Source organism: Oncorhynchus keta, unplaced genomic scaffold, assembly GCF_023373465.1.
Source record: "Oncorhynchus keta strain PuntledgeMale-10-30-2019 unplaced genomic scaffold, Oket_V2 Un_contig_3981_pilon_pilon, whole genome shotgun sequence".
Classification (NCBI taxonomy): Eukaryota; Metazoa; Chordata; class Actinopteri; order Salmoniformes; family Salmonidae; genus Oncorhynchus; species Oncorhynchus keta.
In genome coordinates, this window is record NW_026287538.1 from 222949 (window position 1) to 507791 (window position 284843).

Below are 284843 nucleotides of genomic sequence, written 5' to 3' on the forward strand. Positions count from 1 at the left end.
GTTCTGTTAGTTGGTCCTGTGTTCTTATAGTTCTCTGTTAGTTGGTCCTGTGTTCTTATAGTTCTGTTAGTTGATCCTGTGTTCTTATAGTTCTGTTAGTTGGTCCTGTGTTCTTATAGTTCTGTTAGTTGGTCCTGTGTTCTTATAGTTCTGTTAGTTGGTCCTGTGTTCTTATAGTTCTGTTAGTTGGTCCTGTGTTCTTATAGTTCTGTTAGTTGGTCCTGTGTTCTTATAGTTCTGTTAGTTGGTCCTGTGTTCTTATAGTTCTGTTAGTTGGTCCTGTGTTCTTATAGTTCTGTTAGTTGGTCCTGTGTTCTTATAGTTCTGTTAGTTGATTCCTGTGTTCTTATAGTTCTGTTAGTTGGTCCTGTGTTCTTATAGTTCTGTTAGTTGATCCTGTGTTCTTTAGTTCTGTTAGTTCTGTTAGTTTGATTCCTGTGTTCTTATAGTTCTGTTAGTTGTCCTGTGTTCTTATAGTTCTCTGTTAGTTGGTCCTGTGTTCTTATAGTTCTGTTAGTTGGTCCTGTGTTCTTATAGTTCTCTGTTAGTTGGTCCTGTGTTCTTATAGTTCTGTTAGTTGGTCCTGTGTTCTTATAGTTCTCTGTTAGTTGGTCCTGTGTTCTTATAGTTCTGTTAGTTGGTCCTGTGTTCTTATAGTTCTGTTAGTTGGTCCTGTGTTCTTATAGTTCTGTTAGTTGGTCCTGTGTTCTTATAGTTCTGTTAGTTGGTCCTGTGTTCTTATAGTTCTGTTGTTAGTTCTTTGGTCCTGGTCCTGTGTTCTTATAGTTCTGTTAGTTGGTCCTGTGTTCTTATAGTTCTGTTAGTTGATCCTGTGTTCTTATAGTTCTCTGTTAGTTGGTCCTGTGTTATTATAGTTCTGTTAGTTGGTCCTGTGTTCTTATAGTTCTGTTAGTTGGTCCTGTGTTCTTATAGTTCTGTTAGTTGATCCTGTGTTCTTATAGTTGGTCCTGTGTTTCTGTTAGTTGGTCCTGTGTTCTTATAGTTCTGTTAGTTGGTCCTGTGTTCTTATAGTTCTGTTAGTTGGTCCTGTGTTCTGTTAGTTGGTCCTGTGTTCTTATAGTTCTGTTAGTTGGTCCTGTGTTCTTATAGTTCTGTTAGTTGGTCCTGTGTTCTTATAGTTCTGTTAGTTGGTCCTGTGTTCTTATAGTTCTGTTAGTTGGTCCTGTGTTCTTATAGTTCTGTTAGTTGATCCTGTGTTCTTATAGTTCTGTTAGTTGGTCCTGTGTTCTTATAGTTCTGTTAGTTGGTCCTGTGTTCTTATAGTTCTGTTAGTTGATCCTGTGTTCTTATAGTTCTGTTAGTTGGTCCTGTGTTCTTATAGTTCTGTTAGTTGATCCTGTGTTCTTATAGTTCTGTTAGTTGATCCTGTGTTCTTATAGTTCTGTTAGTTGATCCTGTGTTCTTATAGTTCTGTTAGTTGGTCCTGTGTTCTTATAGTTCTGTTAGTTGGTCCTGTGTTCTTATAGTTCTGTTAGTTGATCCTGTGTTCTTATAGTTCTGTTAGTTGATCCTGTGTTCTTATAGTTCTGTTAGTTGATCCTGTGTTCTTATAGTTCTGTTAGTTGGTCCTGTGTTCTTATAGTTCTGTTAGTTGATCCTGTGTTCTTATAGTTCTGTTAGTTGATCCTGTGTTCTTATAGTTCTGTTAGTTGGTCCTGTGTTCTTATAGTTCTGTTAGTTGATCCTGTGTTCTTATAGTTTCTGTTCTTTAGTTGATCCTGTGTTCTTATAGTTCTGTTAGTTGGTCCTGTGTTCTTATAGTTCTGTTAGTTGATTCTGTGTTCTTATAGTTCTGTTAGTTGGTCCTGTGTTCTTATAGTTCTGTTAGTTGGTCCTGTGTTCTTATAGTTCTGTTAGTTGGTCCTGTGTTCTTATAGTTCTGTTAGTTGGTCCTGTGTTCTTATAGTTCTGTTAGTTGGTCCTGTGTTCTTATAGTTCTCTGTTAGTTGGTCCTGTGTTCTTATAGTTTTCAGTTTGTTGATCCTGTGTTCTTATAGTTCTGTTAGTTGATCCTGTGTTCTTATAGTTCTGTTAGTTGGTCCTGTGTTCTTATAGTTCTGTTAGTTGGTCCTGTGTTCTTATAGTTCTGTTAGTTGGTCCTGTGTTCTTATAGTTCTGTTAGTTGGTCCTGTGTTCTTATAGTTCTGTTAGTTGGTCCTGTGTTCTTATAGTTCTGTTAGTTGGTCCTGTGTTCTTATAGTTCTGTTAGTTGGTCCTGTGTTCTTATAGTTCTGTTAGTTGGTCCTGTGTTCTTATAGTTCTGTTAGTTGATTCTGTGTTCTTATAGTTCTGTTAGTTGGTCCTGTGTTCTTATAGTTCTGTTAGTTGATCCTGTGTTCTTATAGTTCTGTTAGTTGATTCTGTGTTCTTATAGTTCTGTTAGTTGATCCTGTGTTCTTATAGTTCTGTTAGTTGGTCCTGTGTTCTTATAGTTCTGTTAGTTGGTCCTGTGTTCTTATAGTTCTCTGTTAGTTGGTCCTGTGTTCTTATAGTTCTCTGTTAGTTGATCCTGTGTTCTTATAGTTCTCTGTTAGTTGGTCCTGTGTTCTTATAGTTCTGTTAGTTGGTCCTGTGTTCTTATAGTTCTGTTAGTTGGTCCTGTGTTCTTATAGTTCTGTTAGTTGGTCCTGTGTTCTTATAGTTCTGTTAGTTGGTCCTGTGTTCTGTTAGTTGGTCCTGTGTTCTTATAGTTCTCTGTTAGTTGGTCCTGTGTTCTTATAGTTCTCTGTTAGTTGGTCCTGTGTTCTTATAGTTCTGTTAGTTGGTCCTGTGTTCTTATAGTTCTTATAGTTCTGTTAGTTGGTCCTGTGTTCTTATAGTTCTGTTAGTTGGTCCTGTGTTCTTATAGTTCTGTTAGTTGGTCCTGTGTTCTTATAGTTCTGTTAGTTGATCCTGTGTTCTTATAGTTCTGTTAGTTGGTCCTGTGTTCTTATAGTTCTGTTAGTTGATCCTGTGTTCTTATAGTTCTGTTAGTTGGTCCTGTGTTCTTATAGTTCTGTTAGTTGGTCCTGTGTTCTTATAGTTCTCTGTTAGTTGGTCCTGTGTTCTTATAGTTCTGTTAGTTGGTCCTGTGTTCTTATAGTTCTGTTAGTTGGTCCTGTGTTCTTATAGTTCTGTTAGTTGGTCCTGTGTTCTTATAGTTCTCTGTTAGTTGGTCCTGTGTTCTTATAGTTCTGTTAGTTGGTCCTGTGTTCTTATAGTTCTGTTAGTTGGTCCTGTGTTCTTATAGTTCTGTTGTGTTTGGTCCTGTGTTCTTATAGTTCTGTTAGTTGGTCCTGTGTTCTTATAGTTCTGTTAGTTGATCCTGTGTTCTTATAGTTTCTGTTAGTTGGTCCTGTGTTCTTATAGTTCTGTTAGTTGGTCCTGTGTTCTTATAGTTCTGTTAGTTGGTCCTGTGTTCTTATAGTTCTGTTAGTTGATCCTGTGTTCTTATAGTTCTGTTAGTTGATCCTGTGTTCTTATAGTTCTGTTAGTTGGTCCTGTGTTCTTATAGTTCTGTTAGTTGATCCTGTGTTCTTATAGTTCTGTTAGTTGATCCTGTGTTCTTATAGTTCTGTTAGTTGGTCCTGTGTTCTTATAGTTCTGTTAGTTGATCCTGTGTTCTTATAGTTCTGTTAGTTGGTCCTGTGTTCTTATAGTTCTGTTAGTTGATCCTGTGTTCTTATAGTTCTGTTAGTTGGTCCTGTGTTCTTATAGTTCTGTTAGTTGGTCCTGTGTTCTTATAGTTCTGTTAGTTGGTCCTGTGTTCTTATAGTTCTGTTAGTTGATCCTGTGTTCTTATAGTTCTCTGTTAGTTGGTCCTGTGTTCTTATAGTTCTGTTAGTTGATCCTGTGTTCTTATAGTTCTGTTAGTTGATCCTGTGTTCTTATAGTTCTCTGTTAGTTGGTCCTGTGTTCTTATAGTTCTGTTAGTTGGTCCTGTGTTCTTATAGTTCTGTTAGTTGGTCCTGTGTTCTTATAGTTCTGTTAGTTGGTCCTGTGTTCTTATAGTTCTGTTAGTTGGTCCTGTGTTCTTATAGTTCAGTTAGTTGATCCTGTGTTCTTATAGTTCTCTGTTAGTTGGTCCTGTGTTCTTATAGTTCTGTTAGTTGATCCTGTGTTCTTATAGTTCTGTTAGTTGATCCTGTGTTCTTATAGTTCTCTGTTAGTTGGTCCTGTGTTCTTATAGTTCTCTGTTAGTTGATCCTGTGTTCTTATAGTTCTGTTAGTTGGTCCTGTGTTCTTATGGTTCTTTGTTGGCGGACTCACTAAACACAAAGTTGGTCCTGTGTTCAATACATTTTATAGTTCTTTTTGTTAGTTGGTCCTGTGTTCTTATATCTTTACTTTTCTCAAGTATGACAATTAGTTGGTCCTGTGTTCTTATAGCTCTCTGTTAATTGGTCGTGGGATCCCACTGTATATAATATGATGCGAGGGTGATTTTCATACTCTGATTCATACAAGACATTAGAGATGTTCTCATTATGTTCGCTCCCAATCAACAGCACAGAATGCCATAGTTAAGTCACTACTGGCCCAGAATATCCTATTGTTATTCTGTGTGTGCGTCACCCACGTGCTAAAGCCACAGCGTTTTTTTGACCCACGTCCCCTTCGGATTGTTCCAAATCCCTGGGACCTGATCCCCCCGCCTCGGAGCATACCACGAGGCCAGCGACCTGTGAAATCCCAAATCCAGTGTATAGCTATGACCGCGAGACACTGAGGAGACAGGACAGTGTGTGTGTGTTTGTGGAGTGTGTAGTGTGTGTGTGCTAAACACATGACCCCGTCCTGCCAGGCCGCCACCCATCTGTTCTCTTCTGATGAGATCTGTATCCTATGAACTTTAAAGCTACAGCAGCTGGGTAGTGTCTGTCACAGTGCAGTGGAGGGAAAGCTACTCTCACTCACTCACTCACTCACTCACTCACTCACTCACTCACTCACTCACTCACTCACTCACTCACTCACTCACTCACTCACTCACTCACTCACTCACTCACTCACTCACTCACTCACTCACTCACTCAACACACTCACACACTCACTCACTGGTCACTGGGGTCATATATGTGTATGTTATGGGCTGTCATTGAGCTGTTTAGTAGAAACGTCCAGAGGCTGTGATAATGTTGGATTTTGTAATAATTATGATCATTTTAATAATTGCTGCTGCATTACTTGAACTATAGATACATAGATTAGTGTCTGGGACACAATCATCGTCTGTTCAAAGCTATTGCTTATCAGCTAAAGAAATACCAAACTTGAAGTAGAAAATTTAAATTGAAGGCCGGTATGTTTTTGCGAGCTTCTAGATGCAAAGCTTTGGAGAGGTCTTAGAAAGATATCTTTACCTTGCTATTCTTGTTGTAGTAGGTCATCAGAAAGATGGAGCAGAACTCAGCACCTCAACTCAACAAAGTTTTGGTGAAAAGTTGAAGAGCTACACAGTGCTTCCACTTCTGCCCAGCGGGTGTATTTGACTCACACAGCTCCTCAGCAGAGTTTATTTATAGAAGGTCTCAGTGGCTGGGTACCATCTCTGTCTGGAGAGGATGAGGTAAGTGCTCTACTCTTCCCTGATATCCAGCTTGACCTGTGGGGGTGTGTGGCAGTACACTGAATGCTTCAGCATGTGTTTGGTGCTCCTCATATTCTGTGGGATGGATGAGTAGTCTGTTTGTTTAAGAGCTGTTAACTTTTTATGGTCTCTCTGCTCTGCTGCCACTAGGATTCATCAGGCCACTAGATCTACAGAGTTCTCTTGACGTGCCTACACACACACAACAGTACTTTAGTATTTTTTTGACTCCAACTAAGTCATATTTCGGAATACATTACCCAGCGAGCACATAACGTTCTGAGAACCATATGTTTCTTAGAGGTTGGTGAGAGAGGTTGTGCTCTGATTATTTTGTAAACAACCTAACACCTTTCTGGGAATGTTGGAGGTCAGTTGCTTGGTTCTGCAACATTGTCAGCACATTTAAGGGATTTTACAAAAAAACAACTATTTTCTTGGTATTTCATTCCTTTAACAGAACGTTTACTAAAAGTTCAAACATGGTTACATTTAATTGAACGTTTTATATTATTTTGATTACCTCCCATTAAATTCAATTTCACTTCTACTTTTTAAAGTTATTTTCATTTGGAAATTACATTAAGTACTGAGCTTGAACAGACAGTTTCATGTCCCACGTCGCTGCCCAGAGTCCCACTGCACTGTCCAGAGTCCCACGTCGCTGCCCAGAGTCCCACGTCGCTGCCCAGAGTCCCACTGCGCTGTCCAGGTCCCACGTCGCTGCCCAGAGTCCCACGTCGCTGCCAGAGTCCCACGTCGTTGCCTAGAGTCCCACGTCGCTGCCCAGAGTCCCACTGCACTGCCCAGAGTCCCACGTCTTTGCCCAGAGTCCCACTGCACTGCCCAGAGTCCCACGCTGCCCAGAGCTGCCCAGAGTCCCACGTCGCTGCCCAGAGTCCCACGTCGCTGCCCAGAGTCCCACGTCCTGCCCAGAGTCCCACGTCGCTGCCCAGAGTCCCACTGCACTGCCCAGAGTCCCACGTCGCTGCCCAGAGTCCCACGTCGCTGCCCAGAGTCCCCGTCGTCCCACGTCGCTGCCCAGAGTCCCACTGTGCCCAGAGTCCCACTGCCCAGAGTGCCCAGAGTCCCACCCCACGTCGCTGCCCAGAGTCCCACGTCGCTGCCCAGAGTCCCACGTCGCTGCCCAGAGTCCCACTGCACTGTCCAGAGTCCGTCGCACTGCCCAGAGTCCCACGTCGCTGTCCAGAGTCCCACGTCGCTGCCCAGAGTCCCACGTCGCTGCCCAGAGTCCCACGTCGCTGTCCAGAGTCCCACGTCGCTGTCCAGAGTCCCACGTCGCTGCCCAGAGTCCCACGTCGCTGCCCAGAGTCCCACGTCGCTGCCCAGAGTCCCACGTCGCTGCCCAGAGTCCCACTGCACTGTCCAGAGTCCCACGTCGCTGCCCAGAGTCCCACTTTGCCCAGAGTCCCACGTCGTTGCCCAGAGTCCCACGTCTTTGCCCAGAGTCCCACGTCGCTGCCCAGAGTCCCACGTCGCTGCCCAGAGTCCCACTGCACTGTCCAGAGTCCCACGTCGCTGCCCAGAGTCCCACGTCGCTGCCCAGAGTCCCACGTCGCTGCCCAGAGTCCCACTGCACTGTCCAGAGTCCCACGTCGCTGCCCAGAGTCCCACTGCACTGTCCACGTCGCTGCCCAGAGTCCCAGTCCCACGTCGCTGCCCAGAGTCCCACTGTGCCCAGAGTCCCACTGCACTGTCCAGGGTCCCACGTCGCTGCCCAGAGTCCCACGTCGCTGCCCAGAGTCCCACTGCACTGTCCAGAGTCCCACGTCGCTGCCCAGAGTCCCACGTCGCTGCCCAGAGTCCCACTGCCCAGAGTCCCACTGCCCAGAGTCCCACGTCGCTGCCCAGAGTCCCACGTCGCTGCCCAGAGTCCCACGTCGCTGCCCAGAGTCCCACGTCGCTGCCCAGAGTCCCACGCCCGCTGCCCAGAGTCCCACCACGTCGCTGCCCAGAGTCCCACGTCGCTGCCCAGAGTCCCACGTCGCTGTCCAGAGTCCCACGTCGCACTGTCCAGAGTCCCACACGCTGCCCAGAGTCCCACGTCGCTGCCCAGAGTCCCACGTCGCTGCCCAGAGTCCCACGTCGCTGCCCAGAGTCCCACGTCGCTGCCCAGAGTCCCACGTCGCTGCCCAGAGTCCCACGTCGCTGCCCAGAGTCCCACGTCGCTGCCCAGAGTCCCACGTCGCTGCCCAGAGTCCCACGTCGCTGCCCAGAGTCCCACGTCGCTGCCCAGAGTCCCACGTCGCTGCCCAGAGCGTGCCCAGAGTCCCACTGCCCAGAGTCCCACTGCACTGTCCAGAGTCCCACGTCGCTGCCCAGAGTCCCACGTCGCTGCCCAGAGTCCCACTGCACTGTCCAGAGTCCCACGTCGCTGCCCAGAGTCCCACGTCGCTGCCCAGAGTCCCACTGCACTGTCCAGAGTCCCACTGCACTGTCCAGAGTCCCACTGTCCAGAGTCCCACGTCGCTGTCCAGAGTCCCACGTCGCTGCCCAGAGTCCCACGTCGCTGCCCAGAGTCCCACGTCGCTGCCCAGAGTCCCACGTCGCTGCCCAGAGTCCCACTGCACTGTCCAGAGTCCCACGTCGCTGCCCAGAGTCCCACGTCGCTGCCCAGAGTCCCACTGCACTGTCCAGAGTCCCACGTCGCTGCCCAGAGTCCCACTGCACTGTCCAGGGTCCCACGTCGCTGCCCAGAGTCCCACGTCGCTGCCCAGAGTCCCACTGCAGTCCAGGGTCCCACGTCGCTGCCCAAAGTCCCACTGCACTGTCCAGGAGTCCCACGTGCCCAGAGTCCTGCTGTCCAGACTGCACTGTCCAGAGTCCCACGTCGCTGCCCAGAGTCCCACTGCACTGTCCAGAGTCCCACTGCACTGCCCAGAGTCCCACGTCGCTGCCCAGAGTCCCACGTCGCTGCCCAGAGTCCCACTGCACTGCCCAGAGTCCCACTGCACTGCCCAGAGTCCCACGTCGCTGCCCAGAGTCCCACGTCCAGAGTCCCACTGCCCAGAGTCCCACGTCGCTGCCCAGAGTCCCACTGCACTGTCCAGAGTCCCACTGCACTGTCCAGAGTCCCACGTCGCTGCCCAGAGTCCCACGTCGCTGCCCAGAGTCCCACGTCGCTGCCCAGAGTCCCACTGCACTGTCCAGAGTCCCACGTCGCTGCCCAGAGTCCCACGTCGCTGCCCAGAGTCCCACGTCGCTGCCCAGAGTCCCACGTCGCTGCCCAGAGTCCCACGTCGCTGCCCAGAGTCCCACGTCGCTGCCCAGAGTCCCACTGCGCTGCCCAGAGTCCCACGTCGCTGCCCAGAGTCCCACGTCGCTGCCCAGAGTCCCACGTCGCTGCCCAGAGTCCCACGCGCTGCCCAGAGTCCCACGTCGCTGCCCAGAGTCCCACTGCACTGTCCAGAGTCCCACGTCGTTGCCCAGAGTCCCACTGCACTGTCCAGGGTCCCACGTCGCTGCCCAGAGTCCCACTGCACTGTCCAGAGGGTGGGTGAGCAGCCAAAGTCAAGGTGTTAAAGCAGTCCTGCCTCATCCATCAGAGGAAGAAACACAACGTTTATCTGTTGCTAGGCAGCCAGGGAAAGTGTCTCCTAGCAACCTGAGCTACCTGCAGCAGGGGGGGGGGGGTGAGTGATGCAGTGGTGAGGCCCATGTGATGGCTGCTGCAGCTCTTGGTGAGCTCAGGACAAAATCTCTGGCTCGGCTGGAGCAGGGAATGATGACATCACCGCAGCAACGCTGAATGAGATGGGAGGAGGAAGAAGCAGAGGAGAGGAAGGACACATGAAGGTGGACTAGGGATGCTGGTGGTAGGGAGGGATGCTGGCAGTGGCAGGGAGACATATCTTTGTTGATTCAGTACTGTAAAGCTTAGCAGCAGCTGGGATGCCAGGGAATCATTTCTTACAAAAATAGTTTTGGTGCTCCTGTCCTCATGCTGAGCATATTTAGATCATTGGATGTGCATTGGACACTGTATCCTGTGTTTGATTAAAGGGATATGATGCCATATGAGTGGGGATGCAGAGAGAGGCTAAGGCCTACTTCCTCTGTCAATTTACTATCTGTTCGAATAGGTTACTATTACTAAACTAGAGCAGGGGTTCCTAAACTTTTTAAACTTCGTGACCCAAAATGAACTTCCCCCTGTGAACCTAATCGTTCTTCAATGACCTAAATGAAGAAGAGATATACAAATAGTGTGTGATTATAGACTATTCCTGTAACTCGCGACACACCTCAGATGCCCAGGGTCCACTCATGGTTTAAGAAACCATCCTCAAGAGGATGGGCACGATTCCTTTATCTCACTTGTACTTTCCTCTGTGTGAATTGAGGACAATGCAGCAACTCTAAGAATAGCAAAGTGAAATCAGTGGAGGTCAGCTTTAGCTCAGCGCATTAGAGGAGCCACAGTGTCAATAGTGCTGACCTCTCTGCTCCGTTGGGATCTTGGATGAGTCAGTGTCAATAGTGCTGACCTCTCTGCTCTGTTGGAATCTTGGATGAGTCAGTGTCAATAGTGCTGACCTCTCTGCTCCGTTGGGATCTTGGATGAGTCAGTGTCAATAGTGCTGACCTCTCTGCTCCGTTGGGATCTTGGATGAGTCAGTGTCAATAGAGCTGACCGCTCTGCTCCGTTGGGATCTTGGATGAGTCAGTGTCAATAGAGCTGACCTCTCTGCTCCGTTGGGATCTTGGATGAGTCAGTGTCAATAGAGCTGACCGCTCTGCTCCGTTGGGATGTTGGATGAGTCAGTGTCAATAGAGCTGATCTCTGCTCCGTTGGGATCTTGGATGAGTCAGTGTCAATAGAGCTGACCTCTCTGCTCCGTTGGGATCTTGGATGAGTCAGTGTCAATAGAGCTGACCTCTCTGCTCCGTTGGGATCTTGGATGAGTCAGTGTCAATAGAGCTGATCTCTGCTCCGTTGGGATCTTGGATGAGTCAGTGTCAATAGTGCTGACCTCTCTGCTCCGTTGGGATCTTGGATGAGTCAGTGTCAATAGAGCTGATCTCTGCTCCGTTGGGATCTTGGATGAGTCAGTGTCAATAGTGCTGACCTCTCTGCTCCGTTGGGATCTTGGATGAGTCAGTGTCAATAGAGCTGACCTCTCTGCTCCGTTGGGATCTTGGATGAGTCAGTGTCAATAGAGCTGACCGCTCTGCTCCGTTGGAATGTTGGATGAGTCAGTGTCAATAGAGCTGATCTCTCTGCTCCGTTGGGATCTTGGATGAGTCAGTGTCAATAGAGCTGATCTCTGCTCCGTTGGAATCTTGTATGAGTCAGTGTCAATAGTGCTGACCTCTGCTCCGTTGGGATCTTGGATGAGTCAGTGTCAATAGAGCTGACCTCTCTGCTCCGTTGGGATCTTGGATGAGTCAGTGTCAATAGAGCTGACCTCTCTGCTCCGTTGGGATTTTGGATGAGTCAGTGTCAATAGAGCTGACCTCTCTGCTCCGTTGGGATCTTGGATGAGTCAGTGTCAATAGAGCTGATCTCTGCTCCGTTGGGATCTTGGATGAGTCAGTGTCAATAGAGCTGATCTCTGCTCTGTTGGAATCTTGGATGAGTCAGTGTCAATAGTGCTGAACTCTCTGCTCCGTTGGGATCTTGGATGAGTCAGTGTCAATAGAGCTGACCTCTCTGCTCCGTTGGGATCTTGGATGAGTCAGTGTCAATAGAGCTGACCGCTCTGCTCCATTGGGATGTTGGATGAGTCAGTGTCAATAGTGCTGACCTCTCTGCTCCGTTGGGATCTTGGATGAGTCAGTGTCAATAGTGCTGACCTCTCTGCTCCGTTGGGATCTTGGGTGAGTCTGTGTGATGTCTCCTTCCCCTCAGTCTTTTGTTCCACTTGCTGCAGAGAAAAGAAGAGAACCAGCTCATGGATTTGAATATCCACTGTTGAAATGGGAAACCAAATCTGGTGATATGACACCACTTTTAAATCCCAATGACACCCTCTTCCCTACTGTTTGGTGTACTGCTTTTGACCAGAGCCCTACCTGGTCCTATATGGGCTATGTGTACCATAGGGGGAGCCCATCTTGTTGGGTTCAAGAGTTGTACGGTGTATATTACCTCCCTTCAAGTAGTCTCTTTTGAAATAAATTGAGTAGCTAGCTAGCATGGACGCAAAATGTAGTTCTGGGTGAAGAGATTACCCTTCAAGTTCCCAAATCTCTTTCTAACACATCTGAAACCTCTCACTTTCTCCATGCCTGTTGCTTAAGTCCTTTTCTAGACTAATCCACAACTAGAGTCTAATGTCATGTATCTGCCCTTCCCTGTTGTGCTGCAAGTGGATTTATGAGAGCTGGATTTGTAGCAGCCATGTCTAGCTACATACGTTTCCATTATTCTTTTGTTGTCATACAGTGATTATCTCCACACAGGATTTACCCACTTATGGTTGCCATCTACGATGCTTTGCTCTGAGCCAAGGTGCTTCAAGTCAATGTGGGCTTGAAGCTGGAGCCCACATCACAAGGTCTGACACATCCTATAAGGAATCTAAATGACCATTAACATGACCTGTGGGAGATGTTGAACTTAATCAGATACCTCATGACATCATCAGATCAGCCCATCCCAGTAGAGACTAGATTATGTTTCAGGAGGTGCTGCATTACAGCCGCCTGCTTCAATCGGTATGTGCCCAATGTGTGAATTGGGAAAGGGGGATACCTAGTCAGTTGTACAACTGAATGCATTCAACTGAAATGTCTTCCGCATTTAACCCAACCCCTCTGAATCAGAGAGGTGCGGGGGACTGCCATAATTGACATCCACGTCTTCGGCACCTGGGGAACAGTGAACAGGGCACAGGTTATAACTGGCTTGCTCAGGGGCAGAACGACAACCTTTTGGTTACTGGCACAATTGGTAAAGCTATCCAGCAGATTGTCAGATGTTCCTTCAGAGAAACATTTGTTTGCCTTTATATTGTCTAACGATTATATCTGTGACATTTCCTGGGATATGACATTTCCTGATCATTATGTGAGATGTCCAGCAGCAGGGAGACAGACAAGCAGGATGTATTTTCCCCTCTAATATCTCTGAGAAGACGAGTCTGTCCAGGACAAGTTGTCAAACTCACTGAGCTGTGTCATAGAATATTACTAGCGCAAATTGCCAATATGCTGGACTGTGGAGAGAGCATGATGAGAACTCTGCTGCAGCAATCTTGATTCCCTGTCTTGTCTATCCACCAAACCTAGTCTCTGTCCACCAAACCTAGTCTCTGTCCACCAAACCTAGTCTCTGTCCACCAAACCTAGTCTCTGTCCACCAAACCTAGTCTCTGTCCACCAAACCTAGTCTCTGTCCACCAAACCTAGTCTCTGTCCACCAAACCTAGTCTCTGTCCACCAAACCTAGTCTCTGTCCACCAAACCTAGTCTCTGTCCACCAAACCTAGTCTCTGTCCACCAAACCTAGTCTCTGTCCACCAAACCTAGTCCTGTCCACCAAACCTAGTCTCTGTCCACCAAACCTAGTCTCTGTCCACCAAACCTAGTCTCTGTCCACCAAACCTAGTCTCTGTCCACCAAACCTAGTCTCTGTCCACCAAACCTAGTCTCTGTCCACCAAACCTAGTCTCTGTCCACCAAACCTAATTTCAGCATTACCGCATAAATGGAAGATGTAAGTGGAAGGGGGAGAGAGTAAGGAACTTGTCTTTCAGCTCTGCGTTAAAAAACTAAATTGGTTAAAGAAAATTGTGACAAATAAAAAAGTATACCAGTTTCATTTAAGGATCCCAAAAATAACAACTGTGTCATATAGATTGCAAAAGAAATTTTCTATGTACCGATTCCAGCAGATTCTGCTGCGAGGAAGCAGAGTCATTAGATCATTTATTTTGGTACTGTCCATACATAGCTTGTTTTTGGTCACAGATCCAGGAATGGCTAAATAATTGCAACATTTACCTGGTGCTAACTCTGCAGATAACACTACTGGGTGATTTGAAGTCATAGTGTAATGTCTGCATCCAACTCACACTCTCAAACACATAGATCCCCTGAACACAGCTCACTTTCCAGCCCACTTTCCAGCTCACACTCTCAAACACGTAGATCCCCTGAACACAGCTCACTTTCCAGCCCACTTTCCAGCTCACACTCTCAAACACGTAGATCCCCTGAATGCCACTCACCCTCCAGATCCCAATCACCTGAATTCTGATCACCTGTTCACACACCTGTATGTCATTATCACACTTATTTAGTTCAGTTCTTTGCACCCCATCTTTGTCAAGTATTGTTTGTTTTGTGACACACGGCGGTTTGAAGCTCTGGGTTTCCAGTAATTTACTCCTCCTGTGTATGATAGTTTTTGCCTGCCTCACTAATGACTCCTTTTGTATATTCCCTGCCTGTACTTTAGCCTCGGATTTCCTGTTACCTACCTATTGCCTGATCTCCCGGACTACGTTACTAGCCTTTTCCCTGCCTGTACTCTTGCCTTTATGGACCCCAGCTCTCTGCCTCCCTTCGTGTTCATTACACATAGTCAACTGATCAATAATATAATAATACTTTCAGCAGAAAATGCTATCTCTAATTTACAATCTGAAATTATGAGAATGTGAAACATCACAGCACAATTGAAACATATATGGCAAATAGATATCAAATATGGATGGTGTTAAGAGATAGATGGGAGGGGTTGAATGGAGCTGGAGGCTGGGACTAATAACAAGATAACATGTCAAATATACTGTGTCTGTAAAATGTATATCGATTCAGAACTTTTAAATATTACAGTAAAAAATGTATGGCAAATATAAATCAAACTGGATGGACATCAGACATAGATGAGTTTGGGGGGAGAACTAAGAACAAAATATAACTATTGTAAAATAGATTGTCTGTAAAATGTATATAGTATGTATAAACTGGAAGTAGAAGCCCAAGTGTTGTTATTCATTAGTTTACTCAGATTAGGAGAGGGAGGGGTGGTAGGGTAAGTGGAAAATAATAAAGTAAAATATATGTATATAAACTCTGCAAAAAAAGAAACGTCCTCACACTGTCAACTGCATTTATTTTCAGCAAACGTAACGTGTAAATATTTGTATGAACATAACAAGATTCAACAACTGAGACATAAACTGAACAAGTTCCACAGACATGTGACTAACAGAAATTGAATAATGTGTCCCTGAACAAAGGGGGGATCAAAATCAAAAGTAACAGTCAGTATCTGGTGTGGCCACCAGCTGCATTAAGTACTGCAGTGCATCTCCTCCCCATGGACTGCACCAGATTTGCCAGTTCTTGCTGTGAGATGTTACCCCACTCTTCCACCAAGGCACCTGCAAGATCCCGGACATTTCTGGGGGGAATGGCCCTAGCCCTCACCCTCCGATCCAACAGGTCCCAGACGTGCTCAATGGGATAGAGATCCGGGCTCTTCGCTGGCCATGGCAGAACACTGACATTCCTGTCTTGTCTGGTCCAGTGATGGTGGGTTTGTGCCCATAGGCGACGTTGTTGCTGGTGATGTCTGGTGAGGACCTGCCTTACAACAGGCCTACAAGCCCTCAGTCCAGCCTCTGAACTGAGCACTGATGGAGGGATTAAGGCACGTTCACACAGATGAGCATGGACCCTGGGCATCTTTCTTTTGGTGTTTTCAGAGTCAGTAGAAAGGCCTCTTTACTGTCCTACAGTGGAAGTCAGAAGTTTACATACACCTTAGCCAAATACATTTAAACTAATTGTTTCACAATTCCTGACATTCAATCCATAATAAAAATTCCCTGTTTTAGGTCAGTTAGGATCACCACATTATTTTAAGAATGTGAAATGTCAGAATAATACATTTAACATTTACATTTAAGTCATTTAGCAGATGCTATTATCCAGAGCGACTTACAAATTGGTGCATACACCATAGCAGAGAGAATTATTTATTTCAGCTTTTATTTCTTTCATCCCCTCATCTGCACAAACTGTACATAGACCTTATCTATTGTATTATTGACTGCATGTTTGTTTATTCCATGTGTAACTCTGTGTTGTTGTTTGTGTCACACTGCTTTGCTTTATCTTGGCCAGGTCACAGTTATAAGTGACAACTTGTTCTCAACTAGCCTACCTGCTTAAAAATAAAGGTGAAAAAAACAGTAATTCCCAGTGGGTCAGAAGTTCACATACACTGAATTAGTATTTGGTGGCATTGTTTGTTTAACTTGGGTCAAGCGTTTCAGGTAGCCTTCCACAAGCTTCCCACAATAAGTTGGGTTAATGTTGGTCCATTCCTCCTGACAGAGCTGGTGTAACGGAGTCAGTTCTGCCCACACCTTTTCTATAGGATTGAGGTCAGGGCTTTGTGATGGCCACTCCAATACCTTGACTTTGTTGTCCTTAAGCCATTTTGCCACAACTTTGGAAGTATCCTTGGGGTCAGTGTCCATTTAGAAGACCAAGCTTTAACTTCCTGGCTAATGTCTTGAGATGTTGCTTCAATATATCCACATAATTTTCCTCCCCCGTGATGCCATCTATTGTGAAGTGCACAAAATAGATGGCATCACAAAGTAACCCCACAACATGATGCTGCCACCCCTCCAAACATAACGATGGACATTATGGCCAAACAGTTCTATTTTTGTTTCATCAGACCAGAGGACATTTCTCCAAAAGGTATGATATTGTCCCCATGTGCAGTTGCAAACTGTTGTCTGGCTTTTTTATGACGGTTTTGAAGCAGTGGCTTCTTCTTTGCTGACCGGCCTTTCAGGTTATGTCAATATAGGACTCGTTTTACTGTGGATATAGATACTTTTGTACCTGTTTCCTCCACATCTTCACTAGGTCCTTTGCTGTTGTTCTGGGATTGATTTGCACTTTTTGCACCAAAGTGCATTCATCTCTAGGAGACAGAACGCGTCTCCTTCCTGAGCGGTATGACGGCTGCGTGGTCCCATGGTGTTTATACTTGCATATTATTGTTTGTACAGATGAATGTTGTACCTTCAGGCGTTTGGAAATTGCTCCCAAGGATGAACCAGACTTGTGGAGGTCTACATTTTTTCTGAGGTCTTGTCTGATTTCATTTGATTTTCCCATGATGTCAAGCAAAGAGGCATTGCGTATGAAGGTAGGCCTTGAAATACATCCACAGGTACACCTCCAATTGACTCAAATGATGTCAATTAACCTATCAGAAGCTTCTGTAGCCTTGACATCATTTTCTGGAATTTTCCAAGCTGTTTAAAGGCACAGTCAACTTAGTGTATGTAAACTTCTGACCCACTGGAATTGTGATACAGTGAATTATAAGTGAAATAATCTGTCTGTAAACAATTGTTGGAAAAATTACTTGTGTCATGCACAAAGTAGATGTCCTAACCGACTTGACAAAACTTTAGTTTGTTAATGACTCCAACCTAAGTGTATGTAAACTTCTGACTTCAACTATAAGTTTTCATGACTGTGACCTTAATTGCCTACCGTCTGTAAGATGTTAGTGTCTTAACGACCGTTCCACAGGTGCATGTTCATTAATTGTTTATGGTTCATTGAACAGTGAAATGCTGAATACAACAGGTGTAGATCTTACAGTGAAATGCATATTTACATGCCCTAAACCAACAATGCAGTTTTAAGAAAATGCCAATAAAAAAAGTAAGAGATAAAAATAACAGCAGTAAATAACAATAGCGGGGCTTTATATACAGGGGTTACTGGTGTCGAGGTAATTGAGGTAATATGTACATGTTGGTAGAGTTATCAAAGTGACTATGCATAGACAAAAGAGTAGCAGCAGCATTCTAGAGGGGGTGGGTGGGTTGGTCTGATTGGTCAAACTACGAATTAGTGACCAAAGATCAGAATTGGGCTGCCTGTGGAAACACAGCTTTCAGTGACCACTGTGGGTATCAAACCCACAACAACAGTAATGTTACAAACACCAATGACTGAAGCTTCATGGGCCAGTTGCTTATTTTTTTAAACTATTTTACCTGGCAACAAAGCAGGTCAAATTCATATGGTGGTTTTAGTATGACAAACAACTCTGACTTTCTCTGCCGACTCAAATGTTTAGTTGCAGACCTGGGTGTGTGTGTCCTATTTTTCCCTCTCCCCTCTGATAATATCTTCTCATATATATAAAAAACGAACTGTCCAGTCAAAAACAAAAGACACTTATGACCTGTCCTAGATGGTTACCATCCCTTCTCTAACCCCACAGAGCACGCCCACGTGTGAAGTGTCAACACAATCCCTTCCATAAGAATACATTTTCCATCCCTTTTTTCAAGTTAACCTGCTGGTCATTTCAACGGATCAGAGATCAGAGGAGTTATGCTACAAAGCAGGATAAATTACTTTGTCAGTCAACTTTGTCAGTCCCTCCATCAGTGCTCAGTTCAGAGGCTGGACTGAGGGCTTGTAGGCCTGTTGTAAGGCAGGTCCTCACCAGACATCACCGGCAACAACGTCGCCTATGGGCACAAACCCACCATCACTGGACCAGACAAGACAGGAATGTCAGTGTTCTGCCATGGCCAGCGAAACAACCAGAAATAACTATAGATTTTTTGGTGAATTAAGAAAACTAAAGTGAAGTATGTGTTTTGGTTGTTGAGGCAATTAGACTATGCCAATTTCAGGCTTATCTTTTAATATTGCCAAGTTATTGATCTTGCTTTGTAGTATACCCCTCCGATCAGCTCTGGGTATTTCACTCCTTGTTGATCACAGGGTTTGTGTTGAGTTCCTAATCCCTGCTTTTGTTTGGAGGAGAATGGGACAGCTACGGGCCAGTGCAGATTGATCCGAGGGATTTTCCAACTCCTCCTTATAGGGCACAATAAAGGCTTCATCCCTGCAGACGCCAGACCAGAGCTGTGCCCCAACAACAACAACTAAATACCAAGCTATCGGGTGACGGATTGGAAGGGCTCAAAACAGCCATTCTGAAAACCATTTGAGTCTAAAAATCCCTCTGTTAAAATCAAATGAATGGTTTCGAAATGAGTGCTTGAGAAACGAGTTGTAATTAAAACTCCTCTGAATTGAATATACACGTTACATTTGAAGGACTTATAGGAAGGGAGTGGTGGGGGAATTAAACCAACTGGTGGTTTCAAGAACCACAAAACTGCAACAGCTTAAATAGACTCCTCCGAAACAAGCCAAAGCTTTGCATCAACACCGGTAACCACAGGCCTACTAGAGAGCTGTAGCTTAGATATGACTCTAGAACACTAGGCCAGGAACGTTAGCTTACATTTTCATTGTATCTACTGTACATAGCCACCGTATAGATTTAGGTAGGGGGTGATTCAACCCGGTTGAAGGGCGACATGTTGAGAAAGTCTTGATGGAAGAACACCATCAATGCACAAAAACAACCTCACACAGTAGGCTACAAACGTTAGATCTTAATTTGACCAGTTTCTAACACCAGGGAAATAATCCTGCCATAACAGGAAATGTGAATTGTTGTGTGGATTATAATTAATGGACATTTTTGTAAGGGTTGATACATTTTTAGTTAGGGCAAATCAAGTCAGACATTTAAAGTGGAAATTACAGACTTTAGAGTCCTTTTTAAACCTTGAATACACTACAAGTTGCATTTCCTGCTGTGTTGTACATTTCTTGCAACAACAGGGCGATCAAATTAAGATCTTACATCTGTACTTAGTTTACATGGACGTCCTCCAGGGCACTATCTGTAAAGTGAAACACTATGCCGTCTAACCAGGGGTCATGGAGATCGTTGCCAGGGCGACAATGATTGTTATCATCCTGATGGTGTTTCATTTCGGGGTGCTCTAAAAGGACTTCTGTCACATAGCACTTAGCATTGGGTGCATGTTTGCGACACAATTGTTTTGCAGCTCGCTAGGGGACACTCAACTGCTCTGCTGTAGAGGTAGTTCTTCACCCCTTATTTGAAACTGACAGCTTGTTAACATTGTACAGGTTCTGCAGTAACAGACAGTACATCTGCCGCTCTGCCCTTCCCCCTTCCCTTCCAACCAACTGAAGATGGGCTATCATCATGTCTGTGGGTCACATGATAACCTCTAATCAGCAGGGATGACATTACTCTGGTTAGCTCTTCTGGTTAGCTGTATTTCATAGATTAGTTCTTCCTACTACACACAGAGGTCACACTGCTCCAATCCACCATTCTCCTCACAAAACAGCTCTCATGTGGCTACCGCAAGTTCACTCTTCACGATACACATGATGTCATAAAACTACAAATACAATAAAACTATAAATACATAAAATAACAATACCTCCACTAGCTTTCTCCATTATGGCATGGATGTCATTTATATCCTCTTTATGGGTTTGTCAACTAACACACTGGGATAATCTTGTTGTGGGACTTCTCACTTTTAGTGTTGTTTACTGTTTGTATCTACACCCAGGAGGGATTTTTCTCACCACAAAGTAGTGCAGCAACGACTCACAGCTGCCCCCTGTCCATCCGCTGTCCTTCAACAAGACGGATACGCCACAGGTCTGACACTACTGGGAATCCAAGCCACAGGTCTGACACTACTGGGAATCCAAGCCACAGGTCTGACACTACTGGGAATCCAAGCCACAGGTCTGACACTACTGGGAATCCAAGCCACAGGTCTGACACTACTCCAAGCCACAGGGAACTACTGGGAATCCAAGCCACAGGTCTGACACTACTGGGAATCCAAGCCACAGGTCTGACACTACTGGGAATGACACCTGGGAAAGCCACAGGTCTGACACTACTGGGAATCCAAGCCACAGGGAATACCAAGCCACAGGTCTGACACTACTGGGAATCCAAGCCACAGGTCTGACACTACTGGGAATCCAAGCCACAGGTCTGACACTACTGGGAATCCAAGCCACAGGTCTGACACTACTGGGAATCCAAGCCACAGGTCTGACACTACTGGGAATCCAAGCCACAGGTCTGACACTACTGGGAATCCAAGCCACAGGTCTGACACTACTGGGAATCCAAGCCACAGGTCTGACACTACTGGGAATCCAAGCCACAGGTCTGACACTACTGGGAATCCAAGCCACAGGTCTGACACTACTGGGAATCCAAGCCACAGGTCTGACACTACTGGGAATCCAAGCCACAGGTCTGACACTACTGGGAATCCAAGCCACAGGTCTGACACTCTCCAAGCCACAGGTCTGACACTACTGGGAATACAAAGAATCCAAGCCACAGGTCTGCTGGGAAGCCACAGGAGGTCTTTCCAAGCCACAGGTCTGGAATCCAAGCCTGGGAATAGCAGGTCTGACACTACATGGGAACAAGCCACAGACACTACTGGGCAGCCACAGGTCTGACACTACTGGGAATCCAAGCCACAGGTCTGACACTACTGGGAATCCAAGCCATAGCAGCATCTATAGGATACAAAGAGCAGCAGGATTTCCAGTTGGAAGCTGCCCATAGGCACAGGTCTGAAATCAGTTTAGTCTCCCCCAAACCTGACCTTAATCACTTGGGAGGGAGATGTGAAACTGTCCTTACATCAGCATATTGGGGCAACTTTGTCATACTCCTGGGCCAAGCTGACACGAAGTCGGTTTATGTTTCACCTTGAGATATCTTGCAGCTGGACGTTTTCTTTCTATCAAATACATTTCATGTGTGCATGTATCTCTACCAGCCTTCACTCTCAAAGCTCTAAGCCCCCTTGAGTACCACTCTAAAACTGAGATTGCTTGTTGCCACGTAACACTTCATCCTATTTAAACATTCCGTCCCCCACCCCCCTCCAACCGTCTCATGTCAGCCAACATTGCCTCTCTTCTATGCAGACTCTGAGGAGCATCCGTGTTGTTATCATGCTCCCTGGCTGGCTTTATTCTTAGCTCTGCTCAGATGTGATAAAAGCCAATTGGCCAATCAGGTGGAGCCTCTCCCCTGCCGAGCCCAGTGATGTCATCAGACACCCCCCACCTCCTGTGACGGACAGGGACCACAGAGATCTCCCAGCCATGTTGCTACTACTAGCATCTGTAGGAGGTCACATGACCAGTGATGCTGTAGGAGACCCATCCCCGAAACTGGGAGGCCGGGATGAGGTCTAGGGGTTATGTGTGATGGGGGATAGGTGGGGGGACCAGTGTAGCACATTCACGCTCATGTGGCATGTGTGCAGCCAGCCTGGCCTGTTGCCATGGCGCCTGTTTAGCTCCTGTCTGATAGGTCTGTGGGGAGGCAGGCTGCTCTTCTCCTCTCCTGGCTTCAGGCTTCGCTGAGGGATGGGACACACAGACCCATTCTCCTACCTTTCCCAAACTAGAGCGAGATAGTAAATACAATAATGCTTCTCTCTCCATAAATGCTCCATGTGTGAACCTACAGTGTAAAACCCATCCTACCCCAGAAAATGAGTGTCTATTCTCCACTTATACGTTTGACACAATTCTGTACCCATTTGACAAACCACTTCATGACATAGGCATGCTACCTTATTACGTGGGACTGTTCTGTTCCTCCTCTAATAGTTATATACTAACCTGAGAAGGACGCTATTTGAAGCTCGGACAGAAAATCTGAAAACCCTTCAGCACAGTGGTGAACACTGATGACACCTCAGTGTGAAGGTGGTCTTCCCAGAGAACCCACAACTCTCATCTTCTCGGCCAATCAGGTTGTGTGTACTCCTTTTGCAGCCCCTCCCCTCAACTCTCTCTGCAGGGATGCAGTTCTTATGTAACGCTAGTAGGGTATTGACTTGCAGGTACATGGGGCCTCCTCTGTTGATGTCAATGTCCTCTCTCTTCAAGGTCCTAGCTGTCAGCGTTGTGATGAAATGTAGACCTATGTGCCATTACACTCTCTTGTAATAGACCTCCCTCTGACTTACTCTCTCATGCTCTCTCCTATTCTCCCTCTCTCTCTGCTTCATTTTATGCATAAGACTCTTTATAACTCTTTATAAGACTCCTTCTCTCTCTCGTAACCTCTCCTTCTCTCTTTCTCTCCCTGAATAGCCTCGTTCCCATCTTGCGCTAACATGTGTGTTTCGTATTCTGATCAATGTGATCCAATCACTATCTGATCAACGTTTGTCGCGTCTACACATTGTATTAAAATGTGTCTCTTATCTGTCCACTGTGTCCACATTGTGGCCAGATTAGCTGATGCCAGATAGGCCGGTGTAATGATGATTTAAATGGTTTGACCAGCTAGATCTGTTTACACTTGATTAATATCCTGACACAATGCGTGTCTGACTACCGTCTAAAAATATGGGCACAATCAGAATGTGGGCAAGGTCAGGACAAAGGGTGCATGTTAGAACCAGGTATCAACTGGGCTTCTCTTTCTCTCTCTCTTTCTCTGGCACAGAACACCTTCCTTTGAAACACAAAGCGCAGTACTTAAAACCAACTTGTGGGAACGAGGCCGAGCCTTTCAATGCAGACAGTGCTCTCTGTCTCAATAGAACCTAGGATGGTTGTACAGTAATGATGATTGTCAGTTGTCTATCAGTGTGTAAAGGTTTCCGCCACCCCATAGTCTGAGTCAGTAGTCTAGAAACAGGGAGTAGAGCCAGGTGAGAAAGTGAATCCAGTGGTGCTGCTGCGTATGTCTGCCGTGCTCAGTTCTCCCTGGGGATCAGGTCTCAGTGTAGCAGTCAATGAATAAGTCATGATGATAGACAGACGTAATACGGTGGCAATAATCAGACAGATATGGGCCTCTGGAGTCAGGTTCAACATCAGAAACACTGCACTGAGAGATGTGTGTGTGGATACTGAGAGGTGTGTTGTGTGTGTGTGTGTGTGTGTGTGTGTGTGTGTGTGTGTGTGTGTGTGTGTGTGTGTGTGTGTGTGTGTGTGTGTGTGTGTGTGTGTGTGTGTGTGTGTGTGTGTTTACGAGTGCTGTGGCCTACTGTATGTGCATCAGTGAATAGTATGTGTGTTGTGATAATGATGTTAAAGAGAGTGTGTGTTGTGATGAGGTTAGAGAGAGTGTGTGTTGTGATGAGGTTAGAGAGAGTATGTGTTGTGATGAGGTTAGACAGAGTGTGTGTTGTGATGAGGTTTGAGAGAGTGAGTGTTGTGATGAGGTTAGAGAGAGTGTGTGTTGTGATGAGGTTAGAGAGAGGGTGTGTGTTGTGATGAGGTTAGAGAGAGTATGTGTTGTGATGAGGTTAGAGAGATGGGTGTGTTGTGATGAGGTTAGAGAGAGTGTGTGTTGTGATGATGATGTTGAAGAGAGTGTGTGTTGTGATGAGGTTAGAGAGAGTGTGTGTTGTGATGAGGTTAGAGAGAGGGTGTGTTGTGATGAGGTTAGAGAGAGTGTGTGTTGTGATGAGGTTAGAGAGAGTGTGTGTTGTGATGAGGTTAGAGAGAGGGTGTGTTGTGATAATGATGTTAAAGAGAGTGTGTTGTGATGAGGTTAGAGAGAGTGTGTGTTGTGATGAGGTTAGAGAGAGGGTGTGTTGTGATGAGGTTAGAGAGAGTGTGTGTTGTGATGAGGTTAGAGAGAGGGTGTGTTGTGATGAGGTTAGAGAGAGTGTGTTGTAATGAGGTTAGAGAGAGTGTGTTGTAATGAGGTTAGAGAGAGTGTGTGTTGTGATGAGGTTAGAGAGAGTGTGTGTTGTGAAGATGTTAGAGAGGGTGTGTTGTATTGTGGTGGAATGAGAATCTAGATAGTTTCCCAAGCCAAGACCATGGGCCTCAGGTAAGCTAAACTCTTGTGTTGTCTGTAATGGCTCTGTCCTCTGTGCCCTCTGTTCTTCTCCCAGTGTCCTCTAAAGGCCCCTCCTCTCTGCAGTGCCCTGGCTCCTGGCCCACAACAGGTTCCCCGGCCACTCATCTCACACACTGTCTCATTAAGCTATCACCTGCCTGCCCGCCTGCCCGTCGCCTAGTTGGCTGACACTGTGCTGGGACCTCCGTCCGCCATGCCCCCGAGGCTAGCGCCTGCTCCCGCCACCGGTCACGAGATACGCCTCTGTCTCGTGATGTATCCCCATACAGGAGCCTGAAACAGAACCCCACTGTTGGGCCGCTGCCTCTCCTGTCCTGGTCACCCCGGCTACTTAATGTAATTACAGAAAGGGAAGCTAGCCAGGTCTCAACATGCAGTCAGGGACTATGTTAAAAATGATACCCTATACAGTGCACTACTTTTGACCAGGGGTAGTGCACTATATAGGTAATAGGGTACGATTTCAGATGCAAACAGGCAGTCAGTTCACCAGTCAGTCTACGCTGCCTGGACACCCTCACCCTGGCCCTGTCACAGCATTACTGAGACGGTTGGAAAATGCACCGTCACTCCACTCCTCATTTGAGGTCCCGGTGGCAAACACACAGGGCTCCCATTCATAAAAGCCTTTCTGATGGAAAACCCAAATAGAGTTGCTGGGATTAAGTTTCAGCTGCTGCGTGTGTTAGAGACAAACTCCAAGAGGAGGGACCTGCGGTGGTGGAGTAACTGACAAATGAGGCAGGTAGGCCTGAGGAAGGAAACACTTCAGCTACTTAATATGGCTGTCATCCCTCAGATTACTGTGTTGTACTTGACTTGAAGATTGCTCACAACAACCTCAATGTTTATTTAAGACAAGCTATATCCCTTCTGATAAAACTAGAACCAGAGCCAAACTGTATCAGAGCCCAATTCAATCCCCAAAGTTCAGCTTTATAACGTTCCCGCTTTAGCGGAGACTGCATTCGTGGCTCTATCGGAAATGACCTTCACATTTCTATAGCTGAATCAGCTTTCCATATTGAATAGTTCAAACTAACCTTTCTGTAGTCCAAGATGAACTCTTAATTAAGGAGCCTACCTTTACTCCTTCAGGTCCAAGGACCTTCTGTTATCTTCTGAGGTAGACTGGCTCAAAACAGCCAAATACTCTATTTAAATGTGAATCGATTATTAATAGCGATCCGGTTCTAGAAACATTAAGCCATTTACTTACTCATTTCACAAATACAAAATATAGAATTACTGTACATCACAGGAGGCTGCTGAGCGGATGTCGGCTCATAATGATGGTTGGAATGGCGCGGATGGAATGGCATCAAACCCCTGGAAACCATGTGTTTGGTTGGTGGTTGAAGATATCCCTCTAGTGGTGTGGGGGCTGTGCTTTGGCAAAGTGGGTGGGGTTATATCCTTCCTGTTTGGCCCTGTCCGGGGGTGTCCACGGATGGGGCCACAGTGTCTCCTGACCCCTCCTGTCTCAGCCTCCAGTATTTATGCTGCAGTAGTTTATGTGTCGGGGGGCTAGGGTCAGTTTGTTATATCTGGAGTACTTCTCCTGTCCTATTCGGTGTCCTGTGTGAATCTAAGTGTGCATTCTCTAATTCTCTCCTTCTCTCTTTCTTTCTCTTTCTCGGAGGACCTGAGCCCTAGGACCATGCCCCAGGACTACCTGACATGATGACTCCTTGCTGTCCCCAGTCCACCTGACTGTGCTGCTGCTCCAGTTTCAACTGTTCTGCCTTATTATTATTCCACCATGCTGGTCATTTATGAACATTTGAACATCTTGGCCATGTTCTGTTATAATCTCCACCCGGCACAGCCAGAAGAGGACTGGCCACCTCCACATAGCCTGGTTCCTCTCTAGGTTTCTTCCTAGGTTTTGGCCTTTCTAGGGAGTTTTTCCTAGCCACCGTGCTTCTACACCTGCATTGCTTGCTGTTTGGGGTTTTAGGCTGGGTTTATGTACAGCACTTTGAGATATCAGCTGATGTACGAAGTGCTATGTAAATAAATTTGATTTGATTAGATTTGATTTGGTGTATTTGATACCATTCCACTTCAGCCATTACCACAAGCCCGTTCTCCCCAATTAAGGAGCCACCAACCTCCTGTGCTGTACACTGTTTTAACAGGCTTTATCACAGTTGCAGCCGACAGTATTTCTCAGTTTCAACACGTTTCTGGAGGACTTCTTCCAATACACACAGGTGTTCGGCACATGCTAGATAGCTCATTAGCACAGGTGGTCGGCACATGCTAGATAGCTCATTAGCACAGGTGTTTGGCGCATGCTAGATAGCTCATTAGCACAGGTGTTTGGCGCATGCTAGATAGCTCATTAGCACAGGTGTTGGGCGCATGCTAGATAGCTCATTAGCACAGGTGTTCGGCGCATGCTAGATAGCTCATTAGCACAGGTGTTCGGCGCATGCTAGATAGCTCATTAACACAGGTGTTTGGCGCATGCTAGATAGCTCATTAGCACAGGTGGTCCCTCTGTCTTCCGTCATTTCTTTGGTAAGCACGCGCTGTAACCTGGCGATATGGCCGTGTGGGAACACTAATCCTAACCATATAAAGGTGTTTATCAATTTACCTTTTTGTTTTTATAAAATTATTTCTTGCTGATATGAAAGATGAGGTCCTGATGAGTGTTAATGTTCAGACCGAGTGTTGGGGCTCTTAAAACTCCCTAATACAGAAGACACCTTCGTCTAATGACTTATGTGTACAGAAATGGACCTGAGAGTCATGATCAAGGACTAGTCCTTTCCACATTGGCTCTCAAGTGGCGCAGCATCTCACTGCTAGAGGTGTCACTACAGACCCTGGTTCAATTCCAGGCTGTTTCACCGTGATTGGAAGCCAATTTTAGTCAGTCACCCAGGTGATGTGTCATAAGCCTGGAGGCTAGCTGAGCTGTGGTAGCCATGGCAGTAGGCTCTCAGGAGAGGAGCTGCAATAATCATGGCAGTCTCTCAGGAGATGAGCTGTGGTAACCATGGCAACTGAGGCTAGTAGTGAAAAAAAAACATAATATCCCTTAGCATTGAAAGCTCTCTGTAACCTCCTTGATTTGTAGTCTTTTCCAAGCCGACAACGCAACAAAAAAAATAATTTGACAAGCGGTTTCTCTATTGTCACGTTGTTGCAAAGAAAAAACAAAACACAAAAACAGGTCAAATCAAATCTTATGAAATGCAGCGAGTTGACCTTAACAGTCATTAGCGATAGGAAAACAGAGGAAGGGCAGATGCACCAGGAGGAGCTGGTTTGGCAGCACTTATTCCTCCCTGATCTGTTAGCATCTGGTTAGAGTTGATAAGGAGTCCGTTTGGATGAAGATGGTCTCCTTTTAATTAAGGGCATTTCAAATCTAACAAGTGTTTTTGCAGGGTTCAAAATACATAAACAACCCTTTTCCTTGTCAATCCTCACTACTCTCTGAACACTAGCTACTACCAGACTGTTTCACTGAACAATCCCAGACTAGGAATACAACGGTCTGATGTGGTTCCATTTCCATCGTCACTGATCTGAAAGGACAGGGAAGGTCACAGCAATAAAGCAGAGGTTATAGCTAGGGGTTTGTCCTTTCACCTGTGCTGTTCTTTCAGATCAGTGCACATTGAAAGGAAATGAGACAAGGAGAGGACTCCACTTTAGACTAGTGCGGTGTGTCCTTACAGCGGGGTATTGGTCTTGTTTCAGAGAGACTGGAATAAAGAAAGTTGTGTTTTCATCATTTTATTTCAGGTTTTTTTTTCTTACTGGGATTAAATAAATGACAAGAGCGGATGAGAACTCCTGATAACGTGACTGATGTTAGACATTGACGTTTAGCACTTAACATCGACAATAAATCCTAAAAACACGGGGTACAGCACTGCTTCTGATAAGATGCTCAACTTGGACCAGTGACTTTGGTATTGTATTTATACATTACACTTTTCTGCAGAAAAAAAAAACAAATTAAAAAAGTACAACCACATAAATATAAAACTCCTTCCACCATGTAAAATGGCGGAAACATTCATCAGAAAGTCACACCACGTTGTGACGTGACGTAACTGAGCAAAACAATCATCTTTAAAAAGCAGAGTTAGCACCGTTGCCGTACAACAGGCAAAAGTAGCCCAACAACCTGGAGACACAACTCGACATTAAGAGTAAATCAAACAGAACAAAAGGAAGTAAAAGCCTGAAACGTAATAAAACCCTTATCCCACATTTAAGTGATTCTAAAAGAAAAGCCATGTGAAAATTCTCACAATCAATCAGACAAAGGCAAAAATAAGGAAAGAGTCGGCCTAGTTCCCTGGAGTGTAGCCTTTTTCCTCTCACGGGTCAGAAGAGATCAGAGAGTACCGTGTCAATATTTTTAAATGATTAAGTATTCATATATAGTATATACACATTTTGGACTGCTAAAGCTTGCTCACATAAGTAAACAGGTTACAACATGGCTTGGAAAGGACCAATGTATGCGACTACTGCACTGTACACTCCAAAAATATGTATAGAAACCACACAAGGCAGCAATACGGAGGGGGACAAAACACTGCTCGCTACACATCAGTAGTGGAATTACAATTTACAGTCATAAATGAAACATGTCCCCATGGCTCAAGGAATATTATTCATTTACAGTAGAATAAATACTTTGCTATTGCTACTCCTCCTGCGACTTACATTCTAACCCTAGACAGAAGCAGAGAAGCCAGTGTAAAGCAGACAGATGAAGTGTCGTCCCGTATGTTATGACTTTTGTTCAAGACTAGTTGTGATTTTTAAATTTTTTTTTTTTTTACTTAACTTTGTATTTCCACCCCAACTCCCTTTCCTAAATTATTTTGTTACTTTTGAGAAATGGTTGGGGAGGGAGAGGGGGCTGGAGAGAAAAAGTGCTATGAACCTAACTGTGGTCATAAGTTGGTGACAGTGAATTTAACGTCAAATTTTCCTTGGAACTTGTCCTTCTCGCTGTAGCCAATGTTCTCTCCGTAGGCTCTGCACTCGATGCGCAGCTCGGTGTTCATGGTGAGGTTGACGAACTGGAGGGCCACTAGGGGCTGCAGGTACTGGGGGTGAAGCAGCTTGCCGTAGTAAGGGTAATACTGGAGGGGGAAACCTTCCCCAATGCCGTAGTACTTCACCTCACCCATCTTACCGGCGTCCTCCTCTCTCTGCAAAGAGATTGTGAGACAGTCAAAAGGAGAAAGACGGTGCTATTTTGGTCATTCTAACATCTGACCTTCACCCAGAAACACATTTACAATGCCTGGTTTAGTGACGGAACTACGGCTTTACTGACTACTGTCAACTGACATTGGAATGATCAATTGTGATTGGATGTTGTTCCATCTAATTCTGTCTGGCGTACTGTACCTTGTTGGTGCAGAAGATGGGCATGACGTTGGGCTGGACCTTGGTCTGGGCTCCCTCAGGGATGCTTTCATTGGAGCTGGGGGGCTGAAAGAATGGAGGACAGGTACACAGTGAGGGAGGAGGCAAAACAATCTGCTAAAAACAGTAACACTTTTACAGAAGAAAGTTTATGTAGATTTTGTATTCAATAATGTACTACTTTGGGGGAAATATGCATAAACTAACAACCAGGGGCCACTGGAAATATCAAAGTGACCAGTTTGTACAAGAGGTCAACTTTTCATATGTCCTTAGGATATTTACCCGTGGCCTGAAGTTGACAATCCTGTTGAGCTTGACGATCAGGCAGGGTTTTCCTTCCTTGAAGCCAAAGTCTCTGTCTTCCATGCCGGAGCAAGGCCCAAGCCAGCTCCTCTGGAAGCGACAGGCCTTCCTGATCCCCACATCACTCTCCAGGTCACCACGGTTCTTATATTCTTCCGGTTGCTCTGAAGGCAGGAGGAGGACAAATCACAAATAAACAACTGAGCACAGGAAGCCACAGCTGCTCGCTTCAACTAATTCATCAAAAACAAATGACAAAAAAAAAAAACACCTTCTCTCTGAAGCCAATACACAATTCCATTCCATGTCTTGGACACTTTAGTTCCTATCCCACCTGATGTTAGACCATCAGAAATGATTCAATAAGCAAAAGGCTAGAAGATGATGGTACCACCTCCATCTAAGTAGAGCTTCCACCACACTGAGCACCTCTTAGGTCTGTGTCATGGCAGGGGGTAGGACTAGGAGCTAGGGGTAGGACTAGGAGCTAGGGGTAGGACTAGGAGCTAGGGGTAGGACTAGGAGCTAGGGGTAGGACTAGGAGCTAGGGGTAGGACTAGGAGCTAGGGGTAGGACTAGGAGCTAGGGGTAGGACTAGGAGCTAGGGGTAGGACTAGGAGCTAGGGGTAGGACTAGGAGCTAGGACTAGGACTAGGAGCTAGGGGTAGGACTAGGAGCTAGGGGTAGAGCTAGGGGTAGGAGCTAGGGGTAGGAGCTAGGGGTAGGAGCTAGGGGTAGGAGCTAGGGGTAGGAGCTAGGGGTAGGAGCTAGGGGTAGGAGCTAGGACTAGGAGCTAGGACTAGGAGCTAGGACTAGGAGCTAGGGGTAGGACTAGGAGCTAGGGGTAGGAGCTAGGGGTAGGACTAGGAGCTAGGGGTAGGACTAGGAGCTAGGGGTAGGAGCTAGGGGTAGGACTAGGAGCTAGGGGTAGGAGCTAGGGGTAGGAGCTAAGAGCTAAGACTAGGACTAGGAGCTAGGGGTAGGACTAGGACTAGGAGCTAGGGGTAGGACTAGGAGCTAGGGGTAGGACTAGGAGCTAGGGGTAGGACTAGGACTAGGAGCTAGGGGTAGGACTAGGACTAGGAGCTAGGGGTAGGACTAGGACTAGGAGCTAGGGGTAGGACTAGGACTAGGAGCTAGGGGTAGGACTAGGACTAGGAGCTAGGGGTAGGACTAGGAGCTAGGGGTAGGAGCTAGGGGTAGGAGCTAGGGGTAGGAGCTAGGGGTAGGAGCTAGGGGTAGGAGCTAGGGGTAGGACTAGGACTAGGAGCTAGGACTAGGAGCTAGGACTAGGAGCTAGGGGTAGGACTAGGAGCTAGGGGTAGGACTAGGAGCTAAGAGCTAAGACTAGGACTAGGAGCTAGGGGTAGGACTAGGAGCTAGGGGTAGGACTAGGAGCTAGGGGTAGGAGCTAGGGGTAGGGGTAGACCTAGGAGCTAGGACTAGGACTAGGAGCTAGGGGTAGGACTAGGGGTAGGAGCTAGGGGTAGGAGCTAGGGGTAGGAGCTAGGGGTAGGAGCTAGGGGTAGGAGCTAGGACTAGGAGCTAGGAGCTAGGAGCTAGGACTAGGAGCTAGGGGTAGGACTAGGAGCTAGGGGTAGGACTAGGAGCTAGGGGTAGGACTAGGAGCTAGGGGTAGGACTAGGAGCTAGGGGTAGGACTAGGAGCTAGGGGTAGGAGCTAGGGGTAGGAGCTAAGAGCTAAGAGCTAAGACTAGGACTAGGAGCTAGGGGTAGGACTAGGACTAGGAGCTAGGGGTAGGACTAGGAGCTAGGGGTAGGACTAGGAACTAGGAGCTAGGGGTAGGACTAGGACTAGGAGCTAGGGGTAGGACTAGGAGCTAGGGGTAGGACTAGGAGCTAGGGGTAGGACTAGGAGCTAGGGGTAGGACTAGGAGCTAGGGGTAGGAGCTAGGGGTAGGAGCTAGGGGTAGGAGCTAGGGGTAGGAGTTAGGACTAGGACTAGGGGTAGGAGCTAGGGGTAGGATTAGGACTAGGACTAGGACTAGGAGCTAGGGGTAGGACTAGGAGCTAGGGGTAGGACTAGGAGCTAAGGGCTAGGACTAGGACTAGGAGCTAGGGGTAGGACTAGGAGCTAGGGGTAGGACTAGGAGCTAGGGGTAGGACTAGGAGCTAGGGGTAGGACTAGGAGCTAGGGGTAGGACTAGGAGCTAGGGGTAGGACTAGGAGCTAGGGGTAGGACTAGGAGCTAGGGGTAGGACTAGGAGCTAGGGGTAGGACTAGGGTAGGAGCTAAGAGCTAAGGGGTAGGGGTAGGACTAGGAGCTAGGGTTAGGAGCTAGGGGTAGGGGGTAGAGAGCGGAATGGAACACTCCCTGTACCTCCACAATCCTCGTATTTCATCTGGTCCCGCTGTTTGTCGTCGTCGTACATAACCAGGAACTCTCGCATGGCCTTGGTGTAAGTCAAGTAGGTCTCCACATCATTCAAGTTGAAGGCGATCTCGGATTTGTCGGAGCGTGGGGTGTGTGACAGGCCTGAGAACAGACAGTCACCATCAGTTTCAATGTTACAGAAGTGAAGTACTATTAGCAATACACACTTTTATAATAGGACAATAATGTTTCAGTGGACTTGTGGCCATTCTATTTACTCTAAGTCACAACAGTACTGAGTATGAAACCAGTTAAGAACAGTCAGTGTCATTTGCTTTCTAATGAAGTCTTTCAGTGAGGCAGTCATCCATCGAAGAGTCCACACTTTGGAAAACAGTCTTGAAGAGAAAGACAAGGTGAATCCCTGTCATTGTTCTTAGCAGGAAAGACGGGTCAGTAAAAGGGAAAAGCCCATTTCAAACAAAAGACAACTGTCTCTACGCTACGACACAAGATCCAAAACACGTCCACCCCATTCTCTTCTACTTCCTTATTTACAACCAGCCCAGCCCCCACACTAAGTTCCATCTTTCATGACCAGAAAACTAAAGAGAACTAACTGGACTGAGTGAGGTGAGGAGTCTGAAGAGAGTAATGCTTCTCTCCTCTGTCAGCTTGTGAGATAAAGACATAGTCAGACTCTTCTCTTTCTGCTTGTTAGAGCCATTAGGTGACCTCTTCGTTGTGAAGACATGGCCCAGTTATCAGGCCTCCTGTGGAAAGTAACGCACTATCAACGCCTAGCTACCTCTCCTAATGGAGGTTCCCCGAGCAGACCATGGCTATATATACCCAGACAGACATGACTGGGATACTGGCTTTAGACCCAATTCAAATGCAGCTTACATGTCTTTGACAATGTCATGGTTGAAAACACCAACAGGAAAGGGTTAATGCTCTGTGGAAGGGCACTGGTGCTGTGGGATTGGGTTGTGTTGTGTAAGGGGAGAAAATAAAGTAGAGAATAGCATCTGCCGTTGACAGTTTACCACAGAGCTCTCCCTGGTAAAGGAAGCAAGCAATGCCTACCAGAACGTCACGGTCTGTTTTAACTCTAGTCAAAGGCATCAGGAGAGAGCTCTGTTAGGGGACCACACTGTAAAGCTCACAATTAGCACTTCTCCCTCCATTTCACACCCACGTAATCAGAACAGACTCCAGTGAAACTGACTAAGCCTCTCAGAAAGAGGAAACTGTGGAGAAAGACATGAAATATGCAACGTCCAATAATGTGGAACAGGAACAGTTCTCGTTCTTTAAACACTACACTCCCTAACAAATTGGGAAGAGAGGCCTCTGCCCATGTGGGAGGCCTTTAGGGGAATTAATTGCGACACTTGACCGACCCACTACCTACACCAAAATGTCCAATACGACATGAGCGTTTAAACAGTAACACGTCAAGGATTCAGTTCACTACTAGACCCGAGTTCATTTTGACAGAAGCACTTCTGTACATCTTTGCCAAAAATCTAATTTCACCAGTTTGTTATTGGACGTAAGCATACTACTGTACAAGGAAGCCTGAATGAGCCAGGGCCATAGACACTGAACCAGTATCAAAATAGTTCCACATGCTGCATGCATGGATGACACCCACAGTTTACTTGAAAGACAAGAGTCCTCTGTGTCGGACCGCAAAACGGTACTGTGCCGGCCTGCTCTCTGGCCCATACAGTGCTAATGTCAATTCAGCTGATCTCTCACAGTGGGACTCCCTTAACGAGTTAAAGTGTGAAATTCAATAAGAGGATGTTTGACAGACATAGCCCACCCCTCTGAGATACACAAACATGCATGTTAGACTGTCTGCAGCCCAAATTGCATCTTATTCCCTACATAGTGCACTACTTTTGACCAGTGGGTAGGGAATAGGGTGCCAATTCAAACGAAGCCACTGTGGTTGGACACCATCTCTTATCCCCAGGCAGCAGTAGTGGCTCAGTGTCTAGTGTTCAGTGATACCTTACCTGGGGGAGCAACTCTGTCTTGCCAGGTGGGTTTGTAGTTACTGAGGGTGAGAAGCAAGGCCTGGATGGTGCCGATGAATACTCCAGCCAGAAAAGCATAGAAGATTAAGTAGAACCCTAGAATTTTAACTGTAAGAGAGAGAGAGAGAGAGAGAGAAATTAGTCATCACCATGCAAAAGATGTGGAGGACAGATGATTGTGACATACAATGTTCCTTTAAAAAAAAACTACTAACACCAGTGATGCCATGAAATTAAGATCTGGTTGTTATGTTGTTGACAAGGTCCATTTCCACTCATTCAATTGAGTCATACAAAAAGCCACATACAGAACTCCAGCAATTGTAGAATGTTAAATCTGCTCTGAAAAACAAGGAACATTCCCCATAATGAAGTCCTAAGTCCAACCTTAGTATTACTGCAGTAGTTAAGAATCTGCTCAAGTCAACACAACCCTGCCACCCTAACCAGCCCTGCAGAGCCAGTGTGTACAGTACGCTAAACCCGCAGACATGTACTGTCTTGCACCACAAAGTGAGACAAGAAGGGTACAGCTTAAGAAAGACAAACAGCAAGTCTGCCTATTGTGTCGTCAGACAAGTGTTTCCTCAGTGTTCCAAATCAATCTCATGCGCGTCTATCCTATCGTCAAACCTCAATAGACTGCCCAGTCATTGCCCATTGCACCACAACACTATCAAACATATTCAAAATTAGATAAATAGATTGGCTGGCTCTACTACTAATCCAAGCCCACCTGATTTCTACTTTAAGCTTCCTGGTCCGTACACAGACTATCCATAACTGGAATAAGTCCCAAATGGCACCCTATTCCCCATGTAGTGCCCTGGTCAAAAGAAGTGTACAATATAGGGGAAAATGGTGCCATTTGGGATGCACACCTGGGCTCAGTGATACCTATACAGGTCGAATGCATGTCGACAGAAGCCCATGTCTCCTATGGAGGGAGCAGGAGGTGACCTAACCACAAAGCTCCTGTTCCAAATAGTAATCCACCTATAACAGTAGACATTGTCTTGACTCTTCACTGAGGGCAGGAAAATTAAGTGTAACCAGTAGATCATACAGTAGTAGCCAGGAGAACAACAACTTCAGGCTTCAGAGTAAATCAAATTGTCAAAATCGCTTTTGGTTGCTCTTAAACTCAGAAACAAATCTCAAGCTAGCTGCTCAGCTTTAATTGTTAGGCCTGTCACAAGAGACCATGTTGCTCTAAAAATAGTGCCCACATTGCAGATAATTTATTAGTCTTAATACATTCAGGTCCCAATAACATTGGGGGCAGTCTGCATGCTCAGATTTTATACAAAACCTAGATACTACCCAGCTGGCACATAACGTCCTGAGAACCATACAGTATGTTTCTTAGAGCTTGGTGAGAGTGTGGTTGTGCTATGGTTATTGTGCATACAACCTTCCCACAACATTCTGGGAATGGTGCAGGATACCCAGCTAGTATATAACATTCTGAGAACCATATGTTTCTTAGGTGGGAATTTCAGTACCACAGTTGAACTTTTCCTCGTGGTTCTATTTAAAGTAATGTTCTCAAATTGTTTAGAGAATGTTACATTTAGGGGCACTGTTGCAGAAATCACGTCACCTTTTCCTGGTTGCTAAAATAGTTTGCGATGAAACAAGCAAGCATAGTGTAGAGAATCATTGTACCATCTAAACCACTGAAATATATTTCCATAAACAAAAATACTATATTTTCAGTTGGTGTAAAAAACTGACAGTGAAAACAAAACTTAAGAACAGAAAGCATAGAAATAGCACACATGGAACAGATCTAACACATCTTAGACTTGCTTTCAATGAGAATGACAGATCTATGTGAATTTGGTCAGGTTGCCCAAAAAGTTACATATTGCAGCTTCAAGAAACAACATTCTTCTGTGGAAATGTAAGTACATATAAAAGTAAATAAAACGTATTCTACAGGTTTCCTCATAGTTCTATTTTAAGTCATGTTCCCAGAACATTAAGAAAACTTTAGTAAACGTTCAAAGAAAGTTATTTAAAAACATACATTCCATTCTCAGCATAAACAAAACTATCCTCTATATTGTTAAGTGTGCTGGTTACACCCACTGATTGGCCACATCTGGTCTTAAATGAGTGCTCGCTTCCTTTAACTTCTTAGGGCTAGGGGGCAGTATACAGAAGTTTGGATGACTGAGGTGCCCAAAGTAAACTGCCTGTTACTCAGGCCCAGAAGCTAGGATATGCATGGTAGTATTGGATAGAAAACACGAAAGTTTCCAAAACTGTTAAAATAATATCTGTGAGTACAACAGAACTCATATGGCAGGCGAAAACCCGAGGACAATCCATCCAGAATTTATTTTTTCAGCCCAACAATGATTACTATGGCTGTCAATGGGAATATAAAAGGAATACCTCCCAGATTGCAGTTCCTAGGGCTTCCACTAGATGTCAGTCTTTAGAAAGAGTTTCAGGCTTTAAAAAAAAAAAAGATATTAGCTAGAATTTGTTGTTTTTGTAAACGGCTCCCATTTTGGCTGTAGCGTTTGTAGAGCATGTACTTTGTTGTTTATCTCCAGTAATGACAGTACTAGTCGGTCTTAAATTGTATTGTTTATTCACATATTAGGGTACCTGAGGTTTGATTAGAAACATTGTTTGACTTGTTTTGAAGAAGTTTATTGGTAACTTACGGGATTCATTTGTATGCATTTTGAACGAGGGAAACCGGTGGATTACTGAGTCAAGCGCGCCAAATAAACTAACTTTTTTGGAATATAAAGGACTTTATCGAACAAAATTACAATTTGTTATGTAGCTGGGACCCTTGTGATTGCAACCAGTTGAAGATCTTCAAAGGTAAGTGATTTATTTTTAATCACTATTTCTGACTTTCGTGACACCTCTGCTTGGTTGGAAAGAATGTATGTAATGCTTTTGTATGCGGGGCACTGTCCTCAGATAATCACATGGTGTGCTTTCGCCGTAAAGCCTTTTTGAAATTTGACAAAGCGGCTGGATTAACAAGAAGTTAAGCTTTTAACTGATGTAGGACACTTGCATTTTGATGGATGTTTAATATTACGGTGTGTCATTTGAATTTCGCGCTCTGCAATTTCACAGGATGTTGGCCAGATTGGACGCTAGCGTCCCAATGATCCGCAAGAAGTTAAAATGGAGGTTTGTTTAAATAGACTACAGTGAACAGCTTTGTATGAGTAAGACAAATGCATGCTAGCTGCACTAATTCCATGGCTAGAGAACAGAAGATCATAGGGTCAAATCTCACTGACACCGTGCCACAATATTTTTTTTATATTTTTTTTTAAAGTTTTGCATTTGAATGATTAATGCCTAAGAAAATGAATTGACGTGTCTGATCTGTGCTTGGAGTTCAACACAGTTAAGCTAGCAGTGTTACCCTTATTGAAACATGTTCTTAGAATGTTATTTAATTACCTTCAAATAACCTAGAATTTCCATTCTCAGAACATTAATAAAACCCTCCAGGAAAACTTCCAGGGAACCATAGAACAGTCACAGAACCTCCCTACAACCTTAAAATAAAATATATACATTCCCAGAACATGTGAACTGTTCACTTTCATTCTCAGAACATTTTTTATTATTACTTTCAGTTTTACAGGTCAGGAAACATTATTTTGTAATCAGAACCAATGGGAAACCAAAAACTTAACATTCTCACAACTTCCAAGGAACCAAAATGTGCTAGCTGGGATATGCATAAAACCAGCACAGGTATACAGGTCCAGAATGAGAAATCATAGGCCTGGGGTTTTGGTATATTGAAATCTGCAAAAGGCAAACCAACAGCCACAACCAACCATAGAATTATAATCCATGAATGGCAGTTCTCACTAAAGTCAGGACTGGCATTCATTGCTAGTGTACCCCTGCTCAAGGGCACATTGACAGATTTTTACGTAGTCGGCTCAGGATTTGAACCAGCAACCTTCGGTTACCATCTGAACGCTCTTAACCGCAAGGTTAACTGCCGCCCCGAGTCCAGCCATAGTACTAGTACAGTATTAGAATCTCCTCAAGTCACCCAACCCTGCTGCCCCCACCATCCCGCAGAAATACTGCTGTATAGGCCTAGTGGTGTCCCAACCCACCAGACCTGCAGAGCTAGTACTGTTTTGGCCTAGTGGTGCATAAGACAATGTCAAAAGGTCACATCTTATAGGAGACAGCAGTTCCCTTTCAATCAATTACGCAGGACTTAAGATGTCGCCTGTTCCTTGGCAAAATTATAAGGACATCACAACCACCCAGTGTCTTATCCAGATCATGCGTTTTCCCTGATCACAATTAGCCAGTACAAGGGTGCGTACATTATCCATATTATAGACGAGGGTTCAATATCTCCTCTCTCCATGCATCACACCAGATAAAACATACGTTCTTGCATTGTAGACAGATTAAATTAATCATGCAAGTGGTCATGGATAGTGTCACACACATCGTACAAAATTATGCACCACTTAAATTGGATGGATGAGGAGCACCAGTGTTGGTTGGAGACATGTTGAATGGGTGGGTTTGGGGGAGTGTGGTTGGAGGCTCACTTCTTTATGTTTCCTTCTCATTTTATTGAACTGAATATTAAATGATATGTTGTGCTTGTAACCCCCCCACCAAACAAGAAAAATGACAAAATAAAAAAATATGGTCACCACAAAAATGAAGATCCAAAACGAGTTTTGGCCTTGAGATAATACACACAAAACACAGTTGAAATAAATGACCAAACCAACAAACTTGAGAGTGTTAGTTAAATAAGCAAAATTGCAACATGAATTGTCACTCAGCTGGAATACCGAAATTGAATACCGAAATTGTAGGGTAGTTGAGTGACATTGAGACGAGGGAAGACATGGGTGCAGATAGAAACGAGAAAAGTAAAATTAGTCTAGTTAATACATTTCCATTGTTAATTAAAATGACACAGTATCCACATCGAATAGCAACACAAGATGGAATGTCCTCTCCATAATTCCAAGTAGGCCCCATCACCTTGAATCACCTTGGACGATGATGCATTTTTAACCCTTTGATTGTGTCATTTTACATCGGAAATTAAACTAAGTCTCTACAGCGTGTACATGTGGTGTAATTCCATCCTAATACTTATAGATCATGTTACTGCGATGGAGAGTTCGAGTCTCCTTCCAGGCATAGGCTGCGTCTCTGCAGTGTGATCAACTAGCCTACTGTACTATTAGGATTCGAACCTTTAGAATAACATGTTCTAATAGTGTATTATGCATATTCCCACCACCGTCTTCCAACGACCTCTTTGGATTCTCATTCATTTAAGATGTGCGAACCCATCTTTACTTGGAACAGTCGGTAGGCTGTTATTTTGAATAAGGCAGTCGGTTCCTAGCAAGAACACGTGACAGTGAAATGAGCAAAAACTGGTCGCATGTTCACCGTATGCTATTACTCATAAAACAGACATGGAGAGCCATGAACAACGAGTGGCGATGGGCAATGATATGGAGTCGGTGACACCGTACCATTGTTGCACACATTGCTGCAAAGTCAAATCAAACAGGTGCTATGCACCAAGATTAAATGAAGACTCGGTGCACGTTCCATACTGCCCAATAGAAGTTCGATCGTGCCATATGAGATCCATCACAATTTCGATTAAAACCTCCGGCCACAATGGCCAATTACCGTGATCATAAATATCAGAATTGCATACTTACACCAACTCCCCCCTGTGCGTCCACAAAATTCCCCCTTGTCCGAATCCCATACAAACTTCTTCCATCCACCATCGTCTTTATTCGAAGACATTTTCGACTGTGTGGTGCTCTTTCTTTATTTCAGTTCCCTTCTGTCTGCCGGTCCGTCTCCGGAGTACCAAATTCCAAAAACCAACGGACTTGTACACGGCTTGTTCCTGCGTACTCACTGCACACAGATATATCCCAGTTGCAGTCGACTCCGCCCGAAAACTATTTTAACAAGTCACCCACTAGGAGGGAGGGCCAGCTCTCGCGAATCACAAACGCGCGTCCTCTCTGCGTAATGCTATCGTTTGTGGAGGTCGGCAGCAGGGTTTTTCTCCACCCTTGGACGTAGTATACGTCAGAATGTCCTTTACGATGCGACCCTGCGATTTCCACAGAACATAACTCAAATTAATACACATTCAGAGGCATAGTACATCTATTCACAGTGCCAGCTATACATTACAAATTGCCACCATTGTCTTCATTATCTGGAGACCTAATTCACTCAAACTGGGATTTACAATGTGGGTAAACTTAAAATGTTAAAAATTACAGAAGTCTGATGGCCTACCATAATCACAATTCATACTTATATGATCATCTGAGGAAGCCAAGATGACTTGGCCATTCCTCATTAACTCAATTGTAATTGGAGAAAAACACATATGATCCTTATCTAGCACATTTGGTTCCCTTGGAAGTCGTGGGAACGTATGTTTTTGGTTTAGCTGCAACCTGAGCTTGAAGAGGCGCTGTTGCGCCTTCTTCACCACACTATCTGGGTGGATGGACCATTTCAGGTTGTCAGTGATGTACACCCCAAGGAACTTTAAGCTTTTCACCCTCTCCACTGTGGCCATGTCAATGTGGATGGGGGCGTGCTCTCTGCTGTCTCCTGAAGTTCACGATCAGCTCCTTTGTTTTGTTGACGTTGAGGGGGAGGTTATTTTCCTGGCAACACTCCACCAGGGCCCTCACCTCCTCCCTGTAGGCTGTCTCGTTGTTGTTGGTAATCAGGCCTACGACTGTTGTGTTTTCTGCAAACTTGATGATTGAGTTGGAGACGTGCGTAGCTATGCAGTCATGGGTGAACAGGGAGTACAGGAGGGGGCTGAGCATGCACCCTGGTGGGCCCCCGTATTGAGGATCAGCGTAGCGTAGGTGTTGTTGCCTACCTTCACCACCGGGGACTGCCCCGTCAGGAAGTCCAGGACCTAGTTGCACAGGGCGGGATTCAGACATAGGTCACCAAGCTTAGTGATGAGCTTGGAGTGCAATATGGTGTTAAAGGCTGCAGCTGTATTAGATGAACAGCATTCTTACATAGGTATTCCTCTTGTCGAGATGGGATAGGGCATTGTGCAGTGCGATTGCGTCATCCGTGGATCTATTGGGACGGTATGCAAATTGTAGTGGGTAAAGGGTGTTGGGTAAGGTGGAGGTGATATGATCCTTATCTAGCCTCTCAAAGCAGGTCATGATGACAGAAGTGAGTGTCGTGGGGCGACATTAATTTAGTTCAGTTACCTTCACGTTCTTGGTTACGTGAACAATGGTGGACATCTTGAAGCAAGTCAGGACAACCGACTGGTATAGGGAGAGACTGAATATGTCCTTAAACACTCCAGCCAACTGGTTAGGGTTAGGTTAAAGGGCTAAGATTTAGGGAAGGGTTAGATAACATGCTAAGTAGTTGCAAAGTAGCTAAAAAGTAATAAGTAGTTGCTAAAATGTTAAACTTGTCCGTGATGAGATGCAAACATACAACCTTTGAGTTGCTAGATGTCTGCGATAACCATGCTCCTTTCCTTTTTGCCTTAAGTAACCTACTGTCATACCAAACGTAACATATCATACTCATTTGAGTGTTCCGGATTTACTTGGGCCAATGTCATGGTGCTACGGATTTTAGTGAAATATAATATGTTTTGCTCTGAGACCAGGCTGTTCCTTTTCCTGTTCTAGGAACATTCCTTTTTAGTTTGCAGGAAGGTTTTGAAAAAGTTTTATTATGGTTCGCTAAAACTTTTCCTGGGAGGTTTTATTAATGTTGTTCTCTAAATGTTGTGAATGTTTTGAATAAAATTGTTATTTGGAGGTTTTTGAGTAACTTCCTTATAACTTTCACTGAATGTTTGACTAAGACTTTTAATAAAACGGCTATCTTAGGTTAACTGTTTTGAACTACAAGCACAGATAGGACACATGGAAATAATTTGCTTAGTCATTAATCATGCAAACACATCTATTTTTTGATGATCTATGATCTTCTGTTCTCTATCCATGGAATTGGTCCAGTGTGCCACCAGGATGGCACTTGCATGCTGTTTATTTATTTAACTCATACAAAGCTGTTCATTTTAGTTTATTCAAACAGACCCTCTTCCAAAGGAAATAAGCACTCATTAAGATCAGGTGAGGACAATTACTGAGCGCAGCCGACACACCTTAACATACCTAACAAGAGAGGATAGAGAGAGTTGTGTTGTTGCTGAGAACAGAATGTATATGTTTTAAAAAAAACATTCTTAGAACCTTATTAAAGTTTTCAGAAATTCCCACAGAAGAACGCTGTTTCTTAACGTTCTATGAACATTCTAACATTACTTTATATAGAACCACGAGGAAACCTGTAGTAAACATTATACTGAAATTCCCACAGAAACCGTTGTTTCTTAATGTTCTCGGAACAATTTGAGAAGATGGCTTTAAGTAGAACCATGAATAAACTTGTAGGAAGTTACACTGAAGTACTGAATTCCTACAGAAGACCATTGTTTCTTAACCTTCTCTGAACTATTTGAGAACATTCCCAATGTTAGAAATTAGAAACGATTCCTAGAACATTCCCAATGTCAAACAAATTAGAAACGATTCCTAGAACATTCCCAATGTCAAACCAATTAGAAACGATTCCTAGAACATTCCCAATGTCAAACCAATTAGAAATGATTCCTAGAACATTCCCAATGTCAAACCAATTAGAAACGATTCCTAGAACATTCCCAATGTCAAACAAATTAGAAACGATTCCTAGAACATTCCCAATGTCAAACCAATTAGAAACGATTCCTAGAACATTCCCAATGTCAAACCAATTAGAAACGATTCCTAGAACATTCCCAATGTCAAATCAATTGGAAACCATTCCTAGAACATTCCCAATGTCAAATCAATTGGAAACCATTCCTAGAACATTCAATGTCCAATGTCAAATGTCAAAATTGGAAAACCATTCCTAGAACATTACCAATGTCAAACCACTTGGAACCATTCCTAGAACATTCCCAATGTCAAACCACTTGGATTGGAAACAATTCCTAGAACAACCAATGATCAAACCACTTAGAACATTCAAACCCTTGGAACCATTCCTAGAACATTACCAATGTCAAACCACTTGGAACCATTTAGAACATTACCAATGTCAAACCACTTGGAACCATTCCTAGAACATTCCCAATGTCAAAAACGATTAGAACATTACCAAGAACATTCCCAATGTCAAACCACCATTTAGAAAACCATTCCTAGAACATTCCCAATGTCAAATTCCTAGAACATTACCAATGTCAAACCACAATTCCTAGAAACGAACATTACCAATGTCAAACCACTTGGAACCATTCCTAGAACATTACCAATGTCAAACCACTTGGTCAAACCAATGTCAAACCACTTGGAACCACTAGAACATTCCAATAGAACATTCCCAATGTCAAACCAATTGGAAACGATTCCTAGAACATTACCAATGTCAAACCACTTGGAACCATTCCTAGAACATTACCAATGTCAAACCACTTGGAACCATTCCTAGAACATTACCAATGTCAAACCACTTGGAACCACCATTACCAATGTCAAACCACTTGGAACCATTTAGAACATTCCCAATGTCAAACCAATTGGAACCATTCCTAGAACACAATGTCAAACCAATTGAACCATTCCTAGAACATTACCAATGTCAAACCACTTGGAACCATTCCTAGAACATTGGAACCATTCCTAGAACATTACCAATGTCAAACCACTTGGAACCATTCCTAGAACAATGAACATTACCAATGTCAAACCACTTGGAACCATTCCTAGAACATTACCAATGTCAAACCACTTGGAACCATTCCTAGAACATTACCAATGTCAAACCACTTGGAACCATTCCTAGAACATTACCAATGTCAAACCACTTGGAACCATTCCTAGAACATTACCAATGTCAAACCACTTGGAACCATTCCTAGAACATTCCCAATGTCAAACCACTTGGAACCATTCCTAGAACATTACCAATGTCAAACCACTTGGAACCATTCCTAGAACATTACCAAAATTGTAACCATGTTAGAACTTTTAGGAAACATTCTGTTAAAGTAATGATATGCCAAGAAAACAACTTTTTTTCTGTCAACTTCCTTAAATGTGCTGAGAATGTTCCAAAGCCAAGCAACTATTCTGCACCATTCTCAGACAGTTGTGGGAAGGTTGTATGCAAAATAACCATAGGACAACTACGCACTCACCATGCTCTAAGAAACATATGGTTCTCAGAACGTTATGTGCTAGCTGGGATGTGACCCATACAAAAAATGATTTAAAAAAAAAGTAATAATAATTTAATCAAATTTAGCTGAAATGTTCAATGGGATTGTGCTGCTTTGCTAATAGGTCACTAGCTGTTGTGCAGTGTGAAGTCAGTGTAAAGCACTGCACACAAAGCTCTATGTTATTCAATGTTACACAGGACCCTCTGAATAGGCTGCCAGTAGCCATAATCCTCTATGTGTGAATGTAACTGTACTTGCAAGTGGGTGTCAAAAGGAGAATTTAATGCTTTACCGAGACAAACACTATCCAGTATTCCCACTATAGGATGCATTGCTATTGCTATTGCTTCGAGAAACAGTATGGTGACAATAAGAGAGAGCGAGGGGAAGGTTACATTTAGAGGTTAGACAAAACAATGATAACACTTCCTACTGACCACCACTAGCCTATAGACCACCACTAGCCTATGGACCACCACTAGCCTATAGACCACCACTAGCCTATAGACCACCACTAGCCAATGGACCACCACTAGTCTATGGACCACCACTAGCCAATGGACCACCACTAGTCTATGGACCACCACTAGCCAATGGACCACCACTAGCCTATGGACCACCACTAGCCTATGGACCACCACTAGCCTATGGACCACCACTAGCCAATGGACCACCACTAGCCTATTGACCACCACTAACCTATGGACCACCACTAGTCTATGGACCACCACTAGCCTATGGACCACCACTAGCCTATGGACCACCACTAGCCTATTGACCACCACTAGCCTATTGACCACCACAAGCCTATAGACCACCACTAGCCAATGGACCACCACTAGCCAATGGACCACCACTAGTCTATGGACCACCACTAGCCTATGGACCACCACTAGCCTATGGACCACCACTAGCCTATGGACCACCACTAGTCTATGGACCACCACTAGCCTATGGACCACCACTAGCCTATTGACCACCACTAGCCTATAGACCACCACTAGCCTATAGACCACCACTAGCCTATGGACCACCACTAGCCTATGGACCACCACTAGCCTATGGACCACCACTAGCCTATTGACCACCACAAGCCTATTGACCACCACTAGCCTATTGACCACCACTAGCCTATTGACCACCACTAGCCTATGGACCACCACTAGCCTATTGACCACCACTAGCCTATTGACCACCACTAGCCTATGGACCACCACTAGCCTATTGACCACCACTAGCCTATTGACCACCACTAGCCTATGGACCACCACTAGCCTATGGACCACCACTAGCCTATGGACCAACACTAGCCTATTGACCACCACTAGCCTATTGACCACCACTAGCCTATTGACCACCACTAGCCTATGGACCACCACTAGCCTATTGACCACCACTAGCCTATGCCATTTAAATGACATATCCTCCATAACATAATAATCGCGTGACAACCCCAAAAAAATACACCACTAACTGAACTCTTTTGATCACTCGACTAAGGATGCCTCTCCTTAATGTCAATATGTCTTGTCCATTGCTGTTCTGGTTAGTGTTTATTGGCTTATTTCACTGTAGAGCCTCTAGTCCTGCTCACTATACCTTATCCAATTTATTAGTTCCACCACCCACACATGCAATGACATCTCCTGGTTTCAATGATGTTTCTAGAGACAATATCTCTCTCTTCATCACTCAATACCTAGGTTTACCTCCACTGTATTCACATCTTACCATACCTTTGTCTGTACATTATACCTTGATGCTATTTTGTCGCCCCCAGAAACCTCCTTTTACTCTCTGTTCCAGACGTTCTAGACAACCAATTCTTATTGCTTTTAGCCGTACCCTTATTCTTCTCCTCCTATGTTCCTCTGGCGATGTAGAGGTGAATCCAGGCCCTGCAGTGCCTAGCTCCACTCCTATTCCCCAGGCGCTCTCTTTTGATGACTTCTGTAACCGTAATAGCCTTGGTTTCATGCATGTTAACATTAGATGCCTCCTCCCTAAGTTTGTTCTATTCACTGCTTTAGCACACTCTGCCAACCCGGATGTTCTAGCTGTGTCTGAATCCTGGCTTAGGAAGACCACCAAAAATTCTGAAATTTTAATTCCAAATTACAACATTTTCAGACAAGATAGAACTGCCAAAGGGGGCGGTGTTGCAATCTACTGCAAAGATAGCCTGCAGAGTTCTGTCCTACTATCCAGGTCTGTACCCAAACAATTTGAACTTCTACTTTTAAAAATCCACCTCTATAAAAACAAGTCTCTCACCGTTGCCGCCTGCTATAGACAACCCTCTGCCCCCAGCTGTGCTCTGGACACCATATGTGAACTGATTGCCCCCCATCTATCTTCAGAGCTCGTGCTGCTAGGCGACCTAAACTGGAACATGCTTAACACCCCAGCCATCCTACAATCTAAACTTGATGCCCTCAATCTCACTCAAATGATCAATGAACCTACCAGGTACCCCCCAAAGCCTTAAACACGGGCACCCTCATAGATATCATCCTAACCAACTTCCCCTCTAAATACACCTCTGCTGTCTTCAACCAAGATCTCAGCGATCACTGCCTCTTGCCTGCATCCGTAATGGGTCAGCGGTCAAACGACCTCCACTCATCACTGTAAAACGCTCCCTGAAACACTTCAGCGAGCAGGCCTTTCTAATCGACCTGGCCGGGGTATCCTGGAAGGATATTGATCTCATCCCGTCAGTAGAGGATGCCTGGATATTTTTTAAATGCCTTCTAACCATCTTAAATAAACATGCCCCATTCAAGAAATTTAGAACCAGGAACAGATATAGCCCTTGGTTCTCCCCAGACCTGACTGCCCTTAACCAACACAAAAACATCCTATGGCATTCTGCATTAGCATCGAACAGCCCCCGTGATATGCAGCTGTTCAGGGAAGTTAGAAACCGTTATATACAGGCAGTTAGAAAAGCCAAGGCTAGCTTTTTCAAGCAGAAATTTGCTTCCTGCAACACTAACTCAAAAAAGTTCTGGGACACTGTAAAGTCCATGGAGAATAAGAACACCTCCTCCCAGCTGCCCACTGCACTGAAGATAGGAAACACTGTCACCACTGATAAATCCACCATAATTGAGAATTTCAATAAGCATTTTTCTATGGCTGGCCATGCTTTCCACCTGGCTACTCCTACCCCGGTCAACAGCACTGCACCCCCAACAGCAACTCGCCCAAGCCTTCCCCATTTCTCCTTCTCCCAAATCCATTCAGCTGATGTTCTGAAAGAGCTGAAAAATCTGGACCCCTACAAATCAGCCGGGCTAGACAATCTGGACCCTTTCTTTCTAAAATTATCTGCCGAAATTGTTGCCACCCCTATTACTAGCCTGTTCAACCTCTCTTTCAGTGTCGTCTGAGATTCCCAAAGATTGGAAAGCAGCTGCGGTCATCCCCCTCTTCAAAGGGGGGACACTCTTGACCCAAACTGCTACAGACCTATATCTATCCTACCATGCCTTTCTAAGGTCTTGAAAGCCAAGTCAACAAACAGATTACCGACCATTTCGAATCTCACCATACCTTCTCTGCTATGCAATCTGGTTTCAGAGCTGGTCATGGGTGCACCTCAGCCACGCTCAAGGTCCTAAACGATATCTTAACCACCATCGATAAGAAACATTACTGTGCAGCCGTATTCATTGATCTGGCCAAGGCTTTCGACTCTGTCAACCACCACATCCTCATCGGCAGACTCGACAGCCTTGGTTTCTCAAATGATTGCCTCGCCTGGTTCACCAACTACTTCTCTGATAGAGTTCAGTGTGTCAAATCAGAGGGTCTGCTGTCCGGACCTCTGGCAGTCTCTATGGGGGTGCCACAGGGTTCAATTCTTGGACCGACTCTCTTCTCTGTATACATCAATGAGGTCGCTCTTGCTGCTGGCGAGTCCCTGATCCACCTCTACGTAGACGAAACCATTCTGTATACTTCCGGCCCTTCTTTGGACACTGTGTCCAACCCTCCAGGCAAGCTTCAATGCCATACAACTCTCCTTCCATGGCCTCCAATTGCTCTTAAATACAAGTAAAACTAAATGCATGCTCTTCAACCGATCGCAGCCTGCACCTACCCGCCTGTCCAACATCACTACTCTGGACGGCTCTGACTTAGAATACGTGGACAACTACAAATACTTAGGTGTCTGGTTAGACTGTAAACATCTCCAATCCAAAGTTAAATCTAGAATTGGCTTCCTATTTCGCAACAAAGCATCCTTCACTCATGCTGCCAAACATACCCTTGTAGAACTGACCATCCTACCAATCCTCGACTTTGGCGATGTCATTTACAAAATAGCCTCCAATACCCTACTCAACAAATTGGATGCAGTCTATCACAGTGCAATCTGTTTTGTCACCAAAGCCCCATATACTACCCACCATTGCGACCTGTACGCTCTCGTTGGCTGGCCCTCGCTTCATACTCGTCGCCAAACCCACTGGCTCCATGTCATCTACAAGACCCTGCTAGGTAAAGTACCCCCTTATCTCAGCTCGCTGGTCACCATAGCATCTCCCACCTGTAGCACACGCTCCAGCAGGTATATCTCTCTAGTCACCCCCAAAACCAATTCTTTCTTTGGCCGCCTCTCCTTCCAGTTCTCTGCTGCCAATGATTGGAACGAACTACAAAAATCTCTGAAACTGGAAACACTTATCTCCCTCACTAGCTTTAAGCACCAACTGTCAGAGCATCTTACAGATTACTGCACCTGTACATAGCCCACCTATAATTTAGCCCAAACAACTACCTCTTTCCCAACTGTATTTAATTAATTTATTTATTTTGCTCCTTTGCACCCCATTATTTTTATTTCTACTTTGCACATTCTTCCATTGCAAAACTACCATTCCAGTGTTTTACTTGCTATATTGAATTTACTTTGCCACCATGGCCTTTTTTTGCCTTTACCTCCCTTCTCACCTAATTTGCTCACATTGTATATAGACTTGCTTATACTATATTATTGACTGTATGTTTGTTTTACTCCATGTGTAACTCTGTGTCATTGTATCTGTCGAACTGCTTTGCTTTATCTTGGCCAGGTCGCAATTGTAAATGAGAACTTGTTCTCAACTTGCCTACCTGGTTAAATAAAGGTGAAATAAAAAATAAATAAATAAAACTTTATCACTGAATAAACCGTTCCATTTAAATGTCATCAAACTGGACACCAGTAGGCCTACTGTATTGAAGCACATCAGGTATAATCTGTCAGATATCCACTCTGGTTTTAGACATGGAGGGTATCCTCCCTCCTGTGTTGTTGTGTACATGTACGTGCTGAGGACCACACCCTGGTAGCTTTGCTGTTCCTCTCCCAGGGATAATAAGCTCTGATTACACACTGCTGCCAAGAGCACATACAACTGAGCTAGCTCTCCCTAGGCTGGATGCCAACACCCTTAACACCCTTCTGAAGGGGGCTCAAGGGTAAAACCTCCCTTCTGCGCCAGAGGCAACGTAATAAGGCAATGCCTCAATTTCATGTTTTGCAAATGGGGTTGGATTTATTTATATGCTTGAGCATACTGCTGGACCAGTGTGTGTGTGTGTGTGTGGGGGGGGGGATACATGTGTGTGTGCACATAAACATGTTTGTGTGTGTGCATGTATGTGCATGTGTGCGCGCACGTGCATGTGTTTGCACATAAACATGTTTATGTGCGTGTGTACCCACATGAAAAAAATTCTACAGTAAACTATGGTATAAATACTATAGTATTTACTAAAGTGTTTTTGCAGACATTACTGTAGTATTCACTAACGTATTTTAGTTTTATTATCTTTGACATAGAAGTGGGGGCTTTGGGAAATCAACTGAAGAAATACTAAAAGAGCTAATTCTCCATAACCTGTAGGTAGGTAGGTAGGACTGTTGTCTGAGCAGATAGTTCAGAGCTTCTGCTTTTTTCTATAAACTGTAGGGAACACAATATTTGGTCTATACTTGGAATGTAGGTTTCTCACTTATGACTGGCACAAATTGGGACATGGGGGTGGGGAATGGGCAGGGTATATGCAAATTAAATACTGTAGTATTTACTATAGTTTAAAAAAATGTTGTGTTTTTCATGACATTACTGTAGTATTTACCAGTGTTTTTTAGGTTTTTTTTTGCGAATAATAATGTAGTGTTTACTATAGTATTCTACAGTATACTACAACACTCTATAGTAAGTACTATACATGATCAAGAGATAATACTGTATGTAGTACAGTATTCGACAGTATACTACATTTTACTATAGAATTCTATATTAAGTACTATAGTATTATATAGTAAACTGTAGTATTTTTTCATGTGGGTATGTGTGTGTGGATGTGTTTGCATATGTGAGAGTGTTTGTTTGTGTGTTCCATTAATCACTGGCTCTCAGGCAGCCATGGACTCATGCTCCATTAACGATAATTCCCCTGCTCTGCCACAGTAAATGACCTCAGATCATCATGACTGGAAAATAAAGGAGTGTATTGTGCCCCAAAAGCACAAAACAAGATTTATTTTGAGCTTTTTCAATAGCTATAGTGTGTGCATATTAGCTACAGACCAATAGTCAGCTGGCCATACTGTCTGATTAGGAGATTAGTTCGTAATATTATTTAATGTATTTCAGAATAGATCCTACACAGAGAAACCATAAAGGGTTGTTCTCAAATTAACTTCAAATCCAGTTGTATAGCACCTTGGCAGTTGATTTGTGACTGTGTATTGCAACAATGCCTTTCATGGTAGTTTATAAAATCTGTCATTTTGTCATTTAGGGTACGAGCCCTTTAAAACCATATCTAAGCTGATTTGAAGTGGTTATATAACAGAACAAGGTGATTGAGTGAGGGATGCTTCTGATACATATCTTATCAGGATACAGAGAGAGCCCCTCTGTGGTGTGTGTGTGCAGTGTGTCAGTGTACCTGCCTCCTGTCGCTGAAGCAGTGGCCTCAGATTATAGTAATAGATGTCAGACAGTGGCAGCTGTCAGCTACACAACACCGTTTCACTCTCCCTCTCTCCCCTGGACCATTCTCTCCCCTGCTCCATTCTGCTCCTCCACACTGCAGAGAGAGACAGAGACTTACACCCTGTCCTCAATAAAGTACCACGGTATGAGTCACAATACCCATAAAACCTAAAAGTCAACAGGGAAATGGTTCCAATCGTTTTTTCCACCATTAATTTAGAAACACTTAAAATAAGGACTACGTTTTGTGTAGGCTTACCCTGGGGTGACATTTTGATAACTGTGTAAATCTCTCTCGGACAAGTTGACTTTTATCAATATATTCTGTACCTATAAAATGCTAATTGTCTACTAATGTGGCTATTATAAAGAACTACAAATGCCATTGATGACCTGAACTAGACTGCCGAATCAAGGCAAAGGTAAAAATCTCTGGATTAACTTTCTAATGTTATTTAAATGTAGTAATTAATAAATTGGCTACACTTCTTTAAATGTACCTGTTGGCAAAGGTGCCAGCTGGAGATGACGTGCAGGAGCTTGCAGGGATTTGTAGTCTTGCATGATGTATACTTTGACACTAATTAGCATTTTTCGACTCTGAGAGTAAATAGAGACGAATATACTGATAAAAGTCACCTGTCCGAGAGAGATTTACATTGTTATCAGAACGTCAAGCCAGGGTAAGCCTACACGAAACACAGCCCTTATTTTAAATGTTTCTGAAATCCCCTATGGGAAAAGGAATAGTGGAAAAACAATTGGAGCCATTTCCATGTCTGACCGCTAGGTTTTATGGGTATTATGACACCTCCACAGTGATCTATGGTCTATTTACTAACTGTGGACCATTCAATAATGTACCAATTTTAGGAGAAATCCTATCCACTCTCTAAAACCCTATTCGAACCAGATTAGTTTAACTGGGGGAAGTCGGGTAATGTAATTATGTGCACGAGCACAAAACACCACATTCATAATTTTAGTCCCGTTTGAATCTGCCATGTCAGTTATTTTCACATGGTGGAAGTAATAATTCCAGCCAGAATAATTTTGTTTTTGGCAAACTCTGATAATACTTATCCTGTGCAGTAATCGATAACTCGCCAAATTTGTCCATTTAATGTCTGCATACAGTTCATTGTTCTTATGTAGACTTTCTCTGAACTGAAAGCCAATATTTCAGGCTATCCATAGACAAGTTGAACTATCTTCATAGCTAGAACAGTCGCCAGGCTTCTGTCATAACAGTTTGGTATTCATTTTTTATTGTGGAAAAATACATGATGGGGTAATAATTACATAACCAACGTTCTATAGTAATAGAAGTAGACATAGTAGACAGTAGTTTAGGAAACTCTCCAATTACAGGAAGAGGGAGGTTAAAACAGTTTATACAGTTTATTTAATGGAGGGGGTACTATCGTTGTGGAACCGGGCTTCCTCCAGACCATGAGCCAGGTCTTGGCTGACGGCCAAGTCGTAGGTAGGTTAAGCACATGGAGTAATGAGTAGGATTCTGTGGTTTCACATGCAAAAGTGATTTCTTTTGATAAACACTTTATCTGCATTCAAATGAAAACTAGTTTGAAAATTCAAACATACAGTACCAGTCAAAAATTTGGACACACCTACTCATTCCAGGGATTTGATTTATTTATTCTATTTTCTACATTGTAGAATAATAGTGAAGACATCAAAACTAAGAAATAACACATATGGAATCCTGTAGTAACCAAAAAAGTGTGAAACAAATCTAAATATATTATATATTTGAGATTCTTCAAATTAGCCACCCTTTGCCTTGATGACAGCTTTGCACACTCTTGGCATTCTCTCAACCAGTTTCATGAAGTAGTCACCTGGAATGCATGTCAATTAACAGGTGTGCCTTGTTAAAAGTTCATTTGTTGAATTTCTTTCCTTCTTAATGCATTTGAGCCAATCAGTTGTGTTGTGACATGGTAGGGGTGGTATATAGAAGATAGCCCTATTTTGTAAAAGACCAAATCCATATTATGGCAAGAACAGCTCAAATAAGCAAGACAAAAAGGCCAGTAAACACGGAACATTTCAAGAAGTTTTAAAGTTTCTTCAAGTGCAGCTGCAAAAACCATCAAGCACTATGATGAAACTGACTCTCATGAGGACCACACAGGAAAGGAAGACTCAGAGTTGCCTCTGTTGCAGAGGATACGTTCATTTGAGTTAACTGCACCTTAGATTTGTATTTATTTTATTTCACCTTTATTTAACCAGGTAGGCCAGTTGAGAACAAGTTCTCATTTACAACTGCAACCTGGCCAAGATAAAGCAAAGCAGTGTGACACAAACAACACAGAGTTACACATGGGATAAACAAACGTAGAGTCAATAACACAATAGAAAAAATCTATATACAGTGTGTGCGGATGTAGTAAGATTAGGGAGGTAAGGCAATAATTAGGCCAGATTGCAGCACAAATGAATGCTTCACAGAGTTCAAGTAACAGACATATCTCAACATCAACTGTTCAGAGGAGACTGCGTAAAATCAGGCTTTCATGGTCAAATTGCTGCAAAGAAACTACTACTAAAGGACACCAATAAGGCGAAGAGACTTGCTTGGGCCAAGAAACATGAGCAATGGACATTAGACCGGTGGAAATCTGCTCTTTGGTCTGAGTCCAAATTTTAGATTTTTGGGTCCAACCCGACGTGTCTTTGTGAGACACAGAGTAGATGAACGGTTGATTTCCACATGTGTGGTTCCCACCCTGAAGCATGGAGGAGGAGGTGTGATGGTGTGGGGATGCTTTTCTGGTGACAATGTTGTGATTTATTTAGAATTCAAGGCACACTTAACCAGCATGACTACCACAGCATTCTGTAGCGATACGCCATCCCATCTGGTTTGTGCTTAGTGGGACTATCATTTGTTTCTCAACAGGACAATGACCCAACACACCTCCAGGCTGTGTAAGGGCTATTTGACCAAGAAGGAGAGTGATGGAGTGCTGCATCAGATGACCTGGCCTCCACAATCACTCAACGTCAACCCAATTGAGATGGTTTGGGATGAGTTGGACCGCAGAGTGAAGGAAAAGCAGCCAACAAGTGCTTAGCATATATGGGAACTCCTTCAAGACTGTTGGAAAAGCATTCCAGGTGAAGCTGGTTGAGAGAATGCCAAGAGTGTGCAAAGCTGTCATCAAGGCGAAGGGTGGCTACTTTGAAGAATCTCAAATATAAAATATATTTAGATTTGTTTCACACTTTTTTGGTTAAGGTCAAAAAGCAATCAATTCAGGCTAGGCGTTGGTAAAAGCATGCAAAGATCAGTGAAAATTCAGTTAAATAAGAAAGCTAAAGTCCACCCTATGACATGTATAGGTTGGAGGGTGTGTGTGCATGGGCAGAGTGTGTGTGTGTACACGAAAAGTGTGTGTGATTCCCCATGGCCGTAATCACCTGGATTTCTAAGTCGTGGAGTGTGTCTGGCAGCAGTGAATTGTAACAGGGTCAGGCGAAATGTCAAATCAGTTATGCTAACCGCACCGGCGGCATTGGCTTTTAAATACCACTTACCTCAAGGTCGGCAGTAATAAAGCCAAAGTCAAAGTAATTCCTATTCCCAAACCAGAATCATTGGGTTGGACCCAACCATGTCCACCCAAGGCTCAGACTACAGCAATAATGAGAGGACTAAACAGCATCGTTGGTAAAGCAGTCCAGCTATAATGTAATAGGTTAGATGTTATCCTAAAGGGAATAATTAAATCCACCTGTACTTTACTGTCTTAACATACACACCACAGGAGACAATTATACTGTGTCTGGGACAGATGGGGAGGCAGAGAGATGTATTATCACTTATTACTATGCAATAAAGCAATGATTATGTAGGCGATTGTCATTGCTGCATTTTCCACAAACATGGCTTAAACAAATAGGCCTCCACAAACGGGCTTCCGCAAACAGGCTTCCACAAACAGGCCTCCACAAACAGGCTTCCACAAACAGGCCTCCACAAACAGGCCTCCACAAACAGGCCTCCACAAACAGGCCTCCACAAACAGGCCTCCACAAACAGGCCTCCACAAACGGGCTTCCGCAAACAGGCTTCCACAAACAGGCCTCGACAAACAGGCTTCCACAAACAGGCTTCTACAAACAGGCCTCCACAAACGGGCTTCCACAAACAGGCTTCCACAAACAGGCCTCGACAAACAGGTTTCCACAAACAGGCCTCCACAAACAGGCTTCCACAAACAGGCCTCCACAAATAGGCCTCCACAAACAGGCATCCACAAACAGGCTTCTACAAACAGGCCTCCACAAACAGGCCTCCACAAACAGGCCTCCACAAACAGGCCTCCACAAACAGGCCTCCACAAACAGGCCTCCACAAACAGGCCTCCACAAATAGGCCTCCACAAACAGGCATCCACAAACAGGCTTCTACAAACAGGCCTCCACAAACAGGCTTCTACAAACAAGCCTCCACAAACAGGCCTCCACAAACAGGCCTCCACAAACAGGCCTCCACAAACAGGCCTCCACAAACAGGCCTCCATAAACAGGCCTTCATGAGTGTGAAGGATTAAGGATTAATTTGAAAGACTTTGATGCTAGATTTAGTCAGGTTAATTAATCCAGCGCACCAAATATTTTCAGGCCACTGGGTTTCCTGAGTTCCTCTTTATAGCGTTGTTATCAGTAGAGTACCATGCTGATTGGCGCCAGCAGCCACTACCTCCCTGGCAGGCATCTCTGATCACCCAGAATCCAAGGGGGCATGGTAATCATGCAAACACTCAGTAGTGCAATTTGACAAGATGAAACAAACAATACGTTACACACACACACACACACACACACACACACACACACACACACACACACACACACACACACACACACACACACACACACACACACACACACACACACACACACACACACACACACACACACACACACACACACACAATGGTTCAGCTTCAGGGACGGTGTGAATGGTGACGTTAACTTTTTTTGGCTTCTAATAGCAATGTGTTGCTCCAGATCAATCAGCACCAAGGTTTTGAGCCACAAGTGATGACAGGGAAAAGACAAATTAATGATTTACCTATACACTAGATGACTTACAGGGGGCGCTGCTTTGAAGCCATCACACCTCCATCTTGGCACTCCCTCACCGGTGTAAAAAAATATTTTGGAAGCTACATAAAATATAGAAACTATAGAAGCTATATAAACTATAGAAGCTATATAAACTATAGAAGCTACATAAACTATAGAAGCTACAGAAGCTGTATAAACTATAGAAGCTATATAAACTATAGAAGCTATATAAACTACAGAAGCTATATAAACTACAGAAGCTATATTATCTACAGAAGCTATATAACTATATAAACTATAGAAGCTATATAAACTACAGAAGCTATATAAACTACAGAAGCTATATAAACTATAGAAGCTAAATAAACTACAGAAGCTATATAAACTACAGAAGCTATATAAACTATAGAAGCTACAGAAACTATAGAAACAATAGAAGCTATAGAAGCTATATAAACTATAGAAGCTATAGAAGCTATATAACTATAGAAACTATAGAAACAATAGAAGCTATAGAAGCTATATAAACTATATAAACTACATAAGCTATAGCAGCTATATAAACTATGGAAGCTATGGAAACTATAGAAGCTATATAAACTATAGAAGCTGTAGAAGTTATGGAAGCTATGGAAGCTATATAAGCTAAAAAAGCTACTGAAGCTATGGAAGCTATGGAAGCTATATAAGCTATGGAAGTTATGGAAACTATAGAAGCTATATAAGCTATATAAACTATAGAAGCTATGGAAGTTATGGAAACTATAGAAGCTATATAAGCTATATAAACTATAGAAGCTATGGAAGCTATATAAGCTATGGAAGTTATGGAAACTATAGAAGCTATATAAGCTATATAAACTATAGAAGCTATGGAAGCTATATAAGCCATATAAACTATAGAAGCTATAGAAGTTATGGAAGCTATATAAGCTATATAAACTATAGAAGCTATGGAAGCTATATAAACTATGGAAGTTATGGAAACTATAGAAGCTATATAAGCTATATAAACTATAGAAGCTATGGAAGCTATATAAGCCATATAAACTATAGAAGCTATAGAAGTTATGGAAGCTTTATAAGCTATGGAAGCTACAGAAGCTATGGAAGCTATAGAAATGCATTTATTAATATCTACATTTGTTTTTGCCTCGTTAATTCTATTACAAATCAAATAAAAGTTCATTTGTCACGTGTGCCGAATACAACACCTTACAGTAGACCCAACAGTGCCATTTTTAAGTAAAGAAATAGGTATGAGTTGAACATAAGATAAGTAAAGAAATAAAATACAACAGTAAAAAGACAGTGAAAAATAACAGTAGCGAGGCTATATACAGTAGCGAAGGCTATATACAGGCACCGGTTAGTCGGGCTAATTGAGGTAGTATGTACATGTTGGTATGGTTAAAGTGACTATGCATATATGATAAACAGAGAGTAGCAGTAGCGTAAAAGGGGGGTTGGCGGGTGGTGTGTGGCGGGACACAATGCAGATAGTCTGGGTAACCAATGTGCGTGTGGGGGCACCGGTTGGTCGGGCTAATTGAGGTTGTATGTACATGAATGTATAGTTAAAGTGTCTATGCATATATGATAAACAGAGAGTAGCAGCAACATAAAAGAGGGGTGGGGGGGGGGGCAATGCAAATAGTCCAGGTAGCCATTTAATTACCTGATCAGGAATCTTATGGCTTGGGGGTAAAAGCTGTTGACAAGCATTTTGGTCCTAAACTTGGCGCTCCCGTACCGCTTGCCATGCGGTAGTAGAGAGAACAGTCTATTGCTGTGGTGGCTGGGGTCTTTTGACAATTTTTAGTGCCTTCCTGACACCGCCTGTTGTAGAGGTCCTGGATGGCAGGCAGCTTAGCCCCAGTGTAGTGCCTTGCAGTCGGAGGCCAAGCAGTTGTCGTACCAGGCAGTGATGCAACCAGTCAGAATGCTCTCGATGTTGCAGCTGTAGAACCTTTTGAGGATCTGAGGACCCATGCCAAATCTTTTCAGTTTCCTGATTGGGAATAGGCTTTGTCGTGCCCTCTTCACGACTTTCTTGGTGTGTTTGGACCATTCTAGTTTGTTGGTGATGTGGACACCACGGAACTTGAATCTCTCAACTTGCCCCACTACTGCCCCGTCGATGAGAATGGGGGCGTGCTCGGTCCTCATTTTCCTGTAGTCCACAATCATCTCATTTGTCTTGGTCACCTTGAGGGATAGGTTGTTGTCCTGGCACCACCCGACCAGATCTCTGACCTCCTCCCTATAGGCTGTCTCGTCATTGTCGGTGATCAGGCCTACCACTGTTGTGTAGTCTGCAAACTTAATGATGGTGTTGGAGTCGTGCCTGGCCATGCAGTCGTGGGTGAACAGGGAGTAAAGAAGGGGATTGAGCACGCACCCATGAGGGGCTCCAGTGTTGAGGATCAGCGTGGCAGATGTGTTACTACCTACCCTCACCACTTGGGGGCGGCCCGTCAGGAAGTCCAGGATCCAATTGCAGAGGGAGGTGTTTAGTCCCAGGAGCCTTAGCTTAGTGATGAGCTTTGAGGGTACTATGGTGTTGAACGTTGAGCTGTAGTCAATGAATAACATTCTCACGTAGGTGTTCCTTTTGTCCAGGTGGGAAAGGGCAGTGTGGAGTGCAATAGAGATTACCTCATCTGTGTATCTGTTTGGTCGGTATGCAAATTGGAGTGGGTCTAGGGTTTCTAGGATAATGGTGTTGATGTGAGCCATTACCAGCTTTTCAAAGCAGACACATTAATTCATAATTTTAAATTATATGATGTGAGCTAAACATAAAAATAAGAAATCAAACAATATATATATATATATTTTATCCTAAAAATGTTATTTTTGAAAGTTCTGTTACTGTCCCCACTACAACCCAAAAAATACTTAAATACAGTAGTTTAATGTATATACTGCAGAATTCCATTAATTCCTATGGAGGACATCTTCTTCTGGGTAGGGCCACTATGGCTGAGTGGTGGCTTCAAAGCCTTTTGCTGGCCAATACATAGCATCAGCAATCAAGAGTTTATATACATCATTGGTTGGTTAAGTCAAAGCACTGATGTTTTTGATCATATTTGATCATATTACTCCAGTGCTAGCCTCTCTACACTGGCTTCCTGTCAAAGCAAGGGCTGATTTCAAGGTTTTACTGCTAACCTACAAAGCATTACATGGGCTTGCTCCTACCTATCTCTCTGATTTGGTCCTGCCGTACATACCTACACGTACGCTACGGTCACAAGACGCAGGCCTCCTAATTGTCCCTAGAATTTCTAAGCAAACAGCTGGAGGCAGGGCTTTCTCCTATAGAGCTCCATTTTTATGGAACGGTCTGCCTACCCATGTCAGAGACGCAAACTCGGTCTCAACCTTTAAGTCTTTACTGAAGACTCATCTCTTCAGTGGGTCATATGATTGAGTGTAGTCTGGCCCAGGAGTGGGAAGGTGAACGGAAAGGCACTGGAGCAACGAACCGCCCTTGCTGTCTCTGCCTGGCCGGTTCCCCTCTTTCCACTGGGATTCTCTGCCTCTAACCCTATTACAGGGGCTGAGTCACTGGCTTACTGGGGCTCTCTCATGCCGTCCCTGCAGGGGGTGCGTCACCTGAGTGGGTTGAATCACTGTTGTGGTCATCCTGTCTGGGTTGGCGCCCCACCCCTTGGGTTGTGCCGTGGCGGAGATCTTTGTGGGCTATACTCAGCCTTGTCTCAGGATGGTAAGTTGGTGGTTGAAGATATCCCTCTAGTGGTATGGGGGCTGTGCTTTGGCAAAGTGGGTGGGGTTATATCCTTCCTGTTTGGCCCTGTCCGGGGTGTCCTCGGATGGGGCCACAGTGTCTCCTGACCCCTCCTGTCTCAGCCTCCAGTATTTATGCTGCAGTAGTTTATGTGTCGGGGGGGCTAGGGTCAGTTTGTTATATCTGGAGTACCTCTCCTGTCCTATTCGGTGTCCTGTGTAAATCTAAGTGTGCGTTCTCTAATTCTCTCCTTCTCTCTTTCTTTCTCTCTCTCGGAGGACCTGAGCCCTATGACCATGCCCCAGGACTACCTGACATGATGACTCCTTGCTGTCCCCAGTCCACCTGGCCATGCTGCTGCTCCAGTTTGAACTGTTCTGCCTTACTATTATTCGACCATGCTGGTCATTCATGAACATTTGAACATCTTGGCCATGTTCTGTTATAATCTCCACCCGGCACAGCCAGAAGAGGACTGGCCACCTCCACATAGCCTGGTTCCTCTCTAGGTTTCTTCCTAGGTTTTGGCCTTTCTAGGGAGTTTTTCCTAGCCACCGTGCTTCTACACCTGCATTGCTTGCTGTTTGGGGTTTTAGGCTGGGTTTCTGTACAGCACTTTGAGATATCAGCTGATGTACGAAGGGCTATATAAATAAATTTGATTTGATTTTGACTAGCATTAGCGCAAACGCTAACTAGTGTTGCTAGCTAGCGCAATTGCTAACTAGTGTTGCTAGCTTGCGCAATTGCTAACGAGCGCAATTGCTAGCTAGCGCAATTGCTAACTAGCGCAATTGCTAGCTAGCGCAATTGCTAACTAGTGTTGCTAGCTATCGCAATTGCTAACTAGTGTTGCTAGCTAGCGCAATTGCTAACTAGCGCAATTGCTAACTAGCGCAATTGCTAACTAGCGCAATGACTGGAAGTATCCCTTTAAGGCATACAGTAGCCAGCAGATTATCTTGCTCACTGCCCTATCAACTCATTCCCCTAATCTAAAAGGGGAATTAAGATTGTAGAGTAGCAGTTTATCAACGTTCATACAAACAGGCTCTAATGCAAATAAATAATCAATTAAACAGATGTTTACATCAACTACTTATTAAGAATAATGTAATCTGATAGGTCACGTGTAGGGCCAGATGTGTCCTAACCTGTAAATGACCAGGAAAAACTACAGTGGAGAGAAGAAGGGCCCGGCCCTATTCATGTGTGCTCTCTTCGTGTCATTTACAGACGGCATTTTTCATCATTTGCAGTTTCCAACTGTGATCTCTGTCTCCCAGCTGAGCCTATTAGCCGATGAACAGATGGTGGCTACAGTCAATATTACATGAGGACATTTTCATATTCACATTAGGAGGCAGTGTGATCAGTCTGTCCTGAGATTCACAAGATGGAGTGTTGATTAAAAAAGGAAAGTGTGATAGAGTGATGGAAGACAGAGAAGACTGAAAATGGTGCATAATTAAATCCCATTCTCTTGTGTGTATTCCATCATTGTCAGCTCTGGTCTCACGCACACTCCCTCAAAGGGACCTTGATGCAGTATGTACTTCATCCAACATCATCACTGTCATGCCATACATGTAGGCTTTAGCGGATAGATGGAACCTAATCTCGCATGCCAGACTCTACAGCTAAAGCTTATAGTAGTAGGTGGTTGAAGTTGCACACATCTGGTTCTGCAAGACTAGATGTGGCCAGGCTACAGAACAGCCTTTTCCCCACTCCCAATAAACCTTAATGTCAATGAGTTGTCTTGGATATGCTATTATGGCCCTGTGTATCAAGCAAAAGGTTAAGGGGATCTATCCCTAAGAAAACTGTCACTTTAAATGTCTTATTATAATCTCATCTTTCATGTATTAAGTCAAAAGCATTAGCAAACTTCCTGGATACAGATGTAGGATCTGTATTTGAGCCAGTTTCCTGCAGCAACAGGAAATGTGAATTATTATGTGGATTATAACTAATGGAATTTTGTTTAGGTGTTGATACCGTTTTTATAAGGGAAAATCAAGTTTGAAATTTCAAAGTGGAAATGACAGACTTTAGAACCCTTTTTAAATCTCAAATACACTATACCTGCAAAAGGGTGATCAAATTAAGATCCTATATTTGTAAGTTCCTCTGTTTTCACAAAGGAGCAATTGTGTTACACTGCCTTACTGTCATTCACTGTCACTCTGCTGCGAGGTGTCTGAAACATGATATTAATCTCCTGCTGGGGTGGAGTGTGTTTTTTCCACCACTGGACTGTGGAAACTCTTACAGAGAAATACAGGTCAAAGGCTGATGCAGCTGCAGTGTAGGTGGTTTAAAAAAAAAAGTCTATGGTGGATTGGATTGGCTGACAGAAATTAAACAGTTACTTTGACAGGAAGTGTCTGCTGCTGTGTGTGGAGATCTGTTACTCAGAGTGTGTGTGTGTGTGTGTGTGTGTGTGTGTGTGTGTGTGTGTGTGTGTGTGTGTGTGTGTGTGTGTGTGTGTGTGTGTGTGTGTGTGTGTGTGTGTGTGAGTGTGTGTGTGGTGAGTGGTGGTGAGTGAGTGAGTGAGTGAGTGAGTGAGTGAGTGTGTCAGTGGTGAGTGAGTGAGTGAGTGAGTGAGTGAGTGAGTGAGTGAGTGTGTGAGTGTGTGAGTGTGTGTGAGTTTGATCACATCATGAACTAAGCCGGTAGACAAAGTCTGCAGTCACAACGTTTATAGGTGAATCAGGAGTAGGAGTCTACTCTGGCATGCCTGCCACACACGGCAAGTAGGTATAGGCAGATAGGAATGTCACTACAAAAAGAATCAGCATAAGCTAAATTATTCCATTCCATATTTGCTTAAATTTGATCATTGTTAACCATATTATTTATAGCATTACTACATTTACAGCATTACCCCCCCCCATTCTAGTGTCTTGTAAATGTATCATAATCCTATTATAGACCAGGGATTGGCACCTCCGCCGCCAGTTGACCATCCCTGGTCTATAATAGGATTATGATACACTTACATGACACTTCAACATTCTATGGCAGCCATGTTAGCTCCCCATTAACACTGCATGGGGAATATTTAAACCATGCTATGAATGTCTAGAATATTTAACATTCTAAAAGTTGGCCTCTAAATATAAGGCCCTGTTTGCAGTGGAGGCTGCTGAGGGGAGGACGGCTCATAAAAATTCCATCTGGAATGGAGCAAACGGAACAATGGTTTCCATGTGTTTGATGTTTTTAATACAATTCCACTGACTCCGTTCCAGCCATTACCATGAGCCCATCCTCCCCAATTATGGTGCCACCAACTTCCTGTGCCTGGTTGGTCCTTGTCCATACCCTGCTGCCTCTGCCCTTTGCAGGGAGCACTCTATAGGGAGGGAGGAATGTCAATGCCCCCATTACTTGATGTCCCACCTTTGACATTCTTCTTTCTTAATCCTCATGTTGCAAGTTCCTTGTCCTTGCTAACCAAAGGCCAAACCATATCACAAAGTTCAATGATTGACAGAAGCTCATTATGGAAAGTTTAAATGTCTTAAATTGATTGCACTGGTTAATGTGTAGAATGTTTGAAGAAATGATGATAGTAACATCCACGTGCCTCAGAGCCTGTTTGAAAGCTCCTCCACTGGTCACGGGAAAGGACCTATAACAATTCCTGTACAGATTCATGTTATGTAATTGATATCCAAAAGGGACCAGGTTGTTTAATTTGTCTGGGACCAAGATGGGGCTGGTTTTCTTTTATGTAATCCGTGATTGTCTATAGACCCTGCCACTTACGTCTCGTGTTTGAGCTGTTGAATTGCAACTCTACTTTGTCTGTATACTGACGCTTAGCTTGTTTGATTGCCTTGCGGAGGGAAAAACTACACCGTTTGTATTCGGTCATGTTTCCAGTCGCCTTGCCATGATTAAGTGCGGTGTTTCGCACTTTCAGTTTTGCGTGAATGCTGCCATCAGTCCACAGTTTCTGGTTAGGGAAGATTTTAATAGTCACAATGGATACAACATCTCCAATCCACTTCCTAATAAACTCACTCACAGAATCAGCGTATACGTCAATGTTATTGTCTGAGGCTACATGGAACATATCCCCAGTCCATGTGATTGAAGCAATCTTGAAGCATGGAATCTGATTAGTCAGACCAGCGTTGGATAGACCTAAGCACGGGCGCTTCCTGTTTTAGTTTCTGCCTATAGGAGAGGAGCAAAAACATGGAGTCACGGTCATATTTGCCAAAGGCAGGGCATTGCATGCATCGCGGAAGTTAGAGTAGCAGTGGTCCAGTGTTTTGCTCGAGTGGGTACTACAATCAATGTGCTGGTAGAATTTAGGTAGCATTGTTCTCAAATTAGCTTTGTTAAAATCCCCAGCTATAATAAATGCAGCGTCAGGATATATGGTTTCCAGTTTACATAGAGTCCAGTGAAGTTCTTTCAGGGCCGTCGAGGTATCTGCTTGGGGGGATATACACGGCTGTGACTATAATGGAAGAGAATTATCTTGGGAGATAATGCTGTCTGCATGTATTGTAAGGAATTCTAGGTCAGGTGAACAAAAGGACTTGAGTTCCTGTATGTTGTTATGATTACACCATGAGTCGTTAATCATGCGGCATACATCCCCGCCCTTCTTCTTACCAAAGATGTTTGTTTCTGTTGGCGCGACACAGGAAGAAACCCGGTGGCTGTACTGACTCCGACAACATATCCCGAGTGAGCCATGTTTCCGTGAAACAGAGAATGTTACAATCTCTGATGTCTCTCTGAAAGGCAACTTGTGCCCTAATTTCGTCCACCTTGTTATCTAGAGATTGGACATTAGCGAGTAATATGCTCGGAAGCGGTGGATGGTGTGCTCGCCTTCTAAGTCTGACCAGGAGGCTGCTCTGTCTGCCTCTCCTGCGGCGATGACGTTGTTTTGGATCGTCCTCTGGGATTAGATCCAATGTCCAGGGTGGAGGTCCGAACAAAGGATCCACTTCCTTCTGTAGCTCAGTTGGTAGAGCATGGCGCTTGTAACGCCAGGGTAGTGGGTTCGATCCCCGGGACCACCCATACGTAGAATGTATGCACACATGACTGTAAGTCGCTTTGGATAAAAGCGTCTGCTAAATGGCATATATTATTATATTATATATAGGAAAGTCGTATTCCTGGTCGTAATGTTGGTAAGTTGACGTCACTCATATCCAATAGTTCTTCCCAGCTGTATGTAATAACACTTAAGATTTTCTGGGCCAACACTGTAAGAAATAATACATTAAAACTATTTATTGCATAGTATCCTAAGGACTTGAAGAGAGGCAACCATCTCTGTCGGCACCATCTTGCTACACAAGCTGGGTGCGCAATTACGCAGGTACTTTCCCGAAACAGACGACACAAACAACTGGATTCGTTATCTCTTTCATGCCCTGCCTCCAGTCCACTTACCGATATCTGAACAAGAGAGCCTCATCGAAATTGCAACAAGCGGGTCTGTGAAAGTTGTATTTAATCAGAAGCCACTGCCAGATTTTTGGATAGGGCTGAGCTCAGAGTTTCTTGCCTTGGCAATTCGCACTGTTAAGTTACTGATGCCCTTTGCAACCATGTACCTATGTGAGAGTGGATTCTCGGCCCTCACTAGCAGGAAAACTAAATACAGGCACAGACTGTGTGTGGAAAATTATTTAAGACTGAGACTCTCTCCAATACAACCCAACATAGTTATGTGCATCCTTTCAAGCACACCCTTCTCATTAACCTGTGGTGAGTTATTCACCATTTTTGATGAACAAATAAGGTGTTATATGTAAGATGACAAAACAAAGAGCAAAATGATTGATTATTATTATATTATTATTTGTACCCATGTCCTATAAGAGCTCTTTGTCACTTCCCATGAGCCGGCTTGTGACAAAACTCATTCTTATGTGTAATAAATGTATCGTATAGTGTGTGTGTGGCAGGTTTACAATGATGGCAAAAAACAACATTTGAGAGAGCGCTGACCCTGGTGCTAGAGGGGGTACGCAGCCGGAGGTTGAATGTTTGAAGGGGTACAGGACTATAAAAAGCCTCAGACGACCACTGCCTCAGACAAAACAATATTGATTCTGCATTTAATAAATCAGTAGTAAGCTTTAGGCTGTTTAGTCCAGGGGTGCCAGACAGGGGTCTAGGGGTGCCAGATGGGGGTCTAGGGGTGCCTGATAGTGGGCCTAGTCTAGGGGTGCCAGATAAGGTTCTAGGGGTGCCAGATGGGGGTCTAGGGTGCCAGATAAGGCTCTAGGGGTGCCAGACAGGGGTCTAGGGTTGCCAGACAGGGGCCTAGTCTAGCCGTGCCAGATAAGGCTTTAGGGGTGCCAGATAGGGGCCTAGTCTAGGGGTGCCAGATAGGGGTCTAGTCTAGCCGTGCCAGATAGGGGCCTAGTCTAGGGGTGCCAGATAGGGGCCTAGTCTAGGGGTGCCAGATAGGGGCCTAGTCTAGGGGTGCCAGATAGGGACCTAGTCTAGGGGTGCCAGATAAGGTTCTAGGGGTGCCAGATGGGGGTCTAGGGTGCCAGATAAGGCTCTAGGGGTGCCAGACAGGGGTCTAGGGTTGCCAGATAGGGACCTAGTCTAGGGGTGCCTGAGAACCTGCCCCTTTGCCCTCCTATGAAGAAAGTGCCCTTGCAGTTTTATTTTATGAATTTATGAATGCCACTAAGTTCATGTCAAATTCACAGAAACCCCTTTACAGTGTATATGTGGTTAATTCATATTTAAGCCAGATAGCAAACAATGGAATTAATGTAGGATAGAGACTCATCCCAGGCTATGTTCCAATATCCACACTAGTCTTCTGATGAACCACTAACCTGTTCAGAGGTAATGTGTGTGGGGGTGTGCCAGACACCCCTAACCTCCAACCCATCCTGCTAGTCTGAGACCTTAGGCTATTTCATTATTCCCTATCACTGTGTCTGTCCCAAATGGCATTCCCTATGTAGTGCACGATAAAGGGAATATGGTGTTGTTGAGCACTATATAGAGAATATGGTGTGATTTCGGGGACACACCATCCATTGGCCTTACATGCAGCTTTCTCCTTGCATTCACTCTCTCAGCTGTCAGACTCATGGGAGGTTCAGCTCAATTGATGACCTTGTTTATTCTGTTCAATATTCCCAGATAATTAAATGGTGGGGAGATTGATTCAAGCCGTTACATTAGATGAATCTCTGACATTTCAGCCGTTGCAGATTCAATTACAGTCTGTGAACAACATGCCCATCAAGAAGCAGCACTCAAGCGTGTAACACTCTCCCCTCCTCTCCACCACAGGGGAGTTGTCAGAGGGGTGGCACTCCCCTCCCTTGATGGTTGATCATTATTCAATGCCAGTGAGTTACCATTGAACTTGAATATTTTCCCTATGTTCATTTTCAAATGTATTTATTTGAATAGGAGCAGATACAAATTAACATTTGAAACGGTTATTCAATACAATGCATCGTAGTTTAGGCCAATTTTCAACGCTATTTGTGATATAATTTTGCTGATTTCTTATGGCCACACCTGACTGGTTCTTAGTCCCCTCCTTTGCCCTGCCATTAAATCCTTCCTAGAAACGCCCCTGCTCCTTCAGCTCAGAGTGAAACCATGTTTGTTGACGGTGTAGCTCTCTGGGTTGTGATCCGTAAAGGCGGTTGTCGTCACAATAGACCTAGCAACGTCCGGTCGGGGTGTAATCAACCTCTTGCCATCTACAACCCTCTGTCATGGTAACAGTGTCTAGACAGAATCCCTAACAACTACTCCAGGTCCATCATTAGCATCAGTTATAATGTAAGAAGCTCGTGACATTGATGACAGGATCCTGATCATTTCTTTTGACCAGAGGATATTGGATATTCTTGCCATGAAGGAGACTTTGTCCTGATTTATGTAGATAAAGTACTAAGGCCATTGTTTCCCTTCACCTTGTCTAATGTCAAGGACGATCTGTAAACTGTACAGTCAGTCCCATTTTCAGGTGTCCTTTCTGCACTGGCGTGTTGAGGGTAAACGTTGTCCGGAGTCTTTGTTTTACCTTTCAACACTTGCTAATTCTGGCTCAGACCTTGGTACTTTGCATTTCTCTATCCGAGAGTGACTCAGTAAGGGATATGTAGAGGGCACCTCTGAGCAGGGACAAGTATGTAGCACAGAGATCTCAAACAGCGATCCGAAGAGTCTAAGAAGTTCACGGTTCAAGGGGTTCATGGTCAAACACAGAGAAGATTATAAGGGTGGTTCTGCATCCCAAAGGAACCCTATTCCCTATTTAGTGCACTACTTTTAACCAGGACACTATAGGAACTAGCGAGCGATTTGGGACATAGTCAGGGTAGATGGGATGGTTCAGGGAAACAGCTCATTGAGGGAAGGATGTTCATCTCAATATAGGGGAAGTCTACAGGGAGCTTCATGTACCCTATGGAAAATCTCACGATTGGAATGGAGAAGTCCCCACCACAGACAGAAGACAATGGACTATATCACTGGGTTTTATGCTGTGGTGTAAAGTACTTAAGTAAAAATACTTTAAAGTGCTACAAGTAGTTTTTGGGGGTATCTGTACTTTACTATTTATATTTTTGACAAATTTTACTTCACTACATTCCTAAAGAAAATATTGCATTTTCCCTGACAACCCAAAGGAAAATTGTGAAATTCATGCACTAATCAACAGAACACGTGGTCATCCCTACTGCCTATATTCTAGCGGACTCACTAAATACAACAGTATCTTTTGTTTTAATAAAGTCTGAGTGTTGGAGTGTGGCTATCCAAACATTGTTTAAACAAGAAAATGGTGCCGTCTGCTTTACTTAATATAAGATATTTGAAATGATTTATAATTTTACATGTGAAGTATATTTTAGCAATTACATTTACTTTTGATACTTAAGTATATTTAAAACCAAATACTTTTAGACTTTTACTCAAGTAGTATTTTACTGGGTGACTTTCCCTTTTACTTGAGTAACTTTCCATGAAGGTATCTATACTTTTACTGAAGTATGACAATTGTGTACTTTTTCCACCACTGGTTTTATGAGAGCTTCCTCTGATTCTACACACAGTGGCTCTCTGCCCTGAACCAGCTCCATAAACCCATAAACTAATACAACTCTGGATATGAATGTGTTCACTATGAATCTGGCTACGTGTGGTGCTGACAACCTCAGCCAGTACACATTAGCAATACATATGCTATTTGTTTTGGAACGTTGTGTTATACTTGCGTCTACCTATCGCTGTCCGGGGGTCTGAGACTGTGCAGAGAAAAAGAGACTAAACACCAACTCCAGTACTCTTTGAGAAAACTCATCAATGTCAACAATAGGAAAAGCCACGGTTGCAAAAGAGGAGAGTGGGGTAAAACATGAAAAGATCTCTGAAAGGCTCAGGAAACAAGGAAAGGAGGTTGACATTCATTGGAGGTCCGTGCCAAGACAAACAGGAAATATCAGTCAGGAAGTAGTGTTCACGTAACGACTCAGCAAATCTAAGAGCCGGCCGGACGGCCAGTCTCTCTACAGGACGTCACAGAACACAGTAGAACAAAAGGGAACTGCATCATCACATTGCCCACTAACAGGCTGGCTAAGGAGCACTAGACATTGACATTGAACAAACCCTGGGACAAGAGAATCCTAGGTCATTACCGTGGTGCAAACAGGAAGACTGGACTATAATGTTGGCACTGCAGGTCAGAGAGTATCTTCACATCAGCCATTCACATGTGCTGTGTTATTAGTCATGTGAATCAAACCATACAATATGAACAGAAAATGAACTCAAATTAATTACGTTTCTAAATATTGTACATTGCAATTTTGTTCTAAAATCCTTTGGTATGGGAGCAGCGAACTCAGAATCTTTGTTACTGGGACAGTGGAGTGTTTAGTGAACCCTGCTGCTGAGCTACAGGGGGCTAATAGGTTTCTAATGCACCTCCACCCTATCTCTGATGTTAGGCCTTTATATTCTCCCTCCCTCCCACCCTATCTCTGATGTTAGGCCTTTATATTCTCCCTCCCTCCCACCCTATCTCTGATGTTAGGCCTTTATATTCTCCCTCCCTCCCACCCTATCTCTGATGTTAGGCCTTTATATTCTCCCTCCCTCCCACCCTATCTCTGATGTTAGGCCTTTATATTCTCCCTCCCTCCCACCCTATCTCTGATGTTAGGCCTTTATATTCTCCCTCCCTCCCAACCTATCTCTGATGTCAGGGCCTTTATATTCTCCCTCCTTCCCACCCTATCTCTGATGTTAGGCCTTTATATTCTCCCTCCTACCTACCCTATCTCTGATGTTAGGGCCTTTATATTCTCCCTCCCTCCCAACCTATCTCTGATGTCAGGGCCTTTATATTCTCCCTCCTTCCCACCCTATCTCTGATGTTAGGCCTTTATATTCTCCCTCCCTCCTACCCTATCTCTGATGTTAGGGCCTTTATATTCTCCCTCCCACCCACCCTATCTCTGATGTTAGGCCTTTATATTCTCCCTCCCACCCACCCTATCTCTGATGTTAGGCCTTTATAATCTCCCTCCCTCCCACCCTATCTCTGATGTTAGGGCCTTTATATTCTCCCTCCCTCCCACCCTATCTCTGAATAATAGGGCCTTTATATTCTCCCTCCCACCCTCGCTATCTCTGATGTTAGGGCCTTTATATTCTCCCTCCCTCCCACCCTATCTCTGATGTTAGGGCCTTTATATTCTCCCTCCCTCCCACCCTATCTCTGATGTTAGGGCCTTTATATTCTCCCTCCCACCCACCCTATCTCTGATGTTAGGGCCTTTATATTCTCCCTCCCATCCTATCTCTGATGTTAGGGCCTTTATATTCTCCCTCCCTATCTCTGATGTTATTATAACATTATAACTCCCTGGCCTTTAGAAGAGTCATGATCATTATGACTCCCTGGCCTTTAGAGGAGTCATGATCATTATGACTCCCTGGCCTTTAGAAGAGTCATGATCATTATGACTCCCTGGCCTTTAGAGGAGTCATGATCATTATGACTCCCTGGCCTTTAGAGGGGTCATGATCATTATGACTCCCTGGCCTTTAGAGGAGTCATGATCATTATGACTCCCTGGCCTTTAGAGGAGCCATGATCATTATGACTCCCTGGCCTTTAGAGGAGTCATGATCATTATGACTCCCTGGCCTTTAGATGAGTCATGATCATTATGACTCCCTGGCCTTTAGATGAGTCATGATCATTATGACTCCCTGGCCTTTAGAAGAGTCATGATCATTATGACTCCCTGGCCTTTAGAAGAGTCATGATCATTATGACTCCCTGGCCTTTAGAAGAGTCATGATCATTATGACTCCCTGGCCTTTAGAAGAGTCATGATCATTATGACTCCCTGGCCTTTAGAGGAGTCATGATCATTATGACTCCCTGGCCTTTAGAATAGTCATGATCATTATGACTCCCTGGCCTTTAGAAGAGTCATGATCATTATGACTCCCTGGCCTTTAGAGGAGTCATGATCATTATGACTCCGTGGCCTTTAGAGGAGTCATGATCATTATGACTCCCTGGCCTTTAGAAGAGTCATGATCATTATGACTCCCTGGCCTTTAGAAGAGTCATGATCATTATGACTCCCTGGCCTTTAGAGGAGTCATGATCATTATGACTCCCTGGCCTTTAGAAGAGTCATGATCATTATGACTCCCTGGCCTTTAGAAGAGTCATGATCATTATGACTCCCTGGCCTTTAGAAGAGTCATGATCATTATGACTCCCTGGCCTTTAGAAGAGTCATGATCATTATGACTCCCTGGCCTTTAGAGGAGTCATGATCATTATGACTCCCTGGCCTTTAGAAGAGTCATGATCATTATGACTCCCTGGCCTTTAGAGGAGTCATGATCATTATGACTCCCTGGCCTTTAGAGGAGTCATGATCATTATGACTCCCTGGCCTTTAGAAGAGTCATGATCATTATGACTCCCTGGCCTTTAGAGGAGTCATGATCATTATGACTCCCTGGCCTTTAGAAGAGTCATGATCCTTATGACTCCCTGGCCTTTAGAGGGGTCATGATCATTATGACTCCCTGGCCTTTAGAGGAGTCATGATCATTATGACTCCCTGGCCTTTAGAGGAGTCATGATCATGATGACTCCCTGGCCATTAGAGGATTCATGATCATTATGACTCCCTGGCCTTTAGAAGAGTCATGATCATTATGACTCCCTGACCTTTAGAAGAGTCATGATCATTATGACTCCCTGGCCTTTAGAGGAGTCATGATCATTATGACTCCCTGGCCTTTAGAGGAGTCATGATCATTATGACTCCCTGGCCTTTAGAAGAGTCATGATCATTATGACTCCCTGGCCTTTAGAAGAGTCATGATCATTATGACTCCCTGGCCTTTAGAAGAGTCATGGTCATGATGACTCCCTGGCCTTTAGAGGAGTCATGATCATTATGACTCCCTGGCCTTTAGAGGAGTCATGATCATTATGACTCCCTGGCCTTTAGAAGAGTCATGATCATAATGACTCCCTGGCCTTTAGAGGAGTCATGATCATTATGACTCCCTGGCCTTTAGAAGAGTCATGATCATTATGACTCCCTGGCCTTTAGAAGAGTCATGATCATTATGACTCCCTGGCCTTTAGAAGAGTCATGATCATTATGACTCCCTGGCCTTTAGAAGAGTCATGATCATTATGACTCCCTGGCCTTTAGAAGAGTCATGATCATTATGACTCCCTGGCCTTTAGAAGAGTCATGATCATTATGACTCCCTGGCCTTTAGAAGAGTCATGATCATTATGACTCCCTGACCTTTAGAAGAGTCATGATCATTATGACTCCCTGGCCTTTAGAAGAGTCATGATCATTATGACTCCCTGGCCTTTAGAAGATGGTGTCATGGTACCACTGCAGGGGCTGTTTCAACATATTACTCAGCATCCCTATAGGCATTTACATTTGAAATGTTTGTACAATAATGCTAAGCTATATCTGGATCATAATGAATTATTATTTTATAATATCATTCTGCCATAAAGTCCTCTTTATTCTTCCTACAATTCTTTTGATGTTTTAAAATTAATTGCGTTAGCCCTCAGGAATATCTAGGGCACCATTCAATCAAGCCCTGTCACCAGGTTTCTAGGATAAAAAGTCAAACATATCATTTTTCTTCCACTGCAGTGAGTCAGAAACACATTTCCACGACAACGGTGTCACAGTGGCATTATCAGTAGTGACACTCTGAACACTGTGGAAAACAATGACATATGGAAAGATGCCATAGTCAATATATTACTGGAAAATCCCATCGGTACCTGTCTAGATGAACATAGTCATCATCTCACTGGAAAATCCCATCGGTCCCTGTGTAGATGAACATAGTCAACATCCCACTGGAAAATCCCATCGGTCCCTGTCTAGATGAACATAGTCAACATCCCACTGGAAAACCCCATCGGTCCCTGTCTAGATGAACATAGTCAATATCCCACTGGAAAATCCCATCGGTCCCTGTCTAGACGAACATAGTCATAATCCCACTGGAAAATCCCATCGGTCCCTGTCTAGATGAACATAGTCAACATCCCACTGGAAAACCCCATCGGTCCCTGTCTAGATGAACATAGTCAATATCCCACTGGAAAATCCCATCGGTCCCTGTCTAGATGAACATAGTCATAATCCCACTGGAAAATCCCATCGGTCCCTGTCTAGATGAACATAGTCAACATCCCACTGGAAAATCCCATCGGTCCCTGTCTAGATGAACATAGTCAACATCCCACTGGAAAATCCCATCGGTCCCTGTCTAGGTGAACATAGTCAACATCCCACTGGAAAATCCCATCGGTCCCTGTCTAGATGAACATAGTCAACATCCCACTGGAAAATCCCATCGGTCCCTGTCTAGATGAACATAGTCAATATCCCATCGGTCCCTGTCTAGACGAACATGGTCATAATCCCACTGGAAAATCCCATCAGTCCCTGTCTAGATGAACATAGTCAACATCCCACTGGAAAATCCCATCGGTCCCTGTCTAGATGAACATAGTCATCATCTCACTGGAAAATCCCATCGGCCCCTGTCTAGATGAACATAGTCAACATCCCACTGGAAAATCCCATCGGCCCCTGTCTAGATGAACATAGTCAACATCCCACTGGAAAATCCCATCGGTCCCTGTCTAGATGAACATAGTCAACATCCCACTGGAAAATCCCATCGGTCCCTGTCTAGACGAACATAGTCAACATCCCACTGGAAAATCCCATCGGTCCCTGTCTAGATGAACATAGTCAACATCCCACTGGAAAACCCCATCGGTCCCTGTCTAGATGAACATAGTCAATATCCCACTGGAAAATCCCATCGGTCCCTGTCTAGACGAACATGGTCATAATCCCACTGGAAAATCCCATCGGTCCCTGTCTAGATGAACATAGTCAACATCCCACTGGAAAATCCCATCGGTCCCTGTCTAGATGAACATAGTCAACATCCCACTGGAAAATCCCATCGGTCCCTGTCTAGGTGAACATAGTCAACATCCCACTGGAAAATCCCATCGGTCCCTGTCTAGATGAACATAGTCAACATCCCACTGGAAAATCCCATCAGTCCCTGTCTAGATGAACATAGTCAATATCCCATCGGTCCCTGTCTAGACGAACATGGTCATAATCCCACTGGAAAATCCCATCAGTCCCTGTCTAGATGAACATAGTCAACATCCCACTGGAAAATCCCATCGGTCCCTGTCTAGATGAACATAGTCAATATATTACTGGAAAATCCCATCGGTCCCTGTCTAGATGAACATAGTCAACATCCCACTGGAAAATCCCATCGGTCCCTGTCTAGATGAACATAGTCAACATCCCACTGGAAAATCCCATCGGTCCCTGTCTAGTGAACATAGTCAACATCCCACTGGAAAATCCCATCGGTCCCTGTCTAGATGAACATAGTCAACATCCCACTGGAAAATCCCATCGGTCCCTGTCTAGATGAACATAGTCAATATCCCACTGGAAAATCCCATCGGTCCCTGTCTAGACGAACATGGTCATAATCCCACTGGAAAATCCCATCAGTCCCTGTCTAGATGAACATAGTCAACATCCCACTGGAAAATCCCATCGGTCCCTGTCTAGATGAACATAGTCAATATATTACTGGAAAATCCCATCGGTCCCTGTCTAGATGAACATAGTCATCATCTCACTGGAAAATCCCATCGGTCCCTGTCTAGATGAACATAGTCAATATCTTACTGGAAAATCCCATCGGTCCCTGTCTAGATGAACATAGTCAATATATTACTGGAAAATCCCATCGGTCCCTGTCTAGATGAACATGGTCATAATCCCACTGGAAAATCCCATCGGTCCCTGTCTAGACGAACATGGTCATAATCCCACTGGAAAATCCCATCGGTACCTGTCTAGATGAACATAGTCATCATCTCACTGGAAAATCCCATCGGTCCCTGTGTAGATGAACATAGTCATCATCCCACTGGAAAATCCCATCAGTCCCTGTCTAGATGAACATAGTCAATATATTACTGGAAAATCCCATCGGTCCCTGTCTAGATGAACATAGTCATCATCCCACTGGAAAATCCCATCGGTCCCTGTCTAGATGAACATAGTCAATATCCCACTGGAAAATCCCATCGGTCCCTGTCTAGATGAACATAGTCAATATATTACTGGAAAATCCCATCGGTCCCTGTCTAGATGAACATAGTCATCATCCCACTGGAAAATCCCATCGGTCCCTGTCTAGATGAACATAGTCATCATCCCACTGGAAAATCCCATCGGTCCCTGTCTAGATGAACATAGTCATATATCCCACTGGAAAATCCCATCGGTCCCTGTCTAGATGAACATAGTCATCATCCCACTGGAAAATCCCATCGGTCCCTGTCTAGATGAACATAGTCAATATATTACTGGAAAATCCCATCGGTCCCTGTCTAGATGAACATAGTCATCATCCCACTGGAAAATCCCATCGGTCCCTGTCTAGATGAACATAGTCAATATCCCACTGGAAAATCCCATCGGTCCCTGTCTAGATGAACATAGTCATCATCTCACTGGAAAATCCCATCGGCCCCTGTCTAGATGAACATAGTCATCATCTCACTGGAAAATCCCATCGGTCCCTGTCTAGATGAACATAGTCAACATCCCACTGGAAAATCCCATCGGTCCCTGTGTAGATGAACATAGTCATCATCTCACTGGAAAATCCCATCGGTCCCTGTGTAGATGAACATAGTCAACATCTCACTGGAAAATCCCATCGGTCCCTGTGTAGATGAACATAGTCATCATCTCACTGGAAAATCCCATCGGTCCCTGTGTAGATGAACATAGTCATCATCTCACTGGAAAATCCCATCGGTCCCTGTCTAGATGAACATAGTCAACATCCCACTGGAAAATCCCATCGGTCCCTGTCTAGATGAACATAGTAATCTCTGGATTCTTTCCTTGCTAGAGTGCAACACTCTACACGCCACTTACTACCAGGTTCTGTTTGACTAGTCTAGTCCACGGTTGCACGAAGATGTTTTGGATTTGGGGTGCTGACGATTGTTTTAAATACTACACATTTTGAGAAAAATACTATACAAAAATAAAAAAAATACTTATTACAATATATATATATAGATGATGCAGCACCCTCAGCACCCCTACTTCTGTTCTTCCGTCCGTCCGTCCATCTGTGTGTTAGGTGGCGGTGAGTGGGGGTAGTATTTGTGTGTGTGTGTCATCTGGCCCATAAGCTTGGTGGCTCTCAGCATTACACTTTCTATCTATTCATGGCGACTCCTTGGCCAAACGTCACAATGGTAACTATCTGTTCCCATGGGTCTAGCTGTCAACACTGTAACACTGAGTCAGGCCTGCTTGTGATGAGGCACAACACAAGTGTCTTAGTGTCAGCCTGGAGTTAGGCAGATCTATTCATAGTCCCTAATCTAATGCATTCATAGTGCCCTCTATCAACCAACAGTATATTATAAGACCATACCCACTGGGCACAGACGTTAGTTTTGATTTACATTTGGTTGAGTTGTCAACTAACGTGAAATCAACGTAAAATCAACAAAAAATGTGGTGGAAACAATGTTGATTGAACCAGTTTTTACCCAGTGGGTATAAGCATTCATAACAGTTCATGGCTTCTTATAGCAGCTAATATCAATACATAAATCCATTCATTTATAAGGTGTTATATACAGCTGGCTCATGTAAAGAGTTATCAGCTGTCTATGTACTATGTATAACTCTGCAGTAGGAAAAACTGCAGCTGGCAAGAAAACCTGGTGGATTCTGGGTAACAAATGTCTCTTAATGTGTCTGTATTCGTGCACATGTGCATGTGTGTGCGTGCTTGTGTCCCCATGTCTGGGACTGACAGCAAGGGACAGTCAGTCGGTCAGTGGAGAGGATTACACCTTTCATCCTTTCACACACAGCTGCATTCTCTGCTGAGTCATCTGCCTATGTTACCATGGTAACGGCTGGTAGTACTGTAGCATGGGGGCGTCCATCTGTCTGTACTGCGAAAGTGCCGGCTGGGAATTAATTTCACTACCGAGCAGCTCCGGGAGGCAGGACGCTGCATGGATGATGAAACTGGAGCAGGACCAAGTCACGACTTCTTTGTGAGGGAAGATGGGACACGGAGCAATGCGGATTGTGTTTGAGACTCATGACATTCAATTAAACAGCTGTCTCTGGTAGGGAGAAAAACATCATGCTTGATGCTACCAGATAGCGTATACAGTAGGTAGAGGTAGAGGTAGGGGTAGAGATGGGGTTCCAGGTAGACGTAGAGGTAGGGGTAGAGGTAGGGTTATATGTAAAGGTAGAGGTAGACGTAGAGGTAGGTGTAGAGGTAGAGATGGGGTTCCAGGTAGACATAGAGGTAGGGGTAGAGGTAGGATTATGGGTAGAGGTAGGGGTAGAGGTAGAGATGGGGTTCCAGGTAGAGGTAGGGGTAGAGGTAGGGGTAGAGGTAGAGGTAGGGTTAGAGGTAGGGGTAGAGGTAGGGGTAGAGGTAGGTGTAGGGTTAGAGGTAGAGGTAGGGTTAGAGGTAGAGGTAGGGTTAGAGGTAGAGGTAGGGTTAGAGGTAGGGTTAGAGGTAGGGGTAGAGGTAGGGGTAGAGGTAGGATTAGGGTTAGAGGTGAGGTTAGAGGTAGGAGTAGAGGTAGGGATAGGGTTAGAGGTAGTGTTAGAGGTAGAGGTAGGGTTAGAGGTGGGGTTAGAGGTAGTGTTAGAGGTAGAGGTAGGGTAAGAGGTAGTGTTAGAGGTAGAGGTAGGGTTAGAGGTAGTGTTAAAGGTAGAGGTAGGGTTAGAGTTGGGGTTAGAGGTATAAATAGAGGTATAAATATAGGTAGGGTTAGAGGTATAAATAGAGGTAGAGGTAGGGTTAGAGGTATAAATAGAGGTAGAGATAGGGTAGAGGTAGAAGTAGGGTTTGAGGTGGGGGTAGAGGTAGAGGTAGGGTTAGAGGTAGGGGTACAGGTAGGGTTAGAGGTAGAGGTAGGGTTAGAGGTAGAGGTAGAGTTAGGGTTAGAGGTAGGGTTAGAGGTAGAGGTAGAGGTAGGGTTAGAGGTAGAGGTAGGGTTAGAGGTAGGGGTAGAGGGAGGGGTAGGGTTAGAGGTAGAGGTAGGGTTAGAGGTAGAGGTAGGGTTAGAGGTAGGGTTAGAGGTAGAGGTAGGGTTAGAGGTATAAATAGAGGTAGGGTTAGAGGTAGGGTTAGAGGTGAGGGTTAGAGGTGAGGGTTAGAGGTATAAATAGAGGTAAGGTTAGAGGTATAAATAGAGGTAGGGTTAGAGGTGAGGGTTTGAGGTGAGGGTTAGAGGTAGGGTTAGAGGTGAGGGTTAGAAGTAGGGTTAGAGGTAGGGGTAGAGGTAGGGTTAGAGGTATAAATAGAGGTAGGGTTAGAGGTATAAATAGAGGTAAGGTTAGAGGTATAAATAGAGGTAGGGTTAGAGGTGAGGGTTTGAGGTGAGGGTTAGAGGTAGGGTTAGAGGTGAGGGTTAGAAGTAGGGTTAGAGGTGAGGGTTAGAGGTCGGGTTAGGGTAGAGGTAGGGTTAGAGGTAGGGTTAGAGGTGAGGGTTAGAGGTAGGGTTAGAGGTAGAGGTGAGGGTTAGATGTAGGGTTAGAGGTATAAATAGAGGTAGGGTTAGAGGTATAAATAGAGGTAGAGGTAGGGTTAGAGGTATAAATAGAGGTAGAGATAGGGTAGAGGTAGAAGTAGGGTTTGAGGTGGGGGTAGAGGTAGAGATAGGGGTAGGGGCGGCAGGTAGCCTAGTGGTTAGAGCGTTGGACTTGTAACCGAAAGGTTGTAAGATCAAATCCCCGAGCTGCCCGTTCTGCCCCTGAACAAGGCAGTTAAGCCACTGTTCCTAGGCCGTCATTGTAAATAATAATTTGTTCTTAACTAACTTGCCTAGTTAAATAAGGTTAAAAAAAATCATAAATAAAAAAAAAAATGTAGTATTTGAGAGAAACACTGTGTTCCATTCCACCAAAAGCAGTGTCTACCTCATAATCAAAATCATTTGAAGACAGTTTGTCTTAGTTTGATGATTGGCTACTACATGCAGTATATACATGAAGCAAGAACATGACTTGTGTCTTCAAATTCAACCTGATCAACGAAGGATGAAGAACTAGGCCTGAGGCTGGTGGTGGGTCTGGTAGGCAGAATAACTTGATCCCATTGATCCAGACAGCTGAGAAAACTCAACAGTGGCCAGAATGGCCTCTGATACCCCCACAGAGAACACATACCTCAGACCACCCAGAGGGTCACACACACGCATGCACACACAGAGACAACCGCGCATGTTATTCAGAAAGCTTCCAGGATCTTTCACTGCTTTCCCTGGAAAATGTAAACTATTCCACTATTCCATGTCCACCATGTAGCAACTGTTCGTGATGACAGTAGACGTATACACTACAGTATATGCCTTTTTAGGGGTGAGGAAGTTCACTTTCCGTTAGACAGCAACTCGCCTTCACGCCTCACAAACGTTTTGGGGCGTACATCTACCTACTTATTTTATGGACTTAAACCCACACTAGTAAACGTCTCCCAACTTGTTCTACCGTAAGCCTAAGTAATTATCCCTCTGCTTTCAAAACAAAGCAAAGACTTGGAACACTGGTAATGTGTATACAGTAAACCTGGGTAAATTGTACCCACAACGCTGACCCTTCACCGGGCACAGATAGAGGTCTAAGGGTGCCTGAGCACCTGACCTTTTCCCTCCTATGACAAAAATGCCCTTTCAGATTGGTGGTGGTTTTCAATTATTACAGTAGAATTTAATCTAATTTAATTTTCTCTCATTACTTAAATTAATTGCCCATCAAACTAGGTATATTCTCCTTTTTTGGATATTGGAAAAATTTCCCACATGAGCATGTGTACTGCGCTACTGGCACTGAACGGTAGTGTCGAAGGGCTCCCTTTTGAGTTGCATGTGTGATCTCACGGTCAGGAACAGGGAAGATTTCAATTTGACTGTTTGTTAGGAGGCCTAAGAGGCAGATGTCAGCACCCGAACAAACTCCAATCACAGGTAAAGACTAGTTAGATTGTTTCAACAGCATAGCTAACTAGCTAGCTAGCTAACTAGCTGATTTACATACTATATTTTCATTATGATCAGCTGATAGCCGACCCCTCTTTGCCCTCTCTTTGAGCAGTAGGCTGTAATCTTGCTTACAGTGGGATAAGTGGCATGATTTTGCAGAAAGTCAATGAGGCCTATGCTTAATAATATATGTTGAGCATTAGATAATTAGCTATGAATGTAAGAAATGTAAGTAAACTTGTGTGTGTAACTTTGAGCACCTGCCCCGCCATAGGCCTGTGCACAGCCCTGCCCTTCACACTGTGGGATTGTGGAGATGGATTGGTGACATTCCTGACAGGCTTGGACAAGTTAAAGATTAGTTTTCTCAGTCATATTAGCTTTGGCTTTCATTGACTTCAATGAAAGAATCCTCAAAAGATAGGCCTCCCACTGAGGGAGACACACCTAAATAGCATACTTGAGGCAGGTGTGTGAGCTAATCAAGGGACTGTTGATTCATTGAATCAGATCAGGTATGTTAGTGCAGGGCAAGAACAAAAATGTGCACCCCTGTAGGTCCCCAAAGACCAGATGAAGAAACTCTTAAGCTAAGTGAAATGGTGAGATAGCATGGTCCTTTCCCCCTCTCCTTCTTAGCAGACACCACTACAACTGTCTCCAGCATCTGTCCCTGACAGTAATGTGCTGCTGTTTCATCATGTAGTATAATTAGTCACTAACCCTCCTCCACACCGCTTGGCCCAGCAGCGTGCCATTTGCACAAGCACCATGCCAGTGACCATGTGGGCAGCGGGATTATCCCCAACTTCCTGGTGGAGAGCCAAAAGCATGATGGGAAACAGGAAATTGACAAGTGACCTGACAGGAGGACTGTCATCTGCTGCGGAGCTGAGTGAAGCCAAGATGACATAACAACATGGTTGCTGAAACGTTTTGTTTTAGATGACATTTCCTTTTGTTTTACGTGTCTCCATGAAATATCTGGGTAAATACCTGTTACAGAAGCTTACATTAATGCAATAATATACCATTCCTCACAGCGGTTAGTACTGTGTATTTAGCTAGATTGATATGTTCTGCTGCTTGGCTGACTCTGGATGTATTACAAATGTGAACAATGTGAACAATTGATCTGAACAAATGTCTGTCTTTACACCGCATGTGAACATGGTCTTCTGTCCGCATGCATGACCTCTCTTGAAGGACAAAGACAGTCTCATATTTCACCCATTAAAACAATTGTTCTGCTCTAAAGTCACCTTGTCCCTGCAGTAGCAGCAGCACACTGCAGAGAAGGCCCCCAGCTACTCTCGCTCTCCCCCCTCCTCTCTGTTGGGCAGTAACTGATTACATGTAATCTGATTACCAAAAAAACAGCGTAATCAGGTACATTACCAGAAAAAAATATTGCGATCAAATTACAGATACTTTTGAAAAAATACTAGATGATTACTTCTTGGATTACTTTTCAAAAATAAATACATTGACACCATTCTGTTTTCTCAATGACATTCAATTCAGCATTGAAAAAAGTTGGTTCAGGTTGGTTCCACCTGAGCGAGTCTGACCACAAGTCAGAGACCACTATGATGTCAGAGACCACTATGATGTCAGAGACCACTATGATGTCAGAGACCACTATGATGTCAGAGACCACTATGATGACACAACAAATTTGTTTGTTGGATCCTTTTTGTCTTCTTCAGGGGAAAGTAATCCGATTACATTACTGAGTTTGGGTAACCCAAAAGTTACATTAATGATTACAATTTTGGACAGGTAGCTGGTAACGGATTACAAGTAGAAAGTAACCTAGCCAATCCTGGCTACTTTCTCCTCTACCTCTATCTGTAATCACAGAGTCCCATTAGGTTCATGCTACCTGCATAGGTTTAAGTTCCTCCTGAGCGCCGACAGTAGTGGTTTAGTAAGGTGAGCCACCCAGTTTACAGGGATGGATGGATGACTGCATCTCCTCCATGCTGGTTAGTGACAGACAATGTGGGCAAACCCGTCCTGCAGGTAAGTAAGTGTATGAGGACTCCTGCAGGAGTGAGAGTAGTGGCCGACCGTGCTGATCTCTAGATTATTGGCACGAGAACTATTCTACGTGCATGAAAAGCAAATCAATCACCTGCACTGACTCACAGGGGCCCCTTTCCTTGCAGCAGGCTACTCCTCCTTCTGAATCCTCCTCCTCCTTCTGAATCCTCCTCCTGTGAGTGGAGGGCTGGGAGAAGAGGCCCCGCCCCCAGCAGATCACATGGGCTAGAGGAACAGGAACAGGAAGAAAGTGAAGACTGCTGCAGTTACTGTGGACTGGAGTGTCCTTCCTGCATGCTAACCTTCAACTTCCCAGGCTCTCACTCCCACACCAAAACTATAGCCTACTGCCTGCTCCTATTCCCATCATAGATGCACTATTCCCTCATCAGATAATGCCCATAATGCAGCAGATAGAGTATATGGAGACATTTTTTACAGCTGAAATATACAGTATGTGAAATGTATTGTGAGGAATACTGCTCCATGTATTTCATAGATTACTGTCCTGTCAGTCCTATTCTAAGTAACATTGGGAGAGAGATACCCATGAAGCCCCACACAGCCATGAAGGTAACCCAGTCTTGTTACAGCAATTTTCAATGTGTGTCCTACTCCGACATGCTCCTCCACACACACACACACACACACACACACACACACACACACACACACACACACACACACACACACACACACACACACACACACACACACACACACACACACACACACACACACACACACACAGCCAGGAGGGAAAGAGCCCTTTGCTCAGCCCGGGAAGCTGTGTTATTAATAGCAACAATGCATTTGGAGCTCAGAGAAAGAGAGTGAGAGAGATAGTAGAGAGAGGAAGAGAGAGAGAGAGAGATAGTAGAGAGAGGAAGAGAGAGAGTCAGATTGCAGGGAGTCGTCCAGTGCAGTGTTTCTAAATCGAGGTTGTGTCCTCCACAGACGTCACTCGGAGTGATGGAAAAGTACCACAGTTGACTGACAGACCGAGCGCTGCTTCTCTCCGTCTGCACCCCTCAGGAGCACATTGGGATTGAGAGATCATCAATCTCCCCTCTCAGAGCCCAGCAGACAGGGAGCTGTGTCTTTCTGTGAAAGAAGCAGTCCTTTACTTGTCACTACTATCACCTTCATCTTATGCTGTAAATTGGGTTGTACAACATGAGTAAGTTAGTCAACACCATTGAAAAGTGTCAACATGCATCTCAGGGCATCTCAGTGTGAATAGCATGTTCTGGCTTCAGTTTAGATCCACATCTGAGCATGTTTTATTAGCATGAAGCAGAATATGAACACTTATAGGAATGTGTGGTTTTAAAGCATAAAGAGAAACTCTAAAAGGTCATTCCATTTTACTTGAAATTATTAGGTTCAGTTCCTTTGACTGATTAAAGACTAGAGGTATGCACCGATATTAGCCTTTTCTCACAATGTAGACTACCACGTAGTCACTTTAATAATGTTGACATATTTCTCATTACTCATCTCATATTTATATACTGTATTCTATTCTACTGTATTTTAGTCTATGCCGCTCAGACATTGCTCATCCAAATCTTTATATATTCTTAATTCCATTCCTTTACTTTAGATGTATGTGAATTGTGTGTATTGTTGTGAAATTGTTAGCTATTAGTGCACTCTTGGAGCTAGAAACACAAGCATTCCACTACACCCGCAATAACATCTGCTAAACATGTGTATGTGACCAACACAATTTGATTTGAGTTGTAGTTTGATGTCACAGATATTGGAGGTGGCCCCCTACTGACAGACAGCCTCCATTGCAGGCTGGACAAAGTCAAACAAGGCCATGGGACACAATTATAGAAGAGTTTTACATGGCTCGTCATCTCTAGTGGACATTGAGCATCTGACCAAGTTACGCACGATTTGGGTTAACTAAGATCAGCCAATCATTTCCCTTCATTTAGGATTTAGGAGGCTGGCAGATGTTCCTGTAAAGCTGTCGGGTCAGAAACATCAGATAGCATGGCATATGAATCCACTGAACCTCTTTTGAAGTATGGAAACTTTGATTTTAGGGTGAAGAATCTGTTACGTTTTCAGAGCCATTATAAGTCATTATAACAGTGCCAGTGGTTATTAGAGTTAGTAGCTAGAAGTTTACTGCCACTCCAGGTATGTTGTCAGCCCATCCGCGCCCACTACCCACACACTAGGCCTAATCAAAGGCCTGAATATGCTGGAGGCAGGGAACCTGTCCTTGACTGTCCTTTATCTCCAGACTCTGTGCTCCCTAGCTACCCAGACCCTATAGAGACTAGGCTAAGAAGAGAGAGAAATAAATTAACCCAGAGCTCAAAAAACTCATCTAACTTTGCGGCTTACGTTTGGATTACCCCGCACTAAGCACGTCAGTGGCATCAGGCAGAACGAAACCCATGCCAATCAGTCGGTAACAAAAGATGCCAGCATGAGAGAAAAATGTGCGTGTGTGTGTGTGTGTGTGTGTGTGTGTGTGTGTGTGTGTGTGTGTGTGTGTGTGTGTGTGTGTGTGTGTGTGTGTGTGTGTACAGTGTCGTTTTTCCCCATGGTGAAAGCAGAGACACACCAACACCGTATTAGATAAACATGGTCTTTGCGGAGCTCGTAACCAGAGCCAGATCACTTGAAACCCATCTCAATGGTGTCATTGTCCTGCTGAATGGTTTGATTACCAGGGCAACAGTCAGGGTTGTCATTATGGCTGACATAAGCTTTTCTTCCAAATCAAAACAACAATTTGCCTTTTCTGGTTCCCTCGGGATGTTCACTGTATCTAATTGAGCAAAGGCTTTGGTGTAGTGTAAAACTTCTGTGCACTTTGCCCCAGTTAGAAATAGTAATTCCCTTGTTCTGCAAGCTATATTTACCTTAATACAGTACAGATGTTGGATCTTAATTTGACCTATATTGGCACACAAAATAATCCAGCAGCAACAGGATTTGAACGTTTAATTGCTTGATCTTTGGTAAGGCTAAAACTGGTCAAAAGTAAGCAACATGAAAAGTGCCATACTGTTAATAGAACTGTGTGTTAGTGTGAGTTTTCAGTGAATTTATGCAAATCACGAAGCTGCAGAAAAATTCTCAGCAACAAAAGAGTGATCAAATTAACATCCTACACCTGTATATATATATATATGCCATTTAGCAGACGCTTTTATCCAAAGCGACTTACAGTCATGTGTGCATACATTCTACGTATGGGTGGTCCCGGGAATCGAACCCACTACCCTGGCGTTACAAGCACCATGCTCTACCAACTGAGCTACAGAAGGACCACAGAGACTCCTCTAAGCTCTGACAATGACAAAAGACCACCAAGTGAAACAAAGTCAGGTGAAAATTACAGTATAAAACTGAATTAGCTTTAGGTCCAGAGTAACAATAAAATGTTTACTGTTGGGGGTACTTGATGACTGGAGTTGGGAAACACTGGTCTAGTGCACTAGATCCTGAACACTGTTCCTGAACACTAGATCCTGAACACTGCTGACTGTCAACAGAGGATGTGAGAATAGTGCACCGCCCTGCAGACAGTGCTTACAGTACACACTAAACACACACAAGAACACAACTGGGAAATAAGCACCTAGCAACCACCACACCCATAACTCCTCATAATGTATTACTGTACCCATTGTGTCTAGGAGTTTATTTATATTTTATCCATATTTGATCTATTATGCAAACTGTAAGAGTTTAATTTCTCTGCAAACTATGGACGGTTTTAGATTCCTATGACTTATCATCCTTTATCTCCCTCCCTCCCTCCTTCCCTCTTCCTGCTGCATCTCGCCTCACCTGCTCTGCGTCATGGCAGGATGATAAATAGAGACAAAGCCTGCACCGTGCCTCTCCATATTACTGCCATGCAGTAGGTGAACTCTGTGGCACTCCATCCAATGAGAAAGTGACTCGCATCAAGGTTACTAGACACCGCCTTCAGTCACAAGGGAGATCACTCACTTGACGTGTCACTACACCTGAGAAATTAACCACTTTCAACAGCTACAGAACTACTAATCAGAAACAACATGAGTTTCCATATCTGCCACTTTCACTGCAGCACAAGTTTGGCTGAAATCTTAGCTTTCTCTCTTACAGGGAAAACAATCCACAGTATAGGAAGAGGGGTGTGCATTGGTCCTTACTGCTGACTAGACTTATACTCAGGACTCTGCGGCCCTATAGAATGTGCCACTCACTATATGCAGAAAGTACACATCACAGGCTGAAACAGTAGACCTCAGCTGCAGAATGCTCAGGCTCTGGAGCTCAGTAACAAAAGGTAGAACCCTTTTGGGTTCCATGTAAAAACACTTTTCACAGAGGGTTCTATATGGAACCCAAAATGGTTCTTCTATGGGGACAACCGAAGAACCCTTTTGGAAGCCTTTTTTCTAAGAGTGTACTAGTTTTTGTTATTGCTGATAACTCTCAGAGATCCTATTAACTTACTAAACCTTTTATTCATTGTGAATAATTCACCACAGGTTAATGAGAAGGGTGTGCTTGAAAGGATGCACATAACTCTGCTATGTTGGGTTGTATTGGAGATAGTCTTAAATGATTTTCCACACACAATCTGTGCCTGTATGTAGTTTTTATGCTAGTGTGGGACGAGAATCCACTCTCACATAGGTACGTGGTTGCAAAGGGCATCAAAGTCTTAACAGTGTGATTTGCCAAGGCAGGATACTCTGAGCGCAGCCCAATGCAGAAATCTGGCGGTGGCTTCTGATTCAATTCCATTTTCACAGAACAGCTTGTTGCAATTTCAATGAGGCTCTCTTGTTCAGATATTGTTAAGTGGACTGGAGGCAGCGCATGAAAGGAATAACCAATCCAGTTGTTTGTGTCATCTGTTTCGCTATATCACATTTGACATTGTCCGTAAGCTTGAGTTCATTTGCACACAACAAATCATACAATGATAGAAAGACCTGTGTATTGTCCTTGTTAATGGAGACAGAGAAGAGGTCCAACTTCTTAATCACAGCCTCAATTTTGTCTCGCACATTGAATATAGTGGCAGAGAGCCCCTGTAATCCTAGATTCAGATCATTCAGGTGAGAAATAACATCACCCAGATAGGCCAGTTGTGTGAGAAACCCATCATCATGCAAGCAGTCAGACAAGTGAAAATTATGGTCAGTAAAGAAAACTTTAAGCTCGTCAAAATTAAAAAAAAAAACAATACTTTGCCCTTTGATAACCAGCACACGTCTGTATGTTGTAAAATAGTTACATGGTCGCTGCCCATATCATTGCATAGTGCAGAAAATACACCAGGGTTCAGGCGCTTTGCTTTAACAAAGTTAACCATTTTCACTGTAGAGTCCAAAATGTTTTTCAAGCTGTCAGTCATTCCCTTGGCAGCAAGAGTCTCTAAGTGGATGCTGCAGTGTACCCAAGTGGTGTTGGGAGCAACTGCTTGCACGCGCGTTAGCACTCCACTATGTCTCCACTACCAACATGAGCAGCAGCTACGTTTGGCTACATACGAACCGTTAGTGGAATTCCCGTGAGAGAGTAACGGTTAATGTGATTGGATGTTAATTATTTGACTAGGCTACCTGTATTTGACATTGTGTTGCTATTTTGCTGAACACTAGATGGTTTAATTCGATTTTTGGCAGTGAAGCAAGGCTACTCAGGCGAGAAAAGAACCTCACCTAAAGGTATAGCCCGGTTGGAATTTGTTTATCACATTTTTATTTGGTGTACCCCCGATGGCATTGTGCGTACCCCTGGTGGTGCCCCAGTTAGGGAATACCTACTGTAGACCAACATTTAGTTTTCAACTGTGGAGATTTGTATACATCTTCCTGTCTGTCTGACATTTGCAACATTGTTTCAATATTCAAATTAGATCTCCAGCTGTCCCATAGTAATGATCGTGTCGGGAGTCGGGACGAAGCAGACAGGCAGCGTTTCTCTGCCAGTCGAAATCATGAATCAGCTGGCATCATTTTTATGGATATATACAAAGAACTGTCAATTGAAAAAAGGTAAAACGTGCAGCTAGTTAGCAGTCTTTACAGCTTGAAGTGATTGTGTTAGCTGTGTTGTTGGCTAGCTCCTCTGAACAACAGTTGGCCGTAGTTGACTAGCTAGCAAGCAAGGGATAAGAACGTTTCCAGCCAGTATGGCAATGGAACATTTAGAATGAACGACAGTGTCATGCCGTTGGCCTGGGGGGGTAGGTTTATGACAGTCATAAATACCTCTTCCCCCCTCTTCCGATGTCAGAATAGTTCAGATAATAACTACAGAACGAAGCCAACATCAGCGTGAGCTTTGGTTGCGAATGGTATGAACTTTTAACTCTTATTCACGACAGAACTGATACCTCCTGTCACGTTCTGTCCATCATTCGTATGTGTTTTCCTTGTTTTAGTGTTGGTCAGGACGTGAGCTGGGTGGGCATTCTATGTTGTGTGTCTGGTTTGTCTATTTCTATGTTTCCCGTCTATCCCGTCTACCACACAATGACGTTACTACAACGTATTCAATTTACCAGCAGAGACATTCTTCAAAGGACAAAGGACTCGGTTGGGCAACACGGCCTTCCATCTACCACCAACCTACCGAAGCGTAGCTCAGAGAAAATATTTATTGCATTTTCCTTTTCCAAATGGGCTGTAATTTAGAATGCATAAGATACTATATTTACGATAGCACAGCTTCGCCCTTTGTTCCTCAGTCTTCCCGCTCTTTCACTCAAACCCAGCCCTTTTCTTTTGTGTAACCAGCTGTCATATCTGTTCCGCCCGCTAGGGACATTTTCCTTTATGACGTCATTTGTAATCAAGTTATGATTTAAATATGTGTATGTGTAATTCTGTGTGATTCGTTAGGTATTTAGTAAATAAATAATGATACCCAATTTTGTATTGCTGATTCAACTTGTTAGCCAGGGTTCATGCAGATAACCAAGAATTTACAACTTTCAGATGAGACTGAATTAAGATGACGATTAATATTGACTGCTATTGATGTAAAATATTACTAGGTCTTTAGGAGTTTATTCGGAAGATAAATATTATTTTGTGGTGCCCGACTCTCTAGTTAATTACATTTACATGATTAGCTCAATCAGGTAGTATTATTTACAGAGAAATTATTGCATAGAATAGCATGTTATATCACTTAATCCGGCATAGCCAAAGACACGACAACAGGATTGCGTCCATAGATCCAGAAGAAAAAGACTGAACGACTGGGGCGCGTCTCAAGCAACCGAACCAATAGAACAAGCAACCAGCCGGCTTGGGTAGCAACCCTAGATTTGTGTCAGGACTACATCTTGTGGAAGGATGAAATAGTATGAATAAATGCATTAAAATAAAGTTTTTAATGCAAATATGTCAATCACAATTTGAATATGTGGTCCTTCTGTAGCTCAGTTGGTAGAGCATGGCGCTTGTAACGCCAGGGTAGTGGGTTCGATTCCCGGGACCACCCATACGTAGAACGTATGCACACATGACTGTAAGTCGCTTTGGATAAAAGCGTCTGCTAAATGGCATATTATTATATTATTATGTTGGTAACCAGTTGTATAAAAGTGATAATAATACCCCCGAAGACGGTGTTTGGAGAATATATTGACTTCGTCTCGGGCCTATCTACACCCATGCCAATATATCCTCCAAACACCGGCTTCTCGGGCATTATCACTGAATTCATTTGAAAAATTTATGGAATTATTCTTCTAGAATTGGCTGGCAAACCATGGTCAACCAACATGGCTGACCTTTGGACCATCATAAGAAGGTTCATCTCCATTCTAGTATTCTAATTTGTAAATCTATGATATTTCTTACTGGCTGCCACTTTTTCAGGTGGCTTTGTTAACCCAATATCCACAGAATATGCAATGCAAAGCAGCATTGTCACCTGTGAGAGCAAATGTATTTAATACCTGTTGTCATATATTCTAAGACATTTATCTAACTATTTTTTGCTTATCAGCTTCCTGGGATTGTTTTATTCAAATGTACCTAATTAAAAGAGGTAGGGAAAGTAGAATAGCAAAACTAAATGAGTCAGCTAAAGCTGACGTTACAGGGCAATTAACTAAGGTCAACACTAATGTGAGTAGTATGCAGTATTATAGTGCATCTGTCAGAGGGACACCAGCAGAAAACCTTGATTCATGTCAATTCACAAAAATAAGTATTTAATCTACTTTTCTATCGATTTAACTCATTAGTAATTACAAGTTATGTGACAGGAAGGTCAGACTGAGGTCAACATAAGGTTCCTCTGCCCTCATCGGCTGGACAGGGCCTATTGTAAATTGTGCATGTGTGCAGTTACTGTATGTCTCATCATCACACAAACGAATCTGACAGCCGACCTCATGAGTCTAGTTTATAACGCAGTTTCGTGAGGAGAGCTTTAAGCTTCAGACAACACAGCTAATCCACAGCAGGAACTTCCATATATGGGCATTGTCTCAGGTATTGCAATTCAGCCTTAGAGCAGGAAATCCATATATGGGTAAAGACTTTCATATTGGAAGTTGCCCGGAGGAGGAACTCCATGTATGGGCCCAGACACCCAAATTGGAATGCGGCCTATTAGCAAAGAACAAATATGGACATAGAGCCGTGACCATGCCAATTGCTCACCTGCATTCAGCCCCTTACGAACACCCTGCCGGGAGGCCACCTGCCAGCCTCAGTCCACGACCAGGGTCTGGCCTCCCCATCAACTCACCCCCTAGGCTTCCTACACAATGGTGGGCCAGCTCAACCCCGGTCCACGACCAGTGGCTGGCCCCATCAGCAGAGGGGCTAGCACAACCTTGGCATACGGCCGGGGATTGGCCCTGCCAGCAGGGGGCAGCTCAACAGCTCAACAGTAACAGGACCTGGGGATTTGCTGTACTGTGGTTTGCTCCATTCACATCACCGACTGATATGCTGTCACACAATAGTGATGGGGCACTCGTAAAGATTTCTACTTTCTATGCTGAGGCCAAGGACAAAGCTTCAACACTAAAGAAGGGCACAGATAGTATAACTAAGGCACAGAAGTTTTTTTTAGCAGGCAAAATGTCCTTATGAAGAGCACTCAGACTCTATTAAGCTCCGCTTAAAGGGTAACTCCACCACTTTTCAACCTCATATTTATTATCTCCAGCACAATACCAGTGTATGCATTTTGAAAACTGACCATTTCTTTTGGTTTTGTAAAAATATATAAAGTTCAAAAGTTCACCCGATGACATCATCAAAAGTAAAAACATTTTAAACAGTGATTTTAAAACACAATTAAATGTGCGGATGTGAGGGGAGCAAGAAAATACTTTCCCTCTGGCTAGAAACTTGAAAATCACAGGTTTTGAAAATCACAGTTTCCTTCATTTTAATCCAACCCTGTGATGTCACAGAGAAGCATTGTTTTTAGGATCTTTTTAACCACAGATCATAGAAACATGACATTTTCACATTCAGTATGTAGACACTGGTATGGTGCTGGAGATGATTATTATGAGGTTGAAAAGGGGCGGAATTGCCCTTTAAAAAAGAGAAGGTAATTTTGGAAGGTTATTCAAACTGAGTGGATTAGGATTTCACACGAGAGTCAACTAGTGTCAGCCACGACATGAAACGCCCATCAGGCGAGCTCTAGCACAATGACACTCATGCAGGCACAGCAAAATGTAGAGGAAGATCAAATAGGGGTTTTATTTACAGTATACAGACTGTATGGCTCCCTGTAAACACAAAGCTATATTAAGAGTTTATAGGCTCCTTATATGTTGCTATGCCAAACAGGTTTTACAGTACAGAGTACAGAGTACAGTACTCTTTTTTGGCTCTGGGTAGCAGCGTTCAATGTGATACTTTACCCTGTCTTTCCCATCAGAGGTACCCGGAAAAAAAGATGCTCTCTGAGGTATTGTGGGGACAAAAAGAGAGCTTTCTCATACATCTCCCCGGAACACGGAATGAGACAGCAATTCGAAAGAGTCCTAGTAAGGAGAGTCATTTGCAGTCGGTGTACGTACATTGGTGGCATTTCTGTTGCGTCTGTACAAAGACACTGAGTGGGATGAAGGAGGGATGAACAGCTTTTGGTGTGCCGAAATTGAAAATCTTCTGAAACCTTGTCACAATTGTGCCCAGCAGCGACCTCAAATAGACGCCTGGCTATTACTGATGTGACTCCTGAGTTTGACATCATCAAAACAGGGGCAGCAGGTTGCTAGGCAACAGAGGGGACAGCTGCGAAATCTACAGTAAGCAGATGTTCTTGGATGTAATGACAGCACTGTTGTTTTATGAGGGCAAAGAGATTTAAAATGTATGATTTTGACAGGTCTTTCAGAGAACTGAAGTTACTGCAGTGTCACCTACAGTGTCCTTGTTCTAGCTGTGCTATGTCGGCATCTCTGGATGTTCTCTCCCTCCGACACACGCACAAACAAACGCACGCACGCACACACACACACACACACACACACACACACACACACACACACACACACACACACACACACACACACACACACACACACACACACACACACACACACACACACACACACACACACACACACACACACACACACACACACACACGGCCTATACCAAAGTCACTTTAGAGGGCATGCCGGCAATCCATACCCCGGCTGGGATCCAATATGTTGCTGTGATACCTCAGCAACCTGAGAAGAGGAGCTGCAGAATGATAGAGAATGGAGAGAGTGGAGGGGGTTAGAGATGGTGGAGGGGTTAGAGGGATTGGAGGGGGTTAGAGACAGTGGAGGGGGTTAGAGGGAGTGGATGGGGTTAGAGACAGTGGAGGGGGTTAGAGACAGTGGAGGGGGTTAGAGACAGTGGATGGGGTTAGAGACAGTGGAGGGGGTTAGAGACAGTGGAGGGGGTTAGAGACAGTGGAGGGGGTTAGAGACAGTGGAGGGGGTTAGAGACAGTGGAGGGGGTTAGAGACAGTGGAGGGGGTTAGAGACAGTGGAGGGGGTTAGAGACAGTGGATGGGGTTAGAGACAGTGGAGGGGGTTAGAGACAGTGGATGGGGTTAGAGGGAGTGGAGGGGGTTAGAGACAGTGGAGGGGGTTAGAGACAGTGGAGGGGGTTAGAGACAGTGGATGGGGTTAGAGACAGTGGATGGGGTTAGAGACAGTGGAGGGGGTTAGAGACAGTGGAGGGGGTTAGAGACAGTGGAGGGGTTAGAGGGATTGGAGGGGGTTAGAGACAGTGGAGGGGGTTAGAGGGAGTGGATGGGGTTAGAGACAGTGGAGGGGGTTAGAGACAGTGGAGGGGGTTAGAGACAGTGGATGGGGTTAGAGGGAGTGGATGGGGTTAGAGGGAGTGGAGGGGGCGGGACTGGGCCATGTACTGAGCTAAGGAAGGTAGAATCACTGTGATATCATAACATTGTGAACAGGTTTGCAGGAGACACAGGAACACACACACACAGACACACAAGGCTAGCGGCACTCTGAAGGTTCTATTTTAAGAGCCCATTTTCACTCGTCCATTAATCACACAGTGTAGCGTGAAACACTCCCTCCAACAGGGCCAGACACATCATAGATCACGGAGGCGCTGTGTGTGTGTGTGTGTGTGTGTGTGTGTGTGTGTGTGTGTGTGTGTGTGTGTGTGTGTGTGTGTGTGTGTGTGTGTGTGTGTGTATGAGAGCGAGAGATTGCGAGAGCAGAGATTTCATTGTGCATAGCTTCTAATAAGCACAGGGAGGCGACAAAGTTATAGCTAGACTATCGTAGTACGTGGGGGGACTTTTATTTTGAAGGCTGAAGGAATACCTTGACCCGGAAGTGATTCGTGTAGCTATAGCTCAACGACGCGAATACATTTTTTAACATAAATTTAACCACAACAGGTAGCTATAGACGGATACATTGGAATTATGCCATTAGGTTAGTACAGTGGTTCCCAACCAACCAGGGGTAGGTACTAGGGAGCCCTGGCTTACTTGGCTTATCTACAGGGGATACTTGAGAAGACTCATGAGACCATAGGCTTTTACTGGTAAAATGCGCATGAGGGGGTACAGTACTCTGGGCAGAGCAACATAACATTTTGTTGGTGGTACAATAACCGAAAAGAATTGGGGACCACTGGCTTTGTAAACTAGTTAGCTAACGTTAGTTACACGTTGATGTATCATTATCAGCTACAATCTAGCGGTCCTTGACAGTTAATGAATGAATGAATGCATGCTACCTAGCTAACGTTAGTTAAAACGATACAAAAAAGTTACATTATATTGATCCCAATTTAATCATCACACTCGTGATACTGAATTAAATTATTAGCTAATCTACTAGTAACGTTAACTAGCTAGATAAATTGCCAATAGCCATAGCACAGTAGTTATGTTGTCAGATTCAGAGCTTTTGCCGCTTAGCGGATTTGCTTAAATACCTGTTATTATTTAAACTTTTTCGTAGGTTCACATCCCTGGCTGCAATGGCGCACATAACAATCAACCAGTATCTCCAACAGGTAGCCATTTTTCTATTTTATCTTACCGGTTATCAAGTGAACCCATATAGCTAGCAGTCTTCTTCCTTAGCACACTTTCATTTAGCTATTCTTTGTGTTCACAATGTTCACCACTAGTCACGCATGCTCAGTTCACACCATGTTGCTTACCTGTTCCCAGGTGTATGAGGCCATTGATAATCATGAGGGGAGTTTTTGTGCAGAACTGCTGTCATTCAAACACCCACATGTGGCTAACCCACGTCTCCAGGTGAGGCTATTCAGGCTGCCTGAACCTTCCATGCCTTCAAGTCCTGCTGACCTGTTGTTACACTTGTATCTCTTCAGATAACACCCTCTGTGTTTTGCTCTAGAAACATGACTGTATGTATGTATGCCTGCAGCTCGCCAGTCCAGAGGAGAAGTGCCAACAGGTGCTGGAAGTCCCGTACGATGAGATGGTTGCAGCACACTTGAGGTGCACCTATGCAGTGTCCAACCACGACTTTGTTGAGGCGTACAAATGTCAGACGTTGGTGGTCCAATATCCTTTTGGCATTTCTGGAGATTACTTTGGATACATATTCACATCACTCCCCATCCCTGCCTGACAAATATATACATACACACAAGATATATGCGAAAGCACATATTGTGCTATCGACTGGTCCATTTCCAAACTGTTCTGTCATGGTTTCTCTGCGGTTCGTCCTTGACTTTCTACGTCATTCTTGAGGGCCTTCCAATCTCACAAAGAGGAGAACTGGTAAGGATAAGCATGTAAAATTACATTTTTCATCAATTTGTCCTTAGTGTTTTTCTATTCTACATATACACACCTGTAGGATGACTGCTCTATGTGCTGTTTAGGGCCTTGCCAGTGATGTTCGCTGTTACGCTGGACCTGCGCATATTTGCCAACAATGTAAGTGAACATAAACTATTGTGCTCTAAAATGCTTCTGATCCAGTGATGGAAAATTCATGTCCTAAAGGAGAGGTTTGATGATTGTAGTAGTATTGTCCTAAAGGAGGGGTTTGATGATTGTAGTATTATTGTCCTATAGGAGGGGTTTGATGATTGTAGTAGTATTGTCCTAAAGGAGGGGTTTGATGATTGTAGTATTATTGTCCTATAGGAGGGGTTTGATGATTGTAGTAGTATTGTCCTAAAGGAGGGGTTTGATGATTGTAGTATTATTGTCCTATAGGAGGGGTTTGATGATTGTAGTATTATTGTCCTATAGGAGGGGTTTGATGATTGTGGTATTATTGTCCTAAAGGAGGGGTTTGATGATTGTGGTATTATTGTCCTATAGGAGGGGTTTGATGATTGTAGTATTATTGTCCTATAGGAGAGGTTTGATGATTGTAGTATTATTGTCCTATAGGAGGGGGTTGATGATTGTAGTATTATTGTCCTAAAGGAGGGGTTTGATGATTGTAGTATTATTGTCCTATAGGAGGGGTTTGATGATTGTAGTATTATTGTCCTATAGGAGGGGTTGATGATTGTAGTATTATTGTCCTATAGGAGGGGTTTGATGATTGTAGTATTATTGTCCTATAGGAGGGGTTTGATGATTGTAGTATTATTGTCCTATAGGAGGGGTTTGATGATTGTAGTATTATTGTCCTATAGGAGGGGTTTGATGATTGTAGTATTATTGTCCTATAGGAGGGATTTGATGATTGTAGTATTATTGTCCTATAGGAGGGATTTGATGATTGTAGTATTATTGTCCTATAGGAGAGGTTTGATGATTGTAGTAGTATTGTCCTATAGGAGAGGGTTGACGATTGTAGTATTATTGTCATATAGGAGGGATTTGATGATTGTAGTATTATTGTCCTATAGGAGGGATTTGATGATTGTAGTATTATTGTCCTATAGGAGGGGTTTGATGATTGTAGTAGTATTGTCCTATAGGAGAGGGTTGACGATTGTAGTATTATTGTCATATAGGAGGGATTTGATGATTGTAGTATTATTGTCATATAGGAGGGATTTGGTGATTGTAGTATTATTGTCATATAGGAGGGATTTGATGATTGTAGTATTATTGTCATATAGGAGGGATTTGATGATTGTAGTATTATTGTCCTATAGGAGGGATTTGATGATTGTAGTAGTATTGTCCTATAGGAGGGATTTGATGATTGTAGTATTATTGTCCTATAGGAGGGGGTTGATGATTGTAGTAGTATTGTCCTATAGGAGGGGTTTGATGATTGTAGTAGTATTGTCCTATAGGAGAGGTTTGATGATTGTAGTATTATTGTCCTATAGGAGAGGTTTGATGATTGTAGTATTATTGTCTATAGGAGGGGTTTGATGATAGGAGGAGGGTTTGATGATTGTAGTATGTATTGTCCTATAGGAGGGTTTGATGATTGTAGTATTATTGTCCTATAGGAGGGTTTGATGATTGTAGTATTATTGTCCTATAGGAGGGGTTTGATGATTGTAGTATTATTGTCCTATAGGAGGGGTTTGATGATTGTAGTATTATTGTCCTATAGGAGGGGTTTGGAGGGGTTTGATGATTGTAGTATTATTGTCCTATAGTATTATTGTCCTATAGGAGGGTTTGATGATTGTAGTATTATTGTCCTATAGGAGGGGTTTGATGATTGTAGTATTATTGTCCTATAGGGGTTTGGGGTTTGATGATTGTAGTATTATTGTCCTATAGGAGGGGTTTGATGATTGTAGTATTATTGTCCTATAGGAGTGGTTTGATGATTGTAGTATTATTGTCCTATAGGAGGGGTTTGATGATTGTAGTATTATTGTCCTATAGGAGGGGTTTGATGATTGTAGTAGTATTGTCCTATAGGAGGGATTTGATGATTGTAGTATTATTGTCCTATAGGAGAGGTTTGATGATTGTAGTAGTATTGTCCTATAGGAGAGGGTTGATGATTGTAGTATTATTGTCCTATAGGAGGGGTTTGATGATTGTAGTATTATTGTCCTATAGGAGGGGTTTGATGATTGTAGTATTATTGTCCTATAGGAGGGGGTTGATGATTGTAGTATTATTGTCCTATAGGAGGGGTTTGGTGATTGTAGTATTATTGTCCTATAGGAGGGGTTTGATGATTGTAGTATTATTGTCCTATAGGAGGGGGTTGATGATTGTAGAATGATTTTCCAGGCAGAGCAGCAGCTCCTGAGGAAGGGAAAAGGCAAACTGGGAGACATGCTGGAGAAAGCTGCTGAGCAACTGATGGGCTGTTTCAGAGTGTGTGCCAGCGACAAGTGAGTCTCACAGGACATGGACACTGTTGACAGCATATTACACTATATCTTACAGCATATTAAACTATATATCTTACAGCATATTACACTATACATCTAACAGCAGACAGCATATTACACTATACATCTAACAGCAGACAGCATATTACACTATACATCTAACAGCAGACAGCATATTACACTATACATCTAACAGCAGACAGCATATTACACTATACATCTAATAGCAGACAGCATATTACACTATACATCTAACAGCAGACAGCATATTACACTATATCTTACAGCATAATAAACTATATATCTTACAGCATATTAAACTATATCTTATAGCATATTAAACTATATATCTTACAGCATATTAAACTATATATATATATCTAACAGCAGACAGCATATTAAACTATATCTTACAGCATATTAAACTATATATCTAACAGCAGACAGCATATTAAACTATATCTTACAGCATATTAAACTATATCTTACAGCATATTAAACTATATCTTACAGCATATTAAACTATATATCTTGCAGCATTGGACACTATTGACAGATTATTGAACTATATATTGAATTGAATTTATTTTGGGTAACAGACAAATACAACAAAATGTACGATGTGGACCCAGAGGATATCACTTGAAAGTATTAATTAAAACGCTTGTTTCCAAAGTGGTCCTCAATGGTAAAACAATAAATCATATTATGATTAAAAGGAAACACAAAATGACAAACAACCATAAATGCATTAATTTATAATGACATCCTTAAAAGTGGCACTATTCATTGCACTTTTCCGTAACCTTAAAAATCAACCATATTATTAAAACAATCTATTAATTGCACATCACACCGATCCTTCAAATAATACACCAGCCCAGCAGTAGGGGGCACAAGGGGCAGTGGGGTGGTTTCTCTTCCTTAGACAACATTGTTCAAATTAAACCTTTGTCTGCTTTTTAAAGCTATTTTTACTTTTTCTTTGCTTGGTCTCCAAGGGGAGGCTATTCCGTAGACAAAATGCCTGTATAGAAAAACATGCTCCTAGCAGTACTGTTTACTCATGGGATTTTACAAGACATAACACTAGCTCTGGTATTGTAACTGTGTTGGGTATAGACCATATCAATGTGGTTTTTCTTATAACCTGGGGTGTGATTATTTAAGATGTCAAACATATGATTACGTTTAAGTTGGTCCACTCTGGACTCCAAAGGCAACAAGCCCACCGCCCGGAACTCCTGTATCACAAGGGGGGTCCTAGGGTGGACATTCAGCATATACCCGATAACATTATTTTGCATGACCTGCATTCTCTCTTTCAGCTTTTTTGATAGCCCACTATACCAAGCAGAGCAGGCATAATCAAAATGACACTGAATCAAGGTTGCGACACGATATAAAAATGTAAATTTGTTTGCCAAAGTATTTTTAGCAGCAATCAGGTCTCCAGAAAGGGATTGATCTAGGGACACACTAAGATAAGATACTTGTTTTAGATTCAATCTCCTTGCCTGCACAGTTTACCTTTATCTTGTCATCCCTAAGAAATCTACATTTTGTTCCAAACAAAATCGATTCAGTTTTTCCCAAATGTAGTGACGATTTGTTGTCAGTCAACCAATCTCTAACTAAATGCAATTCCTTACTCAGGGTCTCTATGTAAACTGTATCCTTCCCTGATACCAGTATGGCTGAATCATCAGCATACAGTAAAGTGCAAACTCCTGCTTTATCTGGCATATCATTAACGTATATAAGAAATAAGAGGGGCCCTAAAATGGATCCCTGTGGTACTCCACAGGATATTTCTTTGGTTTCTGACAGAACATCGCCAACATTACATGTGTTCCGTTGGTCAGATAAAACCTAAACCAATTCATTGCTACATCATTTAGACCCATGCATTTCAGTTTCATCAGGAGAATATCATAGTCAAAAGCTTTCTGGGGGGCCTTCAGAGTGTCGCAGTGGTCAAAGGCACTGAATCGCAGTGCTAGCCGTGCCACTAGAGTTTCTGGGTTCGATTCCAGGCTCTGTCGCAGCCGGCCGCGACCGGGTGACCCATTTGGCCCAGCATCGTCCGGGTTAGGGGATGGTTTGGCCAGCAGGGGTGTCCTTGTCCCATCGCGCACTAGCGACTCCTGTGGCGGGCCGGGGGCAGTGCACGCTGACACGGTCGCCAGGTGTACGATGCTTCCGGGTTAAGTGGGCATTGTGTCAAGAAGCAGTGCGGCTTGTTTGGGTTGTGTTTAGAAAGACGCATGGCTCTCGACCTTTGCCTCTCCCGAGTTCGTACGGGAGTTGCAGCGATGAGACAAGACTGTAACTAACAGTTGGATACCACAAAAAAGGGGTATTTTTTAAAAACATTTTTATAAAATAAAGATAATATCTTTCGGCAAGTCTGACATGACCATATAATTCCCCTTCTCACGTTCCTGCTTAATGTGGATAAGGCAAGTATCCGTGGAATGAGCCAGATTGGAGTTCATGAAGAAGTTTGCTCTAGAAGGTATCCCTCAAGGTGCAGCTTTGAACACTATTGACAGCATATTAAACCATATGTCTTACAGCATATTAAACTATATATATTACAGCATATTAAACTATGTATCTTACAGCATATTAAACTATATATATTACAGCATATTAAACTATATATCTTACAGCATATTAAACTATATATCTAACAGCATATTGAACTATATATCTTACAGCATATTAAACTATATATCTAACAGCATATTAAACTATATATCTTACAGCATATTAAACTATATATCTTACAGCATATTAAACTATATATCTAACAGCATATTAAACTATATATCTAACAGCATATTAAACTATGTATCTTACAGCATATTAAACTATATATCTAACAGCATATTAAACTATGTATCTTACAGCATATTAAACTATATATCTAACAGCATATTAAACTATGTATCTTACAGCATATTAAACTATATATCTTACAGCATATTAAACTATGTATCTTACAGCATTGAACACTATTGACAGCATATTAAACTATATATCTAACAGCATATTAAACTATGTATCTTACAGCATATTAAACTATATATCTTACAGCATATTAAACTATGTATCTTACAGCATTGAACACTATTGACAGCATATTAAACTACACTGCTCAAATAAATAAAGGGAACACTAAAATAACACATCCTAGATCTGAATGGATGAAATATTCTTATTAAATACTTTTTTCTTTACATGGTTGAATGTGCTGACAACAAAATCACACAACAATTATCAATGGAAATCAAATTTATCAACCCATGGAGGTCTGGATTTAGTCACACACAAAATTAAAGTGGAAAACCACACTACAGGCTGATCCAACTTTGATGTAATGTCCTTAAAACAAGTCAAAATGAGGCTCAGTAGTGTGTGTGGCCTCCACGTGCCTGTATGACCTCCCTACAACGCTTGGGCATGCTCCTGATGAGGTGGTGGATGGTCTCCTGAGGGATCTCCTCCCAGACCTGGACTAAAGCATACGCCAACTCCTGGACAGTCTGTGGTGCAACGTGGTGTTGGTGGATGGAGCGAGACATGATGTCCCAGATGTGCTCAATTGGATTCAGGTCTGGGGAACGGGCGGGCCAGTCCATAGCATCAATGCCTTCCTCTTGCAGGAACTGCTGACACACTCCAGCCACATGAGGTCTAGCATTGTCTTGCATTAGGAGGAACCCAGGGCCAACCGCACCAGCATATGGTCTCACAAGGGGTCTGAGGATCTCATCTCGGTACCTAATGGCAGTCAGGCTACCTCTGGCGAGCACATGGAGGGCTGTGCGGCCACCCCAAAGAAATGCCACCCCACACCATAACTGACCCACCGCCAAACCGGTCATGCTGGAGGATGTTGCAGGCAGCAGAACGTTCTCTACGGCGTCTCCAGACTCTGTCACGTGCTCAGTGTGAACCTGCTTTCATCTGTGAAGAGCACAGGGCGCCAGTGGCGAATTTGCCCATCTTGGTGTTCTCTGGCAAATGCCAAACGTCCTGCACGGTGCTGGGCTGTAAGCACAACCCCCACCTGTGGACGTCGGGCCCTCATACCACCCTCATGGAGTCTGTTTCTGACCGTTTAAGCAGACACATGCACATTTGTGGCCTGCTGGAGGTCATTTTGCAGGGCTCTGGCAGTGCTCCTCCTGCTCCTCCTTGCACAAAGGCGGAGGTAGCGGTCCTGCTGCTGGGTTGTTGCCCTCCTACGGCCTCCTCCACATCTCCTGATGTACTGGCCTGTCTCCTGGTAGCGCCTCCATGCTCTGGACACTATGCTGACAGACACAGCAAACCTTCTTGCCACAGCTCGCATTGATGTGCCATCCTGGATGAGCTGCTCTACCTGAGCCACTTGTGTGGGTTGTCGACTCCGTCTCATGCTGCCACTAGAGTGAAAGCACCGCCAGCATTCAAAAGTGACCAAAACATCAGCCAGGAAGCATAGGAACTGAGAAGTGGTCTGGACACCACCTGCAGAACCACTCCTTTATTGGGGGTGTCTTGCTCAATGCCTATAATTTCCACCTGTTGTCTATTCCATTTGCACAACAGCATGTGACATTTTATTGTCAATCAGTGTTGCTTCCTAAGTGGACAGTATGATTTCACAGAAGTGTGATTGACTTGGAGTTACATTGTGTTGTTTAAGTGTTCCCTTATTTTTTTGAGCAGTGTATATATCTTACAGCATTGAACACTATTGGCAGCATATTAAACTATATATCTTACAGCAATGAACACTTTTGGCAGCATATTAAACTACAGTCGTGACAAAGTTTTCAGAATGACACGAATATACATTTTCACAAAGTCTGCTGCCTCAATTTGTATGATGGCAATTTGCATATACTCCAGAATGTTATGAAGAGTGATCAGATGAATTGCAAGTAATTTAAAAGTCCCTCTTTGCCAAGCAAATGAACCGAATCCCCCAAAAACATTTCCACTGCATTTCAGCCCTGCCACAAAAGGACCAGCTGACATCATGTCAGTGATTCTCTCGTTAACACAGGTGTGAGTTGGCTGGATATCACTCTGTCATGCCGATTGAGTTCAAATAACAGACTGGAAGGGAGGTGCTTGGAATCATTGTTCTTCCTCTGTCAATCATGGTTACCTGCAAGGAAACACGCGCCGTCATCATTGCTTTGCACAAAAAGGGCTTCACAGGCAAGGATATTGCTGCCAGTAAGATTGCACCTAAATCAACCATTTATCGGACCATCAAGAACTTCAAGGAGAGCGTTTCAATTGTTGTGAAGAAGGCTTCAGGGCGCCCAAGAAAGACCAGCAAGCGCCAGGACCGTCTCCTAAAGTTGATTCAGCTGCGGGATCGGGGCACCACCAGTACATAGCTTGCTCAGGAATGGCAGCAGGCAGGTGTGAGTGCATCTGCACGCACAGTGAGGCGAAGACTTTTGGAGGATGGACTGGTGTCAAGAAGGGCAGCAAAGAAGCAACTTCTCTCCAGGAAAAACATCAGGGACAGACTGATATTCTGCAAAAGGTACAGGGATTGGACTGCTGAGGACTGGGGTAAAGTCATTTTCTATGATGAATCCCCTTTCCGATTGTTTGGGGCATCCGGAGAAAAGCTTGTCCGGAAAAGACAAGGTGAGCACTACCATCAGTCCTGTGTCATGCCAACAGTAAAGCATCCTGAGACCATTCATTTGTGGGGTTGCTTCTCAGCCAAGGGAGTGGGCTCACTCACAATTTTGCCTAAGAACACAGCCATGAATAAAGAATGGTACCAACACATCCTCCGAGAGCAACTTCTCCCAACCATCCAGGAACAGTTTGATGACGAACAATGCCTTTTCCAGCATGATGGAGCACCTTGCCATGAGGCAAAAGTGATAACTAAGTGGCTCAGGTAACAAAACATCAATATTTTGGGTCCATTGCCAAGAAACTCCCCAGACCTTAATCCCATTGAGAACTTGTGGTCAATCCTCAAGAGGAGGATGGACAAACAAAACCCCACAAATTCTGACAAACTCCAAGCATTGATTATGCCAGAATGTGCTGCCATCAGTCAGGATGTGGCCCAGAAGTTAATTGACAGCATGCCAGGGCGGATTGCAGAGGTCTTGAAAAAGAAGGGTCAACACTGCAAATATTGACTCTTTGCATCAACGTCATGTAATTGTCAATAAAAGCCTTTGACACTTATGAAATGCTTGTAATTATACTTCAGTAACATCTGACAAAAATATCTAAAGACACTGAAGCAGCAAACTTTGTGAAAATTAATATTTGTGTCATTCTCAAAACCTTTGGCCACGACTGTATATTTCTTACAGCATTGAACACTATTGACAGCATATTAAACAATATATCTTACATCATATTAAACTATATATCTAACAGCATATTAAACTATATATCTAACAGTAGACAGCATATTAAACTATATATCTAACAGTAGACAGCATATTAATCTATATATCTAACAGCAGACAGCATATTAAACTATATCTTACAGCATATTGAACTATATATCTTACAGCATATTAAACTATATCTTACAGCATACTAAACTATATATCGTACAGCATATTGAACTATATATCTTACAGCATATTGAACTATATATCTAACAGCATATTGAACTATATATCTTACAGCATATTAAACTATATCTTACAGCATACTAAACTATATATCGTACAGCATATTGAACTATATATCTTACAGCATATTGAACTATATATCTTACAGCATATTGAACTATATATCTAACAGTAGACAGCATATTAAACTATGTCTTACAGCATACTAAACTATATATCTTACAGCATATTGAACTATATATCTAACAGTAGACAGCATATTAAACTATGTCTTACAGCATACTAAACTATATATCGTACAGCATATTGAACTATATATCTAACAGTAGACAGCATATTAAACTATGTCTTACAGCATATTAAACTATATATCTAACAGTAGACAGCATATTAAACTATATCTTACAGCATACTAAACTATATATCGTACAGCATATTGAACTATATATCTTACAGCATATTAAACTATATATCTAACAGTAGACAGCATATTAAACTATATCTTACAGCATACTAAACTATATATCTAACAGCATATTAAACTATATATCTAACAGCATATTAAACTATGTATCTTACAGCATATTAAACTATATCTTATAGCATATTAAACTATATATCTAACAGCATATTAAACTATATATCTTATAGCATATTAAACTATATATCTTACAGCATATTGAACTATATATCTAACAGCATATTAAACTATATCTTATAGCATATTAAACTATATATCTTACAGCATATTAAACTATATATCTAACAGCATATTGAACTATATATCTAACAGTAGACAGCATATTAAACTATATCTTACAGCATACTAAACTATATATCGTACAGCATATTGAACTATATATCTTACAGCATATTAAACTATATATCTAACAGTAGACAGCATATTAAACTATATCTTACAGCATACTAAACTATATATCTAACAGCATATTAAACTATATATCTAACAGCATATTAAACTATGTATCTTACAGCATACTAAACTATATATCTAACAGCATATTAAACTATATATCTAACAGCATATTAAACTATGTATCTAACAGCATATTAAACTATATCTTATAGCATATTAAACTATATATCTAACAGCATATTAAACTATATCTTATAGCATATTAAACTATATATCTTACAGCATATTAAACTATATATATTACAGCATATTAAACTATATATCTAACAGCATATTAAACTATATATCTAACAGCATATTAAACTATATATCTTACAGCATATTAAACTATATATATTACAGCATATTAAACTATATATCTAACAGCATATTAAACTATATATCTTACAGCATATTAAACTATATCTTATAGCATATTAAACTATATATCTAACAGCATATTAAACTATATATATTACAGCATATTAAACTATATATCTAACAGCATATTAAACTATATATATTACAGCATATTAAACTATGTATCTTACAGCATATTAAACTATATATCTTACAGCATATTAAACTATGTATCTTACAGCATATTAAACTATATATCTAACAGCATATTAAACTATATATCTTACAGCATATTAAACTATATATCTTACAGCATATTAAACTATATATCTAACAGCATATTAAACTATATATCTTACAGCATATTAAACTATATATCTTACAGCATATTAAACTATATATCTAACAGCATATTAAACTGTATATCTTACAGCATATTAAACTATGTATCTAACAGCATATTAAACTATATATATTACAGCATATTAAACTATATATCTTACAGCATATTAAACTATATATCTAACAGCATATTAAACTATATATCTAACAGCATATTAAACTATATATCTTACAGCATATTAAACTATATATCTAACAGCATATTAAACTATATATCTTACAGCATATTAAACTATATATCTAACAGCATATTAAACTATATATCTAACAGCATATTAAACTATATATCTTACAGCATATTAAACTATATATCTAACAGCATATTAAACTATATATCTTACAGCATATTAAACTATATATCTTACAGCATATTAAACTATATATCTAACAGCATATTAAACTATATATCTTACAGCATATTAAACTATGTATCTAACAGCATATTAAACTATATATCTAACAGCATATTAAACTATATATCGAACAGCATATTAAACTATATATCTAACAGTAGACAGCATATTAAACTATATATCTTACAGCAGACAGCATATTAAACTATATATCTTACAGCATATTAAACTATATATCTAACAGTAGACAGCATATTAAACTATATATCTTACAGCATATTAAACTATGTATCTAACAGCATATTAAACTATATATCTTGCAGCATATTAAACTATATATCTTACAACCTTTACAGTAGCAACCATATCCCCTTGCTCATTATGTCTTGACTGTTATCGTATACAGTCGGGCTGGGATTGACGACTCCAAGAAGTGGGGAATGTTGTTTCTCATCAATCAGCTCTTCAAGATCTACTTCAAGGTAAGGCAGTAGTGTGATTGGGTGAAGTTTTGTTTACATGAATAGGCCCTACTTTGTGTGTGTGTGTGTCTAAACGGTTGTGTGTGTGTGTGTCCAGATCAACAAGTTACACCTGTGTAAGCCACTGATCCGGGCCATCGACAGCTCCAACCTGAAGGATGATTACAGTATGGCCCAGAGAGTCACCTACAAATACTACGTAGGCCGCAAGGCCATGTTCGACAGCGACTACAAACCAGCCGAGGAGTACCTGTCCTTCTCCTTCCAGCACTGCCACCGCTCCAGCCAGAGGAACAAACGCATGATCCTCATCTACCTACTGCCTGTCAAGATGTTGCTGGTGAGACAGAGTGCCTCACTGAGAGAGCTCAAACATACACTCATCTAGCCACACACGTCTCAATTCAAATCAAATTAAAAAAGCTTGACTGTCAATCAGAGACGAAGACTGGTGTTGCTCATGTTGATTCAGGGTCACATGCCTAATCACCAGCTGCTCAGGAAGTACGACCTCATGCAGTTTGCCGACGTCACGAAAGCTGTGAGGTGAGTGTCACCACCCGCCCACTCCTTGCCATCTTTCTTTCTCCTCTCTCTTCCCCTACTCCCTCCTTCCCCCTCTTTTTCTGATTTCTGTCTCTCTGTAACAGTGAGGGCAACCTGCTGCTGTTGAACGAGGCCTTGGCCAAGCACGAGACCTTCTTCATCCGCTGTGGCATCTTCCTCATCCTCGAGAAGCTCAAGATCATCACCTACCGGAACCTCTTCAAGAAAGTGTGAGTCTACTCACCAAGTCCAATGGTACTGTGCTGGCCTGGTTAGACTTTTAACACTACTGAGCCAAGTCCAGCTGGAATGGGATGGTCTGGTTACAAATCCATCATAGTTGCTGGAACCGCACTGAAAGGACAATGTGAAAATAAATGATCTGAGGCAGCACAGTACGATTCAGGTCAGCCCTATAGTGTGAATTGGCATAGTGTGTGTGTGTGTGTGTGAACCTATGACCGATATTTACTTTCTATTAACATGTTTGTGGTATGTGGGTTAGGTACCAGCTGCTGAAGACTCACCAGTTGCCCCTAGATGCCTTCCTGGTAGCTCTGAAAATGATGCAGGTAGAAGAGGTGGACATTGACGAGGTGCAGTGTATCCTAGCCAACCTAATCTGTGAGGTGAGATCCCACCACACACACCTTTTCCTCTGACCATGTGCTTCCACCTGATATTTCAGACAGGAGTAAAACATGAAGCAGCAGATGAACTCTCTTCCTCTCTTCTAGGGTCACATCAAGGGCTACATCTCTCACCAGCACCAGAAACTGGTCGTCAGCAAGGCCAATCCATTCCCCCTGCTGTCATCATCTTCCTAATCTACGTATCCCAGAATCCCCTTCACCCAGGAACTGTTCCCAGAAATATATTTCCTTATTATTTAGGTTGCATTTTATTTTGTCATATTTTTACATTTTGAATAAAAGTTTTGTTGTTTTACTCCTTGTACCACATTTTTGTTTATTAAGGAAGTGTGGAAGATGAATGATTTATATAATTATAGTACATGTTAAAATATAACCACTCGCTTTCATTTACGTCCAGTGTAGGTAGGGATCAGGCTAACCCTTAGTTGTTGGCTGTAAGTCCAGTGTAGGTAGGGATCAGGCTAACCCTTAGTTGTTGGCTGTGAGTCCAGTGTAGGTAGGGATCAGGCTAACCCTTAGTTGTTGGCTGTAAGTCCAGTGTAGGTAGGGATCAGGCTAACCCTTAGTTGTTGGCTGTAAGTCCAGTGTAGGTAGGGATAAGGCTAACCCTTAGTTGTTGGCTGTAAGTCCAGTTTAGGTAGGGATAAGGCTAACCCTTAGTTGTTGGCTGTAAGTCCAGTGTCGGTAGGGATAAGGCTAACCCTTAGTTGTTGGCTGTAAGTCCAGTGTAGGTAGGGATAAGGCTAACCCTTAGTTGTTGGCTGTAAGTCCAGTGTAGGTAGGGATAAGGCTAACCCTTAGTTGTTGGCTGTAAGTCCAGTGTAGGTAGGGATAAGGCTAACCCTTAGTTGTTGGCTGTAAGTCCAGTTTAGGTAGGGATAAGGCTAACCCTTAGTTGTTGGCTGTAAGTCCAGTTTAGGTAGGGATAAGGCTAACCCTTAGTTGTTGGCTGTAAGTCCAGTGTAGGTAGGGATCAGGCTTACCCTTAGTTGTTGGCTGTAAGTCCAGTGTAGGTAGGGATAAGGCTAACCCTTAGTTGTTGGCTGTAAGTCCAGTTTAGGTAGGGATAAGGCTAACCCTTAGTTGTTGGCTGTAAGTCCAGTGTAGGTAGGGATAAGGCTAACCCTTAGTTGTTGGCTGTAAGTCCAGTTTAGGTAGGGATAAGGCTAACCCTTAGTTGTTGGCTGTAAGTCCAGTGTAGGTAGGGATCAGGCTAACCCTTAGTTGTTGGCTGTAAGTCCAGTTTAGGTAGGGATAAGGCTAACCCTTAGTTGTTGGCTGTAAGTCCAGTGTAGGTAGGGATCAGGCTAACCCTTAGTTGTTGGCTGTAAGTCCAGTGTAGGTAGGGATAAGGCTAACCCTTAGTTGTTGGCTGTAAGTCCAGTGTAGGTAGGGATAAGGCGAACCCTTAGTTGTTGGCTGTAAGTCCAGTGTAGGTAGGGATAAGGCTAACCCTTCGTTGTTGGCTGTAAGTCCAGTGTAGGTAGGGATCAGGCTAACCCTTAGTTGTTGGCTGTAAGTCCAGTGTAGGTAGGGATCAGGCTAACCCTTAGTTGTTGGCTGTGAGTCCAGTGTAGGTAGGGATCAGGCTAACCCTTAGTTGTTGGCTGTAAGTCCAGTGTAGGTAGGGATCAGGCTAACCCTTAGTTGTTGGCTGTAAGTCCAGTGTAGGTAGGGATAAGGCTAACCCTTAGTTGTTGGCTGTAAGTCCAGTTTAGGTAGGGATAAGGCTAACCCTTAGTTGTTGGCTGTAAGTCCAGTGTCTGTAGGGATAAGGCTAACCCTTAGTTGTTGGCTGTAAGTCCAGTGTAGGTAGGGATAAGGCTAACCCTTAGTTGTTGGCTGTAAGTCCAGTGTAGGTAGGGATAAGGCTAACCCTTAGTTGTTGGCTGTAAGTCCAGTGTAGGTAGGGATAAGGCTAACCCTTAGTTGTTGGCTGTAAGTCCAGTTTAGGTAGGGATAAGGCTAACCCTTAGTTGTTGGCTGTAAGTCCAGTTTAGGTAGGGATAAGGCTAACCCTTAGTTGTTGGCTGTAAGTCCAGTGTAGGTAGGGATCAGGCTTACCCTTAGTTGTTGGCTGTAAGTCCAGTGTAGGTAGGGATAAGGCTAACCCTTAGTTGTTGGCTGTAAGTCCAGTTTAGGTAGGGATAAGGCTAACCCTTAGTTGTTGGCTGTAAGTCCAGTGTAGGTAGGGATAAGGCTAACCCTTAGTTGTTGGCTGTAAGTCCAGTTTAGGTAGGGATAAGGCTAACCCTTAGTTGTTGGCTGTAAGTCCAGTGTAGGTAGGGATCAGGCTAACCCTTAGTTGTTGGCTGTAAGTCCAGTTTAGGTAGGGATAAGGCTAACCCTTAGTTGTTGGCTGTAAGTCCAGTGTAGGTAGGGATCAGGCTAACCCTTAGTTGTTGGCTGTAAGTCCAGTTTAGGTAGGGATAAGGCTAACCCTTAGTTGTTGGCTGTAAGTCCAGTGTAGGTAGGGATAAGGCTAACCCTTAGTTGTTGGCTGTAAGTCCAGTGTAGGTAGGGATAAGGCTAACCCTTAGTTGTTGGCTGTAAGTCCAGTGTAAGTAGGGATAAGGCTAACCCTTAGTTGTTGGCTGTAAGTCCAGTGTAGGTAGGGATAAGGCTAACCCTTAGTTGTTGGCTGTAAGTCCAGTGAAGGTAGGGATCAGGCTAACCCTTAGTTGTTGGCTGTAAGTCCAGTGTAGGTAGGGATAAGGCTAACCCTTAGTTGTTGGCTGTAAGTCCAGTGTAGGTAGGGATAAGGCTAACCCTTAGTTGTTGGCTGTAAGTCCAGTTTAGGTAGGGATAAGGCTAACCCTTAGTTGTTGGCTGTAAGTCCAGTGTAGGTAGGGATCAGGCTAACCCTTAGTTGTTGGCTGTAAGTCCAGTGTAGGTAGGGATCAGGCTAACCCTTAGTTGTTGGCTGTAAGTCCAGTGTAGGTAGGGATAAGGCTAACCCTTAGTTGTTGGCTGTAAGTCCAGTGTAGGTAGGGATAAGGCTAACCCTTAGTTGTTGGCTGTAAGTCCAGTGTAGGTAGGGATAAGGCTAACCCTTAGTTGTTGGCTGTAAGTCCAGTGTAGGTAGGGATCAGGCTAACCCTTAGTTGTTGGCTGTAAGTCCAGTGTAGGTAGGGATAAGGCTAACCCTTAGTTGTTGGCTGTAAGTCCAGTGTAGGTAGGGATAAGGCTAACCCTTAGTTGTTGGCTGTAAGTCCAGTTTAGGTAGGGATAAGGCTAACCCTTAGTTGTTGGCTGTAAGTCCAGTGTAGGTAGGGATCAGGCTAACCCTTAGTTGTTGGCTGTAAGTCCAGTGTAGGTAGGGATCAGGCTAACCCTTAGTTGGGGTTACACATAAGGTCCAGGTGGGTCATGGGTCATTTGTGGTGTCATCCTCATCTCTGTCATCTCCAGGCGCTGCTGGATCCATTGCAAGTAGCGAGACAGCTTGGTGAACAACAGGGTTTGTCCACAGCCATGTGACGTGGGTGGCGAAAGGTGCAAGCCTGTTAGGAACGCTGTACCCCTCTCCACAGTCACAACGGGGGTCCCGGACAAAAGGCTGCAGTTCCTCATTAGTCCTGGTTTGAGGTCTGTCTCATTAAACCTAGTCAACTCAGTCCCACAGAAGCCCTTCTGGCTCCCCATACAGAACATCTTGTTGGTGAGGGGCTGGGAGACGTTCACCTGGTTCTGACAGCCCTCCGCATGCAGGTAGGAGAGAACAGGGGGGCCGTGGGGTTGCCCCCGGAACTTATCCGGACCCCTGGCCACCCCCTCCCTTCCTGGACTCATCAACACGTTCTCACTGAAATCCTTAGTGGGCAGGCACAGGTGGGAGACAGAGGTGCCGAAGGGAAGGGGCTCATTCAGTCTCACCAAGGCCAGGTCGTCCTCCAGACTGCCTCTCTCGTGGCGGTTGTGAACGTACAGTTGGGTCGATAGATGGATCCTCACACTATTATTTGAGGCACCTTAGAGGATGAAAGGAAACTGTTAGATTTCAGAAAGATTTGAATCTACCTGAGCTGGAGGTTTATACACTAACAGATCAAACGTCAGTGTTTTTATCGCTGTGGGACTCGCCTGTCTGCATGCTGTGGACTTTCTTTCCCATGTACAGGCAGCTAGCTGAGGTCAGGACCGCCTGAGGCCCCAGGATCACCCCGCTACACAGCTCTGCACCAGCCTCATCCACAAACACCACCTGCCAATCGCAAAGCCACAGGTTAAAGGGGAAGTTCAGTATTTCACAACTTATTGTTCCTCACCTTGAAAGTAGTCTATAGGCCAGGAGAAACAGACTCCCCCTCACCTTGTTCTACGTTGTGCTGGTAGGGGAGGAACTTACTTGCCATGGACAGCGGTTGTGTGGACAGACGTGATAGGCTGTGTTGATTTGGTTTGTTGGCTGGAGTCTTCCACAGGGGTGCTTAACTAAGGAAACAGAGACGTCTCTATTTAAAGTGTGTGAGAGAGGGAGTGTTACAGATGTCTAATTCAAAAGAATAGGTAGATGTTAACCTGCAGGTATGCAGCTCCTCTTATCACTGTGAATCTTGTACCCCGTGGTGCAGGAGCACTGGTATGCTCCAAAGTTGGGACTGCAGAAGTGGTCACAGGAGAAGGGCCCCTTGGTGGGGCACTGAGAGCTATCTGTCACGACACACAAACATATCTCTTAGCCTACTCGCATAAATATGAACACACACATTCACACACACTCATAAAGAGTTGTAATGTAGGTGTTCTTTGGACCTATTTCACAGTTCTTCCCGTGGTACAGCTCTGTGCAGCTACAGGTGAAACCTCCAATGCTGTCCTTGCAGCTGCCGCCATGGAGACAGGGATTGGGTTTGCACTGGTCCCCATCTGAGGAGGAAGAAGAAGGGAGGGGATTCAATATCTGGAGTCGGGAGAAAACCCAACACCCCTCTGCCGCGATTCAAAAGAATGAGACATACCTACGTAGACATTCCAGAAAGTGTCCTATTGAGGTATGAGAGAGAGAGACAATGGACACAGGGTTTAAATCAGAAAACTACTGCATTAGTTATGGATAAGGGGATTTCCTATGTTGTCAGATCAGTGCAGTTGAAGGAAAGGAGTCAAGGAAAGGAATGCATTTTAGACTATTGAGATGCACCCTGTAGGCCTAAACTGCTCACAGTTTTGGGTGTGTCTTCAAAGTACTCCCTGGCCTCCTCGTAGTTGCAGGTCTCCTCATAACACTCTCTCTCCAGGTTCCCCTGAAGCATCTCCTCCAAGAAGAACGCATTCGCTCTCTTCGACCGTAGGAAGACCGTGCTGGCGTGCGCAGGGGGTCTGAACACTGAGGGTTGGAGGAAGAGCAGGAGAGGAGGAGGTAGATGAGGAGGGGAAGCGGATGAAGAGGAGGGAAAGGAGGAGGAGGTGGACGAAGAGGAGGAGAGGAAGGGAAGGAGAAGGGGGAGGTGGATGAACGGGAGGAGAGGAGGGGAAGGAGGAGGAGGTGGACGAAGAGGAGGAGAGGAAGGGAAGGAGGAGGGGGAGGTGGATGAACGGGAGGAGAGGAGGGGAAGGAGGAGGGGGAGGTGGATGAACGGGAGGAGAGGAGGGGAAGGAGGAGGAGGTGGACGAAGAGGAGGAGAGGAAGGGAAGGAGAAGGGGGAGGTGGATGAACGGGAGGAGAGGAGGGGAAGGAGGAGGGGGAGGTGGATGAACGGGAGGAGAGTAGGGGAAGGAGGAGGAGGTGGACGAAGAGGAGGAGAGGAAGGGAAGGAGGAGGGGGAGGTGGATGAACGGGAGGAGAGGAAGGGAAGGAGGAGGGGGAGGTGGATGAACGGGAGGAGAGGAGGGGAAGGAGGAGGGGGAGGTGGATGAACGGGAGGAGGAGGGGAGGGGAACGGGAGGAGAGGAAGGGAAGGAGGAGGGGGGAGGTGGATGAACGGGGGAGAAGTGGGGAGGAGGGGAGGTGGATGACGGGAGGAGAGGAGGGGAGGAGGAAGGAGGAGAAGGGGAGGTGGATGAGGGAAGGGAAGGAGGAGGGGGAGGTGGATGAACAGGAGGAGAGGATGAAGAGGAGGAGGAAGGAGGGGAGGTGGATGAACGGGAAGGAGGAGGAGGGGGAAAGGAGGAGGGGGGAGGTGGATGAACGGGAGGAGAGGAGGGGAAGGAGGAGGAGGTGGGAACGGGAGGAGAGGAGGGGAGGAGGGGGAAGGGAGAAGGGGGAGGTGGATGAACGGGAGGAGAGGAGGGGAAGGAGGAGGGGAGGTGGATGAACGGGAGGAGGAGGGGAAGGAGGAGGAGGTGGACGAAGAGGAGGAGAGGAAGGGAAGGAGGAGGGGGAGGTGGATGAACGGGAGGAGAGGAAGGGAAGGAGGAGGGGGAGGTGGATGAACGGGGGGAGAGGAGGGGAAGGAGGAGGGGGAGGTGGATGAACGGGAGGAGAGGAGGGGAAGGAGGATGAACGGGAGGAGAGGAGGGGAAGGAGGATGAACGGGAGGAGAGGAGGGGAAGGAGGAGGGAGAAGACATAGGGAACAACAACAACTGAAAAGTGAGACAAACCAGAAGTGACTCAGTATTCATTTTTCTCCTTCCAGGTTGAGGATAATATGTTAAATGGTGGAAAGTTAAACATGAAGAGTTTTCACTTTAAGTGGTCCCATCATTGAGTTTCATGCCATTTAATGACATACAGAACAGTTTGTTTAATGTATACCTGTTGAGGCTGCTAAGGGGACAAAACATGGTTTTCGTACCGTTCCATTTACTCCAGTCCATCTATTAAACTCCATTCCAGACATTATTATGAGCCGTTCTCTCCTCAGCAGCCTCCACTACTGCATACACAACACTATGCTGGTCATATGTAGACTGGAAAACTATGCTAGCAAAGTCATTGTCAGCCTGAAGGTATGATTAACAAAATGTCTACTTGGTCCTGTAGCTTTCACAGTGCAGTGGCTTACCTCTCCCATAGCTGCAGACCAGGAGGACACTGCTCAGAAGAGAGAGAGACAGAAACCACCATTGCCTCCACGAGCCCATTGCAATCCACATCCACACCGTACCCACAAGCCTCTCTGCCTGTGCCAAGGTCCTGTCTGTAGCCCTGTCTATCTCTCTCTCTCTCTTGCGCTCTCTCTCTATCTTTCTGTCTTACACACACAACCATGCTGGCGGGTTAACATTGCCAAGTAAACCCCCACCCGCCTGCCAGCCCAAATGTCCGTTTTTAGTCATTGCTGTATACGCCAACAAAGTTATGTGGTGTGAATTTCTCCAGGATAGTGTAATTTATGTGGATCTCCCTGTCACCTGACGTAATAAATGTAGCTGGTGCCAGCTCTAGATAGTTTAAAGATGGTGCCTCATTAGCAATTGTATGTAATATAATATCTACCAAATATGCTTCTAATATGCTAATGTTATGAAGATGAATTGAGATGAAACGTTCAGTAAAACTCATTGTATCTCATGAGGTCTTCACAAACACAATGTCCCACAGATGGACTCTAGACTGTACACACAGTAGAGCAAACAGCAAATCCATCTATCCTTGTGTGCTCGGTACTTACACCAGCAATGATTCAAGTCAATGGTGACCTTTGAACCCTGCTGTTTTTCTGATACGATCGATTCAGTTTGTACTTTAAAAAAACAGGAACAGTAGGAACATTTCTGTCTAATGGCACTCCTGACTCAACTTCATATTGTGTAATGTAGTTTAATGTTGGTATGTGATGACTGGACATTCAAACAAAACATGTTTTTTTCCTTTACCTTAAGTTACTTGGTCATGGATACATTTTGTGAAAAACAATGATAAACCACACAACAATGTTTATTGCCCATAATTCCCCAAGCCTCTTTAATGATTGGTTCTCCTCTCTCCTTTGTCTCCCTCAAACCCACATCATTGAGTGCATTCCACCTGCCCCCCTCGTCTTCCTCTTCCCTCCCTCCTTGGGGAGAAACTTCCCCATGACCGCCCGGATCCAGTCGATGTACTTGGACACCTGCGTGTAGATGCCGTACTTGCCCTCACGGGCGCACCCCTCGCCCCAGCTCACCACCCCCGTCACGAACCAAGTGTCTCTGTAACGGGTGACGTGGGGTCCTCCGCTGTCTCCCTGGCATGCGTCCTTCTTCTCCTTATCGTAGCCGGCGCAGAACATGCGGTTGGAGATCTTGTGCTGGCTGGACTGAAGGCAGGTGGCCCGGGGTACGTAGGGCACGGTCAGACGCAGCAGGATGGTGGATGGCTGCTTGGCCTCCCCCACACGGCCGAACCCACTCACCAGCCCGTCATGCTGTTTCATCAACACCTTGTATTGATAAGTAGACAGGACACCATTATGTTAGGTTCAGGAACATCTTTACTAAGATATAAACCATAGACAGATTCATTATAAACTGTATGTTTATCTGCATCACTGGATAAAACCAGATGTGTCACACAGAGAATTATGTGTAGTACTTCATGCTATACAGACCTTCTCTGCAAAGTCTCGTTCGGGCAGGCAGGCAGGGAGGATGAACTGGGTGAACTTGATAGGGTCCTTCAGCATGACGAGGGAGATGTCGTTGTGATAGGTGGTGGAGATGTAGGACCTGTGGATGAACACCTGTTCCACCTGGTGGATGGCCTCCCGCCCATCCTTCACCTCCGTGTCAAACTCTCCTGAAGGCAGATGGACCAATGGGGAGGTTTGATTTCAATCAATTCAATTTGTTTGATAGGCTGCTACAACTTAGGCTATGTATGGGTGGTATGGTTATTGACTGTTGTTATTTCACCCAGTTAGCAACTATGCTGTACACAGCAATATACTTTTCTGATAATGAAGTTTTGTGATTATGGCACAATTATATTATATAGGATATGATTAACTTAAAAACAATTCCCAGATGTAGAGCCCACTGTTAAAGGTGATTGGCTAACGGTACCTACCGAGGACAACGTAAAAGGAGCGTGTCTGGTTCATGCAATGTGCTGCCGTTAAGATGAAGTATTTATTCAGGATGGTTCCTCCACAGAAGCCCCTGTCCTCGTGGTTTACCAGGAAAGCCTGTGGAGAGAGGGAGAGAAGGAGAGAGAGAAATAATGAGAGGGAGAGAGAGAAAGATAGAGGAAGAGAGAAACAGATAGACAGAGAAAAAGAGAAAGAAAGAATGAAAGCGAGAGAGAGAGAAAGAAAGAGAGACAAAGAGATATATATATATGAGAGAGAGAGAGAGAAATAAAGAGAAAGACAGAGTTGCAGAAACAAACAACCCTGAACGCTATTTAGAGGGAACCCCACTAGAGGTTTCTCTACTCTACCTGCCAGGGACATTCTCCAGGAGGACACTCCTCCCCATTGACAATACGGGTGTTGCCTCTCGCCTCGGCAAAGACTGGCTTCTCCTTCACCATTTCAATAACGTCATCCTCAAATGCAAATTGGATTTCTCTCTGTTGGGTTACGTTCCAGGCCGTTTCCCTGATAGGGTCCTCCATCATGTTGGTCTTTTCAGTGGTGTTGGTGGCAGTGGTGTTAGGCTGGTAGAAGAAGATGCTGCGGGTGTTCTTGGATACCACAAAGCCACACTTAAAGGCCTCTTCAATGACAAAAGGGCAACAATGTTATTAGGTACTAACTAAGCCCAACCTCCAACCTACTACCAGTCCATGTTGGAGAATGGATCATAGATAATTTCTCTTTCTCTCTCTCTCTCTCTCTCTCTCTCTCTCTCTCTCTCTCTCTCTCTCTCTCTCTCTCTCTCTCTCACTCTGTTCTCTCTCTCTCTCTCTCTCTCTCTCTCTCTCTCTCTCTCCTCTCCTCTCCTCTCCTCTCCTCTCCTCTCCTCTCCTCTCACCGTTGGAAAGGCAGGACTTGTCGTCTGTGTCCAGATAGTAGCCATCAGCACAGGAGCATTGCACACTGTCCTTCTTCACTTGGCAGAAGTGATCGCAGTCGCCATTCTTATTCTCACACAGCTCAGGAATGGCTGCAGAACAGCATCACATCAAGGATCCAGATTAGACACAGATCACAGTCATGATTAGAGCCAGGTGTTGTTTCTGACTATGGAGTAACTTGGAGTCAAGATATTTCTAGCGTCTATGTGGGAGTCGGGAATGAGATTGCTTGTCAAATTTCAAGAGCAAAGGGAGAAGAAGACATACCAATCTCACAGTTGTACCCCTGGAATCCAGCGAGACAGAAGCAGGTGTACATCCCAATCCCGTCCTTGCAGACGCCATTGTGGACACATGGCTTAGAAACACAGGCATCTCCATCTGTGAAACACAGTTTATTTCTTGCCATGGGCCTACCAGTACAGCAACACCAAACACACTGCAAACAATCAATTCATGAATTGAAAATAGCCCATTGTTCTGGTGTGTGGTCGTGAGTCCTTTACTTCCTGATCTGATTCGGTTGACCCCAATCTGACCCCAACCTGACTCCAACCCAGCTCTAATCAGACAACTCCATGTGATCCAATCCCTAGCCTCTTGCGCCAAACCCTTAGCCTCAACAGACTCCTGGGCCTTACCGTAATATGTGTTCCAGAATTCAGTCTGAGGGAAAGAGGTAAAAAGAGACACAAATATCACAAATTCAAACCAGAAAGGTCAAGATTCCAAAAACAAAGGAATTTCTGGTTGAAATCATGAGCGTGTAAAGGTGGTGTGAATGAGTGCAAAGTGAGGAGTGACTAAACAGGAATGTGATTTATGTGACTGGAACGCAAACAGACATGTGTTTCCGGTTTAAAGAGAGATAGATAGAAACAAAGATGGAGAATGGCAATTTACAGTCAGTTTGTCGTCCTCAAAGATCTCCCTCGCCTCCTCTCTGTCACAGCGTTCCTCGATACACTCTCTCTCCATGTCTCCCTGCCGCCACTCCTCAAATGGGCTGTTGGCCCGCCGCCGCCGGTTCAGAACCTGGTTAGCATCGTCACTGTTCAGGAAGACTGGGGACACAGGGAAAAATCGGTATCAGTAGCAGCAGGGCACCATCGTCATCACCCTCATCATCATCACCATCGTCATCTTCATCATCACCATCGTCATCTTCATCACCATCTTCATCACTATCATCATCATCATCATCACTATCATTACCATAATCATCACCATATTAATGACTGTCATCGTCATCATCATCTTTTCCATCTTTTCCATCAATTAGGCTGTTGTCATCATCACAGCATGCTTGTCTAGCACACAGTCATCACAATCATCAAAGTAATCAGAGATACAGACACACCATAAAATATATCAACACACACATCCCAGTCACCCGCCCTCACCCGTACTCACACACTGACCGCAATCACTGACACTGACTAAACCCCAGAGTCTCCCTCACTTTCTCTCTACATAACTATTTGTCAACCGTTTGAGACGGTGGGGTGTTTGAACGTACCGTCGGAGGCCACGACGTGCAGCAGCAGGAGAAGGAAACAGGTTTGGGACAGCCGAAACATGGCCTGATCTCTGGGTGAGGCACCTCTCTACTCCTGGCTGCTCTGTGGAGCACAACTCTGGAGAGAGCAGGCGGAGAGGGAGGGCAATGACCTGAGAGACAGGAAGAGAGAGAACATGCTGAAGAGAGAGGGAGAGGAAGGAATGTGTGTGTGTTTGTGTGTGTGGGGGGGGGTAGAAAATAAAAAGGGGAAGAGAGAAAGGGGGAGGACAAGAGGGATTAGGGATGTTTGAGAGAGAAAGAGTACAGAGAGAGAGGGAGGACTCACTTCAAATCCAGTCTTCACCATTCAGAGAGGCAAGGCCTTGTCCAGACCACCATTTAACTCTGCACTCTTCAGCATGACAGACAGCCCTTAATTAGCCAATCAGAACAGCTCTCAGGAAGGGGCACACAATCCTCAGTGATCATGTGAGGTCCAAATCACTGAGCTAATATTGACACTAAAGGATCTATTCCAATGGTTTAGCCTGCTGTGTTGTGGTGCCTTAAACGGATAATCGAAAGAAATGCGTATGACCCAGATAATATGCATTTCAGAGAAAATACCATGTAGATAAGCTTCTGCTGAAGTGTGGCTATGGATACATTTGGACTTTTCATTCACTCACACACATGAACACACACACAAATAACACAGAGGCAAAGATTTAGTTTGTCAGCGAGTAATGTTTATTCTTCAGCTATCAGAGAGGGAACTTTGGAAGTAAATGTACGTATTGGGAAGCAAACATTCTGTATGGCATCACGTCAAACATTCTGTATGGTATCAGGTCAAACATACTGTATGGCATCAGGTCAAACATTCTGTATGGCATCAGGTCAAACATTCTGTATGGCATCAGGTCAAACATTCTGTATGGCATCAGGTCAAACATTCTGTATGGCATCAGGTCAAACATTCTGTACGGCATCAGGTCAAACATTCTGTACGGCATCAGGTCAAACATTCTGTACGGCATCAGGTCAAACATTCTGTACGGCATCAGGTCAAACATTCTGTACGGCATCAGGTCAAACATTCTGTACGGCATCAGGTCAAACATTCTGTACGGCATCAGGTCAAACATTCTGTACGGCATCAGGTCAAACATTCTGTACGGCATCAGGTCAAACATTCTGTACGGCATCAGGTCAAACATTCTGTATCAGGTCAAACATTCAGGTCAAACATTCTGTACGGCATCAGGTCAAACATTCTGTACGGCATCAGGTCAAACATTCTGTACGGCATCAGGTCAAACATTCTGTACGGCGTCAGGTCAAACATTCTGTACGGCGTCAGGTCAAACATTCTGTACGGCGTCAGGTCAAACATTCTGTACGGCGTCAGGTCAAACATTCTGTACGGCGTCGGGTCAAACATTCTGTACGGCGTCGGGTCAAACATTCTGTACGGCGTCGGGTCAAACATTCTGTATGGCATCAGGTCAAACATTCTGTATGGCGTCAGGTCAAACATTCTGTATGGCATCAGGTCAAACATTCTGTATGGCGTCAGGTCATCCAAATCACCACTTGAAATATACAGTTCACATTAAGAGTCAAATGAAAAGAATAGCAGAGTGAAAAGATGTCTTCTTACAAAGTGATGAAACAGGACGATATGCTACACCATTAGCATGATATACTGTAGCTTCCATTGTACTATAAAAATATCTAGTAATGTCATGTGACAATAGATTCAATGTAATGACAATTGGTGTTGTGTGGTGACTGGTGACAAATTTAATGGGAGTTAGCCAATGCTCTGCACATTGGGAGGTGGTGGCAATAACTTCTCCGTAGCCTGCTGAATCTGAACCTCATCTAATGCCATCTCTAGCAGGAATGGCATCACTGGGGCACTGACTGAAGGCACTGGGGCACTGACTGAAGGCACTGGGGCACTGACTGAAGGCACTGGGGCACTGACTGAAGGCACTGGGGCACTGACTGAAGGAGCATTCATCACCTCCTCAGCCCAGTCCAGGTAGTTGGCTACGGTAGTGTAGACGCCATAGAAACTCTGTTTGGGGCAGCCCTTCCCCCAGCCCACCACGCCCATCAGGAAGTGGGTGGTCCCGTAGTAAGTGACCAGGGGGCTCCCGTCGTACCCCCTACAGGCCGCCTGGTTCCCCTTCATGTAGCCGGCAGACAGCATGTTCTGGGTGAAGTTGAAGCCACTCTTGAGGGTGCACTCAGAGTTGGGCAGGATGGGCACGGCTAGCCTGCGGAGGAAGGGCGAGGAGGGGGCTGGCGGGGTGCCAGGTTTGGGATCGTTGCCCCCGTTGGTGCGCTTCCCCCAGCCGCTAAGGGTGTGAAAGCGGACGGCCGCCAGCTCGCTCTTGGTGAAGTGTTGCTGAGGCAGGCAGATGGGTACAGCGTCAGGGCCCAGAATTACAGGCCCTCTCAGACGCAGCAGGGCGATGTCACTGTCACCTGTTGCTGGGTCGTACAGGTTGTAGGGTATGGCTCTGGCCACGGGGATCCTCTGCTCGCTGCCCTCTTCTACGTCAATGTTGTGTTCCCCTGGAAACAGTGTTGTTCATTAGGACAGTGTTTTGTTATGCGACATAGGGACACAAATAATGTTCTCACTATATGTTTCTAGATGCTCTATGAAAGGCACACAACCCACACCGTAACCTACCTGTGACCACCATCAGGTCCTTGGTGTCTCTATCCACGACACAGTGGGCAGCAGTGATGACCCAGTCAAGATGAACTATTGTTTTACATTTTAATTTTTTTAAATTTCACCTTTATTTAACCAGGTAGGCTAGTTGAGAACAAGTTCTCATTTGCAACTGCGACCTGGCCAAGATAAAGCATAGCAGTGTGAACAGACAAGACAGAGTTACACATGGAGTAAACAATTAACAAGTCAATAACACAGTAGAAAAAAAGGGGAGTCTATGTACATTGTGTGCAAAAGGCATGAGGAGGTAGGCGAATAATTAACATTTTGCAGATTAACACTGGAGTGATAAATGATCAGATGGTCATGTACAGGTAGAGATATTGGTGCGCAAAAGAGCAGAAAAGTAAATCAATAAAAACAGTATGGGGATGAGATAGGTAAATTGGGTGGGCTATTTACCAATAGATTATGTACAGCTGCAGCAATCGGTTAGCTGCTCAGATAGCAGATGTTTGAAGTTGGTGAGGGAGATAAGTCTCCAACTTCAGCGAATTTTGCAATTCGTTCCAGTCACAGGCAGCAGAGTACTGGAACGAAAGGCGGCCAAATTAGGTGTTGGCTTTAGGGATGATCAGTGAGATACACCTGCTGGAGCGCGTGCTACGGATGGGTGTTGCCATCGTGACCAGTGAACTGAGATAAGGCGGAGCTTTACCTAGCATGGATTTGTAGATGACCTGGAGCCAGTGGGTCTGGCGACGAATATGTAGCGAGGGCCAGCCGACTAGAGCATACAAGTCGCAGTGGTGGGTGGTATAAGGTGCTTTAGTGACAAAACGGATGGCACTGTGATAAACTGCATCCAGTTTGCTGAGTAGAGTGTTGGAAGCCATTTTGTAGATGACATCGCCGAAGTCGAGGATCGGTAGGATAGTCAGTTTTACTTGGGTAAGCTTGGCAGCATGAGTGAAGGAGGCTTTGTTGCGGAATAGAAAACCGACTCTTGATTTGATTTTCGATTGGAGATGTTTGATATGAGTCTGGAAGGAGAGTTTGCAGTCTAGCCAGACACCTAGGTACTTATAGATGTCCACATATTCAAGGTCGGAACCATCCAGGGTGGTGATGCTAGTCGGGTGTGCGGGTACAGGCAGCGAACGGTTGAAAAGCATGCATTTGGTTTTACTAGCGTTTAAGAGCAGTTGGAGGCCACGGAAGGAGTGTTGTATGGCATTGAAGCTCGTTTGGAGGTTAGATAGCACAGTGTCCAATGACGGGCCGAAAGTATATAGAATGTCGTCTGCGTAGAGATGGATCAGGGAATCGCCCGCAGCAAGAGCAACATCATTGATATATACAGAGAAAAGAGTCGGCCCGAGAATTGAACCCTGTGGCACCCCCATAGAGACTGCCAGAGGACCGGACAGCATGCCCTCCGATTTGACACACTGAACTCTGTCTGCAAAGTAATTGGTGAACCAGGCAAGGCAGTCATCCGAAAAACCGAGGCTACTGAGTCTGCCCGATAAGAATATGGTGATTGACAGAGTCGAAAGCCTTGGCAAGGTCGATGAAGAGGGCTGCACAGTACTGTCTTTTATCGATGGCGGTTATGATATCGTTTAGTACCTTGAGTGTGGCTGAGGTGCACCCGTGACCGGCTCGGAAACCAGATTGCACAGCGGAGAAGGTACGGTGGGATTCGAGATGGTCAGTGACCTGTTTGTTGACTTGGCTTTCGAAGACCTTAGATAGGCAGGGCAGGATGGATATAGGTCTGTAACAGTTTGGGTCCAGGGTGTCTCCCCCTTTGAAGAGGGGGATGACTGCGGCAGCTTTCCAATCCTTGGGGATCTCAGACGATATGAAAGAGAGGTTGAACAGGCTGGTAATAGGGGTTGCGACAATGGCAGCGGATAGTTTCAGAAATAGAGGGTCCAGATTGTCAAGCCTAGCTGATTTGTACGGGTCCAGGTTTTGCAGCTCTTTCAGAACATCTGCTATCTGGATTTGGGTAAAGGAGAACCTGGAGAGGCTTGGGCGAGGAGCTGCGGGGGGGGTGTTAGCCGAGGTTGGAGTAGCCAGGCGGAAGGCATGGCCAGCCGTTGAGAAATGCTTATTGAAGTTTTCGATAATCATGGATTCATCGGTGGTGACCGTGTTACCTAGCCTCAGTGCAGTGGGCAGCTGGGAGGAGGTGCTCTTGTTCTCCATGGACTTCACAGTGTCCCAGAACTTTTTGGAGTTGGAGCTACTATGACCCCACCACACAGACTCGTGCCTTTATGCTCCAATAGGACCTGCAACCACCAGTCCCATCACAAAGACAAATTGGCCACTCATCCATCACATCTCATTGTACATAAACCAAAATAATACTGTGGAATTATATAATGCCTAATGGAAGAGGTGGTAATAGATACTAACCTAGTTAATATTACACCCTTTGACTTCAAGGATAGTGGTTGTATGGGAATGACTGTGGTTTAGTTATTCTACCAACTATGCCCCTGTGTGGCTGAGTTGGTAGATCATGGTGCTTGCAATTCCAGCATGGCGGGTTTAATTCCCATGGGGGACAAGCACAAAAAATGCACTCACTACTCTAAATCCCTCTGGATAAGAGTGTCTGCTAAATTACGAAAATGTATAAGGGTAGTATTGGCCAATCAAATGTGAAAGAGAGGGATGGATCCATTGTGCTCTCCAGCAAGGCGTTGATGTGTTACCTGCCATGGACAGGCTCCTTTGGGACAGTGGTTCCCACCATCTAGTTTGACTTGTGCCTGGCTCATCAGAGCTTCCAAGCCTGGGATTTTACCACACGGATACTGAACTGATAATAGACAGACAGACAAGTTGTTGTTTCTAACTCTGATCATACATCAACAAATACACGTTGGCTCCTTTTGTTTCTGTTAATATTACAGTCTGTTCGTAACAAACAGGGATTTCCCATCTTTAACAAAACATCTGGGCTCATCTACTGTCCGTTACAGTTGGTACCTTGTGCAACACACTCTCTTCCGTCCTCTCCCAGGGCATAACCAGGAGCGCAGGAACATTTGCGTCTTGACCCAGAACTGTTACAGAAGTGCTCGCACTCCCCGTTAAGGAAGAGGCATTTCAGGGTGTCCTCAAACACTACAGTATGTTGGGAGAAAGGGGAAAGGCAAGTAGGATGAGCAGAATGGGGTCAACATATAATATCAGCCCACTAGTAAATGTGGGCAACACTTCACATTAGGGTGCTCTTACTACTGCGGAATTACAGTAAACTATTGGGATGAAACTATTGTGAAAACCAGTGTTGCTTAATCCTGGTCCTGGAAACCCAAAGGGGGTGCACATTTTGGTTTTTGCCCTAGCACTACACATCTGAGTACACATACTTTCTTAACACTTATTTTTCTTAAAACTGCATTGTTGGTTAAGGGCTTGTCTGTAAGCATTTTACTGTAAGGTCTGTTGTATTCTGAGCATGTGACAAACAACATTAGATTTGATTCAACTAATCAACTGATAATCTAACATTTGATTAGTGGAATCAGGTGTGCAGTGCGAGGGCACAACCAGAAATGTGCTCCCCTTTGGGACCCCAGGACCAGGATTAAGAAACACTGGTGTAAACTATTGGTATAAAAATGGCAGCTAGGAATTCTCTTCCTACCTGTCTGACAGTATTTTCCTTCATAGCCTCCCAGACACTGACATGTGTAAGAGTCATCCATGTAAACACAAGTTCCATTGTTTTTGCATGGGTTGACCAGGCAGGGATCCTGACCTTAGAGGGATCAATAGGGTAAAGGATATGACATTTGCTCTTTGACATGCTGGACATTTCTTGTGCAAATAAATTAGGAATGTGAAAACATACATGGTAGTACCATATTGGATTTTATACAACAATATAATTGGCATTTTATGAAAATGAATGAAAGCACATTTGAAAGCAATACTCTTATCATATATTTTAGGCTGGTTGGAATTTTTTGTGTACAGTCCACATAGAAAAATCTGATTTACCCGTGTATGTCAACCAAAACCTTTTCTGTGGAAACAAACCATACATAGTCAGTTTTAAAAGTTCTTTGGAATTCTCACATGTTCCTATGCATTGCTAAATATTTCATTCAAATAAAATAAAATACTGCTTCAATCAAAGTAATAGCAAATATTTCAAGTGAAATTACAACAAAATTGCACCGTTTGGGCGTCGTCCTCGAAAACTTCCCGAGCCTCTTCATAGTTACAAATTTCCTAGACACACTCGCGCTCGATGTTGCCCTGAAACAACTCCTCGAAGTAGCCGCTGTTGGCGCGCCTTGCTCTGTCAAGCACCAGGTGCGCATCATCCTTCTTCAAGAAGACTTAAACATCGAATGACAATACATAAAGGAAAGACAACAACTGACATTTTGCACCTCTCCATCTTAAAAATAAATATGACTTTATCATTTAACTAACTGTAACGCTGGATTCAAAATATATGTTTTCGAAACAAACTTACCAGCGGCAGAAATGACATTTTAAATGGCCCAAAGTGCACAATTTGTTTTCAGCAGCATCGTGGCGGACCTGAATCACCCAGAACTGAAGCGGTTTGAGGTAAACAATGCCAGCTCATATGACTCCCACTCACTCCAACAGCTCACTCCCACTGCCCTGCAAACAGTTGCCACATCTGGGTGATGGTGGCCAGACCTGAACCAGAGGATTAGGCCTATGTCTTACACTACATGGACAAAAGAATGTGGACACACCTTCAAATAAGTGGATTCGGCTATTTCAGTCACACCAGTTGCGGACGTGTATACAATCAAGCACACCGCCATGCAATCTCCATAGACAATCAATGTCAGTAGAATGGCCCGTACTGAGCTCAGTGAGCTCAGTCAGTTCCTCAAATCTCTGCTCTGTTAGAGCTGGGCAACTGTAAGTGCTGTTATTGTGAAGTGGAAACTTCTAGGAATAAGAATGCCTCAGCCGGTAAATGGTAGGCCACACAAGCTCACAGAACTGGACCGCCAAGTTCTTAGCGCTTAAACAAATTCTGTCCTCGGCTGCAACACTCACTACCGAGTTCCAAACAGCCTCTGGGAGCAGAATCAGCGCAAGAACTGTTAGTCGAGAGCTTCATGAAATGGGTTTCCATGGCCGAGCAGATGCACAAAAGCCTAAGATCACCATCCACAATGCCAAGTGTCGGCTGGAGTGGTGTAAAGCTCGTCGCAATTGGACTCTGGAGCAGTGGAAATGCATTCTCTTGAGTGATGAATCACGCTTCACCATCTGGACGAATATGGGTTTGGTAGATGCCAGGAAAACACTACCTGCCCCAATGCATAGTGCCAAATGTAAAGTTTGGTGGAGGAGGAATAATGTTCTGGGGTTCTTTTTAATAGTTCAGGCTAGGGCCCTTAGTTTCAGTGAAGGGAAATCTGAACGCTACAACATACAATGACATTCTAGAAAATTCTGTGCTTGCAACATTGTGGCAACAGTTTTGGAATGAGATCTTCGACAAACAGCTGTCCAAATACTTTTGGCCATGTATTGTATCTTAAATATGACCTTTGATCCCTATATTTACCTGTTATAATACATTTTTCACTATCCTTTGTAATATCAGAATCGTTCACAATCGTTCACATATTTGATTTCATGATATGCATCATTGAATGTATGTAGCTCAAATCAAATCAAATGTATTGATAAAGTCCTTCTTAAATCAGCTGATATCTAAAGGTGCTGTACAGAAACCCAGCCTAAAACCCCAAACATCAAGCAATGCAGGTGTACAAGCACGGTGGCTAGGAAAAACTCCCTAGAAAGGCCAGAACCTAGGAAGAAACCTAGAGAGGAACCAGGCTATGAGGGGTGGTCTGTCCTCTTCTGGCTGTGCCGGGAGATTTTAACAGAACATAGCCAACATGTTCAAATGTTCATAGATGACCAGCAGGGTCAAATAATAATAATCACAGTGGTTGTCGAGGGTGCAACAGGTCAGCACCTCAGGCGTAAATGTCTGTTGGCTTTTCATATCTGATAATTTAGAGTATCTCTACCGCTCCTGCTGTCTCTAGAGAGTTGAAAACAGCAAGTCTGGGACAGGTAGCATGTCCGGTGAACAGGTCAGGGTTCCATAGCCGCAGGCAGAACAGTTGAAACTGGAGCAGCAGCACGGCCAGGTGGACTGAGGACAGCAAGGAGTCATCAGGCCAGGTCATCCTGAGGCATAGTCGTAGGGCTATGCATTTACATTTAAGTCATTTAGCAGACGCTCTTATCCAGAGCGACTTACAAATATGCCTCAGGATGACACAGCCCTCCATGTGCTCGCCAGAGGTAGCCTGACTGCCATTAGGTACCGAGATGAGATCCTCAGACCCCTTGTGAGACCATATGCTGGTGCGGTTGGCCCTGAGTTCCTCCTAATGCAAGACAATGCTAGACCTCATGTGGCTGGAGTGTGTCAGCAGTTCCTGCAAGAGGAAGGCATTGATGCTATGGACTGGCCCCCGACCGTTCCCCAGACCTGAATCCAATTGAGCACATCTGGGACATCATGTCTCGCTCCATCCACCAACACCACGTTGCACCACAGACTGTCCAGGAGTTGGCGGATGCTTTAGTTCAGGTCTGGGAGGAGATCCCTCAGGAGACCATCCGCCACCTCATCAGGAGCATGCCCAGGCATTGTAGGGAGATCATACAGGCACGCGGAGGCCACACACACTACTGATTTGGACTTGTTTTAAGGACATTACATCAAAGTTGGATCAGCCTGTAGTGTGGTTTTCCACTTTAATTTTGAGTGTGACTCCAAATCCAGACTTCCATGGGTTGATAAATTTGATTTCCATTGATCATTTTTGTGTGATTTTGTTGTCAGCACATTCAACTACCGTATGTATGGAAAAAAGTATTTAATAAGAACATTTCATTCATTCAGATCTAGGATGTGTTATTTTAGTGTTCCCTTTATTTTTTTTGAGCAGTGTATCTTGTTGTATGGGAGTCTTAGCAATACAATGTTCACAGGCTGATGAAGGAATGTTGAGACAAGTTGGAATGTTCACATGCAACATTCTATTGTGTGGATCTCATCTTAAAAACCATAGGATTTGGTTAATGTTTGCCATCTGATCTAATGATTTACCTAGACTGACTCATGATTGAAAGTACAATGTTACAAATAGCCGAACTACATATTTGTTTTATGAAAATCGGTCATACTGGGAAGTAATACCAGTCCAAGAGATCCATATCTGGTAGTATATTGGTTTTATCATTGCCATCTGTAATAGTCTGTTGTATAGCAATACTCAGCATGCTAAGATTAAAGGTGTGATCTGCTATTTGTTGAGTTGCCCCAGCAAGTTAACATGAATATTTAGGTAAACACAAATTATCTTATTATTCCAATGGTTTAGCCTGCTATGTTGTGGTGCCTTGCCCGAATGGCAAATCTAAATAAATGCGTATGACCCAGATAATATGCATTTCAGAGAAAATACCATGTAGATAAGCTACTGCTGAAGTGTGGCTATGGATACTTTTCACTCACACACATAAACACACACACAAATAACACAAAGGAGGCAAAGATTTAGTTTGTCAGCGAGTAATGTTTATTCTTCAGCTATCAGAGAGGAAACTTTGGAAGTAAATGTACGTATTGGGAAGCAAACATTCTGTATGGCATCACGTCAAACATTCTGTATGGCATCACGTCAAACATTCTGTATGGCATCACGTCAAACATTCTGTATGGCATCACGTCAAACATTCTGTATGGCATCAGGTCAAACATTCTGTATGGCATCAGGTCAAACATTCTGTATGGCATCAGGTCAAACATTCTGTATGGCATCAGGTCAAACATTCTGTACGGCATCACGTCAAACATTCTGTACGGCATCAGGTCAAACATTCTGTACGGCATCACGTCAAACATTCTGTACGGCATCACGTCAAACATTCTGTACGGCATCACGTCAAACATTCTGTACGGCATCAGGTCAAACATTCTGTACGGCATCAGGTCAAACATTCTGTATGGCATCAGGTCAAACATTCTGTATGGCATCACGTCAAACATTCTGTATGGCATCACGTCAAACATTCTGTATGGCATCACGTCAAACATTCTGTATGGCATCACGTCAAACATTCTGTACGGCATCACGTCAAACATTCTGTATGGCATCAGGTCAAACATTCTGTATGGCATCACGTCAAACATTCTGTATGGCATCACGTCAAACATTCTGTATGGCATCACGTCAAACATTCTGTATGGCATCACGTCAAACATTCTGTATGGCATCACGTCAAACATTCTGTATGGCATCACGTCAAACATTCTGTACGGCATCACGTCAAACATTCTGTACGGCATCACGTCAAACATTCTGTACGGCATCAGGTCAAACATTCTGTACGGCATCAGGTCAAACATTCTGTACGGCATCAGGTCAAACATTCTGTATGGCATCAGGTCAAACATTCTGTATGGTATCAGGTCAAACATACTGTATGGCGTCAGGTCAAACATTCTGTATGGCGTCAGGTCAAACATACTGTATGGCGTCAGGTCAAACATTCTGTATGGCGTCAGGTCAAACATACTGTATGGCGTCAGGTCAAACATACTGTATGGCGTCAGGTCAAACATTCTGTATGGCGTCAGGTCAAACATTCTGTATGGCGTCAGGTCAAACATTCTGTATGGCGTCAGGTCAAACATTCTGTATGGCGTCAGGTCAAACATTCTGTATGGCGTCAGGTCAAACATTCTGTATGGCGTCAGGTCAAACATTCTGTATGGCGTCAGGTCAAACATTCTGTATGGCATCAGGTCATACAAATCACCACTTGAAATATACAGTTCACATTAAGAGTCAAATGAAAAGAATAGCAGAGTGAAAAGATGTCAGCTTACAAAGTAATGAAACAGGACGATATGCTACACCATTAGCATGATATACTGTAGCTTCCATGTACTATAAAAATATCTAGTAATGTCATGTGACAATAGATTCACTGTAATGACAATTGGTGTTGTGTGGTGACTGGTGACAAATTTTATGGGAGTTAGCCAATGCTCTGCACATTGGGAGGTGGTGGCAATAACTTCTCCGTAGCCTGCTGAATCTGAACCTCATCTAATGCCATCTCTAGCAGGAATGGCATCACCGGGGCACTGACTGAAGGCACTGGGGCACTGACTGGAGGAGCATTCATCACCTCCTCAGCCCAGTCCAGGTAGTTGGCTACGGTAGTGTAGACGCCATAGTAACCCTGTTTGGGGCAGCCCTTCCCCCAGCCCACCACGCCCATCAGGAAGTGGGTGGTCCCGTAGTAAGTGACCAGGGGGCTCCCGTCGTCCCCCCTACAGGCCTCCTGGTTTCCCTCCATGTAGCCGGCACACAGCATGTTCTGGGTGAAGTTGAAGCCACTCTTGAGGGTGCACTCAGAGTTGGGCAGGATGGGCACGGCTAGCCTGCGGAGGAAGGGCGAGGAGGGGGCTGGCGGGATGCCAGGTTTGGGATCGTTGCCCCCGTTGGTGCGCTTCCCCCAGCCGCTAAGGGTGTGAAAGCGGACGGCCGCCAGCTCGCTCTTGGCAAAGTGTTGCTGAGGCAGGCAGATGGGTACAGCGTCAGGGCCCAGAGTTACAGGCCCTCTCAGACGCAGCAGGGCGATGTCACTGTCACCTGTTGCTGGGTCGTACAGGTTGTAGGGTATGGCTCTGGCCACGGGGATCCTCTGCTCGCTGCCCTCTTCTACATCAATGTTGTGTTCCCCTGGAAACAGTGTTGTTCATTAGGACAGTGTTTTGTTATGTGACATAGGGACACAAATAATGTTCTCACTATATGTTTCTAGATGCTCTATGAAAGGCACACAACCCACACCCACACCGTAACCTACCTGCGACCACCATCAGGTCCTTGGTGTCTCTATCCACGACACAGTGGGCAGCAGTGATGACCCAGTCAGGATGAACTATGACCCCACCACACAGACTAGTGCCTTTATGCTCCAATAGGACCTGCAACCACCAGTCCCATCACAAAGACAAATTGGCCACTCATCCATCACATCTCATTGTACATAAACCAAAATAATACTGTGGAATTATATAATGCCTAATGGAAGAGGTGGTAATAGATACTAACCTAGTTAATATTACACCCTTTGACTTCAAGGATAGTGGTTGTATGGGAATGACTGTGGTTTAGTTATTCTACCAACTATGCCACATAATGCCCTGTGTGGCTGAGTTGGTAGATCATGGTGCTTGCAATTCCAGCATGGTGGGTTTAATTCCCATGGGGGACAAGCACAAAAAATGCACTCACTACTCTAAATCCCTCTGGATAAGAGTGTCTGCTAAATTACGAAAATGTATAAGGGTAGTATTGGCCAATCAAATGTGAAAGAGAGGGATGGATCCATTGTGCTCTCCAGCAAGGCGTTGATGTGTTACCTGCCATGGACAGGCTCCTTTGGGACAGTGGTTCCCACCGACTAGTTTGACTTGTGCCTGGCTCATCAGAGCTTCCAAGCCTGGGATTTTACCACACGGATACTGAACTGATAATAGACAGACAGACGATCAACAAATACACGTTGGCTCCTTTTGGTTCTGTTAATATTACAGTCTGTTCGTAACAAACAGGGATTTCCCATCTTTAACAAAACATCTGGGCTCATCTACTGTCCGTTACAGTTGGTACCTTGTGCAACACACTCTCTTCCGTCCTCTCCCAGGGCATAACCAGGAGCGCAGGAACATTTGCGTCTTGACCCAGAACTGTTACAGAAGTGCTCGCACTCCCCGTTAAGGGAGAGGCATTTCAGGGTGTCCTCAAACACTACAGTATGTTGGGAGAAAGGGGAAAGGCAAGTAGGATGAGCAGAATGGGGTCAACATATAATATCAGCCCACTAGTAAATGTGGGCAACACTTCACATTAGGGTGCTCTTACTACTGCGGAATTACAGTAAACTATTGGTATGAAACGATTGTGAAAACCGGTGTTGCTTAATCCTGGTCCTGGAAACCCAAAGGGGTTGCACATTTTGGTTTTTGCCCTAGCACGACACATCTGAGCGCACATACTTTCTTAACACTTATTTTTCTTAAAACTGCATTGTTGGTTAAGGGCTTGTCTGTAAGCATTTTACTGTAAGGTCTGTTGTATTCTGAGCATGTGACAAACAACATTAGATTTGATTCAACTAATCAACTGATTATCTAACATTTGATTAGTGGAATCAAGTGTGCAGTGCGAGGGCACAACCAGAAATGTGCTCCCCTTTGGGACCCCAGGACCAGGATTAAGAAACACTGGTGTAAACTATTGGTATAAAAATGGCAGCTAGGAATTCTCTTCCTACCTGTCTGACAGTATTTTCCTTCATAGCCTCCCAGACACTGACATGTGTAAGAGTCATCCATGTAAACACAAGTTCCATTGTTTTTGCATGGGTTGACCAGGCAGGGATCCTGACCTTAGAGGGATCAATAGGGTAAAGGATATGACATTTGCTCTTTGACATGCTGGACATTTCTTGTGCAAATAAATTAGGGATGTGAAAACATACATGGTAGTACCATATTGGATTTTATACAACAATATAATTAGCATTTTATGAAAATGAATGAAAGCACATTTGAAAGCAATACTCTATCATATATTTTAGGCTGGTTGGAATTTGTGTACAGTCCACATAGAAAAATCTGATTTACCCGTGTATGTCAACCAAAACCTTTTCTGTGGAAACAAACCATACATAGTCAGTTTTAAGAGTTCTTTGGAATTCTCACATGTTCCTATGCATTGCTAAATATTTCATTAAATTAAATTAAAATAGTGCTTCAATTGAAGTAATAACAAATATTTCACCAAGTGAAATTACTACAAAATTGCACCGTTTGGGCGTCGTCCTCGAAAACTTCCCGAGCCTCCTCATAGTTACAAATTTCCTCGACACACTCGCGCTCGAGATTGCCCTGTTTCACCTCCTCGAAGTAGCCGCTGTTGGCGCGCCTTGCTCTGTCAAGCACCAGGTGCGCATCATCCTTCTTCAAGAAGACTTAAACATCGAATGACAAACCATAAAAGAAAGACAACAACTGACATTTGGCACCTCTCCATCTTAAAAAAAAGACTTTATCATTTAACTAACTGTAACGCTGGATTCAAAATATATGTTTTCGAAACAAACTTACCAGCGGCAGAAATGACAGTTGAAATGGCCCAAAGTGCACAAAATGTTTTCAGCAGCATCGTGGCGGACCTGAATCACCCAGAACTGGAGCGATTTGAGGTAAACAATGCCAGCTCATATGACTCCCACTCTCTCCAACAGCTCACTCCCACTGCTCTGCAAACAGTTGCCACATCTGGGTGATGGTGACCAGACCTGAACCAGAGGATTAGGCCTATGTCTTACACTACATGGACAAAAGATTGTGGACACACCTTCAAATGAGTGGATTCGGCTATTTCAGTCACACCAGTTGCTGACGTGTATGCAATCGAGCACACAGCCATGCAATCTCCATAGACAAACAATGTCAGTAGAATGGCCCGTACTGAGCTCAGTGAGCTCAGTCAGTTCCTCAAATTTCTGCTCTGTTAGAGCTGGGCAACTGTAAGTGCTGTTATTGTGAAGTGGAAACTTCTAGGAATAAGAATGCCTCAGCCGGTAAAGTGGTAGGCCACACAAGCTCACAGAACTGGACCGCCAAGTTCTTAGCGCTTAAACAATTTCTGTCCTCGGCTGCAACACTCACTACCAAGTTCCAAACTGCCCCTGGGAGCAGAATCAGCGCAATAACTGTTAGTCGAGAGCTTCATGAAATGGGTTTCCATGGCCGAGCAGATGCACGAAAGCCTAAGATCACAATGTCAAGCATCGGCTGGAGTGGTGTAAAGCTCGTCGCCATTGGACTCTGGAGCAGTGGAAATGCATTCTCTTGAGTGATGAATCACGCTTCACCATCTGGACGAATATGGGTTTGGCAGATGCCAGGAAAACACTACCTGCCCCAATGCATAGTGCCAAATGTAAAGTTTGGTGGAGGAGGAATAATGTTCTGGGGTTCTTTTTAATGGTTCAGGCTAGGGCCCTTAGTTTCAGTGAAGGGAAATCTGAACGCTACAACATACAATGACATTCTAGAAAATTCTGTGCTTGCAACATTGTGGCAACAGTTTTGGAATGAGATCTTCGACAAACAGCTGTCCAAATACTTTTGGCCATGTATTGTATCTTAAATATGACATTTGATCCCTATATTTACCTGTTATAATACATTTTTCACTATCCTTTGTAATATCATAATCGTTCACAATCGTTCACATATTTTAATTCATGATATGCATCATTGAATGTATGTAGCTCAAATCAAATCAAATGTATTGATAAAGTCCTTCTTACATCAGCTGATATCTCAAAGTGCTGTACAGAAACCCAGCGTAAAACCCCAAACAGCAAGCAATGCAGGTGTAGAAGCACGGTGGCTAGGAAAAACTCCCTAGAAAGGCCAGAACCTAGGAAGAAACCTAGAGAGGAACCAGGCTATGAGGGGTGGTCAGTCCTCTTCTGGCTGTGCCGGGTGGAGATTTTAACAGAACATAGCCAACATGATAGGCTTGATTACCAACAACGACGAGACGGCCTACAGGGAGGAGGTGAGGGCCCTCGGAGTGTGGTGTCAGGAAAATAACCTCACACTCAACGTCAACAAAACTAAGGAGATGATTGTGGACTTCAGGAAACAGCAGAGGGAACACCCCCCTATCCACATTGATGGAACAGTAGTGGAGAGGGTAGTAAGTTTTAAGTTCCTCGGCGTATACATCACAGACAAACTGAATTGGTCCACCCACACAGACAGCATCGTGAAGAAGGCGCAGCAGCGCCTCTTCAACCTCAGGAGGCTGAAGAAATTTGGCTTGTCACCAAAAGCACTCACAAGCTTCTACAGATGCACAATCGAGAGCATCCTGTCAGGCTGTATCACCGCCTGGTACGGCAACTGCTCCGCCCACAACCGTAAGGCTCTCCAGAGGGTAGTGAGGTCTGCACAACGCATCACTTGTGGCAAACTACCTGCCCTCCAGGACACCGACACCACCCGATGTCACAGGAAGGCCATAAAGATCATCAAGGACAACAACCACCCGAGCCACTGCCTGTTCACCCCGCTATCGTCCAGAAGGCGAAGTCAGTACAGGTGCATCAAAGCTGGGACCGAGAGACTGAAAAACAGCTTCTATCCAAAGGCCATCAGACTGTTCAACAGCCACCACTAACATTGAGTGGCTGCTGCCAACACACTGACTCAACTCCAGCCACTTTAATAATGGGAATTGATGGGAAATTATGTATCACTAGCCACTTTAAACAATGCTACCTAATATAATTTTTACATACCCTACATTATTACCCACATACCCTACATTATTCATCTCATATCTATATGTATATACTGTACTCTATCATCTACTGCATCTTTATGTAATACATGTATCACTTTAACTATGCCACTTTGTTTACATAATCATCTCATATGTATATACTGCACTCAATACCATCTACTGTATCTTGCCTATGCCGCTCTGTACCATCACTCATTCATATATCTTTATGTACATATTCTTTATCCCCTTACACTTGTGTCTATAAGGTAGTAGTTTTGGAATTGTTAGCTAGATTACTTGTTGGTTATTACTGCATTGTCGGAACTAGAAGCACAAGCATTTCGCTACACTCGCATTAACATCTGCTAAACATGTGTATGTGACAAATACAATTTGATTTGATTTGATTTGATGTTCAAATGTTCATAGATGACCAGCAGGGTCAAATAATAATAATCACAGTGGTTGTCGAGGGTGCAACAGGTCAGCACCTCAGGAGTAAATGTCAGTTGGCTTTTCATAGCCGATCATTCAGAGTATCTCTACCGCTCCTGCTGTCTCTAGAGAGTTGAAAACAGCAGGTCTGGGACAGGTAGCATGTCCGGTGAACAGGTCAGGGTTCCATAGCCGCAGGCAGAACAGTTGAAACTGGAGCAGCAGCACGGCTAGGTGGACTGGGGACAGCAAGGAGTCATCAGGCCAGGTAGTCCTGAGGCATAGTCCTAGGGCTCAGGTCCTCCGAGAGAAAGAAAGAAAGAAAGAAAGAGAGAAAGAGAAAGAGAGAATTAGAGAGAACATACTTAAATTCACACAAGACACCTGATAAGACAGGAGGAATACTCCAGATATAACAGACTGGCCCTAGCCCCCCGACACATAAACTACTGCAGCATAAATACTGGAGGCTGAGACAGGAGGGGTTGGGAGACACTGTGGCCCCATCAAACGACACTCCCGGACAGGGCCAAACAGGCAGGATATAAGCCCATCCACTTTGCAAAAACACAGCCCCCACACCACTAGAGGGATATCTTCAACCACCAATTTACCATCCTGAGACAAGGCAGAGTATAGCCCACAAAGATCTCCGCCACGGCACAACCCAAGGGGGGTGCCAACCCAGACAGGAAGATCACATCAGTGACTCAACCCACTTAAGTGACGCACCCCTCCTTGGGACGGCATAGAAGAGCACCAGTAAGTAAGCCAGTGACTCAGCCCCTGTAATAGGGTTAGAGGCAGAGAATCCCAGTGGAGAGAGGGGAACCGGCCAGGCAGAGACAGCTAGGGCCTATCTCTTGTTTGGAGGGTCCAAAGGTACCCCCAGTGTAAATAGACCCACTGATGCACAACAGGAGAAAGTAGCTAGGCTACAAAGTATTTAAACAACTTTATAGAATTGCTTGCTTGTTTCAATGCTTGTTCTAGTCCATGGGCCAGCGGGAAAAAAATCCACTTTTGGGTGGCAAAGGTTTGATGCTATTAAATTGTTCCCCACAAGCCCCTGATCAAATTGAAATATGACAGCCTATCTCCTAAACAGTAGATTACTATGTTTTTCACACCTGTATATATCTTTTTGTATGGGAGTCTAAGCAATACAATGTTCACAGGCTGATAAAGGAATGTTGAGACAAGTTGGAATGTTCACATGCAACAATGGAACATTCTATTGTGTGGATCTCATCTTAAAAACCATAGGATTTGGTTAATGTTTGCCATCTGATCTAATGATTTACCTAGACTGACTCATGATTGAAAGTACAATGTTACAAATAGCCGAACTACATATTTGTTTTAGGGAAATCGGTCATACTGGGAAGTAATACCAGTCCAAGAGATCCATATCTGGTAGTATATTGGTTTTATCATTTCCATCTGTAATAGTTTGTTGCATAGCAATACTCAGCATGCTAAGATTAAAGGTGTGATCTGCTATTTGTTGAGTTGTCCCAGCAAGTTAACATGAATATTTAGGTAAACACAAATTATCTAAATTTTTTTACATCTCTTCTGTCCCTGACCATCATGATCTTAAAAGAATGCTCTCTAACCTTACAAGTTATTTAATGAAATATGTTGCCTTATCATTTTGTAGCCATTAGTTAAGTTGCTGGTTGACAAATTTAATAGAAACAATTAATTTAGTGATTAGAAAAAAATCAGTCCTTTTAGCACTAACCAATACATATTTCAGTAGGCTGTATACTATAATATACTATTTTTCCATTCATTGTGTAACTAGCCACTATCTATAAAGGCTGTGAACCTAAGACTTTAGTACTTCGCCAGCTATGTAAGTTGACTCCCCTCATCAGCAGGCGGTTTGTTAGAATGTTATGTTGGAATGTCAGGATTCAATACTTAGATTTTACATTTAACAATATGGCATAATATTGTATATCATTATAATCACTACAAACCAGTGAAATAACCCTTTAGGAATATTATAATTTATTGTTTGAAAATAAAATACAGAAATTAAGGCTCCAAATGCTAACCAAAGTCAGTTATATGAATAGAGTTTTTTGCACATTTTTAGAAACATTTTGCTAATATTTTACAAAGATTATTCATTTTGCAAACCTGCCTAATTTGGTTGTGTTATCTACATATCTATCATATGTTTTTATTAGGATTAGGCATATTACGCCTATTATTGTTGTGGCAATGACAGACCAATTGTCACGACTTCCACCGAAGTTCCCTCTCCTTGTTCGGGCGGCGTTCGGCGGTCGACGTCACCGGCTTTCTAGCCGCCACCGATCCATGTTTCATATTTCCTTTTGTTTTGTCTGTTTAGACATTTGGTTCCCATCTCATAAGTATGTTCCTTGTTTAACCCTCTGGTTTCCCTTTCTGTTTTGTGCGTGATTGTCTTTCGTGTATTCCGGTGTGTTGTATTTTGAGTCCTGTTTTGTCCTTGTTTGGAACAGGATTTTGTTACGTTTTGGATTGAGTAAATCAGTGATTGTTACTCGTATATGTGTCCTGCACCTGACTCCTTCGCTATCTTTTAGATAGATTCACAGATAAGAGTAACAATCACTGATTTACTCAATAATTATGAGATGGGAACCAGGTGTGTAAACAGACAAAACAAAAGGAAAAATGAAACATGGATCGGTGGCGTCTAGAAAGCCGGTGACGTCGAAAGCTGCCCGAACAAGGAGAGGGAACAACTTCGGTGGAAGTCGTGACACCAATCCAATTAAAGCTAACTGGAGTATGTAAAGTTTGCTGGTACACCTGTAAAGGATGTCATGCTGCTTGCCTAGTGAGTACCACTTTCTCCCCGATTCTGCCCACACCTGGCACAAACTTGGGACCACTCTCATTAAGCGTCTTACCAGTCAGCGCCACGTGAAAAGCCAGCTAGCTATTCGTTGGTGCTTGTGGGGACACTTCAGGCTGAGGAGTAAGTTTCACACATACCCATGTGCAACACACTCATTATGAAGACATATTGCCAAAATGGGTAACCTGTACCTCTTTGCTGGACGTAATACATTCCAATGGGATTTCAAGTAGGGTGCAATATATACGGGGAAGGTTTCACATCACGTCTTCATTTTAACACAATTTACAGAATCATATTGCATATCATGTTAATTAATAGACATCAGTGAATGCTTCTAGAACAGTGTTTTATTGTAATATTTGAAATGGCTACAACACTCTGACAGCCTTTGTGTTCATATGTTTACCACTATTCTGGTTGTATTTTGCTAAATACATATACAATTGCCTTAGTTTGAGAAGATTGTTCCCTGATAATACAAAATTACATTTTATACCCTCAATCCTGTTGGTCCAACTAACTGCACAGGGGTCATAACATATAATGCAGTGACTGTCCTCTTTCTTATAACATACACAAAGAGCCTGTGGGGTCTGAGCAGAATGCAAGCAGCTTTGTTTTAAGATGGCAAATGCATTGTAATTGAACACCAACTGTAAGAGTCAGTTTGCCTTAATGGTTATCATGACACAGCAGAAGGGTCAGTTTACTTTGAAATCAATCAAGCATTTTTTTTTTAATTCAGAGGGAAATCAAACCATAAAATCAACAAACATACAGAAAAACTTTAGAAAGTGTAGTTGAAGCACAATAAACAAAACATGATAAATATAAATACTATAATCTGAAAGCCAAATATGGTTTCAGAGATGTACTACAAGTTGAACCCAATAAGGTACTGGGCTCAGCACTGCTCCTGTTCTGTGACACTTATAAGACTGCATTTGGATTGGCCGTGGTGTTTTGCAGTGTGGTCGTGGTGTTCTGTGTCTGCGCTGTCGGCTGCGTTGTCGGCTGCACTGTCGGCTGCTCTGCCGTGTAGTTATGGATCCAGTCCAGGTAGTTGGACACACGGGTGTAAATCCCGTAGTTCCCCGGCCGGGCGCACCCCTTTCCCCAGCTGACGATACCCAAAAGGAACGTGGTGTCTCTGTAGCGGGTGACCAGTGGTCCGCCGCTGTCCCCCTTACAGGAGTCCTGCTTGCCCTCGATGTAGCCGGCGCAGAACATGTTAGCCGTTAGCGTGACACCGCTCATCTCAACGCAGTCCTGGGTACGTATACGTGGCACCTCCAGCCTCCGGAGGACACGTGACGTAGGGCCGTTCTCGCTGCGCCGGCCCCAGCCACTTACCGTGTGGAGGTTGATGGCCCAGAGCTCACGCTCCGCCATCGAGCGGGTGGGCAGGCAGACGGGCACGGCGAAAGGCGTCATAGTGATGGCAGTCTTCAGACGTAGCAGGGCGATGTCGCTGTCCGCCGTGTCTGACACGTAGCTGTTGTGCATGATGATCTCTGCCACATCTATGGTCTGTTCCGTACCCTCGTCTTTCTCTGTGTCATGTTCACCTGGGCACATGCAGAAAAGGTTGAAACAACTCAGACTTCAACACACAACAGCTGTATTGACTCTTTTCTAAAGAAAAACAGTCCATACCTGCCACCACCTTCAGGTGCTGGGCCTTGATATTCTCCAAGCAGTGAGAGGCAGTGAGGATCCAGGTGGGTTTGTAGATGACTCCTCCACAAAAGCCCTTCTCATTTCTCACTAACAACACCTGTAGAAACACACCGTGGGGAAAGAGACTTCACCTCTACGTCAGATACATCAACTTGTCTGCCGCCACTGGTTCATACTGTACCTGCCAGGGGCAGTGACCCTTAGGGCACTCTGTTCCCCCCACGATGCGTGAACGGGGGTCCAACGGTACGTCTCCCTTCTCGGAGGCGCTGCCGTGCAGGACAGGAACCTTCCCACAGGCCATTGTTTCTGGAGCCACGAGAGACCAGAGGTCATACAGTGCCTTCAGATAGTATTCAGACCCTTTGACTTTTCCCACATTTTGTGACGTTACAGCCTTATTCTAAAATTGATTCAATTAATACAAATCCATAGCAATCTACACACAATACCCCATAATCACAAAGCGAAAACAGGTTTTAAAATTTTTGCACATTTATTACAAATAAAACAAGATACCTATTTACATAAGTATTTAGTCCCTTTACTATGAGACTCAGGTGCATCCTGTTTCCATTGATCATCCTTCAGATGTTTCTACAGCTTGATTAGAGTCCACCTAGGGTGACTTCAATTGATTGGACATGATTTGGGAAAGGCACACACCTGCCTATTTATGGTCCCACAGTTGCCAGTGCACGTCAGAGCAAAAACCAAGCCACGAGGTCGAAGGAATTGTCCGTAGAGTGCCAACATATATTTGAGGAAGGGTACCAAAAAATGTCTGCAACATTGAAGGTCCCCAAGAACAAAGTGGCCCACATTATTCTTAAATGGAAGAAGTTTAGAACCACAAAGACTCTTCCTAAAGCTGGCCGCCCAGGCAAACTGAGCAATTGGGGGAGAATGGCCTTGGTCAGGGAGGTGAACAAGAACCTGATGGTAACTCTGACAGAGCTCTAGAGTTCCTCTGCGGAGATGGGAGAACCTTCCAGATGGGAAACCACCTCTGCAGCACTCCACCAATCAGGCCTTTATGATAGCGTGGCCAGATGGAAGCCACACCTCAGTAAAAGGCACATGACAGCCCGCTTGGAGTTTGCCAAAAGGCACCTAAAGACTCTCAGACCATGAGAAACAAGATTCTCTGGTATGATGAAACCAAGAATGTCCTGAATGCCAAGAGTCACGTCTGGAGGAAAGCTGGCACCATCCCTAAGGTGAAGCATGGTGGTGGCAGCATCATGCTGTGGGGATGTTTTTCCAGTAACAGGGACTGTGAGAATAGTCAGGATCGAGGCAAAGATGAACAGAGCAAAGTACAGAGAGATCTTTGATGTGCCTAGCTTGTAGATGGCGTAGCAGTCGAACGTCTTGTCGTGTCGTGTCCCTTGTATATATCGTTTTTTTATATTTTTAAACATATTTTTCTTCGCATATCTTTTAAAACATTTTGTTAAACCTCAACTTCTAAATACTCTCCTGCAACCCGCCTCACCCAATGTAGCTATTTTCTTCTAAAGTACTAAAGTACTAAAGTACTTTGGATCCGAAACCCCTCAACTGAAGCTAGCCAGCTAACTACCAGCTAGCTACCAGCTATCAGTCAGCAAACCATTGCTAGCGGTCTTTAGCTAACCGGTCATCAGCTAACCTTCAGCTCGGAAAGCTCTCGCCAGTTCGAACAACGCGACTCTAACCAGAGCATAACGGACCTATTATTTTTTTATCCCCGGATTCCCACCGGATTCCCACCGCAAACTGAACATTTTCAGCTGGATTATTCACAACTAGCTATCTAGCTAAATCAAATCAAATTTTATTTGTCACATACACATGGTTAGCAGATGTAAATGTGAGTGTAGCGAAATGCTTGTGCTTCTAGTTCCGACAATGCAGTAATAACCAACAAGTAATCTAACTAACAATTCCAAAACTACTGTCTTATACACAGTGTAAGGGGATAAAGAATATGTACATAAGGATATATGAATGATTGATGGTACAGGGCAGCATAGGCAAGATACAGTAGATGGTATCGAGTACAGTATATACATATGAGATGAGTATGTAAACAAAGTGGCATAGTTAAAGTGGCTAGTGATACATGTATTACATAAATCAAATCAAATCAAATTTTATTTGTCACATACACATGGTTAGCAGATGTTAATGCGAGTGTAGCGAAATGCTTGTGCTTCTAGTTCCGACAATGCAGTGATAATCAACAAGTAATCTAACTAACAATTTCAAAACTACTGTCTTATACACAGTGTAAGGGGATAAGGAATATGTACATAAGGATATATGAATGAGTGATGGTACAGAGCAGCATACAGTAGATGGTATCGAGTACAGTATATACATATGAGATGAGTGTGTAGACAAAGTAAACAAAGTGGCATAGTTAAAGTGGCTAGTGATACATGTATTACATAAGGATGCAGTCGATGATGTAGAGTACAGTATATACATATGCATATGAGATGAATAATGTAGGGTAAGTAACATTATATAAGGTAGCATTGTTTAAAGTGGCTAGTGATATATTTACATCATTTCCCATCAATTCCCATTATTAAAATGGCTGGAGTTGGGTCAGTGTCAATGACAGTGTGTTGGCAGCAGCCACTCAATGTTAGTGGTGGCTGTTTAACAGTCTGATGGCCTTGAGATAGAAGCTGTTTTTCAGTCTCTCGGTCCCAGCTTTGATGCACCTGTACTGACCTCGCCTTCTGGATGATAACGGGGTGAACAGGCAGTGGTTCGGGTGGTTGATGTCCTTGATGATCTTTATGGCCTTCCTGTAACAACGGGTGGTGTAGGTGTCCTGGAGGGCAGGTAGTTTGCCCCGGTGATGCGTTGTGCAGTCCTCACCACCCTCTGGAGAGCCTTACGGTTGAGGGCGGGGCAGTTGCCGTACCAGGCGGTGATACAGCCCGCCAGGATGCTCTCGATTGTGCATCTGTAGAAGTTTGTGAGTGCTTTTGGTGACAAGCCGAATTTCTTCAGCCTCCTGAGGTTGAATAGGCGCTGCTGCGCCTTCTTCACGACGCTGTCAGTGTGAGTGGACCAATTCAGTTTGTCTGTGATGTGTATGCCGAGGAACTTAAAACTAGCTACCCTCTCCACTACTGTTCCATCGATGTGGATAGGGGGTGTTCCCTCTGCTGTTTCCTGAAGTCCACAATCATCTCCTTAGTTTTGTTGACGTTGAGTGTGAGGTTATTTTCCTGACACCACACTCCGAGGGCCCTCACCTCCTCCCTGTAGGCCGTCTCGTTGTTGTTGGTAATCAAGCCTACCACTGTTGTGTCGTCCGTATACTTGATGATTGAGTTGGAGGCGTGCGTGGCCACGCAGTCGTGGGTGAACAGGGAGTACAGGAGAGGGCTCAGAACGCACCCTTGTGGGGCCCCCGTGTTGAGGATCAGCGGGGAGGAGATGTTGTTGCCTACCCTCACCACCTGGGGGCGGCCCGTCAGGAAGTCCAGTACCCAGTTGCACAGGGCGGGGTCGAGACCCAGGGTCTCGAGCTTGATGACGAGCTTGGAGGGTACTATGGTGTTGAATGCCGAGCTGTAGTCGATGAACAGCATTCTCACATAGGTATTCCTCTTGTCCAGGTGGGTTAGGGCAGTGTGCAGTGTGGTTGAGATTGCATCGTCTGTGGACCTATTTGGGCGGTAAGCAAATTGGAGTGGGTCTAGGGTGTCAGGTAGGGTGGAGGTGATATGGTCCTTGACTAGTCTCTCAAAGCACTTCATGATGACGGAAGTGAGTGCTACGGGCGGTAGTCGTTTAGCTCAGTTACCTTAGCTTTCTTGGGAACAGGAACAATGGTGGCCCTCTTGAAGCATGTGGGAACGGCAGACTGGTTTAGGGATTGATTGAATATGTCCGTAAACACACCGGCCAGCTGGTCTGCGCATGCTCTGAGGGCGCGGCTGGGGATGCCGTCTGGGCCTGCAGCCTTGCGAGGGTTAACACGTTTAAATGTCTTTACTCACCTCGGCTGCAGTGAAGGAGAGACCGCATGTTTTCGTTGCAGGCCGTGTCAGTGGCACTGTATTGTCCTCAAAGCGGGCAAAAAAGTTATTTAGTCTGCCTGGGAGCAAGACATCCTGGTCCGTGACTGGGCTGGGTTTCTTCTTGTAGTCCGTGATTGACTGTAGACCCTGCCACATGCCTCTTGTGTCTGAGCCATTGAATTGAGATTCCACTTTGTCTCTGTACTGACGCTTAGCTTGTTTAATAGCCTTGCGGAGGGAATAGCTGCATAAGAATGCAGTCGATGATATAGAGTACAGTATATATGTATGCATATGAGATGAATAATGTAGGGTAAGTAACATTATATAAGGTAGCATTGTTTAAGGTGGCTAGTGATATATTTACATCATTTCCCATCAATTCCCATTATTAAAGTGGCTGGAGTTGAGTCAGTGTCAATGTCAGTGTGTTGGCAGCAGCCACTCAATGTTAGTGGTGGCTGTTTAACAGTCTGATGGCCTTGAGATAGAAGCTGTTTTTCAGTCTCTCGGTCCCAGCTTTGATGCACCTGTACTGACCTCGCCTTCTGGATGATAGCGGGGTGAACAGGCAGTGGCTCGGGTGGTTGATGTCCTTGATGATCTTTATGGCCTTCCTGTAACATCGGGTGGTGTAGGTGTCCTGGAGGGCAGGTAGTTTGCCCCCGGTGATGCGTTGTGCAGACCTCACTACCCTCTGGAGAGCCTTACGGTTGAGGGCGGAGCAGTTGCCGTACCAGGCGGTGATACAGCCCGCCAGGATTCTCTCGATTGTGCATCTGTAGAAGTTTGAGTGCTTTTGGTGACAAGCCAAATTTCTTCAGCCTCCTGAGGTTGAAGAGGCGCTGCTGCACCTTCTTCACGATGCTGTCTGTGTGAGTGGACCAATTCAGTTTGTCTGTGATGTGTGTGCCGAGGAACTTAAAACTTGCTACCCTCTCCACTACTGTTCCATCGATGTGGATAGGGGGGTGTTCCCTCTGCTGTTTCCTGAAGTCCACAATCATCTCCTTAGTTTTGTTGACGTTGAGTGTGAGGTTATTTTCCTGACACCACACTCCGAGGGCCCTCAGCTCCTCCCTGTAGGCCGTCTCGTCGTTGTTGGTAATCAAGCCTACCACTGTTGTGTCGTCCGTAAACTTGATGATTGAGTTGGAGGCGTGCGTGGCCACGCAGTCGTGGGTGAACAGGGAGTACAGGAGAGGGCTCAGAACGCACCCTTGTGGGGCACCCGTGTTGAGCTAACCGCAACCCCGGATGATTACTCCTGGCTCGCGTTTCCACCCACTTAGCTTGAAGCTAGCCCGGCCAGAGCTCCTGTGCTACCACCGAAGCATACTCCTGGGCTACAATATCCGGACCCTCGACCGGTCTATCGATGTCACCGCATGAAGAGGAATAAACAGACTCACCCCATCACGACGTCCTTGCTTGCTAATTCGGCCTGCTACCTTGTTTAGCCCTGGCCTACTAACTGTTAGCTTGTTAGCACAGGCCTGCTAACCGTCAATCGCCGCGTCCCAAACACTCACTGGACCCATATTTACTTTCCCTTTTCGATTTTTAATTTATTTATACCTTCCGGTAACCTGCCTCACCCAATGTGATACGGAATCGCCATTATTTTTAATTTTTAGAACACACACAAGAACCTCCAGAAGCTAACCAGCTAACAAGCTACAAGCTATTTAGTCATTGTTAGCCACTGCTAACTGTCTTTTAACCTGGATAACACTCGCCAGTCCAGCTTCCCTGCCCCATCCACCGCTGCCCCCCTGGACACTGATCACTTGGCTACATAGCTGATGCGTGCTAGACTGTCCATTAATCACGGTACTCCATTCTGCTTGTTTATGTTTTATCTGTCGGCCCCAGCCGCACTCAGGCTCTGTGTGGAGTTAATCTGACCCCCCCCCCTGCCTAGCCTACGCCATTTTACCTGCTGTTGTTGTCTCACCTACTGTTTTAGCTACTGTTTTAGCTAGCTCTCCCAATTCAACACCTGTGATTACTGTATGTCTCTCTCAAATGTCAATATGCCTTGTATACTGTTGTTCAGGTTAGTTATCATTGTTTTAGTTTACAATGGAGCCCCTAGATCCACTCTTCATACCCCTGATACCTCCTTTGTCCCACCTCCCACACATGCGGTGACCTCACCCATTACAACCAGCATGTCCAGAGATACAACCTCTCTCATCATCACCCAGTGCCTGGGCTTACCTCCGCTGTACCCGCACCCCACCATACCCCTGTCTGTGCATTATGCCCTGAATATATTCTACCATGCCCAGAAATCTGCTCCTTTCATTCTCTGTCCCCAACGCTCTTGGCGACCAGTTTTGATAGCCTTTAGCCGCACCCTCATACTACTCCTCCTCTGTTCCGTGGGTGATGTGGAGGTAAACCCAGGCCCTGCATGTCCCCAGGCACTCTCATTTGTTGACTTCTGTGATCGAAAAAGCCTTGGTTTCATGCATGTCAACATCAGAAGCCTCCTCCCTAAGTTTGTTTTACTCACTGCTTTAGCACACTCTGCTAACCCTGATGTCCTTGCCGTGTCTGAATCCTGGCTCAGGAAGGCCACCAAAAATTCTGAGATTTCCATACCCAACTATAACATCTTCCGTCAAGAAGGAACTGCCAAAGGGGGAGGAGTTAGCCTGAAAAGTAATGTCATACTTTCCAGGTCCATACCCAAACAGTTCGAACTACTAATCTTGAAAATTACTCTCTCCAGAAATAAGTCTCTCACTGTTGCCGCCTGCTACCGACCCCCCTCAGCACCCAGCTGTGCCCTGGACACCATTTGTGAATTGATTGCCCCCCATCTAGCTTCAGAGTTTGTTCTGTTAGGTGACCTAAACTGGGATATGCTTAACACCCCGGCAGTCCTACAATCTAAGCTAGATGCCCTCAATCTCACACAAATCATCAAGTAACCCACCAGGTACAACCCTAAATCTGTAAACAAGGGCACCCTCATAGACGTCATCCTGACCAACTGGCCCTCCAAATACACCTCCGCTGTCTTCAACCAGGATCTCAGCGATCACTGCCTCATTGCCTGAACCCGCTACGGAGCCGCAGTCAAACGACCACCCCTCATCACTGTCAAACGCTACCTAAAACACTTCTGTGAGCAGGCCTTTCTAATCGACCAGGCCCGGGTATCCTGGAAGGACATTGACCTCATCCCGTCAGTTGAGGATGCCTGGTCATTCTTTAAAAGTAACTTCCTCACCATTTTAGATAAGCATGCACCGTTCACAAAATGCAGAACTAAGAACAGATATAGCCCTTGGTTCACTCCAGACCTGACTGCCCTCGACCAGCACAAAAACATCCTGTGGCGGACTGCAATAGCATCGAACAGTCCCCGCGATATGCACCTGTTCAGGGAAGTCAGGAACCAATACACGCAGTCAGTCAGGAAAGCTAAGGCCAGCTTCTTCAGGCAGAAGTTTGCATCCTGTAGCTCCAACTCCAAAAAGTTCTGAAGTCCATGGAGAACAAGAGCACCTCCTCCCAGCTGCCCACTGCACTGAGGCTAGGGAACACGGTCACCACCGATAAATCCATGATTATCGAAAACTTCAACAAGCATTTCGCAACGGCTGGCCATGCCTTCCGCCTGGCTACTCCAAACTCGGCCAACAGCTCCGCCCCCCGTAGCTACTCGCCCAAGCCTCTCCAGGTTCTCCTTTACCCAAATCCAGATAGCAGATGTTCTGAAAGAGCTGCAAAACCTGGACCCGTACAAATCAGCTGGGCTTGACAATCTGGACCCTCTATTTCTGAAACTATCCGCTGCCATTGTCGCAACCCCTATTACCAGCCTGTTCAACCTCTCTTTCATATCGTCTGAGATCCCCAAGGACTGGAAAGCTGCCGCAGTCATCCCCCTCTTCAAAGGGGGAGACACCCTGGACCCAAACTGTTACAGACCTATATCCATCCTGCCCTGCCTATCTAAGATCTTCGAAAGCCAAGTCAACAAACAGGTCACTGACAATCTCGAATCCCACCGTACCTTCTCCGCTGTGCAATCTGGTTTCCGAGCCGGTCATGGGTGCACCTCAGCCACGCTCAAGGTACTAAACGATATCATAACCGCCATCGATAAAAGACAGTACTGTGCAGCCGTCTTCATCGACCTTGCCAAGGCTTTCGACTCGGTCAATCACCATATTCTTATCGGCAGACTCAGTAGCCTCGGTTTTTCAGATGACTGCCTTGCCTGGTTCACCAATTACTTTGCAGACAGAGTTCAGTGTATCAAATCGGAGGGCATGCTGTCCGGTCCTCTGGAAGTCTCTGTGGGGGTGCCACAGGGTTCAATCCTCGGGCCGACTCTTTTTTTCTGTATATATCAATGATGTTGCTCTTGCTGCGGGCGATTCCCTGATCCACCTCTACGCAGTCGACACCATTCTATATACTTCCGGCCCGTCCTTGGACACTGTGCTATCTAACCTCCAAACGAGCTTCAATGCCATACAACACTCCTTCCGTGGTCTCCAACTGCTCTTAAACCAAATGCATGCTTTTCAACCGTTCGCTGCCTGCACCCGCACGCCTGACCAGCATCACCACCCTGGATGGTTCCAACCTTGAAAATGTGGACATCTATAAGTACCTAGGTGTCTGGCTAGACTGTAAACTCTCCTTCCAGACTCATATCAAACATCTCCAATCGAAAATCAAATCAAGAGTCTGCTTTCTATTCCGCAACAAAGCCTCCTTCACTCACGCCGCCAAACTTACCCTAGTAAAACTGACTATCCTACCGATCCTCGACTTCGGCGATGTCATCTACAAAATTGCTTCCAACACTCTACTCAACAAACTGGATGCAGTTTATCACTGTGCCATCCGTTTTGTCACTAAAGCACCTTATACCACCCACCACTGCGACTTGTACGCTCTAGTCGGCTGGCCCTCGCTTCATATTTGTCGCCAGACCCACTGGCTCCAGGTCATCTACAAGTCCATTCTAGGTAAAGCTCGGCCTTATCTCAGTTCACTGGTCACGATGGCAACACCCATCCGTAGCACGCGCTCCAGCAGGTGTATCTCACTGATCATCCCTAAAGCCAACACCTCATTTGGCCGCCTTTCGTTCCAGTTCTCTGCTGCCTGTGACTGGAACTAATTGCAAAAATCGCTGAAGTTGGAGACTTTTATCTCCCTCACCAACTTCAAACATCTGCTATCTGAGCAGCTAACCGATCGCTGCAGCTGTACATAGTCTATTGGCAAATAGCCCACCCATTTTTACCTACCTCATCCCCATACTGGTTTTATTTATTTACTTTTCTGCTCTTTTGCACATCAATATCTCTACCTGTACATGACCATCTGATCATTTATCACTCCAGTGTTAATCTGCAAAATTGTAATTATTCGCCTACCTCCTCATGCCTTTTGCACACAATGTATATAGACTCCACTTTTTTTTCCTATTGTGTTATTGACTTGTTAATTGTTTACTCCATGTGTAACTCTGTGTTGTCTGCTCACACTGCTATGCTTTATCTTGGCCAGGTCGCAGTTGCAAATGAGAACTTGTTCTCAACTAGCCTACCTGGTTAAATAAAGGTGAAATATATATATATATATATATATTTTTTAAGGACTCAAGGCTGTAATCACTACCAAAGGTGCTTCAACAAAATACTGAGTAAAGGGTCTGAATATTGGTAAATGTGTTATCATTTTTTTATTTATTTATTCGCAAACATTTCTAAAAACCTGTTTCTGCTTTGTCATTATGGGGTATTGTGTGTAGATTGATGAGGAAAAAGGCTGTAAAGTAACACTTTTTTTTTTAAACAAAAAGTAAAGGGATCTGATGACTTTCTGAATGCACAGAGGGTGTATATACTACAACCAGAGTGTACGTCCCAAATGGCACCCTATTTCCCTATATAGTGCACTACTTTTGTTAAAGTACTACACTGAGTGTACAAAACATTAGGAACACTTGCTCTTTCCATGACATACTGTAGACTGACCAGGTGAAAGTTATGATCCCTTATTTATTCCGTGTAGATGAAGGGGAGGAGACGGGTTAAAGAAGGATTTTTAAGCCTTGAGACAATTGAGACATGGATTGTGTTTGTGTGCCGTTCATAGGGTGAATGGGCAAAACAAAAGATGTAGATGTCTTTGAACGAGGTATGGTAGTAGATGCCAGTTTGAGTGTCTCAAGAACTGCAGCGCTGCTGGGTTTTTCACACTCAACAATTTCCTGTGTTTATCAAGAATGGTCCACCACCCAAAGGACAACCGTGGAAAGCATTGGAATCAACAAGGGCCAGCAACCCTGTGGAACGTTTTAGATACCTTGTAGAATCCATGCCCTGACGAATTGAGGCTGTTATGAGGGTAAAAGGGGATGCAACTCAATATTAAGAATGTGTTCCTAATGTTTTGTACACTCAGTGTATAGGACATAGGATGCCATTTGTGATGCATACACAGATAACATCATACATGATGACAATACAACTGATCATACAACGTTGACATGGCACATGGCCTGTGGCTGTGACTGCTAACCTTGTGTCAGGCAACGCTGTCCATCAGTCCCCAGGAAATAGCCGTCTGCACATGAACAGTTGCGTCGGCCCCCCTCCTCCTCGCAGAAGTGCTCACAGCCCCCGTTCTCATGCAAGCAGGAGTCAGGAATGGCCTTGAATGCTGACATAAAGAATGTGTTTATGTAAGTAAATGGGAAAAAGAAACCTTGGAAACTAAAGTTTCCACAGAAACGTCTCCCATCAAGAACTCTTACCTAGCTCGCAGTTCCGTCCACTGAAGCCTGGCAGGCACAGGCAGGTGTAAGAAGATCCTGATATGCTAGAGCAGCTTCCTTTGTTCTGGCAGGGGTCAGATTGGCAGCTGTCTTGAACTGTAAGGATGAATACATTTGTGTACATTTGGGATCTCATGGTCAACAAAGATGTTAAAAGATGAACATATAGTGGTGGTGGTGTCTGGGTATTTGTGACTGTAGAAATGACACACTGCACAGAAGCTCACCATTGTAGTTTCTCCAGAACTCCTCCTAAGGGAAGAGAATGGGGACAATTCACTGAGGATATCAGGTAGGAATCATGTTCAGAGTCATTATTGTTTTTTTGCCTATCATGCAGACTATGGTCTGTTCATGATCAGATTGTGGTTCAACCAGGCACTGACCGTAGCCTGTTCGTGCTCAAACACTTCCCGCGCCTCCTCTTTGGAACACTTCTCCTCAAGGCATTCTCGCTCCAGGTCACCCCTTTTGAGCTCCTCGAACCAGCCGCTGTTGGCACGCTTAGGCCGGATGAGGAGGCCATGGGCCTGGTCCCGCGCCAAGAACACTGCAAGACCGGAGGAGAGGGGAGTTGTACACACAGACACAGACACATATGCACAAACACACACAGACACATACATAAAAACATACACAAACACACACACACACACATGCACAAACTGCACACAAGCAAACAGGTAGATATGTATTGTACATAAATGAATGCATATTTACAAACTAAAGTTAGAATCACACACACACACAAACACATACGTAGGGGTAAGTTAACTTACCTGAGGCGGGATGACAGCAGCGGATACTTAATGTAAGACAGAGAACATGAAGCCACATGATGACTGCCCTCAGAATATCTAAGCACACTGTCGCTCTCTGTTCCCCTCAGTCCACAGGTCCAAAGTCTGGACAAAATCCTGATTTGGGCCCTGACCCTCCCCTAACACGTGCTTACCTTCCTCTGTCATTGACCCTATGCAGGCTCTTCCCTCCCTTTCACAGCCCCTTTCACAGCCCCTCCCACTCTTTCAGTTACATCACTGATCTCAGGGCTACATGCACGCTAAGTTGTGTTATGTTTCTTATCAGTTAGGAAAACAATCCAACTTTATTTTCAAATAACTATTTATTTATTCTGTTAATAATTGGATCAAAGAAAATATATATCTTAGGGTTGTCTAAGAAACTATAAAGATTAATGTCATCATTATATTTAGAGTTTATATCTTAATCCAGATTCTAGTTTGGAGCAGGATTGTGTCTTGGCTATTATCCAGCATCATCCTTGAGGAGATCTGTCAGTGTTTTTTGGAGGGGTGTTTTTAAATGGACACTCCCACTCAGCCGGTCGCCATGGTCTGATTGATCCAGTCCAGGAAGTTAGAGACGCGGGTATAGATTCCATAGACGTCCTCTTGGGCGCACCCTTTACCCCAGCTCACCACTCCCGTCAGAAACCAGGTGTTCTTGTAGCGGGTGACCAGGGGCCCTCCGCTGTCCCCCTGGCACGCATCCTTTTTCCCATCCCTGAACCCAGCACACAGCATGTTCATGGTCACATTGAGGCCTGTGGTGCGACACTCCTGTAGGGGGACCCGAGGAACCTCCAGCCTCTGGAGCAGAGTGGACGGGGGTCCCGACTGAGCCAGGCGGCCCCAGCCACTCACCACGGAGGTGCGCATGGCCCCCAGTGTGCGCCCGAAGGAGCCGTCCAAGGCGGGCAAGCACACAGGCACCACGAAGGGTCCAAGCACTACTTCCCTCTTGAGGTAGAGCAGAGACAGGTCCCGGTCTGTGGAGGTGTGGTTGTATTGGGGGTGGATCAGCATCCTCGTCACCCGGCGAACCTGCTCTGTGCCCTCCTTCTTCGCACGGTTGTGTTCACCTTGAAGGGGGAGGAACTCAGGATCAGTGGACAGTGAACACTAAGAGGTGATAGTTCGAATTGGGTTTTGTGGCAGCTGAGATACTGGGAGCGTTGAGAGAACACTGAAATACCATTTGCCCACTCACCCACTGTGACTTGCCAATGGGAGGCAGTCGTGTGCCACATACAGTGGGCAGCAGTAAGGATCCAATGTGGAGCCAAGAGGATCCCCCCACATTTATATTCATTCATGTACTCCAGCATAACCTGCAGTGACAGAGGGAGAGGAGAGTGTGAGACAGACATAGATCTGGATCTAGCCACGTGTTGGTCAGTCAATAACTACAGTGCAATGCAATACCTGCCATGGGCACTCTCCCTTAGGACAAATTGTGCCTTTCACAATTCGGGGCCCGGGCCTGAACGTTTTCACAATTCTTCCACAGGGAAACGGAACTAAGAGGAGAGAGGGCGAGAGAGAGGGAGAGAGGTTAGGAGTTGAGGATAAAGAGAGAATACAGGCAAGAGAAGGACTACAGAAGGAGAAGATTAAGTGCTTGTATGGAGATGGCCTCAAGAAGCACAGGGCTGTTGGGAGTTGTAGTTGTTAGGGTTTGGCCCAGTGTGATACAGACCTTGGGGTATGCAGCTACTGCTGTCATTGTCCAGGCTGTACCCAGGGGCACAGTGACAATGGTGAGACAGGTCTGGAAACTCTGTACAGAAGTGCTCACATCCCCCATTTCTGTACAGACAACCATCATAAGAGTTCATCAAGGCTGTGGAGGTGGCAATAGAGACAGACAGGAACCAAGAGACAAGAGAAATGGAGACCATTATTGAAGAAAATCCAAGAGCCAATTTCAGTGATTCGACAGAGAGATACAGGTGTGTTGTACCTACTTTGGCCACAGTTTCGTCCATCAAACCCAGGGAGACATATGCAGATGTAGGTGTTCACCTGACCTACACAGGTAGCCCCATTCAAGCAGGGGCCAGACTCACACTGATCCACCACTACAGACAGAGACAATATTAGATTATTATTAGAACCATTATAATGAGAAACGAGAAATATATGTAGATTTGGCAAAATGTACAGTACCAGTCGAAGGTTTGGACACACCTACTCATTTATTTTGTACTATTTTCTACATTGTAGAATACTAGTGAAGACATCAAAACTATAAAATATCACATATGGAATAATGAAGTAACCAAAAAAATTGTTAAACAAATCTAAATATATTTTAGATTCTTCAAAGTAGCCACCCTTTGCCTTGATGACAGCTTTTAAAACTTTTTTGGGTTGCTAAATGATTCCATATGTGTTATTTCATAGCTTTGATGTCTTCACTATTATTCTACAATGTAGAAAATAGTAAAAATAAAGAAAACCCCTGGAATAAGTAGGTGAGTCCCCTGAAGATAGCCTACCTGAGTATCTCTTCCAGAACTCCTCCTGCATAAAACAAGAGAGAGGGCTATTTAAAAAGACTCTAATGTTCTGGGACAAATATGGAGAACCTACCTCCTCAGATTCCATCTGATCATTCAGTTTAAACTCACCAATTGTTCGGGGAGGGTGAAGATCTCCCGTGCCTCCTCGTAGCCACATTGCTCCTCCAGACACTCTCTCTCCAGGTCTCCCAGTCTCAGCTCCTCCAGCAGGCTGTTAGCACGCCGCGCCCGCTGATGATGGAGCACCTCATTGGCCTCCTGTGTGCTCAGGAACACTGGAGCTGCCAGGACGGGACATGACTGCTCACACTACATAGACTTTAAATTGATAGACATCCAACCGACTTCCACAGGAACAGAGTACAAACAGTAGGAAAAGGAAGAAGAATCCCAATGAAGACCATGGGTGGTTGAAATGTTGCTATTACTGCACACACAAGGCTGTAAACAGTCTCTGTACAGTCAGACTGACAGAAAGACAGACAGGAAGTCAAGCAGGGCATTGAATAGCCAGCAGCGTGTGGTGCTGTATTTGAAAGTTACAGGGCTGAACCAAGAACCACCAAAGTAATTCACATCCTCAGATCTCAGACTCACCTCCAGGGAGTCCGGTGCAGGCTGGGATATAGAGGGCCAGCAGGATAAGGTGTCTGAGCTTCACTTTCAGAGCGTCCGTGGTCGTAGACGACTCCATTACTGAGCTCTCAGGGCTCAATCCAAGTTCAGTCCTCCCACAAACACATACTCCACAAACACACGCACAGCAAATCAGTCTCTCTCTCCCCTCCCTGACAGAACATGTATCAGGGTAAACCCACAGGGCAGTTGACTGGGAGACTAACATTGTGAAATACAATGACTGGACTGGAGCCATGGAGGCATTACTAGTATCACACCAACAGGAGGTGCTGTTGTATAACAACACAGTGGAGGCAGGATATTTGTCCACATGATAAAGCATGTATTCAATGTATCAAAACTGTAAATAACTCATTGTTGATCTAATGTGCAGTTACTGCTCTTTTGCTTTGTAAGGCAGTATAGTTTACAGTGCAGAAAGCTATAATGGCTCTGAGGCAACATATCCTCAATGCAGCTTCCTAAAATAACTGCCCACATCAATATTAATGTAGTCTATTGCCACTATAGAACTAACACTTCACATTGAGGGAGGGAAGACAGAACTGTCACTGAGGAAGATACAGGGCCTTCAGAAAGTATTTGTACCCTTTGACTTATTCCACAGTTCGTTGTATTACAGCCTGATTTCAAAATGGATCAAATTCACCCATCTACACACAATACCCCATAATGACATGTTATTAGAAATGTTTGCAAATGTATTGCAAAATGAAATACAGAAATATATTATTTACATAAGTGTTCACACCAGAGTCATAAGGTGAATGCACCAATTTGTAAGTCGCTCTGGATAAGAGCATCTGCTAAATGACTTAAATGTAAATGTAAATGTAAGTCTCTATGAGCTTCACACACCGGGATTGTGCAACATTTGCCCATAATTATTTTAAAACATTTTCAAGTTCTGTCAAATTGGTTGCTGATCATTGCTAGACAACCATTTTCCATAGATTTTAAAGCAGATTTAATTAAAAACTGTTACTCGCCCACTCAGGAACATTCACTGTCTTCTTGGTAAGCAACTCGTGTAGATTTGTCCTTGTGTTTTAGGTTATTGTCCTGTTGAAAGGTGAATTCATCTCCCAGTGTCTGGTGGAAAGCAGACTGAATCAGGTTTTCCTCTATGATGTTGCTTGTGCTTAGCTCCATTCCGTTCATTTCTATGCTAAAAAAAACTTCCCAGTCATTAACGATTACAAGCATTCCCATAACATGATACAGCCACCAATATGCTTGAAAATATGGAGAGTGGTACCTAGTAATGTGTTGTATTGGATTTGGCCCAAACATACTTTGTATTCAGGACAAAAAGTGAATTCCTTCCCCACATTTTTTGCAGTATTACTTTAGTGCCTTGCTGCAAACAGGATGCATGTTTTTAAATATTTGTATTCTGTAGATGCTTCCTTCTTTTCATTGTCATTTAGGTTAGTATTGTGGAGTAACCACAATGTTGTTGATCCATCCTCAGTTCTCTTATCACAGCCATTAAACATTGTAACTGTTTTAAAGTCAATATTTTTTACCTTTATTTAACTAAGGGAGTCAGTTATGAACAAATTCTTATTTACAATTACAGCCTAGGAACAGTGGGTTAACTGCCTTGTTCAGAACAACAGATTTTTATCTTGTTAGCTCAAGGATTCGATCTGAACACCTTTCAGTTATTGATCCAACGCTCAAACCACTAGGCTACCTACATTGACCTCATGGTGAAATACCTAAGCGGCTTCGTTCCTCTCCGGCAACTGAGTTAGGAACAACGCCTTCTTTGGACACTGTGTTAACTAACCTCCAGACGAGCTTCAATGCCATACAACATTCCTTCCGGGGCCTCCAACTGCTCTTAAATGCAAGTAAAACTAAATGCATGCTCTTCAACCAATGGCTGCCCACACCTGCCCGCCCGTCCAGCATCACTAGTCTGGAAGGTTCTGACTTAGAATATGTGGACAACTACAAATACCTAGTTGTCTGGCTGGACTGTAAACTCTCCTTCCAGACTCACATTAAGCATCTCCAATCCAAAATTAAATCTAGAATCGGCTTCCTATTTTGCAACAAAGCATCCTTCACTCATGCTGCCAAACATACCCTCTGACCATCCTACCCTCTGACCATCCTACCGATCCTCGACTTCGGCGATGTCATTTACAAAATAGCCTCCAACACTCTACTCAACAAATTGGATGCACCCCCAACAGCAACTCGCCCAAGCCTTCCCCATTTATCTTTCTCCCAAATCCATTCAGCTGATGTTCTGAAAGAGCTGCAAAATCTGGACCCCTACAAATCAGCCGGGCTAGACAATCTGGACCCTTTCTTTCTAAAATTATCTGCCGAAATTGTTGCCACCCCTATTACTAGCCTGTTCAACCTCTCTTTCGTGTCGTCTGAGATTCCCAAAGATTGGAAAGCAGCTGCGGTTATCCCCCTCTTCAAAGGGGGGACACTCTTGACCCAAACTGCTACAGACCTATATATATCCTACCATGCCTTTCTAAGGTCTTCGAAAGCCAAGTCAACAAACAGATTACCGACCATTTCGAATCTCACCATACCTTCTCTGCTATGCAATCTGGTTTCAGAGCTGGTCATAGGTGCACCTCAGCCACGCTCAAGGTCCTAAACGATATCTTAACCGCCATCGATAAGAAACATTACTGTGCAGCCGTATTCATTGATCTGGCCAAGGCTTTCGACTCTGTCAATCATCACATCCTCATCGGCAGACTCGACAGCCTTGGTTTCTCAAATGATTGCCTCGCCTGGTTCACCAACTAGTTCTCTGATAGAGTTCAGTGTGTCAAATCGGAGGGTCTGCTGTCCGGACCTCTAGCAGTCTCTATGGGGGTGCCACAGGGTTCAATTCTTGGACCGACTCTCTTCTCTGTATACATCAATGAGGTCGCTCTTGCTGCTGGTGAGTCTCTGATCCACCTCTACGCAGACGACACCATTCTGTATACTTCCGGCCCTTCTTTGGACACTGTGTTAACAACCCTCCAGGCAAGCTTCAATGCCATACAACTCTCCTTCCGTGGCCTCCAATTGCTCTTAAATACAAGTAAAACTAAATGCATGCTCTTCAACCGATCGCTACCTGCACCTACCCGCCTGTCCAACATCACTACTCTGGACGGCTCTGACTTAGAATACGTGGACAACTACAAATACTTAGGTGTCTGGTTAGACTGTAAACTCTCCTTCCAGACCCATATCAAACATCTCCAATCCAAAGTTAAATCTAGAATTGGCTTCCTATTTCGCAACAAAGCATCCTTCACTCATGCTGCCAAACATACCCTTGTAAAACTGACCATCCTACCAATCCTCGACTTTGGCGATGTCATTTACAAAATAGCCTCCAATACCCTACTCAACAAATTGGATGCAGTCTATCACAGTGCAATCCGTTTTGTCACCAAAGCCCCATATTACCCACCATTGCGACCTGTACGCTCTTGTTGGCTGGCCCTCGCTTCATACTCGTCGCCAAACCCACTGGCTCCATGTCATCTACAAGACCCTGCTAGGTAAAGTCCCCCTTATCTCAGCTCGCTGGTCACCATAGCATTTCCCACCTGTAGCACACGCTCCAGCAGGTATATCTCTCTAGTCACCCCCAAAACCAATTCTTTCTTTGGCCGCCTCTCCTTCCAGTTCTCTGCTGCCAATGACTGGAACGAACTACAAAAATCTCTGAAACTGGAAACACTTATCTCCCTCACTAGCTTTAAGCACCAACTGTCAGAGCAGCTCACAGATTACTGCACCTGTACATAGCCCACCTATAATTTAGCCCAAACAACTACCTCTTTCCCAACTGTATTTAATTAATTTATTTATTTTGCTCCTTTGCACCACATTATTTTTATTTCTACTTTGCACATTCTTCCATTGCAAAACTACCATTCCAGTGTTTTACTTGCTATATTGTATTTACTTTGCCACCATGGCCTTTTTTGCCTTTACCTCCCTTCTCACCTCATTTGCTCACATTGTCTTTAGACTTGTTTATACTGTATTATTGACTGTATGTTTGTTTTACTCCATGTGTAACTCTGTGTCGTTGTATCTGTCGAACTGCTTTGCTTTATCTTGGCCAGGTCGCAATTGTAAATGAGAACTTGTTCTCAACTTGCCTACCTGGTTAAATAAAGGTGAAATAAAAATAAAACATCTCAGCTCACTGGTCACCATAGCACCCGTAGCACGCGCTCCAGCAGGTATATCTCACTGGTCACCATAGCAGCACTCACCCGTAGCACGCGCTCCAGCAGGTATATCTCACTGGTCACCATAGCAGCACTCACCCGTAGCACGCGCTCCAGCAGGTATATCTCACTGGTCACCATAGCAGCACTCACCCGTAGCAAGCAGGTATATCTCACTGGTCACCATAGCAGCACTCACCCGTAGCACGCGCTCCAGCAGGTATATCTCACTGGTCACCCCCAAAGCCAATTCCTCCTTCCAGTTCCCTGCTGCCAATGGCTGAAATTAACTGCAAAAATCACTGAAGCTGGAGACTTATATCTCCCTCACTAGCTTTAAGCACCAGCTGTCTGAGCAGCTGACAGATCACTGCACCTGTACTTAGCCCATATGTAAATAGTCCATCCAACTACCTCATCCCCATACTGTATATATTTATCTTGCTCCTTTGCACCCCAGTATCTCTATTTGCACATTCTTCTTCTGCAGATCTATCACTCCAGTGTTTAATTGGTATGTTGTAATTACTTTGCCACCATGACCTATGTATTGCCTTTACCTCCCTTATCTTACCTCATCTGCACACACTGTATATAGACCTTTTCTACTGTATTATTGACTGTATGTTTGTTTATTCCATGTGTAACTCTGTGTTGTTGTATGTGTCGAACTGCTTTGCTTTATCTTGGCCAGGTCACAGATGTAAATGAGAACTTGTTCTCAACTAGCCTACTTGGTTAATTAAATAAAGGTGAAAAAAAATATATATATATATATATATATATATTAAATAGGCCAGTGACAAAAAAACTCAATTTAATCCATGTAACACAAAAAAGTTTGTGTGTGTGTGTGTGGGGGGGGGTCAAGGGGTGTGAATACTTTCTGAAGGCACTGTAATGATGATGAAGAAGACAGTACAATAACAGTTGTTGACAGTGGTTAGATTTGGTAATGAGACACCATTTATTGGGCCTGAAGGATACAAAAATATATAGATAATAAACATGATCCATGTGAAAAGCAGCATGTACTGTAGATGTTAGATAATGAATGTTTTCACACCTTAATTACAGTACATAAGATTGTAACAGTGTATACTATTGTTTGTGCGCATAATCGACCAGCATAAATGCTTTTATTCAACTTTAAAACACAATTCTGCAGGGCATATTACCTTTCAAATAACTTCACTAGGTTATATCCAAATGAAAATAAGACTGATAAAATAAGTTATCATTGAACTGCCATAATTAATTCACAATGTTTCCCTTCGCATAACTTGGAAACAAGGAATGTAGAAATGTTGCAGGCTACTGTCTACCTGCTTCTGCAATCAATGTATATGATCAATTGTACTTTAAACTAGGTTAACTTTTTCTTCTTCAACTCAAACTCGATATGAGTTTAAAGCTTACGGTATGATTCAAAGTCGAAAAAGATCCCGCATATATTAGGATGAAATTCTGTGACGTTTTAGGTGTTCGGCAGCGTTCGGCAGGGTTTTCCCCCTGGGCTGTTCATCACACATGTTTTTCTTGAGGCTTGTCAAAGTTCCGTAGCCAAAGTCTACGCCCCTTCGTCGGTGATTGGTCAACAATATGGGATCTGCAATGAAGTGCTTGTTGTCGTTCAACGAGAGATGACTAGTTAGAAATACTGCACCAACAATCTTAGATGTAAATTTGCACAACTAAGACCTCCTCAGAAAAAACGCCAAATTATTTACAGATTAATTGAGACTATTTTGAGGAAGTGAGTGTACGGACTATGGCGTCTCAAGAGGTACAAACAGTAATATTTCCACTTCTTTCTAATTTTTCAAATTAGGTAATTTTAAGGGAGTATGCGAGCACAGACGTTCACAGACGTTCACTTCGCCTGGCCGAGTTCTGCTAGGAGCAAACCGAACCTATGTATGCGGACGCCTTTAGTGCGTAAACTCCAACTGATCTCTAAAATATATTTAATGGAGACACAGCTGAGAATAGTTACTTGATGTATGGTCGAGAGAGATAGCTGTGCTTTAAGCTGGGGAGTAAACCAAGGTAAACCTGGAAGGCCTTAAAGAGTAAAATTGGGAAAATAAGCACTTTTACACGATGTAATTATTTGTGCATTGTAATCTTTCATTGTAAGGTACATTTTTGTGCATACAATGGCCAGCATGTGAATACCAAGGCCAATAAAAGGCTCAAAATCAACAAACATATGTACACAGATGTTGTTATGAGTTACACCAACCAAACAGAGGTATGTGTGTCAGTGCTCTGATGCTCGCTTTAAGTCCTATAGGGGGCAGTCTCGGAGCTTCTTTACTATTTCATGGATGGGTTCCTGTGTGTTCCTCAATCCATCCTTCCACTCCTGGGGTACAGATCCACCCGTGTACCCTGCCCTCGCCCCCAGCAGAGCCCCCAAAGCAGAACCCCTGTTGCAGTTCTCTCCTGAAAAAGACACAGACACTTTAGACTGACAATTCTCAAAACACACCTTAAAACAGATTAATTGGCACCACAAGAAAACAAACAAACTTACCGCCACAATTGGTGTTTGCCAGGATCCCTCCATGAGGGTCGTTGTGAAACTCATGTGCTAGGTAGAACATACTACTGAGGGCACCTATAAAGGACACACAAACTTCTATTAGACTCAGTGGACACTTGCATCACACACGTAAATGGAACTAAATCACACTGCTGTGGATAGGTAGACACCTCGGGTGTAGCAGGCCATGCCAAGCATTTCCACAGCACTCTGGTGAACCTTGAGCCCCTCTGCAGAAGAGGTTGGAAACCTGGCTGCTTTCTGTATGTAGGGCTTGCAAGTGTCCCATGCGTCCAGGTCGGGTGACTTGAGGGCGGCCTCCGCTTGCTGCTTCAGACACGCCCCATTCAGAGTGGCATGGAGGGCTCGGGCGTACAGCGTCACATATTTCTCCACCTTGGGGTGGGGGTGGGTGAGCCGGACAAACTCTACCGCTGCAGACACCTGCGAGAGGAAGAAAGAAAGCACAGTAAAAGAGGGGGAGAGAGAGTGAGTTTCGTTGGGAAAATATTAATTTATTGTGTTCTCGTCTCCTTCTTAAAACCCATTGGAGGAGAAGTTCAACGGTCCCTCCCCTCTGACCTTCTCATCCAATGGGTTTTGAGATAAGGCAAGGAGAGAAGGATCAAGGAAATGCAATTGAGATTCTCCTATTCAAATATTACAAAAAGGGGTGGGTGCAACACTTGCAGCTTGGTCCTCATTGGCTGTGGCAGAGAGAAGCACAAAGGGGATGGCCATGGGGAGGCAGCCAATAGCGTCTAGCTGGCTGTCAGGGACTGACGCGTTCATCTTCTGCTGGTAGCGCTGCTCTGCAAACTTCAACACCTGGAACACAAAGACAAGACACAAACGTAACACCTGGAACACATGGACAAGACACAAACGTAACACCTGGAACACATGGACAAGACACAAACGTAACACCTGGAACACATGGACAAGACACAAACGTAACACCTGGAACACATGGACAAGACAAACGTAACACCTGGAACACAAAGACAAGACACACAAACATAACACCTGGAACACATAGACAAGACACACAAACGTAACACCTGGAACACATAGACAAGACATAAACGTAACACCTGGAACACAAAGACAAGACACACAAACGTAACACCTGGAACACATAGACAAGACACACAAACGTAACACCTGGAACACATAGACAAGACACACAAACGTAACACCTGGAACACATAGACAAGACACACAAACATAACACCTGGAACACATAGACAAGACACACAAACGTAACACCTGGAACACATAGACAAGACAAACGTAACACCTGGAACACAAAGACAAGACACACAAACGTAACACCTGGAACACATAGACAAGACACACAAACGTAACACCTGGAACACATAGACAAGACACACAAACGTAACACCTGGAACACAAAGACAAGACACACAAACGTAACACCTGGAACACATAGACAAGACACACAAACGTAACACCTGGAACACATAGACAAGACACACAAACGTAACACCTGGAACACATAGACAAGACACACAAACGTAACACCTGGAACACATAGACAAGACACACAAACGTAGCACCTGGAACACATAGACAAGACACACAAACGTAGCACCTGGAACACATAGACAAGACACACAAACGTAACACCTGGAACACATAGACAAGACACACAAACGTAACACCTGGAACACATAGACAAGACACACAAACGTAACACCTGGAACACATAGACAAGACATGACTAACACCTGGAACACATAGACAAGACACACAAACGTAACACCTGGAACACATAGACAAGACATGACTAACACCTGGAACACATAGACAAGACACATAAACGTAACACCTGGAACACATAGACAAGACACACAAACGTAACACCTGGAACACATAGACAAGACACACAAACGTAACACCTGGAACACATAGACAAGACACACAAACGTAACACCTGGAACACATAGACAAGACACACAAACGTAACACCTGGAACACATAGACAAGACACACAAACGTAACACCTGGAACACATAGACAAGACACACAAACGTAACACCTGGAACACATAGACAAGACATGACTAACACCTGGAACACATAGACAAGACACACAAACGTAGCACCTGGAACACATAGACAAGACACACAAACGTAACACCTGGAACACATAGACAAGACACACAAACGTAACACCTGGAACACATAGACAAGACACACAAACGTAACACCTGGAACACATAGACAAGACATGACTAACACCTGGAACACATAGACAAGACACACAAACGTAGCACCTGGAACACATAGACAAGACACACAAACGTAACACCTGGAACACATAGACAAGACATGACTAACACCTGGAACACATAGACAAGACACACAAACGTAACACCTGGAACACATAGACAAGACATGACTAACACCTGGAACACATAGACAAGACACACAAACGTAGCACCTGGAACACATAGACAAGACACACAAACGTAACACCTGGAACACATAGACAAGACATGACTAACACCTGGAACACATAGACAAGACACACAAACGTAGCACCTGGAACACATAGACAAGACACACAAACGTAACACCTGGAACACATAGACAAGACACACAAACGTAACACCTGGAACACATGGACAAGACACACAAACGTAACACCTGGAACACATAGACAAGACAAACTGAGACACTGTCTGGTTAGGTGTGTAATCTTGCATGTATGCATGCATGTGCGTGTGCATTACCTTGCTGGAGGAAGTGGGTCTGGGGTCTTGCCAGTCGGAGAAGAATGCTCTGTGGAAGGACTCTGCGTAGGTGTCTCCATGTGATCCTGGCGTGGTCATGAAGTGTACGTAATCAGCCAGCACCGCCCCCCTCGCCGCTGGTTCTGCCACGCTGGCAAACTTCCCCCCTGTCAGGGCCTGTGCCACCCTCAGGGAGCAGATGGCATTCAGGGTATTTTCACCTGCTTGGAGACCTGCACAGAGATAGAGGTATACTTAACTGAATAATTGATCATATGTATTGTCAATAATTATTTTCCTTACAGAACTGCTTTTAAAGATGTATACAGACCAAGGTCAGAGACAGTTCCTTTTTTTATTTAGTTACATTGATTCCTGAGATGAACTGAAATGAAGTGAGTAGTGAGCACCTTGGTGATAGTGGACCGATCCACCTGATGCCTTCCAGAATTTGAGCTTGTTATGGAGGATTACGCTACCCACAACATGGGGTCTGTTCCCACCAGAGGACCATGCAGTGCGACCGCTCCCCGCTATGGACCGGAGGGAAAGAGAGAACAGATTAAGGATACACTCATTTTGATGAACATCAGGTGAAGAATGAATGCATATATCAATCACTCATGTCATGTCATAATTGATGACCAATAAACAACTCATTTTCAAATTCCGTAAAGGGTGATGTTAACATACCTGAGTTGGAGAGGGTGAGGATGCTGGACGGATGTCTGTTGTTGGGTGCGTTGAAGCCGGTGATCCATCCTCCAAAATCTCTCTTGATGTCATCGATGTTGTAGTACCAGTGCGCAGGCATGGACATGGCGTCGGCGGCACACATTCCCCACAGCGCCTCTCCCACCGACCTTCGCACCTGGGTCATTTCGGCTAGAATCTGGTGTCGTTACTTCAGAAATCAAACACAAAAACATGTATATTTAAATAATAATAGTACTCTATGTTCAGATGGGTTACCCTGTGGCTACTGGTGCTCGAGGAGGTTATATATGTAACGTTATGCGAGCTGTAATAAAGAGTTCAAACTTGGACATAGACAGGACAGAATTCCTTGACATTGTTTAGTGGTTTAAGAAACATATGCGGTCCTACCGTATAAATGTCAAATTGTAGAATGATCCTCACCCTATTGAAGGTGGAGTTTCTGCTGCACGTATGAACACCAGAATGCGCAAAATAATGTCGATATAGAACTTGCGTAAATGCATTATTGCTGTGTTACAAAACTACACAGGGTCGTATTCACTTGACACCAAACGGATCAAAACGGGGAGGGATTACCTAAACTTGTCCAATAAGAAATTCGTTGTCGTTGCAAAACGTTTCCGTTGCAAAACGTTTTGCTCGAATGAATAGACCTAGAAAATAGCCCGCTACATAACCAGAGTTTGACATAACTACCAATTTACATATTGTAACCGTCAGACAATCAATTCTCGCCAACTGTACATAAGTCCCTCAACTTGCAAGATGACGAACATTAAAGTTGAAGAATGTTTGATATTCGTAGTAAAATTTAACAGTTTCACTTTTCAACTGGGTCAATTCATGAAAAGCTAATGGAGAATAGATATATATTCCGTTTTAAAATGGAGACATTAAATATTGAAACGTTTGTCTCAAACGAATGTAAAATTTGTAAATTCATCTGATTCCCATTCCTTTGTTACGAAACTGTGGATTTGCAGATCGGTAATATGTTGGATTTGTCTTCTATATGAACAAAATAGTGAAGTGCATTATGGGTATTCGAACTTCATCAATGGAAGTAGACAAAGTAAAATGTATCGATACTATCAGGTTTAAATAGATAAGGCAGTAGGTACATTAGCTTATGTTTTGAACGAACTGTAAATTGGTGTCGACACTTGTATAATAATGCTTTTTGCAAGCAACTTCCTGAAATCAATGCATGCAGCATAGCAAAGATAGCTAGAGATCTAGCTAACGTTGTTACTTACAACATCCTTACTGGTGTACGTTAGCTGGTAGTACTAGCTAGGCCATCGACGTTGGATACCAACAATATATATGTAACTAGGTTGGTCTTTGGTAGGCTATATATCCGGCATAATATTGACTATGTGCTTAGCCAATTGCACATTTTCTTAGCAGGTATCAGAGGAATTCATAACCAGCTGACCATCCATCAATATTGAAAATGGATGGGTCAGAGAAAACAGAAGTTGGTGAGTAATTTTCACTTATACCGTTATATTGTTTCTAGTTTCACATACATTTAATCCAGTTTGAAAGATGGACCCAGTTGTTGTTGGAGATCATCATGCAAATGATTTGTCCCTGACATTTTTTGCTCTGATTTCAGCGAGGGCAAAGTCATTCTGGGTACAGGTGGACGTGGAAGAAACATTTGATGAGCTGTATGAATATCTGACACACCTGAAGCATGCCATCAAGACCTGCACTGCTACAGACAGAGGTACCATATATACAGTACACACACATACACATACTGGCCATTGATGCAATAATTGTTCTGTTTTTGTTTTAGAATATGTCCAGGGGATGAATATGATTACCTTATTGGATTCCGGGCTGATTGTGACACCGGCAACTACAGCCCCAGCTACAACTACAGCCCCAGCTACAACTACAGCCCCTGCCACTGGGAATGAGTCTTTTGTGGAGGTGGTTATTGGTGCAGGTACATAGCCTACTTCACACCCAGTATATCATTATAGTATCTCTGACTGTGAGGTTTGGATTGATTGAATCCAAACGTGGTCTGTGAGCTATCCCAATATCTCAGTTTGCTGCTAGCCTAACATCTTCCCAATATCTGTCCACCACACAGAAATCCTCACAGTTTCAGTCCCTGACATTGACGACCCTCAGACTCCACTGCCCCCCCAACAGACAGAGCCCGTATCCCCTCCCTCACCCCTCCGTTACGATGGCTCCATCATCCCCCTGTCGCCCCCCTACCCCAACAGAGAGGCCCTCATGACTCCCCTGCTGCCCCTCCAGCTCCCCTACCAGTTCCATACCTGCAGCCAGGCCTGTGTGCCCCACCTGCCCCCGTCCGCACACCACTTCCGGGGCCACAACCCTCTCAGGATCCCACTACTCTGCTCCTTCCAGCGGCAGTGTGCTCCCACCCCACCTCTCACTACTGGGATTGAGACCGATTGTGATGGGACTGAACCAGACTCTAAGGGGAAGGCTCTGAGAATTCTGAGGGTGCAGAGTTGGACTCTGAGGTCACCGCGCGGGGTGTTGTTTACAAGGCTCCCTGTGGGCTGAGTCTCTGCACCCCAGGGGAGGTGCTATGTTTTCTGGTTGCCACAGAGAGTCACAGCGTTCTGCAGGTGGACGACTTCACCTTTGACCCCCTGGTGCAGTTGGAGTGTCTGCGGCCACCGCAGTGGCGCCCACCCAGGCTGGCTGAGAGGGACCTGAGCCGGGGGTCAGAGCCAACGCCGGTGGAGTTGTGCCTGCAGGAGGAAGGAGTGCGGCCGGAGGACTTCCGCTACAGGAAGGAGCGTTGGCCTCACGGCTGTTTCCTCAGTTCGGGCCCGCTGTTCACCACCTGCTGCGACTGCACTGATGGCTGTGGTGATGCGGAGAGCTGCGCCTGCGCTTGTCTGACCCCAGGTGGCAAACACTACTCCCACCAGAGGCTGTCTGAGCATGTGCCCAAAGGGTGAGTTGGGCTGGGCGTCTGGTCCTTGTTAGCAATCCTGTTGTGTTCATGTCTTTTGTGTATCTATTGTGCCTGGTGAGTGCATGCCATTACCAACTACTCATGAGATATGTATCTGTGTGTGTCTGCTAGGCTGTACGAATGCGGTCCTTGGTGTGGGTGTGACCGTGGTATGTGCCAGAACCGTGTGGTTCAGCGGGGTCTGCGTGTCCGGCTGCAGGTCTTCCCCACCGGAAACAAAGGATGGGGGGTGCGTTGCCGTGATGACCTGGACAGGGGCACATTCGTGTGCACATACGCAGGTAGGGGAAACTGACAGTTTGGTCCTGTAAGCTTAAAATGATTGTTCAGTGAAAATGTACATATAGTGGCTTGTGAAAATATTTCACCCCATGGCATTTTTCCTATTTTGTTGCCTTACAACCTGGAATTAAAATGTATTTTTGGGGGGATTGTATCATTTGATTTACACAACACTTTGAAGATGCTAAATATATATTTTTTGTGAAACACACAAGAACTTGAGCGTGCATAACTATTCACCCCCAAAGTCAATACTTTGTAGAGCTACCTTTTGCAGCAATTATAGCTGCAAGTCTCTTGGGGTATGTCACTATAAGCTTGGCACATCTAGCCACTGACATTTTTGCCCATTCCTCAAGGCAAAACTGCTCCAGCTCCTTCAAGTCTGATGGATTCCACTGGAGTACAGCACTCTTAGTCGTACCACAAATTCTCAATTGGATTGAGGTCTGGGCTTTGACTAGGCCATTCCAAGACATTTCAATGTTTCCCCTTAAACCACTCGATTGTTGCTTTAGCAGTAGGTGGTGAACCTCCGCCCCAGTCCCAAATCTCTGGAAGACTGAAACAGGTCTCCCTCAAGAATTTCCCAATATTTAGCACCATCCATCATTCCTTCAATTCTGACCAATTTCCCAGTACTTGCCGATTAAAAATATCCCCACAGCATAATGTTACCACCACCATGCTTCAATGTGGGGATGGGTTTGTGCCAGACACAGCGTTTTCCTTGATGGCCATAAAGCTCACTTTTAGTCTCATCTGACCAGAGTACCTTATTCCATATGTTTGGGGAGTCTCCCACATGCCTTTTGGCAAACACCAAACGTGTTTGCTTAATTTTTCTATTTAAGCAATAGCTTTTTTCTGGCAACTCCTCCATAAAGCCCAGCTCTGTGGAGTGTACAGCTTAACGTGGTCCTATAGACAGATACTACAATCTCCGCTGTGGAAGCTCCTTAGTGTTCATGGTGCTACTTGCTTGGTGGTGCTACTTGCTTGGTGGTGTTGCTTGGTGCAGACTCTGGGGTCTGTCAGAACAGGTGTATATATACTGAGATCATGTGACAGATCATGTGACACTTAGATTGCACACAGGTGGACTTTATTTAACTAATTATGTGACTTCTGAAGGTAATTGGTTGCACCAGATCTTATTTAGGGGCTTCATAGCAAAGAGGGTGAATACACATGCACGCACCACTTTTCTGTTGTGAAATTTCTTATTTTCGGAAACAATTTTTTTTCATTTCACTTCACCAATTTGGACTATTTTGTGTATGTCCATTACATGAAATCCAAATAAAAATCAATTTAAAGTACAGATTGTAATGCAACAAAATAAGAAAAACACCAAGGGGGATGAATACTTTGGCAAGGCTCAACTGTGGATTCAAATCAAGGATCTGAAACTTTATTAACTTCCCTTCCTGTCAGGTGTAGTTCTCAGGGCAGGACTGGACTCCGATGAGCCCCTCCCACCCAAGCGCCAGAAGGCGGACCTTCCCTCCGACGACGAGGTGGAGGTGGTAGATGAGTGGCTGGCGCCGGCAGGGGAGGGACGAGCGCCTGCAGAGACCCTGGAGCCCTCGCCCCCCATCTCACCTCCTGACGGGCTTCATGTGCCCGTTATCCAGAGGCCCGGGGTGGAGCTTTCTCCACAGATACAAGCCGTGTTGGTGGGAAACTCCCTGCCAGTCCAACCTCTCACAGGTACTGGAAACTGGGCCAACGGATGCTTCAAGGGGCTTCGTTGTTCCATTAGCCTGGTTACACCAGACTGACAGCTGCACTCACCATTGTTCCATTAGCCTGGTTACACCAGACTGACAGCTGCACTCACCATTGTTCCATTAGCCTGGTTACACCAGACTGACAGCTGCACTCACCATTGTTCCATTAGCCTGGTTACACCAGACTGACAGCTGCACTCACCATTGTTCCATTAGCCTGGTTACACCAGACTGACAGCTGCACTCACCATTGTTCCATTAGCCTGGTTACACCAGACTGACAGCTGCACTCACCGTTGTTCCATTAGCCTGGTTACACCAGACTGACAGCTGCACTCACCGTTGTTCCATTAGCCTGGTTACACCAGACTGACAGCTGCACTCACCGTTGTTCCATTAGCCTGGTTACACCAGACTGACAGCTGCACTCACCGTTGTTCCATTAGCCTGGTTACACCAGACTGACAGCTGCACTCACCGTTGTTCCATTAGCCTGGTTACACCAGACTGACAGCTGCACTCACCATTGTTCCATTAGCCTGGTTTAACCAGGCTATGGTTCCCAATGATGAACATTGAGAAACAAGGCATTATGGGTGCCTAGATAGTATGCAGTATAACTTATTTTCTTTCCTGTTACACTTTTCCTTCTTCAGGCATGGAGGTTGAGGAGGGTGTGGAGCAAGAGAATGGGGTACAGAAGCCACAGCTGAATTCCCAACCACACATGAAAGAAGTGGATGTGAAGCTGTCTGTGTCCACAAGCCCCAAAAAACTTGGCCCAAAGCAGAACCCTATGGAGCACCTGTATTACATAGATGCCACAAAGGAGGGGAACGTGGGAAGGTTCATAAATGTAGGTGTATGACGGTGTGACTATCTACTCCCATTCTTTAACCTACCCACTCATAACCTCTGACAACTTGTCTCTACAGCACAGCTGCGACCCCAACCTATTTGTGCAGAACGTCTTCACTGACTCTCATGATCCAAACTTCCCCGTCATCGCCTTCTTCACCAGCAAGTAAGTGTCCTGAATAGTCCCTTTTTAATGGGTAATGATTTTGTGATAAAACTACGCAATGGGTTTATATATCAGTACCAATATCAGATTTAGCTTATTCTATATTTTCTTGCAGAGTGGTGAAGGCGGGGACTGAGTTGACCTGGAACTACTCCCACAGCCCTGACAGTGACCTGGAACAGAAAGTGACATGTCAGTGTGGCTGTGAAGGCTGTCAGGGACTGCTGGCCTGAACCTTGAGATGAACACAAAACAAAATACTCCTTTATAGCCTGCTTCTAGACCAATTACATAGTCCGTTTGTGCTGTAAACAAATCTGCCTTCAGACCAGGCCACAATGACCCCAAGATGTGTATGATGGTGGACAACCAGTTATGCTTTGCCCTCATCACCTTTGTCTATTAACCTGTAAACGGTCCTTTGTACACTTAATAAAAATAAACTCAGCAAAAAAAGAAATGTCCTCTCACTGTCAACTGCATTTATTTTCAGCAAACTTAACATGTATAAATATTTGTACGAACATAAGATTCAACAATTGAGACATAAACTGAACAAGTTCCACAGATGTGACTAACAGAAATGAAATAATGTGTCCCTGAACAAAGGGGGGGTCAAAAGCAACAGTCAGTATCTGGTGTGACCACCAGCTGTATTAGGTACTGCAGTGCATCTCCTCCTAATGGACTGCACCAGATTTGCCAGTTCTTGCTGTGAGATGTTACCCCACTCTTCCACCAAGGCACCTGCAAGTTCCCGGACATTTCTGGGGGGAATGGCCCTAGCCCTCACACTCCGATCCAACAGGTCCCAGATGTGCTCAATGGGATTGAGATCCAGGCTCTTCTCTGGCCATGGTAGAACACTGACATTCCTGTCTTGCAGGAAATCGTGCACAGACCGAGCAAAATGGCTGGTGGCATTGTCATGCTGGAGAGTCATGTCAGGATGAGCTTGCAGGAAGGGTACCACATGAGGGAGGAGGATGTCTTCCCTGTAACGCACAGCGTTGAGATTGCCTTCAATGACAACAAGCTCAGTCCGATGATGCTGTGACACACTGCCCCAGACCATGACGCACCCTCCACCTCCAAATCGATCCCGCGCCAGAGTACAGGTCTCGGTGTAACGCTCATTCCTTCGACGATAAACGCCAATCCCACCATCACCCCGGTGAGACAAAACCACGACTCGTCATTGAAGTGCACTTTTTTCCAGTCCTGTCAGGTCCAGCGACGGTGGGTTTGTGCCCATAGACTACGTTGTTGCCAGTGATGTCTGGTGAGGACCTGCCTTACAACAGGCCTACAAGCCCTCAGTCCAGCCTCTCTCAGCCTATTGCGGACAGTCTGAGCACTGATGGAGGGATTGTACGTTCCTGGTGTAACTCTGGCAGTTGTTGTTGCCATCCTGTACCTGTCCCGCAGGTGTGATGTTCAGATGTTCCGATCCTGTGCTGTCCTGTCTCCCTGTAGCGCTGTCATAGGCGTCTCAGTTTATTGCCCTGGCCACATCTGCAGTCCTCATGCCTCCTTGCAGCATGCCTAAGGCACATTCACACATGAGTAGGGACCCTGTGCATCTTTCTTTTGGTGTTTTTCAGAGTCAGTAGAAAGGCCTCTTTTAGTGTCCTAGGTTTTCATAACTGTGACTTTAATTGCCTACCGTCTTTAAGCTGTTAGTGTCTTAACGACCGTTCCACAGGTGCATGTTCGTTAATTGTTTCTATGGTTCATTGAACAAGCATGGGAAACAGTATGTAAACACTTTACAATGAAGATCTGTGAAGTTATTTGGATTTTTATGAATTCTCTTTGAAAGACAGGGTCCTGAAAAGGGGATGTTTCTTTTTTCGCTGAGTTTATAAATGCAACATGTAACATTTTCATTGATTTGACTGAGTTACAGTTCATATGAGGAAATCAGTCAATTGAAATAAATGTATTAGGCCCTAATCTATGGATTTTACATGACTGGGAGTACAGTAAATGATGTTGGAGGCAGCTTATGGTAGAGCAATGAACATTTAATTATCTGGCAACAGTTCTGTTGGCAGGTAGCCGAGCAGTTAAGCGTGTTGGGCTAGTAATTGAAAGGTTGCTGGTTCAAATCCCAAGCCAACTAGGTAAAAAAATTATCTGTCAATATGCCTTTGTGCAAAGCACAACCCTAATTGCTCCTGTAAGTTTCTCTGGATAAGAGCATCTACAAGTGGACAACACATTGATTCATGCAGTTTGCATGCTCCCTCCAAATATGAGATGTGGCATTGTGTTGTGACAAAACTGCACATTTGAGAGGACCTTTGTCCTCAGCACTCCTTGCATATGTACTGAAAATATGATGAATCATAGATCATCTTCACTGTCCAACTGCATTGTGGCAGCGTAGCCTAGTGGTTAGTAACTGAAAGGTTGCAAGATCAGATCCCCAAGCTGACAAGGTACAAATCTGTTGTTCTGCCCCTGAACAAGGCAGTTAACCCACTGTTCCTAGGCCTTCATTGAAAATAAGAATTTGTTTTTTACAGACTTGCCTAGTTAAATAAAGGTAAAATAAAAAATTGTCACAGAGCTGGAACCAGCTGCTGTGGTGCCAAACTGCTGCAGAACTTCACTTGGTAGTTTATGCTGGTAACAGGTATCACCAGCCAGCTTCAGTCCATACTGCACCAGGAGTATAGAGTTGAGAGTGTGCAGTGACATTCTATTCCTTAACTTTGACTTGACCACACTCATTTGGCTGAACAGCCGTTCAACCTCCGCATTTGAGTGTAGCAAGGAGAGGGCAGCGAGTGCAGCTTTGCATTTTTCAAATGGATTCGACCCGGAAGAGTCCGTGTAGTTATTGACTTCACTCCAAAACTCAACTGTATTTTCAGTTGAGTCCCACCTAAACAGATGGACGTTTCTCCATTGGGAAACAATTTCATCAATTGTTTGGGGCTGGTATCCCAGTAGCTCAGCTACTTTAATAATTTCAGTGGTTCCTTTATTGTGCTTTAGTGTTTCCTTAACACTGAACAAGGCCATGTGTCACAAGGCTTCAAGGTTGTCTGGTAGCCTTGCTTGCAGCTCCTTGCTTAATGCAACAATGTAGTTGATGCACTGTCTCCGAATGACCTTTTTGTCCTTTGGCGCAAGACTGAGTTGGTACACCGTGCTCTCTAAAAGGTACTCAAGGTATGGTAATGGACTGAGATGTCCATCAATGGCATCCTTCAGGACATCCATTTTTGCCATAGGGTTGACTACTCTGCTGCAAATTGATGTTAAGAGGTATACCAGATTGTCCTAAAGCTTGACAGGATCTGTTTGCTCTCCCTCAAATGACTTCACTGCAACTTATACGTCAGACAGGATTGATTTCAAGAACGTCAGGTAGACATAGTTGGTCTTGTCCATGTATGTGGCGTGGAGCACATCCGCCATGTAGTAATGCTCACTGGCCTTGGTCACCTCAAAGTGGAGTTTCAGTTCTTCCCACTGGCTCAATATATGAGTTACCTCAGGCTCAATTGATAGCCAACGTGTGGCACACACTTTGGTGATCTGCAGGGGTTTCTGGCCACAATTAATGGTAACATACACGGCTTTGTACGCCTCGTGCCGTTTTGGGGAAATGGAAAACCAGTTGTAGGTTTCCCTGATTAAGTACTCAACACTCCTAGGGATGGTTTATTTGGATGCTACACTGACAGCCAATTGTAAAGAATGGCACACACAGCGGATGAGTACTGAATTGGGCAATGCACATTCTTCCTTTAAAATCTGTGTCATTTAGAGGGAAAATGCATTTTAGCGTTTGAGTCACTTTTCAAAAGTTGCTAAAAGTTCCCAATACATTTTTAAAAGTAGCTAAATTTGTGGCTAGGTGCTGGTTGAAAAAAAGTTGCCAGGGTACTCTGAAAAGTTGCTAAATCTAGGAACAAAATTGCTAAATGGCATCACTGCGCCCAGTTGTAAAGTCACATGACACACGTCCCTGATCACGTGACCGCAGCGTACAAAACACTCCTCGTTCCTTTCTTTCGACGTTCTTATACCTCAGTGGTTTATGGAGGAGATGGAAGTCAACATGAACACATTGCTGGCAGCAGGGCTTCTACTGCTTTTCGCTATGCCCGGAGAACTTTACAGAATCCCTCCGCACGAGGAAGTCGCCAGGATGGCTAGATTCGTCGCCAACCAGTGCAACTGGGCTTCCATGGCCACAATATCGACCCATGAGCCAGTGCAAGGACAACCCTTCTCCAATGCGTTCTCTACCAGTGACGGACCAGTTGGGTCTGGGACTGGGGTGCCCTACATGTACCTCACCACTATGGAGATCTCTGTCCAGGATTTAAAGGTGGGTAGGACAATATGTATGTCAATTGCAACGTAGGAAAGGTATGGATCACTGGTGCCAACAATGTCAAGACAATACAATAACGTAAAGTCGATGACAGAAGGTTATTATTTGCATGATGTCGCCTACTGCAAGAAAACGTCCTTGTTCCATTTGTAGTTGACACTTTATTTCCATTTAGAGCCATGACTGAAAGTTGTTAAATTATGCAACTCATTGGCCCATCATGAGTCAGCTGCTTTTGGTGCGTGACACAGCAATTTTGTTGTAATGACGTCATATTTCAGTGTTATGTTGACTGTGGCAATGAATTGACAGCTCCTAGTCTGACCCAGCCAGCACCATGTATGCCAGTGTAACGGATGTGAAACGCTAGCTTAAGTTAGCGGTGGTGCGCGCTAAAGTGTTTCAATCGGTGACGTCACTTGCTCTGACAGTATACACACACACCTTGAAGTAGTACTTCCCCTTGCTCTGCAAGGGCCGCGGCTTTTGTGGAGCGATGGGTAACGATGGTGCAGAGGGTCCCTGGTTCGCGCCCGGGTATGGGCGAGGGGACGGATCACCATTAGCCAACATCCGCATGAACTTTGTTAGAGCTGTCAAATTCACAAGCGGTTCCTGGCATATACCTAAAGCCATAGGCTAAACTTTTGACCTTTTCTCTATTAAATAACCTACATGTGTGCTGCCATTCAAAAGGGATGTGCTGAAGAGTAAGGAGATACTGACTGACTGACTGCGTTTCAGGTGAACCCCCAGGCTTCCTTGTCCATGTCCCTGGCCCAGACAGACTTCTGTAAGAACCAAGGATACGACCCTCAGGATCCCCTTTGTGCCCACATCATCTTCTCTGGCTCTGTGCTGGAGGTGAGGGTTAATGACATACACACACACACACACACACACACACACAATCAGTCTCACTCACTTGCAGTGTTTGTCTTCACGAATCCTCACTGTTCTGTTTACCTGTATGTTTCTGACAGATTAACGGTACAGAGGCCACCTTTGCCAAGAAAGCCCTGTTCAGTCGCCACCCTGAGATGGTCGACTGGCCCACCGACCACAACTGGTTCTTTGCTAAGATGAACATCACCAAGGTGTGGGTTCTGGACTACTTTGGAGGGGTAAAGACAGTCACCCCAGAAGACTACTTCAAGGCTACACCCTACAAGAGACACCACTGAGTGAGTAGCTATTGATGCTTTTCTCTTGCCTCTGAGACCCTGTCCAGAAACAACCCCCTAGCATCTGACACTGGATCAGTGACTAGGGGTTTCACTGCCTCGTGCAAATAATCTTAGGATGCACTTTTGTGGAGTGCACCTCTGAAACAGAGCCTGATTGGTCAGATGTCATGGAGTTTGCTCAATGTGTCATCGATATGGTTTATTGTCAGGAATGAAAGTAATGAATAGCACTAGGTGCACGTGACAAAAATGTACTGAGTCACTGTTTACAGTGGCTTCAGAACAGCTGACTGTTGTATTTCTGTCATGTGATTCTTTTAGGAGGACACCACAGCCAGTTTGATGAGGAGGATTCCTAAGTGTTTCATAGTGATCTAGAGGACAGGGGAGGATGGACCCAATATTTGGAACAATGAAGACTTTTTTTCCTTTTCTTCCCCCAACTAAATTTGCTCAATAATGGCCATTTGCTGAATTCCAAATAATGTAATATCTACTGGGGTGTCTGTGGGGGAAGGGGGATGGTTTGGAATTCAGAGTTTCTCTCATATGCTTCCAATTTAAATGTATGGCTATAGGGATGGATCTCTGTGTGTAATTGTGGGTTATACCCTTTAGGAAGCTCTATTGTTGTGCAATATAATTATTTTAAGAAGGACTGCCTTTGTTGTTAGGGAGTTCATTTGGCTTTTGTAGTTATAAGAAAGAATTGATGGCATCTCTCCCATGTGTGCAGCCATATGCAGTGTTGTATTTTTACCACAAGAGGGGGAGGTGTGATGCTTGGTACAGACAGAAGCAACTGGCTTGAAGGGTAGTTTGACCAAATTACATATGTTGTTGTAGTAGTATGGAGGTGATTTTTGTTTAATGCCATTTGGGGTATGTGTTTGGGGTATGCCAACAAGGGTACCACCACTCTATTGTTTTTGGACAATGCCACCAATAAGCTGTAGCAAGGTAAACAAACCCACATTCTGGGTGGCAGACGCTAGCTCCATAGAATACCTTTTAATGTAGGTATCCATCAATTAGAATAAGTTGTAATTTGGGTGAAACATTTCTTTAAAGCAGAGGAAAAACATGACGCTCTTGTTGAATTAAATTGTGTGTTATGGTTAGTGGTATGTGTTGATTATGAAGCATTGCACTTGTCATCTACAAATCCATTTCTCATTTTACAAGTAAACCTTTTTTAGTCTAGTCTTCATTTAATCAGTTTGGGTCTAATTCATTTCAATTTAATACCATGCCAAAAATAACTAAATATGACATGCATTTAAAACAAAATATATTCAGTTTTACAGCATCACTTCTGATTTGCTGGAATTTAAATACATTCTTTGTATATTTTCTACGTGAAATAAGTATTTATATGCTCCTCCATTCTCTATTGATGCTGACACGATACATATTTTTGTAAACAAAATGATGGATGATTTGTATAAATAAAGCTATATTTTGTATGTACAGTACTTTGCTTTGTTGTTAAATGTAATATTTATCTTATTAAATAATCTGGTTGGTTTTCCCATGTAGGATGCAAGTAAGCATGACTGGTCACACTGGGCTACTAAGTAGATGAGTCCAATAGAACTTATAGCACACAGCTCTTCAGTCACTGGGCTACTAAGTAGATGAGTCCAATACAATTGTATAACACACAGCCCTTCAGTCAAAAACATATTCCTCTCAACATTGACAGGAAGTGCCTCCTCTGAGTAATGAGGAGCCATGTCTTTATAGTTGAGGATAAGGGAAGTGTAGGCCAGGCTGAGAGAGGCATGTGTGTCTGTCTTGTGTAACCAGGTGGAGCAACACTAAGCCACTTCCTGTACGCTAAGGCGAGGAGCCGCCAGCTAGTCGAGGCATCACTCAGCCTCAAGCAGCTGCTGTAGGAGGACAACACCACCCCAACACAGAGAGAGACAGGAGAACGAGAGGTTGCCCACAAAACCCAGCTTTGGAGGGCCATCATCCCCCAAGGCCCAGAAAGACAGCAGCGAGGAGTGTGCGACAGTTTCTAAGAGAAGGGGCTCGACCGCACCCATCCAGAGAGGAGCGATGGACCCTCGGAAGTGGACGGGAGGCCTGCTGGTCCTGTCTACTACACTACCCTATGTCGGTAAGACCCCTCCAAACCCTGTTTCTCTTTGCACCTGGGCTCATCCCTGACCCCTGTCAATCGGTGCTCAACCATCTGAAGCCTCCAACAACCTGGTATCATCAAAGAGCTGGTGTAACTCTGTAGTATTTAGCTGAAAGTCTAGTTGACTCATTATAGATCATTATACAGCTGTACAGGCACCCACTCAAATGGAGTCGTACTACCGATGAGGCCTGCACGGTGCTTTGAAACCCACTGGGTTAAACACCACTCACTCACGGTGATGTCCTCCCTTTCTCAACAAGAGGCGGCCATCTTTGATGAAGGAGGAAAAGACAACTGAGGGAGAGCAAAACACAGCGCTGTAGTCATATAGAGGGTTTAATAAACACGAGTTCCAGATTCTCACACAGGTGTTTAGAACCAGGGCATATTGTTAGAGGAAATGCTAACTTGACCCATATTTAACTTCTTGGCCCTGAATGAAGGGACTTTTTACTACCACATTTACTACTCTCTCCATCGTGTCAATGCCCTCACGTTGGTTTGGATTGGCTTTCCAATGTTACGTTACTGTGAAGTGTGTGTGTGATCTGTATTGTACACAAGTAAACAGACGGACAGAGACCCGGCTCTGACTTTGAATTGGGTTTTGATCATGTGGAGAATAGAGGTGTCTGTCTCCGTCCACTCTGTTGGGTTCTCTCATCAAAGGAGACAGATTGAATTATTTTTTTAAACACTCCAATTTAAAACATCTACCTAGATTTGTTAATTCCAGTAAAATGATCATATTCTTGTTTTCTGTTCCAACAGTCATTCTCAAACTCTCACTGTCAGTGTAAGTTACGGTATTGTTGTTGTATTGTTATGTTTAAGAAATAAGGCCTGAAGAGGGTGTAGTGTATGGCCAATATACCACGGTTAAGGGTTGTTCGTATGCACAACGCAACGCAGAGTGCCTGGATAAAGCCCTTATCTGTGGTATATTGGCCATAAACCACAAACCCCTGAGGTACCTTATTGCTGGTATAAACTGGTTAGACATGTAATTAGTTTGAAAATAAAAGAGAGCCGCACACTCTAGGAGCTCAGATGCAAACATTATACCCTGATGGATTATACCCTGATGAAGACGGCTCGGCTGTCCAAACGTTGGTAATTAAATGTTTGCATCTGAGCCCCTAGAGTGTGCGGCTCTTTTTTTTTTTTTTTTCAAGTTTCTACTCCGCTAGCCAGCACCTCGTCTTAATAGGTGTGCGTTTCTTTTTCTTCTAGACATGTAATTAGAACAGTCAAAATAAATGTTTTGTTATACGGTCTCAAATACCACGGCTTTCAGCCAATCCGTATTCAGGGCTCGAACCACCCAGTTTATAATATAGTGCAAAGTATGTGGTGCATTACTCTCAATCAATAAAAATAATATTGAAATTAGGGATAGTCTATCTGGACAAATACTGTTTTTGTTGTGAGTAGCTATATACCTTACCATTACCTGGTCATTATCACTTAGCACTGTGCCGTAATTTAATGTTCTACCAGAAAGGGTGATGTAATCATAGAACACAACCAGTGAAATAAAGTTTATGGTAAGGTTTAGAAAAGGAGAGAGAGAGCATCATGATTAGACTTTTTCAACTTTTTTTTTTTCTCTCAAAGACAGAGTGAGGGGTCACTTGAAGAATATCTAATGCAGAAATATATTTTGGTTTGGTTCACGCTAACAATGAAATTGCTAATGATTACTTCATTTAAAAATATTTATTTCATAATTGTAACTTTCTGATTTTGCAGAGGCAGTGTCTGCGACGTAGGCTAGTCTACAGTATGTGTGACTGTTCGTGTGAGCGCTCGGGCCCCATTGTCAACCACTTTGTATTTATTAGAGATCCCCCATTAGCTGCTGCCATTAGCTACTCTTCCTGGGGTCCAAACACATGAAGACACTTACATTACACATAAAACAAAATATAAAACCGTACATCATATAACATTATTACACCAATACATATTTACAATACAAAATGTATAATACAACAGTATTACAATGTGTGTGTGTGTAGAATGCGTGTGAATGACGGTCAATGGTCAACTCTTTATTTAGATAAGCAACTTAAAAAGCTGGAAAGTTTTCTGGTTACTGTACTATGCGTTTAAATAATGGTGGGTTCTTTTGGACAATATACAAGTGTCCTATTTGGACGGTAAAGATGTTTAGATTACGATATACTGCCTGACTGGACAAGTCCTCTTACACACTCATTAGAGAACGTGTCAGTGTTGTCAATAGCTTCTCCACTTTGCGCTTTATGATTTGCTCATTGTGTTTGCATTAGAGAAACAATCAATGTATTTCAACCTCTCCATTTAATTTTCAGTCAGCGGTTCTCTCCTTTCTGCCAGTTGGCTGTGCCATTTTGGGGAAGCTTTGTTTTTGAACCCGTCATAGAACACAATGTTTGGTGTGAGATACATTACTGTAACCATGACAGGGTTGGGGTTGTGTCTCACTCATGTCCCACTGAGACAGAGAACCATGTAGGAGGGCCTTCTGTTTCCACTCTCAACAACACAAGAGTTTGAAAGTTGATACTACCAGTTACACTATTAACTAATTAAATCCCAATGACAAAGGCAGGTCCATAAAATCTGAAATGACATGTAGTGATATTTATTTCATCACAGTGAGCAACTTTTGGGGTTTAAGAAGCAGTTTATGTAAAATTACAAATGTGTTGATTTGCAGAATCTTTATCTAAAAAAATGCAATGGTCTATTCAAAATGTTTTAATGCAATTCATCCAGCTAAATTGCACCCTTAATATTGGCCTGCGTGTTAAACTAAACTATGCTGTCATTGCTCAACAGGCTCTAAAGACTGATTAACAATCTCTGAAAATAAAAAAAAACATGTTTTTTTACTACTCAAATCATCTGATTATGTAATTGAAACATAAACAGTCTGTCTTCAGAGGCAAAAGCTGAATGGAAATGTATTCACGTCTTCCAAAAGAGTTTTCCGTGGGTGAAATCACATCACTCAATGACGGTACATCAAAGTTGCTGAGTGTCACTTTTTAAACAAGGATTTTAACACACCTACTTGATTCTCTCTTTCCAACAAACTTCTACCGAGAAATGACAGATGTTGATGTCACCACACTGCAAAATAATCTATCAAAACAAAGATTTCAGTCAGTTTCCTTTTATGAGACCAGTAGATAGATGGTATGTTCCATCAACACGGTCACTGCAGTACATTACGCTAAAGTTGGCATTAAAAGACCTCCGCAGCAAACTCTTTAACAACAATTAAAAAGCTTGTAACCTTTGACCTTTACATTCAAATTGTCACCGTTTACTTGTGGCCACTGCACTGGTCAGTCCTGAGATGAACTAGACTGAGGCTACTATTCAAACACACAATCCTTGTTTTATGGGTGGGCTATTTCAAAATGATCTCTCCCCTTAATGTAATAATCAATGTTGGATTCACATACTCAGTGAAAAACAGGCTAGGTTCCCACACAACGTAGACACATTCCAATATTTCTGTTTAAAATATTTTTTCTTGCAAATTCACATGCATACATTCACACACTCAAAATTGTGCAATATATTATACAACTGGACTCCGTAGCGTCTCAGGGTTTGAGATACGAACTCTGACCGCAATGCAGAGAGAGAGAGAGCGAGACCGAGATATGGTCTTGTAGCGACGCAGCCGTTTCTTAAAAATAGTTATTAGGAAACAACCTGCGGAGCTCATCATGTCAGGTCTGATACACCCTCCCCCCACCACCTGTATCCATGCCCCCCCCAGCCTCTCACTGACAGCTTCACACTCAAAGCTTCCTGTGTCTGATATCACTTCATGATGATCTGCGATCTAGTACTTGACCGTAATCATAGCTCACGTTTCATGGTGCTGGGGTTAATCACATTACATTTAATTTCCTGTCAGTAGGCCTCTTACAGGACATGTGGTTTCTCCATAGCCCTGTAGTTCAGTTTGGAGTGTGGGCGTAGTTGACCCTAACCTAAGGTGCACAACATGTAATCAGGGTTAACCTTCACTTGTTCACATGTAAATGTGTTGCACAATGGAAGTATTGCACAATATGGTGCTATAAAGCATCACATTTGAGTATGAAGTAATGATGAACACAGATCAATTTTTTAATGTCAAACTTAACGTGATGAACTATCTGGAGCAAGTACTTTGAAGTGGAGACAAAGTATTGCTGTTCCTGCCACATGTGTTTGGCCCTTTCTGCAGAGGCCCCTGAGGAGGCTTTAACCACACTAAGGTTTACCAGTGGTGGGAAGGGAGAGACTGTCTGTGAGGCGCCCACAGCCACGATCATGGCAGTGCTAGTGATAGTGGAAACGTCTCCCTCCTAGGTCAAAAGACAAAAAGTTACTGAAAACAAATCAATTTTTTACTGAATGACCTCATTGTAAATGTTGTTTTGTAGTAGGTACACATTAAAATGTGCTACAAACACAGAACAAAGACTGTTCATTTAGTCAGTCACTCACTCAATGTCCAATTCCGCTCAGTAAACTGTGGGCCATCTGTCGTTAAACATCAGAATCATCTTTTATTCCTACACATGCCCAGAATATGACTTGGTGCTGCTAGCAATTAACAATATAGTGAGAGAAACAGAATGTACACAAACTTCTCTATTCATTCAGATCCGCTTTAGCAAACATCCGCACAGCGGTCGTTTCAGCGGTGCCGGAGGTAGGACTGCGTTAGGAACTGTCAAATCCACAAGCGCCTCCTGGCATTATACCTAAAGCGGACATTGCCATTGGCTGCACGGAGTGGCATGAACAGAAATCCCATGCAGCCTTGTTTCTAAGTCACAACAGTGGAATGTGAGATGTGATCTACACCTCCATTATGATGATAGAAACTATTTTTTTTTATTGTTTTTTTTTTACCTTTATTTAACTAGGCAAGTCAGTTAAGAACAAATTCTTATTTTCAATGACGGCCTAGGAACAGTGGGTTAACTGCCTGTTCAGGGGCAGAACGACAGATTTGTACCTTGTCAGCTCGGGGATTCGAACTTGCAACCTTTCGGTTACTAGTCCAACGCTCTAACCACTAGGCTACCTTGAATGTTTTTCAATGTGAGCGTCATCATTTCTATACAGCCTCCACTTTCTCCTTCTGAACTTCTAACGCCAGTGGGACAGTGTGGCTTCGTGACAATGATCGCAAGAGCAGCTGCTCGCCAATTTGACAGCTCCAATGTAGTTCCACCTCCTTCGACAACAGCAAAACATCCTCTATGCGGGTGTCTGCTATCGCCGGTTAACCCTTGATCTGATTGAAGCCAGAGTTTACATACATTATACAAAAAAGTCAAGTCAATACAGTTGATGCGGTGTGCAACGCTGTGCACCGTGCCTCAGTCTCTACCGTTTACACTGAGTGTACAAAACATTAGGAACACCTGCTCTTTCCATGAGACTGACCAGGTGAAGCTGTGCACCGTGCCTCAGTCTCTACCGTTTACACTGAGTGTACAAAACATTAGGAACACCTGCTCTTTCCATGAGACTGACCAGGTGAAGCTGTGCACCGTGCCTCAGTCTCTACCGTTTACACTGAGTGTACAAAACATTAGGAACACCTGCTCTTTCCATGAGACTGACCAGGTGAAGCTGTGCACCGTGCCTCAGTCTCTACCGTTTACACTGAGTGTACAAAACATTAGGAACACCTGCTCTTTCCATGAGACTGACCAGGTGAAGCTGTGCACCGTGCCTCAGTCTCTACCGTTTACACTGAGTGTACAAAACATTAGGAACACCTGCTCTGACCAGGTGTAGCTGTGATCCCTTATTGATGTCACTTGTTAAATCCACTTCAATCAGTGTAGATGAAGGGGAGGAGATGGGTTAAAGAAGGATTTTTAAGCCTTGAGAGAATTGAGACATGGATTGTGTCTGTGTGCCATTCAGAGGGTGAATGGGCAAAACAAAACATTTAAGTGTCTTTGAACAGGGTATGGTGGTAGGTGCCAGGCACACCGGTTTGTGTCAAGAACTTCAACGCTGCTGGGTTTTTTATGCTCAACAGTTTACCGTGTGTATCAAGAATGGAGTCAACATGGGCCAGCACCCCTGTGGAACGCTTTCGACATGCCCCAACGATTTGAGGCGATTCTGAGAGCAAAAGGTGGTGCAACTCAATATTGGGAAGGTGTTCCTAATATTTGTACACTCAGTGTATATTATGTTGACCTAAGACTGCAGGAACAATCCCACACAGGACCTGTAGGACTTTGTTTTAAGGGTCAGGGTACAACTTTATGCTTCTGATTCCAGACATTCAATAGCTCTGCCTCCGTCACACTTTCAATAGCTCTGTCTCCATCCCACTTCCAATAGCTCTGCCTCCGTCACACTTTCAATAGCTCTGCCTCGTCACACTTTCAATAGCTCTGCCTCCGTCACACTTTCAATAGCTCTGCCTCCGTCACACTTTCAATAGCTCTGCCTCCGTCACACTTTCAATAGCTCTGCCTCCGTCACACTTTCAATAGCTCTGCCTCCGTCACACTTTCAATAGCTCTGCCTCCGTCACACTTTCAATAGCTCTGCCTCCGTCACACTTTCAATAGCTCTGCCTCCGTCACACTTTCAATAGCTCTGCCTCGTCACACTTTCAACAGCTCTGCCTCCGTCACACTTTCAACAACTCTGCCTCCGTCACACTTTCAATAGCTCTGCCTCCGTCACACTTTCAATAGCTCTGCCTCCGTCACACTTTCAATAGCTCTGCCTCCGTCACACTTTCAACAGCTCTGCCTCCGTCACACTTTCAACAGCTCTGCCTCCGTCACACTTTCAACAGCTCTGCCTCCGTCACACTTTCAACAGCTCTGCCTCCGTCACACTTTCAATAGCTCTGCCTCTCCGTCACACTTTCAATAGCTCTGCCTCCGTCAACTTTCAAGCAGCTCTGCCTCCGTCACACTTTCAACAGCTCTTTCAACTTTCAACAGCTCTGCCTCCGTCACACTTTCAACAGAACTCTGCCTTCACATTTTGAACTTGCCTCCGTACACTTTTAGCTCTGCCTCCGTCACACACTCTGCCTTCACACAACAGCTCTGCCTCCGTCACACTTTGCCTAACACACTCTAGCTCTGCCTCACTTTCACACATTAATAGCTCTGCCTCGTCACACTTTTCAATAGCTTTGCCTCCGTCACACTTTCAATAGCTCTGTCTCCATCACACTTTCTGAGGGTAAACGACAGAACAGACAAAGGGTCAGGAAGGATGAAGGAAATACATTTGAAATGGAAATAACGTTGACATTGTGATGCTGTAGTCTTTACACAGAGCAGACCTCAATGAAACAATTCACAAATGACCATACAATCTAGCTGTGTTCTATAGCTGTTGCTGTAGGTTTTATTATTTGCACAATTAATTAAATACATTTTTTGGATTCTGAAAGGCAAGGAAAACCAGCCGAATGTTCAATTCTGAACTCAATCATCAAGCTGCAAACATTTTGAATTGAGTATATCTTTTAGTCTCCTTGGATAAACGCATTCACCAAATGACTACATTATTACTTGATTAGACTAAGAAAGCATTTCCTGTTGTAGTGTTTCGATGAGGCCCCTCTTACAAGGTCCTAACAGGGTCGTCTTCATTAGCGCATACATTAGCAAAACATTTTGCAACAGGAAACGAAAACAAGTGTTTATTATTGGACAATTTCAGGTGGTCCCTCCGTGTTTGTCTGTTTTCTTCCGTCCAGGTACCTAATGAATACGACCCAGCACCAGTCTGCTACTGGAGCCCTGACCCTGTCTTCTATGAGTCACATCCTGTGTTCTGCCATGGCTTTTAGTGCAGGTGACATGAGGCGAAGGACCATTTTCTTTTAGGCTGGTTGAACAACCCTGGTGGTACAGTGCTGCTAATGCAGCCAGACAAGTGCATCAGACCACATATCCTCCCTCTCTCATTCACTGACTGACACATGTAGACTACTGCATATCCTCCCTCTCTCATTCACTGACTGACACATGTAGACCACTGCATATCCTCCCTCTCTCATTCACTGACTGACACATGTAGACTACTGCACAGCCTCCTCTCTCATTCACTGACTGACACATGTAGACTACTGCACAGCCTCCTCTCTCATTCACTGACTGACACATGTAGACTACTGCATATCCTCCCTCTCTCATTCACTGACTGACACATGTAGACTACTGCCTCCTCTCTCATTCACTGACTGACACATGTAGACCTCTCTCATTCACTGACTGACACATGTAGACTACTGCACAGCCTCCTCTCTCATTCACTGACTGACACATGTAGACTACTGCACAGCCTCCTCTCTCATTCACTGACTCACTAGACTGCCTCCTCTCTCATTCACTGACTGACACATGTAGACTACTGCACAGCCTCCTCTCTCATTCACTGACTGACACATGTAGACTACTGCATATCCTCCCTCTCTCATTCACTGACTGACACATGTAGACTACTGCTCAGCCTCCTCTCTCATTCACTGACTGACACATGTAGACTACTGCACAGCCTCCTCTCTCATTCACTGACTGACACATGTAGACTACTGCACAGCCTCCTCTCTCATTCACTGACTGACACATGTAGACTACTGCTCAGCCTCCTCTCTCATTCACTGACTGACACATGTAGACTACTGCACAGCCTCCTCTCTCATTCACTGACTGACACATGTAGACTACTGCATATCCTCCTCTCTCATTCACTCTCATTCACTGCACAGCCTCCTCTCTCACTGACACATGAGACTACTGCACAGCCTCCTCTCTCATTCACTGACTGACACATGTAGACTACTGCACAGCCTCCTCTCTCATTCACTGACTGACACATGTAGACTACTGCACAGCCTCCTCTCTCATTCACTGACTGACACATGTAGACTACTGCATATCCTCCTCTCTCATTCACTGAGCCTCAGCCTCTCTCATTCACTGACTGACACATGTAGACTACTGCACAGCCTCCTCTCTCATTCACTGACTGACACATGTAGACTACTGCACAGCCTCCTCTCTCATTCACTGACTGACACATGTAGACTACTGCACAGCCTCTCTCTCATTCACTGACTGACACATGTAGACTACTGCACAGCCTCCTCTCTCATTCACTGACTGACACATGTAGACTACTGCACAGCCTCCTCTCTCATTCACTGACTGACACATGTAGACTACTGCACAGCCTCCTCTCTCATTCACTGACTGACACATGTAGACTACTGCACAGCCTCCTCTCTCATTCACTGACTGACACATGTAGACTACTGCATATCCTCCCTCTCTCATTCACTGACTGACACATGTAGACTACTGCACAGCCTCCTCTCTCATTCACTGACTGACACATGTAGACTACTGCTCAGCCTCCTCTCTCATTCACTGACTGACACAGACTACCTCCTCTCTCATTCACTGACTGACACATGTAGACTACTGCACAGCATTCACTGACTGACACATGTAGACCTCTCTCATTCACTGACTGACACATGTAGACTACTGCACAGCCTCCTCTCTCATTCACTGACTGACACATGTAGACTACTGCACAGCCTCCTCTCATTCACTGACTGACACATGTAGACAACTGCTCAGCCTCCTCTCTCATTCACTGACTGGCACATGTAGACTACTGCTCAGCCTCCTCTCTCATTCACTGACTGACACATGTAGACTACTGCTCAGCCTCCTCTCTCATTCACTGACTGACACATGTAGACTACTGCATATCCTCCCTCTCTCATTCACTGACTGACACATGTAGACTACTGCACAGCCTCCTCTCTCATTCACTGACTGACACATGTAGACTACTGCTCAGCCTCCTCTCTCATTCACTGACTGACAATGTAGACTCATCCTCCCTCTCTCATTCACTGACTGACACATGTAGACTACAAATGCCTCCTATCTCATTCACTAAACAGCACTGACACATGTGCAGACTGACTGGCACAGTTAGCCTCCTCTCTCCTGACACATGTAGACTCATCCTCCCTCTCATTCACTGACTGACACATGTAGACTACTGCACATTCACTCAGACTACCAGCCTCCTCTCTCATTCACTGACTGACACATGTAGACTACTGCATCATCCTCCTCTCTCATTCACTGACTGACACATGTAGACTACTGCACAGTTCCTCAGTCATTCACTGACTGACACATGTAGACTACTGCTCAGCCTCCTCCTCATTCACTGACTGACACATGTAGACTACTGCTCAGCCTCCTCTCTCATTCACTGACTGACACAGTGTTTCAGACTACTGCTCAGCCCATCTCATTCACTGACTGACACATGTAGACTACTGCTCAGCCTGTCTCTCTCATTCACTGCAGGTGCAAGTAGACAGCAGATTGTAGTAGAAACATCTCCACATCTACAAATCATGTATTAGGCCTAAACAGCAAGGGCTCTGTGCATGCAGACAGTTACCTGAGGTCACATGATCATCCAGATACACAGATCAGGAAAAATGAGAATTGTGAACTTTTCTGAATGTGGAAACACACACACACACACACACACACATATTCACACACTTGCCTCTGTATTCACCGTGCTGAAGGTCTCCTCCTATTGTCCCTCTGAAGGTAAACTCAGTTCACCCTAAGGCCCACAGTGTTTCAGTGTCTCAGCCATCCTGAGGCCTGACCACAGTGTTTCAGTGTCTCAGCCATCCTGAGGCCTGACCACAGTGTTTCAGTGTCTCAGCCATCCTGAGGCCTGACCACAGTGTTTCAGTGTCTCAGCCATCCTGAGGCCTGACCACAGTGTTTCAGTGTCTCAGCCATCCTGAGGCCTGACCACAGTGTTTCAGTGTCTCAGCCATCCTGAGGCCTGACCACAGTGTTTCAGTGTCTCAGCCATCCTGAGGCCTGACCACAGTGTTTCAGTGTCTCAGCCATCCTGAGGCCTGACCACAGTGTTTCAGTGTCTCAGCCATCCTGAGGCCTGACCACAGTGTTTCAGTGTCTCAGCCATCCTGAGGCCTGACCACAGGGTTTCAGTGTCTCAGCCATCCTGAGGCCTGACCACAGGGTTTCAGTGTCTCAGCCATCCTGAGGCCTGACCACAGGGTTTCATCGGCTTCTGTAATCCTGACTGCGTCTTTATCGTCAGTCTCTCTCTTGGAGGCCAAACTGTTTCTAGATCAGATATGTCCTAGTGGAAATGACAGATAAGGAGGGGGGAGGGTGTATTTTGCAGTCCATGGACCGATACCTATCGTTTGGATGTGGCTGATCTGGTCTCTAAGCTTTAGTCAGTCCTGGTACAAAGTAAATTGGAAATAGGTCTTTGCTGATGCCATATAAGAAACAGAAACACACACCTGGGGCTCACATAGGCAGTTATACCACCTCAGACTCAGAACGTGTTGCAGCTGAGGAAACCACTGAGCTAGATACAGCTCCACTCACCCCCACCACAAAAAGGCTTAGAGTCACAGCAACCACACTGAGCCTGACTGTCATATGACTGTCTTCCTGAGACGCACAGAGAGAGAGAAGTGAAAAAGTTAAACTGTTTCTGTTCTGTTCGTGTGTGTGTGTGTGTGTGTGTGTGTGTGTGCGCACATACCCACTCTCACACACACCTACTTCCATGCACCTTCCTGACATAATCTTTCTACCAGTGAGGGGTGGGTTTTACCGGGGGTGTTTGTGTGTGTTCTCATTAATATCAACCTCTCCCCTGCAGAGGCGATGACCCCACTGTACGACCCTAAACTCTGCTACATTCTGGACGGCTTCCTCCTGCTCTACGGTCTCGTCATCACTGGACTGTTGCTCAGAGAGAAAGTGAGTCCAAGTTTACACACCACAGATGCAGATGAACCTCTGACTGGATATACGGGTACCAGTTTTTTAGGACCAGTTATTGTCTCAACATGTTTGGCTGATCTCTCTGTCTTGTAGTTCTTCAAGTCCAAGGGCAAGATATTGGAGGATGACGATATCTACACTGTGAGTAGTCGTGTGTGTGTGTGTGTGTGGGGGGGGTTGTGTTGATGATCCTGGAACACTGTCCCTGTGTTTTGTAGGATCTGAAACCTACGGACGTGGGCGGTTATGGACGAATAAACAGAAAAGATCCAGAGAGTGCAACGGCACGTGATGTAAGTGTGTGGATCTATATGTCGTGTAGAAGAATGAGATTCGTATTACCCCAATCATGCATCAAAAGCCTGATTCTGTGTACCTTGTTATATTATTCACAGAATCGCAGGAATAATGACGACACTTACACGGTAAGTGCATTACCCAACATATAGTATCATTTCATGTTGGTTTAGATATTATAATAGATATGGATGTTTCTCATAACTCACTGTTTCCCTCCGCAGTCCCTTAAAAAACCAACCGACGACACGTACAGGGAGATCGCTGTGAAGGACAAGCAGCGCCGCAGGAACAAGAACGACCAGGTGTACCAGGTGTGTAGTGGAAGTTTATTTGTGGGATGCACAGGATACACATGGTTCACACAGTCCAACGAAACGCTTACTTGCACGTTCCCTATTGACCACGCCCCACCGCTGAAACCAACCAATTAACAAGGCCCGAATACACAAACAGCCCTTTCACTATTAGTTTCTCTCTGAGGGGACAGTGGTAGGGAAGTAGATGAGAGGGAAGGAAGTGTGCAGTGAGAGATTTGGAACAAAGTGGATGAGGCAAGGGTTTAGTGAGAGATTTGGGATCAATCCTAGTTGACTGTGTCCCCCTCCATCTCTCTATCAGGGTTTAGTTGACTGTGTCCCCCTCCATCTCTCTATCAGGGTTTAGTTGACTGTGTCCCCCTCCATCTCTCTATCAGGGTTTAGTTGACTGTGTCCCCCTCCATCTCTCTATCAGGGTTTAGTTGACTGTGTCCCCCTCCATCTCTCTATCAGGGTTTAGTTGACTGTGTCCCCCTCCATCTCTCTATCAGGGTTTAGTTGACTGTGTCCCCCTCCATCTCTCTATCAGGGTTTAGTTGACTGTGTCCCCCTCCATCTCTCTATCAGGGTTTAGTTGACTGTGTCCCCCTCCATCTCTCTATCAGGGTTTAGTTGACTGTGTCCCCCTCCATCTCTCTATCAGGGTTTAGTTGACTGTGTCCCCTCCATCTCTCTATCAGGGTTTAGTTGACTGTGTCCCCCTCCATCTCTCTATCAGGGTTTAGTTGACTGTGTCCCCCTCCATCTCTCTATCAGGGTTTAGTTGACTGTGTCCCCCTCCATCTATCTATCAGGGTTTAGTTGACTGTGTCCCCCTCCATCTCTCTATCAGGGTTTAGTTGACTGTGTCCCCCTCCATCTATCTATCAGGGTTTAGTTGACTGTGTCCCCCTCCATCTCTCTATCAGGGTTTAGTTGACTGTGTCCCCCTCCATCTCTCTATCAGGGTTTGAGTGCTGCCACCAAGGATACCTATGACTCTCTCCAGATGCAGCCTCTCCCTCCTCGCTAACAGAAACATCATGGAGGATCACGCCTCGTCCAGCGCTCTGTCCTGTTTGCCTTTCTATCTGCAACCAGTATACTGCTACAGCGTTGTTGTATGAAACAGTTACATATCCCTCTTCTCAAATCATTTTCCATTGGTGAATAGTTAGTTATTTACCCACCAACATCTAATAATCACTGATATCTACAACAGTCCTTGTTGTGTAAAAAGTATGTTGGCAGTTGTGTTAATCCCTTTTTATCTTTCAGGCTTTTGTTGGAAAATTTGTAGACTTTTGCACCAGTAACAATTTCATAACTGTCTTAATATATGAACTTGATTATATTTTATCACTTTAGCTCATCTCTTCTCCCCATACACCCCCAGTCTGTAACCTTTGACCCTGACACTCATTCTACCAACCCTTCCTCATTGGCTACTGCTTTTCTAGTTTATACCTGGAGTAATGTAATTAAAGAATAAATATGTAGGTTGTTATTTTGCATACAGTGTACAGTGTAAACTTTCCTCTCATGTTTATAAGAAATAATGTGCCTCAGCACTATAATAAAGCCATTACAAAGATCTGATGATCAGGTTTGTCCTTTTCTTCTGCAAAGTTGAGACACAATGGCTACAATGTTACTACTTTTAATGATGTTTATAACAAAGTTACAGTAAGAGATTTTTCATATACATTTGTAAGTAAAAAAAAAAAAAGGTAATCCCCAAATACAGCAGACAAACAGGTCGACAAGATGGGACATAGTTAAACACTACGGTCTCCCTACGTTGTTCCCGTGACAACAGTGTGGCGGGATAGTAGTTCATATAGCAGTAGTAAGATAGTATACTGTTGAGTGGGTGTGTTCATCATCTATGTCGTCTACCATGTAGTGACATCACACCTTGCATTGCCACAACCATGGGTGTCACCACCTAGTGTTAGTGTGACAACTGCTACCTCACTAAACGAGACAGGAGGAAGTAGGGACCAGCTTTGGAGTGGTGTACTGTAATCTGTTACGTTATCAGCAAAAATCTTGTAATCAGATTATACTTTTGAAAAACTAGATGATTACTTCTTGGTTTACAAAAATGTTACATTGACACCTTTCTGTTTTCCCAATGACATTAAATTAGACATTGAAAAGCCTTTACGTTTATTTCCCCTGAGCGAGTCTGATCACAAGTCAGAGACACAACAAATGTGTTGTTTGGATCATCTTTGTCAACTTCTAATGCCTCTTAAGGGGAAAGTAATCTAAAAGTAATCAGATTGTTACTGAGTAATCTAAGTTAACTGTTTACAATTTCAGATAACTAGTAAGGGATTACATTTAGAAAGTAACCTAGCCAACTCTGTGTGGGTGTTAGAAAAAGATATGCAGGCCTACACGTTTTCTTTTTTTTTGTTAAGTATTAAATCACAATACACAGGCAGTGAATCGAGGCACTGAATCCTAAAACATACAAAAATACCTTACATTTGACCATCTACCAACAGTAAGATCATTCTGCATTGACATCCATACTGAATGAGAAAAAAAAAAACAATTAAGCTCTTTTCAAAACACATTTTCTGCTTGATATCTTCCCTGAAATGTACCATAATATACATTGCGCTTTGGATGCCAGTGCTTGGTTCTGTATCGGTCTACTACAGTATAAATACGCTGTAGGGACGGGAGTAGAAAGGGAAGCGTGAAGAGACTGGGAAAGACCGTCAGAGGCCGGGATTCAATCCGCTCCTAGGTCATAAAGGTATTACGTATTTTAAAGGCAATGTTCCCTGCTTTTGCAAAGGTCCCATTCATGATAAATGCTGCATATGTTCAGCTCAATCAGAAATGGCCTTTAAAAGCCACAACACCTATAACCCTGCGATCGGATTGAATCCCGGCCAGAGTATTCTTTGGTATTTGTGTAGATGAAACATTTAGCAGGATTTTTGCTTTGGAATACAGCTGGAGGAAAATATCTGCCCTCTACTTGACGTAGAAACAAAACAAGCAAACGTTAAGGGCAATCATTTAGACCCCAGGGCCAGGCAATCATTTAGACTCCAGGGCCAGGCAATCATTTAGACTCCAGGGCCAGGCAATCATTTAGACTCCAGGGCCAGGCAATCATTTAGACTCCAGGGCCAGGCAATCATTTAGACCCCAGGGCCAGGCAATCATTTAGACTCCAGGGCCGGGCAATCATTTAGACTCCAGGGCCGGGCAATCATTTAGACTCCAGGGTTGGGCAATCATTTAGACTCCAGGGCCGGGCAATCATTTAGACTCCAGGGTTGGGCAATCATTTAGACTCCAGGGTTGGGCAATCATTTAGACTCCAGGGCCAGGCAATCATTTAGACTCCAGGGTTGGGTAATCATTTAGACTCCAGGGTTGGGCAATCATTTAGACTCCAGGGCCGGGCAATCATTTAGACTCCAGGGCCGGGCAATCATTTAGACTCCAGGGTTGGGCAATCATTTAGACTCCAGGGTTGGGCAATCATTTAGACTCCAGGGTTGGGCAATCATTTAGACTCCAGGGTTGGGTAATCATTTAGACTCCAGGGCCGGGTAATCATTTAGACTCCAGGGTTGGGTAATCATTTAGACTCCAGGGTTGGGTAATCATTTAGACTCCAGGGCCGGGTAATCATTTAGACTCCAGGGCCAGGCAATCATTTAGACTCCAGGGCCACATCGGGATTTCAAAATTCAGTGGAGGGCCGCACTTTTTTGGGGGCCGATTTGTTCGGACAAAAGCAATTTGGGGGCCAGAAAAAGGGCAGTTATTTTAAAACGTAAAAGGTCCATTATAATTAAAATGTTTAAACGTTCAAACGTTTCCTGGAGTGTTTTTTCCTCTGGCCGTATGTTGCCCACCCCTGCATTACTTGGCGTACAAATAAAACTAAGACAATGTGTAAGAGATGTGATGACTAACTGCACAACATTCAGGTAAAGCGACTACAAAGGACAGCAGCACCACTGATCTAAGTGTGTGTGTGTGTGTGTGGGGTAGAGCGTTATGTCTTTGGTTTCTTTTGAGATGCTGCCTCCTGGTGTTGAATAGGTCCAACAGTCCCAGATGAACCCAGCACTAGACAGCCTGTCCCAGATGAACCCAGCACTAGACAGCCTGTCCCAGATGAACCCAGCACTAGACAGCCTGTCCCAGATGAACCCAGCACTAGACAGCCTGTCCCAGATGAACCCAGCACTAGACAGCCTGTCCCAGATGAACCCAGCACTAGACAGCCTGTCCCAGATGAACCCAGCACTAGACAGCCTGTCCCCCCCAAGACTGTCCCCCCCCAAGAACCATCAGTTAGGATGTCAGTAAAGTTTTACAAACAGGTTTTCTAACATTTACATTTAAGTCATTTAGCAGACGCTCTTATCCAGAGCGACTTACAAATCGGACCTGCATTAACAAGTAGTAGTCTGCAGATACCATATCCCATCCATTAAGGCCACAAAATAAAACATTTTCTCCCTTGTGATGTAAACATAAAGGCATGAAAAGTACACATTGTGAAAACTTCTGGCTTTACATGTTTTTGATAAAACAGCACACAACACAAAAGTAAAAAACAGAACGCAGTACATTTCCTTAGTTACAAGAGGACCATAATGGAAACAAGCATTTGGACTTTGTGTTTATATCCTCAGTTTGGTATGTGTATCTGTTGCCAGGTCAAAAAAAAAATTGATTTTAAATTGTCAAATCAAATCATTAAACTGCAAGTCAACAGGCCAGAAACGGATCAGTCCACACCCTGTGGTTTACTTTGGTCCAGAGTCACATTTAAACATTTCTATCCTACAGAGGATGTTAAAGATAATGCACTACATTCAATTACAAGAACCTACTAGTTCAGATAGAAAACAGGAATATTTCATGTATATATATATTACTTGCATGTGAATATCGAGCGCTAGACGTAAAGTAAAAATGGCCCTCAGATACATATTTCAAAAACTTCAATATAGCAGAGCAAACCCACAACAAAAAGACTCAAGCAGAGATACAACTACATTTCCCATAAGGCTTTGCAGGAAACCCCGAGAACAAACACACACCAAGAAAAGAAGATCTACCCATCAAACCAGCTACAAAATGAAAACGCTAATGCTTTGGTATGTAGGATCAGACAAGAATAAAGTACCATTTGGGTGAATATATGACATAATAATAGCAGTAGTACTGGACACTGCAGTTACAGTGCATGTGGAGTCAGCTCATGTTGTGTATCAAGATATGATTCTCTGCTGTCGTCATTGTTTCAAACGTACAGCAAAGCTACAAAAAAAACAGGTAAACATTTCTACATTCTTAGAATTTATGGTTTCAGTTTTGCTTGACTATATATATATATATTGTTTTCTTGCTGCTGAGGTATTTCAATATATTATGTTGAGTACTGATTGCAGTACCCGGGGCTCTAGTGGCAGCATATTGGTCTTACGAGAAAGAATAAACGCAGAGAAGGCCAGACCTGGACAATCTCCTTTAACTTGTACATGCAGTGACTCACTGGGAAATGGCTGTCCTGAGAATTACTTCAAGATCATTACTCTTGTAAATACCTTCTTGAACTCATGTAATCCAAGGCAGATTCAGTATGGGCCATGCAACTCCACTATACTACTGACACCTTACCCTACCTTCTCCAGACGCTCTTTTTGGTATCCTACCTGTCTTCTATAGACCTCGGCATAAGGGAGGAGAATATCAGAGAGAAACATCTTTGTTAGTCTTTGGAAAGTCCCCTTCAAAATATTGCATTAATCTCTCCCACTCTGGAGAGGTCCATTAGATAAATCCCTATGCTACATTACACTAGGGTGATGATAATATAGAGCTAAGTCTAGTACACTAATATTTTTTGGTTGGATAAAGGACATTCCAAGTTCTCTTGAAGTCCGCTGTTTGTAACTCTTCCCAGAGACGGCAGTAAAGCTCTTCCATAGCAAGTCTGCACCCAGGCTCTCTCACAGCCTAGTGATTCTTTTTAAAGAGTTGGAACTATGTTGAAAAACATGTTAAAGCAACAAAACTTTTAATAAAAAAGTTTTGAAAAATGTACAAACGGCAAATATCAGAGCACACAACTAACCGCACAAAGAACATTTTAGGTAACATGGAAAAACAAGCAGAGAAATCTAATCTTTAGGTGTAAATCTGATGTCAACGGTCCAGGCCTGTACAACACGCCCTCAAGTAAAACTTAAAATTAGAGAACCTAACACACAGATCATCATGAAATCTCTCTAGAAAGTTAAACCATGTCAGTTTCATTCAATACTCAGCAAAATAAAATCAAAACGCACATTTTTGGTTTTAGAAGCGGTTCTGAGGAAAAAGAGATTCTATTGCCAAATCTCAATCAATCTTTGAAAGGACCGTTAGGACCCCTTGTGGCAGAGATAGGGAGGAAAACATCTTAAGAATATTTTTCCAACAACAACTTTTTGGTGGTAGCAAAAAGAACAAAGATTAAATAACGACCAATGAAGAGGAGGAAATGGGGAGCGACCCACCCCGCGAGTTCATTCATTGGGCCTTAGAGGCTCTGACGATGGTGTTGACTGGTGTGGTTGCCGTGGTGATGGTGTTGGTGCCAGCGGTGAGTTGCAGGCTGAGGGCACTGGCAGGGATGAAGCTGACAGGGTTACTACCCAATAAGGACAGGCTCTGGGGGTTCAGGAAGAGTGGCGTGTTCACCATGCTGGGGGCGGAGCCAGACATGCTGGTGTTGGCAAATAGCAGGTTCCCGTTCCCGTCCAGGGTGGTGATGGGGAAGGACCCGCTGGAGGCCAGAGCTGTGAGGAAGGAGGAAGAGGGAAGGTTAGACTAGCATAGTGACTGGGGATCATTTCTCCCTGATAAGACAAGAGAAAGCAAGGGTTCCACATCCCTTCTTGTAACCAAAACAACCCTATTTCAGAGCTCTAGTGACTTTTAAACAAGCCAGAAAAATACACATTAAATGCATATTTAAGTATGTATATAAAGGTGCATAGTAGCAGGGTGTACTTGCCACTCAACACACCTTGGATGGTGGCTAGCGCTCCTCCAAAACCTGCAGTAGTTAGGTTCAGTAAGGCCCCCCTGGAGGAGCAATGAGTCACTTATGTGATAATGGACAACACATCTTTTTTCACTTAGATACCGAGTGCAAACAGCACTTTGTGTCTGTGTGAGCCTCACCCTGTGTTGAACTGCGATGAAGGCATGAGACCCGGGCTGATTCCCGCCGCTGCAGCTGCCATTGCAGCCAGACCCCCGCCATTGCTGTAGAGCATTTGCCCCGCCTGCGTCATGGTAACGGCTGGCTGTGACATGGTTGTCACGGAGGAGGAGGGTGTGTGGGACATAGAGGGGACTGTAGGGGTGCTGGAGATGACGGATGCTGTGTTGCCGGTGGCTGGCACCAGGGTCCTGTCTAGAACACAGGATGGTCAACATTACGCCATATAAATAATATACTATCCTGTGTCAGTCTACAAGTGCTGCACTATACATTATATGGGCTGCTTAATTAGCCATAGATAATGTAAGCCAAACATCAGCTATCAGTTGTGGTTATAGCCTGCACGTATATGGACCCATAGAGATGCAGAGGACACACTTCCACTAGACGGTGAAGCCCTCTTTGGGCTTTGCCATCACAGAAACTATCAATGGAAAGATCAGACGAGTACACCCAAGACTAGAAAACACACACGTACCTGTGAGGCTGAAGCTGGTGACAGGCAGAGAGGGGGTGACAGTCACAGTGGTCTGGGGTACAGTGTTCACCAGGCTGGCAGTAGTAGGGGACGAGAAGATGGACTTCTGGAAAGCTGAGCTGCTGGGAGGGTTGATCCTCTTCTCCTTCTGCCGGCGGTTACAGAACCACACCCGGATCACCTCCTTCTCCATGTTCAGCTGGTCTGCTATCAGGGAGATCTCGTCTGACGACGGCTTCTGGTTTTGCTGCAAGGGGACAAAGAGCACCAGACTCAGTGAGGGAAAGTAGATACCTAGTGCTGGCAGTGGTCTGTAGACACCCCGACTACTTCTAAATGCACGGCGTACAGTCAAACATCCCTTATTTGGGGTCGAGCTCTTCTAAAAGGCATCTAAATCTCGTCTGAACAGGTACAATCTTCTTTGTTAGAACCAGGTCTTACCTGGAGGAAGCTCTTCTCCAGGGCCACACGGATGTTGGTGTCGATGCTGGTCCTCTTCTTGCGGCGCCGGCTATTGAGGTCAGACGCCAGGCTGGGTGACCCGTGACCAGAGCCCAGGGGACTGAGGCTGGGGCTGGACTCTGAGCTCACATTCTCTGCAGCCAGGGGGACAAGGAGAGTGGGTCAGAAAACCCAGAGGGAGAAAAACTCTCAGATACACTACCCAAATATAAAAATGTACACAATGACAGCATTTAAAAAAAAATTAAAATAACACACACACACCTCCCTTATGAGGACCTACCTGCGTCGTTGAGCCACTTCTCCAGCAGCGGTTTCAGCTTACACATGTTCTTGAAGCTCAGGTTGAGTGCTTCAAAGCGGGAGATGGTGGTCTGGCTGAAGTCATTACCATACAGCTTCCCCATGGCCAGCCCCACGTCACCCTGGAGGGAGAAGAGAGGGGGCAGGGAAAGTAAGACTGACATCAACCAGGTTGGTAGTATATAGGGTGAGTTCCCTTCCTTAAAAATGTAGTTTGAAGCACTATTTAGGAAAAAAAGCTCAAGTACAATATAAATGCAATCCCTGGAACTCTTTCATATCTTGTTTCTATGGCAAAATAATGGAGGGAAGAAAATCAGTTTTGGATTAAATAATTTATCACAAACACAAAAAATAAAATTGAATCTATTATGAGCGTATTACAGCAGAAACCAGTCCAGAGTCCCTGGGCCATACCTGTGTGAAGCCCAGTCTGATCCTCCTCTGTTTGAAGGCCTTGGAGAAAATCTCCAGCTCCTCCAGATCATTGGCATCCTCCAGAGTGGGCGTGCCCAGACCCTTAGGGGGCGGGGTCTGGCTGTGGATGAGGAGCTGGCCAGGGGTGGCAGTTACGGTCCGCGTGGGAGTGGCCGGCTGTGTGCGATAGAAGAGAAAGATAGAGGGAGGAAGAGATGTGCATGGTCTGTGTTCCTGTCCTGAAACAACCCACAGCCACTAACAATTAGGCTATTGTGAAAAAGTGTGTTTCCCCTGACCTGTGGGGCAATTGTGATAGTTGGAGTCTGTAGGAGGTTAGCTTGGCTCTGAGGTAGTTGAGTGAGAAGATTTTGGGCTTGCAAAAGATCTGTCAAATGAGAGATGGTTTAGTGAAAGGTCCTGAAACATGAAACTACTTCAGTGCTGGTGTATAGCTTACTATGATACTGAAACATACTGGGCTGTCCCTGTGGAGTCTGGGAAATGAAGAACTGAGGCTGTAGCTGGGTGGCCATGGAATGACCTGGCTGGACCAACACAAACTGCTGCAGGCCCTGCTGCTGGAGCTGAGAGAGAGAGGAGCCAGTGTTAGACAAGTATGATTCACTGTGTGTGAGTGAGTATAACACTACAGTAGATCTCTTACAGGAGTGATGTGTATAGGCTGGGACAGTGGTAGTTGGGTGGTGATGGGGGTGGCTGCGGAGGCAGAGATGGCGGCCCCCGTGGTGCTGCTGTTCTGGGCCTGGCTGGCGGAGTGCTGCTGAACAGCTGCTGCAAGGAGCTGGGCCTGAGCCTGCTGGAGAAACAGCTGCTGCTGCGCTGGAGACAAGGTCAACTACACAAACAAACACAAACAGGGAGAGAGAGAAGAGATTGAGGGAGAGAGACAACAGAAGAGATTGAAGGAGAGAGTGTGTGTGTGACTAAGAGAGATAAAAGGGGGCGTGTAGGTGTGTATCAGAGATTTAATCTGTGGCTTAAACCCTACTACTTTTAAATTATAAAAAGCCAGTGCAACCTATGGGGATATGACTGCAGAGAGAAGGTGGGAGTATTATAATCAAAGACTGGTTATGAGGCACATGTAAATTGGCATACATTTGCATATCCACCCCCACCTGTTTCTAAGCGACAGTTGGAGTGGGCTAATTAGCATGCAGCAGACAGCGCGCTGGTTTTTTGTTTCAGCGAGAGGAGGCATGCCAGGCAGCAGGCTGCTGTACTTCCATTTTAACGGCTAGTTCCAAGCTGGCGCCAGGGTAGCGGGCTAAAGGAGTCACCATGGCAACGCTGGACGCAATGAATGGACCCCTTGAGTTGCCAAGGGGACGGGATCTTATCCGTCTTGCCTTGGTGTTAGCATCATGTTGGCTATGGAGCTAACTGACTGATGGCTTGTAGAGTATTAGAGACTAAAAGTATGCAAATGAGCATTTCTGGCTTTTGTTAAAAAATAAGAAGAAGAATATGAGTAATGCGTGGGAGTGTGTGTGTTACCTGTTGCAGCAGAGCCTGTGACTGTGCGTTGGTGAGGGACATGACAGTCTGCTTCTGAGTGTCCCGGCCATTGGTCAGCACGCCTCGAGACGGGAGGTCAGTCAGAACAACACAGTCAAAATCCTCCAACATTCATCTTTACATTGGACCAAATATACAGACTCAAAGTTGTTACTACTCTGTTACCACAGTACAGCACCGAGGACAACACCATCGAACCTCAAGTCAGTTCAGGACTACATTTTCTGTGATGGAAATGAAACAGGCCATACTATATAAAGACGGCCAAGCTCATTCCAAGAAACACATATTCCATGACATACTAAAGGCTCTAGTTGTAGTCAAAGAAAGGCTGTAGAAACTCACCTTTGACTATGTCCCCGTTCTCCATGGTGCTTTTACTGGACACTGACAGGTTGATTATCGAGTCTGAAACAGAGAGGAAAATAGAAGCTTGTAAACCAGACGGCTCAGAAACAGCACATGACAATTCAATTGATTCCTTCAGAAAACAAAAGAAAATGGCAAATTCAAAGGATCAACAAGTGTAGAATTCCACAAACCATCACAGGTGTTCTGGAATACTCTATTGTCATGACACGCGGTCCAATACCCATGCTACTAGCATACCAATTGAATAGCACTGTATCCAAACCCAAAACATTGCTTCATTCAAGTGGTATGTGGTATGTTAGTGTGGATATTGGAACAGATCTCTCACACTGCTCTGCTCACCGGCTATTGCAGAGTCCACAGTCTGTGGCATCACCGGCGTGCCATCCAGGCCAGCTGGCACTGACCCCGCTCAGTTGGGCCCACTGACCAGGAGCAATCAGAACCCAGAAGACTGGCACAGTCAGGTGTGTTAAACAGAACACAACAGGAGGAGATCCGTCTAGTGTTCTCTCTCGCTCACTGTAAGAACTAGCTGCTCAGCACACCGCCTCTCTCACTGTAACAACTAGCTGCTCAGCACACCGCCTCTCTCACTGTAACAACTAGCTGCTCAGCACACCGCCTCTCTCACTGTAACAACTAGCTGCTCAGCACACCGCCTCTCTCACTGTAACAACTAGCTGCTCAGCACACCGCCTCTCTCACTGTAACAACTAGCTGCTCAGCACACCGCCTCTCTCACTGTAACAACTAGCTGCTCAGCACACCGCCTCTCTCACTGTAACAACTAGCTGCTCAGCACACCGCCTCTCTCACTGTAACAACTAGCTGCTCAGCACACCGCCTCTCTCACTGTAACAACTAGCTGCTCAGCACACCGCCTCTCTCACTAACAACTAGCTGCTCAGCACACCGCCTCTCTCACTGTAACAACTAGCTGCTCAGCACACCGCCTCTCTCACTGTAACAACTAGCTGCTCAGCACACCGCCTCTCTCACTGTAACAACTAGCTGCTCAGCACACCGCCTCTCACTGTAACAACTAGCTGCTCAGCACACCGCCTCTCTCACTGTAACAACTAGCTGCTCAGCACACCGCCTCTCTCACTTTAAGAACTAGCTGTTCAGCACACCGCCTCTCTCACTGTAACTAGCTGTTCAGCACACCGCCTCTCTCACTGTAAGAACTAGCTGCTCAGCACACCGCCTCTCTCACTAACAACTAGCTGCTCAGCACACCACCTCTCTCACTAACAACTAGCTGCTCAGCACACCGCCTCTCTCACTGTAACAACTAGCTGCTCAGCACACCGCCTCTCTCACTGAAACAAATCAACAAGAGTGTGGCAAAACAGTATTCCTGTCTTTTTCTCCTCATTTTCTCTCTCTCTCCCTCTCTCCCTCCCTGTGGAATGGAACAGAAACAAAGAGTGCAGCTGGCAGCGTAGCGCCCATAACGAAGCAGCGTAATCAGTATTCAGCTGATTAGAGCCGTATGCAAATTCAGCCCCCCGTTTCTCATTAAGCCAAGGCGCCTGCTTTGAAGTTGCGGAGAGCAATTCATTTCACACAGAGCTCCGAAAGCTTTCTGCATAATTCAAAAAAATCTCTATAAATATTTATTAGCTAATTTGCATATTAATTGGATAGCTTTTAAGGAGTACGTGGCATGTGCCAAATAAGTTCACTCTTGTGCGCACTCTCTCCCTCGCAACTCTTATAATTTGAGGGGGATAAATTACTTCCAAGCTGTAGGCCACACTTTGCCATTTGATAGCAAACTGATAGTAAACTTTGTTTCCAAATCCAAGACATGAAGGCGTGAGTGAGTGTAGGACTACGCAAACCCTTATCATGGCCTTCTCTTCAATGGCAAATCTCCAAAACAAAACATATATGACATTGAATTTGTATACGAGACTGATGGCTGTAGGCCTACACTGAAAATGTTTGAGCTTCAGCAGACAGTTGTGGATAAGAGCCTTGAGTTCCATAAACCTAATTGGCACACAATGCATTATGCAAATCATTCAATTAATAGAATTTCAGATTAGCAATGAATTATGCTTTCATGTTATTGAAAGCCTAAATGCATAATGCAAAGTAGATAAGGGAGCGAGAGCACACAGGAGAGAGAGGACAGAGAGAGGAGATGGCAGAGAAAATGAAAATTCAGCATATTCAAATAACAGACATCCAAAATATGCAAAACATCAATCATATTCTTTCAAATTGGAGCTGAAAAACACTGCATAAGATTCCTCCTGACCATTGGAGGCCTTGACGACACTCCGTAACATTCTATCAGAGGTCATTTACCTTCAGGTAGACAACTACAGGACTAGACGGTAGTGAAAGGAAAAATGTGAAAGGAATAGGCTAAGTCAAAAATGTGATTGTTTTCAAAGAGACTAACTGATGGATAGCCCATGTGATGAGTAGTCTACATGAGATCCACAGAAGACATTGTTCTTCCATCAACCTCTAGTACTACTAGTACACCGTGGGGTGGCTAGGGAGGGGTCTCTTTACCCAACTGTGTCACATTTACTCTTCAGAAAACATAGGCTGAGTTAGTACAACTATAAAAGTTATTCCAATGGCATGCCTGTAGGCCTAGCGGGGAAGACACAAACAATGACAAACGTGGCCATTTCCATTTCAGTCTGCTTTCACTAGCAAACAGAACAAACCAGTTGGGAACAGTAGCCCTCTTTGCACAAAAAGTATTCAACCTGATAGCTAGTCTGTGACCTTGGCCTGGAACAGGTACTTGCCTGCAACCAGAGTTACAAACGTGGTGGCAAACTATACTCCAAGCTGTTTAACATTCTATCAAAAAGTTTTCGTTCAAATGTCGAAGAGAAGTTAGGAGAACTACGCTATAAAGATGTCAACGTCTCCATGGATTTCCATGAGTTTTTCGTTTGTGCGGTCTCATTGATACAGTACCCATAACGTTGACTGTGTTCATTGCTACAGTCTAATTACTGTAGCCAGCTAGTAATGAAAATAAGTCATCTCCTCCTAGCGGTACCCCCCCAATGCATTGCAAATAATAGATTTACTATTATTAGATTTACTGCAATTGTTGTATCAAATCCTCACTGGATTCTTTCAAATTAATTCTAAACATACTTCTGAGATAAATGAATATGCAAAATGTAGCTAGCTGCTAGTTAGCACGAAGTAACACTAGCTATTTGCTAGCTAGTGTCCATGCAAGCGAAGCTAGCTCGTTAACTATTGCCTTTTTTTCTGTAGATATGTTCCATTACAATTTTTTTAAAGGAGTTAAATAGCTAGAGCAAACAACTCAACAGCGTTGCCGATTACAGATAAAATATGTTAAATCGCGGTGACTTTTGGCTATGAATATGGAACGCGCACCACACAAAGGAGGGAACGTCTTCTCCTCGAACGACAACAACTATCCTGGTCAGCTTTTTTCCTCCTACACGCACCGGGTAAAGATTGTAAACTAGAGCAACCATATGGTGCTGGTCTTTTCGTTTATTTGTCACGGAGTCAGACATAATAAAATATAATCTGCAAATGAATATGTAAAATGTAGTAATGATTACCTGGTCCTGAACTTTCATATTGGCTCATTACTCCTCCGTCAGCCATATTGAATATTTAAAACAAATGCATTCAGTCAACTGTAGAAGCCTTCCCACCCAGGTCGTCACTATTTGACCACGCTAGAACCGACGGAAGTAGGCCCACAGCGCTTCAAACCTCAAACACGATTTTAAACACTTAGACCCGACTAACCACCAACCATAATCCTACAATTCGTTTTAGAACAGATATCGTCTGTTCTAGCTCAGTTCTGCATATACTTAAAAAAAAAACTTTTGCCCGTAGAGCATGTTCATCTAGTCACTAGCCTAACACTCACCTGGCATCAATTGAGACAATAACACCACTACAAATAAACCATGGCAGAGAGTAGTAATGACGTTTTTCTTTCGCAAAGTGGAATAGTAGCATGTTATTTGCGCGCGTGTATGTCTTCTGGCTTGAACTGTGCGAGTGCATACAGTACATGCCCATACTTGTAGGGATAGACAGACGCTCAATAGGATATTGACTGCCTTGTCAAAGTGTGTCTTGCTGTAGTCTTCTATCCATAATATAACAAGTAGATAGTATGTATGGGGTAAAATATTGTGATAAAAAGCACCCAGTTCAGTAGAGATGAATATGTTGAGTTCCCCTTACAATGTTAAGTGCTATGCGATTTGATTATCATACTTCCTTTTATTCTGTCTTCTATTCTTCTACTCTGTCTCATGTTTTCGTTAAAGATGTGATCAACTAGAATCCAGGTCAGTGTCCTTAGGCATGAGGAATGAGATAAAAAATAAAACAACCAGATAATTGCTTTAACATTTATTGCAATTATAAATGCTTTGAAATGAATTGCGTGCGTGCTCCAAAAATTGCACAGCATAAATATTTTTTGTCTTGAACAGTAATCTAGTTTAGATTGTTTTGTAGGTTAGTATTTGCATTTTACAATCAATGCAACAAACAGCAGACGTGTGTTACTCTACTTGCACTGCACAAGCAATGCAGTTAGGCTGAGGCAATATTTAAATATTCATATTTTGCGTCCATTTGATTCTAAAATTGACTATGAGAAATAAACTCGTTTGAGTTTAGAAAGCAAAGTGCACATTTTCCCTTTTCCATTATAATAAAGCTTGGATATTTGATTTAGATGAGTATTTACATGTCAGAATGATCTATAACAACTACCTATAGAATTATAAAGGTCACCCCACTTCTGAAAATAAAAAGACCACAAGCGATGTTCTAAGAAAGGTGGCTTGTGTAGCAAGTGTGCAATTTTAATTTATTAGCTGAAGAAACATATTAACATTGGATTGAGTTTCTTTCATACTATAAGTGTGACACTGTCTTTGATTGGTTAAGAGTCACTGCTTCTGTAACCATTTGACTTTGATTCTTGTTGTGCCCTCCAAGCTGCAACGATGTCATCGTCCTGCATTTCTGCCTCAGCCCGAGCCCGAGACCTCTGCCTAAGCTCGCTGAGGAATCTGTCCACATCTTCTTCCTCTTCCTTTTCTTCCTTCCTTTCTATCCTCCCCTCCATCTCCCCTCCACTCTCATATTGTGAGTGATGAGTAAACTTCCTCTTCGATGTATAACTCTCCTCTTCTTCCTCCTCTTCCTCAGTGGCTGTGTAGGATCTTCTAGTCCTGTAGCTGCTGGAATCCGCGCTGTTGGAAGAGAATTTGCCAAGTACACGTGACTCTGTGTCTGCCTGGAATCTGGAGCGATATCTGGATGCGACTTCATACTCCTCCTCTTCTTCTTCCTCCTCAGACGAGTCCCTCCGACCTCCGAAGTTATACACGGAGGCAGATGGCCCTGGATCAGTCTCGTCTTCTGCACTATAGGACGCTGGTTTCCTTGAAGGAGGCATGACGTTGGTTAGCCAATCATCAACACTGGTGTTCTTTTCTTTCTCCAGAGCGGTGGAGAGATTTAGGCAGCCCGAAAGGCCATAGCTTCGCGTAGGTGCTTTCTTTTTCTCTGGTGCAGGTGGAAGAGACGTCTTTATCTTTCCCGTTAAATAGTCATCCTCCTTCTCTTCCTCCTCTTCGCCCTCGTCCTTGGGCTTCTTCTTCTTGTAGAGTGTGCTGCGCTTGTTATCTTCAACGATCTTCTTCACCCCGTAGCAGGCCATCTTGTTCCTCATCTCTGACTGCATCTGCTTGTCCATGGAGTCCAGCTTCTGTAGGTTGACCTGGTCGGCAAAAAGGCTGTAGAGGGGCACGCTGGTGGTGGTGATCTTGCTCCTGCGGGAGCCCAGACCGGAGATGCTGGAGAGATTACTGGTAGAAGAAGCAGCACTTCTACCAGAGAGCACAGACTCGGCCCTGCCAGCACTGACACCGTGATGAGCCAGCGAGCTCGAATAGGACGCTCCACTCAGCACTGAAGCCTTGTCATCGTCCAAGCCACGTCTTGCTGGCCCTACCACACTAGATATCCCACCAAAACTTAGCACCGATCCAGCCTGGGACGGGGGGAGGCTCATCTCACGCTCCTTCTGGATGAGGGTCTCGGACACCACATTTGCGATCCAGTTCTGAATGCTGGACAGGTCGACCATGGGCTCCCCACCAGGTCCCTGCATTGTGGGCACAGGGATCATGGGGACTTGGGGAATGCCCTGCGGAATTCCTGAGCCCATAGAGGCCTGAGATCTGGTGCTGCAGGCTTGGGATACAGAAGACCTGCCACTCAGCATGGACATGTTGTCATCATTGGCAACACGTCCGGCTTGTGAGCCGTCAGGCTGGGCGAAGAAGGCAGAGAGCGGCAGGGTGCTTCCGCTCATGGAGCTCTCCGTCTCCCAGCCACACATGGACTGACTCTCCTCCAGCGTCTTCCGTGAGCGCTCCAGGAGCTCCTCCCGCCTCTGTCTCCTCTTGGCTGTGGCCGAGTCCTCGCCACGGCTCATCTCCACAATGTCATCTTTTGTTGCCTTGTTGTCCTCTCCAAGCCGCTTCGCCTGTTTCATCTTCCAGGTCTGGTAGGCTGTCAGGTTGACGTCCTCCAGTGCCGGAGTGCGGGCCTCAGCATCGCCATCTCCCTGCTCCCCACTGCCCCATACACCCCCGGCTCTTTTCTCCCCATCCCTCCCTTCGTCATTCTTATTCCAGCCAAACTGGATCCTCTTCACCCTCCAGCGCTCCAGGGGAGTTAGGTTCTCCTTGTTCCTCTTGCAGAAGTTGTACATGGAGCTGGTGTCCGAGAGCACGCTCTCCACGTCGTCCTTGATTGTCTGCTTCTTATTTTGTATCCCCTCCATCGCCGTGCTCTCACTGTTGTTGTCGTCGTCCTTCTTGCGGTAGCGCGCTGCCGCCTGCTCCTCGATCTCCTTCAGACGCTGCTTCCACAGGTCAGAGTAGCTGCTGCAACTGGCCGTGGACACTGACTCTGAGGGGGAGTGCCGCGAGCGCCGCTTCAGGCGCTCTTTCATGGCCTGGACGTCCTCACTGGTCACGCTCTCCAGGTCTTCTGTTGCCCCAGGACCCCGCATGCCCCCCAGGAGAGACTCCTCATCCCCAGCCTCGCTCATCAGCTGTTGCTCCCACCACTCCTCGCTCTGGTACTTCTCGTTCCTCCTCTGCCACTCGCGGATCATGCTCATGCCATCTTCATCCCCATCCTCTGTATCCTCCCCACCGTCGCCAGCGTCTTTTCCAGGTAGGGCCAGGGCCTCTGTCGTCTCTGCCCGTTCCAGGCCTATCCGCAGCCCTCCAAAAACACCGTCCCTGAGGGCGGCGGCTGCGGCAGACGAGGCCACGCTACTCATCACGCTTTGGCTGTCCTCCTCCTCCTCCATCATGATGGAGTGGGCCTTCACACCCATCATGCTCTCTTCGTCGTCAAACAGGTGGGCGCGAGTGTGGGCGTCGATGACGGAGCATTGGCTGAGGGTGTCGTCATCATCGTCATCACGCTCCTCTAGTAGCGTCTCGTTAAACTGACGCAGCTGTTTTAGGAAGCCCTCGTTGGGGTTGATGGGTCGCTTCTTCCTCAGAGTGGTCAGTGCCTCCATGATGGTCATGTGTTGGAAAATCATGAGGTAGGCAGCCACCAGCACAGCGGAGCGGCTCTCGCCCATCATAGAGGACACCAGGACCTTACCTGCAGGAGAAGAAGACAAAAACACACTTCCCATTGGTTACACTTGACATAAGAAATAACTATTTTCCAGGGTTTATATGTAGTTAATTAAAGATACATTTGCAACATAAGGGATAAGCAAATGACAATACTGATTTCATGAATCTGAAAGTATTAGGTACCAGTTTGATGATAACAGCTGTAGCTGTAGGAGGCTAATACATTTTATGTGCAGGTAGAGCCAGCATGACGTCTGCTCTGCAAGGACACTCTATAACCAGCAGAGGGCTGTATTCCCTTCCAGTTGTGACTGTATCACTCCTAAACACTGTACCCCCCAGTTATAAACTCTGACATCATAACCCATGATATGATAACCCCCAAGGTGCCAGGTTTGAAATGTGATACGTTGCCTACTCCCTCCCTGTAGCGGAAAGGACCGCGAGGCCCCGCAGACCCAAACCTATGACATGAATACTAGTTACTACTGCCTGACATTTAACCTAATTCTTAACAAATATGTGTTTATTTAACTAAAGCGGTCAGTGGATATAATCTATTTGGGGTTTAATTAGAGTTGGGGCGGGGGGGTTGAAAAGCTTTAGAAGATGATTCACCCGCCTAAACAGAGTCCAGATATAGCTAGGCTATCCCTGTCCATTGGCTCTGAGTGACCTCCCTAAAATAAGACTGACGGCCACCCCTGGTTATGATGAGTAATTAGGAGTAGTCTATAGATTAGTCTAGAATCTAGATGGAACTCCAAGTAGTCTCTGGATTGGTCTAGAGATGGAATTCCAAGCCTCATCATCACTGGGTCCAGTTAAGCCAAAGCAAACAATCCAGAGATTGGTTCTACTATGTCCAGGTCAGCCCAGACTCAAGGTCAATGGAAATGGGAGAAAAACATGAGATCACACAAGAAGACGTTCATATCGTATCCATTAAATATCCTGGTAATAGCTCTCCCTCGCTGTCTGGTAGGATAGTTGGAAGTTTCACCATATTACTTTCATCAATCAAATCCAGGTAGAGCTACAAATGTATAGGGTGTAGGGTCTGAGATGGGTCCGTTGAGAATTGGGCCTTGATCCACCAATAAGAACACACAAAAGAACACTGACTCACCCTTGTGTGTCAACAGGGCCTCATCCAGGAACTCAGCGCAGGTTCTGAAGTGAGGGGAGATGTCAGACTCTGCAAAGTCATCTACCTCGATACCCATGTAGGCGATGTTCATGCCAGCGTAGAAGGCCTCCCCTGTGTAGACCCCGGTACCATGGGCAGCGTTCAGGATGTGGGTGATACCCATGCGCTTCAGACGAGCTTTATTGACCGCCACGGATCTGCAAAACAGAGGAAGGAACAAGCAACGCTGTTGTTGTTGTGGTCATAGAGTCACGGTTATGAAATGGCTGGTAAGAACATGGACAAGTTTACTGACCCGAAATAGACTGCAATGCACAGGCCTTTTTTACAAAGTATTATAAACTGGGTGGTTCGAGGGATGAATGCTGACTGGCTGACAGCCGTGGTATATCAGACCATATAACACGGGTACGTCTCTAATTACGTTGATAACCAGTTTATAATAGCAATAAGGCACCTCTGGGATTTGTAGTATATAGCCAATATACCACGGCTAAGGGCTGTATCCAGGCACTCTGCGTTGTGTCGTGCATAAGAACAGCCCCTAACCATGGTATATTGACCATATACCACACCCACTCGGGCCCTGTTGCTTAATTATACCATAGGAGGTGAACAGCTATCTATCTGTCATTCTATTGACACTCAGTGAAGTTGTCTATGGTGAAAGTGAGGTGGGGGTAAATCTAGTTGGAATGATGTTCCATGAGCTATGCATATAACACTGTATTTTGAAGGGCGGAGCATGTGTGTGTGTGTGCTTGTGTGTGTGCTTGTGTGTGATGGGTGTATGGGGATATGTAATGCATACAGTAACTTCCACGGCACAGTGAGTGACTCACTTCTCAGCGATGAATATGTTGTTCCACACCTCGTCCACGGGGTTGTTGGGGGCCTCCAGGCGGTCCTGTACCATGGCCCGCTGGATGTCCATCACACAGGGGGTGTTATAGGGGCTGCGGTCATCGATCATGTCCTTCACCCGGTTGTACAGGTCCTCCACCATCAGCTGTTCCGCTGTCTCCAACATGCTGTCTGGGGTACTCTCTGCCCTGATACCCCGTTGTGGGAGCTCTGAGGAAAGGAAAGAGCAGACTATTCAGATACACACACACACACACCCTAGTGCCTAATCCACAATATTACATAATTCATTGCATCTAAACGTGTAACCATCTAAAAGTAACCTATTCAAAGTTAGTTAGGAGCATAATTGTGGTGTGTTGGCGAACGCATTACCCCAATCAGACAGTCTAGCTATGGATAATGGCTTGGACGTCTCTAGCTGGATATTGCCATAATGAACACATTGTATTCTCAGGTAAGAGATAGAGGTGATTACTCTAACGCTACAGTATAATCAAATCAAACTTTATTTGTCACATGCGCCAAATACAACAAGTGTAGACTTTACCATGAAATGCTTACTTACAAGCCCTTAAAACCTCATAAGGATCTGCCCCTTTAAAAAAAACACATTTTTGTCTAAAATGACATACCCAAATCTAAATGCCTGTAGCTGAGGCCCTGAAGCAAGGATAGGGCTATTCTTGATATAATTTGAAAGGAAACACTTTGAAGTTTGTGGAAATGTGAAAGGAATGTAGGAGAATATAACACATTAGATCTGGTAATGCAAGAGAAAGGTCATAATGTATTATTCCAGCACAAGTTCCATTTAGATTTTGGCCACTAGATGACAGCAGTGTATGTGCAAAGTTTTAGACTGATCCAAAGAACCATTGAATTTCTGTTCAAAATGTTGAATGAAAACTGCCCAAATGTGCCTAATTTGTTTATTAATAACTTTTCAAGTTCAAAACTGTGCACTCTCCTCTAACAATAGCATGGTATTATTTCACTGTAATTGCTACTGTAAATTGGACAGTGCAGTTAGATTAACAAGAATTTAAGCTTTCTGCCTATATCAGATGTCTATGTCCTGAGAAACTTTCTCGTTACTTACAACCTCATACTAATCGCATTAGCCTACGTTAGCTCAAACGTTCCAGGTGGGACCCACTGATCCAAAAGTGCAGTTCAAGAAGAGTTAAGAAAATATTTACTAAATAAACTAAAGTAAAAATGTTTTTTTTAAATAACACAATAAAATAACAATAACGAGGCTATATACAGGGGGTACCGAGTCAGTGTGCAGGGGTACAGGTTAGTTGACGTAATTTGAACATGTAGGTAGGGGTGAAGTGACTATGCATAGATAATAAACAGCGAGTAGCAGCAGTGTAAAAAACAAATGGAGGGTGGGGGGTGTCAATGTAAATAGTACGGTGGCCATTTGATTAATTGTTCAGAAGTCTTATGGCTTGGGGGTAGAAGCTATTAAGACTTGGCGCTCCGGTACCGCTTGCAGTGCAGAAAGTCTATGACTTGGGTGACTGGAGTCTCTGACAATTGTATTGGCTTTCCTCTTACACCGCCTATTATATAGGTCCTGGATAATAGAGCATTGCAGTGCATGCTGTATGTATACAAGGTCTCTCTGGACTGTCTTGGATTGATTATTTAACTGCTTTTTAAGCAAAATACAATTAACCCTTGTATGTAATATCTTTGTCAGTCCGAAGAGAAGTAGCTTTGTCCGAGACATTGTGTAACCAACCGAATGGCCATTCGGGGACAAACCACAGCTTTATCTCTATGGGACAAATACAGTATGTATGTGGAGACAGGCACACGCAATGTGCTTGGCACCAGTACAGTATTTTTTTAAAACTAGGCAAGTCAGTTAAGAGCAAATTCTTATTTACAATGACAGCCTACCAGGGAACAGTGTGTTATTTTGTCAGCTGGGATTTGGGATTTGATCCAGCAACCTTTTGTTTACTAGCCCAACACTCTAACCACTAGGCTACCTGGCCCAACACTCTAACCACTAGACTACCTGGCCCAACACTCTAACCACTAGGCTACCTGGCCCAACACTCTAACCACTAGGCTACCTGGCCCAACACTCTAACCACTAGGCTACCTGGTCCAACACTCTAACCACTAGGCTACCTGGCCCAACACTCTAACCACTAGGCTACCTGGCCCAACACTCTAACCACTAGGCTACCTGCTGCCCCAAGCTGCTCTGTATAAGGTGAACCTGCAAACAGGACTAGTGGTGGCTGTTTTTCCCCGGCTTTCTTTGTGGTTCCACCCTTGAACTTTCTTTAACCTTTCGAGAGCTTGGGACTATAATGTTCTATCTGTATTTTAGTCAACATGTAGTTATTGAAACAGCCTTGTTCTGTTCAATGTTCTCTACCTATACAGTAGTCTAAATACCTCAGTTTATGTTAAGTTCAAAAGAATACAAGATAAAAGTAGTTCAAACTACTCATTCAAACCAATGAGGGTTCAGAACTTCAAAGCCAATCATCTCAGAATCATCTTTTTCTAGATAGAACCTTATAGTCCCAAGCGTTCACTTTGTCGACAGCCATGCTTCTCTAGGTGAACAGCATTTATAACATTGTATTCTGCCAAAAAAGCTTTCATTTAGATGTTTTAAATCATAATGTTCAGATCCACTCACCAAGACAAAAAAACAGCATGTGAGTTATGTGTGGTTGGTGGAATGAATCTGTGTCTCACCCTCGTTGATGATTTGTTTGGCAGCTATAGCTGAGGACAGGTGAATGGGCTCCATATAGATGCTCTCGGCATCTGACCCTGATATCATGGAGAATCTGGACTCAGAGATCACGGAGAAACTGCAAAAGTATAGAGACATAGTCATAAGCATATAAATATAATTACTAAGCAGACCGGGGGCAAATATATGTAATGTCAAATACTGGAGGTGTGATTGATTTAGCCTGACATGCAGGGTGAGCGGAGTTGGCACTTTTGGGACATTTAAACAGCTTTGAAAATTCCAGAAAATTATGTCATATCTTTAGAAGCTTCTGATAGGCTAACTTACATCATTTGAGTCATTGGGAGGTGTACCTGTGGATGTATTTCAAGGCCTACCTTCCAACTCAGTGCCTCTTCGCTTGGCATCATGGGAAAATCAAAAGGAATCAGCCAAGACCTCTGAAAAAAATTGTAGGCCTCCACATGTCTCGTTCACCCTTGAGAGCAATTTCCAAATGCCTGAAGGTACCACATTCATCTGTACAAACAATAGTGTGCAAGTATAAACACCATGGGACCACGCAGCCGCCATACCGCTCAGGAAGGAGACGCGTTCTGTCTCCTAGAGATGAACGTACTTTGGTGCGAAAAGTGCAAATCAATCCCAGAACAACAGCAAAGGACCTTGTGAAGATGTTGGAGGAAACAGATACATAAATATCTATATCAACAGTAAAACGAGTCCTATATCGACATAACCTGAAAGGCCGCTCAGCAAGGAAGGAACCACCTGCCAAAACCAGCATAAAAAAGCCAGACTACGGTTTGCAACTGCACAAAGATCGTACTTTTTGGAGAAATGTCCTCTGGTCTGATGAAACAAAAATAGAACTGTTTGGCCATAATGACCATTGTTATGTTTGGAAGAAAAAGGGGGAAGCTTGCAAGCCGAAGAACACTATCCCAACCGTGAAGCATGGGGGTGGCATTATCATGTTGTGGAGGTGCTTTGCTGCAGGAGGGCCTGGCACACTTCACAAAATAGATGGCATCATGAAGGAGGACATTTCTGTGGATATATTGAAGCAACATCTCAAGACATCAGTCAGGAAGTTAAAGCTTGGTCGCAAATGGGTCTTCCTGTAAGGGGCGCGTGACTGGCTGCAGGGAAGTCAGGCGCAGGAGAGCAGAACTGGGTAATAACCGGAGCAGTTTAATAAGCAAAACCAACGGTACCCAGAACAACAAAATATGGGTACAAAATATCCCGTCGTGAACCAGTCACAAGTGCACAAGCACTATACATCAAACAATTCCACACACAGACATGGGGGGAACAGGTGTGTGGGAAAACAAGACAAAACAAATGGAAAATGAAAGGTGGATTGGCGATGGCTAGAAGACCGGTGACGTCGACCGCCGAATGCCGCCCGAACAAGGAGAGGAACCGACTTTGGTGGAAGTCGTGACACTTCCAAATGGACAATGACCCCAAGGATATTTCCAAAATTGTGGCAAAATGGCTTAAGGACAACAAAGTCAAGTTATTGGAGTAGCCATCACAAAGCCCTGACCTCAATCCTATAGAAGATTTGTGGGCAGAACTGAAAAAGCGTGTGCGAGCAAGGAGGCCTACAAACCTGACTCCGTTACACCAGCTCTGTCAGGAGGAATGGGCCAAAATTCACCCAATTTATTGTGGGACGCTTGTGGAAGGCTACCCAAAATGTTTGACCCAAGTTAATTTAAAGGCAATGCTACCAAATACTAATTGAGTGTATGTAAACTTCTGACCCACTGGGAATGTGATGAAAGAAATAAAAGCTGATAAGTCATTCTCTCTACTATTTTTCTGACATTTCACATTCTTTAAATAAACTGGTGATCCTAACTGACCTAAGTCAGGGAATTTTACTAGGATTAAATGTCAGGAATTGTGGAAAACTGAGTTTAAATGTTTTTGGTTTAAGGTGTATGTAAACTTCCGACTTCAACTGTATGTATTTGATCCAGGTCTAGTGTGCATCATAGTGTGTGACAGTAGTAATCAGTTCTTGTGAGCACTTCTGATGAAAGACGTTCTATATGCTATAAAATTGACATGGCTATACTCTCTACAAATTGACCAGATTGTGCTTGGAAGCTGAATTGAAGTTGGACAATACATTTATTTAACACACTATTAGAGCCCTTGTCACGCCCTGACCTTAGAGATCCTTTTTATGTCTCTATTTTGGTTTGGTCAGGGTGTGAGTTGGAGTGGGCATTCTATGTTTTGTGTTTCTATGATTTTCTATTTCTATGTTTTGGCCGGGTATGGTTCTCAATCAGGGACCCTTAGTTACCCTTTTTCCCACCTGTGTTTGTGGGAAGTTAACTTTGTTTGATGGCACATAGCCTGAAGCTTCATGGTTGGTTTTGTATTGTTTATTGTTTTTTCGGCGTCATTTCGAATAAAAGAGAAAATGTACGCTCACCACGCTGCACCTTGGTCCAGTTCCTTCAACAGCCGTGACAGCCCTGGGTGGGTCATTTCCTATTACAGAACTACAAGAACAGTGGGTCTCCACGTATGCTTACCTGCTGGGGGAGGGACAGCGGAGATAGTGGGACTGAATAGATTTGACCTCAGTCGCCTCCTTTTCTCTCTCTCCATCAGGCACCGTCTGATCGCCCTCGCTCGGTGACGCCATGGCAACGCAATCCTTCCTTTCTTGTCTTCAAGGATGTGGGAAACAGAAATTCCTCTGATTCACAGAGGAAATTCATTGGTGAAACAAGCTCAGATTAGAATTCAAGGAATGTACTAATGGACAAAACACAAACTATTGCAGACACATACACACAGAATATGGTTGATAGTTACTGTGTTTTCACTGGATTCCCAAACACAATTATGTGCGTTATGAAAGCAGACATTACTCGTTCAAAAAAAATCTAGTTCTTGATCCTGGAAAGATGTTCCAGGAAACCTGAATGTCTCTGTCATTACCATAACATTAAAACCTGAATGTCTCTGTCATTGCCATAACATTAAAACCTGAATGTCTCTGTCATTACCATAACATTAAGAAAACCTGAATGTCTCTGTCATTACCATAACATTAAGGAAACCTGAATGTCTCTGTCATTACCATAACATTAAAACCTGAATGTCTCTGTCATTACCATAACATTAAAACCTGAATGTCTCTGTCATTACCATAACATTAAGGAAACCTGAATGTCTCTGTCATTACCATAACATTAAGGAAACCTGAATGTCTCTGTCATTACCATACCATTAAAACCTGAATGTCTCTGTCATTACCATAACATTAAAACCTGAATGTCTCTGTCATTACCATAACATTAAAACCTGAATGTCTCTGTCATTACCATAACATTAAAACCTGAATGTCTCTGTCATTACCATAACATTAAAACCTGAATGTCTCTGTCATTACCATAACATTAAAACCTGAATGTCTCTGTCATTACCATAACATTAAAACCTGAATGTCTCTGTCATTACCATAACATTAAAACCTGAATGTCTCTGTCATTACCATAACATTAAGGAAACCTGAATGTCTCTGTCATTACCATAACATTAAGGAAACCTGAATGTCTCTGTCATTACCATAACATTAAAACCTGAATGTCTCTGTCATTACCATAACATTAAAACCTGAATGTCTCTGTCATTACCATAACATTAAAACCTGAATGTCTCTGTCATTACCATAACATTAAAACCTGAATGTCTCTGTCATTACCATAACATTAAAACCTGAATGTCTCTGTCATTACCATAACATTAAAACCTGAATGTCTCTGTCATTACCATAACATTAAAACCTGAATGTCTCTGTCATTACCATAACATTAAAACCTGAATGTCTCTGTCATTACCATAACATTAAGGAAACCTGAATGTCTCTGTCATTACCATAACATTAAGGAAACCTGAATGTCTCTGTCATTACCATACCATTAAAACCTGAATGTCTCTGTCATTACCATAACATTAAAACCTGAATGTCTCTGTCATTACCATAACATTAAAACCTGAATGTCTCTGTCATTACCATAACATTAAGAAAACCTGAATGTCTCTGTCATTACCATAACATTAAGGAAACCTGAATGTCTCTGTCATTACCATAACATTAAAACCTGAATGTCTCTGTCATTACCATAACATTAAAACCTGAATGTCTCTGTCATTACCATAACATTAAGAAAACCTGAATGTCTCTGTCATTACCATAACATTAAGGAAACCTGAATGTCTCTGTCATTACCATAACATTAAGGAAACCTGAATGTCTCTGTCATTACCATACCATTAAAACCTGAATGTCTCTGTCATTACCATAACATTAAAACCTGAATGTCTCTGCCATTACCATAACATTAAGGAAACCTGAATGTCTCTGTCATTACCATAACATTAAGGAAACCTGAATGTCTCTGACATTACCATAACATTAAAACCTGAATGTCTCTGTCATTACCATAACATTAAGGAAACCTGACTGTCTATCTATGTCATTACCATAACATTAAAACCTGAATGTCTCTATCATTACCATAACATTAAGGAAACCTGAATGTCTCTGTCATTACCATAACATTAAGTGCAAACCTTGCCTCATAAGAAGTGCATCATTCTAACATATTGCTATTTCTTCACAGCCACATAAACATCTAAGACACACAGCCTCCATTTGTGGATCATGACAGACTAGAGAGATGAAAAGGGCTGTATCAACTGTTCATCACATAAACCCAATAAATATGATGAGGTACGTATGCTTCATCACTCTTAACCCTACTGATAGTCAACAGGCAGTCACTTACTGTCACATCTGAAAAACTGCAATCATCTGAGATTATACTGAAAGCATGAATGTGTGTATGTGTTTTGTGTGTGTATGTGTTTTGTGTGTGTGTGTATGTCAGCCTGAGTATTTATTTTTAGCAACAAGGACAGCTGCACAGAGCCTTCAGGCCCAGTGGTGTGACAGAGCAGTGAAAAGAGGGTGAAGATACCACAGTTATGTCCCGTAACCTCCCCTCCCCCCACAAAGGTGAACCTAACCTCGACCCCTAACCTCAGACGTTGTCTCTTACCTGAGCTGGTTTTAGCTGTGGTCCGCCTTTCACTGTCGGGACGTTGGGACTGTGGGATTGTAGGGGGCCGAGAGAGAGACCTAAACCAAACTTATAAGAGAGTCCCCAACCCTATCTGCCGCCCCTCCCCCACCCTTACCCCTTTGTGGACACTCCCCCTGACACCTTACACCCCTGTGACATCTACAGCTTCTCTCAGAGGAACATTATTAACCCTGTGAGCCTGGGGTCCAGCCAAGTCCAGATACAAATGTGCAGCAATTGGTTGAACACACACAAAGATCTGTTTCTTTAGATGGACAATGGATGCACGTCTGATTCGTCTTATAAATCTGTTATTATTTGTGTGTGTGTGTGTGTGTTTGATTGTCATTCTATTTAGGGGGTCTGCAGTCTGTGTTATCTCCAGCTGACAATGTCTGGCTCTAAATATATATATATATAGAGAGAATGCAGGCTAGTCACTGGGTCGGGCTCTTACACCTACCTAAGGACACACAGAGACACACACTGAGACACACACATAGACACACACACACTGAGACACACAAGGACATGCACGCACACACACACACACACAGAGAAATACACAGAAACATACACACAGAGACACTAACACACACCAAGACACACACACATACAGTACCAGTCAAAGGTTTGGACACACCTACTCATTCAAGGGGTTTTCTTTATGCTAATTTCTACATTGTAGAATGATAGTGAAGACATCAAAACTATGAAATAACACATATGGAATCATGTCGTATCCAAAAAAAGTGTTAAACGAATCGAAATATATTCTATTTTTGAGATTCTTCAAAGTAGCCACCCTTTGCCTTGACAGCTTTGCACATTCTTGGCATTCTCTCAACCAGCTTCACCTGGAATGATTTTCCAACAGTCTTAAAAAAAAGTTATATACTTTGTTTTTATTGTAGGAACACAACGGAAGTACAAATAAAGTAAAACAAAAGAACAACAAAAAAGATCTGTCAGTTACAGTGCACGTCATACCTTCATCATATTAGTTACATCTTTGAATTAGACCTTTTTCAAGTACGAAATGCATTTTCCCAGTATTCCTGATCTCTCTCCTCTTGTGTTCAAAGGTCATATGCTCCATGCGGTGTCTTTCTTTTACAATGTCTATCCATTGTGTCACTGTGGGAGGGTCTTCAGCATACATTCATATTTTATGTTCACTGCCTCTTATTGTTACTCCCTCTAAAGTTGGGTCCTGTCTTATTGCCTGTCCTAATGGTTCTAGGTACAAGGAGAAGAGCGTGGGTGAAAGATTACAGCCTTTTCTTGCCCCTCGCTCTAATTTTATTGTTCGTGACAAATGTCAATTTTTTTCTAGCGGTCGGACGCGAATATAGTGTTTTGATGCACTGTGTCACTTCTTTGTTGAAACCAAATCTTTCCATAACTTGGAATAGGTAATCCCATCCCACTGAATCAAATGCTTTTTCTGCATCTAGACTGATTAATATTGCACTTGTCTTATTCTGAGTAATGTGGTCCATGACATGTAGTGTTCTCCTTATATTGTCCTGTGTCTGCCTATTTTGTATGAAACCAGTTTGATCTCCATCATTAAATTCTGGGATTATGTTCTCCATTCTTTTGGCTACAATTGATGCATATAGTTTATAATCCGTGTTAAGAATTGCGATAGGTCGATATGAACTGCATTCCTTCTTATCTTTACCCTCTTTTGGGATTACAGATATGATGGCCTCTCTCCATGACGGTGGGAGACCCACATTTACATTTACATTACATTTAAGTCATTTAGCAGACGCTCTTATCCAGAGCGACTTACAAATTGGTGCATTCACCTTATGACATCCAGTGGAACAGCCACTTTACAATAGTGCATCTAAATCTTTAGGGGGGGGTGAGAGGGATTACTTATCCTATCCTAGGTATTCCTTAAAGAGGTGGGGTTTCAGGTGTCTCCGGAAGGTGGTGATTGACTCCGCTGTCCTGGCGTCGTGAGGGAGTTTGTTCCACCATTGGGGGCCAGAGCAGCGAACAGTTTTGACTGGGCTGAGCGGGAACTGTACTTCCTCAGTGGTAGGGAGGCGAGCAGGCCAGAGGTGGATGAACGCAGTGCCCTTGTTTGGGTGTAGGGCCTGATCAGAGCCTGGAGGTACTGAGGTGCCGTTCCCCTCACAGCTCCGTAGGCAAGCACCATGGTCTTGTAGCGGATGCGAGCTTCAACTGGAAGCCAGTGGAGAGAGCGGAGGAGCGGGGTGACGTGAGAGAACTTGGGAAGGTTGAACACCAGACGGGCTGCGGCGTTCTGGATGAGTTGTAGGGGTTTAATGGCACAGGCAGGGAGCCCAGCCAACAGCGAGTTGCAGTAATCCAGACGGGAGATGACAAGTGCCTGGATTAGGACCTGCGCCGCTTCCTGTGTGAGGCAGGGTCGTACTCTGCGGATGTTGTAGAGCATGAACCTACAGGAACGGGCCACCGCCTTGATGTTAGTTGAGAACGACAGGGTGTTGTCCAGGATCACGCCAAGGTTCTTAGTGCTCTGGGAGGAGGACACAATGGAGTTGTCAACCGTGATGGCGAGATCATGGAACGGGCAGTCCTTCCCCGGAGGAAGAGCAGCTCCGTCTTGCCGAGGTTCAGCTTGAGGTGGTGATCCGTCATCCACACTGATATGTCTGCCAGACATGCAGAGATGCGATTCGCCACCTGGTCGTCAGAAGGGGGAAAGGAGAAGATTAATTGTGTGTCGTCTGCATAGCAATGATAGGAGAGACCATGTGAGGTTATGACAGAGCCAAGTGACTTGGTGTATAGCGAGAATAGGAGAGGGCCTAGAACAGAGCCCTGGGGGACACCAGTGGTGAGAGCGCGTGGTGAGGAGACAGATTCTCGCCACGCCACCTGGTAGGAGCGACCTGTCAGGTAGGACGCAATCCAAGCGTGGGCCGCGCCGGAGATGCCCAACTCGGAGAGGGTGGAGAGGAGGATCTGATGGTTCACAGTATCGAAGGCAGCCGATAGGTCTAGAAGGATGAGAGCAGAGGAGAGAGAGTTAGCTTTAGCAGTGCGGAGCGCCTCCGTGATGCAGAGAAGAGCAGTCTCAGTTGAATGACTAGTCTTGAAACCTGACTGATTTGGATCAAGAAGGTCATTCTGAGAGAGATAGCGGTAGAGCTGGCCAAGGACGGCACGTTCAAGAGTTTTGGAGAGAAAAGAAAGAAGGGATACTGGTCTGTAGTTGTTGACATCGGAGGGATCGAGTGTAGGTTTTTTCAGAAGGGGTGCAACTCTCGCTCTCTTGAAGACGGAAGGGACGTAGCCAGCGGTCAGGGATGAGTTGATGAGCGAGGTGAGGTAAGGGAGAAGGTCTCCGGAAATGGTCTGGAGAAGAGAGGAGGGGATACGGTCAAGCGGGCGGCCGGCCGTCACAAGACGCAAGATTTCATCTGGAGAGAGAGGGGAGAAAGAGGTCAGAGCACAGGGTAGGGCAGTGTGAGCAGAACCAGCGGTGTCGTTTGACTTAGCAAACGAGGATCGGATGTCGTCGACCTTCTTTTCAAAATGGTTGACGAAGTCATCTGCAGAGAGGGAGGAGGTGGGGGAGGGGGAGGAGGATTCAGGAGGGAGGAGAAGGTGGCAAAGAGCTTCCTAGGGTTAGAGGCAGATGCTTGGAATTTAGAGTGGTAGAAAGTGGCTTTAGCAGCAGAGACAGAGGAGGAAAATGTAGAGAGGAGGGAGTGAAAGGATGCCAGGTCCGCAGGGAGGCGAGTTTTCCTCCATTTCCGCTCGGCTGCCCGGACCCCCCTCCCGCAGAGTCCAGTTAAAACAGGTCTTAAGTAGAGGTGTTAGTTGTTCTCTGAAGGTCTTGAACCATTCTGAAGGGAAGCCATCAGGGCCTTAAGTAGAGGTGTTAGTTGTTCTCTGAAGGTCTTGAACCATTCTGAAGGGAAGCCATCAGGGCCTTAAGTAGAGGTGTTAGTTGTTCTCTGAAGGTCTTGAACCATTCTGAAGGGAAGCCATCAGGGCCTTAAGTAGAGGTGTTAGTTGTTCTCTGAAGGTCTTGAACCATTCTGAAGGGAAGCCATCAGGGCCTTAAGTAGAGGTGTTAGTTGTTCTCTGAAGGTCTTGAACCATTCTGAAGGGAAGCCATCAGGGCCTTAAGTAGAGGTGTTAGTTGTTCTCTGAAGGTCTTGAACCATTCTGAAGGGAAGCCATCAGGGCCTTAAGTAGAGGTGTTAGTTGTTCTCTGAAGGTCTTGAACCATTCTGAAGGGAAGCCATCAGGGCCTTAAGTAGAGGTGTTAGTTGTTCTCTGAAGGTCTTGAACCATTCTGAAGGGAAGCCATCAGGGCCTTAAGTAGAGGTGTTAGTTGTTCTCTGAAGGTCTTGAACCATTCTGAAGGGAAGCCATCAGGGCCTTAAGTAGAGTGGTTAGTTGTTCTCTGAAGGTCTTGAACCATTCTGAAGGGAAGCCATCAGGGCATTAAGTAGAGGTGTTAGTTGTTCTCTGAAGGTCTTGAACCATTCTGAAGGGAAGCCATCAGGGCCTGGAGACTTGTTTACTTTTAGTTGAGATATTGTTTATTAATTTCTTCGGTGGATATTTCTCAAGGTAGTCCATCATGTTGCTCTGTCCGAATTGAGAGGAGATCAAGAGAGTTAAAAAAAATGCTTTATTGTCTGTGCATCTGCCCTCTCTGGTTGCTTGTACAGATGTGTGTTATATGATTCAAATGCATTCTCTATTTCATATAATTTGCATGTGATTTTCTTTGTTTTGGGGTCTTTTATTTTGAAAATGGTATTCTGTGCTTGTTGTTTCCTGAGTCCCCATGCTAGTAATTTGGTTGCTTTTGAGCCTGCTTCATAATATAATTGTTTCAGGAACCTGAGCTTTTTCTCTACTTCTTCTCTATAAATCTGGTCAATTTCCTGTTTTACCTTTTGAATCTCTCATAATATAAGAGGGTCTTTGTATTGACTATGAGATCGTTCTAAGTTTCTTAGAACAGCGTTTCCTGTCATTTCAGCAGTTTCTGTGCTTTAATCATTTTCTTGAGAGATGATGTGGCTATGATCTTTCCTCTAATTACCGCCTCAGCTGCATCCCACAATATAGCAGGAGATACTTCCCCATCATTATTCTCCAGATAGATGTTCAATTCTGACTTTATTGATTCCTTGAATGCTGGATCATTCAGCATGCTTGTATTAAGTCTCCATATAGTATTTCTTGGTTTGCTATCAAGGTGTAGAGTAAGGTAAACTCTATTATGATCTGATAAGTCGCTCTGCCAGATCCTACAATCCTTAAGCCTGTGTCTATCTGCACTGTACATGAAAAAATAGTCTAACCTGGAGTATTCAGTGTGGCGGGCTGAGTAAAAAGTATATTCCTTATCGGTCTTGTGGGTGTCGTGCCATACATCGAGCAGTCCTAGATCCTGCAGTATCCTATTGATCTTTTTAGCAACGAGACTAATTTTCCTATTTTGATTTGTGCTGTCCAATTTTGAGTTTAAAATTGTGTTAAAGTCGCCTCCACATATAAGAGTGCCAGAGGTTTCTGTGGCAATTAAATCAAACACCTTCCTGTGGAAGACCATGTCACTTCCTGGGGATGCGTATACATTAAATAATGTAACTTCCTGTAGAAGACCATGTCACTCCCTGGGGGTGCGTATACATTAAATAATGTAACTTCCTGTGGAAGACCATGTCACTCCCTGGGGGTGCGTATACATTAAATAATGTAACTTCCTGTAGAAGACCATGTCACTCCCTGGGGGTGCGTATACATTAAATAATGTAACTTCCTGTGGAAGACCATGTCACTCCCTGGGGGTGCGTATACATTAAATAATGTAACTTCCTGTGGAAGACCATGTCACTTCCTGGGGATGCGTATACATTAAATAATGTAACTTCCTGTAGAAGACCATGTCACTCCCTGGGGGTGAGTATACATTAAATAATGTAACTTCCTGTAGAAGACCATGTCACTCCCTGGGGGTGCGTATACATTAAATAATGTAACTTCCTGTAGAAGACCATGTCACTCCCTGGGGGCACGTTTACATTAAATAATGTAACTTCCTGTAGAAGACCATGTCACTCCCTGGGGGTGCGTATACATTAAATAATGTAACTTCCTGTAGAAGACCATGTCACTCCCTGGGGGTGCGTATACATTAAATAATGTAACTTCCTGTAGAAGACCATGTCACTCCCTGGGGGTGCGTATACATTAAATAATGTAACTTCCTGTAGAAGACCATGTCACTCCCTGGGGGTGCGTATACATTAAATAATGTAACTTCCTGTAGAAGACCATGTCACTCCCTGGGGGCACGTTTACATTAAATAATGTAACTTCCTGTAGAAGACCATGTCACTCCCTGGGGGCACGTTTACATTAAATAATGTAACTTCCTGTGGAAGACCATGTCACTCCCCAGTCCGTTTACATTGAGACTGATGACCTTACTTCTCTTGATGTCACTCCCCAGTCCGTTTACATTGAGACTGATGACCTTACTTCTCTTGATGTCACTCCCCAGTCCGTTTACATTGAGACTGATGACCTTACTTCTCTTGATGTCACTCCCCAGTCCGTTTACATTGAGACTGATGACCTTACTTCTCTTGATGTCACTCCCCAGTCCGTTTACATTGAGACTGATGACCTTACTTCTCTTGATGTCACTCCCCAGTCCGTTTACATTGAGACTGATGACCTTACTTCTCTTGACGTCACTCCCCAGTGTTTACATTGAGACTGATGACCTTACTTCTCTTGATGTCACTCCCCAGTCCGTTTACATTGAGACTGATGACCTTACTTCTCTTGACGTCACTCCCCAGTGTTTACATTGAGACTGATGACCTTACTTCTCTTTCGTCACTCCCCAGTCTGTTTACATTGAGACTGATGACCTTACTTCTCTTGATGTCCTCCCCAGTCCGTTTACATTGAGACTGATGACCTTACTTCTCTTGATGTCACTCCCCAGTCCGTTTACATTGAGACTGATGACCTTACTTCTCTTGATGTCATGTCTCCCCAGTCCGTTTACATTGAGACTGATGACCTTACTTCTCTTGATGTCACTCCCCAGTCCGTTTACATTGAGACTGATGACCTTACTTCTCTTGATGTCTGATGACCTTACTTCTCTTGATGTCAGTCCCCAGTCCGTTTACATTGAGACTGATGACCTTACTTCTCTTGATGTCACCCCAGTCCGTTTACATTGAGACTGATGACCTTACTTCTCTTGATGTCACTCCCCAGTCCGTTTACATTGAGACTGATGACCTTACTTCTCTTGACGTCACTCCCCAGTCCGTTTACATTGAGACTGATGACCTTACTTCTCTTGATGTCACTCCCCAGTCCGTTTACATTGAGACTGATGACCTTACTTCTCTTGATGTCACTCCCCAGCCCGTTTACATTGAGACTTATTATGACCATAAATTTCCCATGATGCATCGATATAAATAAATAAAAACCTGTTCACCATATCTGCCTGCTTATCTTATCAAAAGTTGATTTGAGATAAACCTTCCAAAGTTTTTATCCATCACCATTCAGCAGACAGTTCCAGCTAATGGAAAACCTAAGAAGACACATACTGCCTTATCTGAACATTCTAGAGCTAAGTTGACTCGGTTCAACCATATGTTAATGACCCTTTCTGCTTACTTAAAAAAAACACTTCCAATCTTCTCCAACCTGTCTGGAATGGTATTTATTTAATGTAATTACCCCCTGTTTCAGGCTCCACAATCCCTCACTTGTGAATTCATATTGTTAATATGATATAACAAAACAGAGTATAAGTTTACTTAGTTACAGTTCTATTTAAAATGGGGATATTGTTTAGTCATTATTCATAAAATTCCTAACACCCATTCTTGTAGATATGCTGTGAAGTTCTTCTTTGTTTTCTCCAAGTTTCTGGTTAATGTCCTTCTTGAACTCATTTAGTTATTTTCTTACATCTTCTCGAAGTTCCTTTCGTAAGCCTGTGAGCGCCTCACGCAATTCCTCCTTTATCACCTCACGAAATGAGGGTTCTTTTGCTGCTGCTATCTTATTTGCGCTGGCATTAGCCATCTCGGGTTCATCGATGATTATATCTTCTGCTGTCTTGTTACGGGCTGCTGCTGTAGCTCCGCGACCTTTTCCTATTTTCCCCTTTCCTTTTTGCGTAATTTATTACAATGCTCAGAGTAAATACTTGAATTTAGGGGGGGGGGGGATACCCAACCGATGTGCAGTGTGAAAAACTAGATTGTGTCACCGGAACCCCCTTTTCCAACAGTCTTGAAGGAGTTCCCACATATGCTGAGCACTTGTTGGCTGCTTTTCCATCACTCTGCGGTCCAACTCATCTCACACCATCTCAATTGGGTTGTGGTCGGGTGATTGTGGAGGCCAGGTCATCTGAGCCAGCACTCCATCACTCTCCGTTTTGGTCAAATAGCTTTTACACAGCCTGGAGGTGTGTTTGGGTCATTGTCCTGTTGAAAAACAAATTATAGTCTCAGTAAGCGCAAACTAGATGGGATGGCATATTGCTGCAGAATGCTGTGGTAGCCATGCTGGTTAAGTGTGCCTTGAATTCTAAATAAATCACAGACAGTGTCACTTGCAAAGCACCCCCACACCATCACCTTTTTGGTTACTACATGATTCCATATGTATTATTTCATAGTTTTGATGTCTATTATTCTACAATGTAGAAATTAGTCAAATAAAAAAAAACCCTTGAATGAGTAGGTGTGTCCAAACTTTTGACTGGTATAGTACACACACACACACGCACACACACACACACACACAAATACAGAGAGAGACACACAGACACACATACAGTTTTCTGTCGACAGGTTGGCATTTCACTGACATTTTCATTGGATAATGACGTGGAATCGCATCTGCCCTTTAAATATTTGAATCCCAGCTGCGATAGATGATGGTTATTTTAGCTTTCAGTGAAGTGCAACACTCGCTACTAGGGAATTCCTGCCAGAGTCGATCAGAGGTAGTGGTGTGTCCGTGTGTGAGAGTGTTCAGGAGAATGGACGAGGCTAAAGTGGAGACAGGTCAGCAGTAGGCTTTATTCACTGCATGGGAAAGATCTTGCAGCTGGGGACAGCGCTTCCAAAACGAACAACATAACTCACCCACCCCACCGTATCCAATGTACAGAACAGAAACAATTTGACCTGACTGCTTCTACGTGTCCTATATGGCCTTCACAAATACAGCTGTTGTCTGTGTTAATGTGTGTGTGTGTGTGTGTGTGTCTATCTCGTGAGAAAAATATATAATTTCAGTCTACCAGTGTGAGCACTTCTAAGGACAGGAGAGTTCCACACAGTCAAGTCAAGGCACAAACTTGAAGCGGCACAGCAGAGTACAACAGTGAACAGAACATTATGACAACACAGAGAAAAGCACTGTACAGGACTTGATGGTAGAGAAACCACCTGACTTCATAGAGAGGGGGGGGGAGCGAGAAAAACCAAGAGAGAGACATTAAAAACATCAGTCATTTAACCTTAAAAATGTACCAACACGTAAAACAGACTCACCAAGGTTCTTCCACAGGGCCAGTGTAACAGACTAACCAAGGTCCATCCATAGGGCCAGTGTTTCAGACTAACCAAGGTCCATCCACAGGGCCAGTGTAACAGACTAACCAAGGTCCATCCATAGGGCCAGTGTAACAGACTAACCAAGGTCCATCCACAGGGCCAGTGTAACAGACTAACCAAGGTCCATCCATAGGGCCAGTGTAACAGACTAACCAAGGTCCATCCACAGGGCCAGTGTAACAGACTAACCAAGGTCCATCCACAGGGCCAGTGTAACAGACTAACCAAGGTCCATCCATAGGGCCAGTGTAACAGAGTAACCAAGGTCCATCCACAGGGCCAGTGTAACACACTAACCAAGGTCCATCCATAGGGCCAGTGTAACAGACTAACCAAGGTCCATCCACAGGGCCAGTGTTTCAGACTAACCAAGGTCCATCCACAGGGCCAGTGTAACAGACTAACCAAGGTCCATCCACAGGGCCAGTGTAACAGACTAACCAAGGTCCATCCATAGGGCCAGTGTAACAGAGTAACCAAGGTCCATCCACAGGGCCAGTGTAACACACTAACCAAGGTCCATCCATAGGGCCAGTGTAACAGACTAACCAAGGTCCATCCACAGGGCCAGTGTTTCAGACTAACCAAGGTCCATCCACAGGGCCAGTGTAACAGACTAACCAAGGTCCATCCACAGGGCCAGTGTAACAGACTAACCAAGGTCCATCCATAGGGCCAGTGTAACAGACTAACCAAGGTCCATCCACAGGGCCAGTGTAACAGACTAACCAAGGTCCATCCACAGGGCCAGTGTAACAGACTAACCAAGGTCCATCCATAGGGCCAGTGTAACAGACTAACCAAGGTCCATCCACAGGGCCAGTGTAACAGACTAACCAAGGTCCATCCATAGGGCCAGTGTAACAGACTAACCAAGGTCCATCCACAGGGCCAGTGTAACAGACTAACCAAGGTCCATCTACAGGGCCAGTGTAACAGACTAACCAAGGTCCATCTACAGGGCCAGTGTAACAGACTAACCAAGGTCCATCTACAGGGCCAGTGTAACAGACTAACCAAGGTCCATCTACAGGGCCAGTGTAACAGACTAACCAAGGTCCATCTACAGGGCCAGTGTAACAGACTAACCAAGGTCCATCCACAGGGCCAGTGTAACAGACTAACCAAGGTCCATCCATAGGGCCAGTGTAACAGACTAACCAAGGTCCATCCACAGGGCCAGTGTTTCAGACTAACCAAGGTCCATCCACAGGGCCATTGTAACAGACTAACCAAGGTCCATCCACAGGGCCAGTGTAACAGACTAACCAAGGTCCATCCACAGGGCCAGTGTTTCAGACAAACCAAGGTCCATCCACAGGGCCAGTGTAACAGACTAACCAAGGTCCATCCACAGGGCCAGTGTAACAGACTAAACAAGGTCCATCCACAGGGCCAGTGTAACAGACTAACCAAGGTCCATCCACAGGGCCAGTGTAACAGACTAACCAAGGTCCATCCACAGGGCCAGTGTAACAGACTAAACAAGGTCCATCCACAGGGCCAGTGTAACAGACTAACCAAGGTCCATCCACAGGGCCAGTGTAACAGACTAAACAAGGTCCATCCACAGGGCCAGTGTAACAGACTAACCAAGGTCCATCCATAGGGCCAGTGTTTCAGACTAAACAAGGTCCATCCATAGGGCCAGTGTTTCAGACTAAACAAGGTCCATCCATAGGGCCAGTGTTTCAGACTAAACAAGGTCCATCCACAGGGCCAGTGTAACAGACTAACCAAGGTCCATCCATAGGGCCAGTGTCAGACTAAACAAGGTCCATCCATAGGGCCAGTGTTTCAGACTAAACAAGGTCCATCCATAGGGCCAGTGTTTCAGACTAACCAAGGTCCATCCATAGGGCCAGTGTTTCAGACTAACCAAGGTCCATCCATAGGGCCAGTGTTTCAGACTAAACAAGGTCCATCCACAGGGCCAGTGTTTCAGACTAAACAAGGTCCATCCATAGGGTCAGTGTAACAGACTAACCAAGGTCCATCCATAGGGCCAGTGTAACAGACTAAACAAGGTCCATCCATAGGGCCAGTGTTTCAGACTAAACAAGGTCCATCCATAGGGCCAGTGTAACAGACTAAACAAGGTCCATCTACAGGGCCAGTGTAACAGACTAACCAAGGTCCATCTACAGGGCCAGTGTAACAGACTAACCAAGGTCCATCTACAGGGCCAGTGTAACAGACTAAACAAGGTCCATCCACAGGGCCAGTGTTTCAGACTAAACAAGGTCCATCCACAGGGCCAGTGTTTCAGACTAAACAAGGTCCATCCATAGGGCCAGTGTAACAGACTAACCAAGGTCCATCCACAGGGCCAGTGTTTCAGACTAAACAAGGTCCATCCACAGGGCCAGTGTTTCAGACTAACCAAGGTCCATCCATAGGGCCAGTGTTTCAGACTAAACAAGGTCCATCCACAGGGCCAGTGTTTCAGACTAAACAAGGTCCATCCATAGGGCCAGTGTTTCAGACTAAACAAGGTCCATCCATAGGGCCAGTGTAACAGACTAAACAAGGTCCATCCATAGGGCCAGTGTGATAGGAACACAGTGTTTTAGTACAAAGTATTTAAGCTACTCGTTGCATCATCTCGTACTGTGTGTGTTATCATCATTATCCAGTGTGTTAAATGGCTAATGAACTGCTTCCGATGTAATTAAACTGGACCCCGACATTTCAAATGCTCTGAGACTGGTTTATTTAACAGGTGATGCATATTATTTGTTTCTCCATGTTTCTTTCAGAAAACAATGCATATATTTAGTGTAAAAATCCTCTGAAAATATTAGACTGCCATCCACACACCTTCAAGGTTATCTTCCTAGCAACTGGGAGCGTCTTACTTTTGTCATTATAAAAGCCTCCATTTTCTAAATAGCATACATGCCCTCCTATTCACCAGGAAAGCTTGTCAAAGAAGATTTTATGAAGAAATCACTGTGAAAAACACATCTACTCAAGTATGTGGGTGTGGTGAAAATGTCTTGTTCCTGTACATAACATTAGACACTTTAACCATTGTTTGTTCCTGTACATAACATTACACACTTTAACCATTGTTTGTTCCTGTACATAACATTAGACACTTTAACCATTGTTTGTTCCTGTACATAACATTAGACACTTTAACCTTGTTTGTCCACTTCAGAAGATGTGTTTTCTCCCTACTCGTCTGGTAGCCTCATTTTCTATGTAAAAATCAATCAAATGATCACAGTGCTCTTTTCTTTAGCCTCCTCTCTTTTCTCCCCTGAGAGAGAGTGTGTGTTATGTTCTGGTAAATAAGTGCTTTCAAATCCAGCATGTAGTTAATAGTCAGAGCACATGTAGCACTGCATAGTGAAGGCTGTTTTACAGACTGAAAATGATAAATGTTACCAAAAATGACCATCACTTGTTTTGAATACAGTGCAATCTGTAGTTTCATCTCTGACCAAAAATGAAAGAAAAGGAAAATAAGTTTTGAGTGTATGTATGTTTGTGCCGTCACACGGGACTGAAAGTAGATTGCACCTTTACTGGGTTGACTTCCTACTGTATGCTTGGTTGAGTTCCTGAGTATGAAGCATACAGTTAAATCTGGGATTTAGTTCATGGATTGAACCCAGACAGTTCACTTTCTAAGTGTACTTTACTGTTATCATTATTATTATTATAACATTGCCTCGTTATATTTCTCGTCAATAGTGCATTTGATATATTAACGTATTTCCTCTGTAATTCATTCATTCTAATAATTACAATCATTTCTCTCTAAAAATGCATTTATATTTGAAGAAGTGTACTGCTCTCTTGGTCTGGGTGTTCAGATCTTTGGTGTGCTTCACTGTTCTCTTAATGCAGGTTAACTTCTGCCAGGGCCTCAGAACGGCTATGACTGGTCTCAGTGAAGTACAACTGCTATTCTTGCATTCGTCAAACCTTTCACCTAAATCCAATTAAATGAGTTCACAGAGCCCTAAAACCTGACTGTTAAAAATCGAAGCGTCTTTCACAGAGTGGTTGGTCATTAATTCTACATCCAACAACAAGAGAGTTCGCAGGCATTATTATCTAACAAGATTGGACCGAAGTACAGGTGAGTATATTGACCTTTCAGTGACTCAGTCCACACAACAACAGTTGTAGTTCTACAGAGAATCTATTGTTATTGTTCAAGACACTTTGCAAGTTTTTTTTTCTTCATCTTGTCAGATTTTCTGCGTCAAAAGGAATCCATCTTGTATCCCGACCTCGGCTCACAGTCAAATGCTGCATCTCTGATTCCCCGCAGAGAGAATGTAGTCAGAACATGGTCCCTGCCATATCAGCAGTGAATAGAGGTGGCAGCAGTGTCTGTCCAGCAGTGTCACTGTCATTTGGCAGGCAAGGGGGGGGGGGGGGGTAGACACAGAGGACTCATGTCCCAGGCCGGTGCACTCACAAAAACACATCTATATGTTAGTATATTAAGTAGGTATATTCAAAGGTCCATCCATGAGTTAACATCCTCATTTTAGCCTGGAGTAATTCCTGTTGCTGTGTGTGTGTGTGTGTGTGTGTGTGTGTGTGTGTGTGTGTGTGTGTGTGTGTGTGTGTGTGTGTGTGTGTGTGTGTGTGTGTGTGTGTGTGTGTGTGTGTGTGTGTGTGTGTGAGTGAGTATGTGTGCTAAATGGTCACACCCTGTTGCCCTGTGTGCCTGTGGTTCCAGGCAGTAAAGGCACAGCCACTTCACTCTGCTCCACACTCTCTGACTCCACCTCTGTCTCTACCACTGTCTCTCCCGGAGCACTCCCGTTGGCTACTGCCTCCATCTTCTTAGCCAGGTAGTCATCTAACTGGCTGCTCTTCTCCAGCCCTCCTTCCTCTAGCTCCTCCTCCAGCTGTACGTAGGGGCTGTGTTTCAGGTGGTTGGGCAGGCAGGGCACCAGATGCACTTGTCCGTTGTCACCCAGCACGTTCACGCACGTGTAGAAGTCCTGGGTGGATGATGGGGGCGGGGCCTGCTGGTCCGTAGGCGGGACGGGGGTGGGATTCATCATCATGCTGTAGTCAGTGCCCGGGAAGACGAGAAGCTCCGGCTGGTCGGGGTTTGCTGTTGGCCATTCCCACGAGGTCGGGAAGGCTTCCACTGGAGCCTGGCAGTAAGGGGCGGGGACTGGGGTGTAAGAGGCGGGCACTGGTGTATAAGGGGCGTGGCTGGAGGTTGTCTGGACCAGTAGTTGGCTGTGGATGGCCATATCATAATCCTCCTTCCAGACTGCTAGGACCCCCGGGGGAGCCTGGAGAGATTGGTTGCTGTCCATGTTGACAGGGTCCCAGACCTCCTCCTCGCTGTAGCTTGGGGGCTTATAGCCATGGAAGGAGATGAAATGACGGTTGATCTCATCAAAGCCCCCTTTCTGAAAGAGAAGGAAGGAGGAGAAAGATGAGAAGGAGGGAGGAGAAAAGGAGAAAGGGAGGTGAGGGGATAGAGAAGATGGGAAGAGGAGTGGTTAGAGAAGATACGAAGGGGAGGGGATAGAGAAGATAGGAAGAGTAGGGGTTAGAGAAGATAGGAAGAGTAGGGGTTAGAGAAGATAGGAAGGGGAGGGGATAGAGAAGATAGGAAGGGGAGGGGATAGAGAAGATAGGAAGGGGAGGGGTTAGATAAGATAGGAAGGGGAGGGGATAGAGAAGAAAGGAAGGGGAGGGGACAGAGGAGATAGGAAGGGGAGGGGATAGAGAAGATAGGAAGGGGAGGGGATAGAGAAGATATGAAGGGGAGGGGTTAGTGAAGATAGGAAGGGGACAGAGAAAATAGGAAGGGGAGGAGATGGGAAGGGGAGGGGACAGCGAAGACAGGAAGGGGAGGGGTTAGAGAAGATAGGGGATAGAGAAGGAGTGGATAGAGAAGACAGGAAGGGGAGGGGATAAAGAAGATAGGAAGGGGAGGGGATAAAGAAGATAGGGGATAGAGAATGAGTGGATAGAGAAGATAGGAAGGGGAGGTGTTAGAGAAGATAGGAAGGGGAGGGGATAGAGAAGATAGGAAGGGGAGGGGTTAGAGAAGATAGGAAGGGGAGGGGATAGAGAAGATAGGGGATAGAGAATGAGTGAATAGAGAAGATAGGAAGGGGAGGGGATAGAGAAGATAGGGGATAGAGAATGAGTGAATAGAGAAGATAGGAAGGGGAGGGGATAGAGAAGATAGGGGATAGAGAATGAGTGGATAGAGAAGATAGGAAGGGGAGGGGATAGAGAAGATAGGGGATAGAGAATGAGTGGATAGAGAAGATAGGAAGGGGAGGGGATAGAGAAGATAGGGGATAGAGAATGAGTGAATAGAGAAGATAGGAAGGGGAGGGGATAAAGAAGATACGGGATAGAGAAGGAGTGAATAGAGAAGATAGGAAGGGGAGGGGATAAAGAAGATACGGGATAGAGAATGAGTGGATAGAGAAGATAGGAAGGGGAGGGGATAGAGAAGATAGGGGATAGAGAATGAGTGAATAGAGAAGATAGGAAGGGGAGGGGATAGAGAAGATAGGGGATAGAGAATGAGTGGATAGAGAAGATAGGAAGGGGAGGGGATAGAGAAGATAGGGGATAGAGAATGAGTGAATAGAGAAGATAGGAAGGGGAGGGGATAGAGAAGATAGGGGATAGAGAATGAGTGGATAGAGAAGATAGGAAGGTGAGGGGATAAAGAAGATACGGGATAGAGAAGGAGTGAATAGAGAAGATAGGAAGGGGAGGGCTTAGAGAAGATAGGAAGGGGATTGATGGATAGAAAAAAATAGAAAAACAAATGACTCAGTGAAGCTTGAGTGAACAATGAGTTATAAGTGTGTGTGTGTGTGTGTGTGTGTGTGTGTGTGTGTGTGTGTGTGTGTGTGTGTGTGTGTATGTGTGTATTTACCTTCAGAAGCAGGGGATTGATGCCTCTGATGCGTGGTTTGGGAATTGGAGGCAGAATGAATGCTTTTATCCTACAGCAAAAGAGAGAACCATCAATACACTTTCTACATTTATATTTCATGATATTACAGCCTATGTAGCATGTGTCTGTAATATAGAAGGGTTTATATATCAATACAAGATCACTCCTGCACACATTTATCTCTAAACCTGTCCTTTATGTAAAGAATAAAACGCTGTGTCTTAAGTATTTGAAAGAAATCAAACATGTATTTGATGTTTATATAGTTGTTTACGTGTGTGTGTGCTTCCCTACCTCTTGCCCTGTAGGATAATTCCAAAGCCGATGACTAGCAACAACATGACCCCAACACCGGTCACCAAAAGCAGAGCCAGCAGCTTATCTGTAAGGGACAAAGACAGCACACGTCTAGATCATTCCGTATGCCAACACTGTAATATGGGTCATATAACAGTGCTTCAAATTAGGAGTTGACTGTGGGTAGGTGCAGACAGTAACTGAATCATCAGACAGTTAAGAGTCCCTACCGGGGGTAGATTTGACTGGGACACAGAGTAGGAGAGAGGTGCTCCACTTGCTCCAGAGGCCGTTGTTGCGGGAACGGCATCTCACCCTGACAATGTACTCTCCTACCGGCAGATCCAGCAGCTCCAGACAAGGCTCTCTCAGCAAGCCCTTCACCTGCAGACACACAGGGGGCGATAGTGAGCTGTCAGTAGCAGTTACAGTACACATACATCATTTAGCAGATGCTCTTATCCAGAGCAATTTACAGTAGTGAATGCATACTTTTTCATACATTTTTCATACTGGTCCCCCATGGGAGTCATACCCACAACCCTGGCGTTGCAAGCGCCATGCTCTACCAACTGAGCTACACGTGATAGAGGTGACAGAAGGTGATAGAGTAGTGTGATACTGGTTAAAGTGACAGTTTATATCTGATACTGTTGAAATAATATATACTGTTAATATATAATATATACTCTTTAAAAAAGATCCTTCACCGTTCAGCCAGACTAAACCAACTAAACCTGCATTTCTGTTTCTGTTCTTTCTCTTCTCTCATCTGACAAAGAGGCAGGATCATCGGTCGTAACAGACAAACTCCCGGGTTAACTGTGAAATAAACACATCTTCCTCTTAAAGAATCAATCACGGACATGACATGCTTCCCACGTCACACGCGTAACACCCTCAAATGGTGTTGATAAACACTGCAACTACACCCCTCCCTCTGTCTCCCCCTCTCTCTTTCCCCCTCCCCCTCTCTATTTCCCCCTCTCTCTTCCCGCTATCCCCCCCTCTCTCTATTTCCCCCTCTCTCTTCCCGCTATCTCCCCCCCCTCTCTCTCTATTTCCCCCTCTCTTCTTCCCTCTATTTCCCCTCTCTCTTTCCCACTCTCCCCCTCTCTCTCTCTCCCCCTCTCTCTCTCTTTCCCTCTCTCTCTCTCCTCTCTCTTTCCTCTCTCTCTTTCCCCCTCTCTCTCTCTCTCTCTCTCTCTCTCTCTCTCTCTCTCTCTCTCTCTCTCTCTCTCTCTCTCTCTCTCTCTCTCTCTCTCTCTCTCTCTCTACCTTCCAGTTGTTGGGCTCGGCGATGCGTCGGTACTGCAGCTCGAAGACCAGGGTGATCCAACCGTACTGGATGTGGGAGGGATTGGGGTAAACCCAGGACACCATGGCGGTGCGGCCAGCTTCCTCCTCCGTCTCGTTCAACAGGGTGTAGGTCAAGTTAACCGGAGCCTCTGTCTCCACTGCAGACAGACAGAGAGACAGACAGACAGCGGAGAGAGCGTTCGGACATGGACAGAGAGGGAAGAAGTGAAGTCAAGAAAACTGCATGGCGTGGGCTTGTTATGGTTGTATGCTTCACAGGGAGCAAAGAAGAGCTAGAACGTAAGGTGAAAGGAAAAGGCCTAGACTGGCAGTCACGGGGAGGGGTGAATACACAATGAACAGCAAACAGGATGTGGAGGGACAACAGAGGAGACAACAAGCAACATGCTGAGGTAATGGTACATGAATGGGGTTATCTTTTATAATGAACACGTAGAAAGGCCAGTTGGAAGGGGTATCAGAGTAAGAAGGGGAAGCTGAATCGGTTCTGAATGACACATCTCTATTGTTACCATGAGAAAAAGCCAAGAGCCTGGAGAGGAACCCTTCTATTTTCCTTCACATGCGTTACTATTCTCTGTGCATACAGAAGCACAATGTAGACATGAGTGGTGACTGTTTGCAATGTGCATACAGTATTGAACATTCACATGCACGTGTACACAAACACACACACACACAAATCAGGGTGCTCTTTCCATCGGCTTTGGGAGTGCACTCACTGATGGAGAAGTAAGGGGGACAGAATGTCTCTGATGGGATCAGATGTGCCCTGCTGGGAGGGGACTAACTCCCATTGGACTGGGTTGAAATGAGGAAGAGCTGACGTCACACACACAGGGAGAGGAGGCGTGGCCGACGCCAGACACACAGGAAGAGACATCACAAATATCAGACACAACAGTCATAGGTTGAGCTGAAATAGCACCCTATTCCATATACTACAGTGTACTGAAATAGCACCCTATTCCATATACTACAGTGTACTGAAATAGCACCCTATTCCATATACTATAGTGTACTGAAATAGCACCCTATTCCATATACTACAGTGTACTGAAATAGCACCCTATTCCATATACTATAGTGCACTGAAATAGCACCCTATTCCATATACTACAGTGTACTGAAATAGCACCCTATTCCATATACTACAGTGTACTGAAATAGCACCCTATTCCCCTTAGGTTCTGGTCAAAAGTAGCACACTATCTAGGGCAACTAGAAAGGCAACTAGATTCAGCTGTTGGACGACTTTTGTTGGAGCTAATGGTTGGGGGGCTGGAAAATAATGATAATAATTTGTACACTGCAAATTGACCACAACTATGCCCCAAAAGAGATTGTATTTGAAAATAACAGTAATAATAATTTCATACCTTGATTACATTGAGACAACATCACATATTTCTCTTTTTATTTACATTTGTGTGAATACTTGGGAACAGATTTCCTAAATTAAACTCAATTTTAGCTGAATTGTTGCTGATTTTACAGTTTTTTTTGGGGGGGGGGGGTAAGAGAAATCGCTAGCCAGATGGTTTTAGATCTCGGGAGCAGGATGCCGTTCCAGACTGTGTGGAGCCCCCAGGTGGTCTATATCAGGGGTTCCCAAACTTTTCCACTTGGGGCCCCCGTTCCAGTATTGGGGAACAGCCTGCGCCCCCACGCATGCGCCATGTCTATTTCTATGGGCACAAGCTCTGTTCATGACACAAACTGTTCACACCCTTAGTTTAGCAGCTTTCTGTAATTCTACACATTTTGTCATGGGGTGAAAATAACATTTATCAGTTTTAAAGCTAATTTTATTGCAATTCTATTCATTTAGCCATGTCTAATGTGTGTATACATGTTATATTTGAGTGACTAAAAACGTACAACAATATCTATGGGCTAAAAAACATATATAAATACACTTTAGCTGACATGGGCTAGTTGAGCTGGACATTTCTGACAAGTTAAAAATAGCTCTCCAAGTTATGTAATGACTGACATGACAAGAGGAACTGATGATGTACTACCCAATTTTGACCCAGTTTGACTGTGGTCTATATCACCCTGTTCCTATATCATCCACATCCAGGCAGTGGTCTATATCACCCTGTACCTATATCATCCACATCCAGACAGTGGTCTATATCACCCTGTACCTATATCATCCACATCCAGACAGTGGTCTATATCACCCTGTACCTATATCATCCACATCCAGGCAGTGGTCTATATCACCCTGTACCTATATCATCCACATCCAGACAGTGGTCTATATCACCCTGTTCCTATATCAGCCACATCCAGACAGTGGTCTATATCACCCTGTTCCTATATCATCCACATCCAGACAGTGGTCTATATCACCCTGTTCCTATATCAGCCACATCCAGACAGTGGTCTATATCACCCTGTTCCTATATCATCCACATCCAGGCAGTGGTCTATATCACCCTGTTCCTATATCAGCCACATCCAGACAGTGGTCTATATCACCCTGTTCCTATATCATCCACATCCAGGCAGTGGTCTATATCACCCTGTTCCTATATCATCCACATCCAGGCAGTGGTCTATATCACCCTGTACCTATATCATCCACATCCAGACAGTGGTCTATATCACCCTGTACCTATATCATCATCCAGGCAGTGGTCTATATCACCCTGTACCTATATCATCCACATCCAGGCAGTGGTCTATATCACCCTGTACCTATATCATCCACATCCAGGCAGTGGTCTATATCACCCTGTACCTATATCATCCACATCCAGGCAGTGGTCTATATCACCCTGTACCTATATCATCCACATCCAGACAGTGGTCTATATCACCCTGTTCCTATATCATCCACATCCAGACAGTGGTCTATATCACCCTGTACCTATATCATCCACATCCAGGCAGTGGTCTATATCACCCTGTACCTATATCATCCACATCCAGGCAGTGGTCTATATCACCCTGTACCTATATCATCCACATCCAGGCAGTGGTCTATATCACCCTGTACCTATATCATCCACATCCAGACAGTGGTCTATATCACCCTGTACCTATATCATCCACATCCAGGCAGTGGTCTATATCACCCTGTACCTATATCATCCACATCCAGACAGTGGTCTATATCACCCTGTACCTATATCATCCACATCCAGGCAGTGGTCTATATCACCCTGTACCTATATCATCCACATCCAGGCAGTGGTCTATATCACCCTGTACCTATATCATCCACATCCAGGCAGTGGTCTATATGTACCTATATCATCCACATCCAGGCAGTGGTCTATATCACCCTGTTCCTATATCATCCACATCCAGGCAGTGGTCTATATCACCCTGTTCCTATATCAGCCACATCCAGACAGTGGTCTATATCACCCTGTTCCTATATCATCCACATCCAGGCAGTGGTCTATATCACCCTGTTCCTATATCATCCACATCCAGGCAGTGGTCTATATCACCCTGTTCCTATATCATCCACATCCAGGCAGTGGTCTATATCACCCTGTACCTATATCATCCACATCCAGACAGTGGTCTATATCACCCTGTTCCTATATCATCCACATCCAGACAGTGGTCTATATCACCCTGTACCTATATCATCCACATCCAGACAGTGGTCTATATCACCCTGTTCCTATATCATCCACATCCAGACAGTGGTCTATATCACCCTGTTCCTATATCATCCACATCCAGACAGTGGTCTATATCACCCTGTACCTATATCATCCACATCCAGACAGTGGTCTATATCACCCTGTACCTATATCATCCACATCCAGGCAGTGGTCTATATCACCCTTTTCCTATATCATCCACATCCAGGCAGTGGTCTATATCACCCTGTACCTATATCAGCCACATCCAGACAGTGGTCTATATCACCCTGTTCCTATATCATCCACATCCAGACAGTGGTCTATATCACCCTGTACCTATATCATCCACATCCAGGCAGTGGTCTATATCACCCTGTACCTATATCATCCACATCCAGACAGTGGTCTATATCACCCTGTTCCTATATCAGCCACATCCAGACAGTGGTCTATATCACCCTGTACCTATATCAGCCACATCCAGACAGTGGTCTATATCACCCTGTACCTATATCATCCACATCCAGGCAGTGGTCTATATCACCCTGTACCTATATCATCCACATCCAGGCAGTGGGTACCTATCATCATCCAGGCAGTGGTCTATATCACCCTGTACCTATATCATCCACATCCAGGCAGTGGTCTATATCACCCTGTTCCTATATCAGCCACATCCAGACAGTGGTCTATATCACCCTGTTCCTATATCATCCACATCCAGGCAGTGGTCTATATCACCCTGTTCCTATATCAGCCACATCCAGACAGTGGTCTATATCACCCTGTTCCTATATCATCCACATCCAGGCAGTGGTCTATATCACCCTGTACCTATATCATCCACATCCAGACAGTGGTCTATAGTGGTCTATATCACCCTGTTCCTATATCATCCACATCCAGACAGTGGTCTATATCACCCTGTACCTATATCAGCCACATCCAGACAGTGGTCTATATCACCCTGTACCTATATCATCATCCAGACAGTGGTCTATATCACCCTGTACCTATATCATCCACATCCAGACAGTGGTCTATATCACCCTGTACCTATATCAGCCACATCCAGACAGTGGTCTATATCACCCTGTACCTATATCATCCACATCCAGGCAGTGGTCTATATCACCCTGTACCTATATCAGCCACATCCAGACAGTGGTCTATATCACCCTGTACCTATATCATCCACATCCAGGCAGTGGTCTATATCACCCTGTACCTATATCAGCCACATCCAGACAGTGGTCTATATCACCCTTTTCCTATATCATCCACATCCAGGCAGTGGTCTATATCACCCTTTTCCTATATCATCCACATCCAGGCAGTGGTCTATATCACCCTGTACCTATATCAGCCACATCCAGACAGTGGTCTATATCACCCTTTTCCTATATCATCCACATCCAGGCAGTGGTCTATATCACCCTGTACCTATATCAGCCACATCCAGACAGTGGTCTATATCACCCTTTTCCTATATCATCCACATCCAGGCAGTGGTCTATATCACCCTGTACCTATATCAGCCACATCCAGACAGTGGTCTATATCACCCTGTACCTATATCAGCCACATCCAGACAGTGAACTATATCACCCTGTACCTATATCATCAGCCACACCCAGACAGTGATTTATCTCTCCCTGTACCTATATCAGCCACGTCCAGACAGTGGTCCTTGGAGCTGAACACTCCGTGGGAGGTCCTGGCCATCACGTTCATGCAGTATATGGTCCAGATGGACGTGTGGCCGCTGTCAAAGTGACAACTGTTGGGGCCGCCCGTTACATAGTCTGGACACTCACGCCTCGGCCCCTTTCTGTGACAAACAAGAAAGGAATGATATGGTCAATTCAATTCAACTCAAGTCATTTCTTTGAATGAAGACGGTCTCTTAGGGTACATTGTTCCTACACAATGTGATAGAATGAAAATACCTGCATTTATTGGGGGAAAAAGCCTTGAAATTAAAAATTAATCTTAGAGTAATTCAAGGCGTTTTTTAATGAATGCAGGATTTTATCCTCTACCAATCCTGCAACAAGGAGAGTACAAGGTGTGTACTGTGTATATATACAGTATACAGTACATGGTGTGTACATATACAGTATATTGTTCCTGGTGTGTGTATATACAGTGCCTTTGGAAAGTATTCAGACCCCTTGTCTTTTTCCACATTTTGTTACGTTACAGCCTTATTCTAAAATTGATTAAATAAAATAAAAAATTCAGCAATCGACACACAATACACCATAATCACAAATCCGGTTTATTTAAATTTTTGCACATTCATAAAAAACAAAACAGAAATACCTGAAATACATAAATATTCAGACCCTTTGCTATGAGACTCGAAATTGAGCTCAGGTGCATCCTGTTTCCATTGATCGTCCTTGAAATGTTTCTACAACTTGATTGGAGTCCACCTGTGGTAATTTCAATTGATTGGACATAATTAGGGGCGGCAGGGTAGCCTAGTGGTTAGAGCGTTGGACTAGTAACCGGAAGGTTGCAAGTTCAAACCTCCGAGCTGACAAGGTACAAATCTGTCGTTCTGCCCCTGAACAGGCAGTTAACCCACTGTTCCTAGGCTGCCATTGAAAATAAGAATTTGTTCTTAACTGACTTGCCTAGTTAAATAAAGGTAGAATTGAAAAAAAACACACCTGTCTATATAAGGTCCCACAGTTGTCAGTGCATGTCAGAGCAAAAGCCATGATGTCTAAGGAATTGTCTGTAGAGCTTCGAGACCGGATTGTGTCGAGGCACAGATCTGGGGAAGGGTACCAAAACATTTATGCAGCATTGAAGGTCCCCAAGAACACAGTGGCCTCCATCGTTCTGAAATGGAAGAAGTATGGAACCACAAATACTTATCCTAGAGCTGGCTGCCCAGCCAAACTGAGCAATCGGGGTAGAAGGGCCTTGGTCTGGGAGGTGACCAAGAACCCAATGGTTACTCTGAAAGAGCTCCAGAGTTCCTCTGTGGAGATGGGAGAACCGTCCAGAAGGACAACCATCTCTGCAGCACTCCACCAATCAGGCCTTTATGGTAGAGTGGCCAGACGGAAGTCTTTCCACAGTAAAAAGCACATGACAGCCAACTTGGAGTTTACCAAAAGGCACCTAAAGGACTCTCAGACCTTGAGAAACAAGATTCTCTGGTCTGATGAAACCAACATTGAACTCTTTGGCCTGAATGCCAAGCATCACGTCTGGAGCAAACCAGGCACCACTCCTACGGTGAAGCATGATGGTGGCAGGGATGTTTTTCAGCGGCAGCGGCTGGGAGACTAGTCAGGATTGAGGGAAAGATGAACAGAGCAAAGTACAGAGAGATCCTTGATGAAAACCTGCTTCAGAGCACTCAGGACCTCAAACTGGGACAAAGGTTTACCTTCCAACAAGACACCGACCATAAGCACAACGCAGGAGTGGCTTCGGGGTCAAGTCTCTGAATGTCCTTTAGAGGCCCAGCCAGATCCCGGACCTGAATCCGATCTATCATCTCTGGAGAGACCTGAAAATAGCTGTGTTTTAACCTTGTCATTATGGGGTATTGTGTGTAGATTGAGGAGGACATATTTTTATTTAATCCATTTTAGAATAAGGCTGTAACTTAAAACATGTGGATCAAGGGGTCTGAATACGAATGCACTGTACAGTTATAGTACGTACTCTAAGGAGTAGGTGAGGCTGTAGGTGACGTTGTCGTCACTCTCGGAGTTGTTGTCAAGGGGATGCCACCAGCAAGTGAAGACCTCCATGTTGGGCGAGCGGCAGTAGTAGATGTGGGGCCGGGTCGTCACGGCAACAGCACCTGGGGGATAAAACGAGAGGTTAATGACTCTAACAGTCTCTATGGATATCTGCATTCACTGTCAGCTTTTTTCTAACAGACTGATATATTTTTCTATGCACTTCTTCGGTGAATACACGGATCAACAATTTATAAACATGAAGAAATACATGCCAAAATCATTCAGCTATCAAAATAATCCATATTACAAAACGTCAGCCTCTTAACATTTCACTGGGCCTCTCAGGTGCCCTGGTTGTCAGGGAAACTCAAATCCAGGTTCATGACATTTGGACTAACGCAAAAAACTGTTAATCCAGGTTTATGACATTTGGGCGAACGCTAATAACTGTTAATCCGTTAACCATTATAGAATCTCACAAAGGGTGAGGTGAGTTTGTCTGGATGGCGATGCTGGAACAACCACATGTGATACAAACTAAGGAAGTTTGAACACAAGTGTTTTGTGAAGTTATTTTCTTCTTATGTCATTGAACTCGAAACAGAGATCTCATATGTTTGAAAACAAACAGTTGTAAAGCATAGCACACACACTGAAGGGGGGGTCTAGTTGCACCAAAAACAAGTTGAAGCTAATATACAGGTTGGTCTTACGACTCTTGTTGAGAGCAGCAGCTGGTAGGAAACTGAACTGAACCCCAAATCAAACAGCAGGACCTCGTGAGAAGGATTACATCTCCAACAGTGATACTCAGGCTGACTGGAACAAACAGTTACTGTTTAAATCCATTTATTTCCCTGAAGAAGCACATTATGTAACTTACAGTGACGTGGACACTTATGAGATAAACATTTTATAGACAGTACATTCTTCTTTAATGATTAACCCATGATATGTTTTATGAGGCTATTAAACCATGACAAGTTTTATGAGGCTAATGAACACGACCGTCTTGAATAAGGCTGTTCAATTGACAGTTAATGTTCTATGTACAGTATTTCCCATGTCAGGAAATACAGTGTTTTTGAGGCAGTACGGTAGTGACAGACTGACTTGTGTCACACACACACACGCACAAACGCCCACGCACACACACACACACACACACACACACACACACACACACACACACACACACACACGCACGCAAATACAACGCACGCACGCAAATACACACACACGCACGCAAATACACACACACACACACACACACACACACACACACACACACACACACACACACACACACACACACACACACACACACACACACACACACACACACACACACACACACACACACACACACACACACACACACACACACACACACACACACACACACACACACTCCCTGCTGTGGAGGTGCATCCAGGTAACATCTGTTGAGAGACTTATAATGAGGTGAGGTCACTAGAGAGAACAGGCCTTGACCTACCCATTGTCTAATGACTGACTGAGATTACTGGTCCATTGAGAAGTATTACTACATACTGTACTTCTTAATGGACCAGTAATCTCAGTCAGTCAGCAAATTAAACAAAAACAAAGAACCTTGTCAATGGATTTTTTCCGAATCACAAAATCCTACTAGGAAAACAGGACCACTCTGGAAACTGGCCTTATAGACTACATGTGACAGGCATATATAACAGTACAGACACTGCTGTACTTTAGATAGATATGACATTGGCAGTTTCCTATTCAAAAACGCTTGGCAGTGTTTGAGGAACACATACAGTGCTTTGGGAAAGTATTCAGACCCCTTCCCCTTTTCCACATTTTATTACGTTACAGCCTTATTCTAAAATTAATTAATTAAAAATCCTCAGCAATCTACACACAATATCCCATAACTACAAACCTGAAAACAGCTTTTTAGAGTTTTTTTCTAATTTATTAAAAATAAAAAACTGAAATATCTTATTTACATAAGTATGAATTTGAGGCACATAATGAGTTATTCATGACAACAACGAACAAGATGAAAATAGGGTCTATATACTAAGTCAACATACATACTGGTGTGTCAACCAGAGGGTCAATATACTGGTGGGAGGAGCGATAGGAGGACAGTCTCATTGATGACGTGGATGTCAGGTTGGATTAAATGTGGAAGACACATTTCAGTTGAATGCATTCAGTTGTACAAATGACTAGGTATCCCTCTTTCCAGTTCCTTTCATTGTAATGGCTGCAATGGAATACATGGAACTTTGACTCTATTACAATGAGCCCATCCTCCTATAACTCCTCCCACCATCCTCCTAGGATGTCAAAATGTAGTAGAGCTATATGCCAGTGTTTGTGGGTGGGGTCTCATTGTCTGAGCGAGACTAGCTGTCTGTAGGTGACGTGTGTGTGCACGTGTGTGTGCATGTGTGTGTGTGTGTACATGTGGGTGTGTGCAACTAACACTGTTACTGTAGTGAATAGCCATTACCCTCTGGCTAATCCCAGCTGCAGATATCAGTAAACAGGAAGTAGAGGAAACTAGATTTTGAAAAAGGACGACAATGCCTCTGAAGATGTTCCTCCTCTCTACGTTTTCTACCATTCATGTGATCTGGATGTTCTCCCTTCCTTCCCTCCTGGGCAGTGCAGTAATCACCTTACTGTGACATGTATTTCCCATTCCAGTCTCAACTATACCCTGTCTGGGTTGGTTCAATACCATGGTTCTCCCTCCAGCACCAACTCATCCTACACAAAGTCCTACGTCAATTCAGCTGTCAGTACCACTAACGCAGACAGCAACAACTCCCTTCTGTGGTTTGATGGTTCAGCTAGTTCACTACCTGGGCTGTGAGAGCTTACCTCCTCAACTAGCTGAGAGCTCCACTACATATTAAACTATGAACAACCAGCTGAGGGCTTACCTCCACTATATATTAAGACTATGAACAACCAGCTGAGAGCTCCACTACATATTAGACTATGAACAACCAGCTGAGGGCTTACCTCCACTACATATTAAGACTATGAACAACCAGCTGAGAGCTCCACTACATATTAGACTATGAACAACCAGCTGAGGGCTTACCTCCACTACATATTAAGACTATGAACAACCAGCTGAGAGCTCCACTACATATTAAACTATGAACAACCAGCTGAGGGCTTACCTCCACTACATATTAAGACTATGAACAACCAGCTGAGAGCTCCACTACATATTAGACTATGAACAACCAGCTGAGGGCTTACCTCCACTACATATTAAGACTATGAACAACCAGCTGAGAGCTCCACTACATATTAGACTATGAACAACCAGCTGAGAGCTCCACTACATATTAGACTATGAACAACCAGCTGAGAGCTCCACTACATATTAGACTATGAACAACCAGCTGAGGGCTTACATCCACTACATATTAAGACTATGAACAACCAGCTGAGAGCTCCACTACATATAAGACTATGAACAACCAGCTGAGAGCTTACCTCCGCTACGTATTAGACTATGAACAACCAGCTGAGAGCTTACCTCCGCTACGTATTAGACTATGAACAACCAGCTGAGAGCTTACCTCCGCTACATTTAGACTATGAACAACCAGCTGAGAGCTTACCTCCGCTACATATTAGACTATGAACAACCAGCTGAGAGCTTACCTCCGCTACGTATTAGACTATGAACAACCAGCTGAGAGCATACCTCCGCTACGTATTAGACTAAGAACAACCAGCTGAGAGGTTACCTCCGCTACATATTAGACTATGAACAACCAGCTGAGAGCTTACCTCCGCTACGTATTAGACTATGAACAACCAGCTGAGAGCTTACCTCCACTACGTATTAGACTATGAACAACCAGCTGAGAGCTTACCTCCGCTACGTATTAGACTATGAACAACTAGCTGAGAGCTTACCTCCGCTACATATTAGACTATGAACGACTAGCTGAGAGCTTACCTCCGCTACATACTAGACTATGAACAACCAGCTGAGAGCATACCTCCGCTACATATTAGACTATGAACGACTAGCTGAGAGCTTACCTCCGCTACATATTAGACTATGAACAACCAGCTGAGAGCTTACCTCCGCTACATATTAGACTATGAACGACTAGCTGAGAGCTTACCTCCGCTACATATTAGACTATGAACGACTAGCTGAGAGCTTACCTCCGCTACATATTAGACTATGAACAACCAGCTGAGAGCTTACCTCCGCTACATATTAGACTATGAACAACCAGCTGAGAGCTTACCTCCGCTACGTATTAGACTATGAACAACCAGCTGAGAGCTTACCTCCGCTACATATTAGACTATGAACAACCAGCTGAGAGCTTACCTCCGCTACATATTAGACTATGAACGACTAGCTGAGAGCTTACCTCCGCTACATATTAGACTATGAACGACTAGCTGAGAGCTTACCTCCGCTATATATTAGACTATGAACGACTAGCTGAGAGCTTACCTCCGCTACATATTAGACTATGAACGACTAGCTGAGAGCTTACCTCCGCTACATATTAGACTATGAACGACTAGCTTACTGTACCTCCACTGTATTAGTGCTATGACTGTGGTAATAGAGGGGCTGTGCTGTGAGAAAAAAAACCCCAGAAAATCACATTGTAGGATTTTTAAAGAATTTATTTGAAAATTATCGTGGAAAATAAGTATTTGGTCACCTACAAACAAGCAAGATTTCTGGCTCTCACAGACCTTCTTTAAGAGGCTCCTCTGTCCTCCACTCGTTACCTGTATTAATGGCACCTGTTTGAACTTGTTGTGGACACCTGTCCACAACCTCAAACCGTCACACTCCAAACTCCACTATGGCCAAGACCAAAGAGCTGTCAAAGGACACCAGAAACAAAATTGTAGACCTGCACCAGGCTGGGAAGACTGAATCTGCAATAGGTAAGCAGCTTGGTTTGAAGAAATCAACTGTGGGAGCAATTATTAGGAAATGGAAGGCATACAAGACCACTGATAATCTCCCTCGATCTGGGGCTCCACGCAAGATCTCACCCCGTGGGGTCAAAATGATCACAAGAACGGTGATCAAAAATCCCAGAACCCCACGGGGGGACCTAGTGAATGACCTGCGGAGAGCTGGGACCAAAGTAACAAAGCCTACCATCAGTAACACACTACACCGCCAGGGACTCAAATCCTGCAGTGCCAGACGTGTCCCCCTGCTTAAGCCAGTACATGTCCAGGCCCGTCTGAAGTTTGCTAGAAAGCATTTGGATGATCCAGAAGAAGATTGGGAGAATGTCATATGGTCAGATGATATATATAAATATAAATTTAAAAATATATATATATAAATATACATTTTTGGTAAAAACTCAACTCGTCGTGTTTGGAGGACAAAGAATGCTAAGTTGCATCCAAAGAACACCATACCTACTGTGAAGCATGGGGGTGGAAACATCATTCTTTGGGTCTGTTTTTCTGCAAAGGGACCAGGACGACTGATCCGTGTAAAGGAAAGAATGAATGGGGCCATGTATCGTGAGATTTTGAGTGAAAACCTCCTTCCATCAGCAAGGGCATTGAAGATGAAACGTGGCTGGGTCTTTCAACATGACAATGATCCCAAACACACCGCCCGGGCAATGAAGGAGTGGCTTCGTAAGAAGCATTTCAAGGTCCTGGAGTGGCCTAGCCAGTCTCCAGATCTCAACCCTATAGAAAATCTTTGGAAGGAGTTGAAAGTCCGTGTTGCTCAGCAACAGCCCCAAAACATCACTGCTCTAGAGGAGATCTGCATGGAGGAATGGGCCAAAATACCAGCAACAGTGTGTGAAAACCTTGTGAAGACTTACAGAAAACGTTTGACCTCTGTCATTGCCAACAAAGGGTATATAACAAAGTATTGAGATAAACTTTTGTTATTGACCAAATACTTATTTTCCACCATCATTTGCATATAAATTCATTAAAAATCCTACAATGTGATTTTCTGGATTTTTTTTCTCATTTTGTCTGTCATAGTTGAAGTGTACCTACAGTATGATGAAAATTGCAGGCCTCTCTCATCTTTTTAAGTGGGAGAACTTGCACAATTGGTGGCTGACTAAATACTTTTTTGCCCCACTGTACATACATACATATATATAAAGTCAGTCTTAAGATTGGTTTCTTGACTGCATAATGTTTTATCCAAAATGCAACAACAACACTAGCATTTTTAGCACCGGCGAATTGAATATTCATCTTACTAAATGAAGCACACTGAAAATGTCACTCATTTGTTCCCTTCTGTCCTTGATCAAGCTTCTGTTCTGTCAAAAGGGAATGTATTGGACTGTACTGTACTGGCCACATTGTCCATGATGAGTCTCCCACTGTGAGTTCTGAAGAGCTGCAGGGTACACAGACCAGACCGTGTAGGACGTAGTAGAATAGACAGCCTTCATGTCCTTCTCTCCACCCTATTCTCCCTGAATGAGTTTACATGCAGACACATTATCTGACGATGATAAACTCATGTAAGGGGAAGATGGTGGAAATAGTCTAATACACTGTTACCTTAGCTCATGGCTTAACCAGGAACAAACTGGTACCTCAGCAGCTCAGCTAAGTATATGATTATTCAGTCGCTTCCATAAACCGATATCAAGGTTTAACCAGACCAGCTGTCTTCCTCCCTCTGTAGAGGCAGCGTTGCTATGTCCGTGGGGGCCGGCAGGCAGGTTGGCCTGATATATAATTCACAACTCATGTTCTGTTTTATTCACTGAACAAGCAGCGAAGAGCAGGGTATCACACAAATGACAAGCTGACGACCAGGTTCCACAATGAGAGGATTGCTGCCTGCCCCACATCTGTTACTCAGACTGGAGGGGGAACGAGACAACAGAATTAGAAGCACTGCCTACTTTTGTTTCAGTTAAATGTTTTCCACAGGAAGGATGAAAATGCTGCGTAATAAACCCAAGTGACTGAATAAGAAAATCTCTTCAGTCCTGGTCGACAAGGGTGTGGACTGTGGAGGCATTTTTACATCCTAGAATAAACACAATTTATTATAAATGTAACTAGTTATCTAATTATTGATTTACCTTAATCAGCAAGCCCGTGATTAGTTTAATCAAGTGGTGATGCACTGACTGTAACTAAAACCTGGGTACCACCTGGACTGAAGAACACTGATGTAAAGTATTCCACACTACAAAAGAACAAACAACATCGGAAGTCCCTGGACCGTTTCTAAAGAGAGCCACCAGCAAGACATTTGGTCTTAAGCATGGCAGTGGCTGATTCAATGGGGCACACTGGGCTCTCTGTGTCCACTTCTGAGAATTTAGACATGTTTCTCTTGAACTGAACGCTGCTCAACAAACAACAAATGGGTGCCATACAGACTGAACCCATGGAACGACAGGAATTACCTCCTTTGCCCAAACAAAGTGGAACGGGTGGCACCAGAAATACAATCCAATTTCAATTGGACCGCAATGTTGCGACTACTGCACAGAGAGACACACAGAGACACAGATACAGCCAAAGAGATACACAGAGACACCCACAGAGATACAGAGAGACACCCACAGAGATACACAGAGACACCCACAGAGATACACAGAGACACCCACAGAGATACACAGACACCTACAGAGATACACAGAGACACCCACAGAGATACACAGAGACACCCACAGAGACACCCACAAAGATACACAGAGACACCCACAAAGATACACAGAGACACCCACAGAGATACACAGAGACACCCACAGAGATACACAGACACCTACAGAGATACACAGAGACACCCACAAAGATACACAGAGACACCCACAAAGATACACAGAGACACCCACAGAGATACACAGACACCTACAGAGATACACAGAGACACCCACAGAGATACACAGAGACACCCACAGAGATACACAGAGACACCCACAAAGATACACAGAGACACCCACAGAGATACACAGACACCTACAGAGATACACAGAGACACCCACAGAGATACACAGAGACACCCACAGAGATACCCACTGAGACACCCACAGAGATACACAGAGACACCCACAAAGATACACAGAGACACCCACAGAGATACACAGATATACACAGAGACACCCAAAGATACACAGAGACACCCACAGAGATACACAGAGATTCACAGAGACACCCACAGAGATACACAGAGACACCCACAGAGATACACAGAGACACCCACAGAGATACACAGACACCCACTGAGATATACAGAGACACCCACAGAGATACACAGAGACACCCACAGAGATACACAGGCAGCCAAAGAGATACATAGAGACACCCATAAGGATACACAGACACCCAGAGATACACAGAGATACACAGAGACACCCACAGAGATACACAGAGATTCACAGAGACACCCACAGAGATACACAGACTCCCACAGAGATACACAGAGACACCCACAGAGATACACAGAGACACCCACAGAGATACACAGAGGCACCTACAGAGATACACAGAGACACCCACAGAGATACACAGAGGCACCCACAGAGACACCCACGGAGATACACAGAGGCACCCACAGAGACACCCACAGAGATACACAGAGGCACCCACAGAGGCACCCACAGAGACACATAGAGACAGTCTATCTCGTGGACTTTGAGGTCAGGGTGTAGTGGGATGTGTGACTCACCGTCTCTGTGGTCATTGTCTGGCTGTAGAAGGTTCTGGGTCAGGGCACTGCATGCTACCCCGGGCAGGACAAGGACCAGCAGCCACAGCATCACACAGCTGTTCTCCAACGATCTGCCAACACACAGGCACACATGCGCACACACGCATGCACACACGCACGCACGCACACACACACACACACACACACAGGATACAGTTACACATCTGACTGGGGGCCTACTGTCTATTTATATAGTCATCAACATCGGGGTTCATCCCCTGATTCAAATCCCCCTGGGAACAGATGGACCCGTGTGTGTGTTCCTGTGCCTGTGTATAATTCCCTGGGTCAAGTCTGACAAGCCCAAGCCAGTGCCTCTCATCTCAAGACTATTCATGAAGGCAGACTGGGATTTAAATAGAGCTAGAGAGTAGTAGCTTATTCTACTAATCAAGACTAGTGTACATTTATTCAGTTATAGAAGCCCCTGGAAAAGACCACAGAGCTCACTTAGTCATGTAGGACCGGCCATTGTCCAATGTTAGCGCCGAGGGGCTAATTATTTAATTTGGCTGTCTGGTTATCAGTGGTAAGTAAATATAAACACGGTAAATAAAAGCAAAGTAAATGTATTTGTAATATTACTCAAAGGTGCTCATTCTAATTTCCTAAACATTCACTTTAAGGACAGTTTTTGTGATTCTGAGGTGATTTCAGTGATCCTAGTTTACTGTTTCAGTTGGTGGTGGACTGTTGGGGGTTGTTTGAGGCTGTTTGGAGGGTCATCTGGTGACACAGCAGTCAGAACATGGTGACACGTGTTCCGAAAAAAGCCCAGTAAAGTTTGAGCATTTGAGCACTAGATATCAAGCCTTTTAGAACTATACTCTAAAGACAAATACTGCACCAAAAAAGCTTAACAGCTTAAAACGGACATCAAAAAGATAAGACAACTCCCACCGGTCCCTATGTCAATAGACATTGGGGATAATCGGCTTTTTGATCTGTGGCTGAAGCAAGTCACCTGCCTCTCCTCCTCTATGCCCAGCCCCTGACCCCGGCCTCTATCCCCAGCCCCTGCCCCCGGCCTCTAACCCCAGCCCCTGCCCCCGGCCTCTAACCCCAGCCCCATGCCCCCGGCCTCTATCCCCAGCCCCTGCCCCCGGCCTCTATCCCCAGCCCCCGGCCTCTATCCCCAGCCCCTGCCCTCGGCCTCTATCCCCAGCTCCTGCCCTCGGCCTCTATCCCCAGCCCCTGCCCTCGGCCTCTATCCCCAGCCCCTGCCCCCAGCCTCTATCCCCAGCCCCTGCCCTCGGCCTCTATCCCCAGCCCCTGCCCCCGGCCTCTATCCCCAGCCCCCGGCCTCTAACCCCAGCCCCCGGCCTCTATCCCCAGCCCCCGGCCTCTTTCCCAAGCCCCCGGCCTCTAATCCCAGCCCCTGTCCCCAGCCCCTGCCCCCGGCCTCTAACCCCAGCCCCTGCCACATGTCTCTATCCCCAGCCCCTGCCCCGGCCTCTATCCCCAGTCCCTGCCCCCCGGCCTCTATCCCCAGAGCTTCCAAAAGGGTTCTTCGGCTGTCCCCATAGAATAAACCTTTTTTGTTCCAAATATAACGCTTTTTGGTTTCAGGTAGAATTATTTTGGGTTCTATGTAGAACACTCTGTTTAAAGTGTTCTAAATGAAACTCAAAAGGGTTCTTTCTACCTGCAACCAAAAAGGGTTCTTCAAAGGGTTTTCCTAAGGGGACAGCCGAAAAACCATTTCAAGAGTGTACGTCACTGCTCAAACCCCTGATCCGCTCAGAGGCTGGTGCTTTTTGCCCCCGCCCACATCCTTCACCAAGCAGCCCCTTCCTTCTCTCCCTCCTTCCCAAGCTGCCCCTTCCTTCTCCCCCTCCTTCCCAAGCTGCCCCTTCCTTTTCCCCCTCCTTCCCAAGCTGCCCCTTCCTTCTCCCCCTCATTCCCAAGCTGCCCCTTCCTTCTCCCCTCCTTCCCAAGCTGCCCCTTCCTTCTCCCCCTCCTTCCCAACCTGCCCCTTCCTTCTCCCCCTCCTTCCCAAGCTTCCCCTTCCTTTTCCCCCTCCTTCCCATGCTGCCCCTTCCTTCTCCCCCTCCTTCCCAAGCTTCCCTTTCCTTTTCCCCCTCCTTCCCAAGCTGCCCCTTCCTTCTCCCCCTCCTTCCCAAGCTGCCCCTTCCTTCTCCCCTCCTTCCCAAGCTGCCCCTTCCTTTCCCCCCTCCTTCCCAAGCTGCCCCTTCCTTTTCCCCCTCCTTCCCAAGCTGCCCCTTCCTTCTCCCCCTCCTTCCCAAGCTGCCCCTTCCTTTTCCCCCTCCTTCCCATGCTGCCCCTTCCTTCTCCCTCTCCTTCCCAAGTTTCCCTTTCCTTTTCCCCCTCCTTCCCAAGCTGCCCCTTCCTTCTCCCCCTCCTTCCCAAGCTGCCCCTTCCTTCTCCCCCTCCTTCCCAAGCTGCCCCTTCCTTTTCCCCCTCCTTCCCATGCTGCCCCTTCCTTCTCCCCCTCCTTCCCAAGCTGCCCCTTCCTTCTCCCCCTCCTTCCCAAGCTGCCCCTTCCTTCTCCCCTCCTTCTGCCCCTTCCTTCCCAAGCTGCCCCTTCCTTCTCCCCTCCTTCCCAAGCTGCCCCTTCCTTCTCCCCCCTCCTTCCCAAGCTTCCCCTTCCTTCTCCCCCTCCTTCCCCCCTTCCTTCCTTCCCCCTCCTTCCCCATGCTACCCCTTCCTTCTCCCCCTCCTTCCCAAGCTGCCCCTTCCTTCTCCCCCTCCCCTCCTTCCCTCCTCCCAAGCTGCAGGCTGCCCCTTCCTTTTCTCAATTCATTCCCCTCCTTCCCATGCTACCCCTTCCTTCTCCCCCTCCTTCCCAAGCTGTCCCCTTTCTTCTCCCCTCCTTCCCAAGTGCTACCCCTTCCTTCTCTAGGAAAAACCCCTCCTTCCCAAGCTGTCCCTTCCTTCTCCCCCTCCTTCCCAAGCTGCCCCTTCCTTCTCCCCCTCCTTCCCAAGCTGCCCCTTCCTTCTCCCCCTCCTTCCCAAGCTGCCCCTTCCTTCTCCCCCTCCTTCCCAAGCTGCAGGCTCACAGCTTGGGCTGCCCTCGGGAGCTGGAGGATAAGAAAGGATCGGCTGTCTCTCATTCTCTCAATTCATTCAAAGGGCTTTACTGGCCTGGGAAACATATGTTTACATAATAGATAATAAACAAAAGTGAAATAAAGAATTTAAAAAAGAACGGTAAACATTACACTCACAAAGGTTCCAAAATAATAAAGACATTTCATATGTCATATTATGTCTATATACAGTGTTGTAACGATGTGCAACTAGTTAAAGTACAAAAGGGAAAATAAATAAACATAAACATGGTGTTGTATTTACAATGGTGTTTGTTCTTCACTGGTTGCTGTCACGCCCGGATCTGTTTCACCTGTTCCTGTGATTGTCTCCACCCCCTCCAGGTGTGGCTTGTTTTTCCCAGTGTATTTATCCCTGTGTTTCCTGTCTCCCTGTGCCAGTTCGTCTTGTATGTTTCCAAGTCTACCAGCGGTTTTCCCTTCTCCTGTTTTTGGCAATTCTCCTTTTTCTAGTCCTCCCAGTTTTGACCCTTGCCTGTTTCTGGACTTTGTACCCGCCTGCCTGACCATTCTGCCTGCCTTGACCACGAGCCTGTCTGCCCCGCCTGCCTGACCATTCTGCCTGCCTTGACCACGAGCCTGTCTGCCCCGCCTGCCTGACCATTCTGCCTGCCTTGACCACGAGCCTGTCTGCCCCGCCTGCCTGACCATTCTGCCTGCCTTGACCACGAGCCTGTCTGCCACTCTGTACCTCCTGGTCTCTGATCTGGTTTTGAGCTTTTGCCTGTCCATGACCATTCTCTTGCCTACCCCTTCGGTTTAATACACATTGTAAGACTCCAACCATCTGCCTCCTGTGTCTTTATTTGGGTCTCACCTTGTGCCTTGATAGTTGCCCTTTTCTTGTGGCAACAGGTCACTCATCTTGCTGCTGTGATGGCACACTGTGGTATTTCACCCAATAGATATGGGAGTTTATCAAAATTGTAATTGTTTTCAAATTCTTTGTGGTTCTGTGTAATCTGAGGGAAATATGGTCTCTTTTTCTCTCCGATCAACTGACCACTTGACTCAACAGACCAATTAGTAAATACAACAGTTACATGTAAAAAACAAATCCTGTGTCTGAATATTACTGTGCGTTATGACTGATTTATAAATATGTCTACTCATTGGCCACAAAGCCAATGGTCGGTTGAGTTGAACCTTGGAACAGTTGGATTTCATTCAAAATGCGTAGCTCTACCAGACACCAGTGTACTGTATTGCTACTGTATATATGAGTAACTCCACTTGACTGTGGTCCGGAGGGAGGCGCTCACATGAGGTTTGCATGGTTAAGTAGGTTAAAATGGTGAACTATGTAGGGACTTAATGTCTGAGACGGCAGAACAGCATCCCAGACAACTGTCACAGGAACAGAACTAGCTCCTTGACCCTGTGCTATACAAAACATTAGGAACACCTTCCTAATATTGATTTGCACCCCCTTTTGCGCTCAGAACAGCCTCAATTTGTCAGAGCATGGACTCTACAAGGTGTTGAAAGCGTTCCACAGGGATGCTTTTGACTCTAATCCTTCCCACTGTTGTGTCAGATTGGCTGGATGTCCTTTGTGTGGTGGACCATTCTTGATACAAACGGGAAACTGTTCAGTGTTAAAAACCCAGCAGTGTGGCAGTTCTTGACACACTCAAACCGGTGTGCCTGGCACCTACTACCATACCCCATTCAAAAGACACATATGTTTTGTCTTGTCCATTCCCCTCTGAATGGCACATGCACAATCCATGTCTCAATTGTCTTAAGGCTTAAAAATCCTCCCCTTCATCTACACTGATTGAAGTGGAGTTAAAAAGTGACATCAATAAGGGATCATAGATTTCACCTGGATTCACCTGGTCAGTCTGACATGGTGTTCTGAATGTTTTGTACACTCAGTGTACATGTATAATACACACTTTTACATGTGTGAAAGAGGAGAAATAAAAGCATTCACCTAATTATTTTGTATAATTGTTTATTTGAATTCTTTGCGGTAGGGAAGGTCCACAATTTCCTAGAGAGACTGGGTGAACTTTTCTGAGATTGGATAACCTTTCCAATAGTTGCTTAGGCTACTGCAAGTGTTTCAGTCTCCAGCCATCGATCATCATCATCATATCTGCTAGCCTGCTTTCATGTCTGCCAGAGATTTCCACAGCAAGAAACATGAGCATTCTTCAACTGAATGGTTCACGCCTGATGTCCTCAATTGCCCTTCGTGCCCACTCCCATACCCTATAATTCTGTATTTCTTTCTGACTGTAATGTGTATACAGGTAGGCCAGAAAAGCTACATCACTGATTGGAAGATGAGTGGCAACCCTGATTAGAAGCACCTGCTGCTCATCGGTTGCTCACTTGTGTTCCCTGCAAATGTGGTTCTCAACTCAAATAAAATTGTACCTACACACGGAGGAAGGCTGCAGAGCCAAAACATCTGTGTACGCTATCCCAGATGCAGTGAAAATAATAACGAAAAGAAAAGGAAAATGAAGTAAGATTTATGAGAGATCTTTTTGCGTGCAGACACATTACACCTTTTGTTTGTCATTCTTCAACTTATGAAATTAGTTTTATTTGATCCCCTCAAAATCAGTCTGATGTTGGCTAGCGGTCCTTACCGCCGGTCCTTACCGCTAGCAGTCCAACTGATGTTGGCTAGCGGTCGTTACCGCTGGTCATTACCGCTAGCAGTCCAACTGATGTTGGCTAGCGGTCCTTACCGCCGGACCTTACCGCTAGCAGTCCAACTGATGTTGGCTAGCGGTCCTTACCGCCGGTCCTTACCGCTAGCAGTCCAACTGATGTTGGCTAGCGGTCCTTACCACTAGCAGTCCAACTGATGTTGGCTAGCGGTCCTTACCGCCGGTCCTTACCGCTAGCAGTCCAACTGATGTTGGCTAGCGGTCCTTACCACTAGCAGTCCAACTGATGTTGGCTAGCGGTCCTTACCACTAGCAGTCCAACTGATGTTGGCTAGCGGTCCTTACCGCCGGTCCTTACCGCTAGCAGTCCAACTGATGTTGGCTAGCGGTCCTTACCACTAGCAGTCCAACTGATGTTGGCTAGTGGTCCTTACCGCCGGTCCTTACCACTAGCAGTCCAACTGATGTTGGCTAGTGGTCCTTACCGCCGGTCCTTACCACTAGCAGTCCAACTGATGTTGGCTAGTGGTCATTACCGCCGGTCCTTACCACTAGCAGTCCAACTGATGTTGGCTAGTGGTCCTTACCGCCGGTCCTTACCACTAGCAGTCCAACTGATGTTGGCTAGTGGTCCTTACCGCCGGTCCTTACCACTAGCAGTCCAAATGATGTTGGCTAGTGGTCCTTACCGCCGGTCCTTACCGCTAGCAGTCCAACTGATGTTGGCTAGTGGTCCTTACCGCCGGTCCTTACCACTAGCAGTCCAACTGATGTTGGCTAGTGGTCCTTACCGCCGGTCCTTACCGCTAGCAGTCCAACTGCAACCAGCGGCCGCAACGGCCCTCGAGGAAAAGCTAATCCAGCATTCAGAAGGGTCCCCCTAAAACTGTCACTAGGAATGATCATGTGGCCATTAATGTGGCTATTACATGTAGTGGGAACAGAAAAGTAATTTGCAGTTTGATTATTATTGCTAAACTGCAACAGTTATCCTTACAAAAATTATCTGTTCGTTTAACCGTGACATTTTGGAATGTTCAACTGAAATTGTAACTAAGTAACATGTTTGCTGCAAGTAGAACACTTGTTGAACTCACCTCAGGGAACACTGGAACTCTGCCAACATTCCATTAGAGCTCTTTGTCCTCAGACAAATCTCTGATGACATTTTGACCTACTAAAATTCTTTCAATGGCCCTCACAACATCGCCTGAAGACCTCCTCAAAATAGCCTCTTACTCAGAAACCTTTAATCTCTTTTTAGAACCCAGGTAGACAGTCTAGTGGTGCAGTACTGTGACCCAAATACGGATCCTAAGGCATAGGGTCATGGCCCAGTGTAGAGTGTCCAAGCCAATACACTACATATGTGCAACTGACATTGACATTTTACTGTGCCATCACATAGGATGCTTAGTACACAGTGTATGTTCGGCCCACTGGGTTGAAGTCAATTCCATCTTAACTTCTCATCCCCAGTTAACTCTACAAACGGCAGTTGAGGATAATAGTAATGAAAGACGCCTCATAGAGAATGATTGGCCATTGCCACTGCACTTTAAAACTCACTGGTAAACAGACTTAGCCTTATTCATCATGTCATTCAGCCTCTCTGAATAAGATAGGAGGAGTTGATATTGCCCACAGAGTATTATTTGCCTCTCTTTCACCAGAAGAGTTACTGGACTGTAAAGCTGCTCCACTTTGATGGAACATCTTGTTTTTTTTTCTCATGTCCAGCAGCAAAACAAAAAATTAGAAGTGGTCACCTTGGTACCAAGAGAAGGCTCTCCATGGTTACAAATGCAACTCTCTCTTGTGCAGCAACAACAGGGAGCCAACGTGTTCTCTTTCAGAGGTTTTGGCACATGGCTTATCTGATCAGGACAAAAGGCGATTGCTGGGTCACACAATTACACCTGGAGATTAAATCAATGTAACAGATGATTTTCCATGGACTTGGAAACAACTAATCCCCTGTTCTACTTTCTCTCACTTACATAACAAACCAACATATTTTTTCTGAGATTAGTGAGGACTTTCAGATCCAGGGAATATAATAATAAAGCTGGGAATATGGGATATAGAGACAATATGGGATATAGGGACAATATGGGATATAGAGACAATATGGGATATGGGACAATATGGGATATAGGGACAATATGGAATATAGGGACAATATGGGATATAGGGACAATATGGGATATAGGGACAATATGGGATATAGGGACAATATGGGATATAGAGACAATATGGGATATAGGGACAATATGGGATATAGGGACAATATGGGATATAGGGACAATATGGGATATAGGGACAATATGGGATATAGGGACAATATGGGATATAGGGACAATATGGGATATGGGACAATATGGGATATAGGGACAATTGTGGTCCTTCTGTGGCTCAGTTGGTAGAGCATGGCGCTTGTAACGCCAGGGTAGTGGGTTCAATTCCCGGGACCACCCATACGTAGAATGTATGCACACATGACTGTAAGTCGCTTTGGATAAAAGCGTCAGCTAAATGGCATATATTATTATTATTATTATTATATTAATATGGGATATAGAGACAATATGGGATATAGGGACAATATGGAATATAGAGACAATATGGGATATGGGACAATATGGGATATAGGGACAATATGGGATATAGGGACAATATGGGATATAGAGACAATATGGGATATAGGGACAATATGGGATATAGGACAATATGGGATATAGAGACAATATGGGATATAGAGACAATATGGGATATAGAGACAATATGGGATATAGGACAATATGGGATATAGGGACAATATGGGATATAGGGACAATATGGGATATAGGAACAATATGGGATATAGGGACAATATGGGATATAGGGACAATATGGGATATAGGGACAATATGGGATATAGGGACAATATGGGATATAGGGACAATATGGGATATAGGACAATATGGGATATGGGACAATATGGGATATTGGGACAATATGGGATATAGGGACAATATGGGATATAGGAACAATATGGGATATGGGACAATATGGGATATAGGGACAATATGGGATATAGGGACAATATGGGATATAGGGACAATATGGGATATAGAGACAATATGGGATATAGGGACAATATGGGATATAGGAACAATATGGAATATAGGGACAATATGGGATATTGGGACAATATGGGATATAGGGACAATATGGGATATTGGGACAATATGGGATATAGGGACAATATGGGATATAGGGACAATATGGGATAAAGGGACAATATGGAATATAGGACAATATTGGAGATATGGACAATATCCTAAAATCACAGACCTGTCATTAGTATAATGATGGTCCTTGAGGTTGGAGAAATCACAGACCTGTCATTACTATAATGATGGTCCTTGAGGTTGGAGAAATCACAGACCTGTCATTACTGTAATGATGGTCCTTGAGGGTAGTGAGATCACAGACCTGTCATTACTATGAAGATTGTTTTTAGTAATGCCTTTGTAGTCATCTTACTATCTGTGAATGTGTTATAGAGTTCGCCTGTAATGCTGCTTTGCTACTACTGTCATTGTGCATAATGTGAAGGAGGTCATTGTGCATAATGTGAAGGAGGTAATTGTGCATAATGTGAAGGAGGTCATTGTGCATAATGTGAAGGTCATTGTGCATAATGTGAAGGAGGTCATTGTGCATAATGTGAAGGAGGTCATTGTGCATAATGTGAAGGAGGTCATTGTGCATAATGTGAGGGAGGTCATTGGGCATAATGTGAAGGAGGTCATTGTGCATAATGTGAAGGAGGTCACTGGGCTTGTTTAACGGACATCTTCTTCCCTTACCAGCTCACATCTAGACTGGGACTCAGGACCTTTGTCTCACAAACACATGTGACTGCCCCATTGATGACGTCTTAGACATATACGCCACCGATAAACTATTAGGTAGCTTGGGTGGAGACAATTTAAGCTGAGGAGTGATATGGTTAAATGCCCATCTGGAATGCGTCCTGTGTTATGTATTGTGTTAGGCATTTCGCTCTGGATAAATGATTAAATTCCAATATAATCCAATAATTCAATAAGCATCTTGGAGAAAAACAAAAGGGATAATGTCCACCACTAAGTAAACAAAACATTTAGAAATAATTATCATGGGGCTTATTTTCATATCAAGGCAATCTTGAAGAAAAACAAGAGTGCCTTGATGAGAAAAAAAATTAAGTCCCACAATACATTTTTCTACATTTTTTTATTTACTAAGTAGTGGTCATTATTCCCTTTACTTTTCTCCAAGATTCTGAATTAGTGAAATATATTGGAATATAATAATTTATCACGTCATAGACTAGCCAAAGAGCACCTTATAACAAGCCTCAAAGATCTTATAATTATTATACATTCAAGCGCACCAGCACATTGATTTTCCTCCCCAATAAGTAAGTTATTTATCACCAATCAAATCCAGGAACAAGTACCAAGAGCTGGAGCAGCTGACGTTACTAAACTGCTATTACAATGCTATTCCATAGTCAGTAAACTAGTCATATTCTGTATCATGACGATTAAGCATTGTGAATCAGCAGTAAAGATCGTGTGCTTTGATTGGACACTTTGTACAGTACGGGGGGTTAATACATGGCCTCAGGTGCAATCCACTAGTGCTAATTCTATTAAGCATGAGGGTTACTGGGACAGCATCTGACACGGAAAGCTGCTCAACGTCTTGCACTCGTTTAACCTATAATCCAAAATAAAGATGCACGCACAAACACAGAACCAGTCTCTCGTGACAGGCTCGTCTCTCTTGTGACAGGCTTGTCTCTCGTGACAGGCTCGTCTCTAGTGACAGGCTCGTCTCTTGTGACAGGCTCATCTTTCGTGACAGGCTGTCTAACATAACTGGCCAGTGTTTACGTGAGATTTGGCTCTACAAAATTATAGCCTGCAAATGTCCCATGTTTTGAATGTGTATTTTGCTGCAAGGACTTTTGGTGAAAAGTATTAACTATATACATCAATATACGGTGCATTCGGAAAGTATTCAGACCCCTTCCCTTTTTCAACATTTTGTTACGTTACAGCCTTATTCTAAAGTGGATTAAATAAAACATTTTCCTCATCAAATCTACACACAATACCCCCTAATGACAAAGCAAAAACAGGTTTTTAGAAATGTTTGCAAATGTATTAAACATATAAAACAGAAATACCTTATTTACATGAGTATTCAGACCCTTTGCTATGAGACTCAAAATTGAGCTCAGATGCATCCTGTTTCCATTAATAATTATTGAGATGTTTCTACAACTTGATTTGAGTCCACATGTGGTAAATTCCATTGATTGGACATGATTTGGAAAGGCAAACACCTGTCTATATAAGGTCCCACAGTTGACAGTGCATGTCAGAGCAAAAACTAAGCCATTATGTCTAAGGAAGTGTCCATAGAGTTACGAGGCGGGATTGTGTCGAGGCACAGAACTGGGGAAGGGTACTAAAAAATGTCTGCAGCATTGAATGTTCCAAAGAACAGACTGGCCTCCATCATTCTTAAATGAAACAAGTATGGAACCACCAAGATTTTTCCTAGAGCTGGCCGCCCGGCCAAACTGAGCAATCGGGGAGGTGATCAAGAACCCGATGGTCACTTTGACATAGCTCTAGAGTTCCTCTTTGGAGATGGGAGAACCTTCCAGAAGGACAACCATTTCTGAAGCACTCCACTAATTAGACCTTTAAGGTAGAGTGGCCAGACAGAAGCCATTTCTCAGTAAAAGGCACATGACAGCCTGCTAGGAGTTTGCCAAAAGGCACCTAAGGGACTCTCAGACTATGGGAAACAAGGTTCTCTGGTCTGATGAAACCAAGATTGAACTCTGTGGCCTGAATGCCAAGTGTCTGGAGGAAACCTGGCACCATCCCTACGGTGTAGCATGGGAGTGGCAGCATCAAACTGTGGGGATATTTTTCAGCGGCAGGGACTGGGAGACTAGTCAGGATTGAGGGAAATATGAATGGAGAAAAGTACAGAGAGATCCCTGATGAAAACCTGCTCCAGAGCACTCAGGACCTTCCAACAGGACAACGACCCTAAGCACACAGCCAAGACAATGCAGGAGTGGCTTCGGGACAAGTCTCTGAATGTCCTTGAGTGGTCCAGCCAGAGCCGGGACTTGAACCCAATTGAACATCTCTGGAGAGACCTGAGAAAAGCTGTGCAGCAGCGCTCCCTATCCAAGCTGACAGAGCTTGAGAGGATTAGCAGAGAAGAATGGGAGAAACTCGCCAAATACAGGTGTGTCAAGCTTGTAGCATCATACCCAAGAAGACTCGAGGCTGTAATCTCTGCCAAAGGTGCTTCAACAAAGTACTGAGTAGGGATGCACAATACATCGGTGAACATATTGGAATCAACCAATATTAGCTAAAAATGCCAACATCGGTATCGGCCCGATGTCTAGTTTAACGCCAATGTGCAAAACCGATGTCAAAGCTGACTTGCATACCTATTTAACGTAGGTACATGACGTAATGACCCCACGTAAAATGTTGCAATACACACGCAACACAGCATTCCTAACCTAGCCCACAATGTCTGCTGTGTGGATCGAGCAATCAACAAGTTGAGCAGATTTGAAAGAGTAAGAAAATTTCAGCGAGACAACTCAAGGTGAAATCCATTGCCGGCAAGATTATGGAATTCATTACCCTTGACAATCAACCGTTCTCTGTCATGGGTGATGTTGGCTTTCGCTGAATGGTCGATCGCCGGTACACACTACCAAGAACACTATTTTTCAGATGTTGCCATACTGGAGTTACACGGTAATAGCGTCACTGCTATTAGCTTCACCACATACTATGGAATGCCGTTTGGGTCTTTGCGTGTCAAAAAAGATACACGTCAAATAACACTACTTGACACATTAAATAAGCTTTAAATTAAAAACGTCAAATAACACAGTTCTATTATAGAATGTTGTGTGTTCTGAATTTGCACGTGCAAGCCAAGCGCCATCACTACTATCAGTAGTGCTGTCAAAACTGTACAAAAAGTATGTAAACAAGCAAACACCGGCCACGAACGATGTGTTTACAATACTGTGTTGGTAATGAAGCATTATTTGTTTGACCGCAAATTCTGGGGTACCTAGCAAGCACCAATAAAATCAGCCTGAAACCCATGACCAGTAGAAACTGCAGTCATTTTCATTATTCTTAGCAATGATTTAGGAATCCTTGTGAGTAAGTAGTAGCTAGGTAGCCACTTGTTGTTCGCCTATTGAAATTGAACTTCAGTTCATAAAATAAATAGCTAGCCAGCTACTTAACCCTGTTAACCCTTAACCCTACCTAAGCAGCCAGTTAGCTTCATCTGGCTCGACCGGACCGGATTATGTGTTGTGAAGCTAGCCACAATAAGGATTGAAACAATAGTGGAATTTGCGGTTTGCCTGCAAAATAAAAGTACCTCTTTGAAAGTGATGTAGAAGGTTACAATTGGTGGAACCATGCCATATTTAGACTAGATAATGTTAAACAAGGTTAGAATGTGAAAATGAAATGGGGTATCAGTCTATTCGGTGACACCCACAGAACACAACTGTGAAGCGTTTACGCAAATATTAGCGTTGTAGCTCTTATCGCAGGACTGTGACTGTGTGAAATCACCTCCCCAGTCAGCCTATTGTATGTATTGACATTCATATTGCACTGTACAGCTTTACCTAAGGATTGGGGATCAATGAAATGGTGTATCAGTCTACTCAATAGCCAAGATATTTTTTCCCAACGTCCTCCTCAGAGTTATCAGACTCCAAAACATCCACACAGTATTGTTTTTCCTCTGGAATAGTGTTCAATACACATAGGTTGACAATAAATGTGGCTCAATTCACAGTTGTTTCAAAGTCCCGCAATAAAAGCTAATGTTCTCTGGGTGTCACTGAGTAGACTGATACTCCATGTCATTGATCCACAATCCATAGGTAAGGCTGTACCAGTGAAATAAGTATGCCCCCAATGCAATTCTAAAGTATAATACTTCCAGTGTGATTTTAACAGATTTTTGTCAAATTAACAACTTCTTGTCTTTTGTTGATTTTATATAACAACATTCCAACCTCGTTTTGCATGATCTATTCAATTATGGCATAATTCTACTATTTGTATTCATTTGCATCACTGTCAATGACATACTTTTATTTTGAAGGCTAACTGTAAAGTCCACTATTGTGGCTAATCCTTATTGTGGCTAGCTTCACATAGATGGGTCCGCCCACTATTAATCAAATAAGAACTGTCTTATAAATGAGGGTTATTTTAGACGATCACACCTAGCTATATAGTTAGATAGCTAACTATAGCTACTGAAACAGATTATGTCATTTTGCTATGTTTTTGGGGAAGAACATTGTTTGCATCCATGAGCTAGCTAGCTTTTTTAATGACCAGCACTGTAGGTGCGCGAGACAACTTTACCAGCCTCATAGCATAGGTATCGATGAATCGTTGTGACATATGAAATATGAGTGAGAGTGTAATCAATGTGTAGTAACTACGTAAGAAATGAATGAAGGCGCTAAATTATTATGTGATGTGCAGTCATATTCAGGTCCTGATTGGTCAACAAGCTTATATGGGCACGTCAAATAGTGTTATTTGACACATCAAATAGTGTTATTGACACGCAAAGACCCAAACGGTGTTCCAATCCTGGTTGGGAATGAAATGGCTGAACAAATGAACAACGAAACAGCACAGCAAGTAAGTGAAAGAAATAGGTTTTGATTATGTTTTACTGGTAATGGGGACATACATAAATGCCAACAAGATAACTTTTTGGGCAGTGTGGTGTGTGTGTGTGTAACCTTTATTTAACTAGGCAAGTCAGTTAAGAACAAATTCTTATGACGGCCTACCCGGCCAAACCTGGACGACGCTGGGCCAATTGTGCACCCCGCCCTATGGGACTCCCAATCACGGCCGGATGTGATACAGCTTGGATTTGAACCAGGGACTGTAGTGACGCCTCTTGCACTGAGATGCAGTGCCTTAGACCACTGCGTCTATGTGTGCGTGTTAACTATGTAACTGTACTAGAATGCGTAAAAGGCCCCTAAAATGTTAAATATCGGTTATCGGTATCATGTTTTTTTTGTCAAGAAAACTATTGGATATCGGTATCAGCCAAAAATGTCATATCGGAACATCACTAGTGCTGAGTAAATGGTAAGAATACTTATGTAAATGTGATATTCCTGTTTTATTTTATTTTATACATTTGCAAAAAAATCTAATAACCAGTTTTGCTTTGTCATTATGGGATATTGTGTGTAGATTGATGATGGGGGGAAAAAACTATGTAATCCATTTTAGAATAAGGCTGTAACGTAACAAAACGTGGAAAAAGTCAAGGGGTCTGAATACTTTCCGAATGCACTGTACATCTCAAAATAAACATTGATGATCTCCCTGTCTCGCTCAGAGATAAAACAATAAATACATGCCACAAAAATGTGTGTATGAAAGTTTCCTTAGCAACAGATACAGTTGTCTTGCAAAAGCATTCTGACCCCTTGGATTTCTTCACATTTTATTGTGTTACAAAGTGGGATTAAAATGGATTTAGTTGTCATTGTTTTGTCAACAATCTACAAACAATACTCTAATGTCAAAGTAGAATATATATATATATATATTTTTTTAGATAAATAAAAAATTACAACTAAAATATCTTTGTTGCATAAGTATTCAGCCCGTTTGTTTAGACACACATGAATTAGACCAGGAGTCAAATGTGGCTTAAATATCACATAATAAATGACATGGACTCTGTGTGAAATAATAGGGGTTGACATGATTTATGGCTAACCCTTCCTCTGTCCCCCATACGTACATCTGTAAGGTCCCTCAGTCAAGTATTGAATTTCAAGCACAGATTAAACTACAAAGACCAGGGAGCTTTTTGAAAGCCTCATAAAGAAGGGCAGTGATTGGGAGATGGGTAACAATAACAAATCAGACTTTGAATATCTCTTTAAACATGGTCAAGTTAATAATTATGCTGTGGATGATGTATTAAACCACCGTCCTTCTGAACTGAGATGCAGCACAGGAATGAAACTGATCAGGGATGTTACCATGAGGCCATTGGTGATTTTAAAACAGTTACAGAGTTCAATGGATGTGATGGGAGAAAACTGAGGATGGATTAACAACATTGTAGTGACTCCACGATAATTACTTAAATGACAGTGAAAATAATACAAGTATACAGAAAAAAAAATCCAAGTAAGGCATCTTGTGTGAAAACAAGGCACTAAAGTAATACTGCAAACAAACATAAAATGCTGCAAAGGAATACACTTTTTGGCCTGAATGCAAATCCTTATGTTTGGGGCAAATCCTGGTTCCGTCTGATTTACACCAGACACTGGGAGAGGAATTCACCTTTCAGAAAGACAATAACCTACAACACAAAGCCAAATCTACACTGGAGTTGCTTATTAAAGAAGACTGTAAATGTTACTCCGTGGCCATGTTACAGTTCTGACTTAAATCTGTTTTAAAAAAATGTACTTTTGCAAAGCACTGTGGTTCTATTTTGTTTATAATAACCCTGCTGTCTGTCTGTCTCCCTGTGTTTCTGTTTCTGGAAGGCCAGGGATTTACACAACGTGCTGACAGCTGAGGGAATGTCCTTGGAGCCTGGCTGCACGTGACACTAAAGCTCTTGTAAAGTCCCTCTCCCTTTCTCTCCTTTCTCCCTCTCTTTTTTCACATGTTTATCTCACACTCTGTCCATGATAAGGCCCCAGCTCAAAGTCCCCCTGCACATGTCATTCAGAACTCGGTGAACTCTGAACTCGGTGACCTCTGAACTGCAGCGTATTTGGTGTTTTATAAGTGATGATGTAATGTGTTCAGATGACTGGAGAGGAGGAACACGATCATCTAAGATAAATGTGTGAAAACAGACATACCACCTAGTGGAACAGGGCCATCGGCCAAATACTGGGAAAGAAGAGTGGGACCCGTTGTATTAGGGGTTGGGTGAGGCAAGAGCAACAGAATGTCTAGTAATCTGATCATTGGCAAATGAGTGAAGGAGTAGATGTTCTATTGGGCTTTTGATGCAATCATTTCAGGTCTCCCTCGTAAAAGACTAGCCTGACTTCAATGGGACTTACTGGATAAATAAATAAAAAGCCAATAATGGTTATAAATACTAGCATGGCCAGTGGCCACCTGCCAATCACCTCAGATACAGACAGTATCATAATATCATTATTATCTCTGTCAGATTATTATTATCATCTCACGCTGTTCTTTTGTTATTGTAAATTAGTATCAAGTTCAAGACACTTGACCCTCTGGGCTCTTTAGTCATCCTAAACCTGTTATGATGACTAGGCCGGTCTTACATGTGGATATGGGTTGAAGTGAGGTCCTCTATGTGTACTGATGCACCACCTGGAGCACACTGTAATTCTGTCTCTCTGGCCTCTAGGTAAGTGATACGAGTACATTGCTACTTCTATGTACAATCTCAAACGTAGTTTGTCGATCTATTTTCAAACTACTGGCTCAGTAAAGGTGCCCTATGGGTAGGAGGGAGTTCTATAGGTAGTCATTATGATAATACCTGGCTGACAGATAAACCGTCCATATTGTACTCAGTTCACACATGCAGTATGTATCAGAGACACTGAGAAGGCGGAGGAGAGGGGATCAGAACCCATGACAACGCCAGAGCCTAGCACTGACACACACACACACACACACACACACACACACACACACACACACACACACACACACACACACACACACACACACACACACACACACACACACACACACACACACACACACACACACACACACACACACACACACACACACACACACACACAATGTGTTAGCTGTAGTCATGCCGACATATCTAATGAAGCAGAACTTTTCTGTTAGCTGCTCCCCATGGGGCCGTTATGGCAGCCTCTAGTTCATCAATATTCTATTCTCCCATTTTGTATTCTTCTCTGCTAATAATTTTTCTCCATGGATTTTGACTATTTCATAAGGGTAATTCTTTATGTAAGTTTTTATCATTATTATTATTTAACAACATTTTTATCATTTGTTCAATTATTTGTTATTTTAACATTATGTTTACCCTTGTGTGTGTTCAAACAGATTAATGAATCAATAAAGAATTAAAGAAATAGAGTTATGAAGCCAAACTCTCCAACATGGCTCTGGTCTCAGCAACAGGTTGTAATCTAAACTCTCCATCATGGCTCTGGTCTCAGCAACAGGTTGTAATCTAAACTCTCCAACATGGCTCTGGTCTCAGCAACAGGTTGTAATCTAAACTCTCCAACATGGCTCTGGTCTCAGCAACAGGTTGTAATCTAAACTCTCCAACATGGCTCTGGTCTCAGCAACAGGTTGTAATCTAAACTCTCCAACATGGCTCTGGTCTCAGCAACAGGTTGTAATCCAAACTCTCCAGCATGGCTCTGGTCTCAGCAACAGGTTGTAATCTAAACTCTCCAACATGGCTCTGGTCTCAGCAACAGGTTGTAATCTAAACTCTCCAACATGGCTCTGGTCTCAGCAACAGGTTGTAATCTAAACTCTCCAACATGGCTCTGGTCTCAGCAACAGGTTGTAATCTAAACTCTCCAACATGGCTCTGGTCTCAGCAACATGTTGTAATCTAAACTCTCCAACATGGCTCTGGTCTCAGCAACAGGTTGTAATCCAAACTCTCTTTATTCTGTATTTAACTAGACAAGTCAGTTAAGGACAAATTCTTATTTTCAATGACGGTCTAGGACCGGTGGGTTAACTGCCTCGTTCAGGGGCAGAACGACAGATTTTTACCTTGTCAGCTCGGGGGATTCAATCTTGCAAACTTACCAGTCCAACGCTCTAACCACCTCCATCTCATTGCACTCCACGAGGAGACTGCCTGTTACGCGAATGCAGTAAGCCAAGGTAAGTTGCTAGCTAGCATTAAACTTATCTTATAAAAAACAATCAATCAATCATAATCACTAGTTAACTACACATGGTTGATGATATTACTAGTTTATCCAGCGTGTCCTGCATTGTATATAATCAATGCGGTGCATATCGTTGCTCCAATGTGTACCTAACCATGAACATCAATGCCTTTCTTAAAATCAATACACAGAAGTATATATTTTTAAACCTGCATATTTAGCTAAAATAAATCCAGGTTAGCAGTATTAACCAGGTGAAATTGTGTCACTTCTCTTGCGTTCATTGCACGCAGAGTCAGTGTATATGCAACAGTCTGGGCTGCCTAATTTGCCAGAATTTTACGTAATTATGATATAACATTGAAGGTTGTGCAATGTAACAGGAATATTTAGATTTATGGATGCCACCCATTAGATAAAATACGGAACGGTTCCGTATTTCACTGACAGAATAAACGTCTTGTTTTCGAGATGATAGTTTCCGGATTCGGCCATATTAATGACCTAAGGCTCGTATTTCTGTGTGTTATTATGTTATAACTAAGTCTATGATTTGATAGAGCAGTCTGACTGAGCGATGGTAGGCACCAGCAGGCTCGTAAACATTCATTCAAACAGCACTTTTGTGCATTTGCCAGCAGTTGTTTATGACTTCGAGCCTATCAACTCCCGAGATTAGGCTGGTGTAACCGATGTGAAATGGCTAGCTAGTTAGTGGGGTGCACGCTAATAACGTTTCAAAAGTCACTCGCTCTGAGACTTGGAGTGGTTGTTTCCCTTGCTCTGCAAGGGCCGCGGCTTTTGTGGAGCGATGGGTAACGATGCTTCGAGGGCGGCTGTTGTCGTTGTGTTCCTGGTTCGAGCCCAGGTAGGAGTGAGGAGAGGGACGGAAGCTTTACTGTTACACTGGCAATACTAAAGTGCCTATAAGAACATCCAATAGTCAAAGGTATATGAAATACAAATGGTATAGAGATAAATAGTCCTATAATTCCTATAATAACTACAACCTAAAACTTCTTACCTGGGAATATTGAAGACATGTTAAAAGGAACCACCAGCTTTCATATGTTCTCATGTTCTGAGCAAGGAAGCTTTCTTACATGGCACATATTGCACTTTTACTTTCTTCTCCAACACTTTGTTTTTGCATTATTTAAACCAAATTGAACATGTTTCATTATTTATTTGAGGCTAAATAGATTTTATTGATGTATTATATTAAGTTAAAATAAGTGTTCATTCAGTATTGTTGTAATTGTCATTATTACAAATAAAGAAAGAAAAATCGGACGATTAATCGGTATCGGCTTTTTTTTGATCCTCCAATTATCGGTATCGGTATTGAAAAATCATAATCGGTCGACCTTTAATTCAAACCAATTAAAAATTGGATTATTAAAACAGTGTGGGGCTGAAGATGCATCAGGCATACCAGCTGAATCAAAGTGTCAACAGGAAAACATGGAGGCTTTCCTATAACTGCAGTGGACCAAGTCATACTGAACAACTGTGAGATGGTCGGTTCTGTGGACTTTTTAAAAGGTAAATGAATGACTATTAAATTATGCTGACACCAATCTAAAATATAATTTCTCCATACAGAAATAATCCAAGTCACATATTGGTCCATTTGATCAGAAAGGTGTGCTATTTAGCAATAAGCATTATCACCTGTAGCCCAACTGATGCAGCATATTGTCAATAAAGAAATAGACTGAACCATAGGGTTGATAAAGAAATAGACTGAACCATAGGGTTGATAAAGAAATAGACTGAACCATAGGGTTGATAAAGAAATAGACTGAACCATAGGGTTGATAAAGAAATAGACTGAACCATAGGGTTGATAAAGAAATAGACTGAACCATAGGGTTGACAAAGAAATAGACTGAACCATAGGGTTGATAAAGAAATAGACTGAACCATAGGGTTGATAAAGAAATAGACTGAAGCATAGGGTTGATAAAGAAATAGACTGAACCATAGGGTTGATAAAGAAATAGACTGAACCATAGGGTTGATAAAGAAATAGACTGAACCATAGGGTTGATAAAGAAATAGACTGAACCATAGGGTTGATAAAGAAATAGACTGAACCATAGGGTTGATAAAGAAATAGACTGAACCATAGGGTTGATAAAGAAATAGACTGAACCATAGGGTTGATAAAGAAATAGACTGAACCATAGGGTTGATAAAGAAATAGACTGAACCATAGGGTTGATAAAGAAATAGACTGAACCATAGGGTTGATAAAGAAATAGGCTGAAGCATAGGGTTGATAAAGAAATAGACTGAACCATAGGGTTGATAAAGAAATAGACTGAACCATAGGGTTGATAAAGAAATAGACTGAAGCATAGGGTTGATAAAGAAATAGACTGAACCATAGGGTTGATAAAGAAATAGACTGAACCATAGGGTTGATAAAGAAATAGGCTGAAGCATAGGGTTGATAAAGAAATAGACTGAACCATAGGGTTGATAAAGAAATAGACTGAAGCATAGGGTTGATAAAGAAATAGACTGAACCATAGGGTTGATAAAGAAATAGACTGAAGCATAGGGTTGATAAAGAAATAGACTGAACCATAGGGTTGATAAAGAAATAGACTGAACCATAGGGTTGATAAAGAAATAGACTGAAGAATAGGGTTGATAAAGAAATAGACTGAACCATAGGGTTGATAAAGAAATAGACTGAACCATAGGGTTGCCTATCTGCATTTACACTATTAGGCTAATCATGTACTAGATCACAAACTCTAAACAATAACTTGCTTAAAGTTAGCAATATATTGATGACTTCAATGTCACCAAAAAACTCTGTTTTAAACACTATAATGTAGTGTTACACTTAACCCCAGTCTTCACTACAGTATGTGCTCATGGTGAATCGCGGAGCCTAAATCATGTTGCCTCTAAAAGCTCTGGTGCAGCTTGCTGAGTTCGCTCATAGATGTAGGCGTGATACTCCACTTTTAACAATGGCCATTAAAACTGCTTTCAAATGTGTTTTCCAGGCGGGCCCCGGCACAATTTAACCCTTGACCTTAAATCCCTTGGTACCCAACTGATATCAGGGCTGACCAATCAGAGATCTGGGTGCCTTGCGTTCTGCCGTTACCATAGCAACACCCTCCATAGCTGGGTTCAGAAGAGCGGGGGGGATTTACAGTGGCTCTGTTGAGCTCTGTCAATATAGATGGAAGCCAAATCGATATGGTACGAAGGGATTTCACAGCTCACTGAGGCGTGTGGATCAGCCAGCAAGCAGCCAGTGCCCAGTACACATACCGGTCTGGGTCAGAGAGCTGCACTGAACCATTCAACACACACGCACACACGCACCACAGGTTGCATATACACACTGATAGCTAGGCACACACTCAAACTAATGCTAAAGCCCAACAAAAAAAGGCATATGGGCACACACACACCAAAGCACACACTCCCTGCAGAGCAGATAAAGACTAACACAGTGTGCTGTGATTAACCAGAGAAGCACTGCAGTCTTCTGCCATTAGACACCTACTAATGAATTCAGAGCCACACACTGCTTCACAAAGGAACTACTGAGATAAACACACCTCCATGGCCACCCAGCAGCCTGGCATAACTCATATGTAAACAACAACAATAAAGAAATACAAGATTGTTATCCCTCCTCTGGTTATTGACATTTTATTTGTAAATGTCAGAAATCCGGGAAGCAACAACCATTCTTCCACAAGACCAAGGAGCGGAATCAGCTCAGCTGTCAGTCTTGATCAAATCCCCAAAAAGACCATGTTTAGTTCCTTGTTAAATCTTATTCATGAAATTCATACTGAAAAACACAAGGCTAAAAGAGTAAAAGGTTTGACTCCATTACCATGTAAATACTAAGCAGAATAATTACAAATATAAATGGCATTACAATGTTTGTTACTATACTGCAGGGTTCCCCAACTAGCACGGTTTTATTTGGCCCCCCAAGTTTTCTGAGCAAAATTAAGATTATTATTATTTTTATTTTATTTTTTTACATTATCATTGTTGGACATAAAAGACTTTAAAAACACCAGTAAATCAGCTCCAATTGATTTTAATTTTTAGAAATCTGTTCCCAAGTATTCCCACGCAAAATAAAGAGACATGATTGTATAGAAATGTAAGCAAGGTTTGAAATGATTGTGTTTCAGTCAAATATTATATCTGTTTGGGATTTTTGCAGTCAATTTCCAGTCTACAATTGATCTATAATTATGTTCTGGCTCTCCAACCATCCGCTCAAGAAATAAATCATCTCGCGGCTCAATCTAGTTGATGATCCCTGCGATACTGCTATAAACGCTTGACTCCATTACCATGTAAATACTAAGCAGAATAAATACAAATACAAATGTCATTATAATGTTGTTACTATAGTATAATGTGTACACAGGTACGGTATTTATAAGATCAGTTATCATTGTTTCCTCCTTGAGCCTTAATTGATCAATCAATGTCAGATGTTGGCTGGAGAACGCACATACATCCAATCAATCAGCACCCAATCAATCCAATCAAATAAGCTCCTATCTGGACAGCAATTGGCTATTTCAATGCTTCAGATGGTACAGAACGGAGTAGGCCGACCACATACAGACATAGTCCAATTAAGAACCAATACCATCAGACATTCACTTTCATGTACCTGGGTAGCAATGAATCAGTATCAGCCACACAGAGTTTTTTTCAGCCATCAAACCTATGAGGTGTTGTACTGACTCAAACAATGTTTGAAGGGAAAATGGCAAGTTCAATTTACAGTGGCTCTGAAGAGATTTGTCAATAGAATTTCAATCAATCACACTATTGATTGATTGATTGATTGATCAATTGATTGATACAGAAAGTTGCTCCTTTGGAAGGTCAACAAGTGTTTTACAGTCCAGATAAGTCCCTGACCTAAACATATGGTCCAACAGTAATCCCAAGACACCCTCAAAGCCTTTACACGCTCACACACATGCATGACAAGGAGTATGTTAGTGGCCTTGTAACTGCAATGTAATGTTAGTGTCTGTGCATTAGTTTTAATATTCATATGTAGACTCCTTTTTTGACCATGTGACCTGACTAGAAAAAGTGTGTGTGTGTGTGTGTATGTGTACGAGTATACTGTGTATCCTCTGTATATATATGTGTATGTGTATACTGTGTATGTGTATATATGTACAGTATGTTTAAACATGCATATTCACACGTTTACGTTCCCATTTTGCTCATGCAAAAACAATCAGAGATCAAAACCCCCCAAATGATTGTAACTAGAGGAGACAGCAGCACATCATCAGAAGCCAGTTCCAAATATTACAATTGACGATTGCGTGATGTGCAACACATTTTCCCACTGTTTACTTACACACATTGGTTGAATGATCATTTCCTCCTCGGTCCTCACTGACAGAGAACGAGTCAGGACATCAGCCTCATCAGTCCTGCAGTAGACCAGTAGCTATTCTTCACACACTTCAGGTCTGTTTGGATCCGGCAAAATTACTCTGTCATGGCCGACTCTTTCACTTGAGCTGCCGTTAGCTCAGACCAGAAGGTCTGGAGAGGTACATTACACGCAGCTATCTTTGGCCTTCTCCTGACTGCACACAAGTGTGTGTGTCTACGTACTAGCATGGAGCTCCGGATTGACCCATTCTCTATCCACCTAGTTTCTGAGAAACCACAGCCCATAGCACGGTGACAGCCCCCCCGGGCAGCGTACTAACACAGGCAGGCAGACAGAGGCACGGAGGCATTCCATCGGCATAACAGAGGCACTTGGGGTCACTGATGCTGACAGAGTAGGCCTCCTTATCAAGTGGGTAGATAGATTGACACACATACACTAGCATTCCGATGCACATATTTTTTGTCCAATTGAATATGTATATTCACACACACGGACGGACGGATGCACACACGCATACACACACACACACACACACACACACACACACACACACACACACACACACACACACACACACACACACACACACACACACACACACACACACACACACACACACACACACACACACACACACGCACACACAAACATGATCTCTACTCACTCAATACATAAACCTTGGAATAACTTATTTTTCTCCTTATTTTACTGAATCAGTTATGTATTAACAGCTGTAAGGCTTCTTCATCACAATCACCCTTTGTGATTAAACAGACACCCTTATCATATGCTACATGTTTTATTAACAGGATATGATATGGAGATAAGTATTTATATAACGTTGAGGGTGTAGTGTGTTTCAATAGTCAATCTGTCAACAAGATGAATGTTTGACCCAGAGTTCCATAGTTCCAGCTTGTATAAGACATATGTTGACGACCGTACGCATGATCACTCCAGTCAACCTGGCCCATTGTGAACTGGTTACTGATACGCTTCATGGGACTGTGAATACATGCTTGACAAAGAGATGGAAGTCATCCCTGAAAAAAATTACAAAAATAAGAAGCAAGTGCATTTATTTCCCTCCTAATTATTGAGAAATTGTACATTTTTGTTGTAACCTTCTTTCATATGAAGTTGCAGCAATATCTATGTTTTAAAGGTGATTTGAAAAGGGTCTCTCTGTCCTCCAAAATGGGAGAAGAGGTACTTAACTGCATATTATGCATTTTTGCTTGTTTGTTTGTTATTTTTATGTTATTTATTTCAGGCTGTGTTTTTTATTCATGTTATTGCCAAATGAGACAGAGAGGTTGCAGATTGCACCTCTAAATTGTGTTCAGGTGATTCCTTTCTTTAAGAAATGCTATTTAAGTCATAGAAAAAGCTACTTTTCTGCCGTGTTAAGGAAGGGTTGCATTTTAGCATGACCCAAGTACAACTCCTTGACATTATGATGTGGTGCTAAAGTCTGGCTGAGCTGAGGAGCTGGTATATACAGCTGGGTAGGCTGTGGTTTGAGTTTATTATGTTTTTATTGTCACATACTGGCGCCAGGAAGGGAATTTAAGGATTTTGGGCACTGGCCAGCCAGGTTAGTAGAATGACATTTCTACTAGCCCAGGTGACATTCTCTGTAGCCAAGGGTCCAAAAGCCCAGTCTGAAAAGCACTGGCGATGGACTAGCTTCATTTCCATCCCTGGTCGGCGGTGTTGCTGCTTATCAACTTGGATGGACCCAAATGTTGTTTCTTGAAGAGAAGAAACCTTTTGATTTCCACACAAAATCTATTACAAATTAATTTACATGAACTCTGCCTTAATAAATCACATATTGTAGCCTATCAAAAACATTCAATTAACATCAGGGCTTCATACCAGAGCATTGCATCTCATAATGAATATTGATTGAATTTGGTTAGGCAGCTTTCAGATGTTATACTAATTTCATTTAAATAGCTATGCTCCAGCTCTTGATGCCTTTCCAAATGTTTTCACATGCAAATTCACATATTTCAAATATTTCACATTTTAAACAACATTCTGCATCACATATAGGCTATTCTACCATACAACTTTGTTAATTTAGAAGCTGCCTGCAATGAAATGTAGTAGACTATGCTACTATTGGTGTTAGGCTATTGCATGTAGTAGCCTGCTTTTAGTGTTAGGCTATTGCATGCGTTAGACAAATGCAGATAACTAATTAATCCATTGCAAAAATGTAGCCAATACAATGCACAGTCAGTAATAGTAACTTCACGCAGATAAAACAAAACAGAAAATTAGAATAGGCTAGACTACAGCAATGAAAACAAAAACAATGGATTTAAAAGTGACACCCGGATGTGGGAATTTACCTGAGAAATAACATGAATGTTCTCTCTCTCCTTCAGAATCTCCCTGGTCCCAAACTCTGAGCGACTGTCTGCTTCTCACACGGATTTTGCTCAATGATGGCGCACGGAATTATCAAAGAGAGCTTCGAGGAAATCTTCGGGTAGTTAGACAGAAGACCATGTCTAGTCACCCGCTTCACACGCTCATGAAATTGTGCCTTGAAGGTGAAGTCCTAAAGATATTATTCTTCAAATAATAACGAGTCACAGTGACATGCCAAAATATGTAACGCATACGCCAAACTCCTCAAACCATCGGTGTCTGTACGCGTCAACGGTTGGTTGTTCGCTATGTTCGAAGCTTCTCTCTGCAGCCAGCGCACCGGTTGGCGGTTGGTTGGCGCGCGCCTCACGGATTATTGCCCGGCCCCCTCGTGTTTTCCAATACCTTGACACATTGTTATGGCTTTCTCCCATGTATTTTTACGAGTGACCTGCGGCCAAGTTATTAGTCTACACATAATTACAAATCTGTGCAATTGGAGTCAAGTAAACGTGTCTGCTGCTGATTGCAAATTGACACACTTGGTCTTGGCAATATGACAGCTCCCCACACACACACTCAGTAAGATATGACTGAAGGCAGTTAATTTAGACGAATAATAATTTTACATGGATTTAATTTTTTGTAAGCATACTTTATGGCTCGCAAGCATGACAGGTCAACGTTAGCCTGTATTTAGGTTAGGTATCTATAGATGGTTCGTGTGTGTCCCATCTCCTATGTACTATATTATAAACTGGGTGGTTTGAGCCCTGAATGCTGATTGACTGACAGGCATGATATATCAGAATTATACCACGGGTATAAAAAAACATTTATTTTTACAGCTCTAATTAAGTTGGTAACCACTTTATAATAGCAGTAAGGCACCTCGGCGGTTTGTGATATACTGCCAATATACCACGGCTAACTAACGGCTGTGTCCAGGAACTCTGTGTTGCGTTGTGCATAAGAGCAGCCCTTATCCGTGGTATATTGGACATATACCACACCTTCTCTGGCCTTATTGCTTAAATACACACACACACACACACACACACACACACACACACACACACACACACACACACACACACACACACACACACACACACACACACACACACACACACACACACACACACACACACACACACACACACACACACACACACACACACACACACAGAGATCCCTACACAATCCCAACACTGTGAACAGTTTGATAAACAAATCGTGGCCTTTCTCAGAGTTGAATCCTCACTCTCTCAGTGAGGGAGCCTCTGACTGCATCTGTGTGGACTGGAGTGTGCTGCTAGCTGGCCTTGCTGGGACTGGAGCTGAAACAAGAGAGAAGTGTTTTCATAATTACATTTAACTGCCTGGTGTAATCTGCTTTATCTGTTTCAACCAGAGACAAGGGTCTAAT

The 284843-nt window shown here is 44.2% G+C and overlaps 18 protein-coding genes, 3 long non-coding RNA genes and 1 pseudogene across 80 annotated transcripts; 9 read left to right on the forward strand and 13 right to left on the reverse strand.

Moving 5' to 3' along the window:
• The first annotated feature begins 19805 nt into the window (after window positions 1–19805).
• LOC127924380 (uncharacterized) lies at window positions 19806–21645 on the forward strand. The gene is made up of 4 exons (XM_052509091.1): window positions 19806–19816; window positions 20032–20243; window positions 20410–20769; window positions 20948–21645. Exons 1-4 carry the CDS (start codon window positions 19806–19808, stop codon window positions 21211–21213), a joined length of 849 nt encoding a protein of 282 aa, XP_052365051.1. The 3' UTR covers window positions 21214–21645.
• A 1809-nt stretch (window positions 21646–23454) lies between these two features.
• LOC127924373 (uncharacterized) lies at window positions 23455–26518 on the forward strand. The gene is made up of 3 exons (XR_008117736.1): window positions 23455–23640; window positions 23863–23970; window positions 24026–26518. It is a non-coding gene; the product is annotated as an uncharacterized LOC127924373 (long non-coding RNA).
• A 1563-nt stretch (window positions 26519–28081) lies between these two features.
• LOC118377943 (sodium/potassium-transporting ATPase subunit beta-233) lies at window positions 28082–40427 on the reverse strand. The gene is made up of 6 exons (XM_052509127.1): window positions 40174–40427; window positions 34427–34555; window positions 32403–32558; window positions 30042–30226; window positions 29739–29822; window positions 28082–29536 (listed from the first exon to the last, which is right to left on the reverse strand). The coding sequence occupies exons 1-6, from the start codon at window positions 40262–40264 to the stop codon at window positions 29276–29278; spliced, it is 906 nt and encodes a 301-aa protein (XP_052365087.1). The 5' UTR covers window positions 40265–40427; the 3' UTR covers window positions 28082–29275.
• Window positions 40428–95131: 54704 nt separating this feature from the next.
• Window positions 95132–109743, forward strand: pcid2 (PCI domain containing 2). Of its 3 annotated transcripts, none has more exons than XM_052509034.1 (13): window positions 95132–95278; window positions 95813–95867; window positions 96028–96117; window positions 96251–96390; window positions 96571–96612; window positions 96717–96771; window positions 99007–99110; window positions 108174–108249; window positions 108347–108589; window positions 108722–108795; window positions 108900–109025; window positions 109301–109424; window positions 109533–109743. In XM_052509034.1, the coding sequence occupies exons 2-13, from the start codon at window positions 95832–95834 to the stop codon at window positions 109620–109622; spliced, it is 1200 nt and encodes a 399-aa protein (XP_052364994.1). In that variant the 5' UTR covers window positions 95132–95278; window positions 95813–95831; the 3' UTR covers window positions 109623–109743. The 3 variants fall into 3 exon arrangements, with proteins under 3 accessions (XP_052364994.1, XP_052364995.1, XP_052364996.1); XM_052509035.1 differs by having other exon boundaries at window positions 95137–95241; XM_052509036.1 differs by having other exon boundaries at window positions 95157–95308.
• An 84-nt stretch (window positions 109744–109827) lies between these two features.
• Window positions 109828–112776, forward strand: LOC127924376 (uncharacterized). Of its 16 annotated transcripts, XR_008117748.1 has the most exons (11): window positions 109828–109947; window positions 110183–110229; window positions 110324–110417; window positions 110465–110652; window positions 111029–111169; window positions 111311–111498; window positions 111546–111827; window positions 111875–112062; window positions 112110–112344; window positions 112439–112579; window positions 112627–112776. It is a non-coding gene; the product is annotated as an uncharacterized LOC127924376 (long non-coding RNA). The 16 variants fall into 16 exon arrangements; XR_008117740.1 differs by lacking the exon at window positions 110324–110417 and having other exon boundaries at window positions 109835–109947; window positions 110183–110276; window positions 110512–110652; XR_008117741.1 differs by having other exon boundaries at window positions 109859–109994; window positions 110183–110417.
• prozb (protein Z, vitamin K-dependent plasma glycoprotein b) lies at window positions 112096–116633 on the reverse strand. Its single transcript, XM_052509033.1, has 8 exons — window positions 116401–116633; window positions 114617–114780; window positions 114413–114437; window positions 114207–114320; window positions 113973–114104; window positions 113800–113885; window positions 113535–113655; window positions 112096–113422 (listed from the first exon to the last, which is right to left on the reverse strand). The coding sequence occupies exons 1-8, from the start codon at window positions 116489–116491 to the stop codon at window positions 112797–112799; spliced, it is 1359 nt and encodes a 452-aa protein (XP_052364993.1). The 5' UTR covers window positions 116492–116633; the 3' UTR covers window positions 112096–112796.
• Window positions 116634–117142: 509 nt separating this feature from the next.
• On the reverse strand, window positions 117143–121200 carry f10 (coagulation factor X). The gene is made up of 10 exons (XM_035767209.2): window positions 121184–121200; window positions 120856–121007; window positions 120240–120400; window positions 119978–120002; window positions 119604–119717; window positions 119294–119425; window positions 118758–119035; window positions 118386–118503; window positions 117928–118115; window positions 117143–117759 (listed from the first exon to the last, which is right to left on the reverse strand). The coding sequence occupies exons 2-10, from the start codon at window positions 120914–120916 to the stop codon at window positions 117337–117339; spliced, it is 1500 nt and encodes a 499-aa protein (XP_035623102.1). The 5' UTR covers window positions 120917–121007; window positions 121184–121200; the 3' UTR covers window positions 117143–117336.
• Window positions 121201–122653: 1453 nt separating this feature from the next.
• Window positions 122654–129873, reverse strand: LOC118380225 (coagulation factor VII-like; annotated as a pseudogene).
• A 1276-nt stretch (window positions 129874–131149) lies between these two features.
• On the reverse strand, window positions 131150–132398 carry LOC127924375 (uncharacterized). 3 transcript variants are annotated; one of them, XM_052509039.1, is made up of 2 exons: window positions 131754–132398; window positions 131150–131657 (listed from the first exon to the last, which is right to left on the reverse strand). In XM_052509039.1, exons 1-2 carry the CDS (start codon window positions 132396–132398, stop codon window positions 131187–131189), a joined length of 1116 nt encoding a protein of 371 aa, XP_052364999.1. In that variant the 3' UTR covers window positions 131150–131186. The 3 variants fall into 3 exon arrangements, with proteins under 3 accessions (XP_052364999.1, XP_052364998.1, XP_052364997.1); XM_052509038.1 differs by having other exon boundaries at window positions 131150–131681; XM_052509037.1 differs by having other exon boundaries at window positions 131150–131705.
• On the reverse strand, window positions 132090–135962 carry LOC127924374 (coagulation factor VII-like). The gene is made up of 8 exons (XM_052509032.1): window positions 135783–135962; window positions 135483–135646; window positions 135300–135324; window positions 134948–135061; window positions 134284–134421; window positions 134034–134140; window positions 133475–133595; window positions 132090–133347 (listed from the first exon to the last, which is right to left on the reverse strand). The coding sequence occupies exons 1-8, from the start codon at window positions 135838–135840 to the stop codon at window positions 132638–132640; spliced, it is 1437 nt and encodes a 478-aa protein (XP_052364992.1). The 5' UTR covers window positions 135841–135962; the 3' UTR covers window positions 132090–132637.
• A 5650-nt stretch (window positions 135963–141612) lies between these two features.
• f7 (coagulation factor VII) lies at window positions 141613–154760 on the reverse strand. The gene is made up of 8 exons (XM_052509101.1): window positions 154594–154760; window positions 154201–154364; window positions 154042–154066; window positions 153794–153910; window positions 153559–153699; window positions 143145–143272; window positions 142940–143060; window positions 141613–142851 (listed from the first exon to the last, which is right to left on the reverse strand). The coding sequence occupies exons 1-8, from the start codon at window positions 154649–154651 to the stop codon at window positions 142214–142216; spliced, it is 1392 nt and encodes a 463-aa protein (XP_052365061.1). The 5' UTR covers window positions 154652–154760; the 3' UTR covers window positions 141613–142213.
• Window positions 145461–150477, forward strand: LOC127924383 (uncharacterized). The gene is made up of 2 exons (XM_052509120.1): window positions 145461–145497; window positions 147342–150477. The coding sequence occupies exon 2, from the start codon at window positions 149010–149012 to the stop codon at window positions 149934–149936; it is 927 nt and encodes a 308-aa protein (XP_052365080.1). The 5' UTR covers window positions 145461–145497; window positions 147342–149009; the 3' UTR covers window positions 149937–150477.
• Window positions 154761–154921: 161 nt separating the features above from the next.
• On the reverse strand, window positions 154922–157927 carry f7l (coagulation factor VII, like). Its single transcript, XM_052509100.1, has 8 exons — window positions 157740–157927; window positions 157251–157423; window positions 157119–157143; window positions 156585–156698; window positions 156317–156460; window positions 156043–156137; window positions 155828–155948; window positions 154922–155699 (listed from the first exon to the last, which is right to left on the reverse strand). Exons 1-8 carry the CDS (start codon window positions 157834–157836, stop codon window positions 155155–155157), a joined length of 1314 nt encoding a protein of 437 aa, XP_052365060.1. The 5' UTR covers window positions 157837–157927; the 3' UTR covers window positions 154922–155154.
• Window positions 157928–162944: 5017 nt separating this feature from the next.
• Window positions 162945–169013, reverse strand: LOC118378286 (uncharacterized). Of its 35 annotated transcripts, none has more exons than XM_052509110.1 (7): window positions 168415–169013; window positions 168001–168211; window positions 167718–167840; window positions 166915–167540; window positions 166748–166782; window positions 166612–166677; window positions 166279–166300 (listed from the first exon to the last, which is right to left on the reverse strand). In XM_052509110.1, exons 2-7 carry the CDS (start codon window positions 168185–168187, stop codon window positions 166294–166296), a joined length of 1044 nt encoding a protein of 347 aa, XP_052365070.1. In that variant the 5' UTR covers window positions 168188–168211; window positions 168415–169013; the 3' UTR covers window positions 166279–166293. The 35 variants fall into 35 exon arrangements, 18 of the variants coding, with proteins under 18 accessions (XP_052365063.1, XP_052365062.1, XP_052365064.1 ...); XM_052509111.1 differs by lacking the exon at window positions 166279–166300 and adding an exon at window positions 166345–166366; XM_052509106.1 differs by lacking the exon at window positions 166279–166300 and adding an exon at window positions 166345–166366 and having other exon boundaries at window positions 166542–166677; window positions 166748–166883.
• Window positions 169014–169483: 470 nt separating this feature from the next.
• Window positions 169484–174510, forward strand: setdb2 (SET domain bifurcated histone lysine methyltransferase 2). Its single transcript, XM_052509092.1, has 10 exons — window positions 169484–169511; window positions 169649–169762; window positions 169835–169987; window positions 170138–170431; window positions 170500–170986; window positions 171119–171288; window positions 172727–173002; window positions 173679–173878; window positions 173958–174046; window positions 174162–174510. Exons 1-10 carry the CDS (start codon window positions 169484–169486, stop codon window positions 174277–174279), a joined length of 1929 nt encoding a protein of 642 aa, XP_052365052.1. The 3' UTR covers window positions 174280–174510.
• Window positions 174511–178043: 3533 nt separating this feature from the next.
• On the forward strand, window positions 178044–181065 carry creg1 (cellular repressor of E1A-stimulated genes 1). Its single transcript, XM_052509021.1, has 4 exons — window positions 178044–178397; window positions 179148–179267; window positions 179387–179587; window positions 179912–181065. The coding sequence occupies exons 1-3, from the start codon at window positions 178104–178106 to the stop codon at window positions 179585–179587; spliced, it is 615 nt and encodes a 204-aa protein (XP_052364981.1). The 5' UTR covers window positions 178044–178103; the 3' UTR covers window positions 179912–181065.
• Window positions 181066–181365: 300 nt separating this feature from the next.
• Window positions 181366–195817, forward strand: cd247 (CD247 molecule). The gene is made up of 7 exons (XM_052509023.1): window positions 181366–181715; window positions 193503–193603; window positions 193721–193768; window positions 193846–193920; window positions 194023–194052; window positions 194149–194238; window positions 195191–195817. Exons 1-7 carry the CDS (start codon window positions 181655–181657, stop codon window positions 195254–195256), a joined length of 471 nt encoding a protein of 156 aa, XP_052364983.1. The 5' UTR covers window positions 181366–181654; the 3' UTR covers window positions 195257–195817.
• On the reverse strand, window positions 188896–191619 carry LOC127924372 (uncharacterized). Its single transcript, XR_008117735.1, has 3 exons — window positions 191261–191619; window positions 190000–190089; window positions 188896–189928 (listed from the first exon to the last, which is right to left on the reverse strand). It is a non-coding gene; the product is annotated as an uncharacterized LOC127924372 (long non-coding RNA).
• A 2948-nt stretch (window positions 195818–198765) lies between the features above and the next one.
• On the reverse strand, window positions 198766–209135 carry LOC118371833 (POU domain, class 2, transcription factor 1-like). 6 transcript variants are annotated; one of them, XM_052509027.1, is made up of 14 exons: window positions 206313–206399; window positions 205410–205914; window positions 205041–205103; window positions 204675–204757; window positions 203821–204012; window positions 203614–203740; window positions 203453–203541; window positions 203154–203330; window positions 202717–202858; window positions 202413–202567; window positions 201969–202215; window positions 201448–201682; window positions 201290–201348; window positions 198766–201059 (listed from the first exon to the last, which is right to left on the reverse strand). In XM_052509027.1, exons 2-14 carry the CDS (start codon window positions 205438–205440, stop codon window positions 200791–200793), a joined length of 1869 nt encoding a protein of 622 aa, XP_052364987.1. In that variant the 5' UTR covers window positions 205441–205914; window positions 206313–206399; the 3' UTR covers window positions 198766–200790. The 6 variants fall into 6 exon arrangements, with proteins under 6 accessions (XP_052364987.1, XP_052364986.1, XP_052364989.1 ...); XM_052509026.1 differs by having other exon boundaries at window positions 205410–206097; window positions 206313–206398; XM_052509029.1 differs by lacking the exons at window positions 205410–205914; window positions 206313–206399 and adding an exon at window positions 208975–209135.
• A 318-nt stretch (window positions 209136–209453) lies between these two features.
• dusp27 (dual specificity phosphatase 27) lies at window positions 209454–222754 on the reverse strand. Of its 2 annotated transcripts, none has more exons than XM_052509024.1 (6): window positions 222597–222754; window positions 220059–220225; window positions 217494–217612; window positions 214736–214967; window positions 213873–214090; window positions 209454–212765 (listed from the first exon to the last, which is right to left on the reverse strand). In XM_052509024.1, exons 2-6 carry the CDS (start codon window positions 220169–220171, stop codon window positions 210010–210012), a joined length of 3438 nt encoding a protein of 1145 aa, XP_052364984.1. In that variant the 5' UTR covers window positions 220172–220225; window positions 222597–222754; the 3' UTR covers window positions 209454–210009. The 2 variants fall into 2 exon arrangements, with proteins under 2 accessions (XP_052364984.1, XP_035613352.2); XM_035757459.2 differs by having other exon boundaries at window positions 220059–220196; window positions 222597–222741.
• Window positions 222755–232180: 9426 nt separating this feature from the next.
• Window positions 232181–235404, forward strand: LOC127924381 (cysteine-rich, acidic integral membrane protein-like). Its single transcript, XM_052509093.1, has 10 exons — window positions 232181–232192; window positions 232800–232931; window positions 232968–233039; window positions 233148–233399; window positions 233436–233867; window positions 233976–234011; window positions 234154–234189; window positions 234262–234333; window positions 234478–234549; window positions 234658–235404. The coding sequence occupies exons 1-7, from the start codon at window positions 232181–232183 to the stop codon at window positions 234163–234165; spliced, it is 948 nt and encodes a 315-aa protein (XP_052365053.1). The 3' UTR covers window positions 234166–234189; window positions 234262–234333; window positions 234478–234549; window positions 234658–235404.
• Window positions 235405–236804: 1400 nt separating this feature from the next.
• LOC118383227 (prolactin receptor-like) lies at window positions 236805–283946 on the reverse strand. Its single transcript, XM_052509090.1, has 9 exons — window positions 283393–283946; window positions 256823–256935; window positions 248108–248249; window positions 246079–246248; window positions 240762–240940; window positions 239714–239867; window positions 239481–239568; window positions 239166–239235; window positions 236805–237666 (listed from the first exon to the last, which is right to left on the reverse strand). Exons 1-9 carry the CDS (start codon window positions 283404–283406, stop codon window positions 236941–236943), a joined length of 1656 nt encoding a protein of 551 aa, XP_052365050.1. The 5' UTR covers window positions 283407–283946; the 3' UTR covers window positions 236805–236940.
• Window positions 283947–284843: the final 897 nt, after the last annotated feature.

What these genes read in the sequence shown, in the direction of transcription:
- creg1 (XM_052509021.1), top strand. Translation starts at nt 178,104, where the DNA reads ATGGAGGAGATGGAAGTCAACATGAACACATTGCTGGCAGCAGGGCTT. An exon ending in TCTCTGTCCAGGATTTAAAG is followed by an intron (nt 178,398 to 179,147) that starts GTGGGTAGGACA and finishes ACTGCGTTTCAG; the next exon opens with GTGAACCCCCAGGCTTCCTT. An exon ending in TCTCTGGCTCTGTGCTGGAG is followed by an intron (nt 179,268 to 179,386) that starts GTGAGGGTTAAT and finishes TGTTTCTGACAG; the next exon opens with ATTAACGGTACAGAGGCCAC.
- pcid2 (XM_052509034.1), top strand. Translation starts at nt 95,832, where the DNA reads ATGGCGCACATAACAATCAACCAGTATCTCCAACAG. An exon ending in TGCCTGTCAAGATGTTGCTG is followed by an intron (nt 108,590 to 108,721) that starts GTGAGACAGAGT and finishes ATGTTGATTCAG; the next exon opens with GGTCACATGCCTAATCACCA. An exon ending in CGGAACCTCTTCAAGAAAGT is followed by an intron (nt 109,026 to 109,300) that starts GTGAGTCTACTC and finishes TATGTGGGTTAG; the next exon opens with GTACCAGCTGCTGAAGACTC.
- LOC127924375 (XM_052509037.1), bottom strand. Translation starts at nt 132,398, where the DNA reads ATGCCATACAGAATGTTTGACCTGACGCCATACAGAATGTTTGACCTG. An exon ending in TGCCATACAGAATGTTTGAC is followed by an intron (nt 131,706 to 131,753) that starts CTGATGCCATAC and finishes AGAATGTTTGAC; the next exon opens with GTGATGCCATACAGAATGTT.
- LOC127924381 (XM_052509093.1), top strand. An exon ending in AGTGTAACAGACTAACCAAG is followed by an intron (nt 232,932 to 232,967) that starts GTCCATCCATAG and finishes AGACTAACCAAG; the next exon opens with GTCCATCCACAGGGCCAGTG. An exon ending in AGTGTAACAGACTAACCAAG is followed by an intron (nt 233,868 to 233,975) that starts GTCCATCCATAG and finishes AGACTAAACAAG; the next exon opens with GTCCATCCACAGGGCCAGTG.
- dusp27 (XM_052509024.1), bottom strand. Translation starts at nt 220,171, where the DNA reads ATGGCGTCACCGAGCGAGGGCGATCAGACGGTGCCTGATGGAGAGAGA. An exon ending in CAAACAAATCATCAACGAGG is followed by an intron (nt 214,968 to 217,493) that starts GTGAGACACAGA and finishes TCCTTTCCTCAG; the next exon opens with AGCTCCCACAACGGGGTATC. An exon ending in GGCCCTGTTGACACACAAGG is followed by an intron (nt 212,766 to 213,872) that starts GTGAGTCAGTGT and finishes CTTCTCCTGCAG; the next exon opens with GTAAGGTCCTGGTGTCCTCT.
- f7l (XM_052509100.1), bottom strand. Translation starts at nt 157,836, where the DNA reads ATGGAGTCGTCTACGACCACGGACGCTCTGAAAGTGAAGCTCAGACAC. An exon ending in CTGCACCGGACTCCCTGGAG is followed by an intron (nt 157,424 to 157,739) that starts GTGAGTCTGAGA and finishes CCGTCCTGGCAG; the next exon opens with CTCCAGTGTTCCTGAGCACA. An exon ending in AGGGAGAGTGCCCATGGCAG is followed by an intron (nt 155,949 to 156,042) that starts GTATTGCATTGC and finishes CTGTCACTGCAG; the next exon opens with GTTATGCTGGAGTACATGAA.
- LOC127924383 (XM_052509120.1), top strand. Translation starts at nt 149,010, where the DNA reads ATGTCTCTCTCAAATGTCAATATGCCTTGTATACTGTTGTTCAGGTTA.
- LOC118383227 (XM_052509090.1), bottom strand. An exon ending in CCCAGTCAAATCTACCCCCG is followed by an intron (nt 239,569 to 239,713) that starts GTAGGGACTCTT and finishes TGTCCCTTACAG; the next exon opens with ATAAGCTGCTGGCTCTGCTT. An exon ending in TCAATCCCCTGCTTCTGAAG is followed by an intron (nt 237,667 to 239,165) that starts GTAAATACACAC and finishes CTTCTCTTTCAG; the next exon opens with AAAGGGGGCTTTGATGAGAT.
- prozb (XM_052509033.1), bottom strand. Translation starts at nt 116,491, where the DNA reads ATGTGGATTGCAATGGGCTCGTGGAGGCAATGGTGGTTTCTGTCTCTC. An exon ending in CGGGAAGAACTGTGAAATAG is followed by an intron (nt 114,105 to 114,206) that starts GTCCAAAGAACA and finishes GTGTCGTGACAG; the next exon opens with ATAGCTCTCAGTGCCCCACC. An exon ending in ACAACCGCTGTCCATGGCAA is followed by an intron (nt 113,656 to 113,799) that starts GTAAGTTCCTCC and finishes TGCGATTGGCAG; the next exon opens with GTGGTGTTTGTGGATGAGGC.
- f10 (XM_035767209.2), bottom strand. Translation starts at nt 120,916, where the DNA reads ATGTTTCGGCTGTCCCAAACCTGTTTCCTTCTCCTGCTGCTGCACGTC. An exon ending in TTGAGGACGACAAACTGACT is followed by an intron (nt 120,003 to 120,239) that starts GTAAATTGCCAT and finishes TCTTTCCCTCAG; the next exon opens with ACTGAATTCTGGAACACATA. An exon ending in AACGAGACTTTGCAGAGAAG is followed by an intron (nt 117,760 to 117,927) that starts GTCTGTATAGCA and finishes TATCAATACAAG; the next exon opens with GTGTTGATGAAACAGCATGA.
- LOC118371833 (XM_052509025.1), bottom strand. Translation starts at nt 208,700, where the DNA reads ATGGCTGACGGAGGAGTAATGAGCCAATATGAAAGTTCAGGACCAG. An exon ending in ATATGAAAGTTCAGGACCAG is followed by an intron (nt 205,104 to 208,654) that starts GTAATCATTACT and finishes TCTCTGTTTCAG; the next exon opens with ACTCGATAATCAACCTGTCA. An exon ending in CACCAGCTTCAGCCTCACAG is followed by an intron (nt 201,683 to 201,968) that starts GTACGTGTGTGT and finishes CCTGTGTTCTAG; the next exon opens with ACAGGACCCTGGTGCCAGCC.
- LOC118377943 (XM_052509127.1), bottom strand. Translation starts at nt 40,264, where the DNA reads ATGTCTTCGAATAAAGACGATGGTGGATGGAAGAAGTTTGTATGGGAT. An exon ending in AGACAGAGTTGCTCCCCCAG is followed by an intron (nt 32,559 to 34,426) that starts GTAAGGTATCAC and finishes GTCTGTTCTCAG; the next exon opens with GCCTGTCACACACCCCACGC. An exon ending in CCATCTTCTGCACCAACAAG is followed by an intron (nt 29,537 to 29,738) that starts GTACAGTACGCC and finishes ATCTCTTTGCAG; the next exon opens with AGAGAGGAGGACGCCGGTAA.
- LOC127924374 (XM_052509032.1), bottom strand. Translation starts at nt 135,840, where the DNA reads ATGCTGCTGAAAACATTTTGTGCACTTTGGGCCATTTCAACTGTCATT. An exon ending in AAGAGAGTGTGTTGCACAAG is followed by an intron (nt 134,141 to 134,283) that starts GTACCAACTGTA and finishes GTCTATTATCAG; the next exon opens with TTCAGTATCCGTGTGGTAAA. An exon ending in AAGGAGCCTGTCCATGGCAG is followed by an intron (nt 133,596 to 134,033) that starts GTAACACATCAA and finishes TGGTGGTTGCAG; the next exon opens with GTCCTATTGGAGCATAAAGG.
- f7 (XM_052509101.1), bottom strand. Translation starts at nt 154,651, where the DNA reads ATGTGGCTTCATGTTCTCTGTCTTACATTAAGTATCCGCTGCTGTCAT. An exon ending in TTGAGCACGAACAGGCTACG is followed by an intron (nt 154,067 to 154,200) that starts GTCAGTGCCTGG and finishes CTCTTCCCTTAG; the next exon opens with GAGGAGTTCTGGAGAAACTA. An exon ending in TGGACGGAACTGCGAGCTAG is followed by an intron (nt 153,700 to 153,793) that starts GTAAGAGTTCTT and finishes TCTTTATGTCAG; the next exon opens with CATTCAAGGCCATTCCTGAC.
- cd247 (XM_052509023.1), top strand. Translation starts at nt 181,655, where the DNA reads ATGGACCCTCGGAAGTGGACGGGAGGCCTGCTGGTCCTGTCTACTACA. An exon ending in GACTGTTGCTCAGAGAGAAA is followed by an intron (nt 193,604 to 193,720) that starts GTGAGTCCAAGT and finishes TCTGTCTTGTAG; the next exon opens with TTCTTCAAGTCCAAGGGCAA. An exon ending in AGGATGACGATATCTACACT is followed by an intron (nt 193,769 to 193,845) that starts GTGAGTAGTCGT and finishes TGTGTTTTGTAG; the next exon opens with GATCTGAAACCTACGGACGT.
- setdb2 (XM_052509092.1), top strand. Translation starts at nt 169,484, where the DNA reads ATGGATGGGTCAGAGAAAACAGAAGTTG. An exon ending in GGAGGTGGTTATTGGTGCAG is followed by an intron (nt 169,988 to 170,137) that starts GTACATAGCCTA and finishes TCCACCACACAG; the next exon opens with AAATCCTCACAGTTTCAGTC. An exon ending in TCTGAGCATGTGCCCAAAGG is followed by an intron (nt 170,987 to 171,118) that starts GTGAGTTGGGCT and finishes TGTGTCTGCTAG; the next exon opens with GCTGTACGAATGCGGTCCTT.
- LOC118378286 (XM_052509102.1), bottom strand. Translation starts at nt 168,187, where the DNA reads ATGACCCAGGTGCGAAGGTCGGTGGGAGAGGCGCTGTGGGGAATGTGT. An exon ending in CCTCACCCTCTCCAACTCAG is followed by an intron (nt 167,841 to 168,000) that starts GTATGTTAACAT and finishes TCCGGTCCATAG; the next exon opens with CGGGGAGCGGTCGCACTGCA. An exon ending in GTCTTGTCTATGTGTTCCAG is followed by an intron (nt 165,749 to 166,914) that starts GTGTTAGTCATG and finishes TATGTGTTCCAG; the next exon opens with GTGTTACGTTTGTGTGTCTT.
- LOC127924380 (XM_052509091.1), top strand. An exon ending in ACTGGGAATCCAAGCCACAG is followed by an intron (nt 20,244 to 20,409) that starts GTCTGACACTAC and finishes ACCAAGCCACAG; the next exon opens with GTCTGACACTACTGGGAATC. An exon ending in ACTGGGAATCCAAGCCACAG is followed by an intron (nt 20,770 to 20,947) that starts GTCTGACACTCT and finishes GGGCAGCCACAG; the next exon opens with GTCTGACACTACTGGGAATC.